At 44.6% G+C, this 243,089-nt stretch overlaps 8 protein-coding genes, 2 non-coding genes and 1 pseudogene across 29 annotated transcripts in view; 9 read left to right on the top strand and 2 right to left on the bottom strand.

The window, feature by feature from the left end:
- Positions 1–25,658, bottom strand: part of NGEF (neuronal guanine nucleotide exchange factor) — a 48,130-nt gene extending 22,472 nt beyond the window's left edge. The window contains exons 1-7 of one of the 3 annotated variants that reach the window (XM_063408058.1): positions 25,432–25,658; positions 17,740–17,797; positions 14,585–14,956; positions 11,183–11,297; positions 2,649–2,819; positions 1,473–1,658; positions 1,258–1,361 (exon numbers count right to left, since the gene is read on the bottom strand). In XM_063408058.1, the coding sequence (XP_063264128.1) occupies positions 1,258–1,361; positions 1,473–1,658; positions 2,649–2,819; positions 11,183–11,297; positions 14,585–14,852 (844 nt within the window). In that variant the 5' untranslated portion in view covers positions 14,853–14,956; positions 17,740–17,797; positions 25,432–25,658. Of the gene's footprint in view, positions 1–1,257; positions 1,362–1,472; positions 1,659–2,450; positions 2,496–2,648; positions 2,820–11,182; positions 11,298–14,584; positions 14,957–17,739; positions 17,798–25,431 lie in introns of those variants that run through there. The other 2 variants (XM_063408059.1, XM_063408060.1) reach the window with 2 other exon arrangements.
- Positions 12,772–39,115, top strand: NEU2 (neuraminidase 2). 4 transcript variants are annotated; one of them, XM_063408062.1, is made up of 4 exons: positions 30,281–30,540; positions 32,445–32,549; positions 36,081–36,285; positions 38,005–39,115. In XM_063408062.1, exons 3-4 carry the CDS (start codon positions 36,085–36,087, stop codon positions 38,941–38,943), a joined length of 1,140 nt encoding a protein of 379 aa, XP_063264132.1. In that variant the 5' UTR covers positions 30,281–30,540; positions 32,445–32,549; positions 36,081–36,084; the 3' UTR covers positions 38,944–39,115. The 4 variants fall into 4 exon arrangements, with proteins under 4 accessions (XP_063264133.1, XP_063264132.1, XP_063264131.1 ...); XM_063408063.1 differs by lacking the exons at positions 30,281–30,540; positions 32,445–32,549 and adding an exon at positions 12,772–13,036; XM_063408061.1 differs by lacking the exon at positions 32,445–32,549 and having other exon boundaries at positions 30,286–30,540.
- A 4,202-nt stretch (positions 39,116–43,317) lies between these two features.
- On the top strand, positions 43,318–98,963 carry INPP5D (inositol polyphosphate-5-phosphatase D). Its single transcript, XM_063408156.1, has 28 exons — positions 43,318–43,555; positions 48,395–48,458; positions 70,907–71,057; positions 73,129–73,300; positions 73,699–73,839; positions 79,905–79,992; positions 80,702–80,782; positions 80,959–81,030; positions 81,304–81,427; positions 82,493–82,599; positions 83,086–83,188; positions 83,979–84,175; positions 84,931–85,048; positions 85,526–85,622; positions 86,670–86,808; positions 87,462–87,570; positions 87,726–87,814; positions 88,048–88,129; positions 89,255–89,344; positions 89,507–89,620; positions 90,747–90,829; positions 91,844–91,931; positions 92,661–92,810; positions 93,537–93,630; positions 93,863–93,970; positions 94,465–94,734; positions 96,647–97,223; positions 97,924–98,963. Exons 1-28 carry the CDS (start codon positions 43,422–43,424, stop codon positions 97,924–97,926), a joined length of 3,645 nt encoding a protein of 1,214 aa, XP_063264226.1. The 5' UTR covers positions 43,318–43,421; the 3' UTR covers positions 97,927–98,963.
- A 4,480-nt stretch (positions 98,964–103,443) lies between these two features.
- ATG16L1 (autophagy related 16 like 1) lies at positions 103,444–124,455 on the top strand. 4 transcript variants are annotated; one of them, XM_063408120.1, is made up of 18 exons: positions 103,446–104,133; positions 105,160–105,253; positions 107,274–107,379; positions 108,834–108,907; positions 109,097–109,348; positions 110,207–110,272; positions 112,326–112,412; positions 113,152–113,208; positions 114,151–114,253; positions 116,233–116,338; positions 116,458–116,528; positions 118,000–118,071; positions 120,001–120,121; positions 120,921–121,026; positions 121,545–121,694; positions 122,118–122,165; positions 122,529–122,630; positions 123,007–124,455. In XM_063408120.1, exons 1-18 carry the CDS (start codon positions 104,019–104,021, stop codon positions 123,098–123,100), a joined length of 1,824 nt encoding a protein of 607 aa, XP_063264190.1. In that variant the 5' UTR covers positions 103,446–104,018; the 3' UTR covers positions 123,101–124,455. The 4 variants fall into 4 exon arrangements, with proteins under 4 accessions (XP_063264192.1, XP_063264190.1, XP_063264191.1 ...); XM_063408119.1 differs by having other exon boundaries at positions 103,447–104,133; positions 112,323–112,412; XM_063408122.1 differs by lacking the exon at positions 113,152–113,208 and having other exon boundaries at positions 103,444–104,133.
- Positions 114,461–114,731, top strand: LOC134556603 (small Cajal body-specific RNA 6). The gene has a single exon (XR_010081891.1). It is a non-coding gene; the product is annotated as a small Cajal body-specific RNA 6 (non-coding RNA).
- On the top strand, positions 116,882–117,144 carry LOC134556602 (small Cajal body-specific RNA 6). The gene has a single exon (XR_010081890.1). It is a non-coding gene; the product is annotated as a small Cajal body-specific RNA 6 (non-coding RNA).
- Positions 124,456–128,073: 3,618 nt separating the features above from the next.
- On the top strand, positions 128,074–143,116 carry SAG (S-antigen visual arrestin). 2 transcript variants are annotated; one of them, XM_063408068.1, is made up of 15 exons: positions 128,074–128,405; positions 128,974–129,034; positions 129,122–129,166; positions 129,452–129,645; positions 130,363–130,422; positions 131,524–131,591; positions 131,779–131,914; positions 132,222–132,306; positions 133,326–133,398; positions 134,421–134,558; positions 134,853–134,930; positions 135,804–135,827; positions 136,242–136,306; positions 141,358–141,367; positions 142,016–143,116. In XM_063408068.1, exons 1-15 carry the CDS (start codon positions 128,307–128,309, stop codon positions 142,107–142,109), a joined length of 1,230 nt encoding a protein of 409 aa, XP_063264138.1. In that variant the 5' UTR covers positions 128,074–128,306; the 3' UTR covers positions 142,110–143,116. The 2 variants fall into 2 exon arrangements, with proteins under 2 accessions (XP_063264138.1, XP_063264137.1); XM_063408067.1 differs by lacking the exons at positions 128,074–128,405; positions 128,974–129,034; positions 129,122–129,166; positions 141,358–141,367 and having other exon boundaries at positions 129,230–129,645.
- Positions 143,117–145,179: 2,063 nt separating this feature from the next.
- DGKD (diacylglycerol kinase delta) lies at positions 145,180–206,153 on the top strand. Of its 6 annotated transcripts, XM_063408595.1 has the most exons (30): positions 145,180–145,373; positions 160,934–161,044; positions 161,739–161,819; positions 176,142–176,246; positions 177,053–177,185; positions 177,746–177,852; positions 178,377–178,502; positions 179,551–179,653; positions 180,170–180,332; positions 182,374–182,482; positions 183,229–183,368; positions 184,142–184,226; positions 184,770–184,864; positions 184,953–185,052; positions 185,207–185,480; positions 187,129–187,290; positions 188,021–188,149; positions 189,123–189,219; positions 189,514–189,624; positions 190,369–190,465; positions 191,223–191,330; positions 191,924–192,037; positions 192,426–192,560; positions 194,968–195,119; positions 195,867–195,978; positions 196,144–196,236; positions 196,577–196,696; positions 197,034–197,151; positions 198,392–198,522; positions 199,626–206,153. In XM_063408595.1, the coding sequence occupies exons 1-30, from the start codon at positions 145,224–145,226 to the stop codon at positions 199,713–199,715; spliced, it is 3,651 nt and encodes a 1,216-aa protein (XP_063264665.1). In that variant the 5' UTR covers positions 145,180–145,223; the 3' UTR covers positions 199,716–206,153. The 6 variants fall into 6 exon arrangements, with proteins under 6 accessions (XP_063264665.1, XP_063264666.1, XP_063264668.1 ...); XM_063408596.1 differs by lacking the exon at positions 198,392–198,522; XM_063408598.1 differs by lacking the exons at positions 145,180–145,373; positions 160,934–161,044; positions 161,739–161,819 and adding exons at positions 165,817–166,206; positions 166,783–166,827.
- Positions 206,154–206,537: 384 nt separating this feature from the next.
- On the top strand, positions 206,538–213,421 carry PROC (protein C, inactivator of coagulation factors Va and VIIIa). 2 transcript variants are annotated; one of them, XM_063408607.1, is made up of 9 exons: positions 206,538–206,651; positions 207,001–207,078; positions 207,426–207,586; positions 208,504–208,528; positions 209,043–209,153; positions 209,848–209,988; positions 210,342–210,451; positions 211,353–211,470; positions 212,762–213,421. In XM_063408607.1, exons 2-9 carry the CDS (start codon positions 207,018–207,020, stop codon positions 213,322–213,324), a joined length of 1,290 nt encoding a protein of 429 aa, XP_063264677.1. In that variant the 5' UTR covers positions 206,538–206,651; positions 207,001–207,017; the 3' UTR covers positions 213,325–213,421. The 2 variants fall into 2 exon arrangements, with proteins under 2 accessions (XP_063264677.1, XP_063264678.1); XM_063408608.1 differs by lacking the exon at positions 206,538–206,651 and adding an exon at positions 206,741–206,895.
- A 3,121-nt stretch (positions 213,422–216,542) lies between these two features.
- Positions 216,543–218,926, top strand: LOC134556313 (uncharacterized; annotated as a pseudogene).
- A 1,858-nt stretch (positions 218,927–220,784) lies between these two features.
- On the bottom strand, positions 220,785–237,182 carry IWS1 (interacts with SUPT6H, CTD assembly factor 1). 5 transcript variants are annotated; one of them, XM_063408606.1, is made up of 15 exons: positions 236,598–236,713; positions 234,610–234,666; positions 234,467–234,521; positions 229,239–230,028; positions 228,527–228,716; positions 228,237–228,294; positions 227,832–227,932; positions 227,411–227,561; positions 225,886–225,968; positions 225,478–225,607; positions 224,673–224,790; positions 224,042–224,153; positions 223,797–223,853; positions 223,506–223,617; positions 220,785–221,210 (listed from the first exon to the last, which is right to left on the bottom strand). In XM_063408606.1, exons 4-15 carry the CDS (start codon positions 229,978–229,980, stop codon positions 221,079–221,081), a joined length of 1,986 nt encoding a protein of 661 aa, XP_063264676.1. In that variant the 5' UTR covers positions 229,981–230,028; positions 234,467–234,521; positions 234,610–234,666; positions 236,598–236,713; the 3' UTR covers positions 220,785–221,078. The 5 variants fall into 5 exon arrangements, with proteins under 5 accessions (XP_063264676.1, XP_063264671.1, XP_063264675.1 ...); XM_063408602.1 differs by lacking the exons at positions 234,467–234,521; positions 234,610–234,666 and adding exons at positions 222,780–222,937; positions 237,022–237,182 and having other exon boundaries at positions 221,073–221,210; XM_063408603.1 differs by lacking the exons at positions 234,467–234,521; positions 234,610–234,666 and adding exons at positions 222,788–222,937; positions 237,022–237,182 and having other exon boundaries at positions 221,076–221,210.
- Positions 237,183–243,089: the final 5,907 nt, after the last annotated feature.

A 243,089-nucleotide genomic window follows, 5' to 3' on the forward strand; every position in this document is an offset into this window, starting at 1 on the left:
ACCTCTGAGGAGCACAGTCCCAGTAATTTGACAGTGTTTTGACACAGCTCTCTTGGTAGGTTAGTATCTCCACAGCCAAAAGCAGGTAACACATCTGGCAACACTCATGCAAATTGTTCACCACTTTCCTCCAGGAGGCCCCAAACTCAACTGGTTTGTTGGACAGATGCTGGCAGGCTGCTGGTTTCACACCAGCCTCCTTCTCCAGCACGGTCCCAGTGGCATCAGGGGTACCAAGAACCAGCCCTGCATGCCACAGCCTGACACCAAACAGCAGAGACAGCCTGAGAAGCCTTTTCATTCCTGCCAGGGAGGTTTGCATTGCTGCTCGTAGAGAGTTATCTATTGGATTTTCCCATGCAAAGTGCTACATTCCTGCCCTCTAGATTCAAGTATGTTGATTTTGTTTCCTGAAACCGAGCAGGAAAGTTTAAAAACAAAGCTTCTATATTCCCACCATAAAACCTGCCTCAGGGTGGGATTTAACTTTGCTGTTGATAAAATCCCTCTGAGGAATGTCACAATTCTGATGTGGGAAACCAAGAAACAAGCTGTGGAGATCTTCTCGCCATCCCACAAAAGATAAAGGTAAAAAATAAAAGAAAATACCATAAGAACAAGAGCTTAACAGTCCTCTCCTCCACAGCCACCCAGATAACCTCAACTTTGCCTTTTTAGAGACCACAAAGGATAAAATAACTTACTCCTGTGTTGAAAGTGCTATGCCAGTGTCTGTTACACTGAATAGATGCAGACACTGGTGCATATAACTAATGTCCAACAGGATGGGTGATAAAATACTTTAGTCTTATGCCTTTTGGAGTATGCAGATTCATATTTTAGTAGAAAGTTTGGAGTAGCCTTAATGATTGTTTCGTAATGACAAGAATAATTGTTATTTATAAACAAGGGTCAAGCTGTCCTGCAATAGCATTAGTCCCCTGCCGAGCAACGTGCAAGCCTGATGTCCCTAAAGATCTCAAAAAGCCACGCTAATGATTTTTTACACCAACAGTGAGGGGAGGATAGGGAGTTGGGGTCTTGCAGCACAAGCCCTCATCCCGCCCTAACTCCCCCCATCTGTGCACCGCTTGTCTTTTGGCTCTGGGTTCGGGCGTTCGGGGGCCGGCAGGTGCACTCCGGCGGGGCTGAGGGGCACCTCTAGGGGCTGCTGTGCCGCCGCCGGCGCGGGGAGCGGCAGAAGCCGCGAAGTTGTGTGAGGGCGCCGGACATCCCGCGGCGGGCACGGCTCCTTACCGATGTGCTCGATGAGGTTCCTCCACGAGTCGGCCGTCATGGGGTGCGCGGGCGGTGCATCGGCCGTGCCGGTGGCGCGGCTCTCCTCAGGGGCGGGCGGGCTCCTGTGGGGAGGCGGAGGCACCCTCAGAGCAGCGGCGGGACAGCAGCGGAGCGCGGCCCCTCCGCCCGCCCGCGCCCCCCGCCCTCAGCCCTCAGCCCTCAGCGCCCCTCACCTGGTGAGCTGTCCCGGCGAGCCGTCCTGGTCGAAGGCGCAGGCGGCGCTGAGGGCCGCGGCCAGCAGCTCCATGGCCGGCGGCGGCAGGCGGCTGCCCAGCAGCTCCGGCGGCAGCGGTGGCGGCGGTGCGGGGCTGGGGGAGCCCGGGCGGTTGCCACGGTAACGGGGGTAGGAAGGCAGCAGCCTGCACGGGAGGGAAGAGGGGCCTCGCTACCGCCCCCGGGGCGCCCCCGCGGCCGCCCCCCCCCGGCCCTCTGAGCCCCCAAGGCTCCTCAGAGCCTGTCTGGTCTCCCCAGAGTGTCTCCTCAGACATCCCCTTCTCCCAAAGCGTTCCCATGGCTCTCCCCTAAAACCTCTAGAGAGCCTCCTCAAATCCTCTCAGAGCCCCCTCAGAGCCGCCCTTCAGACTCTCTTCAAAGCCTCCCCACAGATTTTCCCCAGAGAGACCCCCTCGAAATCACCTCGGAGCCTCCCCACGGGCTTCCACCAGCCCCCTAGCCCCTTGCAGCCCGTCTCCTGGTTCGCAGATTTCCTCCGAGGCTCCACGGAGTTGTGCCAAATCCCGGTGGAGCTCCCTCAGCCTTCCCCCAAATCCCTCCCCAAGACCTCTCGAAGCCCGGCAGTTCCCAGCCCTGCTCCCTCGGAGCCCTCAGAACTCCCGCCTGACCCCTGAGTTAGCCCAGAGCTTCTCAGAGCCCCCCTGCAGACGCTCACAACGCCACCAAAATCTTTTCCGAGCCCCCACGACCCCTCAGGTGTCGTGTCGTTCCCCTCCTCCCCAAGCTCCCCTCTCAGAGCCCCCCACCCCGATCTCGGTACCCCTGCCCGCAGAGACCTCCTCAGTGCCCCGGTTCCCCTCTAGCGCTCCAGCGCAGGTCCCTCCTCCGCCCGGAGGCTGACTCCCTCCTCCCCAGGGCCCCCCCAAAAGGCAGCAATCCCTGCCCCAGAGGCCCCCCACCTTCACAGGCCCCCCTACCTCCATCCCCCCTGGGCTCCTGCAGCGGGGTTTCTTCCCTCGATGCAGGGAAGTCCTTTTCTCCGTTCGCTCCCTCCCTCCCCAGCAAGGCACCCTCCCCCAGCGAGCACCCACACACCCGTCCCACCTCATGCCCCAGCCCCTCTCCTCCATGCACGGCCACCCCACAGTGGGAGGGGGTCCTGCCCCGCCACTGACCTCCCGTCCCTCAGCCCCGGGGCGCAGCGCTGCCTCCCATCCCCTGCACCTCTCTGCTTATGTGTGGATGGCGCCGGCTTTGAGGGAGGAAAGGGGGTGGCAGAGGGGGGTTCTCCTGAACTGCTTCCAGATCTGGTGCATATGGTGCATTTCTTCTCCAGGAGTGAAACCCTGAGATGGAGGAATGTAACTGGGAAACTCAGCCTAATCCCTCCTGCCGGGAAGCGCACTCCTGATTACCCCACAGGATTGGCTGCTATCCGCCTCTCCTTCTCCGGCAGGGCTTCGCACCCGCTCGGTCATTTCCCTCATCTCCCCTTCCTTAGCGTCGCTACTTCTGTAAGGATATATTCCCTCCTTTAGGAAGTAAGTATCTCAGTACTCAGTAATCCGTATCTGTCTGCGTTCAGGTAATTGTTTTTCTGCCTCCGGGATAAATCCTCTTGAGCTCCAGAGTACAGTTACATCCTTGCATCAGTTCAAGTGCTCGTAGACAGGTTGGGTGCAGCTCTTCACCACATGTTAATAACCCTCAGCCAAAAAAAAAATGTCATCTGCACCACGTTGCAACTGAGGAGTTAACAGAGGGAAAATGCTCTGCTATTCTTTGTGATTGCTCTCTCCCTCTTGCATAAATAACCGTGATCTTTTTTTTTTTGTACGTGGTAAAGTAATTTATGCAACATCATAAAATCCATGTGTTGGTCTGTATGTGTAAAATGGCTTCCTTTTTATAATTTTTATATTGGTTTTGCTAAATGATGTGTCAGAATAGCTTTTAATCAGCACATGATGATACGTCCAGAGAAACTCCTTCAGCTTATGTGAACTAGATCTAGATCTGGCACACTGGAGAGCTCAGTTATTAAGTCATTAAGAAGCAGAGCAGGAAAGAAAAACAGCTGGAAATGTCACTGAAGGCTCAGAGAGGGCTGCGAGTGTGGTCCTTGTCCAGTCCCAGACCAGGAGGTCAGAAGAACGGAAAGGAAATACCAGGGTGAGGGTGAGAGCTGGAGCCTGTGTTGTACTTACAGAGGAGGATGAGAGCCTGAGAGCTGTGGCTGAGATTGTCACTGGATAGATGCTCAGTATGGGTTATCAGCCAGTAAACACAGGAGAGTAAAGGGTTGAGGGAGCCAGGTGAGTGAGGGGGTGGCCAAAACCTTGTGGAAGTCATAAAGCAGAAGCAACTATCGGAAGCTCATGTTTTGGTGGCTTGCTGCCAGGGCAAGAATATTGTCAAGGGTTTTAGAAAGTGGGTAAGCTTCTAAAAAGCTTCTTTCTTAGAAAAAGAGAGCCTCTTCATTACCCTGAAATCTGGAAAATCAGATATGCTGTTTACTGTTTTCTCAAGGGAAGGACCAAGAGCAGTGAGGAGTTCTCTCTAGTACGCAAAGTGAAAACAGTGTATAAGCTCTTAACTACTAGAATGAACATATATCTAAATATAACTTTTGGATGTATTAAACTAAAAAAATTAAATCTTTCAGAAATATGCTTTAAGAGCTTAACAGATTTCTAACCCCTCACATTGCTTCACTGTCAAGGGTTAAATCTGTTGGAAATTGAAATTTCTTCTTAGAAAATTGTCTGGGTCATGCTATGAAAAACATTCAGAAATAGAAAGCATCTTCCCATGATCCCATAACTGGTAATTTGATCCTGCCTTGACTTCCCTTTTCTTTCACTTTTACCAATATAGTTTTATTTTTGGTCTGAGATGAAAACTTGAAAACATCACAGAAAGCAGTAATGATAATAAACCCTGAAGCTCTGAAGAGGTGAAACACCAGGTAGGAGTGAAATGCCCCCTGTGGCCATGGCAGGCCCACTTGTGTTTCTGTGTCTCAGAGGCCTGTTACACTCCCTAGCAATGACCAGTACTATACTTTTCCTTCCTTTAGGGCTGTTCCTTTTTTAACTGTAATTTGATCTTTCAAAGATGTTGTTCTTTTTTTCCTTCCCAGCCTTATTCTTGTACTTCACATTGACATACACAGAATATCCATAAACAAAACAAGTGCCTGAGAAATACTTTTTCTCCCATCTGAGGTGACAGAGTGTTCCCAGCACTCATGGGACTGGAACAAAAAAATTATATTTAGCAAGAAAGAGATATTTTTGTCCTGCAAAATTTGCTGGGATTTTCTAAGTCTTGCTTTTCTGTTTGGGGACAAAACAGAACACTTTTAGAGTTTGACACAGAAACTCAAGGCAGGCAAACCAGTGATTCTGTCACAGTGGTGACTGGGATCTTCATGCTGAGGGTGGGGATCCAGGTTGGAGTCAGAGATGTGTTATTCCCTTGCATCCCACATGTCACTGCCTGTTCCAGGGCAGGTCAATCTCTTCCTGAAACTGCTTTGCTTTCTCTAGTCACTCAGAAAGATTCTTGAACGTGCTGAATGCCTTATTCACCTTATTCAGATACTACTTTAAGTCAGTCAATACTGAACTATTCCTAAAAAGAATAGCTATAAGATGCCTCCCTACTTCCACAATTGCTAGGATTTTGTATGCAGCTGACCTAGCTGCTCAATTCCACTTTTCACTTGACTCCCTGAGGCAAATTTCTACCTCTGCTTTTATGCCAGCACTCACTCAAGCTTATCCCATTCACAGTAAGCAAGTCTGGGCAGCTAAAGCCTTGGAAAATGATTCTTTTTTCTTTTGTAGAACTAGATGTGTGTGTGTATTTTCTTACTACAAAGTGAGCTCAAAGTGAGTGCCAGCAGAGCTGAGGTGGCAGACGTGCAGATGGATGTCAAGACCATGGCTGTGCCACCTTGGATAATTTTTCAGTGCTGTGAAATGGCAGGCTCAGGCCTGGACAGATTCCTGCTCCACCTAATCTTAAACATGAGGTAGGAGTTTAGAGGAGGTGTACTTTTTTTCTCTCACTGTAACAACAAGCAATTTGATCCAGAGCCTGAAGAGTTTTTCCTGTTAACAAAATCAGCAGAAACTCATAATGACAAACCAGTTTTGTCACCAAAATCCCTCTAATTCAGCCTAAAATTCCTTGTCTAGTTGTAGAGGGAAAGAAAGAATCCAACTACTAGAACAACACACATTAAAGCCCCGTAATAATGCTCCCACAGCACTGTAGAAGCAGCGCTGTGGGCTCTCTGCTCTGGTTGATGACAGAAGCCATGCAGTGCCCCAACAGAGCAAATTCCAGTTTTGTCTGTGGAACTCTTAGGGTCTGCAAGCATAAAGGCACTGGAAATGATCCTTGGTGGTCATGGAGCATGACCACGGTTCAGCCCCCTGTGGGCAAAGGAAAGGGGGTTTAAGCTTGCACATGTTCTGCAAAGAAAGGTTTGTGTTGTTGCAGACTGTTTCCAGCTTCACTGTACTGCTGCTGGAAAAGATTTTAAATACTAGCTGACCTGGTCCATTTTGTGTTAAAAATGTGATGATTGATGAGAGTTTATAATTAGTTTATCACAGTTACCTCATTTAAGTTATGCTTGAGGGATGAATTCCTAATTTTGGTTTGTATTTTCAGGCACTAGTAATTTTGAAAAATGAGTAATCATTTGAATTAAGATTTATGATGTGTATTTCAACTCAAAAGCAATCCTTAGAATAAAGCCATGCAAAGATCTTGTTTTCAAATGAAATTGAAATGCATTTCTAAATGTTGTCTTATAGCAATTTTTAGAAATTAGATCTCCTCTTCTAGAAACTAAAAAGAGAAGAGGCAGCCCAGGAGATGTTATTCATGAAAAATTCCCCAAACCCTTCTAGTCAGTGGGAGTTTCACACCAAGAAAGGCCACAAGATGAGGTAAGAAGCACTTTTTTAAATTCGAGTTAACCAAATTATTGAGAAGTGTGAAGTTATTAATAGATTTGCATGTTATACCTAGTCAAGGACGTTTTCATACCTCAGTTTCATTCAGGTTCCCTCTGTTCACATGTATTTTTTAACAGTGATTTTGGCAAACGGTATATCTGGGCACTTTCTATTCCTGATTTTTGACTTTTTAATGGTAGACTGGTGGAAATTCTCATCCCTAGTATTTTTAGAGCCTAAAGGCTAGGAACATATCTGTTCTCCTGAAGCTCCTTAAGCTTGCATCAAAACACCTTAGTTATACCTGCTGGGACCGGCAGCTTTACCAATAACTAAAAATGTACAGAAATGCCATCTATGTGCTTCTAAGCTTTTGATGCTCTTAATCATCAGGGTTACACTTTTACTTACTGACCATCTGCCATAGACAAGTTATTTTTATGTATTCAAAAGCACCTCTATTTATTAGACTTAGGGAAATATTATTGGATCTCTGTTAAAGAAAACACAAATCCTGTTGTTCTCTCCCTCAAGAAACTTTACTTGCAGTTGATATGCAAAATGAAATTTTGGGATTTCAAGGTTTTTATCTCTGCCACACTCATGAAAATCCTATAGAATTATAGGCTCTTTCCCACTGTCCACAATGCTCACAAATTTTAGACCTAGATTTTAGCACCTAAAATTCCTGAGCTCCTGCCCATGGAGAGAATGTGTGTTGTGCTGAGGGCTGAGAGAATTTCTGTTGTTGTAGCTGTAAAAGTTGTCTGGTGTAGATCTAGGCACAGTGAATAAAGGCCATTTCTGTGATCAGCATGATGAGAAAACCCCTTGACTGAAAAACAGAAGGAGCAAGACTCAAGCATGGAGAGGAAGAGGTCACCTTCTGGACCAGGGGACTGCTATGAAGAGAGGAACTCACCCACAGCTGGATGCTTCAGGAAATGGTGAATGGAAAACACTGTAAAATTTGGCACTGGAGCTAGGAGGAGGGGTTGGATAGTAAGATTATATAAGGAGCCAAATGGTGAAGAGCCTGTGGACCAAAGGGACACTGAGATATGAGCCGTATGAGATGTGAGGGGGAGAAGTGAGAAGAATGTGTCTAGAAAACAGTAGGCTAAGGAAATTATATTGGGAATTACAAGTTGAAGCTGATAGAAAAGCAATGAAACAAAGAGATTGATGGAGAACTTGGGGGTCAGGGCCTATCCAGATGAAGAAGATCAGACTGGGAGACCTGGAGGGCAAAGCCTAGACCTTGCACAGTAATGAAAATATGAGTGGGCTGAAAAGCCTGACAGGCAGAGACTGGGTGGAATAGGTGGGCAGGCTGGGATTGGGATCTCCATGAGCTATATGCTGGAAGGATGCTTTATAAGAGTTGTGTGTGTTATTGCTTGCTATTCTGTGTGATCTTGTGAAATATGAGATTCTGACAGTAATGACATTTTAATACCTACAGTAATGACATTTTAATACCTACAGTGGCTGTTTTTAAAATACTTCTCTCTGCAAATATGTTTGCTCTTAGACTTTTTAGGATGCAGATTGCACAAAAAGAGGGGTAGAAAAAATTATCTATTTATCTATCTTAAAAAAAAAAAAAAGTGTTGCACAGCAACAAAATGTAAAGATTTGGTCAACAGCTGTTTGCACCAGCTATTCCTGACTTCACCACTTGCAAATTGAAGCACCCTTAGCAACATAAAGAGGAGGTAACTTTAAGAAATGTATTTCATAAGTAGAAGGAAACTGCTCAAGTATGGTATAAATCCTTTGCAATCCAGGTCCTGGACTCTCCAGAGGCTTTTCCTGCTCTTCTGGTTAAATCAGGCTATAAAAGCAGTGCCCTCTGCTGCCCAGGACCGAGAGTGCTGGGCTAAGGGATGGGCCCAAACTCACGTGAGACCCTTCAGAGTGCTGTGCTATTTCACATGTGTACTGCTTCTCTAATACATGTGTTTGCAGGAATTCAAACAAGTTTGAGTCCTTCTTACTGCTGGAGGTGACTATTTGTAGTCACTGTTGTAGTACTTCCATTCTTTGAGCTCAGATCAAATGTGATCAAAGGGTTTTTCGATGGTCCTTGTTTGTCCTAATTGTAGGTTTCCTAAGCAGCACAAAGAAATAGTTTGCCCTACACTGGTAGATCAATGGCCTCCATGATCTTTGCAAAGTGAAATTTCACACTGCATTTCTCTTCCCATGTATCTTCTGTGACAGCTTTCTATGATCTCTGCACAGCTGCTGCCACACCAGAGCTGGAAGGACTGATCCCAGTGCGAAAAAGCAGCTTTTTGTGAGTTCAGCTCCTTCCAGGGCTTTGGCTCTGGTTACTCTGGGAAGCAGAAGTTGTGCTAGAAGCTCAGCACTGAGACGCTGAGGGCAAATCAGCCAAGTTGTTGGGAAGTGGCTTGTCCTTGTAGGGGTTTGGACCTCTGTACAATGGGCAAGACTGAGAGGGAGCCATGGAATAGTGTGGAGAACTCTGGAGTGCTTAGGGGGAGCTGGAGATCATGTAAAGAAGGGTCATGGGGAAAATATATCATTTGAGCATAGTTAGACAGGAAAACTCTCCTAGGAAGTATCTTATGGGTGGCCCACGGCCATCCAGAGTTTGGAACACCAGCAATAATGTTGGAGGACATCTTTTGTTCAGACATCAGTGTTCTGAGAGCAGTGAATTACTCTACAATTCTCAGGGCTTTGAAAGGCAGGTAGATTCAAATCAAAATCCCATCTGAGTACAATGCAGATGACAATTCCTTTCCCTGAGCTCTTTACTATGTTCCCCAGCTGTATTTACCTCTTGCCCTGAATTATGTAGCATTGGCTATGTGTGAAGTGACATCCTTTCCTGTGAAGAAGCCATTTGTGTCAGACCTGCTGGTTATCTTCATGCAAGGAGAAGGGATTGTGACTGCCCAGCCCTCGTATTTATATGGTTGCTGCAGGATGCCTCTGAATGTGAAGAGATGCAGCACTGCTGCCCCTCTTGCCCTCAGGACTGTGGTGATCCACTCCTGAGAATGCCATGGACCTTCCCAGTCCTGGTCAGAGGTGTCTGTACTGTTCCTTCTGCAGAACTGCTAGCTTCTGCTTTCAGAAGAATGGGTAGCTGGCAGGTACTAGATTTATTCTTTTGGGGAGAAATTACATGCATGTCTTGAGACCAGCAATAATATTGCAAATATCTTGTCTGCATAATGGCCGTTTTTTCCAAATAGAAGTGAGGTACTATTGATTACTGCAAATAATGTCAATTTTTAGGCTCTTTCAGGCTTTCTCAATGCAGATTTCTAATGGTTCTCTTATAAATTACAACTGATATTTTGGAGAAGGAAAGAGGACATGGGTTGAATTTGAGCTGGAACTGGTCTCATTCCCTGTTAAATCTCTGCTCAGTTTCAGGAGATGTCACTCAGCAGGACTGCCTGCTTTTAGCAAACACATGACTTAAAACCTGTACTGACCTGCCAGGCTCTGTGCACAGCAGCATCTTTGATAAAACTAACTCCTAGTGCAGGCTCATTGTTTCCAGCTCCGGGGAGAATTAGAAATTGCACATTTCAGAGCTGCCTAAATGCCAGTGTCAGGATGTCAGATTGACAGTGACGATTATGCCCCAAGGAGAGAAAGACAGATGGGTTTAACATCGCAGCAGACTGTGGCTGTCTAGTTTCATATGCTCGGTTTATGGCCGAGGGGCAATCAATTTTAGCCAAGGCAATTAATTTATTTAAATACAACTTGACACTTGGCTCAGATTGTTCTGTTAGAGTCCTCTCCATAAGGAAAGGTGCCTGGGAAAGCACTCTGTATTACCCCAGTATAGCTGGTCTCAGTAATTAGGACCAGACGGTGCAGCAGGATGCATGCACCCTTAGGGGACAGGTGCTTACTGCTTCCAGCTTGATCTGCAGTAGAAGGAGGGGCTATCTCACAGTTGTACACCCAGGAGGTGAGTAATTGGAGAAGGAGTTTGGGAGAAAACCTCGATTATATTTGAAAATGCAGGGGTAGGTAGCTGCTCCTCTCTCTGCCTGGCTGCAGTGGCAAGAGAGCAGGAATGAGGGCAGGTTTATGGGATGCATGTAAAGTTCTGAGTTGCGGGACCAGGGTCTTCTGCTGGACCTTTGTTGTTGAGGGATTTAAGCCAAAAAGGACTACCTCACTGAAAGCCTCTGTTGCTTATCAGTTCTTTAAAGTGAACAGAAAAGAAGAAGTCTGAATACTTTAGAAAACATCTTTGTAGCTACTTCTTCAGCTCTGAAGTCCTGTTTTCCATGCCAGGTTGTGTAACAGGCTTCAGGAGAGCTCTCTATGAAGGCCAGGAATGAGATTATCCTGATGTTGTGATGTTCCATAACGAAATCCCCACAGGTCCTCCTTATTCTCAAGAAACTGCTTAAGGCAGTCTGCCCATTTTGCTAACACTGGTGGGTGATCCTGCACCACATTTCCCTTTTTTCCATCTTCCCCATCTGTCTTTTGTTCCCCCTTTTTCCTTCACTGTCTGCTCCAAACCCACACTGATAAGACCCTTTTACCACCAGGCTAATACTGTACTAAGTCATTAAGACTGAAAGCAGCACCACAAGTCAAGGTGAGAAGGCATGGATCAGAACTACACCTTAGTTCAGCTGTCCTTCCCTAAAGAAAGAAGCATTCTCACTCTGACTAATTTTCAGGGGAGGCATGGGGAATACCCTGCATGGGAACCTGCTTACCTTTGGATCAATAATTCATCTAATGCTGTTGGATCAGAGTTTGCTGGAGATGGTGATCCCTTATGAGATAAAACATTCAGAGGCTCTTTGATGGGCTCATAGTTTTTGAGTGAACCTGTAATATAAGAGAAAGCCAAGAAGGTATTAAAAGAGTCATTTTCTTAATTTACCTTTACTGTATGTAGAGGTTTGCTGACACCAAAGGCAACAGGAAGACCACAGACACAAAAGTGGTTACATTTTAGCTTTGAATTTCAAACAAGATCAAAGTGTCATCTGCTTCTAAAGTGCAAATGCAGCTGAGAAAAGGTGAAATTGGATTTAGGGTATCAATTCTTATGTACAGGAGTAGCACTCTCACCACTGCAGGCTGGGTCCCAACATGAGTGATTTTCAGTGCAATTATTTGAGCAGAAAATGTTCAGCTGTGTGTGCCTGTGCACACCAATATTTGGTTTCCCAAATCAAGGCTTCATTACTGTTCTGCTTTCAGACACACGGTAGATATTCAGTTTACTAGAGAAATCAAGGTTAGGTTTGGTGAGAGAGGAGCTTTACTTTTAATTGCTTCTCCAATTTTCCTCAGATGAACCACTGATCCTTTCACAGGGAGTCAAAGTTGCATTAAGTCCAAGGCTTACTACTGCAGTAGTTGGCAGGAGAGGATGCATCTCACTTTTCAAATTAAATCTCCCATTGTTTGAGGCTTGTTGATAAATGGCCTTGCTGCTTTTTATTAGAAATATTTTGGTCTAAGTCATAATTCTGTTTGTCTTTCACATTGGTGAAAGCACGGTCAGGTCAGTGCTCTGAGTGACGCATGCTTCTGATGCACATTTTTAATCAATTTTCAGAGGGAAGGGATGACATACAGAGTTTTAAAACTTCCTAAAATAGAGCCAAGGCCTTATGAAACAGTAGTTTTGAGTTATTCATTTTGAATAGTTTAAACACTTTATCCTTCTGTCAAAGAAGAGTGCTTAAGAAAAAAACTCATCAATTCTTTTTCCAGTTAAAGAAAAGCATCTATTATGTTTTACAGCTCCTAGGCTGTAAGCCAAAGCTGGGCTGGTGCAAAGGGTGCCTATAGAGAAGCCTTTTCCTCAGCTGGATTAAGATAACTCTAAATTGTTTTTCTGTGATCTCATTTCTTGAGTCTTTATTTTTCTCATTTTGTGTCCTACTCTGTCTTTTCTGTCTCTTTCTGCCTTCTTGCCTTCCCCTCCCCTGCCCTCCAGTTGTTCCCTGAGCAAAATAAGAACAGGTTAACATTTGAGCTTGAGTCACATTCTTGGATAGCTGCTGTTCAAACGGGTTGGAAGGCAGTATAAAACAGCTCACCCACCCCTTGCTTCCATCCATGTCAGCAAATGCTGTCAGAAGTTCCTGCTACAAATGAGGCTGGTTTAGAAGCCCCCATTGACCAATTTCAGGGAGAGGAAATGGATTCAGGGGAGTAGAGAGAGCAGAAATGCTGTTTGCACAATCCTAGCTGAATTTAAAGGCTGTAGCTCTGTGAAGGACTTGCTCCAGTTACCTTGGAGAAAGAACTATTGCTCCTAGCCCAGGTCTTGCTGTACAGACTGGACAAAAAACACGTTCCCAGTGTGTCTTGCTGAACAATTGCAGGCATGGAAGCAAAAGCCCTGTCTGGAACCAGTCCTGTTTCAGTAGTGGTAATACAGGGAGGGAAGTGGCAGAGAAGCACAGGTCAGCCTCGTGGATGCTCTAATGAATTGCCAAGAGAGAAGCCCTTCTCTTAGCTGGTCCTTCCTCAATGACACTGGCCAGACATACGGGGTGTCCTGCTCTGCAAATGCCCTGATGCCATGATGCTGCAGGTCTACGAAGAAGGTGAGTCCTTCTCTGCACTGGCAGCTGCAGGTCGCAGGGGTGAGGACCTCCTGGGCAGCTGTGGGGACGCTGTGACAGCCGGGAGCAGGAGGGAGGGCGGGTCTGTGCTGTGCTCTGCAGCAGTGCTCTGGGAGGCGGGGAGAGGGCGGCTGTGGTCTGGTCCTGCCTGCACCCGCAGGGTGGAGAGCAGCTCTGCTGTGGCATAGGCAACACTCAGTTTATCCACAAACCTCATTGCAATAAGTAGAATATTAAACAGGAGCTCTTTTCGGCTGTCTGCTTGGAAAATTGGAGAAAGGAGAGAGTTTCCCTTCTGTCCGTGCCACAGGGTTGAAAGGACCTTTATACAGCTGAAATAGCATGGCTCCCTTGGCGAGGCAAGCAGGACACACCTGTTTTCTTGGGGACATTCCCCACACCCCTTTTATTTAGGGGTGGAGGATGTCTGTTGTGTTTCTTTGGTTTTTTTTTTTCTTAAGGAGCTTGATCTACTTTCAGGAGCTGAAGAGATGGCTTTACTGCTACAAAACAAAGCAAAGCTTTCAGTGGTTTGCACAGCAGTGGAACATAAGCAGAGATGTATAATTTTGATTCATACAGCTATCCAAAGTTCATAGTCCAGTGCATTGATTCTGTTAGATTATAACCTGAAGATAGGATAGGTAACTTTGCTGTGAATGAGTTCTAAAATTCACATTCTCAAAGCACCTGGGAGATGGAAGCAAAGGGAATTTTCTATGTTCCCAGTTCCAGGTCTCTCTCATTTAGGACTTAGATTAAAACCACTTCAATTTCCTTCATGCAGTCCTGTTTCCAGTGCTTCTCAGTGTGTTGTAGTAGGTCATTTCCTGTCTCTCTCTTAATTTCTCTTATCTTTCTCTTGCTTCTTTCAGAGACATCTGCTCAGACAAGGTTCCAGCTCTGGAACCTGAAAGATGTCTTGTTCCAGCCTGGCCTTGCAGTCATGCTCTGTGCTGTTCATACTCAGGGAAAGCCAACCCATTCCTTTTCTGAATGTACGTATGTTCTGGATGGTGTTCCTGTTATTTCAGCCTCCTTGTTTAAAGGGAGCCTAAGAGTTTCTTACAGCTCTCTTTAGACCAAAGTAGCAGTAACTGCACTTTCACAGAAGCCTTGTTTCTCCCTTATAAGGAACCATTGCAATTTCCTCTGGTTTTGCGGACTGTTTTCTGTACTTTTGAATATGTCATTTCTGTATGCTAAAGAGTCCCTCCTTCATTGACAGCGTCATGTCTTTCTCTAAGTTATTTTTCTCTTACAGAGCAGAGGGGTGCCAGTGCAGAGTCCCACATACGTTTAGATTCTCTGTCATGAAGTATCTTTAAACATCCAACCATTTTACATTTCCAAGCTGAGAAAAGAAGGATGGCACTCCTCTGCCTGCTGTGCTGTAAGGCAGGGGTATTCTGTTAAGTGCTGACTCCTGAGCTGCTTTCTATCTTCCTGTCCTTCTTCTGTTGTATTGACTCCTTTAGGTCCTAATCTCACTGGAAAAAGAAGCATGATGCTGTTTGGGTCAGTACTCACCTGTAGCATGCTGCATGTGCATTGCCTCTCTCGAAGTCTTTCTTTTCCCTCTGTTGGGCAGCCTCATGGACCGGTAGTATCTGGAATTTCTTTGAATGGCAATGTAACGTGTGTGCGAGTCCCCCTCGGGCGTCACTGGGTTAGGGCCTGCTGACTCTTCCTCGCCTTCAGAGACCGAACCTGACTGTCTTGGTACCTGCTGAGAATGGCCCTGCCGGAGCCCGCCAGAGGAGAGCCTGTGGGTGGCTTCTCTCCCATCCTCATCCATGGCTTCCAGAGCCAGTCTCTATGGCAACCGAGACCGTGGATCAGCAGCAGAGCAGCAGAAGACAGGTAGCCTCCACAACTCCATCAGCTCTATCTGCATTAGAGCTGGAGACAGACAAAACAGAACGTAGCAGGAGACGAGAGAACAAAGTTCTAGTTAGTTCAGAGGCCATAGTCCATCATCTGCTTAGGATAACGGGAACTTTACAGGACTTTTTATTGGAGATCATTCTGAGGTCATCACCTTATGAGCTTTATTCTAATGTCCTGAACATGCTTTGATATGCTCACGGTTGTCATTGCATGATTATGACAGATGTTACTGGAAAAATGTTGTATTTTGGTTTGGTATTACTGGCTGATTTAGAGTGTATAACAGATAGTGGCCATATCCTTTTTAATGAGGGTGAAAATGTTATGGAATAGAAGGTAAAAGCTGAAGACAAAGCTCTATAAATCTGTCTGTTATCTGTAGTTCTCCATGTAATAGAAAAATTAATGCCTTTTATAGGGCTAGGTGCCTTCTAATACTTCAACAGCATTCACTCCTGCTGTGCAGGTAAGTGAAGAAAAATCCATAACTGTTGAGCATGGAGGTAGAATAGACAAGATTATACAGTGCAGGGGCTTGATTTGCTTTCTCAGGGTTCCCCTCAAGTGCCAGTGTACCTCCTCATTGACAGAGGGACTTCACAAAAATCCTCTGCTCTGTGTGTCAGTTTGTGGAGTATGCCAGGACTCCCAAGAACTTTTAGGAGGCACATCACAACAATGAAATGTCCCTTTATCCTTCAGCCTTTGTAGGATTGGGTAAAATGTGAACAGATTACTTAAGCATTCTCTGGTCCTTTGCTGAATTCTTTCAGCTGTCAAAGTCTTTCTGAGTATATAAAATAATTTTATGACTGATGGGGCTGTCATGAGTAGTAGAGAGAGATGCTATATAGGAGATGTGAATATAAAATTGACAGCAGGCTGAGAGAAGGGCATAAAACTGCTGTGGATTAGTTAGATGCTGTTTTAAGAAGTCACATGTATCACTGGTTTGTTATGTTACAGTATATCCAAGATACAAGATGGCTTAGAAAGTAGGTGTTTCAATTTTTAATGGGTCTTCTGCAATCTCTGTGAACTCATGTGTTCCACAGGTATTTCCCATGCTTGTCCCCAGGGTCACTCCAGCAGACCCTGGGACATCACCTGTGAATCCTCTGCTTTCCAATGTTTTTGAAGGCGCTATGATTTATCCTTCTAAAGAGAAGGTCACTCCCTGAAATCATGCACTGGGCATGGCCTTCTTGGCTCTACAGAGGAGAATGTGTGCTTTCTTCTTTCATAACCTGAACCACAGCATGTAGCTCTAAATTTGAATCCTGACTTCAGTTCTGCCTTTTGGACTGTTTGGAACTATGGTGGTTGCTCTGGGAGTATTTCCAGTGTTAATGGAAGTGTATGAAGGACGTATTTGTTGTTGGTGGTGTTAAGTTTGGCTTGTAAACTACTCCAAGGTACAGAGATTCACTAAGCCTGTGTGTTTTTTTGTGGGTGTGTGGAACAACAGAATAAAAAGAGCTGCTGTTGGAGACAGTTTGAAAAGAAAGAAGAGGCTATTTATTTTCCTGTCCTTTTCTTTCTGTTCCCAGACTAAATTCCCAAAGGCTTGATCCTTTCAACTGTGATGGAAGTATGTCTTCTAACTGGACTACAGTTAATATTACAGCTATAATCCTACTTAACCCTGAACTCTAACAATTGCTAATTTTTTATTTATTTCTCTTCTGTAGATTATTTTATGCCTTGGCACTCGAGGACATGAAACTGTAACAATCTCTTCTACGTCAAAGTTCCTCTGTGCTCCAAGTGGCCACCCCTTGTCCATGTGACTCAGACCAGGGCCTGTCTCTCTCATGACCTTTGCAAAGCTGATGTAGCTCATAATGCTTTGCAAATTGCTGCTGGGCCTTTATTGCAAAAATAGTTAAAGCTTTCACAGGAGCTGCTCACCAGACAGGAGTAGTTTCAAAACCATGTAAATGTCTAAAGGGATTATTAGGCAAAGAGATGCACACGTGTGCATGGCTGTTTTCCCCTTTCACCTACCTGGCAAATATGAGAGTGCATGGATGTTGTTGGGCTTTTACAAAGATACTTGGCAGAGAAGGAGCCCCCTGCATGGCCAGGTGACACTCAGCTGGGTCACCCAGAGACTTATCCATATGTTCAGTACCCCTGGCAAACCTGTGTGCTTATCTTTGCCAGATACTCCTTCTTTTGTTCATCAGAGGAGTGAAGGGTGCCAATCCTGAAAAATTAACTTGTTTTCAGGTTATCAACCAGTCCCTAACAAGCAAGATCCTTCACCAGAAGCAAAGATAGCAATGGGTGAGAGAGATACTTTCATGTTTTCCAGGAGAGGCAGAGGGGGTGCTCATTTAGTGTGGTGGTTATAAACATACTGCTTTTTACTTTCTTCAATGAAGAATTCAAGAACAGAATGCATTTCTGAAGTCAATACTTCTGATTTCAAAATTGATACTCCAAGAAAGTATTGAGAAACTGATATTTACTGACATTTACTGATATGTCAGTCAAATAGTCCTGACTTTTCCAGTTGTTTAGGTGTATTAAAAAACTAGGGATATGTTTAAAGGATGCATTCAAATTTAGTATTACATTTTTCTGGTAGCAGTCAAACTATTCAGTGACAGAGAATGGCTCAAGCACATGTGGACCTTACCTACCCTTGTCTGAGTGTAGAGAATTTTTGAAGCAGGTACTCGTCTCTGATAGTCAGAGGTAGGTGAATGCTAGGTCTTTTGTCAGGAGTATCCTTTCCCAAGTATATTCACATGCCACCTTGAAATCACATGGCTCGAGTCACCACCCACCTGAATGTGCTTTGCAGGCAAACACTTCCCTGGAACTCCTGGAGACCAAAGTAGCAGTCTGTAGGGAAAAGGGAAGGATGGCAACAGTGAAGCCAGCAAGCGATGCACAAACAGCAACACTAGAAATATGCATTTTGACTCACACATAATCCAGCCTCCAGGAATTTTGCTTATGTAAAATACTGGCATTTACCAGCAAATGCCATGAATTTGTACAAGAACAGCTGAACTGAGGGATGTTGGGTAAGATGCTAATATAAGCTGTAAAAGGTTCCTTGAACAGTGTGGACCTGGACAAATGGATGTGTGTAGGAAAGAGGGAGCACTGCTGCCTCTGGAAGGGGGGACCGGAGGTGTTTTCAAAGCTAGCTGTGGATGTGACTACTGTATAAAGAGAGTGGACTTAGAGGGATATGAAGGGTATCAGATGTATCAAAGGTGTATTAGGTGTAACTTCTGTTAACCAGCTAGGATTAATCAAAGTTAAGGATGCTTTTAGTAGCAGAAGCTGCAGACTGAGAGCTGAGATTGCAGCTGTGCAGACCTGCAGGTATTCCAAATGAGTTTATTATGGGCAGTTTGATGTGGGAGTCTGGAGCAGGAGATACATTCTGGCACCAGTTGAGCATCTCTCCCTCATCCCACGACACGCCAGGCAGGCACAGCTAAACGAATCGTGGCAGAGGCAGACTGTGTGGTCTGTCACTGGTGGCAGCCGTGGTGGGCACTGGTAGCAGAGGGAGCTGCTGGGGTCTGGCAGCCCTGGAAATCCAGGCTGGCTGCCTCAGCTGTTGCTGAGACAGGAGGGGTGCAAATGGTGTTTGAGCTGCTGGAAAGAGCCACCTCCTTCCCTGCCAAACCCACGGCTCCACATGCCCTGGCCCCTCTCTCGGTGGCAGTTTTCCAGAGCTCCAGCACAGCAGAGCAGGATCCAGCTGGATCATGGATTCTATGCCTCCCTAGTACTTTGCTGTCCTGGATAATGGGCTATTTTGGTGTGCCTGGTGCTGATCCTGATCTGACATCCTGTGCCTCTGGGAGGATTTGTTCTGCACTCTCTCTTCCACTGCCACAAGGCAATCATTTGTGTGGGACTTATTTGGCTTCGTGCTCTCAGCCTTCCCTGTGATGGAAGGGGTGCAGCAGGAGACTGGTGGCTCTCCTTGCTGGTGAATCCAGGCCTTCAATAAATTCCTAATTCCTCTTTAAAGTGGGGAGGTGTATTTGCTGACTGAAAAGTGTTAAGTACTGTAATAAGGAAGTTAACACAAGGATTTTGAAATGAAAACTGCTCAATTTGCTGATATTATACAATGCTGTTGCCCAGCCTGGGAGAGTAATGAAGACTGCTTAATTAAAACCAGAGACAGACTGAAATCTCCAGCTGTGTGACTCAGGGATGTTTCAAAGCAGAAAATAACAGGTATGACTACAACTTGACTGAATAGTTTGCCTATATAGGGACACGCAATCACAGAAGAATTGCCCTTGTCTGACTGTATAATGTGTCCCTACCACCACCAGGAATAAAGATAACAGTATTGATGTGTCTGACTGTCCACTCAAATATGCAGGTGGGTGCTCTCAGCACACAGGGCAATGAACCCCTACTCTGAGTTACCTAGTGCTGTGTTAGTTTTGCCATCAGCTCAAATCCATCCACGGCTGGATGCCTCTTTAAATGATGTCTAGCTCCACATAATTTTGTTTTGGGGCTCAGTGAAGAAATTGCTGTCTTGGCTGCAGCGTGTTTGTGGAAAGGCAGAAAATCTTATAAGCTTTTCTTCCTTTTTTATGTGTTGAATTTGTTTCAAGCCCTATGATATAGGTCTATATAAAAGCCCTATTAATGACTCATTTAGAAGGTTTTGCACATTGAATATAGGAATGCACCTTTCATGTATATTTGATGAACCAAACAGAGCTCTTTTAAGACAAAATTTTGATTTCAAGCCCTTATAAATAACATGGCTCCTTTAATATTTCTTCTTCAAATACTGTCTGAATGTACACGCAAATGCCAATTTAGCGGCATCTTAATGGTTTCATTTTAAAATGCTTTTCTTAAAGTCTTGTGCAAACCAAAACCAAACCTCTGTCTCCCACCAGCAACAGTCCCCCCATTACATCCCCGCTAATGTGTTAGGCAGTGACTTTTGTCCATCTTACTTGTTTTTTACTTGTTTTTAATTGGAGCGGAATGTCATCTCTAAACTCTTTCGCTCTGCATGATAACGAGGCAAACCCAGCTCTGCTGGTATGCAGCACAGTCCAAAATCCAGCAGCAGGCCTTACTCATCGGCAGCCGCTCTTGCTCACGCGGGTGCCAAACCCTTGAGGAGTGCCACATGCGAGAGGACCCTGACACAGGCTCTGGGCTCTGCACAAGCTCGGGCCTGCATTTGCATTGGGAGATATTTCTGTCTGAGTCAGGGGAATAGTAACACCCACAGATTCAGCCCTAGGCTCTGGCAGATTTAGCTCTCAGCAGATGCAGCTATGAATTCATTTAGCCTCCTCAGTGGTTGAGGCGAAGGCACAGATTTGGAGTCAGTGTGAGTGTGGTGCTCTCACGTGTCCTGCTGAACCACTCCTGCCCCAGGGGATTGACTTCCAGCAGAAGGATGTACGGGCATGGCAACATCTTACCCTAAAGCTCTCACAGCCCTCAGCTGCCTGACTACACAAATATTTATATTTTCATTGTTCCTGATAGGGATTGCCATCCTTGGAGGCGTTTATAATCCTGACACTCTCTATTAGGTGATGGCAAAAGACAGTGAAGCACATGTCCCTGTCCAGAGAAAGGTACATGACAAAGGAATTTCAACTATTTAGGTGCAAGGCCAAGGTATTATTTGATTAAGGCACAGAGGTGGAGACAAATAGGTGGAGCACGAATTAGATTGACCAGAGAGTAAGACATGGACCAAAGAGGTTCACAGCAGAAGCCAGAGAAAATTAGACAGTCAATTTGGGAATGTTGGCTGAAAGAATATCAAATAGTTTGACCCAATATATTTCCAGAAATTAAACATTTTGTACTAATTTTGTAAATAAGATTGAATTCTAGACTTACCAGAACCAAACTACAACAACTCCGATTTTGAGATAGTCTTTCAGCTGAGGAAGCTAACATAATGGTTCTATTGCCATGATTTAGTGCTGGTACCTTATTTATAGCAAGCAAAACCAAGACAGAATTATATAGTTCATTACACTTGCGTGACAAAAAAATCCTTTTTGTCTTGCACATATGTTACAGAGAACCTGTTTTAGAAACACTTCAGAGACTAAAAATAAATACATTGGACCCATATAATAAATCCTCTAAACCATGTGCTTTAGAAACTCTGCGACCAAGTGAATGGGCATGGAGAGAGAAACCAGTACATTTAAAGTGGCTAAAAATGACTCAAATGTTCTCACTAGATCTAAAAATGTTTCCGGAATTATGTCCGGCATTGTGGGTAGTTCTCTAGATAAAGGTAAACCATGTGTCCACAGGACCACCAAATAAGTGTGTTCTACAAATGTTACAACACATTTGTTGTAACAGAAGAGGATACATGCCTTCATACAATTCCCTCTGCATGAAACATGGGCTATTTCACTACTTTGTGTAAATTAACTAATATATAAATCAATATATACTTAATAACACTAAAAAGCTGCGTATTTTTCTTCTGCAGCATAGTTTATCTTTCTTACTGTTTATTGATTCTTTATGATTCAAGAACAATAATCTAAAAAATGTGCTTTCTTATATGCCAGTACTAATTGTCATCCCTGCTCAATCCATGCAACTCAGGGAGTGGTCCAGCCCAGCTGCACCAAATTCCATTCTTCATCCCCTGGGTCTCATGTGGTAGATGTAGCCATGGGCAATAGCTAGGGTGTTAAAGAATTTCACCTCTGGAGCTATGCTACATGTGTATATGTACATATACACACATATATAAACACACACGTTCTCTGCAGCTGTGTAGAAGGTAAACCATACAGCAGAGCACAAGTGGAAATCTACAAACTCTTCTGCTTTTTATTATAAAACTAATAAACCAAAAATCTGATATTATTCCTATTCCTTTCCTTAAATTATTACCCATACAATGGTGAAAATGCATCTTTGCTTGAAGATTTTGAGAGACTCCTGAGAAGTAAAATGTATAAAACTGATTCTTGTTCATCTGACATCACAGACATCACGGATACCTCCCTACTAACAAGAATTCCTGCCTCTGGAGGAAGACCCCTTTCCTTCTTCCTGCTGTTTATGAAATGTTCTTGCCATTGATGCCATCCCATTCCTTATTTCTGCTGAGAAGATACTAGTGAAATTGTTGCTAAGTAGCTGTGGTTGAAAACTCATGAGGTTTTCCAGGCTTATCTATGGGGAAGGTGAGTGAATAATTAAAACCCAAATCTCTTCATCTCCTAGTCTGGGTGAAGTACACAATTATCAGCTCAGGGTTCAGGGGCAAATTGCAGGATGTAGCCTCAAATCAGGAGATACCCATGTACTCTGCAAGTACGTACACAGGAAGGCTCTCAGCAGTTTGCCTGATGATCTCCTGTTTTGCAGGATTGCATGTGGGAGTTGCAAGTCCTTGTTCCTTGTTGTTTGTTCTGTTTGGGTTATGTGAAGCCTTCTAGCCATGGCATGTGTATGCAATGTAGAACTTACTTAAAAACTTGAAGGACTGAGGTATAGAAGCTTTAGTCTCTGATGAAATGATTTAGTCAAAAACATAGTATGAGAAATAAAATCCAAGGTGTAATGCCTTGCTGAAATCAGAGAGGTTTAGTAATGCTAGGACAAAGGAAAAGGAGGATTAACAGATGTCTTGGTTGAAGCTTTTCAAGACAGACTCATTAGTAAGCAGACAGACCAAATGTCCCTTGGGCAGATAAGACCTGTGCTGCTTTTGGGGAAAGATATAATGATGCCCACTTCTATTTCTAGATTTGCTGGCTATGTATTAGACACTTATTATGGAAGAAATGAGCATGGGTGGTTGTTTGAACTGCAGAGAGGTAAGAATTCATAGGGTTTTTCATTTGAATGCTTCCATACAGAAGCACGGACAGAGAAGGATAATTTTGTTGATCAAGAAATAGTAGAGTTCTTACTTTTTCCTCCCTTGGTGTTTGTTGGGTGGAGGGTCCAAGGAGTGCCTGTTTGGTGAACCTACTTACAAATGTGTAGCTGCAAGGGAGTCAGAAGTCAGCTAAGACATCAGAATCCTGTTAGGCTGGTTACTGCTAGTTTGAAAAGCCAGGCAGCTTTGGAGTGCTGCCATGCTATCCTTGTCAACTGCATCAAGATAATTGCAGCTAACTTCAAACATGACATAAGCTGATTCTATTCTTACAGCCTGTTGCTCTGAGTTTTTAGTAACTCAGGAAAAGCACTCGATACACAACTTTGGAAACTCATTAGCAAACAGCATTGACAGGTGCAAATGGCAGTTTTTAGACCCTGGCGGGAAGAGAAGCTTGCTGGACCACAGCTCCCAGTGCAGAGCAGCCTCTTCTCTCCCAGTGCTGGGGGACTAGCCTGGGGCTTAGGCAATCAACCCCAAGCCTCACCCACTTGCCCCTATTTTGCCAGCTGCAGCTCTAGCCAGCATGGCACTGTAGAAAAGGAGGGACATGTGCAGTGCTCTGGCTGCATGTGTACCCACAGGGAGTCTACATCTTCTTGTCAAATTAGTGCCCTGGTGTCCGCAACTGCAATTCTGTACCTCATTTTACCCAAGCGCTGGGAAAAGTTAGCAAAACTTTCCCTTCTGGATCTTTCCTTCTAACAGCAGTTTTTACCCTCTTCTTCATTCCCAGTTTTTAAGCACAGAAAGATGAAGGCTGGGATGAGGGTAGTGAATCTCACAGCTGTGGCATGGGATCAGGTCCTGGGAGAGTAGATGTAATTTCTTAGCTCTACTGCAATTCCCTGGGCAATCTTGAGCGTGTCAGTCTTAGTTCCCCATTTCTGAGTCTTAGCTCCCCATCTCTAGACTGGGAGTAGTATATTATAGTTTGTGAATATTCCCGCATTTTCCTATAGTTCTTTTTCTTCTGAGTTACTTGAGCAGGAGCTCAATGTAAGTGCAAGAACATGACATGAGATAACGTGATGTGTTCAGAAGAACTCTGGAACATACTGTAATCAAAGGAAAAAATGAACCAGTCTGAATATTCTCTTGGTTTTGGTTATTTTTCATTTGATGTTTACTACATTTCAAAGTCTCCAAGTGAGAATCAAGCATCTTGTCTAGGTTTCCAGTTCCTCAGTGGCCCTTTTGTTCTTTTTAAATTTTATTTGAGCTGACTGCAACTGCTCCTAAAAAGGGTTCTTGTTTAGGAATTGCTCCCTTTTGGAACAGCAAAGTCCAAGTTTTGCAGATTGAGTAACCCACTTGACCTGTTTTTTCATAGACATCTGTTTCCAAGACGATTTCACATAGGAAAGAGAAAGGCAAGAGGGAGATGAGACTTCTAGATTGTTTCAGGCTTTACTGAGTCTTGTCAGTTTTCCTTATTTTAGATATGACAGGGCAGTTTCCATGGGGTTCTGCTTGGAAACATGAATTATTTCCTCCAATAACTATTAGAGGGAAAAATGATAATTGCCTATAGAAATCATAGAACAAGCTACTTTCAAAAGGAACACCTGAGTGAAATCCCCAGACACTGGCCACATACTCAGAGACAGATGAGGGTAATTATATTGTTAAAGCATTTTACATTGTCTTGCAAATGTCTTTGCCAAAATATAGCAGTGCGAGACAATAGGTTCTATGGGTCCTTCTTGTCTGGCAGTTACTGTGGTGTTTCACACATACTCCTGTATTTACAGTTTTTCTTAAAGTAAATTCGAGTTAACAGTCCCAATTTGAATCTGTGGAAAATCAGCCCCGAATAAAATTCCTGTCTCTTAAAATGGATGCCAGCCAATTAGTACTTCTTTCATGTTTAGCAAATTATTCTAAATAGCTTTCATTATTTTAGTGCAATTTCCTACTTTCAGCTAGGTCTGGAAGTGACAGCTCCATTATAACGGTCAAACTGTTGATAGCTTAAGATCAGAAGAGCTAGCTTGTTCCTATGAAATCTGAGTCCTTGTTTACTTTGTACGTTTAAAAATATACATAATTGCTGGGACAGAGTTCACAGCTACACTGGATTCCTCCTGAGAGTGAAAGGAAAAATAGGCTCAGGGGAAGGATCAGCCTGAAGTTAAGAGGAAAACAGGCTGTTTTTCATATTTCCTGTCTTTATTTATATATTTTTTTAAAGCAACATCACACGTAAACGTTTGACAGGAAAAATCACAACTTGTGCTGCGCCTGGAAAAAGACACACAGCTTGGTTGATTTTGGAATGTTTGCTGTTCAGTTGGTCACATTAATGCCATTCTGTGCACGCGGGTTCTCCCCTCTGACTAGGCTTCCTCCCTGTGGGTGGTGGGTTTTATGCCTACCAGGTTGTGCCAGTGGTGTCTCTCCTCTCTGTCAGCCAATATTTCAACAGTGCCACAACTGTGTTCTCTCTGGCTTGCACAGGACTCCTTCAGTGTGCACTCCTTCAGTTCTTTCTTGGGCCCTGGATTTGTGCCTTTGTTTGCCACCTGAGGTTTCTTCCTCAGGCAGTTCTTCTTCCAGCAACCCCCCAGAACAGGATTTTACTCACCTGACACTCAGGGGCTGAGCCAGTCTCTCATTTGCCATCGGGATGAGGTATGTCCAAAAAGTCTGAATTAAACTCCTCCAAATTGTTAGGGATTTGCAATTCAGTTGTGAATCCACAGGCAGGTATGTCCTATAGAAGTTTTCTGTCCTCCAGTCCTTTCTGTCAGTTCTGCTTGAGAGTAAGCGTCCCTCAGATTTTGTTTGCTCAGTTTCCAGAGTCACAGCAAACACAGTTTAAAGGAACAGCTTTCTCTTTACCCAGATAAGTTAGTACAAATATGCCCTGAACGTCCTTTGCACTGCTTGTGCCAAGGCTTAATGACAGGGGATTGTTAAACCTCCTGTATAAATCTTTAACAACTGGGCGAAACTTCGGTCCAAATCTGCAAACTCAGGTGGAAACAGTAAATAGTATTTGCTTCCATTTTTAAGGCCCACTGGCTGAGAAACTGCTCTTGCTTTACATTATTTACAGCCATTTGAGATGAAAAGACCTACATGTTTATGACTATTTTTAGATAGCCATTCTTAATTCCATGTGTGTTCACATACCTGGGCACTGGAGTGGATATAGCAGAGCCAGCCTGGTTTTATTTTAAGGCTTTTTGGATCACTTTAAATGCCTGTGATAATTTTCCGTCTTGAAATAATTTCTTATTACCAGGCTACTTGCTTGCTATGATTTGAATGTCCCTCTTCTGGGGGCAATTTAGGCCCAGTGCTTCAAAAGAAGACAAATAATAGTGATTACTTAGATCAGTGCTACACCTAGGAGAGAAATTTCCCCTCATCCTCAGATAATTCACTTTGTATTTTTAAGACTGCATTTGGATTGACTTTTACAAAAAGCATCACAAAGCCTGCTGAATTTGATGCTAATCCTTCCTTTGGGAAATAAAAACCTTTGGGTTTTATTTTCTTTTTTAAGTTCACTGACCTTGCCAATTGTTTTGTTCACTTCAAAATATTTTAGCTGGTCACAACATTAGTCTTTTTAAAATGCATCTGTATGCCCAGCCTACTCTGTAGAAGATGTTCACTGAGTTAAGCCTTGGTTAATCTGAGCTCAAACACCACAGAATCATGGTCACCAGTGTCAATGTCCCTTTATACCAGCTGAAGGCCTGGCCTGGGCATAGAGGGCAGCCAACAATCCTGTAATGATTAATCAAGGTCGCCATCAGGCCTGTGCACTCCTGGTCTGAGAGTTGGCACGACTCAGGAATGCTGGATGCAGTGGAATTTGGGCTCCTCTCTGTTGCAAGAGTTGCTCAGGGTGAATCTAGCCAGCCTTGTGCTTCAGACTTGCTTATCTGGGTGTTCAAGCACTGCAGAATACATGAATCAAGGAACTTTGGGGGTTTTTTGCATTTTCCAGTCATTAAATAGCTGTAGTGATTCCTTCTCAGTGGTGTTATTTTTTGGTTTTTTTTTGTTGGTTTTTTTGTTGTTGTTGTTGTTTGTTTGTTTGTTTGTTTTGAGGGCTAAATAAATCCTGCTTCTACAATCCTCTTTTTGTATTCAAACCTTACCACCTCTCTTCCTTTGCTTCCCATTGACTCTGCCATTCATTTTGTTAACAAAAATAAACTGTATTTTCTTTTTTTTTCCAAGTAGGCAAAGTAAATGGAGAAATGGTGTAATGTGTATAATAGGCAGGCTGTTTATTGGGTGTTGTCTCTCACGGGGTGATGAAGCTTTCCTGTGACAAACCCATGACTCACCATGGAGTGTCAGAAGGCTTACAGGTCTGCTGTGGGGTAATACTGCTGCCCTTTGAGTTAAGGGAATATTTTTTTGATTTTGTCCAATTTTTTCCACAAGGTGAGGAAATAAATTGTATTTACTGTGAGAGAGGCATCTGCAGCAGGATTCTGTGCTTACTCCTCCTGATGGAAATCAAAAGTAATGTAAGTGGAGTCAGTGGAGTGTGAAAGAATACAAACCCAAAGAGTACCTGCTCCTCCTGCCTGCTGCACCTACAGTTGATAAGGATAGTGAGGTGCTGGTCTCAAATGTGCTCAGAGGCTCTTTTCCCTAACTAGAATTGGCATTAAAAGAAAACAGTGGATGTTTTCTCATCCAGTGGACCCTGTTTCCCAAAGAGCTCTGCCATTAGCATTTGCTTGTTACATTCATAATTATTATTACTTTGGTGTTTTCTTGCTTGCCTTTTTTTTTCCTTCCCAGACAGAATAGATTTTTAGTCAAAGCCCCAGTCTAGAGGATTTATCTTCTACACCAATGATGCCATGTTCCCCAATGCCTGGAAAGCAGTACATCATGTTTTAACTTAAAATTGCTGTACTGTGTAATTGCTGCTTCACATGTCTGACCCCACAGACCTCTTGATTTGAACTATGGCTGCCTGACAGCAGCAGCTAAACTGTACAGCATAGCAAAACCACTGAATTACCTGAGCCAGCCTTGCCTTTCTAATGATGCTGGGAATCAATGGAATCAGGTTTGAGCATTTTGCAAGGGAAATATACGTTGACAATTTTTAATGGACTGCATGTCACTCACGAGATGTGCCATCTCTTGTTTTCCTGCTAATTTCTTTTCACATATGCACATGAGCATTAGCTTCTGAGTCCTTTTCCTCCATTTGCAGCTATTGCCATAGCTTTCCTAAGAGGTGGCACCTAAAACTGAACACGGTCCTCCAAATTCAAATGCTCCATTGTTCAGGATTCTGTCATTATATTATCTTCTGCATTATTTTTATATCCTCTTATTAATGCACCCACACACCCTATTTGCATTTTTTAACCTTTTTAAAAACGTTTTCATTACAACAATCAGATGTAAGGGCAATGAAGTGAGCGTGGAACAATAGAAGTGAAGATTTTGATCCTTCTCAGACCTAAACCTGTTTTAAACTTCAGTGGTGACACTGATTTTGATTTACACAGAAAAGGGAAGGATCAGGCTGTACTTGTCTACACTGGGATATACATTTTTGATAGTTAATAAGGAACAGTTTTGTGAAATAGTTTCAGAACGCAGCATGTTGTTTGGGAAAAGCACTTTTTCTTTTATCAGAAAGGAGGGGGTTTGCAAATAGAGGTCTGTGCTGCAGGCTGGAGGCTGCAGAGCAGTACTGGGGCCTGGATGCTGGCGGTGGTGTTGGTGGCTGTGGGGAAGCAGTGCAGGGTGCCCACATATTGATTGTGGGACTGTCCTGCACAGGCAGTGGGCTTCACTTATTTTAACCTCATTGTAGGGCTAAGCAGCACATCCTTCATTTCAGGAGTAGATTCAGCCTTTCTAGACTGTTAGCTTCTGCACAGACTTGTCTGATACTGACTGGTCCTGGGGAGTGTGTCAAAGGCAGGGCACCCCAGCTGGCTGCAGGGGAATGTGTGGAATCTTACTTAGAGAGGAAGAGATGATAAGGGAAGGTGGGAGGTGGCCAGAGGCAGAGATACTCTGCCATATGCAGGCTGCCACCATAGCCCATGGAACAATTGCAACCATACCAAGCCACACTTGGGACTTCCACTGAGAAGAGATGGACAACCAGTTTCTAGCTGCAGCTGGGGAACCTGATTTCTGTGAAAGAAATGAGTATTTATGGGTTGTCTGGCTGCAGAAGCCAAGTGTGTGACTCAGAAAATCACCTGAATAATACTGCTGCTAGCCAGGGAGAGGAAAAAAGGTAAAGAAATCTATAAAGCAATCATTTGTGTCTTGCTTTCTGGCAGACTGCACCTTAGCAGCCTCTTCAATGTCCTTCTTCCTCCATCAATTGCTTCTACTTTACTTGACTCTATTTTCCCCAGGAGCCACTGTTAAATGTTAGTATCTAGTGGATATCAATGCCATTGTCTCTGGAGGGACTTTCCCTCACACTGTTATTTGATGCCAGGTAATGCAGTGAGATACAAATGTCTTTAGTCTTCTCTTGTGTGCCTCAATTAAGACATAACTTGCCCAGTTAGACAAGGTTCATGAACAAGGGGTGTGGTTTTATGATGCAGATGCAATGGTGAAGTGCTAGGCTGGGTGGTGAGTCTGCTCCTCCTGTCAGCAGCTTCATGCTCCTGCTCCAACTGCAGATTCTGCTGCTTGATGAACTCTTGCTGACGCAGTCCAAGACAATGATCCAGCAGAAACTGTTCACTTTTTTTTTCTGGATTAGTTTGCTGCCAGTCTGATATCCTCTGATGGCTTGCCAAGGTAAGGCGAGGATTCCTGCTGGCACAGGAAAGGCTACAGGGTTGCTCAAGAGAAACAGAGTAATATGGAATCATTACATTAATTTGGTTGGTCAGCTGATTGGTTGTAAATTCACACTTTGCAGCTTCCTATTTGTCTTGCACAGATCAACCACAACTGCTGTCAAATGAGGAGACTTTTTTACTCTTTTTCCATGACTAGCAAGATCTCTTCACAAGATTGTTATTCTTTCAGATCACTTCAAAACAAGAAGTATTAATGGCAGCAATGGAAACTCAGTAGAAAAGAGGGGAAACCAAGGGATGCAGCAAGAAATGGGACAGCAAATGGGATACTCCTGTCATCTCTGACAGCAATAGCACAATGTAGTTGTGAAATTATTTGCTTGGGTACTTGCAACAGATGCAGGTGCTGACTCTCAGCCAGCCAGGGCACAGCTAGGAGGAGGGGTGCTGCTGTTCCTTTCTTCCTCTGGTGTGACCTTAGGCTTCTACTCTCCTCTCTGTTTCCCTGCTTGGTTCCCCCCAGTAGCTCCTTGCCTGCAGCTGCTGGGATAGTTTGGCCTCAGAACAGTTCCACAGAGGCTCTGGGAGCTGCACCTGAATGGATCAGCATGTCATTCTGCATTCCTGCCTGGACACTCCTGTGTTACCCATTTCTTACCCAGAAAGAACATCTTGATGGATTGGAGGTGTGTGGAGCCAGAATGTTAGGTTATCACAGCACCACCACCTGTTGGTTATAACAGTTTTGTGGGTTGTTGAGCAAACTTTCCCAGAGTTCAGTACTCCGAGAGAAAGCACTGGGAGTGTGCAGCCGTAGGAACTTTGCTTTCCTCAGCACCAGGGGAGTTGAGCACCAAGAAGAAAGACAGCATGCTGAAGTGTATAAAGGCAAAAACTGTGCCACGGTGTGCCAACTCATGCAGGTAGAAATATGTTGCTTAATTACTATGATAATGTAAAAGTCTTTCCCTATTGTTTGTCTGGCTCACAAGGAACCACACCTTATATGCAAAACAGGTTTGCTATTTAAATGTAAGCTTGTGTTTATATGCTAGCTTTTTATGATAGCTTTTTCTGAGGATCCAAGACAGCTGGCATTGCTGCCAACAAATAATTTTGCAGGTTGGAGACTACTTGGTAAGAGCGTGGTGAGCCTCCCTTTTGTCTAATCCAATAGGAGTGCTTTTTGGTTCTGTTTGTTTTTTCCTTTTGACGTGACTTCCAGAAGACACAGAGTAAAAAAGGTATTTTTCCTTTTTTTTTTTTCCTTTTTCTTTTTTCTTTTTCCTTTTTTCTTTTTTTTTTTTTTTCTTTTCACAACTGTGGATATTGCTAAGAACTAAAAAGGTAAATACAACATTTTGTAGGTTCAAGTAGGAATGCATTTTGTGTATTCCTTCACCAAATATACTTTAAGAAAATACTGCTGCTTCATGTAATTCCTCTCTCCTGCTAAGAAAACCTCCCCATTAAGGCACAGGAGCTACTGCCGAGCTGAGCCACAACAGTTTGAAAGAAGACCCTGATTGACTGCTTAGGAAAGCGTGTACTGGGGAGATGGAAAATCCCCTTGTAAATGTGGTGTGAAGTTTTTACCACATAAACTTTCTGTTTCTACTGTGGTTAAAAAGTTTAGTTGAATTGGCTGCTGGATTAAAGTAATTCCAGTTTTGTGTCTTTTTCAATTTTCAGTTCTGAATGGTTTAGTTTGTTTAAGGTTTATTGTTTGACAGTTTTTGCTGATAACAACTTTCTGACTTTACATTGAGGGTGATTTAGTAGATAAATAAATGTGTGTTGCCTGGCTTGTTAAGGAATTCCATAGCCTAGATTTAGTGTAGTGTCTGGTCTAAGGGCATAGGCAGGATGGAGATGGAGTGCTCTGATGCTGGGCTTTGGCAGAAACAGGCACAGTTGTGCTGCTTAGGAGGGAGGAAAACTTCCATGCAGGAGTACACTGTGTAGCAATTATTCTAGAACCAAGCTGGGTCTTCTATTTCTTAGCCCTATACAACTGGAATGTGACTACTTCTGGGACCCCTCTACTCAATATCCCAATGGAAGTGTCTTATTTCCTTTTAAGTGAGACAAGGAGTGTCTTTTGGCATAATGCTTGGTTGACTTTATACATTTGGAAAACACTGTTAAGTCCAGGTCTGATGTTGAGTAGAGAATGACCGGTCCTGGTTCTTGTGCTTGCCTTGAAAAGTAGAATTTTAGTTTAGTTTTGCACATGACTCTCTCTGGGTTTTTCGACTGTGTTTTTTCCCCCAGACTCTCCCTGAATGGGTTGGAGAGTTCTTTTGTGACCTATCTGAAAACATTCAAGAACAAGCTACCCACTGCACAGAGTGTAGAGCTCTCTGACAGGGACCAAGGGATCGAGTTCAGCATATGACCTCATTTCTGTTGGTTTGTTTTAAAGACATGCTGCCATTTCACCTTGGTTCTGATCATGTTCAGAATAGGTTTTTACAGAAGCTGAGGCCAGTGGAAACGTTATGCTTTTTACTCACTTGCTTGGAGAGGATCAAAGCAAATAAACATGCAATGGCTCATCCTGTTCCAAGTCCATGTGAGCTGCCTTGAATGTCAGAAGTGGAAGGAACAAGTTCCCTCTCCTGGTGTCTACCAGCACCTTTTCCTTACTGCCACTTGGACTACTTCCAGGCATTAAATCCACCATAAATTCACTTGTTGACAACTGTTACTTCTTTTGACTCTTCTGGTGTGCTGGAAACAGTCTCTGCTTTGGAAATCATTACAGCTGTGTAACTTGTAAATGATGAGTAATGGCTTCCTCCAGTTTAACTCACCCTTCTCTTAGTGTTTCCAGTGTGCGCATCTTTCCCTGTCTGCCCAGTCCTGCCCAGAGGTGAGGTATTGCATCTCAGTGCAGCAGCTTCCCTCGTGCCTTGGAGAGGAATTGCAGGTAAACATCAGCCTCCCTGAACAAGACACTTTGCAAGGATAAGCCTGGAAAATAAATTAAAGACTCCAGTAAATACCAAAATGCAGTAGAGGATTGGCTTAATGGCTACATGTTAAATTTCCCTTCTCCTCACTAGCACTCTGTCATCCAGAAAAAGGTGACCAGCTATGTTCTTTTCTCTTAGGAAAAAAATTACTACATCCAGTTCCCCTTTCTTACTCCTATAGTTCACAAAAGTATAGCTAACTCTTCTCTCCAAGGTTGTTGAGTGGATACAGGTCTGAGAAACTTTTGTTTTCATGTGTACAGCTCTCCAGTCTCCTGCTTGTATTTCAGGCCTTTGTATTCCCTTAAGAATCTTATCTTAAGGGAAGATAAGAAGCTTATCCTTTTTTCCCAATGTAGCTCTTAGTATTTCAAAAGATATTGCTGTGATCTTTGTTTTGCCCATGTCCTTGGGGTATGCTGGCTGCAACACTCTTTTCTTCCTTGCAGGCCAGCCAGTGCTATTCCAGCAGGGTTTAGGAACCTAGCAGCATTGTGGACACATGCATCCCCTGGCAATGTAGCCTTGGAAGGACTAGCATGTGTGGTCTGAATTCCTGCAGTCCTGGAGTATGAGCATTGGAACACTTTTCATATGGCTGTGCAGTCAATGATTTGCCAATTTTACTTCTTTTTTGTGCACGAGGCTCTATTAGTGGGCATGCATTTGAATACAGGTTGTGGTCAAAAGAAAAATCAATTCCTTTCAGTTGGCTGGACAAGTAACTAAAGCAGCACTATTTTGCTTTCTTTTGAGATATATATATATATTATGAACTTTAAGCTTATTTAAAGATCCTGCATTTTTGATTCTGTGTGAAATTCAAACTGCTATGACTCAATCTCTGCCTGAGAATCCACATGGGAGAACATAGAAGAAGATGAATACTGACTTTGTGTGTTTAAAAAAGGATGGAAAAGTTTCTCTGCAGATGGATACATAGCATGTATATATGCATACAGCCATAATACCTGCACTGTGTGTAGAGAGTGTATGCACAAGTGTATATACACACACACACTCACAGGTATCTCTGTTTAGTCCCTGGATAGATGGAAATGTCACTTGATTCTAGTATTTTCCTTGATTATTGTTGCTGTGTCCAGGAACCTCAGGCTTGTTTCTATGGCAGCTATTCCCAGTTCAGCTATTGCCTCAATCCCCATTTGGCAGTAAGTGGAAGATGTTGTGACACTCACAGTGAGCATGTCACAGAGGAGCTGAGAGTGTGGGCAGAGCTGTGTGCAGGTGACACGCTCAGACAGGAGGGACATGGGCAGCAGGCTGCAGCACGGCCTCCCGTGGCACTGGTCCCTTGGCTTTCCATCAGGGGCTTCATGGGCCAGCCCAGATCTCTCCCTCTCTCCCTTTCTTCCTCTCCTTTACATTTTTTTTCCTTTCCTTTCCTTCCCTTCCCTGCTGCCCTGCTCTGAAGCAGGACTGCAAGATCAGGATGGCATCATGAGCAGGAACACTAGGGAACCTGTGCTGCACTAGACAGGCTGACTAATCTCCCTTTAAATAATCTCCCTTTAAATAGTCTGGAAGCACACTGGTGAGTTTCTGTTTCAGGAGCCATAAATAGCCAGATCCATGCTGGTAAGTAGCAAACAGCACAGTTATTTGTTCTGGGAAGGTCTTGCTATTTCCTTTATGTTATTGCATGGATAGCTGTGATCTGGTTCTGGTAACACTCTGTACAGAAGTGGTGCTGCTGCCTTTCCTCACACTGCTGTATCTTCTGCAACAGTGAGGAGGGAGCAGCTGCTCCTGGGAGATAATCTGCCCTCTCCAGTGCCTTTGGATCAGAGTGGCAGTGGAGCTGCAGCTTGCTGTGGACTGTAAGCTGGCTTTAGCTAGAGCAGTGCAGTTCACACCCCTCTGAGCAGTGCTGTGAATTCAAAAATCTCACTGATATTCGTAGCATCATAGCAAGGAATATTTGAACACCCACTGCCTAGCTATGGATCTGGATAGAGTGGAATGTATGGTCCTGTGAGCTAGCTAGCCTTGTGCATCAGACTTGTCTGGAGGATAAACTCAATTTGTCTCTGTTTTCCTAACTCAGAAACAAACACTGTAAAAAAAAATATTCTTGACCAAGTCTATGTTAGTTAGGCTAACTAACTTAGCCTAACTAATATAGGCAAATATAATCTTCTTCAAGATGGACGAGTGCAAACTATTCTCCAGGTATGTACAAGCACTCTGAAGCTGCCTCCATATCTGGTCCTGAATTATCCAGGCAGCCTTCAAGAACATCAGGAGCTCATCTGTGTCCAGTAGCTACTATAGCACTTGCCAAAATTTAGGTAAATAGGAGAATCCTCAACAAATAGGGCAGCAAGTCTTGCCTCAGTGAGGTAGGAGGCATTTGAATTTCTTACTCATAGTGTATTGTCATCTTCTTCCTGCCATCCTACCCACTCAATGCGTCAGAGATCTAAGGCTTGATTTTTTAATATTTTTTTTTCTTTTTTTTTTTCTTCCCCGCCTTCTCTGCTGAGCAGGGAATATCCAAGCCTTCAGTTTGTGGTGCATCATGTGAGATTTTTTTTTCCTTTTATATATATATACACATTTTTTTTTTTTTTTTAAATTTTTTTCCCCCCATCTGCTGAGACATAATTCCCTCAATCTACTGGCTTTTTTACTGGGGTGAGTTGGCTCAGAGGTGCAAGAGGACAGAGGGGCAAGGAGGTCTGAAGAGGGGAAGAGAAGACATTTGGGGGCATAGCACAGAACAATTACACAGAGGAAGCTTCCTTAAATTGTCCCTCGTGTTTGCTTTCCTTCATAACATTGCTTTTAAATCATAGTAAAGAGGACAAGGTTTCTGCCTGGTCAGAAGTTCCATCCCAAGTGATGTGACACCATTCAGACTGTTCTTTGATCTTATGGAAGGAGGGGTGTTCTTTTCCTTTCCTTATTCGTGGTCAGTGCTTGCCATCCTCAAACTGAGATACACCTGGGGCCAGGGATTGCTTCGGTGTGTAATTTATATGGGATTTTAATCTCATATTTGGCAAAGCAGAAGTTCTGTGTTGAGTTTGGGATACATCAACAGAGAAATTATTGGTCTTCAGAGGGAAAGTACTAGAATGCCTTATTATCAACAGTCTTCTGAATTAGAGTAAACAACAACAACAACAAAAAAACCCCAAAAGACCCCACCCTGAGCATTTAATTAAAAAGACAAAACAAAGCACAGCTTTTTCATTAACTTATTTGGTGTACTTACCTTGAGACACTCCAGTCGGATCAACCAGGCTGTTCCTGAGGTACGTTTGGCCTAAGTTCCAGCTACTATGCCATGCATAGGTTCTCTTTGGAAAAGCAGGAGGAAAAGACAAAGCTGAAATAACAGAAAGTATGTTTCTATGCAGGACAGGTCCCACTAAACAGAGAGAGCAAAAAGCAATGAAATCTCCACGATCACACTTTGCTGGGTCAAGATGCAATGTGCTTTGTCCTCTTCCCTCTAGCACAATGGCCGCGTTCCCTGTCCTGGAGCAAGAAACGCTATTCCGGAACGGCACCTGGAGCTATCGGATCCCAGCGCTGCTGTACCTGCCGCGGTTCAGCATGATCCTGGCCTTCGCCGAGGAGCGGGAGGACCCGGTGGATGAGCACGCCAAGCTGATAGTCATGCGCAGAGGCATGTACGACCCAGCCACGCAGCACGTCCAGGTACAGCGCTGGGAGGAAGCGGGGACACTGCCCCCCTTCTGCCCACCTGCCCCCAGGGAGATGAATGTACTTGCCCTCTTGCTGTAGGGACAGGGCAGCTTCTCCTCCCCAGGTACAGGAGACAAATCTGCCTATAAATAATGCACATCTTGTTATAAATGCTGGGGTTCAACCCTATGGGCAGCTGTGGGGGGACCAAAATGGAGTAGATATTCTAGGGGTGGCTTTGACCCATCATGGCAGAGCTGGGGATGCAGATACAGAGGTGGGACAAAGGTCCTGTTGTAGAAGGAAGAATGTGGTGGTGAGGCAGAAATACCTCAAGGAAGAGGAAGAAATGCCCCAGCGATGAGGAATAGTAAATTAGCAATCAGTGACTATTCTTTCTTATTTTAATTCATCATTTTAGGACTAATTTCTGGTTAAAAAACAATTGAGAATAGCCAGTCTCCCCATGAAAAAAAAAAGTGTCTGGTTTGTTGGTGCTAGTGAATTGGCTACCTTATTAATCTACCAGTTATTATAAACAGTTATGCTGCTGGGTCGCTGGGGGTGGTGGAAACTCTATTTATAGTAATTCTTTGCATATGCAAAGGCATTAATGTATTTGGGGGAAAAAAAGTAATTATATTTTTCTATTCCAAACCTTTGTTGGTCGCCTTAGATTATAGGCTCTTAAGAGCTGGAGTCTGCCTAGCAGAAGCAGCCTCTGAGCACACCTGCAGTGTCATACCATTCAGGTAACATCTTGTGTAACTCCCTGTAATTCAGTTAGTGGGGTTCAGTTGGTCATAAACTTAGTAATTTGTGTTCACATGCTAGAGTTTCTTAAAATGGAAATATTAAATTTTCAATAAAAGTTAATATTAGTTGGATAGAAAAAGATAAGATTTGAAAAAAAAGGCTAATCAGCAAATCAGGGCAGAAAAGCTAATTAATATAATCTTACTGGAAACTACTGCTTTGCTTACCAAGCCAATAACATTATGTAGTCATAGTTTTCTAATTGCAATGCTAGTGTTAGAAACACGATTGTGTTATGTGCTATTCATTTGAGGAAAACAGGGCTCGCTGTGTAGTTATACCAGCTCTGTGACCTATTTTCTGGGTCAGACAGCTCAGGGTCCAAATCTCCACACCAGAGCCACACAATCAGCCCTAGCAAGGTGCCTCAGTGTAGGCTGGGTTGCCCATTCACATACATTCACATCAAAGTGGAGGAAGAGGAGCTTGAATGAAAAGAGATTTGTCATCATCCAGGATGCTTGAAAAGGGCTTGGGTTTCTTTGTGACTTCCTAAAAAACATTGACACAGCACAGTGTCTGTACTAGCACGCTGTGACCACCAGGCATGTCTGTGTTCCATATATATATTTGTGAGGATTTCTGAAAATTCAGCTGCTGTATCTTTTTAAAGGGTGTCATCAGCCACCAGCTGCATTGAGACATGGAGCTATCAGTTCCTCAAGAAGTAGTAACTGAAAAGGACATACCCCACATGCTTGCTGAAGTGTACATGCTTTGTGTCATCTAAATCATTTTGTCTTGCCTTTAGTGATGCCAGGTTATTGTCTTCCTATTTCTTGCTCTACCCATTATCCTGTTTCTGTTCCTCCCATGCTCTTCTGTAGCTTTTATCCAGACATCCTTGCACTGTAATGTGGGTCTCTTTGTAACAGTGTGTTCCATTCTTGTCTCCCTTCCCACGGGCCCTGGCAGTGGAGAAGGATGGAGACCCTTGTCAGTGCACAGCTGGAAGGCCACCGATCTATGAACCCCTGCCCGGTATACGATGAGGTCTCAGGGAAACTCATCCTGTTCTTCATAGCCATCCCAGGAAAGACCTCTGAGCATCATCAGCTGAGGACAAAGATCAACATGGTACGTCTCTGCTACGTCACTAGCTTGGACCAAGGACGCACCTGGAGCGCTGCCCAGGATGTCACTGACAGGACCATTAGGAATGAGTACAGGGAGTGGGCCACATTTGCCGTGGGGCCGGGTCATGGATTACAATTGCTCAATGAGGCCCGGAGCCTTGTGATTCCTGCCTATGCCTATCGTATCTTGGATCCCAAGCAACACCCCACCCCTCACGCCTTCTGCTTCATCAGCTCTGACCATGGGACAACATGGGAGAAGGGGAACTTCGTGGGGGGGGAGAGCGCGGTGGAGTGCCAGGTAGCAGAGGTGTATACCTGTGGCAGAAAGGTCCTTTACTGCAATGCAAGGAGCAACTCGGGAGCCAGGGTCCAGGCTGTCAGCTACAACCATGGGCTGGACTTCGAGGGAGGCCAGCAGGTTGAAAAGCTAGTAGAACCTCCCTCTGGGTGCCATGGAAGTGTCACTGCCTTTCCACCTCCCCCGGATGTCAGATGTCAAGATAGTTGGTTACTCTACACTCATCCTACAGACCCAAGGGGTCGAAAAGATTTAGGAATTTACCTCAACAAAAGCCCTTTAAATCCTGCACACTGGACAAAGCCCAGCATACTCTTCAAGGGCCTGTGTGCTTATTCGGATCTGCAGTACATGGGTATTGGGCCCGATGGCTCACCTTTGTTCTCCTGCCTCTTTGAATATGGGACCCACAGACAATGTGAAGAGATGATTTTTGTCATGTTCACCTTGAAGCAAGCCTTTCCTTCAGAACACTGAGCCTCAAGCCTTTCCATCAGCATCCCTCCAAAAACCATCTCTGCTGATACTTTTTACTGTTATTTCTCATCCCTCAGTAAAAGGTCTTTTTTTACTCCTGCTGCACACATAGTTTTGTGTTGGCTTGTTGTGTCTGTAGATTGTGAAGTTCATTAAACACACCACAACTTAACATGTTTGGTTTTGTTTTCTATTGCCTGTTCTCCCTTTTTGCCTTTCTCTTTGGCTGCCTTTTTACACATCATGTGCCCAAAACAAGTGTGACCTTTGTATAGAGCTTCTTACCTTGAGGTCTCTGATAGACTTCATCAGGGACACATGTGCTGACAGTGCAGGGACTGCAAGGGAACAGATGGCAGCAGGGTTATGCTGAGTGGTATTTAATAACTTGTGGAGAAACTTCTAGAGAGGGCACTGGGCTTACTACCCAAATTTGCTGTCATCTTCAGGAAACTGCTTTGGCTCTGGTAAGGGAGCACTGCTTCTTGCAGCCAACGTAGGAATGTGGGCACCTGTAATTTCCTGGGCTTTCTATCTTCTTATTTCAGCAAGGCCACATCATGTCTTGCTCTTGGGATATTCCCTGCCAACGTCAGTGCATTTGGAGCTGCCTTGCTGAATTCCCAGGCACCCCAGGGGCTTCTGTCTAACTTAACCTTCTCCTTACTTCCCATGCTGTCTTTCCTTGCTTGCTTGCCCTTTTGCTTACACTGCATAAAAAGGTGCAGTTTCTCATGCGTGAGAAAACCACAGCCTTGTGTGCTCTGGCTGCTCCCTCTCCCCGGGCAGTGACAATAGGAATCATTGAGAGCACCAGGACCCTTCCCTGTTGGGGGGCAGAGTAAGTGGCAAAAATGGCATTTTCCCTATGTGGGAACTGCAGGATCAGGACAGGTCTGCAGAGGGAGCTCCCAATTTAGAGTCAGGAGGGGAAGTGCTTGCTGGTCTTTCTAACGCAAGTGCCAAGCTATGATCCACACAGCAACTATTCTTATTGTTGACAACTCCGGGTCTTATTATTAGAGTATTACTGGCATATGAGGCACTATGTCAAACAAATAACATTGCCCCACTTTCAGCAAAAATGCACTGGTGTCAGAGGAAGAAGAACTGACCAAGGCCAGAGAACACTCAAGCTGGAAGGCTTTCCAACGTAGACAATTTTTCAGCAGATTTCTGAAGGAAACAGCTCTAGTTTTGGTGAGAGAGACGTTATTCTACCACTATACAGTGTGTTTTGAAAGGAGGCATTATACAATGACTAGACAAGGGACTGACCAGAAAGAAATGGCTACCAGGCAAGACTCATCAGAGAAGATGGAGTTAGGAAAGTGTTACCCATGCCTCTGAACAAAATTCTGCATATGAACCAGTCTGTGCTTGTCTCCTGTGTGTTGTATCCTCTGTGTGTGCACACGTTCAATGACTGCAAGGAAAATGTGTTTGTTTGCCCTCTTGGTGAAGAAAAGTACCTGCTTTTCAGAGGTGTCTCAGAACACATCCCCTTTGGTGAATACTAGCAAGTCCCATAGGATCCTTTGCAGTGTTACTACTCAGGTCTGTGACTCTGCTTGCACAGCGCTCCTACCCTTGCCTTTTACTACTGACAGCTTTCATGGGTGGTGAGAAAAGAGGCTCTGACTTTCCTCACCATGGAGATTTGTTTCAGGATGCTGCATGCACCAAGGGAGTGAAGGGATCTCGTGACCTGTAACTTGTCAAGCCTTCCCCATGCAGCAGGTCAGTAACACACTGGGCTGGAATAGCAGAGACGCTCAGGTAGCCAGTACTTTTTGGGTATTACTCATCTGCTCTTTAGATGTAGGCCAGAGTCTAAATAACCCTTGTGGCCAACAGCCTGTCACTGATGCCTAATTGGGGAATGGTATATTTAGACTTCAGCAAAGCTAACTGCTGCCCTATAGACTTAACCTCCTCCTCAGGTACTATGGAATACTTTAGTTTCATGACATGCATGATGAATTTTTAACCCAGCAGGGTTATGTCTCTCCTACCCAGTACAGGTCTCCAACCCAGCAGTTCCCATGCTGAATGGGAATTCAGATGGCTGAATATAAGGGGGAGGGAGGGTTAGGTGAGGGTTAGGTTAGGTACTGTACATCTTGAATGATGCCACAGACAGTATTTATTTACTGTTTCTGGAGAGGCTGGTGCATGGACACCCATCTGGTACAGTACTACCTGGACATTTTTAGAAAAACCATTTTAGAAAGTGTCTACTGTAGTGTCTCAGAGATAAGATATTATTCCAAGCTAACAAGCCATTAGGGATCACAGAGCTGTTTATATTAGGGGATTGGGATTCACCTTTTGAGCAGCTGGAGCTGTACTGTGCTTTCTTTTAGGACCAAGAAATACTCACAGAAACCAGCTTGCATATTCAATTGCCATAATTATCATTTGTACTTGGAACCCTTCCCCTTGTTTTTGTCTCCACATCAAGGAGTAGTGTGTGCCTGGACATGGGATTTGAAGGAAATAGCAAAATAGCAGCAGCATGCTAAAAATCTATGGTGGTGGTTGGGTGGATAGCAGCTAAGTATGCAGCTAATTAGTCTCACATATCTAATGAGGGCTTGTGCCTGTTACCTGGTGTTAGCTTGCAGGAGATCAGGAGAAGCTCTCCAAACAGTTTCATTCTATCAAAACTCATATTGTGAGCAGCTCTGTCCAGTCTGCATCCAGACATGTCTGTTGCATGAAGAGCACTGTGAGGTCGAGCAGTGGTTGACATTCAGAGCTGTTCTGCTTCCTGCTGCAGATGTGTTCCAGAGAAGCTACTGGAGGTACCAGAAATCCCAAGGACTTGGTGCAGATGAGGTTAGCAGTGCAATCTGGCTAGGCAGGGCTGTCAGAGCAACTGCACGATGCCTTTGCCATATGCACATTCTCATTTTGGTTGGGAGAACAGAGTTTGTAACCACTCTGTAGCTTACAGCTACTGTCCACTGCCAGAGCCACTTCATGGCATTCAGTGTCTGACTCCATTTAGGAACCTGAATCTGTAGAGTTTGTCTGCTAAAGGCCTGTGTGGCTGTTGGTGGAGCTGAAGGCCAGGTTCAGCTGAGCTGATTTTGGTGTGCAGACAGTGCTTGCTCAGCATGGACAGGAAGCCCTGCACGATGCAGTTCTGCTCATCTAGCAGGGCCCTGTTCTGGCCGCACAGCTCTGGGCTGCTGCTGCCCACAGTTTCATCTCAGTGCAGAGGTTAAGCTGGACACTGCAGACCAAGCCTCATCCATCCCTGAAAGGCACAAGAAGGCTTACAGGGATGGATGCTAGGTCGTGCTGGTTCACCCTCCCTCTCCCCACCCACACATTCCAGCCTCCCCCGGTGCAGTGACAGTCTGTTCTCTCCTGCCTTGCTGTCCATGCAGTGTACAGCACAACACTTCATGCATGGTCCAGGTACTGCAGTTCCAGTGCTTCTCCTGGCTCTGGGAACCAAGGGGTGCATAGCTAGCAGGGTTTGCACCTTTGCCTCTGGACTTTGAGTCCCAGCTCAGCTGCTGCTTTCAGGTATAGCTCAAATGTGGATGTGCAGAGGGCAGAGTGGTTGGAGGTACAGGATAAACAACCAAAATTGCTATGCAGGCAGTGCCCCTTTAGGAATGTCCTGGCATTGCTGCAAATATGTCTTGGAGATGCAGCACCAAGCATGCCACACAGCATAGCTGAGGGACAGATGTACAGACAAAGAAAAGGGAAGTGAAAGCTCCAGTTCTCCCCTCTCTGACGCAGCTTGCAAGACACGGCTTTGCTCTATCCCACCTTTGGGGATTTAGAGTAGGAAAGATCTTTGAATCCACCTCACAGTAGCTGACAGGGAGCTTTGGTCAAAAATCCCCAGCACAAATCAGCATTTCAGTCTGCTTCTATGCATGGAGACATGCAGTAGTAATTTTAATTTTTTCAATTCTTTGAAGTCCCTTCCTCACTGTAGTTAGATATGAGGACTACTCAAGGCAGGAATGGGGCAGTCAGTGCTATGTATCCTTATGCACAGTGTGTTTCTGATCAGAGGTTTATTTATTCCCCATGGAGACCTGTACTGGGTAGGAGAGACAGATAGGAAAAAGATGAAAACTCAAAGGATCTGGCAGGAGATCGTAAATTGGACAGCAGGCCACTAAAGCTTGGGGGACTGACTCTATGAGGAATCAGAAGAGATCACCAGCTGGGACTTTTGGACACAAAGCAGGAGGGAAAGGCTGGGAACACGAGCTTGCTACTTCAGTGGTAGCATGAAAAGGGAGAATGGGGGCTGCAGGGATATGTCACACTCCCTCTCTGAGCTGTTTGAGTTGAGGAAGTTGTCCGTGGCTGAGTTTCCTTTCCCTCTCTGTGCTATTGAAACAGGAAGCTGCTGAGCTGAAGCTGGCTGATCGTTACACACAGACACACAGGCGGCTCTGGCAGCTCCTGTGTTGGCATTCAGGTTTCCTCCAGCTCCAGCAATGGATCAGTGCTGGTACCACGGCAACATCACTCGCTCTAGAGCTGAAGACCTGCTCTCCAAAGTGGGCAAGGACGGCAGCTTCCTCGTGCGGGCCAGTGAGTCAATTGCTTCGGCATATGCCCTCTGCGTGCTGTAAGTACAGCGTTCACCGCGCCCTCAGCCCACGCTGCTGCCCTGCTGGGCAGGGGTCACCCCTGCCTCGCCCCAGCACCGAGGCACACAGGTGCTGTGCTCACTGGGAACGTGCAGCCCTCATCAGAACACAGCCAGCTTCACCAGACTGGGCCATGGGGTGGGGAATAAACCCATAGTTGTGCACTGCTGTACTCTTCATGCTGCTCTTGCCCCTGATTCAAAAGGAGAGAATGGTCAAAGGCACTGCTGCTGTGCTCTGAGAGAAAATAACCTCTTGAACTTCTGGAGTGTCTTAACAACTTGGGGCGAGTATTTATACTTAGTGACCCAAGTCCCAAGCCTGGGACCTCCCAGGCAACTTTTTTGCTCTGGTTCAGTGTATGTTTGAGCTCCCTGCTTGTATTATGTTACATTCAGCAAAAAGCTTGCAATAGTTCCTGGAGCTGTGCATAGAATACCCAGCACAGCAGTGATTCCACCTGCATCATTAATGTGGCTCATGGGGTAAACATTTCATGTGGGAAATAGGGAGAGAAGTCCTGGCAGCCCTGATCCCCCCATTCTGGGTTAGGACAGGGACCAGAGAGCAAGGCCTCCTGCCCTGGGTTTGTGAGGTTTTTTATCTGGAGGTAGGACAGGAGGGGTGAGAGGAGTCAATAGGTAAAATCTGAGACATTTGACTTTGTCTTACAGAGAGATCAGACAGTTGCTCCTTGCTTAGGAGAGATCAAGAGAACACTTGTGGAACTCTATCAGATCCTCTTTGCTGCCATTTTGCAGCAGATCAATGAAACTCATTTCATCTTTACCACACATTACATTACAAGCAGGTTTCTCATTTTCTGTCTGAAAGTATATTTCTTGTAGTGGTGAAGGTGGTGCTGCTGTTTATAACTCTGGGCTAACTGCTTGTGTCTGAGGTCAGATTCTGGTGACAGCAGTGTCTGCTGCCGAGCAGCATGGGGCTGGGTAGCTGCCCCGTGGGCGCAGGTGTTGGACTGCCGGGGAGGGTGGCTGGGGAGGAGGTCTTCACAAGGTGCAGAGAGCCTCAATGCCTGCCTGTTAAGATGCTTGTAACAACACAGGGAAGAGTTTTGTATTTTTGGAGGGAGCAGAGAAAGAAGGGCAGCTGCAGAGGAATAGCCAGTAGTAGCAGGAGGGAGGAGAGACAATCCTTAACAGGGCTGAGGGCACAAGTGGTCAGGCAGGGAACAATTTACTAGAACAGACTGTTGCTTCCATGGAGCAATTTTGGTATTACCCCATTGCTTTGACTTGTAACCAGTATATATACAAAATATTTTCATCGACTGATGGTGGGAATTATAGAAAGGGAAGGTGATGCAAAAATGTCTATTAACATGTATTTGCATAAGTTTTTCCATTGTAAATGTTTATGCAGTCGGCTTTGAAAGCATTTTGTGACTTGAGAGACACGGGATCAGGAAATAGAAACAATATAATGACCATGATTTTCTGAAACGGGAGCCAAAGGTTATATTCTTAAATGTTGAGGTAGCTAATATGGACAGCTTGATTAAAGAACTGGGGAGCACCCAGCCTTGGCAGCCAAGAGCATCTGGATCAGAGGTGCGAAGGGCTGGCATTAATTACAGTCTGGAAAATGTCACACAGACTGCTGACAAACGATCTGACAAACTTTCAGCTTATGCTGGTTTGCAGTTAGTTTGTGGAGAGGTGGTGAATAAATCTTTCCCTATGAATGTTGACTCCAAAAAAAGGGCACCTTTGCTGCAGCTGAAAACTTTCTCAGAGATGTATCAGTTTCAGCTGTGCTATTGACTGGGAGGTGTTTGAAGTTTGAGCTCTTCAGTTACTTCTGTTTAAAAAATAGAGAGGCTGGAGACAGAAAAATGGGAGAGTGGGGAATTGAAAGGCTGACTGCAAATTATTTCCACAAAAGAGAATTATGTTGAAAAGGAGCAGGTGTCAACTGTGTATACATATGGAAAACAAAAAAAATATGAAATTTGCTCTGAAAAAGAAATGTCATATTCTACAAAGCTGTAATATTTATTGTGCAGATCAATAAAGATCCAGCAAAGCATTTATTATTATAATATCATAGATTGAAATAATAATTTCTTTGAAGAGCTGCTTTAGAAAAACAGGGTTTGTATAAATATAGACAAGTAGGGGAGGTGTATTTGGAGAGTCTTTTAAGAATGCCTTGCCTCCTTCTCTGAAATTTAGAGCAGCAGCATTTAGAGAGTGAAAGGCTGGGGAATGCTCCTCCCCCTGCACGGCTTTCCCCTCTTCTGGTCACACTGCCCCATAAAAGGCAAGAAGCAAAGCGCTTTTCCTCCTCCTTTCTCTGTGCCTAAATCATTTGATCTGACAGTTTATTGACAAGAAACGGGGTCTTTTACTCACCTGGAGGGGAATGCTTGAATTCTGAAATCCAAAAGAACCTGCTTAGTGTTCCCTGCACCTTAACTGGTACCATTTCTCCAGGAGATCTTCTGTTAGCAGTTCATTCACAAATGACTTCAGGACTAACAACGCTTTTAGAGGTGACACTCAAGGACAAGCTGCAGCTTTGGGACCCCTCTAAGGAGACCCTGCCTGTGAGATGCCCTTTCCAATGCTGTGTCTCTCTCATGGTGCACTAGGCTTAGCATTGGCACTAGGCTTAGCATTGGCACTAGGCTTAGCACTTGGCACTAGGCTTAGCACAGCAGCCCTGTTTAGAGCTCCAGACACTGCCAATATGCACATCATCAGCTGTGCCTAAAAACATAACTGCAGAGGAAGGAGAAAATGCCCGCCTTGTCACATTGCTACCTCCTCTGGTTGGTTGAGAGGACAGAGAGATGACAAATATTTGGAGACTTGTTTAAACTGAGGCTGGTGTTTTATTTACTCTCCACATGAACAGCGTGAACAATGGCTGAGCAATTCAGAACTCAACTCAACTTTTACGGAGGACCTAGAACGTGGTGGTAACTGGGACCACATAACTTGACAGTCAGGATGCCGAGGAGAGGAAGCCTAAGGGTGAAAATGGAGTAAGAGTCTGGTCTCCTCCACCCACGCACACTAAAGTAGGGGACTGGCAAGGAGGATTCCTGCTTTTGATCCTAGGAGTGCTCCTCCCTTCTCCTGACTCACCCAACCACCCTTCTTTCATTGTTACACTGATTTTACTTGTCCTCAGCTTAAACCTCTTCACAAGCCTTGTGCCAGCAGCCTTGCACAGTCTGTGTGATGGGGCACTTTTTGTATGAGGGTCCTCTTGTGAGTGAGAGCCATTGGGCTGCCTCACTTATCAGGTCCATAATCTCCACACACAAATTGTCTCTGCTGCGTGAGTAATTCTGCTTAGCCCTATTTTTATTATCAACAGGAGTCAATGGTGTAAGAGAGCTGCACTGACACATAAAAACAAACCCCATACCCTTCCTTGGGGCATAACCTGGCACTGATTGCCCTGGTATTGGTGCAATTAACAGTGCTGTAGGTGCTTTACCGTTGAGGATCATGTCTGTGACTTCCAGCTCTGTACCAGATGTGTGAATAAATAGATGCCTGAAAAACAAGCTCTTGAAACAGCTTGAATTCTTCTGCATCCTTTGCATTAATGCTAGTATAAGACACACATTCATGTGCATACATGACCCAATCCTTCAGACATCCTGAAAAAACTCAGCTATGATCTACAAGGAATTTATTTTAATTTCCAATGTCTCTTTGTGACTCCTTGTATAAGGCTGCCTGAAATCCTGGCAGTCTCCTCTCTCCTCTGTGGAATGATTCTGAATAGACTCGCATCACAACTCTAAGAGATATTTGGATGCTTATTGATTTGCCTGATCTCCCTAGCTAGGGGGCTGGCCTCAGCCCACATTTTGTGACAAATCCACAGGTACTGCAGTGTTTCTGTTATAACCAAGGAATATCTGAGTGTAGATTCTGTTCTTTCTTTTGAGAAGGAAGGGGTTGAACCAGCACCTTTTGCTGGCTCAAAGCAGTATTGTATCTATTAAGTGCTTTGCAGATGACTTAATAGATTTGATTAATCTGTAGTTGTGAGAAAGGTAAAAATATATTGTCTACTCAATACTTCTTGGGTGAGCTGCACAAAGCCCAGCAGCTGCTGAGGAAGGTCAAGCTTCCAGCACTGTTCAGGCTTCCCTTGGTCTCCCGTGCATTGGTGTGACCCTTCACTGAACACAAGACTCCTCCATCCCCCCTCAAATAAGAATCTAATTGAATTTAGCTGGGACAAAATATTCGTTGTGGGTGCTTTACAGATGCACATGTACATTGTATATCCACACAGGATGGTGAGATGGGTTTTTATTTAGGCTGTTGTTTAGGATTTGTGGATGAAAATGTGCCTAGCAATCAGCTGTTGTACTGTGATTTAGCTGAAATATGTTAAATCAATACAAGTCAGTGCAGTTCAGTTTACTCATTTATTGCTGATTTTGGCTCTTTGCCTTTTGGATTTCTGCTCTTTCATTTCTTCCTGAGACTCCTGCTCTACTGACAGCTAGAGCCACTTGGTGTTTTCTCTCTTTCGGGCCAGAAGAAGAGGGGGATAACTCCCTCTGAGCTAATGCTGATATCACTTTCTGCAGTGACATCTGCAAGCAGATGTTCCTGTTTCAGTGACCAGGAACACATCAGGTTTGTGTTAGGTCCCCAGACTCCAGAGAAAGAAAGTAAGAAAGAGAAATGGTTTAAAACCCTTGTGCATGAAGCAGTCTATGTGTCTCAGGATTTTCCAATGTCTTTTCTCATGGGGAAGGATGCCATAGTGAGATTCCCTACTGAACATGGTCTAACCATATCACCTATGGTCTGTTCCAGGTACCGAAATTGTGTTTATACCTACAGAATTCTGCCAGATAAAGAAAATAAGCTAATTGTCCAGGTAAGCCTTCTCTCTACTATTTGGTCCCACAAAAAATGTACTTGAAAACTGCTGGCTTTCAAAGTAATTCTAACACTAACAGAAAAAAAAAAATATAAGGAATTAAACTAATGTCAGTCCAGCACAGTGCAGGTCTCCACTGGTGTGGAGATTTCAGTCTCTGGTCCAGTCCATGGCTGTGGCCATCACCACACTCTTTAACATGCCTTCAATTCTGTGGCACAGCCAAGTGTTATGTAACTGAGAAGCTCAGCGTGTGGAATAACTATTCCTCTGAAGCCAACTTCTTATCAATACATCATAGATCACTTCAATTCAAAATTGCAGCACAGTTGCAGCACCCAGAGAATGTAAATTGAGTTCTGGTCTCAAGATCCAGAAAGTACCAAGATTGAGGGCCAAGAAAGTACCAAGAGTTTCAGATGTTCTGTTTATTCCCGTTTTAATTTAGAAGCCTAAATGAACCACTTCCGCTTGCGATGCCACCTCTCAGCCCCTTTATTTTTTAATATAAATAATGAAACTTGGGATGGGGAGGAAGGCGTGGTCTCCTACAGCCCTAAGAATTGGGCATGAGTTTAATGGGCACAGTGGGGGCTGCAGCCAACCCATGCTCTTGGCACAGTCAGTGCTGCATGGGCATTCCCTGCTAAATGGAATAGAAATGCCCATGCCACCCAGTCTGCCTTGCTAGTCAGAGTGATTCTACAATAATTCCTTCCCATTTCAGATGACAACTATCTTCCCATACTAGAAATCAGATTTCTACCAATTTCATGAGCAGCTTGTATGTCTCTCATGCACCTGCACCATGTTAGTTGTGTATTTCCTCACATGCTTTGGGGTTATCAGTGTTTCTTTGAGATCTCCACCAAGAGGCAGCATATCTGAAACTAGTATCATGAGTTAGTGAGAACAGCTGCATGCTGGCAGCTTGCTTTCAGCTGTGGGCTTTTAAAGAATGGTGGATTGTGTGTCCTGGATGCGCAGCTTGGCTCCTTCAAGACGCACCTTTGGGCAGCTCAGGCTGTTCTCAGGAGCCCCACTCAGATGCAGCTCTGCACAGACACAGCTGTATTGCCTCCAAGGCTAATTCCAGGCTCTTGGCACTGTGCTCCAGAGGACTGTGTGCCCGGGGCCAGGCACCATGGCCCTGTTGGCCTTGACAGCTGGATTCCCCAGAGCCATTGAGATTCCTCTGCCCCACTTGCACTTCTGTTTCTGAGGAGGAACTGGCAGCAGGAGTCTGTGCTGGACTTGACGTGGGTCTGTAGTGTTACTTATGGCATGTCACCAGAGTTCACCTCTCTTCATGGAGCACTGGGTGACACTGTGCAGAGGAACTTGTGCAGGCTCAGCCCGATACAATTCTGGGACCAGCACCCAGCTGGAACCAATAACTTGCCATTCCCACCTGGCTCCACACACTGTGCTGTAGGCTCTTTGTAGTGATACTTGATATCCCCCCATCTTCTGATATATCCCAGCCATTCTGTCCTAAAGAGTGTGTTTGGGTGCATTGTGCTGGTGTGATGTGGTGGTGGTAAGAGCTCAGAAGAGCTCAGGTGTTTATCTTTGACAGTACCCAGAGCAGCTCCAGAGATCAGGGCCTTGCTGTGCCAGAGAGCTCACAGATGGAGCCCCACAGGCAGGGAGAATGTTGAGGGACACCTGAGGCCCAGGCAATGGGCACAAATATCTATGTCCCACACCAGCTCTGTGGCAGGGCCTGCATGGGACCTTGGCACTGCTAATGGTGTTCTTTCTCTTTGCACTGACAGCAATATGATGAAGGGAACTTGTGGAACCCTAATTCTGAATAACTTTGGGGTATGAGTTTAACAGCTGCTTTGTCTTGTGGATAACAAGCACAGAAATGATCCTATGTTGGGTTTTCTCCTGTGGGAGAGGAAGAAAGGCAAGCCAGAGGGTATCTGCAAAGACAGACACACAGCCCCACACTTTGTCCCTCTGTTCCCTGTCCCCTTCTTGTCCCTCAGCTGCCCTGCTGGCAGACCATGTGAGAAACACTGGACATGCAACAGGACACAGATGCCATGAGTGACAGGAGAGTTTGAAACCTGAGCAGAGAGCAGTGCACCTGTGTGCAGCCACTCTCTGGAGTGAAGGTCTGTGCAGGGAGTTCTGTGTATTACAACCCAGGAAGATGCAAGTCACAATTCCCAGTTTGTACTGGATCCATGGTTGTTTCTACTGTGGCAAAGGACCGGTTTTCATGTGCAACTCTTGTCTGCAGAGTTGTACAGTGCTCAGAGCACTGCAGCCATAAGAAATCTGTGTTTCTCTCTGCTGTAGCAATGGGCAGCTCTCATGCTGGATTAAGGTTTATGAACAAGAAATTTGTACGGTTCTCTTGGGCCCCATGTTGTGACTGTGAGGGATTTTTCTTGTTCCTGTGTCACAGAATGCAGAGGGACTGGAGTGGAGAACCTTTGTAATCTGGGTTGCCAGGAGCTGTAGGTTGAATATCAGGAGTAGGCTAAATAAAGTGTGTTGTTAACTTCATGTTTTGAAGACACAACACTTCCTGCTTTGTGCTGTGTTACTCCAGTTCTTGGTACAGTGTTCCAGCTAGGTCAGGCTTTTTTTTGGTCATTTGTCTATTGATTTTTGGATAAAACAAAAACTACTTCATGTGTCTTAAAAGATCAGCTTTTTGAAAAGATTACTTTTTTGCAAGGATGTAAAAGCTGTTGAATAGGATGGAATGTGGCCATTTTTAAAAATCCAATTAAAAAACGAAAGGGAGTATTAATCCTACGGAACTAGATCAGGTGTTAAATTAATACAGCAATCAGTAGATGCTTCTCATTTCTGGGTTTATAAAAATTATATAAGAAAGATTTAATACTCAATCTTGAGATTAACCTGTATTTGTTCCAAATATGAATCCTGATTATCAAAGTGACTTTTTTTTTCACCCGCATAGTGCTTCTTCCTAAAAAAAGGGCTGTGTTCCTGCCCAGATCTGGGCTGTTGTCTTCAGGAATTTTTTTTGATCTGTCATATCACAGCTACATACACAGCACATGACAGCTCTCCCTCTGCCACTCTGTGGAGGTTTTTCACCCTTAAAGCTGCAAGTTGCAACCTTTTTTTTGTTAAGTCTTGTAGAGTACATTTCAATTTTCTTGAGTCTGGTCCCACCCTAGTGGAAAGATAGTGTCTTTCTTTTTTTTTTTTTTTTATGGTTAAACTAACTGTTCAAGGACAGGTGGCAGAAAGGGAAGTACATATTTTTGCATGCAAAGGTGCACTTCTGCATTCAGGCTGAAGAAAAAAATATTAGCATATGTCCTTCCAGCATTTTGTGGCGTGGTTTGTGATCTGCCATTGGTATTCTACATCTGCAGCACCTCTACAGCAGTTAGAATGGTCAGGAATCTCTCTTGCCATATCTGGAATTCATCTGGTGTCCTCCCAAAGCATACTGAGCTGTAGAGGTCACTGAATCAGGCTGTTTTCTTTAAACGCAAATAGATTTTTTGCCTTTCTTTTCTGATTAATTTTCTCCTTTCATTACTTGAGACTCCAGAATATATGAAAGCATGGCGTGGAGGAATCAAACTTGCATCTTTCTGATGAAAACATTTAAGGAAGGAGGGTAGGGGTAATGAAAACCCCTTGAAAAGCAGGATCTCTAACACCAAGTAGAGATCTTCAGGCTGAGTCATCAAGATAGTCATCAAGATACTCCTTTTAGTTTACAAACTCTTGCTGTAATAAGAGAGAACAGGAAGAGAGCAATAAATACAGTTGCCCAGAGATCCAGGAACTGGGGCAGGAGGCTGGAAATAACTGCCCCTGAGTGAGCTCAGCTGCTGCCTGCCTGTGGGCAAGGCACAGCTGGGGTACTTCACTTTCTTCTCTGTGAAAACAAGTGATTTTCCATTGCTCCAATGGGGAGACATAATTAATGTGTAGTTATTGAATGTTTGGAGATTAGCTAAATGTAATCATGTCTGTGCAAAGCGGGGTGAAGCAGAAAAGGAGTCCTTGGGCATCACAAGATCAAACTAAACACCAGAGACAAACTGAAGACACTAAAATTGCCTTTCTTAACTAGGCATCTATGGTCAGTTCTTGCCACCCAGATTCACAGAAGATATAACTTTCCTGTGCTGTCACTGAAAGCATCTCATTTATTTAACTGGCTGAGGTGTCAACATGACCCTCATGAGTGACCCCTCTGCATTCCTTATGACCTTAGCATCCCCTCAACAAATGGGGAACTTGGCCCAGTTGAGGATTGGGTTACTGAAAATAATTTTAAACATCCGTCCCTGGCTGCCCTTACCAGGGTCAGAGGATGTGTGTGATACATAAGTAATCATCCCCCTCATTTTGGATGTGCAGTCAAAGGTGTCACATAGTCAAAGCTGAGTTGTGGTCAGTGGGAAAGAAATCAGTTTCTCATCTGGGTGAGCTAAACTGTCCTTGGCAGGCTCTGTCTCTGTTGCCTAAAGATAACCCCCTTAAACTGCCAACCTTGGCAGGCTGCAAGGTGTCAGGCGAGGATATTCCCAGTACAACCAACTCTAGTTCCACATGAGAAGGGGCTGAGGTCAAGACCTGCTGTTGAAAACCTGTTGCCTACTGCTTTACCCTCTATTACCTTTATATACTTCACTTTCAAGGGGTCACTGCCAAGAATATAACCTGCCTCATGAGTGAGGATGCTTGAAAGAGGTTCTGAGAAGACACTGGTCTTGGCTGGTCAGTGAATATGGATTGGAACAGGGTAGGGTGGATTATGATGTCCTTGGATTTCTGGTGCATCTCAAACAGGAGTTCTCAGCTCATGTTATCTGCTAGTGCAGTGAAATCAATCATTTCTCAGGGGCAGCTGGATTGAATCTTATGTTCTGCTTGTAGTCTGCCAGATAACACTTCATAGGTAATTTGCAGGATCAAGCACTGGCCTCGTGCCACTGTTTGTGAAGGCTAGGGGAGATATCTTGATGGACAGATGGCACCACTGCACAAACAGGGCTGGCCAAAGAGGTCCTTTGTACAAGCTGCTAAGAGAGTAGTTGCAGGAGCAGCTTTGGCTTGTGGATAAAGGTAGAGTCTCCTTAAGACACTGGGACACCTGCAAACCAGCCTTTAGGTAGCACGTGCAACCTCACCTTGAGTCCTGTGGGCAGTTTCAGATACCACAATATAAAAAAACCATGAAACTATTCGAGAGTGCCCAGAGGAGGCCATGAAGATGGTGAAGGGTCTGGAGGGGCCATATGAGGTATGGCTGAGGGCACTTGGTCTGTGTGGCTTGAGCAGAGGAGACTGCGTGGAGACTCGTCGCAGTTACAACTTCCTTGTGAGGGGAAGAGCGGGGGCAGGTACTGATCTCTTCACTATGGTGACCAGGACCCAAGGGAACAGCTAGAGCTGTGCCAGGGGAAGATCAGGCTGGATATCAGGGAAATGTTCTTCCCCCAGAGGGTGGTGGGGCACTGAACAGGCTCCCTGGGGAATGGTGACAACCCCAAGGCTGCCGGAGCTCCAGAAGCATTTACACAATGCTCCCAGGATAGGGTGTTTGTGCAGGGCCAGGAGTTGGACCAGCTCAGCATATGCCATACTTCTCTGGGTCTATTATATATATATAATATAAATATACTTTTATTGTAATATATAATGTGCTGTATCCTGTGCTGTGTGGCAGTCTGGCCTCAGCCTGAGGAAGGTGCAGCCTCATACTTTCCTGTGGGCATGACCTGGTGCTTGACCAAGTTTGTTTTTTTTCAAGTCTGCTCCTTCCATTCATACATCTAGGTGAACTCTTTCTTTAAGCCAGGTCCTGTCTTGAAATGTTGAGGGGCTGCTAAGGACAGAGGCTCCAGCCTCCTACAGTGCCTTAAATGCTGCTTATATCTTTTGTATTCCCTGGAGGAGAGGGCAGAAATTGAGCTTGCCTGGAGCAGAAGTAGGAACCACTTTATATTTTTGAGCAAAATGGAATTTTGTTTTTAGAAAAAGTGCTTTCACATGAAATGTTTCATTTTGATTCTGAACTTTTCAGAAGTGATCATGGTGTTGCCAGGATCTTGAAGACAGTGTTGTTTCACATGGAAAAACTGGATCACCCTTTTGAAAATGTCCAGATAGGCAATTCTGAACTTGACACCTGCCTTCATTTGAAAGACAGATGTCTGCCAAGGAAGGTGGGAACCTCCCTTAGAATTGAAAATGTGATCCCCCTTCCCTCCAAAGTATTATAACTTTGAAATTATGGGTCTTTCAGGCAAAGATATGGGAAAAGGAATAACAGTTCTTTACTAGAATGTGTGTGTATATATATAATATATGTATAAAACAAGAGAAATTAAGAACAACAACAGCAGCAACAACAAACAAACCAGGGACCGGTCCCAGCCCTCTCTCAGTGCCAAGCGCGTTCCCCTTGGGTGCAGTTCCGGGCGCGGCCGCCAGGGGCGCCGCTGGCTCCCGGCCGGGCAGGGCTGGGAGAGGCTCCCTCTGGAGAGGGGGAGGGGGTCAGGGTCTCGGGTTTTCCCCTGAGGCACCCGAGTAGATGGTGAGAGTCCTTCCCAGTGAGATCGGGTGTTAATAAGGTCCCAGTCCTACAGCCGCTGTGACCAGCAGCGGTAATGCTTCCTCCTTACCAGCGGACCATGGTAAGGAGGAAGCAGTAAAGGACAGAACTCCATGGTGGCCACAAATTCTCCCCAGAGCAACAGCAGCATGGTGAGCAAGCAGATGCTGAGCTCAGCCCCTCACCTCCCAGCCAAATCTTGCGGCATTTCTGCACTTCCAAAGAGAAAGCCCCTAAGCTAACGGACTGCAGCCAGCTGCACACTTCCCCCTCTTCCATGGCTACATCTTTCGTCTTTCTTAAGTATCATCATTATCATCTCTTAGGCAATCAATGGGAGAAAATTCCTTGAAAGAGAGGAATAAAACCTGAAAAATCCTAACCTGACACATCACCTTTTTTTACCTTAGGGTGTTGAACCATGACTACGCCTTGCATAGCACATGCTCGAAGCCTCTTCATGTTTTTAATAACTTTTTTTTTTCCTTTGGGCAAAACTGTGACCAACTTCAGAGTTTTGTGGATTACCTTGTTGTGAGAAGGGATCATGAAAAGCAGCCTCTTCTCACGCTGTACAAGAGACTGTATTACAGTAAGAAAACCATTAGTGTTTTTAGTTACAGCCTGTCTCTTTCTTTCCTCTTCCCCTCCCTGGGCTGTCCTAGCTGCCCAGCTCTTTGACAGAAGGCAGCAGTGTGTGTGCATTTTCCTGCTCCATGGGGAAACATGGGAAATGTTCACTTTGCAATCATAGTGCCAGATCATCATTCCTGTGTACATGAGCACTTCTTGCATTTGTGCTGAAATTCACTACTTTAAAACATTACTTACATTTATACTTAGTACCTGTTGCAAAGGGAGAGGGCTGACCCTTTTTACTTGTGGGTTTTGCTAACTTCAGTGAAAATTATAGATGCCCTGGCAGCACTGTTTCACAGTGAGTGATCATATAGCTATATTTTTTTCCCCTTCTGGTAATTTTCTTCTGGTCTGACTCGGAGTTTTGTGCAACAGGAAACAAATAGTGCTATGTGAGCAGTTAGAAAGCAGGCCAGCAGCTGTGACTCACTGTGCCAGCTGACAATAAGAGCAGATCACCAGTGTGCTCTGCAGCTCTCAGAAGGCAAGAGAAGCCCTAAACACTGTATAGGGTTTTCTGCTGAAACCCTCGCTCCCCAGTGCACTTCTAGAAATACATTTTTTGGGAACCATCTTGATATATACATTGTGTATGGGTTGACTAAATATGCCAGAACAAATTAAATTGTACTCTCTCCTGGGATGGGCAAGACACACAATGAGAGGGGTGCCTGGCATGTCACTGTTGGCAGGATTGTGCCTGATCCTGAGCAGGATTAGTTCTGCCTTCTGTTTATGAGTCCTGCAGGGTGGAGCTGGGGCACAGGGCCCATCCGGTGTGCAAACACACTTTGGAGAGCAGGCTGCTGTCCTGATAGCAGCATCTGATAAGAGCTGTGAGTTAGATCAGTTCCTGCATTCCTGGGGTCACTGCTGCTGTCACCAACGTCAGAGACACTGCCTGTGCCTATGCAGTACCAAGTCCATTGTCAGCCCTTTGCAGAGAGATGCAAGGTTTTCATTGTTCTCCTTGTTGCTGCACTGTGTGTGCACTCAGTGTGCTGTGCTGCTCTGGCACATGTGGCCATGAAAAGGTTTTCTGTAACAGGACTTTGTGATTTGCTGTGGACTTTGCTAATCTGTCTGCAACTGATCAAAACCTTTCTACTGGAAAATTGCCCTGGAGCTGGTTTCATTAGGTGATAAAGCAAAGTAAAACACTTCAGGTGAGGCTCAGCCATCCACCACTTGCAGCTTCTGTCCCAGCTCTGCAAGGCATTTGTACCTGCCCAACTCTGATGGTGCAACCTCATGGGCTCCAGTGAAGACAGGGCAGGCACAAGTCTGCCCAAAGTGCCACTTGCAGATTGCACAGAGGCTGTCTTAAGAAAAAATAATTATTAGAATCTAACAGATTTCACTGAGTTGTTACCTCTGCACTCGTGGGACTGTTGATACTGCAGGGCTGAGATAATCAGATTGATAACTCTTCTTGCATAGAAAGAAGGGACAAGTGAACAACCAGACAATACTTTAAGCAATGTATTGAAGCATGAGGGGCACATTTCTAGCATGTCCAAAATCATAATTTAATTATATTAAGCTTCATTTTATTACCAAAAATAGTAGATATTAAAATTTATATATTTTTCAACATAATTTCATGTTGATATAAATCAATTTGCAAAGCACTTTACATGTAGGACTGAAAATATTTTACAGTCAGGGCTTAGCGAAATCCATATATTTCATGTTTTTGCAAACTATCCAAATATGTTTATATAAGGAAAATGTTTTTTCCATTCTTGCATCTGAGGTAGGAATGAACATAATGCACTACACAGATTTTGGAAAGCTAAAAGAAGCAGCATTTAATAAGAGAACTAGGTATTTCCTGAAACATGCACATTCCTGCTACTGAATCTCTCAGTATACAAAATTCTTCATACAAACAAACCATATCCAGCTTTTGTCTAGTTTGAACCCTTCCAGAATGTTTTCAGTTTCCTGAAATATTAACAAAAAAATCAGATAATGTGGTTTAAATAAAGTTAAAGTGATATTATTCTGTTTTTCAACATTCAAAAACTGTAATCAGGTATTTGGAAGCTAATACATGCCATGAAGTGAAATCCTTTTTCCTTTTATCTGGATGTGCTGTCAGACAAAATCTCCCTCTAATGAATTCAATGCAAATGAATGTCATCAATTTCTTTCGCTGTTTGCCCTCCAGTAATTGTGTTATGTTGTAAAGCCTTCATCATGCTCAAACAAATGAAAATTGCAAATCGACAATCCTCACTGAAGGTATAAAGCAGCTTCCAGGAGCTGCAAAATCCTTCCAGACTCAGAAGATAAGGATTAGGGCTGTTATACAGTAAGCAGTTTAACAATTACAGGTTAATTATTTCACCTGTATCCTTTGGAAAGGCTTTGACCACCCAAAATCACATACTGAGCAGCTCTTTCCTACCCTTTTCTGCTCTGTTACAAGAGCTCAGGTGTGCAAATGATTTTAATGGAGTTGCAAACCCAAGTATAACCCTGAGATGAGCACATGGGACACACTCATTTCAATGTCTCCTGGATGAGCAAAAGGAAAATTTTCCTGAAATTGTGCAACTCTTATGGCAGATGAGAAAAAACAACTGAAAACTTATGCAACCAACATTACCAACAAGAAAACACTCTCATTTTGCAATGATTTGATGGATATTAGCTTTAATGTTGTCAGTCACATACTGTTCAATCCATTTGATTGTCTTATCTTTTACATATTTGCTGTGGTTTGACACTGGCCAAACACCAGGCACCCATGAAAGCTCTTCACTCACCTTCTCCTTCTACAGTTGGGCAGAGGAGAGGGGAAAAAAAAAGGCTCATGAGTTGAAATAAGGACTGGGACAAAATACTCTAGGTGCAAAGCAGGTTCACATTTAAAGGTATAAGGTAAATTTATTATTAACAGAGTCAGAGGAGGATAATGAGAAGTACAATAAGCCTTTAAAACACCTTCCCCTCCTCCCCTCCCTCTTTCCCACCCACAGAGCAGGAAGACAGGGTGTGGGGTTTTGGTCAGTTTGTCACCTGAGATCTTTTTCTGTTCGCTCAGGGAGAGGAGTGTTTCCTCTGTTATGTGTAGGGTCCCTCCCATGGGAGACAGTTCTACGTGAACTTCTCCAGCACGGTTCCAATCTCAGGGGCAACAGTTCTGCCAAACTGTTGCAATGTGAGTTCCTCCCACAGGCAAAAAGTCTTTCCAAAACTGTTGTGGGGTGAGTCACCCATCCATGGGGTGCACTCCTCTAAGGACAGGCTGCTCTAGTTTGGAAGGAGGGGCCCTCTCTCTCCACTCAGGTCTCCCACTGGATCGCAGCTCTCTCTGGAATCCACCTGCTCTGGCATGAGCACTTTTCCTATGGGCTGTGAGTGGATCTCTGCATCTCCCGTGGACTTCATGGACTGCAGGGGGACAGCCTGCTTCATTATGGTCCTCAGCACGGCCTGCAGAGGAATCCTGGCTCTGACTCTTGGAGCACCTCCTCTCCCTCTTTTTCACACTGACCTTGGTGTTGCCATGTTGTTTTCCCTAATATTTCTTCACTTCCTCCTCTTCTCTGACTAGAAGAAAACCCTCTGCCCGTAGGTACCACTGCCAGCAAGTTCCACCAGTTCAAAGGTCCTTGCAGGCTCTCACAGCGTGGAGAGGTCGATCCTGTCCCAGGTCCGTGTGGGAGAGCTGCTCACGGTGTCTTTGCTGCTGGCCAGGTGCCCTCCGTGCAGGCAGGGGTGGCTGCCACGGCGCTGGTGCTGTTCAAGGCCTCTCTTCCTGCAGGGCTCTGGGAAGGAGAAGCCTCCGCTGCCACCCTGCCCTTCTGCCCTGGCACGGCTGGGCAGGGGCGGCCGGGCAGGCAGGGCTGGCCGTGGGCCATGCTGAGGTGGTGTGGCCATGGCCCATCGCTGCGGGCTGTGCTGGGATGGGCACCCCTGGGAAAAGCTCTGTGTGTGCTGTTTTGATTTTCTTCTTAAATATGTCATCTCAGAGGTGTTACCAACCTCTCTAATGGGCCTGCAGCACGTCCATCTTCAGAGCCATCAGGGATTGGCTCTGTCAGACACGGTGGAAGGTTCTAGCAGTTTCTCACAGAAGACACTTCTGTGGCCCTCCCTGGCTACCAAAAACCAGGCTGTGCCAAATCAACAGAATATTTTATATTTCCAAAGACTTCTGATGAAGCTTCATAACTCAATTTCAGGTATTTAGGAAGACAATACATTATTTCCCTCTTAGCTGTGTGGTAATGAAACGCTGTGTTCAATTGCTTCTGTGCTTTGAGGGATGATGGGCCAGTGAGAAAAGTGCTTATTTACAGGCAAGTCTTGAGTTGTTTTCTCAAATAAAGCAATTATTATATTGTTGGTGCTGTATGAAGCTTTTGTCCTGATCATTTAAGATAGCAATGAGTCTTGGAAAACACTGATATTAGATTTGTTTACAATGAGTCTTATGGCAAGTATTGCTGTCACTACAAAATTGTTTCCACACTCCATACTGACAAGGTGATGCCATTTCTTCTTCAGAGATCTATCTTGATTTGCTGATGAGATGGATCATTGCAGGCTGCATCCTTTTCCATGCAGACATGGAACTCATCCAGCACATCACCAGTCACATGTAGACTCCAGTTAGATCTCATCCAGTCAGTCTGCACTGCACCCGTGGGGAATGGGACGCATATAACCTACATATTGCTGACATTAATGTAAAATATATTTTTTATATTTTACAATCACCTTTGAATATGACCTGAAAGTATTGTCTTGGTTGCACTTGTTTTAGGTGAACAGAGTCTGCTTCACCAATACTCTTCAAATTTACCTTTTGGTGGTTGAAGTTATTACAGCTTTTAAACGGAATTTAGCATCCTTGAGTTTTCAGATTGCTGCATAAATGCATGCAAGGCTTGGTTTCAAATGACAAAATAGTTTAGGGAAATGAAACAGACTTTAGCAAAGATAGCTCAGACTCAGTTGTTTCAGTCCCTCTGAAAGAATGAAGTCACAATGCAGCTTTTGGTTGTTCCCAGACCTTTGCCCAGCTGTCTGACTTCTTATGTCTTCAGCTTGTACTTACTTCTGTCAGAGTTTTCAGTCTTGGTCCTCCTCTGAAGGTCTAAACTGGTTGAGGTCTGTTCCATCCCAGGATTCTGACGCTGTCCCTTTGCAGTATTTTAAAAGCCAACATGCAGCATAGCTAAGTTCAGCAAACCCCATGGGCAAAGGATGGTGGAGCTCCCTGTGGGCCAAGGTTAGCTCTCTGTTAGCAGACTGGTAAGCCTGAGTTAAAATTTCTAAGTAAGTGTGCATTAAGCCTTATTCTCCAAAACTTGACAGGGCTATAGTGACCTGTGCTGTGTAACAGCTTTAGGATCAAGTGTTCCTTGTGATCTGACACAGGCAGGCACTGGTTGCTCACAGAGGCACTGGGTAGCCTGCTATCATTGTACATTCCTGTGTATGTAAACTCAGAAATTGTGAGTCCAATTTTAGGGGCCAAAGTGTAACAAAAAATGTGTAACATCCGTTATTTTTATTCCAGAAGTGCAGTTCAGGGGAGAACATAACAGGAGAGGGTTTGAAGGGTGCTTTCTTTCTGGTTTAGCTTTGTGGTTAGTTTTGCTAAATGATGGTGCCCCTTCAGGCTGGGTTCTGTATCTGTTCAGTCAGCAGCTATGCCTCAGGGCTGATTGAGTACGGGTTTGTAGTAACTGAATGAAATAAAGGACAGCCCCTTGAAAGAACGCACAAGTGGTCATCCTTAGTGTCACAAACATAGTGATCAATTGCTGTAGCTAAACCCCGAGAAATTCTGCAGACTGAAGACGGGAAATTGTAACTAAGGCGCCTACCCTTACTGTGCATTTCTTAGGGGCTTGCATTATGCAATCCCAGAAAATTATGCAGTTCTATATGGTGCATACAGCTGCTTCCCATGCACCTTCTGCCTGCATTGCTTTGCTTCAGTAGCATATTTTCAATAAGTATTACCTCTTAATCTTATATTTTTCCTTTCCCAGTGGATAGTTCATGTAATTAATGCATATTTAGTGCTTGGTGACAGTTGAGACTGGGATTCATTCAGCCAGGAGGACAATAGGGAAAGCAGAGAGCTGATTATGGATCCTCCACTGTCTGCTCACAGGTTGGAGAAGATCCCCAGGAACTCAGTGTAAGACTGATGTGGGCTGAGGGATCCTGCCCAGCTGCACAGACAGAGCCATTGTGGGCATGTCTTCACCTGTTTCAGGGAGAAGTTCTTTCTCCTAGGACATTGAACACCACACATGGTTGCTCGGGTACCTATTTATTGCCTTCTACAGAGGGAAAAGCTGAAGGGAGCTTGGGAACTTCCACAGGAAGCAAGTAACCTGCAATAGTTGTCCCAGCCCAGCTCTGTCAGCTGAGAGCACTGACAGAATCACAACAATGACCTCTACGAAGTGCCTTCAGAAACAATGTGTGGTACATTTGCTGCCTTGGGTGCCTTGATAGCTCTTGGGGACCCATGTTTTTAAGCTTATCTTGGTAAGCACTAGAGCTAGATACTTTACAAAGAAATTAAAATGGAAATTTTCATTTGACTTCAAGTGTTGAAGCTCTTCAGTGGAAAACCAAAAAGCACAAGGCTTGTGATAAAATCACAGAAGTTCTTAGAAGTAGCATGCTCCAAAACTTTAACTTAAATTCCACCTACACACTACAGAAGTGCTGAAAAAAATGCATCAGATCCTCATGGATCTGCAGTCCTTGCTCATTCATCATCAACTCATCTGACTTGCACCCTGTAGCTAAATTTAATACCAGTCCTTCATGTTCCATCATGGAACTGTACTGTTGTTTGATTTTTGTTGATGTAGATCTTGTTTATAATAACACAAAGAAATGCTGATAGTGTTGTTTGGTCATCAGATTTCTCTTGGTGCTACAAGCTGAATGTGCTGTATTGGCAGACTCTTTTTTGAAGGCTGGAGTTTGGACGGTTTATTTAGTGTGAAGAATGTGAAGAATTATCCCAAGTACATGGTCTTGGTGCTTTCTAGAATTGTTTGGTATTCTTCCTGGCTTCCATCTAACTATATTAGTTGGATATTTGGCAATTAACATACTTTTTATGTGAACCATAAAAAGAACTGGAGTGGTGGAGCAGAGTGGAATGCGGTCTTTACATAGGATCTGAGTACATTGTTTTCATGATCTAGGTCTTTATTATGTGTAGAGAATGCCAGTTCAAAAGACTTCCACTTCTTTACCTTCCAGAGCTTCTAATACATTTTTCTTTAGGATGTAGAATTTTAGCAAGGAACTTGAGATAAAAATCTGGCAGCCAATTATACTCTACTGAGAGTTTCTTTCAATATTCCTTTTCTCCATCAGACTCTCCTAATCTGCAAATGTCCCAATTCTGCCATGGGAGCACTGCCTACCTGTGAACATGACTAGTCTTTGGGCTGCCAGAACAAGCCTGGGTGGGATCACAGAGAGGGAAACTCTTGCATGATCAGAGGAGATCATATCTACCACTGATCATATCAGTGGTAGATATGAGAGTCAGGATCTCTTTTAGGATTAACTGCAATTGGGTTCACATTCCACACACACTGAACATGTTAAGCATTTGAAATGAAGAATGCATTGTGCTTCTAAAGTCCTCTCTGTGACACCACACAAAGGAAAAGGGAGATGCTCTTTCTCAAAATTGCAAACCTTCAGTATTTCCATTTTTTATAATGTTTCATAAGAATGGAATTGTGATGCTGTGTGAGTAATTAATATACAGAGTCTCTTAAGTCCGTATCATGCTTAAAGAAATCGAGGTTGTGGTAGTATGTACTGGCATCCTTCTGTTGCACTAGAGGGAATTTTATAGGATTGACAATACAGTAATTTTCTTGGTTTTACTTTTTTAATGCAGATTTTTTTGGATATCTGATTTTCAGCCAGGATCACAAGCTAGAAGTAATATGTACTTAGTTGTTATTAAATTGTAATTCCTTGTTTCCTTCCATGAATCACCTCTTTCAGAAATTCTGAATCCTTCTTTCCCAGAACTCTTTGAATTCCATGATTTTCACCCAAAGTCTTATAAGGTTACTGTAACAGAAGTGACATATATTAACAGACTTGAATATCAGGACCAAACCAAATGTGGAATGAGACAAAAAACCCTCATCATCTCTCACCTTGGAGGAGACAGGGATTGTTCACCTTCCATGCCCTCCAACATTATTCAAGGTGTGTGACTTATAACTGCACTTACACTGTGCTTTTCTCCCCAAAACTTGTATCATCTTTTTCCAAGTGAGGAAGTGCTGCTCTGGCCACCCACCAGCATCCTCTACCCATGTTCTCTAGATTCCTCCCCATACCTCTTCTCTCATCCCTGGCAGAGATCCTCTTGCTGAGCTTTATCCAGCAGCAGAACTCCCTTGCCAGCCCCAAGTTCCCACCTCTTATTAAAGTTCATTTCTTTATTGAGCCTCCAGGTCACAGCAACCTCCTTTCCTCAGCCACACACTTGCTCCTCTCCCTCTGTGCTCCTAGGTAGCTCCATTTCTTCCAAGCCCCAGGTGTTACATTCAAATTAGAATACATTTCTGGGTGGCTTATGTTTTGGAGAGTAGCTGTTTCTCCCAGCTGTGATTCCTGTCTATGATCCCATTTTTGTGAAAGGCTTCTGAAACTTTTTAGCACAAGATTTGATCTAAAAATAAGGCAGGTTTGCTAACAAAATGAAACTGAACCACAGCCAGGTTACTATAAAATGCTTTAAAAACAATTTACTAGGAATTTCTTAGCTCTTAGGTTCACTTATTTAGTGAAATACAAAAAGCTTGTCTACATGAGAGCCAAAAGTCAATTTAAAAACACCACCTAGACTTCCCAGCTAACAGACAGTCTTGAAGACAACTTTTTTTCCAAACTTCAAAATATATATTTTTTTCAAATTTAAAAGAGGAGAAGAGTTCCTGCCAGCTTTCTCACCACTGCAGAATTGACCTGATTTACCGCTTCCATTTAAGCTGGTGGGTATTTGCAAGAATTTCGTAACTTTGAAAACTTATTGCCTGTTACTGAAATGCCTACATATGTGTTTAAATACCTGTTTAAAGGTACTCTAGTTAGAAAAGAATTGGACTCAAGCAATATAACCAGATGATCAGTTTCCTAGTTCCTCCTTGTGCCTTGGCTCAGGAAAGGAAAACACTTCCTCTTCCTCCTGAGGGCCCCAGACTTCCTGTGCCATCTATTTATACAATTGTTGTAATGAACCCCAAGTTAACCGGTTCCTCTCCTAGTTTAGCATAGGCTTTACATCTTTTTACTTCATGTCTTTATGCTCCACTTGCAACTTCTCTTAAAGTCATGTTCAGAGCTGCTCCTCACTAAACCTGTGTTTGGAGTGTCTTAGGCAAGGAGTTCTCTTGGTCAGATGGCTTTACTTAAATACACTAGATACAAAGGAGGACCAGATTATCACAGCCATACAAAAACCTGTTGAAAAGTTCAGGTGGTTGAATTTGGAAAGGGGGTCACAAGATTTAACTAAAGTCTGGTGATTAAAGGCATTAGTTGTACCTGCCCTCATGAAATGGACAGCCTGCAAGCCATTTCAGCAAGAAAACAAGAGCAAGTTGTAGCTAGTGGTGCTCAGCCATTGTACTGTGAGCACCCAGAGGGCTGCAAGAAATTGAAAACTGGAAGGACATGCAAAATTGGGGGTAGGCTCTGGGGGACAGGAGACACCAAGACATCCTGTGGGAAAGAAGGTTCAAGGCCAAAAGGGCTGGAGTGAGAAGTGGAAGGTCTGAAAGCTGTGGTTTGGGATGCAGTTGAAATGGCAGGGCTGGTGGTGAAAAGCAGGGTTTATATTCAGCTTTATCCATGCTCTTCTGTAAGACTGCTGCTATGAAATCTCCAGGCTGTCCCTTTGCCAGATCATACAAGTCCCTTTCTTCTGAGCTTTCTGTGTGAAACCCATTTTCCAGCTCTTCAGTCTTCTTTGGAAATTTTCCTTGGGACTTTCTATGGTACTTACTTTGTATGTTCCATAAGAATTGATGCCCCAAGCTGGCCACAGCACTCCAGCTAAAGCATTATGGAACTAAGTACAGCAGAAGAATTCTTCTTGCATCTTGTACGACACTCTCATTAATAGATCTTGGAGAGACTTCTGCTTTGGATGTAGCTTCCCGCTATAAAATTGCTGCTCAGTCTCTGATTCACTGCTCTCCAGATTCCTGTGTGCAACTCTGCTGTTTCGTGGGCTGTTCCCTAAATTGCTTATGTTCACTAGGTGTTTCCTTTCCATATGTTGTGGCTGCTATCAGCACAAAACCAAGGTGCCAGCGGGGATGATGGAAGAATCCCCACGGAAGGAGAGCCTGCCCTCCACACCTCTCTGGAGTCCCATGAGCCCTGTGAGCACGTTTCTGGGGATGTGGTGTGTTGCCATGGAGATGACACTTGCCATCCACGTTTATAATGACTTGAAACAATTCACTGTGCAATTAGAACAAGATCTATCCTGTGATAATCCTGAGGAAACAGTTACTGACTAAATGCAGGCAGGGGGGCGGGAAGTGGATTTCATTGTTGTCTTTGCTGGGGTGGCTCCAGCTTGCTCTGTGCTGCCCCGTCCTGCTCTGGTTTGTTCACTGTGCCCTGTTCTGCCTCTGCTTCCTGTCTCAAAATCCAGAACAAGCTTGTGTAAAGTTTAGGCTGCATTTTGCCTCGCTCCTGTTATCCAGTGCAGTTTTCTGGAGGATGTTCATTAATAGTTTACCATCAATCCAGTTTTTGGCAATGTGCTCCACATTCGTCTACAGCCTGACTCAATACCAGTACTTCATTATGCACCACTTTTCCTTCCCCACAAGTTCAAGTGGAAAGAAAGCAGAGGTCCTAGCATGTGTCCCACATTTGGGCTGCTTTCCTCACTTGCTGACAGAGAACAACCCTCAGGGACATTATCTGGCAACCTTTGCACTCACAGGTTCACATTACTGAACCAGACTTTCCGTGTCCAACTGATGCTGCTCAGGCATCATCCCTGCAGTCCCAGGCCGTGCTGGCTGTAAACACACCACAGCCTTGACCATTGTCCTATTGCTCTGTGGCTGGGAGCAAAATGATGGGCTGTTGGATTTGGAGGGGTTCACACAGCACAGGCAGTCTCTGAGTACCTTGCACTTGTGTCCCAAACAACTGTTGTCTGTCATGCAGGCTTTATTCTCATCCCCGCCCCAAGGAGAGAAGAAACTGTAACAAAATCTTGCTTTTACTGTTCTCTCTCCCATTTCAAACAATGTACAGTGTTTGCCGTGCCTCTGTGCAGAGGAGGCAGCGCAAAGCAGGGCGCCCTGCACCCCTGTGGAGAGTGGGAATGTTTGGGGGGTGTTTGAACTGGGAGGAGCTCATTTCATAATGCAGGCAAAAGGCAGAGAGGGCTGCTGGCCACGGCAGTGTTGGAGGGGTGCAGCCCTTCCCACATGCTTCCTCTGTTGAGGTCCTTGCAAATAATAACAATTATAATACAAAAGAAAATTGATGAGAATAATCCAGTGATTTTGATTTCAGACTTTCATGATATCTGAGCCGATGTGTAGCAAGGTGGTGCCACTGCCTTTGGTGGTGTGGGGAAGGAGTCTCAAGCTGAGCCACCATGAGTGTGTGCAGGGCAGGTTTGAGGCTGCCCATCCTTCCCTCTTGGCTATGGCTTGTCAGAGCTTCCGACCCTGCCGGTTCCCCATTTTCTTATTTCAGCTCTCACTATCTCTATGCAGCTGCTCAGGCCACGTGTTCAGTTCTTTGCTGAATTCTGTCTTATACTATGAAATGCTTTATTATATAAATGTCCTTTATTTTAGTGTGTGGCATGGGGAGTTGGTCCTTTTTCTCCTGACTGGACTTGGGGAAGGTGGGCTGTCAGAGGAGCTGGCACTGCTGGGATGGAGGCTGCTTCTCTTTGGGAATGAGCATCTGGATTCAGATGCATGCAAAGCCCAGCTCCTTGACATGGCCACAAATTCCAGTTATCCTTGATGGAGGAGAAGGGGGGCTTCATCAAGAAAGGTGGCTGGACGCAGTGGGCCAAGTTAACAGAGTAGAAGGGATGCATGACAGCAGAGCCTCTCTGCTCACATGTGCACCCAGCCAGGCTGCACGAGAGCTAGGGCAGATGGCCATGCTGGGGAATTTGAGCTAGAACACAAGCTTCAGACTGTGCAGTGAGTTAGAGGAAGAAGGCCTGTTGCAAAATGCTGCTTCTGCTTACCACAGAGACCAGGACAGTTTCAGACACTGACCTACCCTTGGCAGCAAAAAGTGCTAATTCAGCCTTTCCTACCACTTCTGTCAAGACTCGGTTTGGCCTTAAAAGACCTATTCATGGCAGTCTGTCTTCCTGCAGGCACCTTGGGAAAGCAGGAGCTGAAGGGCAGAAGAAGGCTAAGACAGTGTTTGGGCACTGAGGGTGGCAGGGATGCTGTGCAGGGATAAGATAGAGGCCTTCAGGCACAGTCAGGGGAGATCTGGGGAAGCAGGCAGGTGGTGAAGCAGCAAAGGAAAGTGAAGGAGGAGTTTGGAAAGAGGAGGAGTGGAGTAGGCTGCAGTAATTCAAGAGGTGAGAGAGCACTGACAGCAAAGCTTTCCTCCTACAGGAATGCACTTGGCAAACCCTGACCTTGTTTGTCTTTGGTGTTTTTTAGGGTCTCTGTGTGTGCTCTGATGGGGCTGATGCCTTTCTCCTGGTGTCCTTTAGGGTAGCTTAGGGCAAAGCAAGCCACCCCGGGCCTTGTGCCTCATGAGCTCCAGCCCATCTATGGGGGCTGCAGGTGGGCAGAAGGCAGCCCAGGCAGGGTAATCCAGTGTGTAACACTGGAAGGGTGGGTAACACTGCCATGGGCAGGGCACAGAGGCTGAGCGTGCTGCCATCCCTTCACCAGAGCTGCTAACAGTGCCCTCTGAGCTACTGGGGGGTGCTGGATAATCCCAAAACTGGGGATTTCAGAGCAGAAGAAGGTACTGCATGGAAGATGAACAGAGGAGCATGGAAGACTGGCTGAACTATTCCAGTTCTGTTCCACTGCAGCACTGTGACTTCAGGCTCCTTTGATACAATGGATTAGAGCTGGTTTTCCCTTGATGGGTTTCCCTGATTCCCAACCTTCACACCTGGCACCAAGAAGCAGAAGAGTCTAGGAGGACCCAGACACTATTTGCATTAGTTGGTGTAAATGAGAAGTCATGCTGAATGTGCAGTCTGTGCTGCTCTAGCAGAGCAGGATTTGGCCTACATTGGGTAGAATCATGAGTGGTTTTAACCAATGATTTGTTTCAACATCTCTGGCCTCACAAAACTATAATCCAGTGTTTGCCCGAGCATTGCCTTCATGCTGAATATGATGTTTTCCAGTGTATGCAAATAATAAATCCTGTTAAATGCAGGAGCAGTTATATGGAAGACAGAAAAGGAGGCTGTCCAGGTGGAGCTCTAGAAACATCACCCATGTTTGTTGTGAAAATGTGCCTCGCTGAGCCTTTAAAAACAAGCAGGTGTAGCTAAAAATGAAAGGTATTTTTAATAGCAAGCCTGAGGGCGCTGATGACTTCAAATGCAGTTCACTATTGAAAGCATTGTCCTAATTTCTGGCCTGAGATTTTATTCTTTAGGAGAAGTTAAAAAGAAATCTTGTTGCTGCTAGGACTCACTGAAAACATTTTCCTGTGTTCTGCTATGGTTTTTGCTCACATCTTGCCTGTTTAAAGTCTCGGATTTTTTACATTTGCCTTTCAAACAAAAAAAGTTCACAGAGAATAAAAAGCTGAGCAAAGATGAATGGCAAGTAAATAAGCTTGTTCAAACATGTATTGAAACTTTGAGTGTGTTACTTTTTACAGGCAGTCATTGCAATCCCAAAATAAATTTAAATACCCAGCCTGTTAGTCAAAGGCAGAATGTCTGTGTAACAAATTATGTCAAATCGGAGGCACAGCTTTAATTCCTTACTAATTAACCATGTTTCCTATGCAAAATCTAGTTTTATGCATGCAAAACAGTGACAGTCAAGCCTCCTATTGGGGTGATCAGGTCTTCCTTCAGATTGCCCAGTTGCAAACAGTTCCCAGTGTTGCTCTTTTAAATCAAGAACAACAGCCTCGTTGGGATGGAAAACAACTGCTGTCCACCATTCTGCTCTCATTTCTTGATCTTTTATGGCAGATGTAGACAAGGCCTACTTGGGTTGGTTTCTGTGGGAAAACATTTTGTCCAGAAGGAGCACCCTTTCAGCAAGAGGGTGCCCCAAGGAGAGGGCTCAGAGCTTTGGCTGAGTGTTGCTGTAGCCTTGGGATTGGATGGCACTTCAGTGCAGTTTGGGAGATGATGCAGGGTCCTTTCCCTTGGTCAGAAGGTCTGTGCTAGGCCATGAGAGACTGTGTCTGTCTTTGGTAGGGTCTGTGGTTGAAGCAGTGGGGCAGAGCTGCTGGGATAGCAGCTGTTCCTGCTGGCAGAATTGCTGTTTGTGCCAATGTGTAGATATAATTACACTGAAGCTTTGGCTCTGAATACCTCCAAAACCTTTTCCCTGTGTCTGGCCTCTGTGGGTAACCATTTGCTGAGATTAATGGCCAGGGTGTGCTCGAGACAGGTTTGGTCACAGAGTTTGGCTGGTGCTCACAGTGTCATGCCAGGCACGTTTGCAGCTCTTGCTGCTCTCCAAACCTCCATCCCAGCATTTCTCTGTGGGGCGGTACCTTGTTTCATTTGAACCCTGGAAGGGATGCTAACGTCTGCATTTAGCCATTTTTACCTTGCAATTTCACATAAAAATTCTTCCTGGATACCACAAAATATAACACAGTCATGGGGCTTTGGGCTCAGTAAAAGAGAGAATACAAAAATTAATCTGGGAGAATTATTTGTTTTTAAAATCTTCCTTTTGTGTGAAGCCAATCACCCTGAACCCAGTGAGAGAGCTCTTCCATTTGGCTTCAGTAAGACTTTGAGGTGGGCATCTGTGCTGACTCTGGCTAGAACATGTGAGCTTATCTGTTTCTGTTTGTTCTGCACAGAGCCTGTGGTCAGATGGGGCAGCAAGAGCAGGGCAGGTTCTCTTCTGGGCAGCAGCAGTGGCTTTCTCCTCTCTCTATGACTTTGTTTTTCCTTCTGCTAGGGGCAGTGTTTGTGTGGTAGGAAATCCCATGCCATGACTGCCTCTGTGTTTTGTTTCAGGCATCAGAGGGTGTCCCTGTGAAGTATTTTCAGAACCTGGAGGAACTGATAGAATATTACAAAAAGGAAAACATGGGTCTGGTATGGCACCTCAAATACCCAGTGCCTCGGGAAGAGGAGGAGGCTGCTGATGAACTGGAGGAGGACACTGGTAAGAAACCCATGATGTGACTTGGTGATGCAGACCCCTGACTCATACCTCTTGACTGGGGATAAGCAGTGCAGGCAGGAGATTAGAACATGTTGTGCCATAAAATAGAGCAGAGCATAGAGAGGCCTGAGCTGGCAAGGCCCTGTGGCAGTGAACCTTCATGTCTCCTGTGGTGTGGCACCTGGAGCATCAGTTTAGCTCACCTGAGGGAATACACTGAGACCTTCTGTGGAAGCATACTGCATGTGATGTGGGGCTGGTTAATCTGGTGTCCTTATCTGCACTGTTTATGTCCAGCCGTCTCCCAAACCTCTGCACCCTGTTCTTGTCCTACATCTGTAGGGCCTCTCTCAAAACAGAGATGCTCCCTTGGGGCTTAGAGCACATCTCTCTGCTGTGCCATGCACCTGCAGCTGCTGGGGAGCATCTGAAACCCCTCAGCTGCTCTGCTCTAGGGGACATTTTTGACAATGCTAAGCAGAGAGCACAGCTCCGGCAGTGCCAAGACAGTCTAACTCCATGTACAGGGGCAGGTGTATGATGAAGAGGTCTGATTGGCATCATCCTAACTATTTTTTATCAAATGCCACTGTGGGCTCTTGGCACTCACTGGTCTCAGATCATACCTCAGATTTTTCCTGGATCACCCCTTGTATCTTTCATAGTTCTTCCCAGAGGAAGGTCATATCCACAGAGCCATCCTTCCTGTCCTGTCTGATGTCTGTCTGGAAATGATGAACACTGCAATCAAATTTGTCTGAAGGACACAGTCCCTGGGACAGACAGACAGGCCCTGTGAACTAGGGCAGATGTGCCTGTGCAACCCACTGTCTGTGTAACCCTTTGATGGAACCCACTGTATATCTAACAGGAGTTGGAAGATTTTGGTATGCAGTTTTCTGGAAGAAATAGAACAAAATTTTGCAAAGCTGCTCAGGAAAGATGTTCCTGGATTTTGGCCAGTTGTACTGAGTCTCCAGCTCCCAGGGCCAAGGAAGGAACTACAGCAAAAATAATACAGAGAGAGGCAAGCAGCAGGGAAGGAAGTTTTAGCCAAGATTTAGAGTCTTCAGATAAAGAGAGATTAGCACTGGGTTTGGGCTGCTCATGTTTAGAATTTAGTTTTGTTAAGGCAGTTTTTGCCATCATGGTGGAGCCGTGTAGGGCCCACAGATTTCTGGTCATCTTAGATGTGAAACTGCAGAGGTGGAAGATGCACACCCTGCAGATTAACCAGCCTGTGGTGGCTCTGCATCACAGCACTGGCCCAGAAGCAGTGTGTCAGTCCTCGGGGTCTTCTTGTAATGCAAATTCCACCCTTAGGAAATAACCAAACAAAACCTCACAACTCAACCAGATGCAGTGCAACATGTGTAACAAAGTGTTGGAGTGATTGGTATGAAAAGAAAGGTAACCACCAAAGGTTGGGATCAGTGGAGATGAACCCACTCTTCTCCCAGGAGAGGGGGGTATGCTGAGCAGCAGGATGACACAGCAGGAAAATCTTTTTTCCTCCCAACTCAATGCCCACAAGACAAGGCAGGATATTCAGCCCCCATGCATTGGGTCAGGGGGTCTATTTTCTCCATCTCTTTTGCTTACTTTAGCTGTTTACACCAGCTTCTGGTGCTCCTTCCATCATGTCCCTCCATCCATTCTGCCTCAGTAGCAGATCCCTGTGATAATGGGAATGACATGGGTGAGGTACAGCTGTGTTAACTAAACACTATATTCAGCTTAACTAATTAACCTTCACAGTTGCTCTGCAGATGGGAGAGTCAAAACTGGCTAGGGTGGAGTTCACTGCAGGCAGAGGCAGAGGCAGAGACAGAGGTAGTGGCATGTGCTGCCTGCACATGAGGTCCAAGCCTGACACTTCATCCTGCTGCTCTCACACCACTGCCATCCCTAGAAACAGCTGGGCCAGTGCTGAGCCTCGAGCTTCCCTCCACAGACCTGCCAGAAGACACAGCTCCTGCAAACACTGCCCCTTCTGCCCTGCCTGGAGTGAGGGACAAGACATCCAGTTTCCGAGCTGGAATGACTGTGCCTTTCCTTTCCTTCTTGCTAGACCTGGTACCCACACCTCCTGTCCTGCCCCCACGCAACATCCTCATGGCAGTGCCAAGCAGTGAGACAAAGGAGGTCTCTTCTCTCCCTGAAAACTCCCGGGTGGCAGATGTGAATAAACTGTCCCTTTCCGAGACACTGCTCCAGCGACTGCAGTATCAGGACACAAGCAGGTAAGGAAGGGTAAGCAACAGGGCTGCTGAACCAGCCTTCAGCCCAGTTCTGTGCTCGCTGAGCCTGTGTTTGGGTCAGCTGAGAACATGTTTGATTCAACAAGATTACTCCTCATTTATATTACCAAATAAAGAACAGAATCAGATCAACAGTGCCTTGACTGCTCTTTACAATCCAGCTGTTGTCTAAAAAAAAACATTTCTGAATTATTAATATCACCCATATACTTCCTCCACTGAGGTATAGTTTTCTAATATGAAGGATGAGTAATATTTGAGAGAACTTGGTTTATTAGCCATGTGCCTAAATAGTGGGAATTTGACAAAAGTAAGAAGGCTGTTTGATATTTGGGAGTAGAGAGAAGAGCTGGCTTTTGACGTGTCTGTTTCCATCACAGTGTCTCTGATGAGCATCTTAAACTCATCCAGGATTACCTACGAGTTCACATCATCAGTGACTTTGAGATCGTGCAGACTGGTTCAAGCAATCTTCCTCAACTGAAGAAATTACTTACAGCCCTTTGCAAAGGACTCTTCAGGTAACTAGAAGCTGTTTTTCAGAGTATAATGCCATAACACTAGTCTAATGAAGTCCCACATGCATGCATTCAAACCCCTCATTTCTGGCATAGGAGATTGGTTTGCCCTCAAAAACAGTATATTTAGATCTCGTGACCTGTGATTCTGGTCCAAAGATATGAAATCTATATAGAAGAGACAGCTCTGACAATCAAGTTTCCTTGTAGGTGGTTTCAGACAGCAGAGTATTATATTTTATGCTTTGTTTAGGAAGAAACAAAACAAAAAATGCACTAACCGATTAACTGCATAACTTGGTAATGCATAAATGACACCCACAGGATTGTCAAGCACAAGCCGTTTATGGAAACAAGCACAAATTAGTGTATAACTAGATTTTAAACACTGATTTTCCTTCCCACTGATGCATTGTGAATTTGGAGTGATTCCACTGATGTTGGTAAAGCCCAGCTCAAAAAAAAAAAAAAAAAAAAAAAAAAAAAAAAAAAAAAAAAAAAGGAACAAGCCTACACTCCTGACTCTAGAAATTTTACCTTTCCTGTTTGTAGACCTTCCATGTCATGAATAGAAAAATTCTGACAGGGTGCTAGAACATTGCAGGGCTCCCTCCTTCTCCAGTGGAAGGATGTTATTTCCCCCTTGCTGATTATAAGCAAAGGGACCAGCCCACACTTGTGCAGAGCTCTTGGAGCACCCTGTAGCAGAGGGCACATATTTCCACACTTCTCCCCATGGCTTGCCATGCCCTTTGCTCTCATATATGCAGAGATGAGGCTGGTTGTGCTGCTGGCTTGATCCTGATCTCCTGGAAGCCAGCTGCCCACAGACAAGCCCCTGTGAGGACTGAGGACAGATTGTTCCAAGAGCTGCCCTTCTGCACCCTGCCTGAGCGTTTTGCTTCTCTACACCCACAGGAGGGGAGACCCAGGTGGCCAGCTAAGAATAAACCTGAACAATGGAATCTCAAATCAAGTGAAATCACAAGTGAAAGTCTCATGCTACTAAAATACCTCTGGTGCTGCTGTTGTAATGATGCTTGGCTTCTCCCATTTCCAACTTCTTATTGTACTTCAGCTTGTATGGGTTTCATAACCCTATTCCTCATAAATGCACATGGAGAGATGAAAGAAAGGAGATCCAACAAGGCTATAATTCCCTCAACTACAAGGACATCTTTAACATTTCTGGATTTTCTGTAGGATTTCTGGTGACTGGACATTGCAAAGTGACATCCTAGAGCAGAGCTGGGTGCGTTCTGCTGCTGGTGGAAGCCTGCTGAGTGTAGGGACATATCTTGACTTGAAAGACAGGGGTCTACCAAAGAAGGCAGGAGCCTCCCTTAGAATGGAAAATATGATCTATGATCCACTTCCCTCTAAATTATTTACTTTGAAAATAAGGGGGTCTCAGGCAAAGATATGGGAAAAGGACTAACAGTTCTTTACTAGAATATATATATATATAGTATATGTATAAAACAAGACAAGTGAAGAACAACAGCAGTAACAACAACAAACAAACCAGGGACCGGTCCCAGCCTTCTCTCGGTGCCGAGCGTGTTCCCCTTGGGTGCAGTTCCGGGCGCGGCCGCCAGGGGCGCCGCTGGCTCCCGGCCAGGCAGGGCTGCCGTGAGTCCCCCGTGCCTGCAGGGGGCGCTGTGGCGCAGCTCGGCCACTCTGCAGGGGGATGGTGGGAGAGAGGGAAAAGGGGTTTCCTGTGCAAAGCCGCAGGGGCCGCTGGTCCCGGTGCCCTCCGCACAGTGAAGTGGCTGCAGCAGGAACCTTGGAGCCATGGCTGGAATGGCAGAGGCGAGCACACCCCGGGTGGAATACAAAGAGTAGCAAAAACTCTGTGGCTGTGCCAGAAGCAGTCTGGCCTGGGTGTTGGGTTACAGTGTAGCAAGAAGCCCAGCAGATGCTGCTGAGAGCGGCTGGGCAGGGAACCGCTCCCATGGACAGCTTAGCAGCAATGGCTGGTCCTGGAGCTGGGCTGCGCAGAGCAAGCGGCCCTTTGAGGGGGGTCAGGAGGGCTCCTGGTGCACCATGCACTGGCTTTGGGGTCTCAAGCAAGCAAAGGGGCAGAGAAGCAAGCCAGTAACAATGCCAAAGGAAAAGAACAAAAATGCATAAAATCCACCAGGCAACAGTATTTCTAGTCAGAGACACCCAGCTGTGCTGCATGGCCCTGGAGATGATCCCTCCACCAGAAAGAACTGTCCTTGCCCCAAGGGGATCTTTGGGCTGCCTCTCACACATCATGGTACTCCCAGAGCTGGGGGAAAGGGGGAGGAGGCCAGCGACCACCCTGGACACAATACAAAAAAAAACCCCAACCAAAACCAAAGTACAGATATGGGATAAAAAACATCCCCAAGACATGACACTGCACCACCACAAACCCAGCAAAGGACAAGGGCCTGCCCTCTTTCCTTCTGGTGACTGCACGTACCTATGGCTATGCATGTCCTCAGGCAGTTCTTCCCCAGCATTTTCTCCCCATACCTGCATTATTTTGGTTTGTTGGAGCTGCCTTCTCAATTTTTTCATGATGGTCCAGAGCTGCAGACTGGCTGCTTTCAGTCCCTGTCAGGTCTCAATGAGGAACTTCTCCCTCTGTTCACACTGTCTCATGGATCTCTACTATCCAGCAAACTACTTGCTTACCTTCAGCTGTCTAATAATCAGATGCCTGTGTATCCTACTGTTTTAATCTCTGAGGTTGTGTAGGGTGTAAGATTACGTCAGTCAGGAAAATTAATCCACAAACACGAGAGGTTTATGTCCAAACAGGAGACAAAGGAGTCCTGTTACTTTATTCGAATGAAGGGAGAGGGCATGGGGCATTCCCCTGGGGTCTCTCAAATTGTTAGAGGACGCAGCCTCCTTTTTATCCTAATTTCCTGGCCGCATTTCCCTCTTCCCCCATTGGCTGAGGTACTTGAGAGGTACAGAATTCCCAAATCCCTTAATACAGACCCCCTTCTTATATATACCTTCCCCTTTTATTTTTCTTGTGTCAATCAGTGGAATTCCTATGGAATTTATGGTTCCTCCTATTGCTTCTTTTATCTCTCAGTATCTACCTTTATTTATCAGCAGACCTACTGTTTGTTTGTAAAGACAAATCCCTCTCATTCCTTTCATCAATCATGGCATTCTTCCCATTGTTTCTTTTGTCTCAGTATCTAGTTTTATTTACCAGCAGACCCACAGTTTGTTTGTAATGACAAATCCCTCTCATTCCTTTCACTTCCCTTGTGTAACTTCTGAACTCAGATTTTGTCAGTGGCATTCCCTAAATTTAGTTTTTATTTCCCTGAGCTTCCTTCAGCTGTGCAGAGAATTCCAGCTGAAAGCAAAGGTTATTCCTAGGCTGCTTCTTGGTGTCTTCTTTTAATGTCCAATTCCATTATTTTCACACTATTTGAGAACAGGTTAAAAAACCAGATAAAACCTCCAGAGTTGTTAATCAGCACAGTGAAGCTCTGGCAGTGGAGCTGAAGCTCCTCTGAATGTCCTGGCAGTGCTGAGGATTATGAGTGTGCAGCACAGACTCGCTGTAGCTGGGCTGGCCGGGCTGCTGGGGAGCCGCACAGACTCGCTGTGAATGTGAGGGTTTATGATCTGTGTTGTGGCTTGTCCCCGCCTGGCAGGGCTCAGCTGTGCCATCCCTCAGGGTCACTCAGACACGCTGGGTCACTGTGAGAAAGGAGCACGCGGTGCCCTTTGCTGCCTCAGGCCTGTGCTGTGGCCCGGGCTGTGGGTGGGTGGTGACTGCCCAGGTCAGCAAGGCAGAGGGGACACTACTGGAGCTGCTCAGCGGTCAGGTGAAGGAGAGAACTTAGAGTGAGCAGTGGGGCTGGGAGAGGACCTGGACCAACTGTTTGTGAACAGTCTGTGCCTTTGGCAGTCCAGTATTGCCCGTGGACAGAGGCAGGATGCACAACAGGACAAGAAGCTCAAGCACAGCTGGGCCACAGTAGACCAGAGTGCAAAGTTTGTGAGCTCTTCCCTCACCCTTTGTCCCTGTTAAATTTAGCAAGGCCTGGACCCCAGTGTTCATCAGAGACTGGGAAAGCTGGTTTTAACTCTGCTGCTACTGCTGCTACTACCTTCTATGGCTAGCAGTGACCAAGGGGGTCAGATAGCCGTGGCACATCTCCTTATTAGAGCCTGGGGTACCAGGAGCAGCTACCCTGGGGAGAGGCTGCTCCCTCTGGCAGATCTTATACTGGAAATATACAAACAAAACCAACACCTGTAAGGCTGATGGGTACTTTTATGAGGCATTCTGTGCTAAAGAAGTTGCCATACAAGCGTTTCCTTGGCCAGGAGACTCCTTCAGCAGCTGGAAAGCTGACTCAGAGAGAGCAGGCACTACCCATGCAAGGGGATTTGTTCAGCTTCTAGTGAAAAACACCAGTAGTGGTCTATTCAATCTGCTACAGTCTGAAGCCATCATTTGGTCCTCAATTGCTGTTCTGAATATTGTTGTTTGTTCTCCCTCAATAGATAATTTGCACACAGAGTTTTTAAGGCAGTTTTTCAAGCACTTGTGATACCAACTGCATGTGGACACACAGGCTTCTGGCACTTCAATGAAGATCATGAAAGGTTTTTATACTGTCAAGAGAAGAAAACAGAAGAAGTTACAAATGTAATTAAAACCACCCTGTGGTTTTAGTGGACTTGAATGCCCACAGGAGCTCTCCTCCTCACATGTTGCACTGTGAACAGAGGGCAGTTTTCCCATGGGAAATGACACCTAAGGTTGCTTCCAAGAGCTGCTGCTGTGTTTTCAAGAGATAGCCTGCACATCACAGTAAATATCCTTTCACTCTTCTCAAACTGACCTTCACCCAGTGTTCCTGCAACTGCTTGCAGCCTCCGGGGCTCTGACTCCATGCAGTGGGACTCTTGGGTTTAGGGCCAGAACTGTTTGCAGTGACACTGGCCCTACGTGATCCAGAGCTGAATATTAGCATTGGAGGAATAAAATTAGCAGAAGCAGATTCCTACATGTGCCTTGTACTCCTGTGTGTCCCACGGCAAGTCTTTCAGACTGAAATGTCAAATATGAATGTTTAATTTAGGCAATTAGTCATCCTTGGTTCAGCACCTAGGCAAGTATCTTCAGGCAGGCATGCTTTTGCTTTGGAGCACTTTGCCTAACAAAGATGGAATAAAATACAGTCCATTCACACTTAGGAAACTGAGGGATATCATTAATATCCACTAGTGAGTAGACTGAGTGCAAGCATCCCAGTGCTGCTCACCACCATCACTTTCCTTTTGACCTGTGCTCCCTGGCTGCTCTTTCCAGGATAAGTCTTGTCATTATCAGCATGCAGCTTCTGTGCCAAATTCACACAGCAGTGTTTCAACAAATGAGCATCCTGTGGAATCTCATTGGGAAGCACTGGAGGAATGTCATTGTTACCTGTAAATGGTTCTGCTCAGGAGATCAAGGGCTGCCTCTTCCACCCCCTTGCTGCACCCAGCCCCTCTTTGTCATGTGAGATGAAGTATCTGTGAATTGGTTTCCTCTTTCCAGCATTGTCCCCAGCACTGTCCTCAGCAACCTCGACAGCTGCACAGGCCCTGTACAGAACCGAGCTGCTCCCACGGCTGCAGCGTTCAGAGGCACCAGACTGTGCTGGGCTCTGAGGCCTTGAAGTGCACTGACTTGGTATAGTTGGGTTGATGCTGCTTGCACACTGTATCTTCAAGTTTTGCCCAGACTGGGGTACCTTTCTGGAGAGATTTAGGAAGTTAGAACTTCCAAAGCAAAACCCAAGGAGCAGCCAGTATGGCCGTGTTCCAGCTTTGCAAGACAAAGTCAGCTGCCTGACTCACGCTGCACTGTTGGCCACGTCACCAAGCAGCTGGGATTTGCTCCCATCAGGCATCCCACAGCTCAGGAGGCACATGGCGAGGGCAGCCCCAGTGTGGACGTGTGCCCAGTGTGAAGGTGTGCCTGTCACCTCATCTGTGTGGCAGACGAGTGTGAGCAGACACAGGGAGCTGGCCACAGCCTCAGACCTGTGCCGTGTCTGTGTTCCCAGTGAGGCCTCGAGGACTCTCCCATCTCTGGAGTCCATCCAGAAGGTGTTTGAGCAGCAGCTGCATCCTGGCACCCACCAGCGCTCCCAGGTAAAGGGGCTGGGAGGTGGACGAGCAGGACAGGTGTGTGGGTGGCTGCCAACAGGGCAGGGATGGCTGTGTTGTGCAGCCATGGCCAGTGGGGTACAGGTGGGCACAGATCACTTCTGTTCTCTTTAGCCTCTTTCTGCTGCAGTGCAGAGGGCACACAGCTGGTTCTATCCCGCAGTTTCACTTATCCCATAGCCTCCTCCACCTGCTCCCCCTTCCCGTCCTAGAGGAAAGGGCCACCAACTGCCTGAGGACTCCCACCTCCCCATCCTCCCTCAGAATGTGGGCTGGCATTGCACACTTCTTTTTCCATAAATCTCACTCCAGGATGTTTCACTGCTACATCCTTCCTTTTCCCAAGCCCACTTAAGTCCCCATGACTTTCCTCTCCCTGCCAGAAAACCAAAAGCCCAGGACTTCTGCATGCTGAGCCCCAGGCCTGGCCATGCAAACTCACCCCCAGCAGCAAGCTGACTCCCATGCATGGCCAGTGCCTTGACCCTAAGGAACAGGCTTGCAGATTTGTCCTTCCAGCCTCCCACACGTCTGCAGGTTCTGTGCTGCCTGTTACAGATCAGAGTGGCAAAGGTGCAAGTGCTGCTCCTTAGTCTGTGTGAGGTGTTCCTGGGACTGCACTCCAGGCTGTGCTCCGTGGGCTTGGTAATCACCCGTCTCCCTCTCACTTTTTGTTCCTGTGCTGCGGTTTCAGATGCTTGGTGAAGCAAGTCCAGTCAATATTGTATTGAAACTCAACCAGCTGATTTCATTGCTGTCTTCTATTGAAGAAAAGGTAGAGTTTTCAAGCTATTTTATATCATCTTCTTGTCCTCCTTTGCCTCTAGTTTGTTTCTTGTTCATAATCACTGCAGTGCTCTGCCACAGTAAGATTGCTTTGTTCTGATTTCAATACTCTTAGTGTAGTGCAGTATCACCAAATGAAATAAATTACATATAATTATTTTACAGGTGAAAACACTGTTAATTGAAGGTCCTGATTCAACACACCGACGCTCCCTTATCCCCCCTGTCACTTTTGAGGTAAATTTACTCCTTTAACGATGCTGATCATAATGTGAAAGGACAGTAAAGCAGATTTATGTCAGTATCTCAGCTCCTGGGAAGTTTGCTGTGCTGCCACAGAGATAACAGCTATTCCTGGATGCTGCTTGGCACCATGAAAATGCCTAAGAAATGTCTGGTGAGGCTGGCATAATGATATGTGTCAAGGAATTGAGGGAAGTGCTGCATTTGTAATACATGTGACTAAAGTGTAGAAGGTCCCTCATGGAAAACCTCTCTGAATTCCTCTAGGTGAAAACTGACTCCCTAGGAATTTTCTCAAAAATACAACTCAAAGTGGATGTGGAAATGGGAAAACTGATTATCAAGAGATCTAAGGATGGTCCAGAAGACAAGTTTTATACCCACAAGAAAAGTAAGATGTCAGCTTAATGTCACAAATGCTGGACTAGGCTCTGGGTCCCTGGATGATGGGGAGGGGTTCCCTTCACTCAGGGCAAGTTTTGGCCCAGAGGATAGGGAGTTCTGCCAGGTCCTAGGTGCTGCATGAGCACCAGTCAGCAAGACACAGATATCTCAGTACTGGGATAACTAGCATTCACAGATTGTTTTAGACCCAGTCTCCAGGTCTACATGAAGACACTGGAATCAGCACTGCAAGGGAGTAGGGTTTGGTAGAAGATTCCCCACAGAGCTGGTTGCAATAGAACCATTTTTCTTCTGAAAAGCAATGTCACTTGAGAAAAAAACCCAACATCCTGCTGACTTCTGTGATGAATTTTGATGGCAAAAAGCCAGACACTCGGTTTCAGTACCATTTTTCAGTGAATTTCCCTTGATTTTTTCTGTACATAGATTGGTATCTCTCATCACAAGCAATGCCAGTTTGGTCTGTGATTGCCTGATTCAAACAACTTTCCTTTTTCTGTTGTCTTTCTGAACAGGCAGCTCACTGAAGTTGAGACAAAGAGATTTGTGAGAGAGTAGATGATGCCCTTGGGCTCTCTCCTGCTAGGAAATCAACCTGTTGCTAGCAGTAATCAAAAAGATGAGCTTTCATGCATGGCTTTCTCCACCTGGTGTTCATAATAATTAGCTGCTATTTTAGATGGGAGGAATCACCTTTACCACCAAATGAGCTCCTACATCCTCTTTCACGGATGGGGAAGGAACACATGTAGGCTGGCCCAGGATACAGGGGGATTGTCTGCACAAAATTAAGGCTTCATTTCACATTACAAGGCCTGGGAACAAAAACAGCTCCCAGCAGAAGAGTTTTGGGGGTCCTCTTCACTTGGAGTCCAAATCTGCTGCTATTGGGAACAGGATTAAGCAACTTTAACATGCAGGTCTGCTAGACAAACTGCACAGACAGAAAAGACCATGTAAATTCCAAGCCTTTGAGCAGGGTTGTTCTGTTCATTTTGGTGGGACCCTTATTTCACTGACTGCAGCTTGTGACACCCAGCCTTCTGTTCAGTCTTGCAGCTCATCAAGTCCCAGAAGCTTCCAAACAAGCTGGTGATTGTTCTGGAAACAGAAAAAGAAAAAACCCAGCGAAAGGAATATGTTTTTTCTGATTCCAAGGTATGTAGATGGTGTTTCTTTCCTACCAGCCTGGAGCAGGTGCCCAGGTGGAAGTAGAACATGGGGCATTCCTTGGTAGAAAGCGGAACAGTTGAAGGACAGTAGTTGTCTTTGTAGATATAAATTTCTCCTTCATTCTGGAAACATCCAAAAAATGAGCAAGTATACTGTGTAATGGGAGATACTGGACACCTAAGTGCTATCACTGAGGCAGGAGGACAGAGGAAGCACTGAGGAGAAACAAGGAGTAAAAAGGTTCATATAGAAAAACAGGGAAGAAAAGATTTTTTTCTGACCAGATCAGCATTTGTTAAAGCAAAGCACAAGCTAAATGCGTTGAAAAGCACCACAGGAAGGTTTCAGGATAGTGCAGAGATAATCTGCCTTTCAAGTGTGCTGGGAATTTCCTGGTTCAGCCAGTTTTTCAAGAGGTCATGTCTGAGGAGTTAAGTATCTCATTAACTTTCTCTGCTCCTCCCTGTCTAGAAGAGAGAAGGTTTCTGCCAGCTTCTGCAGCAGATGAAGAATAAACACTCGGAGCAACCAGAGCCTGATATGATCACCATCTTCATTGGCACCTGGAATATGGGTATGGGCTCCCTTCTGCCATGGGCACTCCTTCAGACACTGCCTGAGGGTGTGCTCAGCTGGCATGAGGAGTGCCAGACTCTCTGTGTTCCATGGCAGGTCTGTACACCAGGGACAGGGGAAGAGCTGATATCTAGACTTACTCTTGCACGTGGTTTGACACTTCTCGTGGTTCCACTCAAAGGACCATGAAGTTGTCCCTGTTGGGTATTGAAGGACTGCTCCAGTGGCAGGGAATTGTGCCTGGCACAAAGCTGGTGCAGCAGTGCACGTCATCCTCCACCTTGCAGAAAGGACAGGGGCAATTCCACAAACTGCACATCAGCTGCTCTCATTTGACTAGAGACAGTTCATGTCCAGCCTGGGAAGACAGCTGAGCGTCTATGGAACACAGAGAAAGGGACAGCTGAGGACAGTGGAATATAGGTTATTTGTCTCCCTTTTGGGACAGAAGCCTGGTTCAGCTGCTGTGACCTGCGCTGTCTGTGCTTGGCCATCCTTAGGGAATAAGGTCAAGGCAGTGGCAGGCCAGGAGGAGTACAGCTCCCTGCCTTTACTCCTGGCTAGCCTTGGCCTTGGACAGCTGACCAACAAGAGGAAGGTGGTCAAAGCAGAATCACTCCTTTCTCAGTGGCTCAGGTGGGATCAGAATCTTAGAATAGTGTGCCCTGGCTGATACGAAAGTGATACAAGATGCAAAGCCCATCATTTCTGTCCCCATGTGCTATTGTCATCCTGGTTTTGACAGGACATGCTCTGACTTCCTTTGGTGTTTGATGTATCAATAAAAGGTGCAGCCCCACCCCCAAAGAAGATCACCTCCTGGTTCCTCTCCAAGGGACAGGGGAGGACCCGTGATGACACTGCTGACTACATACCTCATGACATCTATGTGATTGGCACCCAGGAGGATCCCCAGGGGGAGAAGGAATGGCTGGAGATCCTAAGGCAATCTCTGCAGGAAATCACCAGTATCAGCTTCAAAGTGGTGAGGGGTTATTCCAGCTATTACATGGAACTCAGGAGATGAGGGTGTCCATATTGTATAAATAAAAGAGATGGGAGTAAGTGGGATTTTGCTTGTACCTCCTCCCTTTCCCTTCCTTTATTGTCATTGCATTTGGGTGAGGGAGAGTGAACTGAATACGTCTGTGGGCTCCACAAGATGCCTCCTGGAGCTGGCTAGATGGACCTGTTGCTATGGACAGTGACCTCCCACTGCCAAAGCAGGGACCCTGCCAGCCCAGGAGCAAGGGGAGATGTTGAACACTCAAGTCAAGTATTGCTGTTATTTTGACTTTCAAAAAGGAGGAGACTGTTAAACTTCCTGAGTCAGTTGTAGCCTAGATCTCGCCCTAGGCTATTGCACTTTCAGAGTAGGATGTAACAGTACACAGGCAGAGTCAGAAGAGAAACTGAACCTTATTAAGACCAGCCTTGGACATTCCTGGGTTTCAGTGATGTCAAGAAACAGATCTAAGCATATCTGGAAAGCTGACTCTCACGCTGATTGGGAAACTATTTTGTGCAAGCAAGATAATCCAAATATTAACTAGAAAAAACAAAAGGACTAGAAAATAGCAAGGTCCTTGCGTCCAGCATTGATTAAAATGACTGAAAACATATCCTGAGCACAGGAAGAAAATTTCTGTAGAAGTGCTATCAAAGGAGTCAGGAAGGCTGCACAGAGCACCTTGGCAGGTATTTACAGAAATCTAACCTCTACCCTTCCCATTCCTGCAGATAGCCATCCACACCCTCTGGAACATCAGGATTGTTGTCCTGGCCAAGCCGGAACATGAGAACCGCATCAGCCACATCTGCACGGCCAATGTGAAGACAGGCATCGCCAACACGCTGGGTGAGGCACGGCAGCTCCTGCCCAGACTGCTGCCATCTGCCCAGCCCCAGGGAACAGCTCTTCTTCTGCAGCACTCCTTGGGCAACATTTATGTGACACTCCTAAAGTTACAGCCTGCTAGCACTGATTGTTCTTACCCTGTAAGAGAGGAAATCTATTTGTGTGTATACTTAGCACACATACAGTTATATACATATTTATATTTATATACCCAGCATACACTTTTAACTGGCCATTGGATTGCTCTTTCTTGGGTTTCACAAGGAAGTTGCACTTCTCTCCCTTCAACTAATTTTTTTGACACCCTTTAAAATTTGTTCCCACAATCTGCTGTATGCACTAATTTTTTCTGTGCTGATTAAGTCAATTTCTCTTCTCCATCCTCCAATTCACGTGTGCTAGGTGCTTTATTATCTTTGCTAGACTCAGCCTGAAGGTGGATTAATTTTTTGTCATTTTTGCCTTCCCTTTTGCCAGGTAATAAAGGAGCAGTGGGGGTGTCATTCATGTTTAATGGGACCTCCTTTGGGTTTGTTAACAGCCATTTGACTTCAGGAAGTGAAAAGAAGCACAGGTAAGATACATTCTCCCCTCTCAAAAATGGCTCTTGAGCCAGGGTGAAATTCTCTGGGCCATGTTTGGAAGGAGGGCCCACCAGAAAGGCACAAACATGTCTTCCTGATGATAAAATTTTTCTTAATGTCTCCTGGGAGGGCATTTAAACAAAGGACTTCTGCTATGTGGGTATACCACAGGGGTGCAGGGGAAATGGATGGCAAAATTATTTCAGAGCCAAGTGTAAAAGTCTCACATAACACTTGCATGACCTGTCATGAAAACCCAGTGCATGAGGAAAACAGTTCCATGATCTACAGGGTTTTGGAGAAATGTGGGAAGGCTTTTCCCATCCCAAAATAATGTGCTGAAGGGGACTGTCTTCCTCCTGACTGCAGGCAGTGCTGTGAGCCCTAGGACCCAGCTGAGAAAGATCCCTCAGGAATACCAGGAGGGAGGGGTAGAACAGGAGTATCCCTGCAGTGACTAATGCTCTATACCCAGCTGTGAAATAAGTGTTCATGGATTAGGCAGCTTCAGCACAGGACTGAAAGGCAAAGATCCTGACACCACTGGAGATCAGTGCCCACACTGGGAGGAGCTGGAGCAGTTGGAAGAAGTGGTTTTGAAAGTGAAGAGGACTTGAAATGAAGAGTTTGGCCTTGTCATCTTTCCCGGTCCAGGAAACAGATGGTGTGGGATTTCTGCACAGGGTCTTTGCCACTGATGAAGTTAACTTCTATGGAAGGGTTCCTCAGGGCCTGGAAGAGCTGCCAAAATCCAGTTATGTGTTTGCTGCGGAAATCTGAAGGAAACAATCTAATGCTGGGTTTCTAGGACATGTAGCTCAGAAAAGCACAGCCCCAGAAGGCAGCAGAAGTGGCCTCAGGAGCACATTTCTGGGCCTGTCTGCTGGGGTGGCAAGTTCTCAGTTTCTGATCTGCTCCTCTGTAGCTGCTGAGTCGGACCAGCTCCCGCTGGGTAAAGCTGCAGCCTCTGCCATCCCAGGCATTTGGAAATTACATGGCAATTTAGGATGTCAGGCAGATGTTTCTTGTCTTGGCAGACGCAACCAGAACTACATGAACATCCTGCGCTTCCTGACACTGGGAGATAAGAAACTGAGTCCATTTAACATCACTCATCGCTTCACTCATCTCTTCTGGCTGGGAGACCTGAACTACCGCGTGGAACAGCCTCCGATGGTGCGGACGCTGCGGGAGCCCTGCAGGGACAGCACGCTCTGTTGCTATAGGAGTGCTTTCTTCTTCCAGTCTAGGGCAACATGGCAAAAAGAGGGGAGACAGAAGGGATCCCCAGGCTGTGAGTGTGGCCCCAGTTGAGGGAGAGTAAGGAAATTCCCTTTGCCTTCTCCAAGGATTAATGGACCCAGGAATGCCATATGGCACATTTTGCTGCTTCAGGCAGCCTCGGTTCCCCAAACCTCCCAACTTTCCTTCCCACTGTGAACAAGTATCTGTCAATCCAGAGATTGCCCTTCTGCTCTGGTTAGTGAGCTTGAAATGGCTCAAACAGGCCTTCAGGAACAGGCAAGCCATCATAAATACTGCATAAGTTTCAGTATGTGGGAGAAAACACCAACCTCGGTGTTGATGTGCATGTGGTTGTCAGTGTGTGTGTGCTTGTGTAGGGGATGTGTGGGCATTTCAATACCTGTTTTGATAGACAAATTTTCTGCCACAAAGGCTGGGGCTTTTCAGTGAAGGGAAGGGTGGGGAAGTGGCAGGGGCTACAGCTCTGTCAAACAGTTCAGGAGCACTCACCAGTTTACCCATGAAGGGAGTATTTATAAGAAGGTTTTGCATCATCTGCAGCTCTGCTGTTTCCCTGTTGGCAGGAAGCAGAGAATATTATCCAGAAGATCAGGCAGCAGCAGTATCCGGAGCTGCTGGCTTTCGACCAGCTCCTCCTCGAGAGAAGAGACCAAAAGGTGTTCCTGCAGTTCGGTGAGATCCTGCACTGGCTGGCAGGTCCCTCTGCTACATCCACCAGATTTCTCTGCCAGCCCCAGCGTGGGGCAGGGTGTACAGGGCAGTGGCTCTCTTGCCCAGGTGAGGGTTCCTAATGGCCAAGCTGTAACAGAGCTCTTTCCCTGTTTCAGAGGAAGAGGAGATTACTTTTGCTCCAACCTATCGCTTTGAGAGAGGCACCCGGGAGAAGTATGCATATACCAAGCAAAAAGCTACAGGGGTAGGTGAAAACTGATTTCCCTTCAGAGGTACATGGCAGAGCTGTGACAACAACTCCTGCAGAAGAAAGTGACCTATACCAATCTCTGTGTTCTCTGCCTTTGCAGTGTTTTGAAAGGAGTCAATAGAAACAAAAAGACACAAAAAAATGGTGCTTTGCTGAATGAATTTCCTGTTCTTTTGTGGACTGGCCCTTTCCATTCTTCTTGACATTACTTCTCCTTTGGTTTGCAGATGAAGTACAATTTGCCATCCTGGTGTGATCGAGTGCTCTGGAAATCCTACCCCATGGTGCACGTTGTGTGTCAGTCTTATGGTGGGTGGAGAACAGATTGTCGATAACAAGGCAACCAGTCTGAAACGGAAATGACTCAGAACAGAGTCTGTAGGATCTCCCTGCACTGCCAGGCACTCAGCATAGAGGGACCTGATGTTAAACCAGGCAGAGGGGAGCCAAAATCTCTCTGCCTGTAACCTTACAGGGTTGGGAATTGGTTCTGTTATTCTTTCATATGCAGAACACCACCTGGACAGTTGCAGCTGTCCAAGTTCAGGCCATGCTGTAGGATCACTTTACACCAGTTATTTCTTGGCAGCCACCACCACTTTTCCTGTGCAGTCACTACCAGGAACTCCTGACAGTGAATGCCAGCAGGACAGATCCTGTGTGTACAGTCCAGTCTGCAGAGACTGGAGCTGCAAACACATCTCTCATATCAAATCATATTGCAGAAGAACTGTGTGGTACCAAGAGCCTGTTCCCTTTCCTGCTGAGAAGCATCACTAAAGTGCAGTGCAGAGAAGAGAAAAAGCCCACAAAACCTATTTTAAAAAAGACTCAAATACCAGTTTCTGAAATGTCATTGACTATATGTAGGACTTGGCATCCGAGTATGCTGTTCATGGTTTCCTGTGCATGGATTGGGAGCAGGGCTGTGAAAGTTTCTCAGGAATAAGGCAGGCTGGTCTGATCACAGAGCCCATGATGCTGAGCTGTGGGGCTGAATAGGCACCTCTGGAATGTCTGGTTTGCTTAGACTCAGTGTTTGCTTAGATCCAATCAGGCCTTGCTCACCCACTGTTGGGCCAGGAGTTGCTTTGTAGCACTGAAGTAGCACCAGTGTATTCTTGTGCAATTTTCCTGCCACAGTAGAGCTATAATTAGCTGTGCATGTTGCAGAGGTAACCAGAAACCCTGTAAAGGGCTTTTTGTACAGGAGGCATCTAGCACTGACAGTCAGCTACAAAACAGTAGAATAAAATGGTGTCCCTTGAACAAATCTTTCTGCGTACTGACATGAGTTCATGCAGAGAAACACCTTTGACTAGAGGCAGTTACCAGAGAGACTGTTATGTTTTGTGGAAAATTACCGAATAATATTTCTTTGGCAGTGACCTCCCCGGAGCAGGGCAGTAACCATCCTCCCTTTCTCACTGGCAGGCTGCACCACTGACATCATGACAAGTGACCACAGCCCTGTGTTTGCCACCTTTGAAGTGGGAGTCACCTCACAGTTTGTTTCCAAGAACGGTCAGTCAGGTTGGGTGCACGTGTGGCATATTCACCTGGGATACAGAATGCAGTGCTTTGTATATGCTGAGAGAAAAAGCTGGTTCTTTAAGAGTCCATTCAAAAATACCCTCTCTTTATGTCCCGATGAAAGTGACATTATTTTCCCTTCCTCTTTCCTAGACTCCAAATACACAGATTCCCAAGGGGAGATAGAGTTCCTGCACTGCTACGCTACTCTGAAGACCAAGTCCCAGACCAAGTTCTACATTGAGTTTCACTCGAGCTGCTTAGAAAGTATGGCTTTGCCTGTCTTTATTGTTTCTGTCAAAGTTTTCTGCATCTTTGGATTAATTCTCCTTCTTCTTGCTCTGATCTAAAGAAATAGCTACGCGGATCATGTGTTGCAAGGCAAAAAAAGGGATGTCCTAAAGATTTGCTGTAGTTTGCAAGACATTCTATATGGTCAGCAATACAATCCAAACCCCACAGCCAAGTAGCTGTAATCCACACTTGGACATGTAGCCTTCCAACAATTTTTCCACCTTGTTTGTCAATCTGATAATTTCTCTCTTGATGGAAAACATCTTGTTTGTGCTTATCACACAGAGAATGCCTACGTAGCAAAGACATGATTGATTAAATTTCTAATTGTGCCTGCTACAAATGATCAGGTGATTTCAAAACAAAGCCTCTGCATTATGGTAACAAAAATAATTTTAAATAATTGAATTAACATGGTTTAACAAAGAATAAGTCAGAGGATCAACTAAAAGGGAAATGAATGCTAGTGATGTGACTTTGTAAGTATGACTGTGTACCCCACAGCACTGCAGATTTCACTGCCCGTGCCCATGCTGTGGGGCTGAGTCTCAGCTGTTTACGTAACACAAGCCTACATGCCCTTGCTGTGGGTTTTTTAAAGCATTTTCCCATCTCAGAAGTGCTCTTGTAAGTGGGACAGCAAGCCTTTGGTGGATGCTTCATCACATTATCGCATGTCAGAGAGCTGTGTCAAAGACAGTTCCATAAAAGATTATTTTTTGGCTGTATCAAAATTTGCATAAATTTCTATGGAAACAGTGTATTACGAATCTTAAATTAGAATTTCAAAAGTATGCTATCTTGAGTGGCGTAGGAAGAGCTGTCATGTTCTTATCCTCTGGTCCATGTATGCACTGAGCTCCTCAGTACCAAGTTTAACTGCAAAATAAAACCATTTAACAATGCTCTAGCAAAACCACTTGCAAATTTACTGTGTAAAAATTCATCCAAAGCTCAGACTTTAAGCTTCTTAATACTTTTAAAATTTGCGTCCAAGTAGGAAAATAATTGTAGACTTTTTGGAGACATAGTGAAGAGGATTTGTAGCCCAGTTCTTGCAGTCTCTCTCCTGGTAAACTCCTTTCTTGTCCCTTTGCAGGCTTTGTAAAGAGCCAGGAAGGAGAAAATGAGGATGGAAATGAAGGGGAGCTTGTGGTAAAGTTTGTTGAGGCACTTCCAAAGGTAAACTGGGACTATACCTCCATCTTTTCATATGGAAGAGAAACTTCCACTTTCATCCCATAAGCAATGTTAGGTCCTTTACTGTCATAAGTACTTTTTGCAGGAACATTGTTGTGGTTTTGTTTACACTCAAAGGGACTGTAAGAATGCAGGATGGGCTTAGGCTAAACAGACTATGTTATAAGCAGGAAAGGACTTTCATGTCAACGTACTTACATGCCTATCAAGAATTTTGCTGGCCATTATGATTTGGCCATTTGTGATTATGCCATTCAGGACCATGACTTTCTTCTCACCTTTTTAGTGAACATAATGCTGGTTTGAGCAGGCCCATTTTTTTTTAGTTTTATATGGAAAATAAAACATCTCAGAGTAACTCTGCCCTGAAGTTTCTTGGCCTGGTCAGACAAAACTTTCTCTTGATATATTTCAGAAAAGTTTATCAAATATTTTTTACCTGTGTTAAAAAGAACATCAGTGGCCAGAAGTAGTATTCTGTGTATCAGTGTCAAAAACAAGTTGTGTCCTTGAGATCAGACTTGTTCTTCATTTCTTGGTGGGAGTTGAAAGACCTCCTGGATTAGGAGCAAATGTGTCAATACATTTCTAAATGGCCCAAAAGAAGTGCTGACTTTGGAAAGAGTGCCTTACACTGGGGAAAGGCTCTACAGTAAGTGATTACAACAACAGCCAGATAGGTTTTTGGGAACAGGCTGTAATCAGAGTCCAGATGCCTTCCTCCTCAGGCAATTTTCAGTCCTGGCCTACAGGAGAAAACGGCAGCTCATCCCATGAGTGTCAGATTTGCAGCATTCCATTTGCTGTGCTGGGACTCAAAGAGGGCAGTCTTCTACCACAGACACCCAGCTGTTATCAGAGGCTGATCCTGGAGGTGACATGATACCCTCATGGGTTTATCCAGCAGAGTTTTCCTCATCTGGGACTGAGTCCCAGGGAGAAGTGTGCTCCTGTCACCCATGTGTTGTATCGACCCACCTTACCTTGTCTTTGCAGCTGACTCCAATTATTTCAGACCCTGAATACCTACTGGATCAACATATCCTGATCAGCATTAAGTCATCAGACAGTGATGAATCTTACGGTAAGTGCTTAGCTCTAAAGTTCTGGATGAATCAAAATCTACTTATATTCTTCCAAAGCTCTGAAAGAGTGGGAGAGAACAGAAGTAACTCCTATAGACTGAACATCTACGGTTTAGAACTCAACATACACAGAAATACACTGTGGGCAATATTTTGTGAAGTAATTATGATTAGAGGAATATGAACTCAAAGCAACAACCTGTGTGAGCTTTAGCAGCTCTGAAAGAGCAGTGGCTTAAAAAGAAAGTCCTTTACAGGAACTAAATCAGGAGTCAGCATGTTTAAATGCATTTATTCAGAACATACAAATCCTGTTTCACTTGCACTTGCTTGAGGCATTTCTCCTGGCTACAGAAAAGTATTCGGCTGTGCTTGTGGCTCCCAGATTCTCACCAGCCAGACACTGCAGTCCTTGTCCACACAAGGCTCTTTGCCTAAATCCCATTAACACCAATAGCAGCCATAGGCTCATGTGTTCCATACCAGGAGTAGAAGCTCAGAACACTGAAGTTACCCACATGTATCTTTGATGCCCAAATTCTTCACACATACATGAAGTGAAATAAATGCCCCTAATTTCTCAGGATATATTATGCTCCTTACCGTGATCCAAAGCAGATTCTCTCCAGTAATCACAGACCTGTCAGTGATTTGGTAGTAGATGACACAAAATATTTCAGTGCTTAGTTTCTCAGTCCCAGCCTCATTGTCTCCCTGTTGATTTTCAGGGGAAGGCTGCATTGCCTTGCGAATGGAAGCAACAGAATCCTTAGCTCCTATCCATACTGTGCTGACACACCACGGAGAGAAAACGGGGATCTTCCAAGGTGAAATCAAGTTACAAACGTCACAAGGAAAACAGAGAGAGAAACTATATGGTAAGGAACGTTATCATCTCTGCAATGCTCACCTAGAGAATGCTCACCTCAAAAGATTTCTGATAACTGTCAAGGTATTGAAAATTATCTCTGCAGTGCCTGTAGTCACAGAGAATGTTTTTGATGTTGAGTGCAAGGAGGTGTGAGTATGGTTAGCTCTCAGGAGCATACTTGTACTCTTTCAGGAAGACAGAACATTGGATTCCTTGGGGGTTTTCGTCATTTAAGTAAATTCAGCAGACTGAGAGAGCCCCCTGTCTGTCACCAGCACTGGTTTTACTGAATGGGGATACCTTACTTCCACTTGTGACATGTCACTCTCCCTGCTTGGAGCAAAGAGTATGTTAGGCTTTCAGTGAGCAGTCCTTAGCTAGAAGATCACAAACTTTGATTTTTCCACCTTGCTATCTGTTGTTCTCATCCAGAGTACAGAAGGAGCCATTTACAATTATTCCTGACATTTACAATTATTCTCAATGGTGAAATGACTGTATGTGGCTGTTTGCTGGGTCAAACCAGCAAACCTTTGTATTTCAAGACACACATTTCTTTCTCTGTCAAAAAGACATGACATGTATTAGTGGGCAGTTGAAAACATAACAGCAACAACAGTTTAAAACTGTCCATCAGAATGATGAACAAAGAGAGATGTCTTAATGAAGATGGCAACACAGAAAACTTGAGCAGACGGACTCTGGAGATATGTGTTCCTCTTCTTTCCTTCAGATTTTGTCAAGATTGAACGTGATGAAATCACTGGTCAGAAACCAAAGAACATCAGCAATTTAGAGCCTAACAAAGACTGGGATCAGACTAACAGGTAAAGGGCAAGTGGGTAAGCCAGTTCCAGGAAAATGATTGGTGCCATAAATGCAAAGTTGGGCTTGCTGTGGCAGCAGCATCAGCAGGTGTGCTGAGCACTAGGAATCTGCTTTGTGGCTCTCTGGTCAGGACTGGTCAATGCTCCTGTGCCCAAAGCTTCAAAAGCTGAGAATGCATTAGCCAGACCGGGTCCCTGCAGCCACTTTAAAAAAGCCCTTTTATTCCAACAGAAAGTCAAAATCTGCTCATCTGATGGCCAGAGAGGCAGCAGCCATCGCTCGCTGCAGGGGGAATGCTGTCCCTTCTCCAGACAGCCTGGGAAAGGAAGAGATCCTACGGTAACCTTGCCGCCTTACCTCTGACAGTTTGGGGTGGGAAGCTATGATCAAACTGCCTGGCTTTTCCTTTCCAAGAGTCATAGAACAAGTCTGGGTAAGGCTGTCCTCTCATCTGTTTTCACTGGGGTTTTTCCTTGCATGTACCTTCTGTCTGGGCCCAGAAATCCATGACAGCCTCTGTATGTGGCTGCAGAAGCTGAGTGCTCTCTGCAGCCTGTAAAGGAAAGCATCTGCCACAGCCACAGGAACTATTTTCGGGGGTGGTCTTGACCCAGCTGCGTCCTCTCCAGTGACCAAGGGAATGAGGCACTAATAGGACTCCCATTTATTCCCTGATTCTGAAGTAATAGTGACAAAAAAAAGTTTTAAAAAGTAGGTGGTATTGAATCTAAGCAGTCAGTGGGCACTAACTCCTTTTTAGCTGGCAGGGAGACAAAAAAACCCAAATGTATTTGTACATGTACCTCCCTAACAATATTTCTTCTCTTGAGCAGCTCCACTCCCATAGACATCAGCAACCCCAACTACCTGGGCATGGCTGGCTTCTCTCAGCAGCCCTCTGCAACTTGCCAGCTAAAGCAGACACCTTCATCAGAGCAGACACCTTCCCTCTGGAACTATGAGCAGCAGTCCAAGGAGAACACCTCCCTAATGGGGCAGAGTCAGTCATCCTCCACATCACCCTCCTTGTCACCTCTATCTCCAAAACCACCCCTCCAACCTACAGCAAACAGAAGCATTTATGGTTGGAATCAAGAGTACCAGTAAGTGGTTTAAGTTTTGCACTGAGGCTTGGACTCCTCTCTCCTGTCATTCTGCACAGTCACTGTTCGTTATCTGCTTAGAGGGTTCAAGGTGCAACATATTCTTTACATATTTTATCTCTAGAGTTAGAAAGATAAGTGAAGGTCACACGTGCAGATGTCACATACGCAAAGAAAATTAGTGTAGCAGTTCTTTAGACTTTTGTGAAAGGAAAGCCAAAGATAAAGAGTTAAACTTACAATTAAATAATGGAATCTTAGAATCGTAGAATGGAATGGACCTTAAAGTTCATCTCATGCCACCCCCTGTCATGGGCAGGGATACTTTCCACTATCCCAGCGTGCTCCAAGCCCCATCTAACCTGGCTTGGGACACTTCCAGGATTGGGGCAGCCACAGCTTCCCTGTGCCAGGGCCTCAGCACCCTTCTTCCTAACATCTAACCTAAATCTCTCTGTTTTAAAACTTACACCTTGTCTTGTCACTGTCTGCACTCTCCCTCCTTTCTCTAAGTCCCCTTTAGGCACTGGAAGGCTGCAGTGAAGACTCCTTGGAGTCTTCTCCAGACTGAACAATCTCAGTTGTCTCAGATGGATATATGTAGGTTTAATTCTCTACCAAGAAAAGGAGAAGTTTCAAAGAAGAAAAGGGGGGAATGGGGCACAGATCCTTCCCCTGGATGGGAAGGAGACATTCTTTGTGTGTTATATGTGAAGTACTTTCACTGAATTTCTACTGGCACTACACAAATGTCCAGCTTGCTGCAGAAGCTAGACTCCATGTACTGCCTCTGCCACAAGCCTTGATGCAGAATTTCCATCTGGCAACTGAAAATATCCCACAACTTCCAAGCTTAGTGAGGGGACGAGGCTACTTCACCCAAGTACATGTGTGCAGTTTCTTCTTGTTGCAGACCTCTTCACAGCCAGGAGACAGTTGCTCTCTGAGCTGGGCTGCAGCTCCCTGGTAAATGGGTGTGGCACTGTGGAAGGCAAAGCTCACAGCAATCAGAGCTGCCAGCACTGCTGGGGTCTGTTCTGTACCCAGCAGTGCTCCATCATCACTCACCTCTGCTCCTGCATGCACTGACTGCCAGGGAAGAGCTTGAGACAAGGAACACAACTCACTTGAAGACACCCAAAGAACATGTGCCACTCACCTCTATTCCACTCTGCTCACTGATATTGTGGCTGATTTTTAAAGTAATTTGAAGGTGAAACCTGGCCAAATCAGGTCGAGTGACCCAAACCCACAGGACCTGCTCTGTCCCATTGTACAGCTGTGCTGTCATTCCAGACTGAGCTGCAGCTCAAAGGGTTCTGTTGGGAATGCATATGGATTGTCTCACCCTACAGCAGAGCTATTGCTCTTACACTGTGCATTTGGGTGCATTAAGGAAATTTATCCCTTCCTTAGGAATACCATGCTCCATTGGTAGCAAGAGGAGATTGACCTAGTTGTAAAATGCCACAGTATGATGTGAGCTCTTATTTTAAGCCTCTAGACAACCATTTCCATCCTCTTTGCCAGATCTGAAGATTCTTATTAATATTCAAATTCAGATTTGTGTGTGTTGCAGAGTCATCAAAGGACCTGGCACAGTTTGGCTCGGTAGTTTATCTGTGTTTAAAAAGAAGCCAAACATCACTTTGACAGGACTGTAATCTAGCAGGGAGATTACACAACGCTATGCATATCTCTCTGCTGTCATGTTACTAATGATTAAACAAAGTAAAAACAATGCACATTTCTGTTCTCTCTCTCCAAGTCTACTTATTTTTCTGTTGCCCATTTAGGCAGTCAGTTTTATTTGCTCATACACATTTACTATTCATGTTCTCGCTAAATCAGTCAGTGACTCTCTTGCCTGCTGTTCACAAGTCTCCTTTTCACTCTGCTTCCATGCCTGTAGGCCGCCTGACGTGGGGAAATGCTCAGCAGAGCCTGTGCTGCAGGAGGAGGGGCAGCAAAGGCCAGAGATGTTTGAGAACCCGCTGTACGGCTCCATGGCCTCCAAGGGCAAGGTGGCCCCCAAGAAAGAGCAGGAATATCCCAAGGCCTTGCGGAAAGAGCAGCCACCACTGCCTGAGCAGAGCTGTCATCTCACAAAGCCACAGGAGCCCGAGTGCAGCAAAACCTCTGGCAAACAGCCATCGCCACCTTTCCTGGTGCCCACACCGCTGTTCCGGTCCTACACCTCCCCCTGCCAACTGGAAGAAAAGCACGCAGGGGAAAAGAGTCAAGGCAAACCAAAGATGACAACACCATTGGAAAGCTCGGCACCTCTCAAAAAACTCGTGAAGCCATCAAGGGCTGAAGTCAGCCTGAGCATCCAGGGACAGCAGAACAAGCCGCCCCTTCCCTCCAAGAGCCGGGCAGTGCTGGACATGCAGAACTCCAAGGGCCGCGACTACCGGGACAGCGCGGAGCTGCCGCACTGCGGGAAGCACCGCGCGGAGGAGGGCCCGCTGGGCAGGACAGCCACACCGGTGCGTCCCTGCGGGGAGGGAAGGGGCTGGCCTGGGGTGTCACTGCGACTGCAGCAGTATTGGCTGAGTCCCTAAGTCCTCGCTCCATGGCTCCTATCCAAGCTCAGTGCTGTCCCACAGACCTCAGGGCTTGCAGAGCAGGGGGTGCCGGGGAATATCCTAAAGCAGTATTGCTGCAGAGGATGGCATTTTGTGAAACTGCAGCCTTAGCTTTGCGGGAATTTTTACCTTCTGATGGACTACAAGAGGAATGCAAATAGTACCTTGGTGTGTCTAGTTTTGGGCATACTGTGCTGTTCCTGAAAGTGGCTGATCCTGGCCTGATAGCACAAATCTGTAGTATTGGGCAATGGATTTGCTTTGCTGTAAGTAGTAAAAAGATGAAAAAGTAGTTAGTAGTTAGTGGCAACATGTAGCAGAGTGTGTCCAAAACCATTACTGAACCCTCTACAGAAATGATCAGACACAGACTTTCCGGGGCTGGTGGGTTTATTTGTTGTGGTTTGTTTTGGTTTTGTGTTGTTTTTGTGGTTTTTTTCAACAGAACATATGAGCTGTATGAGAAGGAGCAGGGGAGGCCTTAGTAAGTGCATTTGGGAGAAAAAGCCCACTTGAGCAGGCTGTAGTGTTTCTTTTTCATCTCCATCAAAACTTGTAGAATTGACAATATACAAGCTGATGTCTTCTCTTGTCTCTACAGTGAACACGACACAGCAGCTGGTGGTACCCTATGAGGAATCCCAAAGGGAAGAACGATGGAGACTACTGCTTTCTTCACACTGATGTCCTCTAGTCTGGTTCTAAGAAAGACTGAGGAATTTTATTTTTGAGGGTGTAGCCCCTCCCTGTGATTATGAAAATGTTCTAGCTGAGAAGTTTATCCTATGTTGCTCAGACCAAGAGGGGCCAGGAGCACAATACCAAATGCAAGTTATTCTTTTGAGTGTCACTTTGGTACTTCCAATAAGAGGTGGGTGGCCAAGTACACGCATTAGTAAATGTTCTGGAAAAGAGGACGGTACGGTACAAGGACTAGGAGATGGAGGGGGTGCATTGAAAGAACCCCTTTCCTACAAAAGCAAGATTTCTATTTTGTGTTACAGGATTCCTATTAAAGAATGATATAAAAGAAAGCATCTTAAAAGTGGTACAGCTCCAAAAGTATGTCCTATCCATGGAGCAAGGAGGTCAGGAAGGGTGGAGAAAGAGTCCGAATAGCAGATACTGATGCAGGTCACACTCTCAGTGGAGCCAGCCTTGCCTGGAGCTCAGGGCTGCATCCCTGCACCACCCAGGGGACACAGCAAGTGAGGGCCAACCCGTGGCACTGTGGCTCCTTTTCCTTCAAGAAGGCCCTGCTTTGATATCCCAACAAACAGAGGGAAACACCAGAACCACAGGCAGAAACAGGGGAAGAGGAGGGGCCCACGGCAGCCCAGGAATACAGCTGCCTAGAGGGGCTGACAGCAGCACCCCAGCCTGCCTGGCAGCAAGCACTCTGCTTTGGAGGACACTGAACAGCTGGTTCTAGAGCATTCTGAATGTATTGATGCTGACCTTACTGTACACCTTTGTTCATTGTCTGAGAAAGAATAACGTTAACATACTTGTCATTTCTGTTATATTCGTGTTAAGTATTAATTCTGGGGTTACTAAGGCTAAGCCTGTTGTGACTTAATCACTGCTATTGTTTCCATGTTGATTACTTAAAAAATAATAAAATAGTCACCTTTCTGGTCACTCTTTATTGAGAATTCAGAACTGCCTGTCACTGCCCGATTCAGCTTTAGGTGGCTGTTACACCAGCTTGCTCAGTGACAGTAGTCCCTGCCCAGAGAAAACACCAAAGGCACCAAGGAGAGCAGGGAAGACATGACAAGGACGACTGAGGATCTGTCTGTCTGTCTGTCTACACAAACCTTTTGGGGATACAGCTGGCATGAAACTACAGGACCTGTTGGCAGGTACAGTGACTAATTGTGTGAGTGTAGAAAAGGTAGAGTAATTTTACTGGAGGAGAGGAGGTCAAGCACAGGCTTGTGAGAATGGGTGGAAGACAACAAACTGTAGGTAGAAACCTTTCAAGAGATGATTTTGTGCCATGCAGGTTGGAGTTTCAAGGCATTGTTACTCTCCAACCCACAAATCTGCAAGAGAGACCATGAGCTGACATTCCTCTTGCTTTATTCACCAGAACCCTCAACTGTGTAACTGCCATAATTCAGTAGCCGTGGTATTTCCCAGGCCCTGGGAAGCATTTCAGTTTTCCAGGTTGCAGAAGCACTTGGGTGGTCACTGAGTAAAACTTCCCTGGAGCAGGTGAGCTTTCTGTCCCACACAGAGAGTTAGATCAGCTCCCAGTGGTTATGGGCTGTGTTCTTCTACGTGTGGACACAGAAATTGGAAGAGCTTTCTATTAAAAAAATTTAACTTCTCAACAGTTAGACAAGCTCAGGTTTTTTGGTTTTATCCCTGATTCCCTAAACTGTAAAAAAAAAAAGTACATTCCCCAAAGTTTAGAAACTAAAAGCTGGATATAAAACAAATGCAGCTTTCTGTGTAAACATTCTCCTAATTGGGAATGCGGCTTAAATTGTGCACAGATTTGCAGACAGAGTTTGAGAACACTGGACTTGTTAAGGCATAAAAAATCTATCCAGGTACTTAATTTGGCCTGTCCTTTAGAAAGGCGTGTTGCTGGGAGAGAAAAGCAGCTCTCTTCCAAGTTTCCAGCAGAAAAAATATACATTCCTGTTCCTATGCTAAAAATGGATTGCCTACCCACTTGCGGTTCCAAAGACAGTCTGATGGAACGGTGGCAAATGCCACCAGGCTTTGTGCAAGTGGACAATGTTCAAAAGAAGGCTCTGTAAGGAGCTTTCTGAAGCCTCTCTGGATGTGAGTCTTCTCAGGTGGACAGCTTGGACACGGAGTGGAGAAGTGGGACAAGTGGTGAGACACTACACAGTGCTTGTCTCTGTGCCTTGGGATGGTAAAGTGGTAACAACACCTGTGGGAGTTTGGCAGATGTGAATATCAGAAAACTGAATTTAGTAAGCCTGGTGCTTCTGATTGTTTTATTTAATTTTTAATTTCTGTCACAAAGCCTCTAAGATGATATCTAGTGGTTTTACTGCTCGTGTCTTGAACCACATGAAAGCTGAACTGAAAACAAGCTGCTACTTTCTCTGACATCCCTGAGACTCTCTTGCCAAACTAGGCACATTTCTCTGACCCCTCTGCTGTTGTCCAGTTAATTGGTATAGGCAGTATGAGCAAAAGACATGAACTGAAGGATATGAATTGTCCAAAAAGGTACTGATTTTCCCCAGATGTATTATCTATCCACAACCTTCCGGCATCCTTTATTTTAAAGTTCTTAAAATAGCTGGAGTCTTTTTGTACTTATTTCCATGGAGACCCAGCTGTCAAAAATGCTTGAAGTTTCCAGCTACAGGATGTAATGTTGCAGAACACAGTAAGTTTTAAACCCCAATTTCCTGCCTGCACCTGTTGCACCTAACACCAGTTTCCTTGTCCTCTCAGTGTACCAACTACCACAGGGCACCTTTGAGCCTTTTCCTAAGATGTTGTGGGTGACACATTTTCATCCTGATAAAGATAGGGTCTTAGAGAAAATGGCTCAAGGAAGAGGAAAAACAGAAGGAAAACCAAATTAAGCAGAGTTACTCACTCCAAAATAGCAAGGGGATAATTTTGATGTTAGACATGATGTTGCTTAAGCCTGTAATCTACTTGGACCAAGCACCCTTTTCCTGTACAGCTTAAAACTAACCCTTTAGTCACTATCCTCCCACTTGTTTTTAAAAGGACATGTTTGCTAAAAATCTACGTTTTTCTGTTGTCCTTGTGATAATACAATAATAGTCCATGTGATTGGAGTTACTGTCCAATTAAGTGTTTCACCCCCAGACCAAACTCCTTATTTTTACAACATTGTGAAGACTCAGATATTTATGTGTGAATAAACTGTGGGTGTCAGGACTAACTGACCGAGGTGATGCAGGACAGTTCCCTGAGATCTCCTAACCAGTATCAGATGGACTGGAAATAGACAATACCCAGATATTTCACTTTTATTTCCCTACTCTCTTCCTGAGAGAAATCGCCACTTTCCCCTGTGGGACATTTGCCAACAAGACTGTGTCCCTGCTGTCGTTTGTGATGTTTCTTGCTGATATCACAGATCAGAGGTGCAGCCAGGCTGGGCTTGGGGAAGTGATGGGTGCTGCAAAGCCTCCTGACCATCAGCTACATCTGTGTGGTGCTCACGCTGTTGAGGCTGAAGTATTCAGTGACGGGGCCAATGGCTTTGCCTGTTCCTGGTGCCCAGCAGGCACTGTCTCACATGCTGGTCATTCCTGCCACCAAAGGACTGCTGCAGTCCCCAGGGCAGTCCTGCGAGGCCCATGGAAGGATTCGTTATGCAAGAGGTACAGAATAATCCAAATACTCCTTTCAACGTGCAGGAAAGGTGTTAGCTGCAGAGGTACAAAATGTTCTTTCTAAATATATATGTAAGCAAACATCAAGTTATTACTCACATGAATATGAAAAGGATCCTCCTAACTTCAGTGTGTGCATGGTGTTGTTTCAAATGAGGTTCCTAATAAAAAGTATTTTAAGATTGCATTTGTGTTAGACTACTGAAGTTTCTCAGAAATTATTTCAGAGTTGAATCCCAGGTTGACAGAAGAGAGATTTCTTTTTGCCTGCTGTAATTTGCTATATTTTTTCTGCATTATCTTATTATGCATCATCACAAAGCATTATCTCATTATGCATCACCAAATTTCCCTGTACTTCTGTTCTCAGCTCATTACCATTATTCAGTTCCATTAATTTTATTTGCAGATAATCTTTGCTCGAGCTCCCAAGTCAGCTAAAGGAAAGGATACTTCAGTGGACCCTTTTAGATTGAAACTAACTGGCATTCTTCTGTAGCTCTCAGAAAACTGTGATCAGAACTGTTTTACAAACCCCAGATTGCAGAAGCTGTCACAAAAACCAGACACGGGTCTGCTGAATGTGGGGCTTGGACTGGAGAATCTCCAGAGGCCCATCCAGATTCAGCTATTCCATACTTGTGTGGTTGGATTTAATTGAGACCATTCTGTGGCAGGGACGGTAATCTGCTACACATTACAGTTATTATTAACACTTTACTGCATTTTTCTCAAGGTCTGGTCTAGATTACATAAAAAACAAATTAGTCTCTCTTATAATGAAGTACTAGATTTTATCATAACTAATAAAGATGGCACAGAACACGGTAGTAAATGTTGGGCTCGAGAGAGAATGGAGATGGATGAAGGTGTCCAGCAACATGCAGAAAAGGTTACAGAAAAGCAACAAAGACTTTGTGGAAGGAGAGGGAACCCTGCAGAAGGGAGGTGGGTAAAAGCTCAATCTCACAGAAACAGGTCAGACAAGGGAAGAAAGTAAAGGCAGCAAAGAGACTGGAAAATAAGAAGAGACCTTTGCAAGAGAAAGGATGGAGAGGTAGCACAGAATTTATGTCTGCTCCATACTACACAGTAATTTGCATCTTGACATTATGGTTCAGCGTACAAAGAAAATGACCAGGTGTTGGACGTGTTCCCTCTTTTCTAAGGTAAAATGAAGATCTGAAACAAAGCTGAATTTAAAAAAGGTTTTTTGAGCGTAACTTTGAAGAACACTGGTGATCAGCATCTTCTCGGAAAATTAACATTGCTGGTTCCCAGTCGGGAAACAGTGAGGGAAGTAAGTGAATCTGAGCACGAAGCTTCAGGAAACATCCCATCAGAAACTGCTCCACTCACCTCGGAGCAGGGACCCCTTCTGTCACAACACAGCCAGCCCAGAGTCAGAGCTGGGCTGGAGGGGGCCCTGAAGGGACCTGCACTCCATTGACCACACCAGCAGAGTAAACTACAAAATCCTTCACCATGTTTCCAAGTGGCCTTATAAACCTCCAGCACGAGAGATTCCCATCTGCCTCCAGCAGCCTGTTTCGAGCTTCACCAGCTTTTATCAGCCCTTCCTCATCTCTAGCAGCCGTTTTTGGGCTCATTTTGGTTCACCTCACCAAAGTCCCCCAGTGTCACTAGCACGAACGGAGCTGCGGGCGGTGTGCCCGCCCTCTGTGACTCGGCGCTCCCTCCCGCCCGGCCCGCACAGCGCGGCCACCCCCACCCACAGCGGGCGGCCTGTGCGCATGCGCTGCTACGGGGCGGTGCCGGCCTCAACATGGTGGGTAGGCCACTCTCAAGATGGCGGCACTCCGGCACGTCCCAGATGGCGGTGAAGCCACACTCAAGATGGCGACGGGGGCCACGCTCAACGTGTCAGCAGCGCCACTCTTAGGATGGCGGCAGGGCCACTCTCAAGATGGCGCCTACATGGCGGACAGAAAATGGCGCGGCGCGGGACCTCCTGGCCTCAGCGCCTCTTCTCCCGCCTGATCCTGCCCCCGCATTTACAGCGCGATCTCGCGCCGCGCCTTCCAGCCGGGGGACAGCGGTGCTGGGGTCGGCAGCACCGGAGGCGGGCGGACGGCGTCAGGCAGCGGCGGGGCAGCCTCTGTCGCTGTCGCGGCGCGCCGCAGCGACGCGAGGACCCCTGACGTAGCGCGGCGCCATGGCGGGTGTGGGGGCGCGGCCGCGGGCCCGGGCCCGGCTCTGAGGGGGCTCCCGCCGCCTCCGCCGCCTCCCCACGCTCCCGCCGCCTCCCTTCCCCCCGCGTCGCCCGCTCTGCCCTGCCCGGCCCGCTCCGCCCCGGCCTGCCGCGGAGATGGCGTCGGGGCTGCGCGCCGCCGGGTTCCCTCCCTGGAAGCGGCACATCGCGGAGGAGCTGCGGCGGCGGGACCGGCTGCAGCGCCAGGCTTTCGAGGAGATCATCGCCCAGTGTAAGCGGGGCCCGGCGGGGCGCGGCCGAAGTAGCGCTTCTCTTCTCCCTCACCGATGCCCATCAGTATCTGCAGGGAGACTCTGCTCAGTGGGGAGGGTGTGGAGTCTTCCTCTCTGGAGGTATTTCAGAACTGGATCCTGTCCGGTGCCGTGTGCTGTGGGATGACCCTGCTTGGGCAGGCACGTGGGACCTGGTGACTCGCTCTGTTCCCTTCCAGCCCGAATCGTTCTGGGATTCCTCCTCTTCTTCAAAACTGGGAAAGCCGCGGTGGCACAGGGTCCCCGCGGCCTCACCCGAGCCGTTTTCACGGGACTGTTTGGGACGTGTCTGTAATAACAGGAAAGCTGAAATTTCTGCTTTATCGAGGAAAATATCGAGTTGTTTCAGTTCTCTCAGAGGCTGAAGCGCTTTGTGCTCTGGACAGTGATTGAATGTCTGAATTGTCTGCACAATTCCTGCCCGGTTGCTTGTGGAACTGAGAACAATGGTGCTATTGACCCTGTTCATGGTCTTTTGTAAAATTCGAAGCTATCCAGGGGCCAGCACTCTCTGTCCAGGGCTTTCCTGCCCGTCCCTGTCCTGCCTCAGCTGTGTCAGGATTGAGGGGGGTCCCACACACTGTGGGGGAAAGCAAACGGCAGAGCTGGGCTTGGCCTCTCTGGCAGGCCTGTTCTCCTCATTGCCATCCTTTGAGGAGCCCTAAAGGGTCTGAACTTTGGACTCTGTTTTAGCAGATAGCAATGCACCTGAGCAGTTGCTCTCTCTTTCTCTATGAAGCTTTCATGAGACCAGTCCCACACAGCCTCTGGATTAATGAGGAGTTCCCGGGGTTGTGGGTGGATGGTGCCTTAACCTCTTGAGATCAAAGAGGATGAGAACACACTGATGTGGTGCAGGCTCATGTAGCATTTGGCTGTGTCAGAGTAATTAAAGGGACTAGATCACAGCTAGTGATCTAGGCAGGAGAAGATGGGAATCTGGATTTGCTTTCTGGTTGTCTAAAGTGCACTTTTTGCTCCTGCAGATAACAAGCTGCTGGAGAAGTCAGACCTTCATGCAGTGCTGGCTGATAAGCTTCAAGCAGAAAAATATGACATGCAGAGCAGACATGAGATCAGGTATGTAACACTCCTTTTTTGTCAGCAGGTGTTTGTTGTGCACCTTGTAACCTAAACCACTGTTTAATGCCTCACACAAACAGCTCCGAGGTCCTTACAGTGACGTGGCACACAACGAACTGAAATTCTGTTGGACTAAATATAACTTACAGCTGTGTCTAAGCTGTGATAAAGTTACAGCATGTTTAGAGTGCAGCACAGAAAGGTCTGGCCAGGTTTGGGAAGGAGGCTGATTTATCACAAACTCATGGAGCAGAGGTGGACCACGGTGAGCTGGTGCTCCTGGTCTGTTTGCCTTGAAATGCTTACAGTGTTTACCTGCTCTTCCTAATAAGTATGGGATGGTTTAATGGCTTAGTTTCTTTCAATCCGTCATCACATGAAAGGGGAGAACAAAATAAACCATGATTGTGAAGTGTCAGTCATAAGTAAGCACCAGATGCCAAAAGGAAAACGTTTTGTGCCTGTTTTTTGGTAGAATTTCTTGGGAAGCTTCCTGCCTGACTGGGAGTAGCACTCTGGTGCTGAAGGCAGGGGTGTCCTGAAACCAGAGCCCCCCTACAGCAGGGAACTGTATGAGTGTGTCCAGTTGGGACACAAAGCAAATCAGTAAGGAAGAACTGCTGGGTTTACAGGAATTGCAGGCAAAACTCCAGCAGGCTGGAGTTAACACCCATGTGAAAGTTCCCAAAAGCTTTCTGATGGCTGCAGTTGTCTTGAACCATTTCGGTTTACGGGAATTGTGTTGTGGCTGAATGCCAGGTCTAAGAGATGAGGCTGGACTAAATGTGGATGAGAAGAAAGGCACAGAAGTAGCATCTGAAAGTAAATGCTCAGCTGAACTCTGATACTGTGCTCAATATATGACAGATTTTTGAAACAGAATTACTTTTCTAATCCTAAATAGCTGAGGAAAAGGGGTTTTACTTCCCTCAAGGCCAAGGAGTAGTATCTAGTTCTGGCTATAGTGTGGCTGGAGCTATAGGATATGTTGGATCTTACCACAGGACTTGGTTTCCTGTCTGCACACATTTTTTTGGAAATGCAGTTAGTGCAGCATTAACTCAGTCAGGGATGGGTTGATTGTTTTTTGAGAAGAGCATTAGGTTACTGATATTACTGTGAGGCATTTGGATGGATTATCTCTTTCCCCCGGACTGTAACAACAGAAAATGATTGCAGAAAGGGATGCAATTACCTTGTTCTGTTTGTTTGATGGTGGTGTTGTAGTTAAAATTATGTTTTTTTAAAGACTGTAATTCAAAATATAGCTGATATTATGCTCAGAGTCTGTGTGTGTATGTGCCTTTAAAAAAGCTTGGTTTTCTCTGTTCCCATGTCTGTGCTTTCAGAGGCATGAGGGATAAATGTTACACTCTCTAGTTGTTTTGGGTGGATAGAAATGTTCTGATATGTAAAAATTCAAGATTATCTCACAGTAATAGTATTGAAAGACACAGTTAGTAACCACTTCAAAACTTATGCACAAAAGGAGTGTAGTCAGGCCAGTGGAGAAATGACTTGTCACAGGTGGGATGGTAATCCCAAGGGCCTGGGAATAATCCCTTGGTTTCCTAGCTTTTGGTTCTGTCCCCTCTCCAGAACATCTTGCATCTTCAGGGTTCACCATCTCACCCCAGAACAAATCAGGGTAGTAAAATACTTGTAATTGTTCCAGAATTTAGACAGTGTACCTCTAAGACTCAGTCATCTTCATGCCAATTTAAACAAAGGCTAGTTATCTTCAGTTGGAGTTTGAATTCTGGTACATTCTAGAAATGTACAAGAAGTGAATGTAGTCTTCAGTAGAGATGTAGCTTTCCAGTACTGTGTGATGGCCTTTTAAAAGGCTGGTGAAGTGCGTGGTGTGGAAGCGAGCTGTGCCTTGGTTTGTTACAAATCACCTGTGTCCCTGGTGTACAGAGCATCCAGGGGAGGCAACGTCTGGACCCTGGCAATGACACAGGAACAGCTGGATTCTGGTTTGGGACATCTCTTCTTCTTCTCTGTCCCATTGCAGCCCAGGACATGATGGCACATGGAACGATGCTCAGCTGCAGGAGCTGGCCCAGCTGAAGATAAAGCACCAAGAGGAGCTGACTGAGCTGCACAAGAAACGTGGCGAGGTTGGAAAGTCGTCTTATGTTCTCTGTGGTCCACATGTGGCCTTTTGGGAGCTTGACCATGATTTTACCTGGCTCATCAATCATCATTTTTCCCTCCTTTCATCTAGAGCCTTTTTAAGCTTCCCCAATTTTTGTTGATTAAGATCAACCAGAGACGGGCTGGTCTGTAATACTGTCACCAGGAGAGGAGAGCTTACATTGTCAGCATAGCATGATTTTTAAGTGCTGAATTTTCTGTTTCATTAATAGGTTTTCAGTTATATTGGAGGAGGAGGGAACTGATCTGGGCCACAGAGCTGTATATGACCACTAGTAACTCAAAAAGACTTAGAATGAGTGGGGCATAGAGGGCTGTGAGTGGTTTCACTGGTCTCACTTTGCAGCATCACTCATGAGGTAGTGGACAAAATAAACAAGCACCAGCCAAAGTTGAAAGAGCCACTGTGCTAGGCTGGAAAGGGAGTGCTGGTTCAGAGCCCAGCAGTTCTGTAACAATGACGCTTGGGCCTGGAAGAGAGGAAAAGCCAGGGGGTCTTGGATTTGTGTTTTGGGATGTTTTTTGGCAAGGAGATACGGAATTTCAGCAGCAGAATTGGGTTTTTAAAAGCACAGCAGTGGACTGAATGAGTCTGGAAGCTGAATGGGACTGCACACTTTCACAGGGAGAAGGTGTGAAAGGTCTGGAAAATACTATCATGCTCCTTTGCTCACACCCCACTGGAGGTGTGGAGAAGCTCCAGTGCCAGAAATTCTGAGCTTTCCAAAGAGGAGACTGTTATCTATTGGAGTTGTGCACAGAGTGGTCAGGGCACTCACAGCACTTTCTTTGCTCCCGATCTGGTGTCCTAAAACCACTTACACAGGCAGGCACTCCTCCCAAAAATCAATCTTCCTTCTCCCTGGGCAGCCGAGGCTGTGCTGCCAGGTAAGCTATGAGCTGGCAGCTGCAGCTCAGCAGCATTGGCCTCTGCCTCTCTGTTCCCTGTGCTCTGCAGGCACTCCACCAGCAGCTTTCTCTGTGAGAACTCTTGGTGGCACAGTGGGAGCTGTGTGTCTCTTGGAATGGCTGTTGTGGCCGTAACAGGATGATTTCTTGGTTGTCAGTACTCACTTGTTGTGTACTTGACAATTTTTAGTTTCTGTATTGATTTTTCTACCACTCAAATTTCTTCCTAATACACGTTCCGTTTGATCTGACTAGTAATGAAACTTCTTGAGGGAACAGAGTGAGACATCAAAGGACAGCAGCTTTTTGACAATTCATTTTTGAAAGCGGATTCTCTGATTTAAGGACCTGTGTAGCAGATCTGCATAGAAAGCTGGGCTAAAAAAGATCTGAAATGTATGATCCATACTCTTAGTGCTAGACTAGTCTGTGCTTGCACTGAAGGCTGCTCAGTGTGTTATCCACTGACATCCCTGCAGTTTGTAATGCAATTTTCTCCTCTCTGCAGCTGGCCCAGTCTGTAATTGATCTGAACAACCAAATGCAGCAGAAGGACAAAGAGATGCAGATGAATGAAGCCAAGTGAGTAAGAAGTGTTTTGTCTGTGGCCAGATTTCTGATGGAGTTCTTTATTGGAGTTATGATATTCTCTAGGAGTCTTAGCCCAGGGCTAAAAATGCCTTTGTGAGGCATTGTGCAAACAGCACAAGGAAGATGGCACAGGTCCAAAAGGAGATCCTCATGGTTTTGTATGTTTTATTGCCATTCCAGGATTGCAGAGTGTTTACAAAAGATTTCTGAACTGGAAACAGAGTGCCAGGAATTGCGTAGCAAACTGCAAGATCTTGAGCGAGCTAATCAGACACTGAAAGATGAATATGATGCTCTGCAGATCACCTTCAATGCCTTGGAGGAGAAACTGAGGAAAACTACTGAAGACAACCAGGAGCTGGTCTCACGCTGGATGGCAGAGAAAGCACAAGAAGCCAATCGTTTGAATGCAGAAAATGAGAAGGATTCAAGGTGAGATTCATGACCTCTGTTTGATAAAACTGATGTATTTTTCAGCTATGAGTGCACAGGATAAAACCTGGTTTTGACCTCTGAGGTCTCTGTTGTTGCTCAACACGGTGAGAGTCCAGAACTTTCTGTTTCTTTTTCCAGCCAACACAGACTGACACTTTGTGAAAACATTCCTGTCTTTTAAACGAATAAAACGTGCTTTTGTTTCTTCAGCAACATTAACTGTGTGCTGAAGATCATAAATGAGATAGAAACTGTGGGGTTTTGCTGATGTTAGGTTTGGACTTCTCTTGTTCATATTGCATCTTATACTGCTCCTAGTTTTATCCTTTTTTGACTTGACTAACTTCGGTGTTTTTTGCATTCCTCTAGAATGAGCATCTTCCATGAGCTATGTAAAACTTTCTGCAAAAGCAGTTTTTTAGGCTTTTTTTCCATGCAAAATAAATTTTCTTCTGAATTGTTTCAGCTTACTTGCCAGCTAATGATACCTGGAGACTGACCTGTGTTACTAGTCTCACAGTAGCTGGCAGTTTTGTATTACCTTCACTAACATCATCATTATTTTGGCAAGTTCTAGCCCTCCAAGCTAATGAATATTCATATGGATCATAAAGGGCCATAGGTTCACTTTGCCTCATTGCCTCACTTGAGTGATCTTGTCCTTTGCTACTCTCAGAAAGAAAATGGCCTCTCCTGCTCAGAGTATCTTGAAAAGCAGGATAAAATTAGAGCAGAGGACTGATAGTTTTATTTTAAATCCTATGAAGCCCATCAAAACCGTGCAGGGTAGCCTTTGGAATGGGATTAAGGAAATGTTGTTTTTCTTTTTTATTAACCTTGGGTTCTCTTTCTTAGGAGACGCCAGGCCAGGCTGCAGAAGGAGCTGGCAGAAGCTGCCAAAGAGCCCTTGCCTGTTGAACCGTAAGCAGTCTTGATTTCTAAAGTCTCTTTCACCAGTTTATGCCTCAGGTTCATGCAGATGCATGATAAATGGTATCTTTGTTATTCCTAAATTGGCTGATGTAGAGGAGTTTTTGAACTTCTTGTGTGAAGTCAGAAATGTGCAGTAACTCTCCCTACCTGAACTTACAGAAGAAGGAGCTCTTTTAGGACTCAAAATAGATGCCAGGAACGGTTCATATGGTCAATGGATGTTGTCATAACCAATGTTTTTATGCTGAGATACATGCCCTTGGTGTTTAAGATACTTTTTCACGAAGCAGTGAAGTCATGAAACAATTCCCCTGGAGATGCCTGAATTTTAAAATGTTAGACTACAAACATGGTCAAGGATTTCCTGTAGGAACAGGTGAATTAACCTGGGTGAAAACATGGCTTCTATACTGGCAGGGATTTATTGTCTAAGGGAAAAACAGTGGAATACTGTGCCTGGTAAGATGATGAGGATCCCTCTGGTCCTTGTTCCTGCCCTGCTGTGTTTGGCTCAGGTGGTGTTGGATCAGGTGGCTGAAGTGGGCAGTGGGAGCTGTGGGTGCTCTGAGCTGGGCTGATCAGGGGGTTTGTGTTTGCCTGGTCCAGAACAGCTGCATCTGATGCTGTTCCTGGGCCCTGCTGAGTGGTGCTAGAGCTGCCTGCAGGCTCCTACTGGAGATCTTTTCTCTTTATGTTCACACCAGAGTCACACTGAGTGCTGTGCTGCAAGCCCTGGCGAAGGACAGGAGCAGTACATCCCTCCTGAAGGGGCACCGTGTGAAAGGCTGGGAGAGGGAAGAAGGGCATGGGGAAAGGGGTGTGAGACACCCTGTAGCATAATTGCTTCCCTGTACTACTCAAACTCTGCTTCAGAGATGGCTTTGATTTCTTCTTTAGGATTTTGTAATTTGAGAGGGTTTGTGTTGTGTAAATGTGCTGCTTACTGAAGGGAAAAACAGCACCATTTCAGGAGGTGTGCCCTAGTGTTGATATTTACCTAAAAACACACTGTTAACATGGGAAGTTCTTTTGCTACACGTAGTTTTAATAGCAGAAACTTTGGATTTTTAAAAATAAATATTGGCAGAACTTGATAGTATTTTATTGGAACACCAGCCCAATACATTCAATCAGAGAATATATTTTCCATAATCTTTTCATGTATACTCTCCTCCAAAATCTTAGAATTGAAATTACAGCTATATTCTCAATGAGGGACTACAAATGGTTTCATTCTTTTGCAGCTGAATGTTATTTGATGGCACATATTGGTTAAATACTGAATTTAAACTTCTCTTCAAATGGCATTAGGTTACTAAAGTGTGTTTAAAAATAGTTTGTCCTGCAAAATCAGCAGTGGAGAAAAAAATCATCACTGAAGGAAAAAACACCAAGCTGTCAGAGCTCATGGTGACTAATGGGGGAAAATCTTCAGCATTAGCTGAGTAATTTAGCTGGATTAATTTATTGTGCATGGCTTGGAACCACACACTTGTGTGATTGGAACCAGCACTTTATTGGAGTGAACAAAAAACAGCTCACACTTAATGGTGCCTGAAGTACAAGAGTGTAGAAAGTATCAGGGTGTCTTTGCTGTAAGTGAAGCAAGAAAATTCAGTCAATGTCTTGTGCTTTTTTTAACACTTGCTTGTTTTGAAACAGCAAAAATGGTGCTGATATCACCTATACTTGATGTTGCAGTAACTCAAGTTTTTGTTCTTCTGTAACTGTTCCACCAAATATCATTCACTCTGAAAACAGAAATGGGAGTGTGGAAATCCAGCCCTACTGTCAGTGAAGTCAGATTAGCAGCTGGAAAGAAAAAACCTGAAATTTAGCTGCTATCTGTATCTGTTTTCAGAGACTGGCAGTGGCAGTTGTGTCAGTGTGAGTTGTCTGGATCTCCCTGTGTGTTGCTTTAGCTCCATGAAGCTGGGTTGCTCTGGGCATGGACACAGACAGGCCCTGGAACAGTGCCATCCTGTCAGTTCATGCTGTCAGTGGCTGGTTGAAAAGGAGGTGTTTTCTCTCACTTCAGCAGGGATGATGATATCGAAGTGCTTGCAGATGAGACCTCTGACACAGCTGAGGAAACCTCTCCGGTGCGAGCTGTCAGCCGCACGTCCAGGTTTGTGACCAAGGGATTCTTGTAGCATGTCACTGAGGAAGGACAAGGGGCACAGTAGAGCTGGAACAATGTTGGGAATGTAACTTAGGTTTCTAGTTGCCTTTAGATGGACACAGTTTAGTGCTGATACCAGAGCTGTAGGAGACTCATGTGCTGTGTTCTCTGTTGCCATGCTTTAGATGTGCTGGTTTTCCTTTGCTGGTTTAACTAAAATACCCTAGTGCCTGAAAAAAATCTTTGTTTAATCTTTAAAACAAATGTTTAAAAACCATATGGTTAATAACATGGGTATTACAATGCCTGTTGTTCTATGCCTCCATTACTCTACAAGATACCACTGTGACTTTGCAAATAGCTGGGTTTATCTAAATGCTGAAAATAATCTTCACCTAGATTAAATGCATCTTGTTCTTTCTTTGAAATAGCAGTGAGTGGAAAGTAAGAGGTAGTTATGTGAGATCATGATTGAAACTTCAGACTTGGCAGACTGTTCTATCTAAACCCAGCAATTCACAGGGTGAGGTTGAGGGACACTGAGGAAACTTCACCCACAAAATGTGTTCTGAGTTGTAGTTACCAATGACTTTTGCACTGATGCCTGCCTTGGTGTTCTCTGTCTCTGGGCTGGGTCTGAGGGGAGGGAGTCTTTCCAGAGACATGTTGCTATGAAATGTGTTTGTATTGATCTTTATGTGGAGAAGCTATTCACGAGGTTTAAACCTGTCCTCCCCTCCTTCAGTAAGCGACTCTCCCAGCCAGCTGGAGGCCTTCTGGACTCTATCAGTAATATCTTTGGGTAGGTTAGAACACTTTCACCTCCTTGTTTTGTTTATTGGTTTCAATGTACACCAAAATCTTGGTGATGCAGGGAACGCAAACAAATATTTTCAGCCTTCCTTCTAGCTTCTGCCTTTCTTTTTTTTTCTTTTTTGTTCTCCTCAACTTCCTGTTTCTTCCATCTTGCCGTGTGCTGACCTCTGACCTTTCCCTCCAGTCTGTCTGAGTCTCCCCTTTTGGGACATCAGTCTTCTGATACTGCCAGGTGAAAACATTATCCACTCTTAGTCCAGCATGTGATTGTATTCCATTGAAGTAACATGGATCGCAGATGCCCTGTGCTGATTAGATTCTGCAGTTGATTACTCTGGTTAGAAACTGTCTATGGTGAGAGAGGCAATGAGCCCCTCTTTGTGGAGAGAATACATGGGGTTTGCTCTTACTTTCCACTGCACTTTGCTCCTTTAGTAGGGTTATTTAAAGTAAATCATTGGGTTCTGTGCTCCAGAGTGGAGCCAGTCCTTCTGAGATAAGCTCTGCTGTAGGTAGATGTCTTTGCTTAAATGGAGCAGCCCAAACTTTAAGACAGAGCATTTTGCTGCCTGGTATGTAGTGCTGAAATGGTGTTGAGTCTTCCTAGACATAACAATGGAGCTGCAGCCAGTCCCATGTTTCTCTTCGTATTGAAAACATTAAAACACTGCTCCAAAATGAGGTGAGCAATCTGTTCAGGTAACTTATGTGGTGAACTCTGAAATATCTAAAGCCACAAGTGAATATAGTGTTACGTGACAAATGTAATTTTTGAAAGATAGGATTAAAAAAAAGATGTTAGAAACACCGTCCCCCATTTTTTACTTTCTGCACAGAGTAGCTAATTGACAGGTATAGATCAGGATGAAGTCAAGAGAAACAGTGTTCATTTCTCATTTTAAAATGTTTCTGCTTTGTTTCATGTCAGGAGGCGTTCTCTGTCCTCGTTCCCTGCACCCCAAGATAATGCAGAACCACATCCAGGTGCCAGTAAAGAAGTGAGAGTGCCCACTACTGCCATATGTGTCTTTGTGAGTACCAAAGGAATTCTCTGCTCTGCTGTTCTTTGTTCTTGTTTTGGAGGAAGAGAATATTCTGTGTGGGAATGATATCCTGAGATTCTTACTATAAGCACTGTTGAGCAGGAAGGAATTCTTGGATGGGAGAAGCAGTCATTCCATTTAATTGTTAGACCAAATGTTTCTCAGAGCCAGTGTGCTCGATGTCTGTCTTACAGAGGTCGATGATGACAAAGAAGTTTTCTGAGTGCACAGGGAAATTCCACCCTATTACCCCCTTGGCTCCCAGCAGTCCCTATTCTATCACGCCATAGTAGAGCTGTGATTGAGGAAGAGACTGCTGACAGTTTGGGATTAATTTAGTTCCAGTTCTCCACAGTAAAGGGAGTTGTGGCACCAAATGTAATCCAACAAATCTGGTGAAGAGGAGCTCATGGTGATGGGGTGTCTTTAATTGCTGTGCATGATCAAAGGTTTTCAACCTGAGACCTCCTTTATGCGTTTTTTTGCCTTACAAAGCCAAACTTAAATTTTTGTGCAGGGCATTGTCTTGTGACTGAAAGGAAGTTGTCTTGCAGTGCAGCTGCTTGTTTGAACATGCCTCTGGAGCTTTCTTGGGCACTCCAGAGCTGGATGTGGAGTTTTCATGGATATTAAAAGACTTGTTTTCTTCATCCAGAGTATCAGTGTGGCTCACTGCAGCAGGGAAGCACATGTATTCTTGCCTGCCCTGTTCCCATATTCTGTAGTGAAAGTTGTGGATGGAGGGAGTGGCAATGTCACCTCATGTGAGAATAGGGTCATGGCTGAAGTGGCAGCTGGAGCTGGCTTGAATAGGGGCACTCAGGGGAGGAGGGCTTGGGCTTTAGCTCCAGTGTCTTGAGCCCAGGTGGAGGGTCAAGACATGTCTAGGTCTGGCAGAGCATTCCAGGAATTAATGCAAGGGCTCTGTGGCAGAGCTTTGGCAAATGCAAGGAGCAGACTGGGCTCACCTTTGGAGAGGCAAGTAGGAGATGGAAAAGGTGGCTGCTTCAGGAGTCATTCCCATAATAACTTCTAGGTGAGGCCTTTCACCAGTTCTGTTGTGAATGGCTCCTCTGCACTTGCAGAAAGATCAGATGTGATTAGCCTTAAATGTGAGCTGACAGACCACATTCAAGCAACAGGTTCTGTAAAAATACAAGTTTCCAGAAAAGCTGGTTTTGAAAGAGCAGTTACTGAAAATACTTTAAAAATAACTAAGATTGTGGTGGTAAGACTGTGTGGGTAAGTTGTCTAAAGCTGGGAAATGAATAGAAGAATGAAAAAGGAATGAATCTTAAAACTCTCATAGGTTTTAAAAGTTCAAGAGTTCAGAACATTAAGCTGTGAGAAGCAGGGGTGCTGGGGAGTCAGTGCATCTGCAGAGAGGAGGCACAGCTTAAGCCCAAGTCCTAGGCAAGCAGGTGCTGTCACACTTGTACTGCATAATCACCAGCACACCCAGGGAATGCAGTGCAGCTGCTGTGCTGTTTCCTAGCAGACCTGCCTAACTCAAGCCTGACTTGATTGTTCCATGGTTGCACAAATTGATTGGATCATGTTCCATGGCTGTCTCTAGATGGAGGAGTGAAAAGTTACTTTCCTTCTACAGCACATCACCTATTACTGTTTCTTGTCCTATCCTCATTTTTTTTTCTGGTGTGACTTAAGAGTCTAAGCTTAGGCAGCAGTGTAAGGCTTTTGCTAGTTTGTTATTGCTGCTGAGTCCTTGCTGCTGTTTTTATTGATGTGCCTTTATTTTTTCTTCAGATAAGGATCAGCCTTTTTGCTGTCTGCACACTGCCAGCCACAGCAGAGTTTGAGTCTGTGGCTTTATTTCCTATGTACTGCTGAAAGATGCACAGCTGTGATTCTGTATAACCTTTAAGTTCTGTATCTTTCTGTTCTGTGGGTTCTGGGTGTGTGCTGACTCCCTTTTGGGTGGCTGTTGTGTTCCTTCCCCCCCTCAGGATGCACATGATGGGGAGGTGAACGCGGTGCAGTTCAGCCCCGGCTCGCGGTTACTAGCTACAGGCGGCATGGACCGGAGGGTTAAGCTTTGGGAAGTCTTGGGAGGTAAACCTTTTTGCTTTAGGGTATAGTGGGATGCTAAATAAACTCCTATTGTGGGTCACTTTGTGTCAACTTCTGTTCTAATCCATTGCTCAAGTTTTTGTTCATCTTTCTCTGTGCAGATAGGTGTGAGCCCAAGGGTTCCCTCTCTGGCAGTAACGCTGGGATTACAAGCATAGAGTTTGATAGTGCTGTGAGTATCTGTGCAATATCTACTGTTCGTTACTGGGAATAAATTAATGGAATTAGGTTGTTCTCTACTATTGTTTCCATTCTAATTGAAAAGTTACCTAAGAAATAGGTTAAAACATGAAAGTAGCTGAAAGTAGTTAAAACTGTACAAAAGATCTTTATTTGATAAGATGCAGTCTGTAATTCTAATCCTTGCTTTACAATTCAGATGATGACATGCAGCTCAGACATTTGCTGTTACAGATTTTTGTTTAAAGTAAGAAATTAGCTTTCCACTGAAGCTGGCATAAGAGAAGAAGCAAATATACTGAGGCTTTATTTCTGTGAAGTTTTTTTCCGTAAGTGCTTTACTGAGGTCTGTGATGAATAGTAAAAGGTCTGATTATCCTAAGACTTGCAGTTCCATGCCCATTTCTCCCAGCAGCTTCTCCCCAGCCATGACACAGCAATGTTGTGGCTGGCAGAGTGTTTGCTGACAGTGTGAGATGTGCTCAGGTCATGTTCACCTGGAGCAGCGGAGACATGACTGGGATCAGCATCCAACAGTCCTGCTTGAAGGAGTTTGGGGTCTTGGATTGGTCTAACTGGACATGTGATTTGACTTTTCTGCTGAGACCTCTTCCATAGCACAAAGCTGATATAATTTCTGCCATTTGGTGATTCTATGTGTTAAATTATGATACACACCCAAGAGGATCCTTCTTTTGGACACTGACCAGCTTGTTAGACCTGTGCTGTTAATCTGCAGGAGAAACTAGTCCTGATGTTTGGCAAGTTGCTTGAACACATTTGCAGTGAGAATTGCCTGGGTGAGTTGCCAAAGGATTGGAAGGATTCAGGAAAGTCTTTTGTGATGGACAGGAGTGCAAGCATGAATTCTGTGTTGGCCATTCTCCATCATGGGTGACTTGTGGGAGTCCTAAGCCTAAAGCCATGAACAAGTTGATTTCTCTCTCCTCAGGCAGATTTCATTTTTGAAATCTTAGCTTAAAGTGCTTTTTTAATTTTAATGAAAATTAAAAAATTAAGAATCAGGCCAGCTCCACTGTGAGACCTTTCTAAGCAGTGGGGGTAGATGATGCAGGGCTTTTTCACTCTGAAAAAAAAAAAGGAAACAACTCCATGACAGGTGAGGGTAAACTAGAATGCATTTTCTCACTGCAGCCAAAGGGAAAGATGATTGTCCTTTTTCTGGTCTGGTTATTGTTATAATTGGTATACATTATTCTTATTATAGCCTAAAGCCATGATTCTACAAACCCTCCCATTTTGGTGAGAAGCAGGTGCCATAGCCTTTGGGAAAGGTTACATTAGCTTTCTGTACTGGCATTTGCTATTGGGGTTTTGGTTTTACTCCTTTTTTTCTTTGACAAAATAGGACTAATATGGTTTTACTGGTTTATTGGAAATATTTGCATTTGGTTTGTATATTGACTAGCAGAAGGAGTTTTAAAGGAATCTTGTGTTCACAGGGTTCTTACCTCTTAGCAGCTTCAAATGACTTTGCCAGCAGAATCTGGACAGTTGATGACAATCGATTACGGGTGAGTCTTGTGAAGCAAAGCAGTGCACAGATTGTTTCTGTCTTGTATTCCTAATTTTGTCAAATGGGTACATGGCAATTTTGGAAGTTGGGCATTTACAGACTCTTTTTATTGTTCTTTTTGTTAAGAGGTTCTTTATCTCTTGAGAGTCTTCACAGCAAGTCCTAAAATACAGTGTTGATCTCCACACAGCCTTGCAGGAAGCTTCAGTTGCTGTATATTTTTCCAGTACAACCTCCCCCCTAGAAAAGCTTTGCCACATGAAATATGTGTACGCTTTTGTGTATCCCTCTGGGGAACTTTAAATGCTTTTTATGATTTATGGAGGGCCACCTCAATGTTTCAGCCTCTCCCAAAGGACAGGCTGCTGAAAAAGGCTTTGTGGAAGACAAAGCAGGACCTCTATTTTAATTCTGGAGCAGCATTCTTGAAAAGGAGCCCTCTGCCTGGCTGTCCAAGGCAGCAAGCCTCAAGATGTTGGACATCGTCCTCAATGTCTTTTGAAAGGTTCCTCCTTTCCTCTCAAATACTTTGTACTCATATTCTTCTCTAGCACTTGTCTCTGATTTGAAAAGAATCCTTTGATAGAACAAAAGAAAAGTTTCACAGCTTTCCAAGAGCTTTTCTTAATTGTCATTTCCTGTGTACACTTTTCCTCAACTTTTTATTTTAGTAAGATGCTACTTTGATGTTCAAATCTTCTGACATTTCAATGTTGGTTATAACCAACAGATGCACTGTAATTCATGGGGTAGTTCTCAGTGTGGAGATGTCAAGTCTCAGGAAAGCGAAGAGTATCAGTTGTTTTGCACCTTCTCCCTGGCTGCAAAACCTATTATTGGATGTGAATTATAGTAAATACAAGTTTAGCAGACATAGATTACTCACTGCAAAAGGTTAGTTACATCTGCAGACATTCACATAATCTACTGTAATTCTTTGGAGTGCATTCATTGTTTGCAGAGATGAAATGCTGCTCTCTGTTTCAAGTGTGAGGACTGAACTTTTCATGGCTTGCACATTAGCAGGAGGTAGTAAAGCTGAAATCACTGCAAACTTTGCCAAAAGTCCCTGTCTAATGCAGATACCTGTATGTGATGTCTGTGCAGCAAGGGCACCAGAGTGGAAGATAGATCCTCCTTGCTGGAATTTGTGTTCCTTTCTTAAGGCAAGGTGGTCTTTTTGGGGTGATGCTTTGTGTATCAGATTTGGGTTTTTCCCCCAAATTTCCATTTCTTTCCATTCTTAAGGGCTTTTATTTTGTGTTTCTTCAAGCCCAGATTGCTTTGTGTGATTTGATACTCCATTTGAGTATTTAAAAAAATCTGTCTACAAAGATTTCTGTCTTGTTTTTCATAATTCTTACTTTAGTAATTCATTGTCTGTTTTGTGATTTAGTGTGTAAGTGTTGAGCAATTCTAAGTGAATGTGGTTCATGTTCTCAGCCCCAGAGAGCCTCCCTCTGCACTTAGGGAAGCTGCTGTAGGGAGTTTGTTCTGAAATCCCTGGTTGTCTCAGCTTTCAGGCTTTAAGATATAATAACAATTGAGGCTCGATACCCTGTTGTATCCTTCAGGGAAGCTCCATACTAAAGCAGAAAGGCACAATTTCCATTTTCAGCATGCTTTAACCCCTTGTCATTGGTTTGTCCTGCAAGGCTGTGTTGCAGTTGCCATCTGTCCATGAAATGTAGCTGTGCAGTGTTGAGGAGGGAGCTGAGGTTCCTGAGTAACTGGAGAAACTGCAGCAAAAGGTGACCTGTGTTTCCCAGCTCCAGGCTGGACTCTGATAATTAACACTCCTACTCAGTGGTGATCTCTGTGTAACTGTAATAGATGTTTTTTCTGCCAAGCAATGCAGGAGACATGCAAATCACGATTTGAGCAAGTGGAAATACTCAGTTTCACCATGTCCATCTCCTGTCCCCAGCACACCCTGACAGGTCACAGTGGCAAAGTTCTGTCAGCCAAGTTCTTGCTGGACAATGCGCGCATTGTTTCGGGAAGTCACGACCGGACCCTCAAGCTCTGGGACCTCCGCAGCAAAGTTTGTAAGGAAGCCCAACTTCTCCTTTCATCCGTGTTTTGTGCTTCTGCTGAATGCTTATGTGGTCTAATGTCAGATCAATTATTGAATCTTTTTGCCAGTATAAAAATGGAAAAAGCTAGCAGGCATCCCATTTGCTGTTATTCTTTAAATACTGAATTCTTTCTGCCTGTTACCTGGAATGAGAAATCCTGTGTGTGCAGGAAGCACTGTTAATGCTATTACACTGAGAGCAGCTGTTTTGGGGAGTGTTCTCTGTTTACCAGTCTGGGGATGGGTATTTTAGGCTTCCACTAAAAACTTAGAGCCAGGCCAGGTTTTTAACCCACAGGTGGGTGGATGGAAGTGTGTCTTGGAAATGTACTGAAAATTTCAACATCTCAAATGAAGGAATTGCTAGGATCCAGGCTTTTTTTCATGAGAAATACCTTATTTCCTTGGTTTTTCTCCCACTGGGGGCTCTTAAACCTGCTTGCACTGAGATTCAAAGTTACCTTGATACCTCAATTGCAAACGTAGGTCAAGGAGACAGATTCATGTTGTTAACAGTAGCAAATTATAGCTGGCTAAATATGAAGTGGAAGTGATGTGGCTGTCATTTAAAGTCCCAGGAAAGGAGATTGAGAAGGGCAGAAAGGTTGAAGACTTAATCGGGATTATTTTAAGACAGTTTACCCTGTGCCAGTACCCTGCTCTGTGTGGCCACTGTGGGAGGGAGGGTTTAGGGATTGTTTTCTGTCTCAGTTTTCATCAGTTTGGACAATGTGAATTTTAGTGTGTCACCGTTGGTTTCTCCTTTTTAGGTATAAAAACAGTGTTTGCAGGATCTAGCTGCAATGACATTGTGTGTACTGAGCAGTGTGTAATGAGTGGACATTTTGATAAGAAAATTCGTTTCTGGGACATCAGGTAAAATTATTGTAGGAGAGCTTATGGGTTTGCTGTCAGGTTAATCTGAAGTAGGGAACCCTTCTTGAGCTTGGCAGCTGGGGAGACTGTTACAAAAGTGGCAAAAGGCCATTAAAAAGACTTTTGTTGCCACTTTTATGCTGTTTGGCATTATAATTTTTTGTTGTGTTTTTTTAATTATTATTATTATTATTTTTGGGGATCTCATTTCTTTTCTGAAAAGACAGCCTGCTTGCTGGTAAACACTTTTCATTGGTCAGTACTTGCTGTTCTAGGGTGGGATTGTGAGGAAAGCAGTGTCTTAACTGTTTGCTGGAAATGCTATCTGCAAAGTGGGATCTAGCTTGGGAAAGAAATAAAATGTAAAAATAAACCAGTAATTCTTTTTCTTCTCTTCCACACTGGGACAAGCCAAAGTTTTGATGCACTGGTTTGGCTTCTGAACCCTAGTTCACTGCTTTCTTTTTTGCTTCCTCTTCTCTTTTTTTCTTTTTTTCTTTCCCTCTTTCTGTCTTTAGGACTGAAAGCATTGTAAAAGAACTGGAGTTGCTTGGAAGAATCACAGCTCTGGACCTGAACCCGGAGCGAACAGAGCTTCTGACCTGTTCCCGTGATGATCTGCTCAAGATCATCGACCTGCGGGTCAGTGCTGTCAAGCAGACGTTCAGGTGAGTGTATTCTTCACCAGAACACTGGGAATTGCAGGATCTTGTATTATGGGCTACCCTCAGTGCTGGAGTGGTTTTCAGGACTTCTGTGAAGAGAGCAGTCTCCTCACTTTTTTTTCCTACGTGGCAAAGTTCTCAAGAATGTCTAGAAACAGCAAAGATCTGCTCTAATGGATCTTCTCATGTTTCTCTTTAAAGAAGGCAGCTTGGCTTAGAAGTCTCTGTTCTAAAGAAAATAATTTCTTCAGGTACCGTTGAGAGAAGGGTGTATGAGAGACATGAATTGGGATAAAGGGATGGTGGAGTTTATTCTGAACCATGCAGAAATCCTTAACGTTGTCTTTAGTAAGTTGTTTTCTCATAATTGATTTTTCATTGTCTTCTCATAAATGAGTAAACAGTTATCTGATTCTAACTTTCCAGTGCCCAGGGATTCAAATGTGGCTCTGACTGGACAAGAGTTGTGTTCAGGTAAGGTCAGACACAAACAAGATACCTGATGAACGTTTCCCCAGCTGAACTGAGTGATTCCTGATGCTTGGCTGCACTAGTCCCCAGTTAGAGCTAGAAAAACTCTGGCAAAGTTTGTAATTTGTCCAAGGTTACCTTTTGATCAAGCCATAGTGTATCTGTAAATGTTGATCCAATGTCTTGGAAATGCCCTCATTTCAAAGTGCTTTCACCTCTGAGTATTAGCAGGTGATAACACATAACTCCTAAAAACTATTTAATGCCAAGTTGCTTGCTTAGGAAGTTGTGGGTGGAATGATGTGTGCTGAAAATTGCTGACTTGGAAATTGTTCTTTGTCCTCTGCACTTGGTGTGATCTCACAGCCCTGATGGTAACTATGTGGCTGCTGGCTCAGCTGATGGGGCCCTCTACATTTGGAATGTGCTCACTGGGAAATTGGAGAGGACGCTTGCAAAGCATCACAGGTGAGGGAAGTGGGACATGCAGCCTAGGGGGGCATCAGGGTTGTGGATCTCGCTGAGCTATCAGAAAGTTGGAGTTGTACAGCTTTGCCACTTCTACAAAGGCTTTGTGGATTCATTGTGCAGTATTCTCTAGATTGAATTAGATTAGATTTGTTGTTATCTTGCTAAACTGAGATATGATTCTAATAAAGTGCATTCAATACCTTTTCAAGAAATAGTACCTGCCTCAGACTTATTAAAAGCCCAAGTCTCTTGAGATGTGAGAAGGTGGTGGGGTTTTTTATTTGTAATAGGAATATTATAGTATTTCATTGCAGTGCTAGGTGCTGTTGTGGGATTCAGCTCTCCTGTAAACTCACTCTTCCTTCCCTTTCAGTTCTTCCATCAATGCAGTGACGTGGTCGCCGGCGGGCGCGCACGTGGTCAGTGTGGACAAAGGCAACAAGGCTGTGCTGTGGGCTGAGTTTTGACTGATGGGAGGCTGTGTGGTGGTGCTGCACTGCCTGGAGACCCGAGCCCAGATCCATCCAGAGTCAGCACACTGACAAGCACATGGGCTTTGCTTTCCAGAGGGAAGTTCTAAAGCAATGGAGAAAGGACCTGAGTCAGAGGCTTCTCACGGCCATAACTGCACTGTGGCACTCGGACTCAGAATGGGATTAGCTGTTGTAGATGGAGAATGCTACTTAGTCATGCCTTTACTTGCAGTATCTATGCACCACGTGGAGCTGAAGATACTGGCGGGATTCCTCACCAGACAGCTGTGCCAAATAATTTGTCACACAAATGTACCTACAGCACTTCTGAGGTGGAAACTTTGGAAAGAACTCATTGTGTATGCTGACTTAAAGCATGTCCTGTCTCCTGTGTTCTGTTCTGGTGGCCTAGTTCAGGCATGGGATGAGAATAAACATGTCCTAGGCAGTTTCAAGTGTTGGAACAGCTTTTAGAGAGAGTTCCCCATGGTTCTGACAGCTCTGCCTTTGAGTCATCAACTCAGTTTGGATCTGTTCTGATCCTGGCACAGGCTCTCCAGCACTGTCATGTGAACTTTATGTATCGGTTCTTGAGGCAACGGTCTGTTCTTCTGGGCTTCTGCACCCTTGTGTTGAAATGCCCTTCAACAACTTGGGCATCACCAAATAGATTTTTAATCTTTTTATACCACAGGCAGTTTGGTTACTGGGTGTGAGGAGAGAGCTAAGCTTGTTGAGGTTGTTGATGATGTGCTGCAGTGATGAGGAATGTAGTGATCCTGTGACTTCAGTCCTGGAATACGATGTTTGGTCCCTTTTTCTGTTCATCCGTCCTGTCCTGGCGGCTGTCAGCACACAGGGGAGCAGTGGCACCAATTCCCAAATGCATTGTTTTGGTGCTGGCAATTCCAGGCCATTTGCCCCACTCTTGAGCACACGTGCAATATTCCCATTAGCGCTGGAGCCCTCTGTGGTACCGAGCAGTGTCTGAGCTCTGTCCCTGTTCTGGCACCCCAAACATGATGTGACTGAGTGTGAGCCACCTGGCATATCTTTATCCAGCCAAACCTTTCCACATCATCTGGGTCTCAAGACAAGCCACCAGCGGTTTATTGCCTTTTTATTTGCACTTTATTTTCTTCTTTCCCAATAGTGTTTTATTGTGGAAGTGTGTTCTTTGGAGGGGCTGGGTTGGGGGAGCTGCTCTGACAGGTTCCCTCTAACCCAACCTTTCATTCAGACACTTTCTGCAGAGGGGAATTAGAGTATATGGGGCAAAAATTTTATTTATTCAGCTGCCCATAAGAACTTGATTGTAAATAAACCTGTGTTCTGCTTTTAAAACCCCACACTGCTCTGATTTATTTATTTGTGCATCTGTGTGTGAGATCTTGTTTGAAATATCATTTTCCTGGTGAATTGTGGGATTTGGTGTAGTTGGGGAAAAAGGATAATGCTCTTAGCTTGGGACTAGATGTCCCACAGGTGCAGCCTGGGCTTGTCCTGTCTCAGTAGTCCTGCCTTGAGACTGAAGGAATTCTTAATTCTTGCCTCGTTGAACAAGTGCCCCTCTCTCTCTCTCCTTGAAAGCTTGATCCATTATTGTTGGATGTTTTAGATAAACTACTGAACTGATGAAATCGGGATCTGCATTTCAAACACTGCTGAAAATAGGCATCTTTTTCTGCTGTGAGACTTTGACTGCTACCTTGTCAAGTTTTTAAGACAGGAATAGGAGTTGCACGTTTCTTTAAAAACACAAAAACCCTGTTGAAGATGTTGCTCAGGTTTCAGCTTCAGAGTAATGAAGCAAAGTCTTCAGCTCTTCAGTGTACAAATTCCATAACTAATAGCCATCACTGGCCACCCTCCTTTTTTCATAATAAAATAAGCTTTTATCCAGCTCATGGAAGTGAAAACTGTAGGAAAAATGAAAAGTTGCCATTCTGAACAGTTTAAAAAGACAAGATGTATTTTCTTCTGCCAGTTGCAGTGGCAGATGGTCCTTGAAAAGGCACCTGCCACAAGTCCAGGTGACCTTGGTTACTGCAGGAAAGCAGATCGTGAAGTGGCAAGTCAGCATGATGAAAGATTATTGGGAGATTACCATAATAAAAAACTGCAGGCTCTGCTGAGGAGGATCAGAATGGGTTTAGGATGTTTATAATTTAGACTGCTGCACTTGTGTTTTTCTACAGCATGGACACAGATCCTACCCAAAGGGCTTTGTTAGGCCCATTGGTGCTGTTATGAAGCCAGTTAATAGTGCTGAAGGATAACAGCCAGCTAGCTAAGTCCTTAAGCATTTTAGATTAAAGTTCCTTAGCACCAAGGTATGTAAGAAATTCTAGTGACCAATTCTAGCTTTTCTTTTTTCCCTATATTTTGATTACTTCTATTGCCTTCTTTTCTGCTGCAGCCTGCAGAGGGAGGAAGAGCAGATGAGGTGCAGTGCAGAGGTGGCTGTGGCAATTTTGCTGCCAGAGGTGGAGCTGCCCTTCAGGTGGATTTGGAGGTGGGTTGTGCATCTTTCTCTGGATTAAGGGTGCACTAGGAAGGTGTGTTACAGAGAAGCTGTAAGCTGATCCTTTCCAGGATGCCCTGAAGATGTTTGCAATGGTACATGTACCAACAGGAATGCTCGTCCTCTCCTGGAGAACTAACAAGCCTCAGTGGCTGCACCACAGACTTGTACAAAACCAACTTCCTCCCTTTTGTTTTTGCAAAGTGTGACTGAGTAGAACATCTCTGGGGTTTCTTCCTTACTTCATACAATAAGGACCTGACTTTCCTTCTGCAGCACAGGCATGTGTGAATTTCTGTGGTTCCAGCCTGGCTGGTTTGTGTTTGCCAGAGCTGATTAGACACAGTAGTGATTAAGCTCTCCAAATCATCCACCTCCAGTTAATAAAATGTTGCTGGAGCCCTGAAAGAGCTGAAGAGCATTGGTTCTGTGGATCTTTTTTTTTTTTCTTAGTAATTTGTGTAGCCTCAGCCACCATATTCAGGCAAATGTCAGTGATTGTGAAAAGCAAGCTTGATCTGTGACTGCGAGGTTGCTTGAGCTGGAGGGAGCTGTTGGGCTGGCAAGTGGACAGGATATCATGTGATCCTTGTAATCAAATGAACAGATGCAGCCAGAGGAAAGCTACAGCTGTTCCTGCAGCTCAGAAACCAAAAGTTAACACACAGTGTTGAGCAAAATACCAGGGCCAAAGTCACTGGTAGGGGGAAAGCTACTCTTGGAAGATTAAGGAACAGAAAAGCTGAAGTTAATTGAAATACCTGTGTTTCTTAAATCTGGGTGTTGTGCTTTTGTAAGTAAATTGAGGAGGGGATTGTAGAAGCCAGCAATGTATTATTTTGCATCAGTGTGTCAGTTGGATGCTGGTGAAGCAGTAATAGAAAAATTACTTAGTGATCATTAGAACAGTGCATTGTTCTCAGTGTTTGACAGTCCATCAAAATGGTGTTTTAGTAAGTTTTATAAAAATTCCCTTTTTCATAAATGGCTCTTGTGCAGTTTCTTACCAGGCTGGGTGTCTTGCAGCCCTAGGAAGGAGGAGATAGAGCTTTAGAATAAACTGCTTTCAGTAGCTGTCCTGTGCTACATAAGTCTGTAGTCTTTGCAAAACATGTGACCAGGACACTGTAGATCTCTTCACTGACTACCTGAGTGTCCTTGGTTAATGCCTTGTTGTTGCTGACTAAACCACTTCCCAGCTGAATCTTAGCCCAGGTACAATATTTGTTCTTGGAGAGGGATTAATTCTTGAAATCCTGGATGGACGAGACTAGAGAAGAGCTTTCAAATCCCCTACAAATTCTCTTCCTTGTTTGTGAAGAGGGCAGTAATTCCCTCTGGTAGATGTAAAGAAGCATAGGACACAGCTGCCTTGGAAAATTCATCTTCAATAACTTAGAAGTTCCCATCACTGTCCGTGGAAGCTCCTGTGCCATCTGGACCACAGTAAGGTATTTAATGTTATTTGCTGGTGTGTTTCTTTGAGACTACAGCATAAGTGTCATGTCTAGTCAGCTACAAATACTGGTCTGGGCTTGAAAAACCCACTTAATAAAAATAGAAATGCTTACATGTGTGTGGTCTGTTTCTAATGTCTGCCTTACATTTTTTTTCAGCTTTCTAAGAAGCCAAGTGTTTCCTTTTTCTGTGGTTTGTTGTCTGCAAGTACACCCTAGAAACTGTTTTACTCTTGAAGCAGTTTTAAAATGGGAAAGCAAGCAGAGAAATAGAGCAAGTTGCAAGGACAGTCATACTCCATCAGAGTTGGAGTCTCTAACACAGTGCTCTCATTCACACAGCTCTGATGGTGAGGAGTGTAAGGATAGGGTGGCAGCATCCTTTCCTGATGCTGATCCTCTGCTTCAGAATCTTACAGGGTTAAGGTTGCTCCTGGATCCTTGTCCAACAGCTGCCAAAAGCCTTTTTCCCTGTAAATGTGTCTAATTTTGGTGGTTCAATTCATACTGGTGACTTCCAGAGCCACCTTGAATCTTCTGTTAGCTGGGGAAGTGCTTCACCTTATTTTAAATTTGCTGTCTGATCATTAATGGGATGTTATTTTATGACTTAAAACAAAATGAAAAGCTAACCTCTCTGCTTTGTAGCACTTAGGTTTTCTGGACTTCTCTCTGGATATCTCTTGTGCCCCTGTGGTCTCCCCTTTCTCTTCTTCCTTTTTCTTCTTCTTTGCACTGCTTCTCTTCTTTCCCCCCCATTCTTTTTCCACCCTCCCCACTTTCCTCTCCCTCCTTATTTTTCTCCTGAAAAATTTTTATTCCATATGTTTTCTACCCCTCAGGTGCAAGCTGTTCCATACCTCCAAGTATAATTGTTGCATTTCTGGGCAGGTGGCTGGACTGTTCTGCCTTCTGGTGCATTCTAGTTTGACCTCAGTGCTCCTCTTCCCATAATGGATTGCACTGGGTTCTGGTTGAGGAAAATGCAGCAGGAGAGATGAGTTCTCATTTTGGGGTTGGTCTGACTCAGCAACACAAACCATCTTTGCAGCTTTTAGACAGAGCCACCATTTGGATGTGTGAAGGGTTCTGAAACAGCACAGGAGTACAGTGCTTTACCTACTGCTTTTGTCTCATCCACCCATTTTTCCCAGGCATCTGGGGCAGGACATTTTGGGACAGAAAAGCTTCACCCACAGTCACATCCCTGTCTTTGACCATGAGCTGCCCTGAGTCTCAGAAGTCCGGGGTTGGTGGGAAGAATGCTGATTCTCCTCAAAAACAAGTTGTCTTCAGAAAAAGCAGCCGTGACAAAGCTGTGAGTACGATAATAATGGGCTTATTTTGGTTTGGGTTTTACCTGTAGTCAGACTGGAGACTTATTAGAAAGCCCTTTCCTGTGCCCTTAATTTTTTTCTGAAGAAGGAGCATGAGCCATATTACCACTAAATTTGAGGGGATGACATAAACAGTTTTTAGGGCAAACTTTCCATGTGTTATAATACGAGAGGAAGGCAGCTCACCTCACTCTCCTCCTGGGTTGTACTTCTGCTGCTAAATGTTTAAAACAAAGCTGATTCATCGGCTTTCCAACCTGACAGCACCAAAAATCTTTAAATCTACAATTCTTTGTCCCATGCACAAGTATTTGTGTTGTACCTTTGGGAGCTGGTCTAGATCAGGTCTTCAGTTCTGATATCCAGAAGTATGTGAAAAATCATGTTGAGTCTGGTGGGGGTTGCATGTTTGCTGGAAAAAAAATAATATTCCATTTAAAATGGAATTGTTCTGATCTCTGCAAGATTTATAGCTCTCTGATGTGTGTGTCTCCCCTCAACAACCACAAACATTTTATAGTTCAACTGTGGTCATTCCTCTCCCCACAGCTGACCATCTACCTGGGAAAGCGGGACTTCATTGACAACATAGAGAATGTGGAACCTGTAGGTAAGTCCACAAGGTTTTGTGCTGCTCTTCCTGCTCTCAACCCTGTTTATCCTTTGTTAATCTTGATTTTTTTTCCCTTTCTTTCAGATGGTGTTGTATTGGTGGATCCTGCTATTATCAAGGGGAAAAAAGGTTTGAGGTTTTATGCAATGTATAGCTCAGAAATTGTTTGTCTTTCTGAGTGAGATGCTGAGGTAGAACCTTTTTATTCTTTGAAGGGTACAAATGTAACTCTCTTCCCCAGTGAATGGGTTTCTTACCAATGCGATGTCTGTTGTTACACATGGGATGGGTACTCAGTGGGTTTATGCAAGTGTTGAAATGAGTTTCCATGTCTCCCTGAGACAGATATCCTCATGCCAGCCTGGCTTCACTGCCATCCTGCTGCTGTTTCACCTGTCCTGTGCTTCTTCTCAGTGTTTGTGTCCCTCACCTGCGTGTTCCGCTACGGCCGGGAAGACATCGACGTGATTGGCCTCGCCTTCCGCCGGGACCTGTTCTTCTCCAGGGTCCAGGTGTACCCACCTGCTGACAAGCCAGAGTCCCTCACCCTCTTGCAGGAATCTCTGCTAAAGAAGCTGGGGAAAAATGCTTATCCCTTTTTCTTTACAGTAAGTGTCTCAGAAGAGCCTCTGATTCTCTTCTTGTCTGTACTTACCAGGCTGTTGAGGCCTCGTGATAGACTGAAGATGGGAATTGGTAGTGAATTCATGTTCTGCACATTCCAGTTTTGAGTAATAGGTGGTGTTACCAATGTTTTTTTTCCTTCTTGCAATCCTGAGAGGTAAAGTGCAAGAAGATGCTAACTGCAGTGATCACAGCACTGTGAGATGTCTTTTCTTTAAAAAGGCAAGGCACTTTGCAGTGGCTTTATGCTAGCAACAGCCCCATATATCCTTGCCTTTGTGTTCCTGAGGGGCTGGAATACATTTTACCATTGCCCTAGTGCCAAATCCTTTTCCTTTAAAAACTTTGTAGATAAATAAGGAGATGAAAAGGTCTTTACCAGATGTTGTCAGCAAATGTCAGCTGACTGCCAAATTCTAACAGGAAATCCTTCCAGTGTTGTCAGTCACACGTCTGTCTTAGTGTTCCTGAAGAAGATTCATGTTGTGCATGGACTTTTTTTTTTTCTTTCTTGACTTCTAAAGTAATTTTGGAAGAGAGGGATTTATTCATAGAAGGCAAGCATACTAGCCAGAATTTCAAAGGGTTACTGCATTACAGTGAGCGACCCCTTGTCTTCAGGACTGCTTTTGTGAGCAATATTTTACCTAAAACCTCTGTGTACTATTGCTTTGGGGCATTTCCTCTTCTTCCTCCCACAGTTTCCAGATTACCTGCCTTGCTCAGTCTGTCTGCAGCCTGCACCTCGTGATGTTGATAAGGTGAGGCCAGTGGAGATCCTTGTGCTTATCATGGCTAAGGAAAGTCAGATGGAAAAAAATCATGTGAATTTGTTTAGCTTGAGAGTAGGAGAAGGTGGTACTGATTTTACTGTGCTGTGCCACAGATGTCAAGAACTAAGGGCTGCATGTATGTGTCACAGAATTCAAGTTGAAATCCTCAAAATAAGAAAGGGAATCCAAACAAATAGTAGTGAGACTACAAAATTTGCAGTGCTGTAGCTTCTTTAAGACTGTCACATGATTTGTGGGTTGGCTGCACATAAAATGATTGTGGCTGTGAGGCTACATGAAAGAAAATGAGACTGAGTGCCTAAAATCTCACAGATTGCTATAAATAACATGTGTTTAAACCTGCCCTGAATTAAATGCATAGAAGAGCTGGCTTGTGTGTAAGTGTAAACAGAACAAAAACCCTGTAGTAAAAGTCACTAAATAATTATATGTTCTGGAAGTTTTCTGATACTGTTAAAAATATTCTTTTTGTACTTGACTGGATGCTTGTCTGGACAGCAGAACTGGGCAATCAGCCAGGCCAAGTGGGATGAGGGATTGTAGAATCCATTGCAAAAAGGATAATCTATGTTTTATGCCAGGGCATGATATTCTGGCAAAACTGTAGAGAATTAGTTGGGACTTGCACAGGTGCCCCACGATGCTATAAACCTATTAAAACAAAGCTTAGCTTGGCATAATCACTTCCATTCCTTAGATGCTGGTTTTGGCATTACAAAGCCAACTGAGAAATTCAGTTCAGAAACCCAGGGCGGGCCAGAGAGCATGGCACACTGGTCAATCTTATGATGTGACCTTTCCAGCACTGGCGTCACAGGAAGCCTTTCAGGAGCAGGGATGTCATCTTTCAGAGGCTGGGATTAAGCCTCCTTTATCAGAAGCACTGTAGAATGGGTGGATATGCCAACACCAGCTGTCAGAGATGTCTGTGCCAGTGGTGGGAGGCCAGAATAATTTGCAGCTGGCAGGAGTCTGCCAGTTTCTGGTGTTTATAAAGATACTGAAACATCTGGAGATGTTTCTGTCTTCTGATCCTGATTTCACAGCTGTCCTCTCTCTCTCTGGCAGACTTGTGGGGTGGACTTTGAGGTGAAAGCTTTCTCAACAGAAAATGTGGAAGAGAGAATTCATAGGAGGTAATAGGATAAGTCTCTCTTCAGCTTTGCCTTAAAGGGGATGGGTGGTCCAGTGATGCACCTTGGTTGGTTGTTCAGCTTTGCCACACCTTGTCAGTGACTTGTGGGCTGTGAGCACATGGGAATGCAGAACTCCTGCCTCTGCCAAGCACCAGGTGTCACTGTGTTGTCCTCTGCTGCTTCCCAGGAACTCTGCACGTCTGCTGATCCGTAAGGTGCAGTATGCTCCGGAGAAGCCGGGCCCCAAGCCTTGTGCAGAGACCACCTGGCAGTTCTTCATGTCCAACAAGCCCCTGCACCTGAAAGCTTGCCTCAGCAAAGAGGTGAGGGTTTGCTCTGGGGCTGGAGGCAGCAGGCCAATGGGCATTTTGCTGCTCTCTCAGCTGAGACTGACCTGTCCCGGCACTCAAGGGCTCTAATGTAATTTCTGTCAGTGGCTACTGCTGGGCATGGCTGAAACCCTGATACCAAACACATTTGAAGTCACTAAAGGAAGGGTCATGAATCACTGGGGGGAGGGATCATCTTCTCCTATCTGGCCTCTGTGAGGTGTAATCTGGGGGAACTGGAGGGGTTTAGGGCTTAAAAGAATTCTCCTAGCTGGATTTCTGAGCATCACATTCCTTCTAGATATACTACCATGGTGAGCCCATTCCAGTCACTGTCACCATCAACAACAGCACAGACAAAACAGTGAAGAAGATCAAAGTCCAGGGTATGTTTTTACTGTTGCTTGGGATTCTTTGAGTGCAATAGAAGTGTCTGGCTCCTGCAGTGGGCAATGCCAGGTGTGGGGAAAGTGGGGGAAATACACCCTTTTTGGGAGGTCCCTGGGAAGGGCTCCCTGTCAGTGTGATGCTCCTGTTAACTGTGAATGTGCCTAGGTCACATACAGCTTTGCCTGGCATTCCAGAGACCTGTGGCAGTGTGAGAAACAGCCACACTACCAGCAACAGTGTCATTTCTCCTGAGGAAGCTGAGGGCAGGGGCTGAGCTTCATTGCTGTGCCAGAGTTTTATATGTGACACTTCATGTTTTCATCCCACAAGCTGCAGGGCTGGGGAAGACAGTCAGAAAGACAAAGGATGGGAAAGAGAAAAGAAGGCAGGGAGGGAACAAAATGGCTGAGGCTCCTACAGGACTATAACAGTGAAAGCTGTTTCAGTGCCAGTCTGGCACTGTGATACTCAAATACTTTTAAGCTCTTTTTTATGCCTCTGTTAGGCTTAAAAAGACCTTGTTGGTCCCAGAGTCTCTCCCTTTCAGTGTTTCAGTCAAAATTACCCTGGGATTTTTGTGCAAGATTGGAGAATATAAGCTATTTGTTACCACAGGCTCTGTGCTGATGCTGTCTCCTGAATGCACATGCATGGGCTGTAGGCATACAAGAGATGTCAGGACCAGAGGTAAAAGCAGACCCAGACAGACAGGGAAGAGGGATATCTTTATAATGGAAAGGGACAATCCCAAGAGAAACTGTGGGTTATTGACTTTCTGCTGTCTCCAAATCAAGGCCAGGTTCCTTTCAGGGAAGACAGGCTTTGGACATTGGCGTGCTGTTGGTCTCTGTCCAGGTCAGGCTATCTGCCCTGGTGGTCCCTTCAGGCTCTAAATGGATGGGGTTTTCTGCTGTCTTCACCATGTTTCCCATTCCTGGGACTTGGGGTGGGGGCAACTGTGTTGTTTGTGGTGTGTGCACACATCTGAGTGTCCTCTTTCTTCTTCCTTCCTCAGTGGAGCAGGTGGCCAATGTGGTGCTGTACTCCAGTGACTTCTATACCAAAGTGGTGGCTGCTGAGGAAGCACAGTGAGTGAATGCTCCTGCTCCTTCACACCCTTTTAATTAGCCTCTACATCAGTAATGAGAGGTTCTCATAATTACAATCTGGAAGTCTCCTGCTGTTACAGTGCTCTCTCCTCTTACCTTGTGTGTGCCACACCACTCATACTCTTTAGATGCAGGAGGTCCCCTTTTTGCAGAGCAGTAGAGATCCTCAGGTTTTTAGGGATGTTGCAGAAGAGGTTTGAACAGTAATTACCTGCTAGACAAGCTTAGTGGTGGCGGCAGAAGATTCCCAGTTGCTGGAAATCTTTAAATAGAGATGCAACACTTTTCTGAAATGTGCTGCTGTTTGAGCAGAAGTCATGGACACTCTTGCTTGAGCAAGAGCATTTAATTTGGCTTCTTCTGGCCTGAGAAAGCCCACAGAAACCTTGGGTCTGTAGATGTTATGGAGAACCACTTGCTTTTTTTCACTGTACTGGCAGTGCAGCTCTGAACCTCACACTGTGAGGAGGGTGAGGCATACCCAGGTACTTTATATTTGTCTGGTGTTCTGTTCTGTAGCTTAAGGACACGTTTTCCATTCAGTATTGGTATTCTCAGCTAGGATTCATTTTGTCCACATTCAGAGCTGTGCAGGACAGAGGATGTGGCCTCAAGTTGCACTGGTGGAGATGTAGGTTGGATATTAGGAAAAATAGATGTGGCACCTGGGGACATGGTTCACTGTGGCCTTGGCAGTGTTGGGGTAATGGTTGGACTTGATAACATTAAAGGGCTTTTCCAACCTAAACTATTCTATTATTCTGTGGTTTTGACCTAGTGCCTTAATGTGAAATTAAGCATTTTCTATAAGTGCTTGTTTTTCTCTGCTGATTATAAAGGGAATTTTGCTGACTAGATTAGAGGTGGACACCTGTATTGTTGACAACTGAATTTGCACAGATAAATTCCTCTCCTTTTGGGCAGCTTTGTAATCTGTTTTGAAATTCTCCTTGTTGGTTGTGTAACAAACCACAGTGTATTACTTCCCTTCTTATTTTCAGGGAAAAGGTGCAGCCAAACAGCAGCCTGACCAGGACACTGACACTTCTGCCATTGCTTGCCAATAACCGGGAGACAAGGGAAATAGCTCTGGATGGAAAACTGAAGGATGAGGACACCAACTTGGCTTCTAGTACTATGTGAGTGGAGTTTTGAATGGTCCCAGCTAGTGGGAGAGTTGTAGAGAAGAGGGGAGGATGGAGGAGACACTTGCCTCAGGGCTTTGTAAAGTTGTGCCTGGCTGGATACATGTGACACCATTGGTAATGCCATGGTGTGCACTGCAGGTGAATGATGAGCACAGGTCTGGAGAGCTGTTGGCTGCCCCTGAGGCCTGCCTGCCACACCACTTTCAGGATGTTCCCCTAGTTCTTGCTCCAGGTGTGGTTGCTACAGTGCTGTGCCACCTCACACTGCTGTGTTTTCTCTGGCAGCATTAAGGATGGCATAGACAAGACAGTGATGGGGATTCTGGTTTCCTACAAGATCAAAGTGAAGCTCACTGTTCCAGGGTAAGTGTAAAACACTTTTTGTACATCTCCCTGGGGTTAAGGGAGGGGAGTGTGTTTATGCCCTTGACGGGTGAGGAGAGACCAGAACAGCCCACTCCAAGAGAAAGGGCACATGTTATAGGATATGAGGCTCCCTATAAAGCACAAATTGCCTGCAAAACAATCTTGGCCTGTCCACAGAACTTGTCCTGAGCCAAATGGTTTGTATTGCTCTCCTTTAGATACCATGTAACTTTATGGTTGAACCATGGGAACCTCTGGTTTGCATTTTTGTTTCAAAGCAGTAACTTATTTTGTGAGAGGTGAGGTGAAACTTTGTGTGAATCTTTATGTCGGCATTGCTGTTCTCCTAGAGCAGAAGGTGCAAGGACTCTCTCTGCCTGAGAGTCATAAATATTATAGCTCAGGTTCTGTACTCAGCCAGCTTTTGTGGGTACAGCTGATGTTATCAACATAAGCAGTGCAAAAAAGGACAAGGATAGTGACTCTCAGTTGATGCTAGTCACTGTTTACATTTGTATTTCATTCATCTGTCCTTTGTTCTAGTGTAAAAATGTATCAAAGATTTGCATAAAGCATGATAAAATGCCTGCTTTCTTCTGTGGTCGTCCACTTGCCTTTTGGCTCTTGGAAAAGGGGCCATGCCCAACACTTGGTCAGGAGTTCAAAAACTTAGACTCTTTCTCCATGGGAATGACATGGAAAAGTAAGACTACCTTTTTTAAAAACAAGTTCAGTTAAATTTGTGGCAAGTAGAGAACAGTACATGAGGAAAGTGATTTCAGTAATCCACCAATTAAACAGCATTTTCTGGAGCACCAGAATGGAAAGGCATTAAATATTCTTTGTTTTTCTCCTTGTTTTCTTTTGTAGCATTCTGGGAGACCTCACTTCCAGGTAAATGTCATCTTCCTTTTCAGACTATGCAGTCCTAGTTGTTAATTCCTCTTTTTAGTCTCTTTCTTACTGTCATCCCCACCTCCCTAAAAGTCACTGTCTCTTAAGCTGTTAGAAGCAAGTAGTTTGTTGTTCTGCTGTGAAAATGAAACTATTACAAAGATATATTTTGATTTTATATACATGCAAGTACATTCAGCACACAGTAAACCCAGTCTGTGAAAGTGGATATGCCTGGGATATTTGTGGAGAAATTGGAGCTTAACTTTTTTGAGAGGAAAATTATGATTAGAAAAATATGAAAGAACGGGTAAAGCTGGAGCTGAGGGTTCAGGCTGGCCTAAGGAGGAGGGAGGCTGAACCAGGCATGTGTGTGGAGCTGTGGATCTGATGCATTCTTTCTTCTCCCTAAAGTGAAGTGGGCACAGAGCTGCCATTTCGTCTCATGCACCCCAAACCTGAGGAGAAGAGCCCAGCAGGTGAGTTACACCTGGTTTGTGCCTTTGTTCATGAACAGGCTCTGGTGAGATCTCACCATTGTAAGGCTTAGAGGGATTTGTGCTCCAGGAAGCCTTCAGAGCCTAAAGGCTGCAGTGTGGAGTTGTTCTGTGTGTTTGTGTGTCTATTTATATATGTTTGTGTGTGTCTGTGTATCAACATCCAGGCGCTAAATAACAGAGAACAGGAATGCAAAGATGGAAGAAAATGGACAAGATGTTTCCTTTCACCTTTCATGTATAGAATCACAGCTCAGAGAACAGGGGGTTGAGGAAGCTCTGCACAGTTAAATCTCATGACTGCAGTGCAAAATATCCTACATGAAGCTGTCAGCAATTCCTAGCCAGATTGCATTATAAGTAAAAAAGAAAAATCTGACACAGAAAATACCTAACACACATGAGCATTGTACAAAGCCAAATACTTACAAGCAAAGTGAAGAGGTGATTAAACTATTCATGATTCTTGAGTCTCTGTTACCTTGATGTGGCCTTTGCCATGGTGTTTGTGATGTGGCCTTCTTGTTCAGTGGTTATCCAAGACAAACATCTCTTCAATGTTAGGTCTCTATGTGGAAGTGGAGGAACTCTATAGCAGTTAAAGAGCAAGCCTTACCCAGGCATCCTGAGGCTTGGGATCAGATACCAAAACCACAGGCTGTTAGGAGCATCCTCCCACTTGCTCAGGCCCTGGCTGGCTCTGTTCACCAGTGGTGAGCACCAGAGTTTGCAAGGTGCTCATCACTAAATCCTGTACAGCATCTGAAGCCTCTCTTGACCACCAGCCCTTTCCTGCTGGGGCTGTTACAGATGAGCCATCTTGTCCTCTCTTCTGTACTGGAACAAAGTTTAGTGGGCTTCAAAAAAAGCCATGGCTGCTTTTGTGCTCCTTATTCATTCTTTCTTTTTCTCTTTGTGCTCAAACTGACCTAAAGCTGCTGTTTCTAAGAATGTGAAACTGAAAAGAGACAGTGGAACCTTTGAGAAGAGTTATCCTGAGATAGATGCTTTGGTCTATACTGAAAGCATTAGAAAGGGATTACTCGAGTCCTTACTGTGTGAAATTGTTGGAGGAATCAAGTGTGAGCAATGAGAAGAGAGCTGGTGATCCACACCACATTCAGATGCTCTGGTTGGGAATCAGGCTTTGCTAATTATGGATGTGCTGGAGTGGGCAAAGGTAGCTTTTATCTCTCCTGTAACAGTTGCACTACAGGAAACTCATTTTCCCTTGGAAAGTCCCTGCTGTGAGCAGTGCCAGCACATTCTCTTGGCACAGAAGTGATGGGGCCTGGGGTGGCACTGGTGATCCCAGGAGTGTGGCTGCTGAGGGCCATCTAGTGCCTCTGGGTAGCTCAGGAGCTTTCATGCACACCAAGGAAAGCTTGAAAAAGTCTAACAAGGCTCATCCAGAGGTTTAGGCAACTGTAAAGAATTTTACATTTTTAGAGTGGTGTGATTTTTTTATGTGACTTTTTTTGGTGTTAAAAATGCCAACACCCCCTTTTTATTACTTCATACTTCTGCCAGGAGCATTTGTAATATGAGGAAAAATGGAAGTCAGGTAATTCTCCCTTCTAAGATCATTTCAAAGGAGGGGTGATGTACTGCTTTATATAGGACACTCAAAAGGATGTGGGCAGAAGACTTTACGAGGAAAATGGAGACCTGCAATATTTCTCAGATCGCTTCCCCCAGCACATCCTCTTACCAGAATCACAGCCCACATGTTGTTTGCTACATCAAAGTCTTCTAGGAGCTTGCTGTTGTAAGTGTCAGCTATGCTCCATGCATTTTGTACAGATGGAAATACCAGGTTTCTTATAAACTGAAAAAAATGCAGGTAATTTCAGGAGTTATCCCATAGGAAAGCCCTGTAAATGGTAAGCTCAGGAAATAAATGCTTTCTCTTGAAAAAAGATACTCTAACATAACAGAAAATTCCTCTGAAGTCTGAATAGCTGACTTGAAAACTGTGGTGGAATGTGATGTCTGAACTTATTACAGGGAATAAAACAGTTTCCCATATGAAGCTGGTAAACTTCAGCTTTATTGGTTGGTAGTTTTCCATGCACTGCTTCATCCCTTTTCCCAGTTGTGAGTTCAGGCTTTTTAATTTTTCTTCTACCACTTTAGCTCATGAGCTGTGAGAAACATAATGTGCTTCATTAGTGAAATACCATCTAATTTGTAATCAAGCAAATCCAGGCTTAAGTGCAGAGATGGAGCTTCAACTAACAGTTTTTAGACTCTCAAAGGTCCCAAAAGATGGAATTCTTCTTTGTTGGCTTGTTCAACAGCCTCTGCAGTGGGTGTAGGCAGAGGTGCATGCACAGGGAGTTTTGAGATCACTTCTTATCTTCTTTTTCTATTTCCTTTTGTTTTTACTGACGAGTCAGTAGTGACCAGTTTGCCTACTGCACCTTCCTGCTCACTTGACTGTCTTAAGGCACAGCTGGAAGAACAGAAAGAAGTCAGAGCAACCCCCTTATGGAGTTAAAGTTGGAGTGGGATGAAACAATGCCACATACTGTGATTTATTTTGCAGTGGGAGAGTATCATTTTATCTTGTCAAGGTGATTTATGGCAGAAGTGAAATGTGTAGCATCAATGCATTTCATCATGCAGGGCTCATTTGAGTACAGAGAACCTCAGAAACGTAAGCTTCCCAAGAACATGATGTAATTTTTCAGGGCCAAACTGGGGCAAGTGTGAGCAAGTGCTGTGTGCTGTGTTTCACAGCAGATGGCTTTGCCCTCTCTAGCTGTCTGTGAGCAAGCTCTGAAGCATTCATCTCTCAGTAAACAGCAGGTCTGTCACAGTGCATGGCTACTGCAGATTGCTTGATCTCTCTTCCCTGTGCCAGCAGGAGAGAGAAAAGAAGCAGCTTGCTACCCTTCCTTCTCTGTGTTTATTGCTTCCTTCTCTTGGTCTTCTGCTAGGCCAGGATTTGCATGTTTCATGTGTGCTGGTTTTGGGACTGTTTTTGGACCCATGTGGTTCACATGTGGTTATTTTTAGGCAAAGCAGCTCCTGTCACATTGGCAGCTGCCTGATCCGCCTGTTCACAAAAAATGTGTAGGGATCTGTTTCTTTTAAAGATACATTCAAACTGGGCTGTGTCTCTTCATGCTTCCAAGACCTTTCCTGGTCAGCAGTTAGCCCAGAAGTTCCTGCTGGGTTTTCCTCAAGGCTGTGGTCTCAGCATGAGTTCTTTGGTGTGGGGTTTTCCTGCCAATTTTCTGATGTTTTACGTTTTGTGGGCCGGCCTTTGTTTTGGCTTTCTTGGTCATTTATCTGCTCCTCAATTAAACTTGCACAAAAGACCTGTTTTCAAGAAACCCAGGAATGCTTTGTCCCTCTACCAGCAAAGCAATACTTTCCCTGTTTTGGTATTGTGACTTTCAGAAATTAGGAAATTTTAAAGCATTGAATGTCTTGGAAAATAACAAAACCTACTCTGTTTTTCTTTTCTTCCCCATCAAGTTAAGAGAGGTTGAAAGCAAGTTTATACTGAAAATTACCACATGCTATGACTTGAATTATATGGAATAATTTATGTGGCTGCTTAATAAAAGCTCCCAGAAAACCCTTGCCTGAGACAACGATGTTATTCTAGACCCTCATCAATCCCTCCTCCCATCCCAACCCTCAAAACAATTGCTGGAATGCTAATTAAAAGAAGCAAAAGTGTATCCATTTCCTGAGAATTTTTCAATATTATAATATTAAATAAGCCACAGGACAGCCAGAAAACTCTGGAGTGGACGTACGTCCTGCTAGGGTGCAATTGTAGCATGTTGGAGGATCTTGCTCAGCTTCACCCATATCATTGATATCACTGTTCCCATAGTAATGAAAGTACCTCCAAAAGGGGAAAGAGAGCAGACTAAAGAATAGAAATTGGAGAAAAAATGGAATGAGAATGATGCTTTATATGCTGGAAATTTTAGAAGTTCTAAATGTTTCATTTAAAATCCATTTCAATCAAGCATACATGCCCTGAGACTTTCCAGACTTCATCTTGGCTTCCGTCCTGGTCTGGAGAGATGCCACCAGGAGTGTCTCTACATGAGCCATCCTTTGAGGCATTTTGGCTGGAGCTGGCCCCCTTTGGCACACTTCTAATGCTGACTTTTGCAGCAGTGCTTGTTGCCCCTGATTGCAGTGTGTGTTGTGGATGGGAAATCTCCAGGTAGTGAGTTATCCAGTCACTGAAGTGCCCCAGATCCCTGCTGACTTCTGCAGAACAAGGGTGCTTTGCTCCCTGACCCAAAGCCATGAGAAGTAAGCCAGTGAAGTGACTATGCCATGCTAAAATAACTGTGAGAACAATAAAATCCCTGCAAATACAGTCTTTGCTTATTTTAGGCTGTGCTGAAACAGCTTTCAAGGAATCCTGCTAGTAAGCAGGATTTGTTATAATGTGGTTAGCAAAGAGCCAACTAAAGAAACACAAATGCCAAAGGTCTTGAAACCATTTTTAGGGCAAGATGAAATCAGGAGTGTTCCTCCAAAGGCCTTAACCCATCTGATGAGAGATCCCTGAGGTGTTTCTGTACTTTGACCTCTAATTTAAATACCTTCATGTTTATTGAATAAGAGCATCATCTTCTCATCAGCTGACTTCTTCAATCAGAATGGCAGAGCAATTAAAGCTGGCATCATGTCATGCAAGCACTGTCACCTTGGAGAGCAGGTGTGTGCATAGATGTCTCCCACAGCTGTGACCATGAGGAAGCAGAGATGGGAAAATTTGTCTTTGTTCCTCAGCCCTTCAGATAGCTTGGGCAGTGTTGCTGGAATGCTTTTCCATTCAGGAGATCAAGTTTTGCCTCATCAGGTGTAGATATGCACATTTTGAGATTTTCTGGAACTCTACTTGTACTGCTGCAAATCCTGCTTCCTGTCACTGCTCTGACTTGTCAGTTTATACATTTTTGCATTAAACATTTTGCAACTGTTTTAGCATCTGCTGTTCTGACTACCTGATGTGTCTCTTTTCCTCCTTTGCTGCATGCTCATGACTGCAGGGAAGGATGGGTAAGTTTCTTTTAGTATTTCACATTCTAGCTACACCTGTGCATTTACTCTTTTAAAAATTCCTTAAAACTGTCCAAAAATCCCCAGCTTAAAATCCGAAGTCAACAAGTTACTGTGGCCTGAGTAATGACTGCTCTGAGTTAAACAGCAGTGAGTGACACCATGTGAAGATAAATTAAGAGAGCATGTTTTGCCTAATAGCACAAATACACACAGAAGGGGACTGTGTTTGTGCCCTATAGCTGGAAGTGGTAGGTACTTAAGAGGTTTGATCATGTACCTCCATTTTAATATAGAAGGAACAAGAGTGAAATGTTTCACATTTTATTCCTGGACAAAGCCCCTTGCAGGCTCTAGGCTGTTCAGCTAGCTGATCAATATGTATCTGGAATGGACATGATTCAGTACAGATGAAAACATCCTCAGTTTGTGCCTTGACTTGTTCAATCAACTGCTTTTCATTTTAGCTAGAACAGCACCAGTGAAGATGGTGCCTTGTGGGAATGTGATCCAAATCCCTTTGGAGACAAAGGCAACACTACCAGTCTGCTGTGGGCTTCTCTTCTTCCTCCTATGTGTTACCTCTAGTCTACTGGTGCAAAAATAGGGTAACATCATTTTGAAAGACCTGTGTTTCTTTCATTACAGTGAAGCAGAGCTGGTATTTGAGGAGTTTGCTCGTCAGCAGCTAAAAAATACACCTGATGAAGAGGACAAGAATTCACCTTCAACTGATGAGTGATTAAAAGAACAGGCTGACAGAGGAGCTGTGTTGTTTGGCTTCAGTTACAAATGTAGGACCCGAGTTTCTAGTAATCTGCATGTTCTCAGTTTGTGCACGGTCTTCCAGGGATCAGCCCTGAGGTCAGTGGACATCAGGAATCTTTATTGCTTGTTACAAGATTCACCTCTGGAGGAATGTGGCAAACACAACACCTGGTTCCTGCTCAAGCTACCAGAGGAGGACAGGCCATCTGCCATGTCATGATTTCTGCTTTCAGGGCTGCCTAATAAAAAGGTTGGTTGCTTTCAGAATTGGTGAGAGCTTAAATAAGGGTTTATGCAGCCTGCCTGGACTTATTCAGTGTCAGAGTCTGTGACTTTGAAGTGCCAGTGAACCAAATCCTAGCCTGGAAGGCAGGCTTGCAGCCATGGGTGATTCATCAAAGCTTCTCAGCAGACTGTACAAACCTGATGTTATTTCCTTTTGGTTGCTTTTGTGTTGATGCTTTACCAAATTCAGCTAGTGGATTTTTTCAGTGCTTGCACTGTTCCCATGTGGCTTTTACATTCACTTTCTGTACCAGTAAATGTCTCACAAGTTGTCTCCCACAGCACAGACAATGCAAATACACAGTATTAGCTTTCTAGCAATGTGCTGAATAACCATGTTATTAAAGATGAGATAAATGTGCACTGTCCATGAATTGCTTAAAGCTCCTATATACAATGCCAAACAGAAATACAAGTCCAGACAGAGCCTGTATATAATCTAGTTTCCTGTAGGCAACTGCTTCAAAAGAGGGTGCAGGAAAATTAAGGAGGAAATTATTGCGCAGCCTTCCCTGAGAAGCCTTTCCCAACATCCATCTGCCAGCAGTTGCTGTATGCTCTAGGAAATGAGATTGCTTTCTGCAAACTTTGTTTTCTCTTGTTGATCTGGATATTCTCATTATTCATGTAAACGTTGGTTATTTTCCTGAATCACACTTATGTTTTTGCGGAAGTGAGTTGCATCAGCTAATTACATTTTGCATGTAAAACAACTGGTGTTTAATTTTTCTCATTTTTGCTTTAAATTAGCTTTTCAGTGTCCCTGGTTTAAATTCTCCTGGAAAATCTGAATGCAGGGTCCACACTTATTAATATAGGCTTACATTTCCCACCCTACATTCTGGAAAATAGAATTAAGGACTTCACACATATATCTGTTTGCTGCCGTAAACTGGTCTTGATTAAGATGCTGGAAGCAGTTAATTAAGACCACAGCTGACTCCAGGGTTCCACCAGTGCTCTCCCCTCATCCCCCTGTTCCTCAGTGCTGTCCATTAATCACAGGTGTCTCACCTTGAATTGCAAGAGGCACAAGGTTTGCTCTGCCCTGAGTGCTAAAGGAACCCAGCCAGTTCCAGGTGTTTGTGATCGGGATTATTTCTGTGTGGATTTAGCTTTGGGGGAGGGTCAGGCATTTGCACCTGGATATCTGGGAAGGCTTTTCCCTGGTATTTTTATTACTAATTTATTGGTGGCTTGAGAACACACAGAAGGTTGAAGGTAAGGTTGAACAAATTGCTGGTTGTGAATATGCTGGTTTTGGAGAGCGGGAGTTCAGATAATCCTTTAAAGATCTAAGGAAGGGGAACAGGGTTCCCCCTGTCTTACTTCAAAGTGTATCTTCCTCCACTAAGGTGTTTCCTTCAGTGTTTCTGGCTACTAGACCTGTAAGTGTGGGACCAGTAAACTCAGAGATTTTTTTTTTCCTTTTTAAAAAATTTCTCAACTTTGTGATGGGCCTCTGTCACTGCCTGACTTTCCTCTCAAATTCAGCTGAGGTGATGACTTCTGTAAGCTAAGTGTGACAAAATCACAGTGCACTCTCTCGCGCAGTGGGGAGGAAATGGTCGTTAAATGGTTATTAAATCTTTTCTTTTGTCTGGGTCTGGAAAAGCACTTTGAGACACCATTTGTTCAGCTCATGCTGGTCATTTGCTTAGAGAGCAGTGAGGACTTTCTGCTGGTTCCTGCAGGATAAGCTGGACTTTTCTCCTTCAGCCAGCAGATGCTGACTTCTGTCAGCAGGAAATAAGTCTCTAGCTAGAACTGTTTGCCTTCAATCTTCCCTTTCTTCTGGTTCTGGTGTGATGTTGATCTACCGAGTCACACCTGGGGCCTGCTCCTCCTGTTTACCACTGGGGGAGAGCAGATCCAATTTCCCGACTCCCCGTGGCTTTGATGTGGTGGGACTCTGTGGAGAGCTCGCCAGCTCCCGGAGAGGGATGCGCTCGGGGAGCGATGGCATCTCTGATCTGCTGTGTTTGAAGACAGCTTGGCGCAAATACATGGCAGGACAGGTTGTGACAGGCGCTTTCCGCTCGCACATCTCCGAGAGACCCCAGCGGGAGCACTGAGCTGCCGGTGCTGACAGTGTTGGAGAGGCCGCGGGGCCGGGCCGGGGCTGCTGCGGCCCCGGGCTCGGCGGGGGGAGCGGCCCGGCCCTCGCCCTCAGCGCCCCTGGGGTGCCTTCGGGGCGGGGGCTGCACGGCAGGTGCAGCCTGGGCGGTAGGGTGTGCTGGCAGCATTTATTAAATCCTGGGAACACGGGAGAGCTTCGGGAGGGACTGTCCAGGACTTGGTGGAGTCCTCGTCCGTGCAGGTATTCAAGGAACGACGGGACTTGGCACGCAGTGCTCTGGTCTGGTTCACAAGGTGCTGTTCGGTTATAGGTTGGACTCGATGATGTCAGAGTTCTTTTCCAACCCGAATAAATCTGTGATTCTGTGCTGCAGTAGCCACGAAGAATGGGAAGGAATGGGGACCGCGGTCCGGGCTGAAGGGCTCGCCTCAGCGGGGAGGGCTGCGCTGAACACCTTTGTCGAGGCTCCAAGGAGCCACAGCGGGGCCGTTGCGCTCGGCGCTCGGGCGGCTGGCAGGGAGCCGCGGCGGGGCAGGGTTGGCTCGGGCGGAGCCGCGGCGGGGCAGGGCAGGGCAGGGCGGCCGTGCCCGTCCCGTTACGGCGGCCGGGCCCGCCCCGGCCCCTCCGCCCCTCGGCCGCCGCCATGTGACGCGGCCGCCGCTGGGGGGCGCCGCGCGCGCGGGGCCGGTAGGGGGCGCCGGGCGCGCCGCCGGTCCGTGCAGCATGGCGGCGGCGGGCGCTGAGCAGCCACAGCCGGAGCCGGCCACCGGCGCCGCGCCCGAGGAGTCGTCGGACAGCGAGCCGGAGCAGGAGCCCGGCTCCCTGCAGAAGCTCATCCGCAAAGTCTCCACGTCTGGGCAGATCCGCCAGAAGGTGCGTGCGGCGGGAGGGGGCCGCGGGCAGGGCCTCGGGCTCCTGGCGGCGCTGCGGCCGGCGCTGCCTCCGCGTTACGCTCGGTGCCGCCGCCTCTCCCTCCCGCCCGGCACGGTCCGCGCCGCCGCCAGCCCGGGCCGCCGCTTCGGGAGTTGGCAGAGACCCCCGCGGCGTTCCCCTGGGGCCTGCCACCGAGCCCGTCCCTCTGGGAGCTGCCGGCGAGCCCCTCACGTCCCGCTCCTCTCCCTTCACAACGACCCCTCAGGGGTCTGCCTGTGATCACCTCACATCCGCCAAAGCGCCCCTCAGGGACTCGGCCATTTCCCCCTTTCCCCCTGCTGGGAAAATCTTTAATTGTAAAAAATAGTGTCTGTGTTAGAGAGGTTTATTTATCCCGTCGTTTTTGGTGACACCGGGTCCTGTTGGCGACCCCCAACCTACACCGTAGAGACCTCCTGAGAATACTTCCAGCGGCTTTCCAGGCGCTTGTGAACCCCAGAATGCCCCTCAGGGATACCCATAATGAACTGTTTCTCAGGTGCCCGTTAACAGCTGCCCCCTAAATGCCCTTCAGCGTGTGCCAGCTCCCCACGAACCGCCCTCAGGTCTCCTGGAGTTGCCCCCGGTGCTTCTCTGAACCTCTCCAGTTCCCCTCCCCAGTAGCCCAGCTTAGGCCACCTTCTTCCCAGCGCCCGGGTTCAGACCTCCCAGGGAGCTTTACCCAGCTCTGTGATCACTGTACCCTGGCTCAGCAGGACCCCATCTTACCTCTTTCCTTCTTTACCCTTTTTCCCTGTAATATTTCCTTGGAGTCATGGAGGTCAGATTTGGACTCCTACTCCCTAGGGCTGCTCCATTTACCACGTATGTGAATCCTCAAGGGCATCCTCACTCCATGAAGCTGCATCTCCCCTTTTCTCCTCATGTCACAGCTGCCACGGGCTCCTTCCTCACCTCCCCACGCCTTCCCTGAGAACCTCTGCACATCCTAGCCATAGCTCGCTGTCACAGTGTTCCACTATTGATTTCCAACACCTCCCTCTTCCGTGGTGCTGTTGTACTGGGCATAAGTCACTGTGTCATCTTCAGGGCTCTGCTCTGGAAGGTGCAGCCCTCGTTATTCCCTGCAGTCGTTGTGTGTGCCTCCCTCAGCATCTTCCCATCCTTTAGGTGCATCTTAATTTTCCCCATCTCGCACTGTGCTGTTTTACTTTTCTGTAGCCATATAGCAATATTTGCTTCCTGTCTGGTCAAGGAGTGATCTTACAGCTAGTTAGTCTTCATTCCCAGCTTTGTCTGTCTTGCTTTGCCTTCCTGGTAAGGTAACAGTCCTATCCACCCAGATTCCCTTGGCCTAGTCGTATTTTGTCCCTCTGTGGTTTGTCCTGGACCAATAGAATCATTTTTAGGGGCTGTAACAACATTCTGCAACTACAGCCACAATTGTAGTTCTTGTGTATTGTTGCTGTAAAAGAAGGTGTGAAGGTTTCCTTCAACCTTAGACTGGGAACCAGGCATAGGGAGTTTCCCTTTTCTGTACTATTTTTATTATACCAGCATGATTTTTCTTTGTAGCCACTAGGCTCCTGTGTAACTCTTGGACTGTTGTATCATGTGTTTCTGCTTAGAAATACCAGGTCAGTTACTCTGTCGTCACCTGCCTTGTGCTCACCTTGTCTCTGCAGCATGGACAAGCACGGTGCAGCTGTGGGGATGCAAAAGCTTGCTCAGCACTGGTGCTGCAGCTCAGTGTTGCTTCTCTTGTACTCATAGCAAAGGAGAGCAAATGTCTCTGCATGGTGTGGTGTCTGAAGCATTATTCAAAGGGCTCTTTTTCGTGCTGGCTGGTTTGCCCTGCTTTCAAACACAGGACCTGCCGTCATTCTGCTGCTCATCATTGTTTGGCTGCCTTGGTCCCGGTTGTGAAACCCCTGTGGCAACGTGCAGTCGTATGTGAGGACTGTGTCGGGGCTGCTTCCTCCATCTGTGAGGTGCTGCTGGCACTGCCACTGGCTTCCTGGGCTGAGGCACTGCGGGCTGGGCTGGGAGATGGTTCTTTTGACCACACCAGAAAACCCTGGAGCCCTCTAAACCTCCTGATGTTCTATATCAAGCAGATCTCAGCTGTGCTGTGGCAACAGGGGACTTAAGCTAGTCTGTTATTCTGCCATGAAAAAAATAAGCCTTTTGAAATATTTTCCTGTATCCAGAGTGCTGAATATTAAGAATTTGCTGGAGATTAGATGAACCTTGGGATTTTTTAACACTGCTTGTGGTGGGGTCTGATGTGGAAAGGAGGGATGCTGTAGTCTGTCTCCATGGTAGTGTTTGTGATGAGAGCAGGGATACAAAGACTTTTCCAGTGCTAGAGTGGGAGCTCTTGCTTATAGCAGGATGGTAGAGATGCTAAAGTGAAAGGTGCATTGGGTTATATTTTTGTTTGACTATAGCAGAACGCGTCCTCCTGTCCCTGCTTAATAGTTTTCTCTGTTTTACATCACTTCTTGAGTCAGCATGGCTGGAAAAAGACAAAACCAACTACTTGTGTATGCAAGCATAAGCATATTAAGAACAAGGAATATAAACAGATATTGTCTACAGCTGTTAAACCTTCTGTGTGTTAATCTGCCAGAGACCTTTGACAGTGTCAATTTTTTGAAGTAAGCCCAGGTATTATGGTATTCAGGATTGATTTGTTCTATTGCTTGTTGATGTCATTTTGGTTTGTCATTGTCTTTTCTGCATGCTGCTGCATGTATACTGTTTTCTTGCCCTCAGGGCAAGGAACAAAGACAACTTTGTGGGTAATCATGGTTTTGATGAGACTTTGAGGAGCTTATTTTCTTTATAAAGGTAGACCTAATTCTGAATTTGTCTGTTGAATGACAGAGTGCTTCTACTGTAAGCTGTAGAAGCTGTCGGACAGGTCCGTCAATGACAGCAAGAGATGCAGGCAGACTTTTACTGTGGCCTGAGGATATAAATCTCTTCTGACCACATCTTTTGCTGCAGTTAGTTTAAGACCATGCCTGTAAGTACAGCTAAATCACCATGGAAGCTGACTGTTATCATAGCTTGAGTGTGAAATCTGTTGTGGCCATGGAATTCTTCAGGATTTACTTGTTTGTCACAGTTGCAAGCACTTTGAAGGTATGTTTTCCTTCCTCTGGTCCTGCCATCTGTCTTCCTAAGAAATGTTGTAAAGTAAAGCTTGCAAGCTTGTTTGCAATGCTATAAAACTTCAGTGAATTTGTCTCAAAGCCCAGAGATTGTCCAGCTGTGTTTGACTGAAGTAGCTTGGTGTGATAGTAGTGGGGGAAGTGGAATCATCTGGATGTTTAAGGACTGAGGTGTTGATGTGCAGGGTCTAAAGGCAAATCACAGGGAACATTTCTTCAGCCAGAAGATCTGTCACTTGTGAGGCAGAGGGCAGGGGAAGGAGAAATGGAAGGTTCGGTGTTTGGAAAGTGAACTACTGGTTTCTAATGTACTTGCTTTCAGCTAGAAAGAATTTTTGAGGCAGAGAAGAAGGTATAAGGGTAGCATGTTTAAGACATGCTTTAAGACTTTTAGTGATTATTATTATGGAGAAAGAATAAAGCCTCACATGATCAGGTATAGCAGGTAACGTGAGTGCTCTTGTCTCAGCTGGCAGAGAAGCAGAGGCTGAACTGTGTGCTTGATCAGCTATTTCGAGACCTGATGGACTTGTACCAGCATAAGGCTTCAGAGTGCACTGCTTTTAGCTCCTCTCTGGTCCCAGGCTGGTGTTGGTGCAGCTGTAGAAACTGTTGGTCAGCTAAGATGAAGTATTTTTGAATGGATAGGAATTAGGAAAGAGATGAAATTAACTGCATGAAGGAGGACCTTGGTCCCACCTCCTAAGCAGTGCTGAGACCTCAGCTGGAACCAGCTGAAGCGGTAATGTCATCTCATTGTCACTCAGCATGGACTGAGGCACAGGAATATCCAAAGTGTTCCTGGAGCGGAGGGTGTGAAACCAAGGAGCACAGCACCTTTTATAAGCTCTGACAGTGAAGTGTGCTTCTTCCTTTGAACTTGACCTTTCATTTGCAGAGTCACATTACAACCCTCAGAAGGCTGGAGGTGGATGAGCAGGCCACCCTCCCGTTTCATTCATCAGTTCTGTGTGATTTCCAGCCTGCCAGCTTTGGTATGTTGAGCTCTCAGTTTGTTTACCAGACAGGATTTCAGCAGCGTCCTTGGGTAGCATCAGCAGAACTTCTTGTTTAGACTAGTTCAGTCTAAGATCTGTTTACTTTCACAAGCAATTTCTCTGTAATATTTTCATTTTTATAAGCATTTATCATTGCCCTGAACTTCTTAAGGCAAGTTTGCAGTGTACATTTCAGCAGAATTGCAAACAGAACGAGCAGCTCTCCAGACTTTCTGGGAAGCTGTCTGGCTCTGGTAGCAGAGATATGTCAAGTTCATTTATATTCTGGAAAGCAGTACAGATGAACTGGTGTTGAGCTTTATGCTGCAGTGGACAGACTGTTCAGTATCTGAACTAGTACATTTCCCTTCTCTGTGCTGTGTACCAGGTATAGGTGATGCCTTTTGTGCTAGGGGAAATTGTGATTCTCTTTCTGACCGGTAGCCTTGAGGTCTTGGAGCCACCCTGCAGCATGAAGGCAGAAAAACAGGGGAAAGCAAAATGTTTCTCCTGGTTTTTGTGCAAGTTTCCAGGGCATATTATGCTGAGTCCTCAGACATATGGTGGGCAGCATGGGCAACTGAAGAAAGCTCATTTTATTTCTTCTTGTATTGCCTGTTAGATAAAGTGTCCATTTTATAGGTAAAGAAGTGCTATTTTTGTTTCTGAGAGCAAGCGTTTTAAGGTTTCCTGAGATTAGAGTGAGGAAAATGAGACATTTATTGGTTTGAAATGCAAGTAATGAAAGAAGCATTATGATAAAAAGCAAAGCATTTTCAGTAAAGCAACATCGTAAAAGAAATAAGCAAGAAATGAGGAAGGCATTTTTAGGAATTCATGACTTAATTCATGTTCTGTTTGTGGCATCTTCCACTAAAACATATTAAAATGTCTGTCTAGTTTTATTTTGCTGCCTTCTAACAGGCTGTCTGAAAGAGGACAATTTAGAATCTTCATGTGTCATAAATTGTGGTGGTTTATGCTTTAATCCAGGTAGAAACTGGAAATTCTTCACCTAAAAAGAGAGAGAACTCTTACAAAAGAGTAGTTTTTGTGATTGAACTGAAACATCTTGAGCACAGGTTTAAGGGCATGAATTTTCTTGGATTAACAGCATGAACATACTAGTTTATTCTCTGAGCACCAAGACACAGGTAGGATTTTAGACTGTGTAAATATTTCTGTCCCTTAATCTACATTCTGTTTCATGTGCACTTCAGACTCATCTGTTCTGACACAATTTGGGAAGCCTCCCAGAGCTGTTTCCACTGGTGTACTGTAAGTTTGCCTTGCTGCTGGAGAGTTTTGGATGATGTGTAAAAGCAACAGCTATTACTTCCTTGTTAAAAAAAAAACCAAACCAAAAAGCAACAAACCCGAACTAAAAAATCCCACCGCACAACAAAACAAAGCACAAAACCACACGCACTTGAAGCGTTTCTCATTCTTTCTAACTATAGATCAGATTCCAAGAACTAAAGAACTAACATTAAACTTTCCTATGTTTTGAGAGCGTGGATTTACTTAGACCACATCACTAGAAAGTTTTCGGGCTACTAATAATTCTCTCTAATAAAATTAGAGACCAGAAAGCATAAGTATTGAATGTTTTGGTTTGATTGCTTGGTTTTTAAAAATAAAACTTAAGTAAAATATTTAGAGTATTTTCCCATATCCAAAACCTCTCTTTACAGAAAAAACTATTGAGTTTTTACTTTGGAAGAGTACAGGATTATAAATGAAAACTATGAAATGTCTATCTCCAGATTACTGGAAATCCAGTGTGAGACCCTGCATAACTTTGCTTTCTTTAATTACAAATGGAGTCTGATTCTTTCTGAAATAGCAGCTATACCTGCATATGTGAGAGAAAGCACAAATGAGATAGAGTTTTTCCCTGTTCCTGGAAAGCTTAAGGTTTACCCTAGATATTGGCACAACCTCATTGGAAATTTCGCAGCACACTGCTGTCCCAAGTGAACACATGTTCCTCTTGGAACACATTTTTTCAAGATCTCAAATGCACCAACCATTATTTAAAGAATATTTTATTAGCTCTCCACTGAAACAGTTTGTTCCGTGCTTTTTCTTCACTAAGTGGTTATTGCTTCTTGTTTCACTGAGAATTTATGTGTCTCTGAAAGATAGAAGATGCTTCTGTTTGGTATTGCAGCCCTGCAGGATAGTCATCCAGGGGTAGCTGAGTTTCAGGGACAGTAGCTGAGGCAGCAGCACTCTCAACAGAGTTTTGAGACTGGTTTGTGGTCCCTCCTGACATATTTTGTATGGAACACTTCAGATAGTAATGAGCTTATCATGCATTCCCTGTTCAGTAGTGCTGCACCTCTGCAGCAGCAGTGCAGTTCTTCCACGGGGTATGGAGCTCACAGCCTGCAGGCCCTGGACCACACCTGGACATGAGAGCACTTGGATAGAGGAGGAGCTCTAAAGCTGGCTGCTCCTCTCCTCCAGAGGGGGAAAAGTTGGCTTCATGTCTACAACATTACCACTTCAATTAGGCAGTTGATTAGTACAGGATTGCTTCATTTGGTTTTAGAGGAGAACTTTTTCTTTCCTCACCATCTCATTGTTAAGTTGAAAAGTTTTATATCTGATCACTGTTCTGATGTTGTGGTTTGCCTTTTTTGAGAAAGGAAATGCCCTCTTGATCACATAATGCTTGTATCGAGCACGTTGCACTTGAGACTTAGAAGCTTTAGTAAATTTATCCATGTAATTTTCTAGTGGGGAGAGGTGATACCACCCACAATTTCCTGTAGGGAAAATGTAGATACTTCTTGTATCAAATGCAAGAAATCACCCAGGGCATCCCAGACCTGGGAACTGAGGCAGGCGGTGCAAGCTCCAGTAGTGTCTTACCCTGTGGGACAGGCACTTCAGTGGTATTTGAATGACTGATAAAATTTGAATGTATCTGATAAAACAGGGAGGGCGAGCTGCCTGCTCTTGGAACTGCTCTCAGCTGAGGCAGGACAGAGCACTCTCTGAATGTGTAGATGTATCATTGAGGTTTTATTAAAAATCAGTATTCTGGGAACTCATGCCAGGCCCTTTTGTTCTATTCAGCTGAAAGTTAACAAAACGGTGTTCCCAGGGCTGTGCTCACCTTTTTTGTTGTTGCTGGTGCTGATCAAGAAGTCTTGGCATGGTCAAAGGTATTTGCAGGACATTAAAACAGGGCAAGTGGAAAAACAAATTAAAACTTTGCAGTATCCTTTAAAAACTATGTTAAATAGATGAGGAAAAAAAAACTTAAAAGCATAGGTTGTTTAATACATAAATATGGAAAATCTGATTACGACAGTTGTTACAGATGAGATAAAAATAAATTCTAAGATACCTAAACTATTAATTAAATGGCCAAAGGCCAAAAGCCGCTTTCTGCTCTCAACCTATTTGAACACCAGCTGGAGTAAAAGGATGAGGATTTGGCTCTGCCAGTCCCTCCGAACAAGGCTCCTTGCAGAATTCAGTAGCAGAGGTGGTGGGAATCCAGACGCAGGGGGAGGAAGCTGTCTTTCTTTCAGCCTCCTCAACACAAGGGCAGAGGATTCAGTTTTCTTCAAGGTACAACTTTCACTTTCCCATATCCTGAAGTTCTGCTGGTACTTTCTGCTGACTTTTCCTTCCTCCTTGGCCAAGGCCTCCATGATGTTGGGCGGTGTGGGAAGGATGGGGTGGCTGTGAGTGTGAGGATGAGATCTGCAGCTGTGTTCTGCATGTGCTTTCCCATCCATTCGCTGGTCTGTGCTCGCACTGCTCGCGCTCCCCAGCCCGGTACTGGCGTGTCAGATGGCCCTGGCAGCCCACTATGGTGAGTGCCTGGCTCCTTCTGCCTCCAGGTGAAGTGGATAGGGTAGTAATGTGTGTTTTGGTAGTAACTTATCTCTCTGAACATGAATGAATGAGAGTGTGACTTGAGCTGTGGGGGTACAGGCTGCAGCATTAGAGGGTTCAGTGTACAAGCTATGATTCCAAATGAGGTTCTATTGCTGTGCCTCAGCAGCAGAGCCACGTGCTGCTGAGTTCAGACAGGGCATTCTGTGCTGCTGGTGCAGAGCTTGTGACAGGCATTTTAGAAGGTTTTACAGTAGGTAACAAGTTTTGACATTTTTTTGTGTATGGGGAAAATGCCCAAGGAAGGGATGTAGTCATGTATATATAATTTTAGATTGTTACCATGAGATTTCCTAGTTTGCTGAGTGTTCATATGAAGTAGAAGGTTTTTCACCTTCTCACGCTTGTTTCAGGGAAACAGCGGTTATGTTTTGTAAACATTATCGTTGTTTCACATTCTTATCCTTGGAGAGGAATGACTGTGTGACAGTCCCTTTGACCAATGTGGTTGAGAGGAGGGAATACCACTCTCCAATCCGTGGTCACCTTAATGAAAGTATATAATAGGAAGTAATAAACAAAGCAGGGATTCTCCCCTGCTGCTTTGCTACTCTCCCAAATTCTTGGTTCCTTGTGTCTTTTCGAGCGAGGCTCACAGCGACATTAGATGGTAGAAAAAATAACAGTCAAACTTTTCATGTTTGTCCTTAAATGTAAAAATTTCACATTTAATTAGTACCCTTTACAAGTTTATTCCATTCCAAAATTTTCAGGTAGCTATTAAACTGTTGCCTTGTTGGCTTTAGTTATCTCTGTGGATGGGTTTGAGCCTTATCTTCCAGCTTTGCTATAGTTTGACTGGCATTTTGTGCTCAGTTTCTCTCTTGTGATAAATGTGTTTGGGAAGGATGCCAGGAGCCTATGGAAAAGCATCCTGAGGCTTAAGCAGTTAGTGTGCCAGGAGGTGTCCAGCTCCTAACTCATCCTGAATCTGTGTACTGCTGTTTTTCGTTCTCCCTTCTATGTATTTTAACCAGAATATTCATCTGTTTTAGTACTTTTCTTGGAGCTGTCTGCCAGAGCTTGTTTTACCAAGGAGCTGTGCATTGATGTATGTTGTATTTCCTTCCCCATATACGTTTTTGCATGCTCTCAAGTTGTTTTTCGTTTGGTAATTTGTTCAGTTTAGGTCTGTGACTGCATCCCTTTTAGGAGAGTCATTCATAGAAGTAGCAGCTGAACCTGGTATTGAAAGAAGTGGTTCAAGGACCTGTTCTTTGTTTATTGGCTGCAACTTTAACTAATGAAGAGTGAAGTGTTTGACCATTTATCTGTGCCAAGGCAAATTAAAGCCTTTTCAGTGTTTATTTGATACCAACCCCTGTTTTTACTGCATATCTGGAGAATGAGCTTGCATTACCTGTTTCAGTGACATCTCAGCTACTCCGTGGCTGGGCTGCTGTGCTCTGCTCTGGATTCTGCTGTCGGGAGTTGCAGGGAGGCTGTAGGAGAGCTCTCAGCTGTGCTTGCCCCAGTCTCTCTCTGGATATGCTGAGTGCAGCTTGTTCAGCAGGGCTGGAGGTTACAGCAGAGGCGAATTGGGAGGATGATTGTGAGGAGAGTTTTCTCAGGCTTTCCCACCTGCTTGTACAAAGGTCTGTGCTGTAACCCCCTTCATCAGCTGTAGTGTTCAGCTTCTTTTAGTGGGCCTGAGTCACTGCCCCAGCTTCTATTTTGACATTTGATTCCAGCTCTGATTTTCTTCTGGAGTCTCCTTTTTTTTGCAGTGAGTTCTCATAATGTCTTGCTCTTTTGATACAAGTGAAAGCAATCATAACGCAATTTTCACTTTTTCAAGAGCAATGTGCTGTTTTTGTTGTAGAATTCTGAAACAGGACTGTGCAGCCTGTAATTACCTTGTGCTCCCCTATAGATCTGTATAGCTCTCCATGTGTCCCGTCATTAGAATTGCTTTACTGATCCAGATTTCCCCTCTCTGAGCTTCCTGGAGTTCATTTCCAGGGTGTGACCACTGTCTGGTGGAAGGATGTTGCTCTCAGATTAGCTTGTTAACCCCTACCCTTTTGACATTTCATGTCTTATTCTATGGGGTTGGTTAGATTTATTCCTGTAGTTTCTTTGTAGGATTTACTGTGTTTTATTTGATTCATAAATATTAATTAGTTTCATGTTTATGTCCACAGGGAGCTTTTATGACACCAGCTACTAAAACTGTTTTACCCACAAGTTAGAGCACCCTGATTTGTACCTCGCCTGAGGTATGGCAAGAGTGTCTGGCCATGTGTAAGCACCTGCAGAACTACTCCTATCCTTTTTGCCACAGCTTACTCAAAATCAGTGACTAGATGAGGTTGTTTGGTCCCTGGGGTTCAGCTGCCTGTAAAATCCCCTACTAAGCATCTATAAAGATAGCCCAGTTCCGCATATACTTTTGCATTTTGTTTTTTCCTCTCTGCATTTGGTGCTTTGTTTAGTCAATTATTTGTTGTTTGGCATCAATGTTTTGTGGGACATACAAATAAAAACTGTGTGTCCTAAAGTTTTTACATTCTGAAGACACATGATAAACAGAGAAATCCACATGGGGGACTTTGGGTTTGAGATTCTTTAGTTGCTATTTAGATAGCTTGTGTCATTTTGCTGTTACCTTGTACATAGTTCTTTTTCTGCATTGGAAAGACGTGTCAGTGGAGCATAATTCTTGTTTTAGATCTGCTGCACTGAGTAATTGCCCCTAAGAATATGTTATGATCTCAGCAGTGAAATAAGTTGCATTGTTCTTCCTCTGTCTCTATCAAACATGGTTTGGAGCCTCCCTGTGCTGAGGGACACTTGCCAGCCTGACAGCTGGACATGCTTGATAGTCACCCTCAGTCTGGCTAATAGGGCTTGTTTTCCAGATTAGGAAATCAGTTTTATCAAGAGCCCTACTTCCAAATGGGGCAATAGGTTTAAGCTCCAGGAGAAGATTGTCTGCTCCTGTGTTTCACTTGGTGAGCAGTATTATGTGCAGAACAAGGGATGTAATCTGAATGTAGCTGAAATCTGATGTGATCCTTCCTAACTTTTAATAGAATCACTCATGTTATCAGAGTAGAAAGCTCTTAATGTGTGTAGGGTGTCTCTGACCTCCTGGCCTGGTTTACTGGGTGCAGAGACCCCTCAGATGAGCAGTGCTGTCAAAAACACAGCTGTGTCTTGCTGGTTTTCTGAACAGCTCCTGTTAATCTTCTGGCTTCTTGTTCTTACAAGGCCGGAAGGGGAAACAGTGAAGCACAAGGATCCCTTTTAAGTTCTTTTTTTAAGTCCTCTCAGTTGTTTGAAACCATTCCTGTTGAGATCAGTGGCAAAACTTTACTTTTGTCAGTTCAAGATTAGGCCTGAACCCTACATCCATTTTGACAGGAGAAATCTGAGAGCATGCTATTGCTCTTCCTAAATGTCAAGTTTTGAAAGGGGATGAGCTGGGGGGAGGGTTGTGTATTGCTTTCCATAAATTGAATTTTTTTTCTGCAGGAAGTTGCTGTTCTTCAAGGCCAAAGATAAATACTAAAATGTTAGAAATTTCCTAGGCCTTGCCTTTCAGTTATCTAATCTCGTTCTTTTCAGACTTCTTAAGGCACTCTACTATGTGTGCAATGTTTTAAATTGTTGGTTTGTTCAGTAACCTTTTTTATGCTGACTTGCAATATGATAAAAGAGGTTGAAACCAGTAGCACATCATTTGCTTATTTGATCCAATAAGATAATTCATTTTTTCATAGTGTTCTCTGCCCATGGAATGCCGTGCCACAGGACACCACGATGAAAAGGGACTCAGCTGGATAGAAAACAATCTGCATAGTTCCATTGCAAACAATTTTAGTATTTATCCTGGATAGGATGTGCATAATTAATCCTCAAAATGTTTCAGGGCACTAGCTTTTCCCATAGGATCCAATATATGATACTAAAAATAGATTTAACACTCTCTTTTCATTATGGGAGAAACAATTTCACTTTTATCTTGATGAATTACATGCCCAGTAATCTGATCAGAGCAGCTCCTCAATTAAAATCTGTGGAGAGGCTGGGGAGCAGAAGTAACTGTTCATCCCCCCCTTTTATTTCATTTGTGTCACTTTGCAGTCAGGTCCTTTCCCCAGTTCATTTCTGCAGCTGCATTCCTCTGAAAGTAACAAGTCCTTTGGCTGTGAAGTCAAAATAGAGGAGGAGAAAGGCAGCGATGTCTACATCATTTTATAAAGTCATCTTGATCTTATCTGCAGCGCTTTCCGCCCAAACCCACCAAAGTGTGCTGAGCTGAGTGCTATAAATAGCCGGGCTGCTCTCGTGCAGAGATGGGCAGCACTGAACCGGAGGCACGTTTGCTGTGAGCAGAGCTCCTGCTCTGGCCTTTCATGTCTGAGCTGGGTAGCTGTGAGGTTTTCTATAGATAGAGCCTGCCAATGACAAAAACTGCTGCTTAAAGCAGGGCAAGGTGACCTCTGCAAGTGTTGCCTTTTGGTAAAAAAAAGAAAAAAAAAAGAGAGTTTAAAAGAGGAATGGAGGAATGCATGTCTTGTGCAGAGGTGAGTGAGCCCAGCTGAGGTGAGGGAGCAGACAGGAGTGGTGGGAGCTGAGGGAAAGCAGAAGCATTGTTTTGCTGAGAGTTACTGTGCTGGTGGGCTGGGCAAGAGTTTGGCTAAAGTGATGCTGCCTGAGCCTGGGGTGTATAAGGGCTCTGGCTGACCCCAGTTTAACCATAGCTGTAAATAAGCATAACAGCAGAGCTCCGAAATCTCCTTCTGCAAGTTGCTGATTTTTGATCAGCCTCCTGGCTGACTTGATATTTTTGGGCTTTTCATCCAAGGCGTCTTCCCTGGGATTTTTAGTTCCTCTCTGATTTTGGTTCAGGGCTTTTCAGAGTTCAGTAGCTGCTTTCTCTGTCTCATTTTTTATTTATGTGTGTTTTTTCCAGTGAATGCAAAAATCACTCCGTGTTTCTGTCTTAAGCTGGAAAATCTCCTGCAGTTTTCCCATTTTCTTCACCATAAAAAAATGAGCTGCAGAAATGTGTGATTTCTTTAGCGTGGTAATTTGGATGCTGGTACTTTACATTTCTCTTTGATACTCAGGTGCTGGAGGTTAAGATAACTTCTGAGATAAATATATATTTTAGTGGGCTTCCACAGAGTTGGTGAGTGCTGTTTGTTCCACTTGACAGATGGGGCATGGAGACACATGCAGTGAAAATTGCTTTATTGGGAGCTCCTAAAAGGTCCATGGCAGAGTAGGAGCATGAGTGCATCTTTCCTGGTTCCAGATGAGTACCTTCAGCTCTGGCCTTGCCTTCAGGGTTCTTTCAGCAAGGGATGCTGTTTGATCAGTCTTTGCACTCCCTTTTCTCTTATGCTGAAGCTTCAGCTAATATGATATATGAATTTTGGATTATTGACGTAACACCAGCTCTAAGATGATTTAACATTTTGTTTCTGGGTATTGCTATAGTGTCTTTAACTTCTGGACCCTAAAACCATTCCCAGATGCTCTGTGTCTTCTTAGAGTGTATTCCTACTGCTGTGTCCTGTGGAAACAAGGGCTAGGATACCTTTCATTAATGATTGCTTCAGAGCAGTGGGGAGCTGATGTAGGAAAGAGTCATTTTCTTATAGGAGCTTAAGCTTCAGTTGTTCATTTTTGTTTGCTCTTTTCATTCTGCTGCAAGTTCTGTGGAGTTTGGCAATTCCCAGTTGAAGCAGGCACACTAAGTTGGTGTTTGCCTGGGCACTGGCAGGTATTTCTTCCAGTGCACAGGTGGCTTTGGGAAACACCACTGGGAAGCATTGGGGCCTGGGGTTTGCTAACCATGGAGCTGGCAAGGGCCCAGCACCCCAGGCAGATGATGTTCCTGTAGGAGACAGGGGAGCTCTCCCCCTTTTCTGTTTCCCAACACAGTGGAGGAAGTTTGTAATGGCTTCTGTATCTGATAGCTCTCTTTAGGATCTGGTGCAGTGCGGAGCCTGCTCTTCCCAGCTGATTTGTGTGTGGAGGCTTCACCATGGTGGTCCAGACCATGTGATCTCAGGCAGTTTGAGGATAGCTCAGTCTGGCTAAAGAGGAGCATTTATTGTCAGACGGATGTTTCTCCTTAGAGTCAGCATTTTTTTCGAAGTGGTTTTTGAGGAAGCTTTGAGCTTGGCAAGGGCCAGTGTATGTGGAACGTATCAAAATTTGTTCCAAAAACTAAAAGCACACATTAGAAATATATATAGCATTTTAAAAGCAAGTTTAATGCCCTGGAAAGGAGTTCTAAAATGAACTAAACCCTGTGGGTCAGTAAGGATGTATTTTGTGTGCTGCAGTAGCCTCTCAGTGTCCATTGCTGCTGTTTGTGAATTGATACTTATCAGCGACCTGACTGTTACAAACCCGAATTCCACGGAGACCTCTGGTATGTTAAAGCTGTGTCATTTTCCTGGCAGCAAGATACAGAATAACCTGTCTTACAAGGTTGTCAGACCATTTGTGTCCTGTGTTTTAACCGAGTGTTTATCCCGTTGGGCTCTCAGCAAGAAGTAGGTTCCTGCGACTCTTTTGGGGAGAGAGGTAGGTTTCTTGTGGTACCAAGGCATGACATAGCACTGCTTGTAGCTCCTAGGCAGTATTTACAATCAGGAATTCGGGATTGGACATTTAGCCCTGACTTTTTTTGCCTTTTGTCTTTCTGAGCTGCAGTTTTTGAGATTATTTTCATGTAGCTGTTGGTATTCAAACCTGAATGAAGTGTGTGTGGATTAAATCCATACTCCCGCGTATGCATAGTATATGAACGAGCACATGAGCCTGTATATGCTGGTATGTCAGTCTAGTTATAAAGCAGTTAAAGAAAAAAAGGCAGTGTGCATAGACACTTTTGGCACTGCAGCCCTGGGAAATGGCAGCTGGCCAGAGAGTACCGAGGCAGGGCCAAGACTGTCTGAAGAATACCAAATGCTGATGTTGGATATAGCTCCCTCTTTGCACTGGTTTCACTCTGCACCCCCTGGGCTAGCAGCTTGCCACCTCTGTGCCAGGCAGATGCTGGTTCACAAGGCACAGCTGGAGGCAGAGACACATATCCTGGGTGTGTATGTGCTGGTAATCACATGCCAATTAAATGAAAGGTGCAATTACCTGCAACTGAAATCTGACCTCGGTGAGTTTAACTGTTACACTCCCCGAGTCACTGTTAAATTCCAAATGCGCATTCAGTTTTAAATTATTTATCTTCTTTGGTATCGTGATAATACTGGAGACAAGGGTGAAACCGCACCGCAGTGTGGCTTGTGTGTTCATGAGAGTTTTATCTTGTGAAGGCTGCTCAGTTTTGCTGAATGAATTTGTGAAACGCATCCAGCAGAGGGCACTGAGGTTATTGGTCTCCAACTCCAGTTGTTCCCCTAGGGGTATGTGCTGGGGAAGCAGAAAACGTGCCTGTCAGTAAAACCTGTGCTTCACCCCTCTTCCTCTGATGCTTTTGTAGACTGTCATAAAAGAGGGGATGCTGATGAAACAAACCAGCTCCTTCCAGCGCTGGAAGAGACGATACTTTAAACTGCGAGGACGGACGCTCTACTATGCAAAAACTGCCAAGGTAAGGTCCTGACACTACCTCGGAGGCCAAGGAAGGAAGCCAGTAGAGGGGCTTTAGAGGCAGACAGGTGTCAGCAGGGAGGCAGCCCTCAGCAGAGAAAAGAGGCTCTTTGGGCACTGGTCTTCTGGCTTTGTAGCTACTAGACTACTGTCTGTGTTATGCCTCATATTTTGGAAATCCTTGGTTTTGAAGTGAAGCATCATGTGGACCTGTGATTCTGATTTTTCCACATTTTTTCTACCTTTGGTGCATGTTAGTAGGGAATGGACTCTGAATCAATAGAAGGAAGAGAGTACAAATGGAAAGAGAAAGCACAGTAGACAAGCAAGGCTAGAATTTATCAAATCAGAGCTCCTAAGCGTCTGGTTTAGTACGCTGAGATTCAACTAGATATAAAACTGCCTCCTTTCACAAGAACAAAACCTACAGTTATTTGGTATTCTTTTTAAGTAATCCTTTAATAAAAATAAAGTTACTGTATTCACTGTCTGAAGACAGGCCAGAGTGATCCCCAGTGTATGGAACTAGACTTCCAGGTCCTTGATGTTGTTGGTGCTGTGTCTTTCCTTCAAATCATAAAAGGCTGTGATATGGAGCATGCTAGGCAGATTCCCTTTGATTCTGCTGCTTGTACATTTGATTTAAGCTCATTGGATTTAAGAATTTATTGAGATTTTGAATTTTTTCTTTCCAGTCCATTATTTTTGATGAGGTGGATCTGACAGATGCCAGCGTAGCAGAATCCAGCACAAAGAATGTCAACAACAGCTTCACGGTAGGACTTTTTGCATTATTTTCTGTTCTTCTTGCATCTTTTCCCCACATCCCATCTCTTTTGCAGAGTTGAAAAACATCTGAACAATCTTCACAGCATCTTTCACAAAAAATTAAAAAAAAAATAAACTTACTTTTCTTTACAATATGATAACTCATATTTATGCATTGTGCATGTTGGAAATGTATTGTGCTAAGACTTGGCATTCAGGGATTTTCTTCCCTATAAGCTAAGAGGGTTTGATAGAACCTGTTTGCACAGTGGGACAGAAAAATCTGTTCTGCTGAGGGAGTCAGAGGTGATGATCATATTTATGTTGGAGATCTTGCTAAAGGAATTTAGTTTTTCCCATAGGCATTAAAATATGTAAACTTCTTTCTTTGACTTTGTGTGTGTCTGTGTGTGTGTTTATATATGCGTGCTATATATAGTGGGAAAGCAAAAGGAGGAACAGAAAGAAATAGCACAGAAATAACTGTGGGATTGGTTCAGGATACTCATTAGATGTGGAATGTGTGCTAAGTAGTTGCAGTCTGGAAATGTGGTGGTGTCCCTGCTTCATTTTCTCCAGGAACTAGGAGGAGAAGTGATTGTATTTCTAGGGTGCAGGTGTTCTGCAAGCTCAATCTGGGGGAGCACCTGGTGCACAGGAAAAACGCCATTTATGTCAGCCCTGCAGAGTGAGCATCAAACACAGCTCCTGAGGGACTCAGAACAGAGGAGAAGGAGGGCATGGGGAGAGGAAGTGTTGCTTTAAGGCAAGGTGAACAGGGAAGCAATCCCTCCTGGTCCTGCAGGTGGGGACCAACACTGAGCAGTGTGCCTTGTGCAGGAGTGATCTGCTGTTTTAAACATCTGCCAAAGGGCATTTCTGTTGAGTAGCTGCAGGTATTGGCTTTGTCCAGATAAAACCTGCCTGTGTCCAGATAAACCCCAACACCTTCCCAAGGCTTGAAAACACTTGCTACATCCATAGTTGGGTGGGTAAGAGGCAGGCACATCTGGGTATGGTAAATAAATATTGGTGTCAGGTGTCAATATGAGAGAACAGAAAGAAGGTTTATGCAGTGATTTGAGTAGGGGATATATTTTCAAGAACATGATGTTATTTATATGTTAATAAAGCATTTTCTCCTGTATCTTCCTTCATTTTTCTCAAGTATAAATAAAGACTGATTTTTCAGGTAAGTGTACTGTTCCTGTGCTGCTTACTGTTGTTGTTGGGAGAGATCTAATATCCATAAGGAAGATTGCCTTAGGGACAGAAGGAAGCAATGTATTTGGTCTCTCAAATTGCCCCATCTGAGTCAAAGATTGAAGAGTTATTTCCAAGACTCTGGTATCAGGCTCTGCCGGTCCCTGCCTTACCTAGCTGATGAAAGGTAAAGGGTTACCTTGATATTCAAGCAGGTACAGTTTGCACTGTCTCCAGCTGAGCAGTGTATCATACGTGCTTAGGTAAATTCAAGAGAAACATGTTTCCTCTTTATTTCTATCTGCTCTTTTCTATGATGGCTTTTGGAGGTGTTTGACTTGTTTACCTTGAGCTCTAAAAACACTTAGGAAATCAGAAGGTGGCCTAGCCTTGCTGCTGTTTGCTCTGTTCCATCATTGCTGTCAGTGCTTTGGATTCCTTGCAGTTTTCTGTTGGTTTTCTTTGAGACCACTCTGCTTCCCCTTTGTGTCTTCCTTTCTAAAATTCAGAGTTCTTCGATGCATTTTTTCCCTGTTTCAAATTAGTGGGTCATATGATTTGAGTTTTTCTCCTAAACTGAAAATATGTAGCATTTGGAGTTGTAAGCAGAGTTTTTGATGTTCTAGTTTTCTTTTTTTTTTTTTCCTGTTTTCTTCAATGGAGACTGACTTGTGGATTTGTAAAAGAATGGTTTCTTTCTGAGAAAACTCAGCTTCTGTACTGCCTAATGGATAGATTCTGCAGGTCAGGTTGCCTGAATGACACTCCTAACTTCCTGACATAAAGACAAGCAACAAAAACATCAGACAAACCATTTGGAGAAACAGTGTGTATCCAAAACAGAGAGGTAATAAGGGCTAACCAGTCAGAAGAGCAACTGCTAAAAGTGCATTGAGGAGCATGGGGAGGCAGCATCATGAGAGGAGAAAACCAGAGTATAAAGCCAGGAAAGGTTGTGCTGTGTGGATAAAGGAGCAAGGTTAAAAAATAGCTGCCAGTAAACCTTTTACATAGGACGTGATTGACAGATAATTTGTTTGCTCTCAGCGGAAAGGAGAGCAAGAAAAATGAGTTTTAAGACAGAAACCTCTTCCTCTAAAAAAAGTGTGTAATAACGAATTCCACTGTGGTTTACTTGGTTGATCTCACATAGATTTCCTCAGTAAGTGTGTCCTGTTTGCAATGGGGACAGTTTTCAGGACTGCTACCCAGAGTTAGTGGATAGATGACTGTAGAATGGGCTGGGAGCATGTGACATGGGCATTTTTGAGCTTATGGTGTTGTACAGCTCCATTCCCTGATGTGTAACAAAAAGCTTTATGTTTAGCTCTGTTCCTTTAGGTCAGGCAGTGTGGCTGCAGAGGTATTTAACAGGAAGCCTCTGGGAACAAATCTTATAGCAGCCCCATGCCAGAGCTCTCTTCTCTCATTAGGCCTCTAGGTGTTGCATTTGCTGCTTCTGTCACATGTCTGCCATCTCTGTCCTTAAGAGTCAGCTGTCTACAAGGTAAATTGTTCTGGGATGTCTGGGCTGTGACAGTCTGGGCTTTCCATGTATGATCCCTTGGTACATGGTCATAGATCTCTCCCCAGCCTTTTCCTAGGATTGCTGTCTTGCACAGAGCCTTAGAGAAGATATGCTGTGGCACAAATGCAGGGGTAAGTGTGTTGTTCAGAACCCTTTATTTCAAAGAGCAGTTGACTTTTAGCCTCTTGCCATCAATGTGTGCTATTTTGTATTCCTAGCAAAAGATCAGCAGCATTGGGTGGGTGAGGTCAGAGCCTGGCCCTGATTTCTGAGCAGTGCTTTCTTAGCCATATCCTCAAAACCTCTTGTGATTTCTAAAAAGCAGATGGTTTGGGATCACACTGGGTGCATTGGGTCTTCCTAGGGAGACTTGAGCTCTTTTCATGAACAGTTTTTTCTTGGACAGTGCAGTTTTGCCATAACATGATTTGTTAAGGTGCCCGTGATGGACTAACCTGCAGTTCTGTGAGGAGCATTAAAACAAAATTTGCAATGAGAATGAGTTCCATACTTTAACCTGGAACAGTGTTTTCTCAAGATGCTGGGAAGCCTGGGTTTTACTGATCTCTATCTCAAAATGATCTGCTTTACCTGTGTCATGGACCTGAGCCATCCTGTTGCCTGTGAGCTGTCATGCCTGTTCTTCCCTGTGACACCTGCTAGGGCTGGGGGACACCAATCACTTTCTTGCCTGTTGCTTAGGTTGACACTTTGCCACCACAGCTGTCCCCTCAAAAGTCTTTGAAAACACTTTGGATTGTCTCCTTTGGCCCAGTTTTGTGTTTGTATGGTGAACAAATTCTTTCTCCTCAGACTAGTATGTGGGCTGAAGATCTGCTCTTTTCTAGAAGGTGCCTACTGAGTTAAGCCTTCTACCTCCAGTGTAGTTAGTACGGTTAAAGAAGTGGCTCCTTATCAGTTCATTGACCCTTTCCTGCTTTGTGGACGATTTGTATAAAGATAAGGTATGTATTCTTTAATACTAGTCAAAAATGCCTGTCATCATCAAGAGAGAGCCTGGAAAGGACATCATATCTTCCCGGGTACACAATATGGAACACATAATGGTGGTTTGGTAAATGTTTTCAAGTTATTGCTACCAAATGGTGGTGTGGACTTTCACCCCCATTCACATAACATGAATGACAACATTTACTTCTTATCCCATCTGATTCAGTGCTTTGAGATCCCATAGGAGAAATATCCTCTGTGTGGTGAGGGAATTTTGTGTAATTTGGTTTCTTCTTTCTGATGCTTTGGTGAAATGGAAGCTGGTTCAGAGCACAGTTTTGAGTGCCAGGAGCCATGCTAGTGACCCCTCCTCCACAGTTAAAGCTCTTCACTGGAAGAGGTGGAGCCTGAGCTCCTGTAAACCCTTTTTTGTTGGGAAGTACCTCTCAGCTCAGCCGCAGACAGGAAACAGCATATTATTACAGTCAGCGCCTGCCTCTCCACTGCATTGCCGTCAGAAGGAAACTTATCCCAGCTCCTCCTTAAGCAGGCAGCTAATCAGCTTGTGGCAAGTGGAACGTAGCTCAGAGAGACTGACCACAGACGAGACTAATCCTATTAATTGCATGTCAAGCAATCTGTTTAGATTTTTTTTTTTTTTGAGGGAATAGGCTGCTCTGGACACTAGTTTAGAGGAAGATTGATCGTGAAAGGTAAGAGCAGGAGTGTAAGTTTTCTGGATTGAGCACTGGGAAACATGGCACCTGTGCCAGCATAACAGATATCAGAAGCTCAGGTTCTTTGGAATACGTTTGCTACGAGCTCTTGCTCTTCAAATGTTATCTGGAGTGGATTTATGTATATATTCTCTAGAAGAGGAGTAAAGAGAAGTGTGCCTGCGGTGCTGTTGGAAATGCTGCACCCAGTTAAGAAGTACTGTTTATTAACTGATGATTCACCCTGACCAATGTCCCAGGAGAGAGGAAGTATTCAGGTTAGAATAATACCTCACTTACAGAGCACTTGCATGACTGGAGGCAACAGTGGTTGTGGTAGGCTGAGGAACAGGGAGTTGCTGGTGCCCCTGAATGAGAGAGTGCAATCTTCTCTGAGGAGTATGGATGTCATTCTCCAGCTGTATGGAAGCCTGAGGTGTGCTACAATTTATTTCATATTATAACCTTGTTAAATAGTACTGGCTCTATTCAGCAGCAACGTTGCTGGTCTCTGTCTTGTGAAGTTTTACATTACTGATCTCCAGAGTGTGTATTTTTGCTGTATTGTTCCAGGGCTTATTGGTGCTGTGGAGAAATAGCATGAATTGTCATTTCTGAGTAAGTAACCTTTCCTATAAACAGAGGGCAAAGTGCTTGAACTTGGGTAAAAAATCAAAGTGCTGACAGTCCTTCCCGATGGGGAATAGGTTGTTGATGTTCACAGTTCATTCACAATGAAGTGAAAGTGCCTTTGCCTCTTCATGGTTTTGGGTTCAGTTGAATTATTTGTGTAGGTGTTTTTAAATTAAAATATATCATTTTCAGCAGAGAGGGCAGTGAAGTCTCCTCTGAAGAGTTTGGTTTTGAAAGAAAATAGTGCTGCTGAAGCTGCAGAAAGTTTGCTGCCCTTTCCTAGCACAAGAGCTGTGTGCCTGTGAGACACTGTTGGAACAAAAGGACCCCAGACCCGAGATTGGTTGTGCTGGTTTGAAGTACAGGCTTTGAGAAAGAGCATATCACTTATTTTTATGAGGAGAAAGACTATAAGAACTTGTTGCAAGCTGTTTGCAGGAAGTCATAGTTGGACTTCAAGCTTCGGCTGATAGAGATCACGAAAATCTGCACAGTTTGACACTTGCACAGATTCGCAAAACTCCCCTGTGTGGCCTCAGCCCTCTGAAGAAAATGGAGTTGAACATGTGCTGCAGGGAGTCACTGGGCTTGCTGGCAAGGGAGAGGATTCTCATCCCCTGCTTCCTCAGCAGGGGTGTAAATGGACCCGGAGAGAAGGCATCAGCTGGGCAACGAGACTGATCAGTGTGGCAGCATAGTGACACAGGCCAGTCTCAGGTGTCCTGAATTCTCACACAGTCATGGATTGCCTTGTTAATGTTTGGAAAAGGGAAAGATTAGAAAAGAGGGACTTCTGAACAGGACTCTTCCTTGTTTTTAAACTCCCGTCTCTAAATTGGGCAAAATTGGAACACATGTTGGAAATTCAGTTTTTGCTGGGGGTTGTTGTCTTTTCCACACCCATGTGTGTACACATTCAGGAATTGTACACTCTTTGCTAGTGCTTGTACTCTGTTTATATTGGCAGCTGTCAGAATTTCCTGTATAAGCAAGTAAAAAGATGAGTAGAACTGTATATTGCCGTGTCTAGAATCACTCTGCTGGTTTTCCACCTTCCTTCATTAAGTGCAGTTCAGTCCCCATTTCCTGTCAGAACCGCTGCAGTTTCAAAATACTTTGCTATTTTAGTAGTTTGTAATCCAGACTTCAGTGCAGTTTTTTTCTCCTTGAGAAAAGGCCCTTTGGTAAACAGACCATTCTGAGTCACTGTTAGTCAGTGAAAATAGTCATTTAAAATCCTTTCATGTCAAGGATTTTTGAGACTCTTAATCCAGACTGCTATGGGAGCTGGTCATTAGTCTGCTGTCACAAAAGAAGGAAAAATCTGGTGAAAAATTACCAAAACAATAGACATGGAAGAAGAGTTAAAGAGTCTAGAAGAAGTTGCTGTGGGTGGAGAGATCTGGCGATTGCTACTGTATGTTGCAGAGTAACTCAAAAATATGCAGGAGGTTTTGAGAGAGATGAAACTACTGTAAGAAGTTAGACTGAGCTGTAGCTGTTTTACTGTGGGACAGTATAGACAAGGAGCTGAAAAGTGAAGGAGACTGTGAAGAGAGGGAAGTTTTCAACATGTTTTGCTTTCCTAGAGGCAGTTTACAACTTTGAAATCACGTATGCCCTTGTACCTGAGCACTGGAAGCTTTTGTTTGATAATCTCTTTGCTCTTTGTAGCTGTCATGCTGAACTGGGGTTTCACCTACCTTCCTGAGCAAGACTGCAGATTTCAGCATCTTCTCCCCTTCCAGGTGGGGGCACAAAGGCAGAAGAATGTGTGGTCATTTGAGAATATGATCAGCTTTACATGGAAGCTGCTCTAGAAGGAAAAGGCTCCTTTTTGTGCAGGGAGAGGCTTGCTAGCATTACTTGCAGAAATGCTGCCTTCCTATTTCTGGTGCTTGTGATGGTGCATGAGCAGGACTTGTCTTAACCTGGTGGCCCAGTGTGGAAGGTTCCTGGGTTCATCAAGCTGTTGAAAGCTATTAATTACCTTTTGTTTTAGCTACCAGCCTCTGTTCAACACTGTTTAAATTGGGGGCTGTGAGAAGCTGTTACAATAAACTCTCAGTAATAGCTCATTTACCTACCACTGATAGGATCTTTTACTGCCCAGTGCTGTGATTTACTGGATGCCAGCCTTGCCATGTGTGAGCCCACTGAGACATCAGCCCTCCCACTGGGTAACAGTCCTGCCCCTCTGTTCTTTGTGGGTTTGCTTCTGTTTGAGTGAGTGGGGAAGCTTGCTCTGAAATATCCTTTACCTTCCTAAATAGACTGCCCTTTCTGAACAGAGTGGTTCTGTTTAGGAACTCTTCCTGGCAGGACTGTGTCCTTTGGAAAACAGGTAAAGGGATGCATGTGCATCTGCTGCGTGAAGTAGAGGGTGTGTGGGTCATAGAGCTGTGCTGGGATTGGCACTTGGTACAGCCACCCTATCCACTCCCATTGGGTACTGCTCCATCCTTGGAGATCTCTAGGGATTAACAGGCCTGAACTGCCAGGAGAGTTGCATTTCTCACCTGCTAACAGTGGAAAAAACCTTGCATACTCTAGCTTTTGACAGCTGTTAAATTGTTGTTAAAGTCTTAAAATCCTCTTGTTGTCTGTGTTCCTCTTCCCAATTGCCAAGAACAGGAATGTGCCTTGTTTAGGAACAGTTTCCAGAAGCTTGTAGGAATGTGACCCTGGTATGAGAGATGATAATTTTCCCAGGGATAGCGCTCTGTCTGGTCTAGTTTCCCGCTGCAGCATGGGGGAGGATAGGGACTGGGAGAAATCCCAGATGGAGGGTCAGCACAAGTTGAACTTGACCTGCAGCATGGCATAGCGCAGTAAGTGCCAGTGCTGCCCTGGCTCAGGAGGGACAGATTTCAAGGTGCATGAACCTAATAATGTAGAAATGGTCCTAAAGAGACCACAACACGTGCAGGACCTTCTTTCCTATGGAAATGAGCTGTCCTGGATTTTATAGATTGAAAAATGAAGGTAAAGCTGTCACATGGAAGTCGGGGATAAAATAGCTGGTATATTGTGAACAGAGATTTGGGCACTTACAGCTTTGAGGAAAATCTTGTTGCTGCTATTAAAAAAAAAAGGGAAAGGAATTTGGCACAACTGTGAGAACATTAATAACTTGTTTTGTTTGGTGGAAATGAGAGTTTCCATGGGTGGAAGATGGTCATTTTAGTAGGAAATTAAGATCTTGCACTGTAAAAACTACATACAAAACTAGTGCATTTCTCCAATGTTATATAAAAAGTTACTTTTTCTTTCCCGTACCATCCAGGTTATGGGGGAAGAGAATTGGTGCAGTTCTAGAGAGCTCTAACTGACCTCTGCAGTGAGTTAATGGGACCAGATTTGCTGGTAGAACTGGGTGAAAGCTGAATTGCAAAATAGAATAAGGCTGTAGTCTGTGGAGGAAGGCAAGGCTTGGACCCTTATGAGTCTTTGATACTCATATTATTGCTCTCTTCCAAACTGTAGAGACCTACTAAAGTCATACTGACTCACTGCCTAAAGCTTTGCTGGCCTGATGCTGAACTCCAGCTTGTTTCAGAAACAGGCATCATTGAGACAGGCATTAAAGATTTTAAGTGTTAAGGACTGGTTTGAACTCAAATTTGTGTTTTCTTCTCCCTTGTTCACAGTTTTCTCTTTTGTTTATTTGCTGAGGGAGCAGCACTTGCTAATCCACCCTTAATCCATTTTGCCCTGTGTGAGTTCAGTAATTGTGTTTGAAACACAGTGGGTTTGCTGGTTTGTGAACTTTGGTGGTGAATACAGGTGAGGTGTTCTACTGTATTCCAGTGTTCATTTCACTACTGCTGTGGCTGAAACAGGAGCTGAAGTGGAAAAACGGCTGGGTCCTCATTACAATCTCACCCAGTTTTCCTTCCTGAGTCCTGGGCTCTCAGGATGCCAAGATCATTCTTCAGCATACGGAACAGACATAGCCCTTAGCTACAGGTGGGGGATGGTTTCCCTGCCTTTGCCATAGGAACAGGTTTTGCAGCTTTTTTTTTTTTTTTTTAATTTCTAGGTCCCTAGAGCTCCAGAAATTCTTGTTGTCTCTGTACACAAGTCATCAACTGTTTGGAATAATGCAGGATCTCTTAGGGGGATTTATGGCTAGCACCTTGGAATCTGAGTCTAAATTGGAACAGGATATGAGTAAAAGGAAGCAGTCAGAATGAGCAGGTGTTCTCATACCCCCACTTTTTGGCCATTCTGAGAATTGTACACATCAGGAAAATTATATTTAGCAAAGCTCAATGTCCCTCCACCCCATCTCCCCCTCAAGCATTTCTTCTGTCAGCTCTGTGATTGGGCCAGTGTGATCTTAACTTGCTTTGCCATCTTTTGTGGTCACTGAGCTCACCAGATGTACTCTGATAACAAACAGTCCCAGGGCATGCTTGGCTAGATTGTCATTTTATTGCTGAGAAGTTTCTGGGCAGCCAGAAAATGATAAAGTTGTCTTGGGTGGCAGCACGACAAGAGAATGAAGTTTGTGCTCCAGCTGTTGGGGAGAGGAAGGTTACTCAGTACAACAAAGGGTGAAGTATATCAGATTTCTGTTTAAAATCTGGTCTAATATAGGAGTCTTTTTTGGACTGCCTTTTCAATCTGATTATTCACAGCTGTTCATCAGGGAAGGACATCCAGGGACATTAGTCCATTTTTAGAACATGAAATGAGGAGTTTTCTTTGGTTGGTGCTGTTGTTTGTTAACTGGCTGGATTTGAAATGTCAGTAAACTGGTGTTAGTTTTGGACAGAGGAGTGTGGGTCAACATGAGAGGGGGGAGTTAACAGCTGGTAAGAGGGAATGAGCCATGTGAGAGAGAGGAAGGAGATAAAGCTGGATTTTCAGTGTTAAGAGTGTCTGTGTCTGCACAAGACAGCCATTGAAGGCATGACTATTTTCAGATTTAGTTTTTTTTAGATTTAGAGTGGACAAGTTTGAAAACTGAGAATTTCTGTAATAGAGTTGAGATGACTCATGGAGGGCACATAACTGCTTCCTGGGGACTTATCACCCCCATTTCTGCAAAACCTATTTCCGGGTTTCATATGCAGTGAGAAGTTAATAATTAACCTGTATCCTGATTTGAAATGTCTTTAACTGTTCCTGCCATTCCCATGTGTCCTTATGATTCTCCAGGAGTGATGAGAGGGATTGGCAGCCTTTTTTCCCCCGTGACTGTGGAGCTCTTTTTCTGGTCAGGATTAGGTGTCAATTGTATCACCATGTGGTGAGTGCTGGGCACCCAGTTTCTATTAATGAGTGAAATCTAAAGAATCACACCCGGAAGTTCAGTAGCATTTAAGATCAAAAAAGTTTTTAATATTCACTTTTTAGGCAGAACAAGCACTTTTGATTTGCATAAGTGCTCATATCTGTATAGATTTCTCAGCTGTTTTGGGGCAGGAAAGCTCAGAGTTCTGCCAATCCTCAAACAAGCCAAAAATCTATGAGATTAAAAATAAATCTGAAGACTTTTTATTGTTTTTGGATTTTTTTTTTTAACTCCAAGTAAGGCAGCCCTCATCCTAACTCAGAAGCAATCAGATCGTTGTTTTCATGCTCTCCATTTGTGAGAACAAGAGGTCACTGGATGACATTACTGCTTTGTAAATTTAGAGCAAATAAAAGGAAGTGCTACTTCACCTAGTGCGTCGTCATCCTGTGGAATATACTGTTCCAGGATGTTAGTCAAAAGCTGGAACATAAAAAAATAGCCGGACCATGCTCGTTTGTAGGCATGCTCACCAGCAGGGATAACCAAGCCTTGTGTTTCCAGCATGTTGGCTCACTGCAGCTGTAGCTGAGAGGGAGCTCCGTGGACTCCTGGCTGGGGAAGGACAGCTTTCCAGGGGGAAGATTAGTGTGGCTTCTTTTGAGATGACAAGAGTGATTTTATTTTTGTGCAAGGTGATAAAATGATCATCGCTCTTGCCTGGATGGCGCAGTGTATGAGCAGCCTTGGCCCTCTGTCAGTACCCTTGAGCAGGTGGATGTCTGGAGCTGAAGTAGCTGGTTCAAGGAGAGGGAGGGGGCAGTGCAGGAGGGTGTGAGTGTTCCTGTTGCTCAGCCCAGTGCTGTAGCAGACGTGCTGCCCTGGCCTGTGCAGGAGGGAGCCGGCAGCTGCTGCGCTACGGGACAGGCACGAGGGGCTGCTGCTCCCCAGGTACCCAGGCTGGGCTGGGGGGTCTGGGGTGTGTGAATGGCAGAGCTGCCAAACTGCTCTGCAAAGGAAGAGGCCCTATTGACTCGTTTCTGGATTCCTGATTATCTTGTTCACATGTTTAACTGTAATGCTGCTGCATATTAATGAGGAAAACAGGTTTGTATGGTTTCTTCATTTCCCCAAATAATTGCTGCACTAGTTATATTAAAATCTTGTCTGTCCTTCATAGTGGAGTCTGAATTTTCCCAGTTTTTTCTCCTCAGGAGCAAGCTTTTTAAAGAGATTTATTCTTTTATTTCCTGTCTGTGGTGATACCAATAAATCCCAGTGCAAATCTTGCATTTGAACTGACTAATGGGGAATGCCCTTCATATATTTATCCTGCACAGTTACATTTTTATTTGTAGTTTTATAGTTACACAGTAGACCCTTTATTTTAATTCTGTGACTCTTTGTCTGGATGATTCATGTATGAAAATCTTTTGATCTCTTTATTGATCCTCTTATCTTAGAAACTTCGACTTTGTTCTTTGAATAGAGGGTTATCTAACACTGAATGTGGGGATTTTTAAGATGATGCAGTAGGTGACTTAAGAAGGAATTAGTTGTTTTCTGTATTGGATGATCTATCTAATGATCCAGGAAGTCAGTAGTCTCAGCAATCTTGTCAAAGGAGTGTCTGTGTTTCTGTATTTTATGTCAGTATTTTAAATTTCTTGTCTTCCAGTGTGATTAAAAACAATGCTATAGTTTGCATTTTCCTTCTGTCCCCCCAAAAAGGCAGAAAAATAGGAAAAGGGACAGCACTGAGTGCTGAGGAGTGTTCTGAAGCTTTTCTTCCCCAGTGTTGCAGAGCATGCCAGTGACTCAAATGAAATGTGGTTCCTTACAGAATTTGTCTGGTTTTACAGCCGTGAAAGGTCCTTGGATGTTTCATCCTAGGATGTTTGGACTTTATCTGTGCTGCTCTTTGTGTATGCAACTGTAGATGTTCTTGGCCTTAATACCAGGAGGAAAGTGAGGCCCAGTGATGTCTGAACAAATTAGCTAACCTTGGTTTTACTTCCAGGGAGAAAACTGCTTCCTCTTAGCAGGACTCAGACATGCCCCTTGTTCTGCTCTGCCTTCATACTTTATGCACTCCATGATTTATGCACCAATGCTTCATGCCCTGGAAGAAGTTTCTCTAGGGTAGCCATTCTTACATAGCAGAGTTTTGATGGAAATACATTTAACTAAACACTTTCGTGCTTCCCCAAGGAAGAAGAAACATTCCTGTGATTACCTTCTTTTGAAATAATTTTTTTCAAAGCTGGAAATATTTAAAGGAAAGTGAGGGAAGAGAGGAGTTCTTCAAAATTTTATTTTTAGAATAGTGTAAATATTTACTTCTGTGTGCTTACAGTTGATACAGATCAGGTCATTTTGTCCAAGACAGAATGCTCCAAATGCTAAAACTGTGTTTTTAATATGGCCAGTCTCTTCTTTTAAAAGGGGTTTAGTTTCTTTCATTGCTTACTTAATGTGTCTGTAGCACCGATTTCTAGGTATTGGTCATGCCTCTGGGTAAGGTGGTGTTATTGCAGGTGAAGCTGTAGTCTGTCAATGAAAAGAAATACACTTTGAAAATTTTAGACCTTCAAATAAAGCAGAACTTTCCAGGTGTATCTTTTTTGTTGACATTACATCCACATTTCTTGGCAGATGCTCTGAGGTACTTCAACATCAACTAAAAGTTTGGTGTTCAACTTCAGAGGCTTTTATTTTTAATCTGTTTTATGAATGATGATGAGAGAAGTGAGAAACACTGGAAAACAGGGATATCATATGTGGGTGTTTTAGTGTTCACTAACAAAACTGGCTGAATGGCTGGGCCTCATGACATAGACAGAATCCTAATTTATTTTAATCCATTCCTTCAGATGTTAAGTACAATTTACTTGAAAAGCAGATGATGTAGACAAACTTTTTCATGTATGAAATATGAAGAGGGGTGCAGGAGAGTCTGGACTGCTGGAAATTTTTAGAGTTGACATAAAAGGGAGCCTTTAGATTTTTGTTAACAGTGCTCAACCTTAATGCAGCTTTTCTTAAATCCAGGTCTTGCAAACACTTCAGTATTCAGGTCTAATTTAAGTCAGCTTGATGGAAATCAATAAAGAGGTGTGCACAAAGAGACAGTGACATAACTACAGTGTGGGGAAGAAGGACTTTTGTCTTAGGAAGAATAAAGTTTGATATACAGTCAAGTCTGGACTCCGGCTGAGTGGGCAGCCCTGAGAACAGCAGACATGGTCCTCTGAAAAGCAGAGAGCTTTTACTTCTCTCTGCTGCCACCAGCTGGCTGAAGGAGACGGAGTTGGTGGCAGAGGACACAGGGGCCTGGTGCCTCCCTGGGCAGAGGGAAACTTTGGCCACCCTGTGTGTCTTCTGCTGGTTTGTTAAAATATTGTTTATTTAACACAGGGCAACTAACGCATGGGAATTAGCCCAGGGTACAAACACACCGATTGTTAGAGAGAGGCAAACTCACCACAGCATCAGCCTAAGGGGAACATTTAGAATATCTTTTAGGTATGTAGAACAAGGCCTCAGGAAACATGAGGGTGCAAATTGCTTATTTTGCGTTATTTCTCCCTTCCCCATGAGGGAGACTAAACAAATTGTCATGACTAAACAAATTTTTAGTATGTTCTTGTAGAGTATGTTATCTGATTCATTAATTGCTAGAAACTGGTATACTGTTGCTGTTAACAAAATGTCCTAATGTTCTTACCAGTTTTAAAAGTACAGTAAGTCCCTTAAAAAGACTTATGCAAGATCTGCACATAATTACTCCTGCTGCTCTGTGCTTGATTTGGTTGTGCTGTTTTTTAGGTATGAGAGATTTCTTTACTCAGTTCAGTATTGGGAATGACAGTTAAAATCTCAGTGGTTCTGAGTGGTTCTGTACATTTAGGAAGAAATTAAGATGTGCTATGGTGGAAGAGAAACACGGTTCAGAGGTGCAAATAACTTTCGTTGTGCAGCTCTGAAAATAGCTTCAACAGACTGCACTAGGCTTTCTCTCACTAACACATCCACTCCTCATTTTCTCTCTCTTCAGATTATCACTCCATGTCGGAAGCTCATCCTTTGTGCTGATAACAGAAAAGAGATGGAAGATTGGATTGCAGCACTGAAGACTGTACAAAACCGTGAACATTTTGAGGTAATAGGAAATCTTCCTTTGTATTCTGTGCTTCCTCTGTGAAATAACAGCTTGTTTTAAATGAAGTTAGTAGGAGTCATTTTATTGACTCTAATGGGTAATACTGTTAGGCCTTCTGTAAAATTGGTCCCAAATCTATTGAAGTGATTCTCCAAAGAGTGTTTGGCTTTGTATATGCTCCTTTGGGAGTTTGGAGACAATTTTCAGAGCATGGATACGTTATGAAGCAAAGTTCCCCTCCTACTGTCTTTTCATTTTTCAGTTATCCTCTTTGCCCTAATTCACATTTTGCCTGCTTGGTATTCTGCCAGCTCCAGTGCATCTGCCTGCTTCCTGGGGCCGAGTGAGACCAGCACAGCCACCACAAAAAGCTGTCTTGTGTTTTCTCCACTCTCATGCTTGTCTCCCTTGTGCTGCCACAAGCATTTCTCTGCTGCACAATGAGCCAGGCTGGGGAACTGATCTTACTGAAAATTTAATCCGACAAAAAATGGGGATAAATTCTCCAGCAGATAAATTCTCCAGCAGATAAATTCTCCAGCTCATTTCGCTAGACACACTTGTAGCAAGACAGGGATAAAAGGTGGTACAGGAGCTGAAATGAAGGTGTGGCTTCTTCAGGTAGTCTTTTTTGCCTTAGAGATCTTCTTGAGTTTCAGCTAATGTGTATAAACTGCATGTGGCCCGCTCTTTCCTAGTAAAAGTGTTTTGTTTCTGCTTTTTCTGACTGCTTCATGCAAGTCTTCAGAGGAAAAAAGTCTTGTTGCTCTACTTTACCCCTTGCTGTAATGCATTTCTATCCTCAGTCCACCCAGTACAGCATGGACCATTTCTCAGGGATGCATAACTGGTACGCCTGCTCCCACGCCCGGCCAACGTACTGCAACGTGTGTCGGGAGGCCTTGTCTGGGGTCACGTCACACGGGCTGTCCTGTGAGGGTAAGTGTGCCTTCCTCTTCTGCCTGGGCAGGAACAGCCTCCTTTTAGTTTTGTTTTTGCCCATATACCCAAATACTGCATCCCTTATTAAGGTCATGTGTCTGCAATGAGCAGATACACACTTCTGAGATATCTGAGAGAATATTCATAAGAAGACTCCTATTCATGAGAATAATTTGTATTTGTAAGAACATCCTTGTTAAATGTTTGAGTGCCAGGAGGTTATTCTTTCTCACCTTTAGCTTAGCAGAAATACCTGGCTGTGCACAGCTCATGCTTCTGACATTAACAGGGTGACACCTATGCTGTGTAAAACTATAGAGGAGTGTGTGACTATGTAAATCGTGTTAAATTTAACAAGGTGATCACTAAGATTTGTACAAGCAACGGGCAAAAATGACAAGGCAAGAATTAATAGCTAGATCAGAACACTTACAGCTGATCATTTTGGTGGTGCTAAGAAGGACAGAGTGTGGCCATTCTTTCTTCTGGAGGCAGATACACACTGCCCCATTAGACCTCCTGAGGCAGGATTAATACATTCCTCTCTTCCTCCCTAGTCTGCAAGTTTAAAGCCCACAAGCGCTGTGCTGTGCGGGCAACCAACAATTGCAAGTGGACAACTCTGGCCTCTATTGGGAAGGATATCATTGAGGATGAAGATGGGGTAGGTGTTAGTCTGAGCTTTTCCAGTCTTACCTTGATATGGAAACACTATCTTGTGTTCTGTAGCTTTTTTCTACTTCATAAATAGCAGATTCTGCCTTTACATGGAGAAGATTCCTACTGTCAGAGCATGAGATTCTGTGTGAATAGTCCATACAGGACAGCAAGGGACTCCTTAGTAGGAGTAAACTGCTATGGACTGGGGAGCTGAGATTAAATAATTGGAGGCATGGGGAACTTGATCTGAGTTTTGGCAAAAGAAAAATAAATGAATGTTTGGAACGGCACCTTAGTATATTGGGATGTGTGATGCAAGTCAGTGTTTCCTGGATAGCCTGGGGTGAGTCACCTGGACTCTTTGTGCTTCAGCATGATGTAAAATGCCAGAATTGGTCCTTGGGTGTTTTCTAGAAATTGCCTTTGCTGTCCTTAAACAGTGCATATGAAGAGTTACTTCTCCATGTATCTCAGAGTCATGATGCCTTCCTGTGCCTTTAAGCTTCTGTCCCTCTGTACCTTCTGCAGATCTCAATGCCACATCAGTGGCTGGAAGGAAACCTGCCTGTGAGTGCCAAATGCACTGTGTGTGATAAAACCTGTGGCAGTGTCCTGCGTTTGCAAGACTGGCGCTGCCTGTGGTGCAAAGCCATGGTAAGCTGAGTGTGTGATCATTTCAGTAAAAGGACAGTTTTTGTTCAGCTCTGTGGTATCTTCTTTTAATGACATTTGCTTAGGATAAAATCTCTAACCATACTATCAGTGTTTGCCATGAAGGACTTTATTGTTCTGCAAGACACAGAAATTTAATTTGTGCTTAAAAGTGTTGCTGTGATACATAAAAACAAGACTTGAAAAATGTATCCAGCTTCTGGCCAAGCTCATTTTATTTTGAGAGCGAGCTTTCTTAGAAGAATCTAATTACACTAGATATGACTCAAAGCTTCAGTCATGGACTACACTGGATTTTAAGGAGCCATTATTTGTTATTTCTATGGGTTGAAAAGGTGCAACAAACTATAAAGAATACTCAGCTATTTTAATAATAGCCATTTCCCTTCTATTGCAATAGATTGCTCTTGCCTAGTCACTGAAGTGATGCAGATCTTGCTATGTTTCCAGTTGTCTGTAATACTAGTAAGAGAAGTATCACAAAATCTGTTTTCAGAATGGGGGCCTCAAATGCCAAGCACTCAACTTGCAGTCTTTATGTACCACAAAACCCCTGCCTCTACTTTGTATTTTCTTTTTTGAGTGGCTTCAATAATCTCTCCTTCTCTTACCTCTCATGTCCCTCATGTCTTCCTGCTTTTTTTTTTTTTGGCTTTCTTGTTCTCTGGAGTTCCCAGCTTTTTTCTTTTGTTGCTACTTCAGATATCTCAGCTGAAGCTGGAATTTTGAAAGCAAAATGCCTGAAGGCTGCTGAAGCCACAGAATCTGGTATTTGGTTCTCTCAGCACTCAAAGTGCTGATCTCATAAATTCAAATGGCAGAAAAGTACATACTGATGGAGAGAATTTGTAGAAGGCTCTAATTAGATCATTCTTAAAATAACTTTTTCAATAAATTTATCAATTGACATTTTTTGGTGATTTCACCCCTTCTGCCGTTCTTCCTCTCACAACTTCTTTGGAGTGGGTTTAGGAATTATACCACAGTGTCCAAAAGAGTCTGAAATATTCTTTTTTGGTGGTGTTTCCAGGTACACACAGCATGTAAAGAGTTGTTGCCAAACAAGTGCCCCCTTGGGCTCTGCAAAGTGTCTGTCATTCCTCCTACTGCTCTTAACAGCATTGATTCAGATGGTAAGTACTCCTAGTGAGTAGCACTTCTGTCTCTTCCTCTCAGTTGCAGTTACTTCAGCTGGCACTATTAGTGCCAGGTTCTGTCAGCTGAAAATTCTGCTTTTGCTGTTTCTGAAACTCACCACTGGGAGCCATGGCTGAGTATGGCAGGGAACTGTTTGCTTTGCTTTTGCATTCAGTTTTATCTCCCTGTAATATCAGTGTTTGCTGAGCTGCAGCTGATTAAATTTATTGACAGTAACTATATTGCAGAAGCAATTTGAGAAGGTTGGGGAAGCTGAAAATTTTGGCATACTGCGAGGAGATAAGTGTGACATTTGGCAGCGTGAGGTGTGGCTCATGTTGGATTCAGGGCCATGCACATTTGGCATTCACCCAGTGAGTGCCACAAGGAAAATATTAGCTGCTTCAGAGCTGGGCTGGGGTGTGGGCTCTTGGTTTTTCTCTCCATCCACCTCCATGGGCAGCTTCACATCTCTTGGCTTTTTCTCCCTCTTTCTTCTGTTTGCCCAACAGGTTTCTGGAAAGCTACTTGTCCCCCTTCTTGCACAAGCCCTTTGTTGGTCTTTGTCAACTCAAAAAGCGGAGACAACCAAGGCGTAAAATTTCTACGAAGATTCAAACAACTGCTGAATCCAGCCCAGGTCTTTGACCTCATGAATGGAGGACCTCACCTTGGGTAGGCAGATATTCTATGGAAACAAAAATTCCTTGTAAATACCCAGAAAGTATGAGAGAATTATTTGATTAAGCTCATCTTCAAATGTAACAGGGAATCTATTCCTCAGAGAAAATTAAACACATAAGGTTTGGAGGGGTTTTCCTCTCTCTCTGTTAAGTGTTATTGATTACCTAAAACCAAAAATGTTGTCAAAAAGGTTATTATATCATTCATCAGTAGTAGCAGGATAGCTTGAGGCATTTTGGGGGAATTCCAGAAGAATTTCCCTGGAAGAAGACCAAACATGGAAGGCTTGAATCCATAAGAAAACTTGTCAGCAAACAATCTTTTAGAAGCATCCTGATGTACTGCTAAAAAGAGTTAATTTCAGTTAACTCAAGTGAACAGACAGATGTCATAGATAGCAAATTAATATTGTCAAGATGAGATTTATTGAAAAATAACTTACCCGAGAAGTCTGTGAAACCTCCATCCTTCAAAGACTTTGTGGTGATACTGTGGAGAGATCTCTTATGAGTGTGTTTGGTAAAGCTGGTTCTGCCCTAGGATCTAAGTTACATTTCAGACTTTTTTCTAAATTATGCTAGAATATCTGTGGATATTAAAAAAAGTGAGTGCTGTGAAATAAATTTCTTTTGTGTATTTCTGCAACTCTCACTTAAAAAAAGAAGTTTGGTCTTTGGTTTGCCACCTTCCAAATGTTTTTCTGTTGCATCAGTTTTAAGTAACTTTTGTCATTAATTTATGCTCCTTATTATAAGAGCCAACATGAGGTGAATTTCCCTCATCTTTTCCTCACAGTGACTCCAAGTCTTTGATGAAATCTGTAGTGCAGGGGGCTAAATCTGGGAGTGTCAGTTCCTGGATGAGTGATCATTGTGCTCTGCTCTCCTGAGAACTGTTGTGGTTCTTTGCCAACATATTGCAAAACACTGGCATTTAGAACTACAGTGGTCTATTGAGGAGATGTGTTTGGCTGAAAAATAATTTATAAAAGACTTGTAAAATCAAGTACTTTTCTTATTCTCCTCCCCAGCCAGACTGACTGTCCTAAGGTATTTTGCTTTTAGGTAGGAATGGAAAGGAAGTAATCAAATACCTTCTTGAGCTGTGGTGCACACTTCTAAAACAGCTGTTGTTATGTTTTTACTTAAAAAGGAAAGTGATGGTACAGGGTAAAGCCTGCTTCTCGATAATTTGAATATTTTCAGCTGATGCTAGTCAGACTTGCATCATAAGATGTTTTCGTTTCTGGTAGTCATCTGTGCGTCAGCAATGCTTGATAAAATAAGAATTTTCATGTGCTACAGCAAATCCTGTTTAGGTAATAGTAGTAAAAAACCATACATACCAAGCCAAAATAAAAGCAGGAGCAAATCTCAGAAATGTTCAGTAGGAAGCACAGTTTCAAACAGGAGCAGTTGTTCGTATTCTTCTGGAAAGGGTGAATGGAGAAATTCACACTGGTGAGCTGTTTGCCTGCCTGTGGGACAGACAAGGCACCAGAGCAGTGATTTATGGTTTTTTTCCAGAAGGACTAAAGCTTGTGATGTTTTACATCCTCTCGCAGTTGTCTCATGGCTGGTTGACTGCATGAAGATCCCCCTCTTGAAGCTTTGTTTTAATTAGTGTGGCCATGAGTGCAAAGGCAGTGACATCCAGAGCACGTAGAACCGAGATGAATAGTGTTAGACTGGATGCAGCAAGGCTGCAAGGAGTTAATTCAGTGGATAATCAGCTGTCACATGCTTGTCTCCTTTTCTACAGAGACAAAAGTGCCCTGCTTTAGTAGACAAGTATGTCTTGGGAGATATTTCTGTAGTGAATAGCTATTGTAAGTTGCTTAGCTGTATTTATAATCCCTTAATTATAACCATTTTAATTCATCTGTAATCTGGCAGTGACCTGTATTCATTGCAAAATCAGTGCCTACCTTAGGCAACACTGCTATGTTTATTACCTAGATTGGAATTATCATTTCTTTCTGTAACAGCTGATCATTTTTCCCTCTTGCTTTTTTTCTTTCTCTTTTCTGTAGTTTACGCTTATTCCAGAAATTTGACACTTTCCGGATTCTAGTTTGTGGTGGGGATGGAAGTGTTGGCTGGGTTCTCTCTGAAATTGATAGCCTCAACCTCCACAAGCAGGTACCTGCCCCAAGAGCTTGGTTGGGTGAAGGAATGAAGTAACAACAGCATGGGCTGAAGAGGACTTTTCTTGGTCATGAATATGTCATTTGCCCCAGGACTGAAGCTGCTGAAAGCTTTCCATAGCAGTGCTCTTGCACTAGTTTTCTGCAAGAAATGAATCCAGTAATAGATTAATTCTTTATGCCTGTCTCCAGTGTTCCTCCACAAAATCCAGCTTTTGGAGGAGCTCTGAGTACTCCTGCTCTATCACCAGCAGAGACATGATCTGAAAGGGCTGTGGTTAGAAAACTTGGGAGTTCCACATGGGTTGTGCCCTGTTCCCATTAATTCCCATGGTGTAGTATCTGAGTCTTAGGGATAGGCAGACACTTCACTGGGGTAGAGATATCATACAATGTTTTGCCTGGGAGCTGCCTGTGCTACTTTTACAGAAATGCAATGGCACCACCTGATAACTAAATATAAACCTCTACGAGGTTTACTATAGCAAGGTGCTCCTTGAGGTGGTAGCTGTAAAATGCTCCTCTCTTGATTCACAACCAAAAGTAGAGGAAATTTTTCCTTAATTGTATGCTTTTCTTAATTGTATGCTGTTTTCTGCATCCAGTTACTTTCTACCATCCTGGGATTAGCTTTTTTCCAGTGACTGGTGTGTGAAGGAATCAGTCATGTTACTCATGGCTGTTCCTGGCTTGTGTTTCCCCATTTCAATATCACTTTAATTTTCCTTTTCTCTAATGCAGTGCCAGCTGGGAGTGCTGCCCTTGGGAACAGGGAATGACCTTGCCCGTGTTTTAGGCTGGGGCTCTGCATGTGATGATGATACCCAGCTCCCGCAGATCCTGGAAAAGTTGGAGAGGGCCAGTACCAAAATGCTGGACAGGTGAGTAACCATCACTAACATCATCTGCTCTTCAAAAGTTGTGTGAAGATATCCTTCCAGGAGAACAGGGCAGTCCTGGCTCTGACAAGCTTCTGGACCTGTTACTAATGCCAGATAGCATTTTGTCATGGATAATCTACTGTCACCCTTTAGCAAGAGAAAGTGGTCTGGCTTTCAATGTCTCTGCTGCAGAACAGTAACAAGTGAAATTATCTGTGTCCCAGTGTCCTCTCTTCTGTCCCAGAGTCCTTATCAGTTGAATTTGTCAGCCTTTGTACTAGTTTGAGAACAAACTTACATTGTAACCTAAGACAGCCTTTACGTCATGACTTTTTTTTTAAAGCAGTTTCTTCTTGGTAAATCTAAACCAATTTATCTTGAGCTTGGCTTAGAAATCAAAGCCAAATCTAGAAGTGGATGTCTACCCTTGGTATTGATACCTCTGTGTATATCTTTGTACATTTAAAACTGTCTCAGTCTTTAGAGTTGCATCTTGGCATCTCTTATGTTGAATCAAGTAATGTCTATGGAATTTTTGTGAAGAGGGAAGAAGTACAGAGATGTTCCCTGTGCTGTAGAATACTTGTTCATAGTGTCATCCTTCCTTCTTCCCCTGTTCAGGCCTTCTGTATTTCCATTGTCACTCTGTGGCTTCTCTATATCAGTGATGGCTCCCCAAAGTGCAGTTTGTTCTGCTTTGAGGTTCTCACCTGTTACATTTGGATAACAGAGGAAACTGTCTGCATTGTAGTGACAAGTGTGATTTTCAACAGGTGGAGCATCATGGTGTATGAAACCAAACTCCCTCGCCAGGCCTCCACTTCCACAGTCACTGAAGACTGCAGTGAGAATTCAGAGGTACCTCAGGAGGGGCAGGGGATGGGAGCACCAGCCTTGGAGCACACAGGATAGGAGGCAGTGGCTGAGCTCCAGTGGAGCAGAGCTGAGCCAGACCTGCAAAGATCCAGGGCTTTAAGTCAGTGAAGTATTATGGAGAAAGATGGAGGTTGGGTTACCAGAGTCAACAGCTATAATGAGGGATGAGAAGAAGATACTTTGGAACAGAATGGAAAGGAAATTACTGCCTTGTATTTGCTTCATGGTGTCAAGTTGTTGAAATAGTGGCAAGCTGCATAGCAGTCACAAAAAAACCCAGTGCTTTTAGATTTGTAGTTGATCAGAGACTCTAAGAACTGCATTGCTGATGATTTGTAGGTTCAGAATTAGTTTCTTCATCAGATTCAGGTCTTCAGTGAGTAACAGAGCCCTGGACTGTGGAACTTTTTCAGGGCAAAAGAGATCTGTGGAGTGATAGGTACTCTCAGAGGAGCCAGCATTTCCCAGCATATGTTGTAATGCTGGGAAGCAGCACCCCAGTGGCTTCTTTCTGACTGTCAACAGGTGCAGAAGATTCTCTGCTATGAAGATTCTGTGGCTGCTCATTTGTCCAAAATTTTGACTTCTGACCAACACTCAGTGGTGATCTCCTCAGCCAAGTGAGTACTTAGAGGATGACTGCTCTAAATTGCACTGTGAAAATCCTGTGACAATCCTTGCATGACTTTGTTTTCCTCCTTTCTCTAGGGTGCTTTGTGAGACAGTGAAGGATTTTGTGGCTCGAGTAGGGAAAGCCTATGAGAAGGCAACAGAAAGTTCAGAGGAGTCAGAGGTCATGGCCAGGAAGGTAAAATTTGAAAAAATGTTTGGGTTTCTACTTCTGAAGTGTAAAACTGTTCTGTTTTCAGACAACTGGGATAGCAGCAGTTCAGTTAGCACCAAAAGAATGAGCTACCCAGGCAACTGTTAGTTCTACTCAAATGTCGTTCTTCTTCATGTAGTGCTCTGTCCTGAAGGAGAAGCTGGACTCATTGCTGAAGACACTGAATGATGAATCTCAAGCATCCTCCTCTCTGCCCAACCCTCCTCCCACCATTGCAGAGGAGACGGAGGACGGGGATGGGTCGGGCAGTGCTGGTGACTCTTCCAGTGAGCTCTCGGTGGGCTCGGCGTGCACTGCACGGCCCCAGATATTCCGTCCCCGAGAGCAGCTCATGCTGAGAGCCAACAGCTTGAAGAAAGCCATTCGTCAGATAATAGAGCATGCAGAGAAAGGTAACCCGTCAGGAGTCCTGCTCATCACTTCCTACAGCCTCTTAAGAAGTATCAATTTCTGTTATTCTGGGGGGCACCAGGCTTCCTTATTGAAAGCAGCTTTCCTGAGCTAGAGAAACTATTCAGTAAGTCTGGCCATTTAGTTTGTGTCATCTCTGCCAAGCCCACCTTTTGGAAACATTGCATGGTAAATGAGTCTGAAGTTCAAGGTGTGTTCTCTTCCAGCGGGCTGGTTTAGGAAGTTCCTACCCTCCCACACTGTTAATTTGCATTTCCTGTCTGTCCCCACCCATACCGCAATTGTGTCAGTGCAGCTTTGTGTGGTCTTGCTGTAAAACAGATCTAAAAATACTTGGGAAGAAGGGATTTTAAGTATTTTGACTTCAATTGTTTCAATCTCTTTATAGCAGAGCCCAGCAAAACATTGCTGTGGTACAACTGCAGGAGAGGGCAGGAACTTCTTAAATGAGCTTTGTCCCTGGGAAAAATTTATAATTACTGCACTTTGGTGCAAGTCAGTTCTGTTCTGACATTAACTTCTTAGGCAGGTGACCCTTTTCTCCACATCTTGACCATTGTCTCTCTCCAGGCACACACCCCCAATGCTCCAAATTTCTTTTCCTTAGAAAAGCATCACTCTCTAAATTTTAGTCATAAAGTTGGGGGTTAACTGAGACCAAAGTAGGAGGCCTTGACCTCACTGCTCCCTCACTTTGCTGCTGCTTACCTTAGGCCAGTTTGATGTTTGTGATGTTTGATGTTTTGTGTTTTGGAGCCCAAGAAATTTGCTTAATCCTGCCAGAAATGTTCCTGTTTCTGCTGTGCGAGTGGGTTAGATTGCTTCATGGGCAGTTCTGATTAACTACAGGGTCAGCACAAAGGAGAGGAAGGGACTGTGAAAGAAGGGGGTGAGGTGTGCAGGCAGTGAGCTGGTAGAGCAGCTGAGGGCATTCAGAGAGCTGTGCCCTGGCAGGGGCTGCTGGGGAGGAAAAGACCTGTTGATTGCATGCAAAGGGAGTTTTGATTCCTTTAGGCAGCATGCTAGCATTTAAATCTTACCAGCTCTTGAGCAAACTCCAGTTACATTTCAGATGTGTTTGTTCAACTTTTCCAAAGTATTTTTCTTCTTCCAAAGCGTGCAATCTGATTCTTTCCTCTGGTTGTATTGGTTTTTAGCAACTGCTGTTTTCTTCCTTTTTGATTATACATGGCTAAGTTTCCTTTTCAAGTGCCTTATGTTATTGTACCACTACAGATTAAACAAACAGGAAATTCATTAATCATTTCATGTCTGTCTGGTTAGAATTCGTGGCAACATGTAAGTGCAAATAAATGGAAGCCCATCACCTCTAGCACAGTTTACATCTCAGGATGCCTGAGTACCTGTGGCATTAAAAATAGACACTTCTATTTAGAGCCTCCCTGCCAAAGAGCTCAGCAAAGTAAACAAGGAGGCTAAACCAACCTGCTTCCAAAAGAGCAGAGATGAGCTGAGACAAATGATAAAGGAAGGCTTTGTGTTACTCCTGTTTTTTCATTTAAGGAATCAGGACATTCAGAGTCCCATCCTGTTGTTATCTACATGAGTGGGAGGTATTCCTTGCCAGAAGAGCTGAGCGACACTCACCTACTTTTTCTCTTCATACAGCTGTAGATGAGCAGAACGCCCAGACCCAGGAGCAGGAGGGCTTCCTCCTTAGTCTCTCAGCCTCTGAGGAGGGCAAGGAGCTGAGGAACGAGGATAAGATTTCTGTGCAATCATCACACAGCAGCAGCTATGGAGTGTCCAAGGGGAGGAGCCAGAGGAAAGGTACTGCTCTGGGGCTGCCACCATGCAGCTCTTGCCTGTGGATTACAATTCTGTTAGTTGTAAAAAGGGAAGGTGGTGTTATGTGTATTAGCTTCTGTGTTCTGTTCTTCTCAGATTTTTGCATAATTGCTCTTCAGGCCTTACACATTTCTATGTTCTAGCCTGTGCATTATACACCCCATTTTTTGCTGCATCTCTCATGGCTGGTCCATGTTCTTAGCATATGAAGCCTAGGATTCAGAAATTTTCTTGCACCTTAGCCAGTAATATGGGTTCTCTTGGCTTTCAGTGCTTGGACAAAGACAGTCTTGAGCACTTTTCACGTCATCCTTTGCAGATGACAGAGAACAGCAGCCAGCTTGCTTTAGTAACTGTGTTATGTGAATAATTTGTTAGCAATCCCTGATCACTGCAAATACGTTTGGAACTTCCGTAAGTATTGATTTGGAGCCAAATACCCTGTCTGTTGTGCTGCTTGCACCAACTTTTTCTCATCTCCATTTCTAGTATTTTTCTTTTGGCATTTTGGTACTTCCACTCTGTGGGGTTTTCCAGCAGCACATATGTGACATCTCTGAGTCTTAATGACTGGTTCTATCAATTCTTTGTTTTCTGGTGCCTCCGGTGTTTTTCTGTTGAGTGATTCCTAACCCAGCCTTGCTGCTTGGCATGTCTGAATCACAGCACTATATTTGTCAATAGCCAAATATAGTTGTGTTGTGTTTTACAGCCTCCAAGTCTCCTTGCGAAAGACTAATAAACAAAGGAAGTTTGTCACTGGGCAGCTCTGCATCCCTTCCTCCCCAGACAGGAAGCCGGGACAACCTGCCAATGCTGAACACAAAAATCCTCTATCCAAGTAAGTGTAACACCCACCACTTCCCTCCGAGGCAGCCAATTGGAGCATGGGTGAGTGCAGCACAGGCTGCAGTCCCCATGTGAGAACATGAGATTGTCCTACCAGATGCCCTTTTGTGCAGGGTCAGCTGTGAGAGAAATCCCTTTGTGGATAACTGCAAGCGGAGGCTTGGAATGAGCTGTGGTAGTTTCCAGTTTGTAGCTAAGACTTAGCACAGATTTTTATCAATGCTATTAAGTGGCAGAATTTAGCTGCCAATTGTAAGGGGATACTTATTTCAAAGTAACCATGAGAAGAGGGAGATGATGCTGTTGAGAAAGGTTTCTGAAGAATGGCAGCCATAGGTTGGGAGCAGCAGTTCCTTTATGTGGAGGCTAAAGTGACTGGAAATGCACAGACCCAGCAGAATTCCCACCTCCCACATGATGTGCAGCAACTTCTCCCCATCACTGTGGCAGTATTCTTCCCATCTCTTCACCCAAATTACGTGTTCAAATTGCTCCTTGTGGAAGCAGGTATTTTCCTTTCTCTCTGACAAACCTAGTATTTGTGGGTTACCAGTTAATAATTTAAGAAGCAGGAGACAGTAATTCTTGAACAACTTGGATCATAGCTGCAGTCCTGCTCCTTTTTCTCTATTCACTGTATCAGGAATACTGCATGTCTTACTCTGGGAAAAACAAAAAGCTGCTGCAGACACTCCTATTTCCCTTTTTCTATGTTTCTACATAACTGTGCTGCTAGCCTTAGGCAGTACACTGTCAGTCAGAAACCCTGCAGGCAGCCCCAGAAACCCTTCTCCTTGTCAAAAGAACTAACCTCTGGAGTGAAAGAAAGTACTAATGCTATTTGCTCTCTTCATGAATGACAGAGAAGAATGTATGAACTCTTGTTATCTTGTCTTTGATACTGAAGTTACCTGCTTTCTGTTTATTATTAGTCATGCTCCTCTCCATGGTCAATTTTCCTACAGATATGCGTGCTGGCATGTCAGGTTCTTTGCCTGGGAGCTCTGTCATCAGCCGATTGTTGATCCATGCTGATCCCTTCAACTCTGAGCCTGAAAATCTGTGAGTATGCTCAGGAGCTTGAAGGGAGGGAGTGGGCGTTTGCAAACAGACCTGAGCAGAGAGGGGAGTTAGTTTGTAGACCAAAGTAATGGACTGCAGCAGCCTGGAGTTACATAAATGGATCCATATGCTGGATTCTAGGGCTTAAGGATCAGTTTATGGAGTTACACATGCAGTGACACATCTGACACAGTTGGGCTTGGTGTTCTTTTCCAATCTAAATAATTCTGTGTGGGATAAGCAGCAAATGGTGCCAAGACTTAGGAGTGGAAGTTCTGTTCTTCTGTTTGGCAGTGAATGTTACACAGAGAAGTGTGTCATGAATAATTACTTTGGAATTGGACTGGATGCAAAGATTTCTTTGGACTTCAATAACAAACGTGATGAGCACCCAGAGAAATGCAGGTGAGTTTGGTTTTAAATGGCCTTTGGATTGATGCCAAAAGTGACTGAACCACTTCATGCTTCTGTGTGGTTTTGAAGCTGATTGTGTACAATGTACTGAATAGGTGTATTGTCTACATAATGCTCCTTCAAGGCTTGAAATCATGATGGAAGAGATAAGTTACTGATTAATTACTGATTCATTATGCTATAAGGTACTTAAGTTGCTACATTGGTGTAGATTTAGCACATTGGTTCTATTTATGTCATCTCAGAGATTTTTCTCCTGGGCTTGCTATTTAGCTATGAGAGAAGCACATCTCAGTTCTAAATGTGGCAGAGGCTGGTTTTGGCATTGATCCTGACTCAATACAAACCACAGGTTTGACCTTTTGAATACCTGAGCAACTACAGGATGCTTTGTGTAGCCTGAGATTGCTACAATGAGGCTACATTTGGTGTGTATGAGCTAAGGCAGCCAAGCACTGTTGATGTCCTGGTGTATGATAGACAAGTTCTGTGCCAGGGCAGTCTGTGTTTGTTTCTGGTAGTGTCTGTTACTCATGCTTGATTCCTACCTGACATTTATTTAAAGGGAAGTAGTTTCCTAGCACAGTGACCACTTGGAGCAATTGAGACTTTTGGAAGCAAAGCACATTTGTGGTTTAGGATGCAGCAGGTACCATTTCAATGTGAAGTTTTTATTTCTTCTTAGTGAAAGAGTGAATGTCTGTGCTGACTTTCTCCCTTTGTTTGGCCCCTTAGAAGTCGTACAAAGAACATGATGTGGTATGGAGTGTTGGGGACCAAGGAGCTGCTGCACAGAACATACAAAAACCTGGAGCAGAAGGTCTTGCTGGAGGTGAGGAATTAGCATGTTCTCCTGGTCCTAAGACTGGGATGCCTGATTCCATCTCCTTCAGGCACTGTGATTTTTGGCATAGTGATTTGACTTGGTGCCCTTTGCCTGCCTGAAACAATGTACTTGGCTGTATGTCACCCTGAGCTAACCAAAAGTGGCTTGTCCTGGTCCTGGAGCATAAGTTGTATTCTCAGCCCATAAGGGAAGAAATATCATCCTGCTGGAAAGTATTTGTTGTTCCCAATGCAGTGTTCAGCATGGTTAAGATTGTTATGTTCCATGTGGTGTCTCACACGAACACATCATTTTAGATGGTGGGTGCAGTGGAAAGCTCTGAATTTAACTGTGCTATAATGTGCATCCAGCTGGAAAAGAGGTATTTTTGTAAAGATCATGTACAGCATAAACAGGTAACTTGCAGGAGAAGACCCTCATCACACGGATGTTTCAGGAGTTTCATTTCGCTTTCTTGAGAGATAAATCAAGAGGCTTTGCCAAGCCTCTCAGGTGTGCCCTGTTCCTGTTAGAGGAAAAAAAGCAAGAATATATCTCTAAAATCTATGTCTGCCAGAAGATGTGTGGCTCATGAGGCTTGAGTGGATACCTTCTGCTCTTCTAGGCCAAGAATAAACAGGAAGAGACGTGAATTAATGTATTACTAAGATGGTGCTGGCTGTTTCTGTTCACAGAGCATGTGCTCTGGCAGGAGGGTCTCTCTCTTGCTGGGCTGAGTTGTGTTGCCTTCATTTCTGTGCAGTGCGACGGGAGGCCAATCCCTCTGCCCAGTCTCCAGGGGATTGCTGTACTCAACATTCCCAGCTATGCAGGAGGCACCAACTTCTGGGGGGGAACCAAGGAAGATGATGTGAGTATTCTCTAAGAACATACAGGTAATGCTTCCACTTACTGTTGCTTTTGAGGTTACAGCCTCTGAAAACACTGCTTGTAAGAAGAGGGCAGCAGGCCTGTCTGCATGCACTTTCTGTTGGAAGTGGCTGAGATACTGAAATCCAGCCTTGAGCAGCTTTCATCCCCAGGCAGTCTGTAATGATTCAGAAAAAAACATCACCAGAGCATTTGTACTTGCAAGAAGTTCTTTAGTTTGACATTGTCCCCACAGAGGAGTAAAGAGAAATAAAGCCCCTTGAGGGCAAAGGCAGCTAGATTCACTCAGAAACACTGTATTTTTTGGAAATGGAGTGCCTACTCTCAAAATAATAGTTACTGCCTTGTGGCCTACAGCCTTCATGTCTGCATTATAGTTTAGCCATTGGAAGCCTCCTGTTTCTCCCTCCTAGCTCATTCCAGATCTTTGCGTTCTAGCCTTGTTGTTAATTTTATAGAGATTAAAGAGCACAATTGAAAGCTAACCCCCAGGCCAGGACCAATGGGAGGTAATGGAAACGTCTCCAACAGAGCTGTGCCTCAGTCAAATTCTCTCTCCCTTGTATGTGGCAGACATTTACAGCCCCTTCCTTCGATGACAAGATTTTGGAGGTGGTGGCTGTGTTTGGTAGCATGCAGATGGCAGTGTCACGTGTGATAAACCTACAGCATCACCGGATTGCACAGGTACCAGCTGCTTTTGTGAGCTCTTCCTGCCTGCCCCCTCTCCAGCTGGTGACTTTGTAAAGCCCTTTCTGCTCTCTCTGGTCCATGGAATGAGCATCCACCTAGGCTGGAAATGGACATGCTCAGGGGCAAGTTGAGTATGGAATTGTTTGCTGGCATTCATTGTAGTAGGAGTTAGACCAACTCAAATACAGATAAGTCCAAAGACAAAGCAGGTGTTCCCTGCTGCTCAAGGGTGAGATGTGTCCTGCTGCCTGGACATCTGTGCCTCATGTAGCACCAAAGCTACAGCACCTGGGGGGGGGGACTTTGGAAAGACAGAAAAATGGCTTATGCTTTTGGAAAAATCAACATTTTGAAGCTTTTCTGACCCAGTCACTCCTTGCAGTGCCGGACAGTAAAGATAGCAATCCTTGGAGAAGAGGGAGTTCCCGTGCAAGTGGATGGAGAAGCCTGGATCCAGCCTCCAGGTTACATTTGGATTGTTCATAAGAACAGGGCACAGACCCTCACCCGAGACAGGGTAAGAGCATCCTGAATTCCCTGTGCAGTACACACGTGTTTTGGTGTCACATTTTTCTGGAGAGCATGGCAAGGGCCACACGTGGACATTACCTTTGTGAATGCAAGAAGCATATTTCATTACACACCATAAACCCTTTGGGAAAGAATGTGATTAAATTTGCATTCACCACTTGGGAAATGGCATAAATAAGGTTGTTTATGCAAGCTTATTTTACTTCCTTTTCTAGGTGCCTTGTGACAGTGTTTCTTAACACACTTGCATGCTGTTTTTTCCACAGGATGCCTGCGTCGTCAAGTGCTGTGGATTGTCTAGATTCAGACGGTCAATGTTTTAATTTCTCATTATTGTTCAGTATGTGGCTTATACTTCATTGGCCATGTAAAACAGTGTCTTATGCCTTGTTCAGAAGTGTGTGTCTGTCTCATGTCATAATTTTCAAATATATCTGATGAGTACCAGCAGATAAGGAAGCCTCCTTGCTCTTTTGCTGTATGATTGAACAGTGGTCAGACAAGGAAAGGATAACTGTGTCACCTGCTGTGACACAGACAGACTTTACAAGTCCTCCCAACCCTGTAACTGTCCCTGCCTAAGCAGTTCAGTTGATAGCAGCTCTTCATACTTTCCAGCATAACACCCCTTTACCAGCTTCCATAGCAAATCAAAGTCCTCTGCAAAGGACTCACCTGCTGAACCACGAGGACAAGGAGTACAACAAAGGGAAAAAGGGAAAGCAGCCTGATACAGGCCTGAGGCACATTGCCTGGCAGGGAGTTACAAAGATGATAGTGTGAAAAGAAAGATTGACATACACAGCCCATCATGGTAGCACACGGCACCAGAGACCACTTAACTAGGAGAGCAGTGGGTGTTGATCATAGAACCACTGAATGGTTTGGGTTGGAAGGGACTTCAAGGTCATCTAGTCCAAGTCCTGCCTTGGGGGAAGGACACCTTCCACTACACCAGGTTGCTTAAAGCCCCATCTAGCCTGTGATCTAAATGTTACCAGAGATAGGGCATCCACCTCTTCTCTGGGCAACCTGTGCCAGTGTTTCATCTCCCTCATGGTATTAAATCCTTCCTTGTATCTAGCTGAATCTGTCCTCTTTTGAGTTCAGAGAGTTGTCCTGTCAGCTCTGATGAGAATGTTGTGGAGAGGAGACAGGAATAGTGCACACAATCTTTTGTGTAGGGTAAGAGAGCTTCTGCAGCATCACACTGACACTTGGAGGGAGAGTGACTGAAGGAGATAGCACAGAGAGCAAGAGAGAACAGGATTGCTGCTGTAAAGGTAAAGGGAGGGAAAAAAAGAGAGGCAGCCTGTGTGTGGGTGTGGTGGGAAAGGTGGCATGAAGCACAAGAGAGAGAGAGGATGAAGTAGACCCTTGTGAGTGTGCTGTGTGCTGGGCCATCAGATGCCATAGCTGTGATTGTGCCAGCCCATTCCTAATTGCCTACCAACTTGGTTTTGCAGCCATGGAATTGCTGCTGAGGAAGAGGTTCCAGTTTTGCAGTTGCACACTCAACTTTGTCTCAACTTATACTTGTTTTTCCCGGTGTCCTTTTAAAGGTCATTGCATGCCCCTTCTTTCACAGAGCAAACCTGTCCTATTCAGTTGACGTGGGGTCCTCCCTTCATGCGTGTGACCCTGTACCTTTGGTAATGTTTTTCAAATGTGATTTGGGATATAGAATTTCCTATACTGAAGATGCAAAAACTCAAAATCCCTTATTTGGCCTCATCTGGACCAATGAAGTATCATCAGCAAGAGTGAGATCAGCAGGTAGCTTGCACTGAGCTGACAGAGCCTGGTTTTCCAGTATCAGGAAGGGAGTTTTTTACCACAGGGCTCCATAGTTTTCATTCTCACCATATTCAATATTGATCCTTCTACACTGGATCTGTTTTGCTTCTTCCCACACCATTAGCTGCTGCCCACAGGAATATCAGGTTGCAAATGGGACAGGTCTTAGCTCTGAGTTCAATTGCTTGGCCCAACAGTTGCTAGGGTAGCCCTGTTTACTTCCATATAAGGAGGAGCCTTAAACATTTTTAATTTCAAGCTCTGAAGTGTCACAGTAATACTGAAGTGTAAAGGTGATACAGCTGCTCAAAGAAAAGGCTGCCACCAGTAGGGAATTGTTGTATTTTGTTAGTCTGGCCCTCAGATCTGGCCCAGTAGTTTTGACTAAGACTATGCTTAAGCTGAAATTCAGCCAAGGCAAGCATTTGGCATGGAAAACTTCATCCCAGCCAGCTGGTTGGCAAAGTTACGAGCAACTTAACTACTGGGCCCTGCAGTGAAAAGTGCCTGTACCAGATCTACCTTTTACAGGCACAGTCACTGGGTTTTTGTAGGAGCTTTACAAGGTACCTTATAGATTGCTTGCTGTGTTTTAGGCATTTGAGAGCACCCTGAAGTCTTGGGAGGACAAACAGAAGTGTGAGTTGTCACGACCCTCCTCGTTCTCTCTGCAACCAGAGATCATGTCTGAAGAAGAATCCACCCAGATCATCCAGTTTGGTCAAGCTGCAGGTGCTCTGATCCACAGGTGTGACTCAACTTGCTTTTAGTGAATAGAGCTTCCTTTAGAGCCTGAAGTTCTTGTCCTGCTTCCTGTTTCTGGAGATGTTCCTGTTCAGTCTTATCTGCTACATTGCTGGTCCATGTCACTGGGAGTAGCATCATTCATTGTTCAGTGTCCCAGATAAACAAGGACTGAAGCTGAACAAGCTTTCTTAGGCCATTTTGAACAAAAGAAGTTACTTTCGTGAACAAACGTGGGTCCTTTAATCCTAAAAGAACCTGTTACCTTTAAATATAAAATATTTTTTTCAGAAAAGAAACAAAAGCCTCTGAAGGACCTCAGATGACAGCCTGGATTCTTGTAACCCTGATGCCCAGCAGAAATTTTTGTACAACACCCAGAATGTATGCTGTTCTGCTCATCCTTTAGTCAGGCATTCCTTTGAGCCTCTGAGAGAAAATCCCAGAGTCATTAGAGCAGGCTGCTGTAAGTGTGGCTGCCTGTCACATCACTCTGGTCATATTAAGATGCCTGGGTTGTATTTCAAACTGGTTGCAGTTTGTGTGCAGAATTGAACGTGTTGTGCCTGTAGGAGCTGTGTTTCCTTGCCTGTGCATGCTCAGTGTGGCAGGAGAACTGCCCTGCTTTGCCAGGGGCTGTGCCCCTGCCGTGATCCCAGTTTGTCATTTGAGTGGGTGTTAAAATGGGAAACCCAGTCAGGAAAGATCTGCTTTGAGTATATGCTGATACAATCTGTAATTGTCTCTTCAGCATTCGGGAAATAGCTCAATCCTATCAGGACATGGAACAGGAGCTTGCCCATGCTGTCAATGCCAGCTCCAAGTCTATGGACAAAGTCTGCGCTAAATCCAAGTCTACAGAGGTACTGCACTCAGTTGGCATCTCCCATTTTGTCCTTGCTGCAGAGCTCTTGGTTTTCCGTTCTGACTGACCAAAAGTAGACCTTGCTAGTCTAAGACCTCTTCCTTTTGACTCCTCAGACTTCTGCACTTCAATCTTAACTTGTGCATGAATTGCTTCCCTGCAGGGTCTGAACTGCAGCCTTGTTGTAGAGATGGTGAATAATGTCAAAGCCCTGCACAATGAGACAGAGCTGCTGCTGGCAGGCAAGATGGCACTGGTAAGGAGCACAAAGCAGGAGGAAAAAGCAGCCTCTCACTTACTCCCCTCTCCTCCTATTGCCTTGGCCTAGCATTTTGGAGGTCTTGGACTCTGTACAGTCAATTTAGATGTTATCATCCAGGAATCATTTGCTACTAAAATTTTGCTATATGGGTGTGCTGTGGAGCTTGGAGCTCAGAAAATATAAGAATTGTTAACTTGGCCTGGGCAGAGTACCTGCTCTGCACTTCATTGCAAAAGGAGGAACTGCTTTGTTAGCTAGGAATTTCAAGGCAAGGGCCTGGCTGTGTGTTCTACCATGAGGCTTTTAACTCTGCCTACCTTCTATTCCTGATCAGCAATTAGATCCGCCACAGAAGGAGCAGCTCCAGGCAGCCCTGGCAGACATGGATCTCCAGCTGAGGAAACTGGCTGACATCCCTTGGCTGTGGCAGCTTATGGAGCCCTGTGATGAGGAGGTGAGGAGGACCAAGGCTGTTTTTCCCTAGATGTTCTCTTCTTCCCTAGTTGGCTCTGTTTGACTTCCTGTTACTATATGACTGATGTGAAAAAAAATTATTAAGAAAGAAACTTGACTCCTTAGGGCTAAAGAAAGTAATTTCCTGCTAAGATCCCTTGCCGAACATGGGATCAGCTTTCTCTGTTTCCTTTTCTGTCTTGATCAGAATGAGTTCAGGATCGTTTTTTTCCTTTTTTACAAGGTTAAGGAGCTGAGCTTGACAATGCTTTGTTGCTCCTAGTCCATTCCAATCAGTTTATGACTGTGTGCTTGATTGTCCTGTTCTGTTTTTGCAGAACCAGATGCTGGATTATTCTAAACGCAGCCGCAGTGGCAAATTCCGCCTGGTGACCAAGTTTAAAAAGGAGAAGAACAACAAAAATAAGGAGACTCATAGTAGCATGGGATTGCCCGGTACCAAGTCTGCTCATTCATTGTGTCTTTTTGTCACATCAGTGTGGTCACACCACTACTTCTTCTCAGTCAGTTTCCTCACACATCCTCTCCTTCTGTTTCACCTGTCTCTGCCTCTTCTTGCAGGTCTAGTCAGTCTTTTTCATGTGGCAGAATAGCTTATTGCTCCCTTCTGAGTCTAGGTTCCCCTGTACCATGCAAACATTCCTGAGGAGGAACAGGAGGTACCCTCTGAAGAATTCTCCCCTGCACTGTACAGATTTTCAGGGATATTTCAGAGGATGCTTAGGGAAGTGAATTTGAGGATTTTGGCATTTCAAGTGTAAAAATGACTGTGGGGCCCAAGTCCGCATAACTCCAGTCTTTTCACTGCTTGTTCTCTGTGATACAATAAATTATATTTTTCTCATGGATTACCTTCAGGCTTTAATCAAGTTTCATTTCCACCTGGCTGGGGATCAGCATCACCACAGGTGGTCCCTGACCTTTAATCCTATTGTTCAGTAGATAAAAACTGGCCATGAATCAACAAATTACCATTCAAGACACTTTCTCTCTAAATTGTTCTAGTTGATTTTTGGTTAATGCTCTCCTTTTGAAGGCTTTCTTCCAAAATTCAGAAGTATGACCTGTTCTGTTTGGCTTTTGGGTCCTGTCCTCTGCCATGGAGTTGTGGGTACAGTCCTCCTGTCTGACAGGTGTTCATTCACTGCCTCCCAAAAGTGGAAAATTTTATTATTCTCTTATTTAGAGACTGTGCAAGAAGGTGGAAGTTTAAATTCTTCCTCTCTCCCTCAGACAAGGGTGAGAGAGGTTGCCATTTTGTTTACTGAGCACAAGTGGCTGTACATAATGTGCAAACTAATCCGTGCTGTGATACTCCATCATATATTTTATGAATCTGTTGTTTTGTACACAGAATTTGCACAATGAATTTACTCTTCTTACACATGGGGGTAAACTTGAAAAAAGTTGTCCCCATTGAAAGATATCCCATCCCATCAAAACAAATATGCACTTCCTCCTGGCTGTACTGCAGCAGGCCTCTTCTTAAGAGAACATCTCTTACCTTGTTTTGCCTTGTCTCCTTCATTTGAGATTGAAGGTTGTGCTGCCCTCCCTTTAGAGGCTGTGCTCCTGCTTGCCCTCCTCTGGCACTGAGTGCTGTGGTGTCCCCATCTCTCCCTGTCCCCTGGGATTCTGGGTACTCAATGCACTCTTGCTTTTCCATCTCTGACAGTTCACCTCTGGGGGACGGAGGAGGTTGCGGCGTGGCTTGAGCACCTCAGTCTTTGTGAGTATAAGGATATCTTCATCCGGCATGACGTCCGGGGCTCTGAGCTCCTGCACCTTGAACGGAGGGACCTCAAGGTACTTTCACGGAAATAGCCAGCTGCATCTGCATGACCTGTGCTGAATGTGCTTGGAAGTGGTCTGCCCGCTGTTCATTCCAGGTGCCTTGGCAAGATGAACAGGTTCACTGCAGCCTCGTTTTATTTTCTCACCGTTTTGGGTCACCTGGTTTTTAATAGCAGGGAGGTAAAAGATGTGGTTGAGGGACCAGCTGTCCGGTTCTGCCACAGCTTCCTGGAGATGTGATACAATCCAGCACACGAATTGCCAACAGTGTTCTTGAGCGTCTCTGATTTTAATGATGGAAGCTTTTCTCAGCTACTGTACCGTCTTTACAGAAGGTGCTGTAATTGGGAAGATTGGATTCTTACCGTACAGTGACTGGTCAAATAGATCATCACACTTCTTTGTTACGAGAAAAAGTGGTTGTGCACTTTAGTCAGGCTTATGGATGGAGAGAATCTTTTTAAGAGGGCTTAGCAACCACATTGCATAACTTTTCGTCTCCTCACCAGGAGACATTGTTTGTACTGAGAAAAATTGAAAGTGGTGGTTCTTCGCATGTGCAAGAGACTTGTGTCATTATTCTGGTGACTAGCATAGAGCAGGACAACTCTGGTTTTTTTGAAGTAGTGTGTGGCATTTGTTTGATGCCCTTTGAATCTTTATTTATCATTTTGACCATCTTCCCATGGTGGGGTTTGCTGTAACCTATGTAGCTGACCCCTCTGCATGTCATCCACCTAGAGCCTGTGTTTGTTGCTTGGTACCCAGCCATCAGATGTGACTGGTTAGTTCTTCCTGCATGTTTTGACTACTAGCTTAGGTCCTTGATGTCTGTGTGCTCTTCCTGTTCTCGCAGCCTTTGACAGCCAAAGCAATTTGTGTTTCTGGCTAACAATCCGCAGTTGTTTCTCTGCATTGCTCTGTGCCTGCTCTGCATTCTTTGGTAGCTTTTTGACATCTGGTTAGAGGCTCTGTATATAACCCTCAGGTTTGGAATTTTCCTGGTTGGTTTCCTCCTCTCTTTGTAACCGGCTGACTAGTTTGTAACTGTTGCTTGGCCACCTGGAGTTTCCCTGTGTGTTTCTCTTAATGTAAGGTTTTATTTTTTCTTCCAGGACCTGGGTGTGACCAAAGTGGGTCACATGAAGAGGATATTGCACGGGATCAAGGAGCTGAGCCGGAGTACTCCTGCCAGCGAGGCTTAGCCTCTGTTTTCACAGCCTGTGTCTACCATTCTCCCTAACTGCACAGCAGTCACCACAAAAAGCAGATGTGCTCACAACTATCTCTGCTGAACAGCCAAATTGTAGCTGTTCAGAGCTCATATCAACCAAGCATGGTGCTACTTTTTTCCTGTGGGTATGACTGCATCCAGTGAAGAGGCGCTTCCTCTGCAGTTGGCAGAGCCTCCTGGAGAGAACTCAGTCACTGTGTGAAGAGCCATGTCCTGTGTCGTGGGAAATTCTGGTTCCAGGGACAGTGCAGGACTCCTGAGAATTGCAACACAGATACCTTTATTGGACATCTTCTTCACAGTAGAATCATTCAGGGCAAAAAATATATTGGCCAGTCTTAGTTCAGGAGCATCTGACAGTCTTTTCAGACCCAAAACTTTCCTGCTCATCTGTATGTCACACCTGTATTCAGCATATTTAAGTGGGACAAAGCCTCTCCTTGCATCTTACTAATCCCTTTTTAATTCATCTGTAGTTGGTGCAGTTTGCATCTGAAATTCGAAGCCAGTTCAGACCTCTTCCAATGAATATCCACTGTTTCTCATTCACTCATGCTTTTGCAACAAACAGTGCATGTGCTTCAGACAGGGTTTGCACCAGCTGGTGGGGCCTTCTGCTGAGCCTGCTCTCCTCTTCCAGCCAGGGGCAATGGTACAACCTTTAGGTTTTCACAAAGAATGTGGTGCTGAGTCATCGTGGACAATTGTTCAGAAATTCCTGGCAGTAAGAAAAGAAAATTCTGGAGAGCCAAATGGTTACAGGAGATCAACTCTGACAATGCATCTTCTGAATTCATCTTTGGGAACCAGAGAAAAGGAAGAGGAAAGCTAATGAGCTGTTTGGACTGCACAAGAAGGGAGATATAGGACAACTTGTTTCATCCTGGGGAGGGAGCAGAGGGAGCATGACTGGCAATGGCCGGGTGTAGCTTCCTGCCTGGTTAGTGCCACTTCTGTGGCCACAAACGTGAGAGCTGTTTCTTTACTTCAGCTGGCAGTGTAGAAAAATATTTCTGTCACAAGATATGTGATTTAAGTCTTGCATCTTTTCACCTGTCTTGGTTTTAGTAGCTTTTCCACCTTGCTTCTCTTTCTTGCTGGCTTGCTCCTTCACTCCAGGGACACACAAAAGATTAGAGTAACTCAGTTCTCCTGGGCTGTACCCCTAAGAGAGAGAATCCTTATGCTGTCAAACATCGGGGCTCCTGTAAGAGCACTGAGAGAAGGAGGATTGTCACCAAGCAAACAAGCATCATAATGAAAACTGGAATATGTTGATAAATTGCCTTTGGTACCAGCAACAGTGGAGCATGGAAAAAATAGTGCCTCTGAATTAGAGTTTTGAGATGGCTGACCCCAGCTGTATGGCTGTTAAAGCCCAAGACCAGCATGCATAGTTATATCACCACCTTTATCACTGCAAAGAGAATTTGGCAACAGTCAATGCTGTAAAACTTGAGAGAGCAGAAATTTTTAATTACTCTGTTTTTTTAAAAAATTATTACAGAGTGGCACTTGTCTGACTATGGCTGACTATGACAGAAAAGCCCACATACACTGTGGCAAAAAAGATAATTTGCTGAGGACATAATTCTTTTTTTACTTGTAAGGATTTGTTATCAAATTGATATCACTCCTCTAGTGTAATGACAATCAGTCAAGTTAGTTTATGCAAAGATTTGTCAGCTTATAAAGGCTCTGGGCTGATTTCATCCCTGCTGGGCAAGCTCCATTGAATTCCCTAGTATTTCACCAAGGGTTATTCTGACTCTGCCTGTCTGTTCTAACCAGACACGTTCACCCACGTGTCTCCTCTCAGCCTGCTGAGTGATAGGGTTTGCTCATGAGAAGGTAAAAGAACACTCAATGTGCTTGATCCAGCTAGAAACACTTACTGTATAAATACTGTGGGGCCTGAGCAGGAAATATGTCCAGCTGTGCCCTGAATGTATTTCTCCCATGTACATGCTGGCAATTGCTTCCATAGCTGTATTTTTTATTTATCAGTACAGACTCTCTCCAACTATATTGAATTCCTGAGGTACCAAGTAAGTAAGAATTGCAAACAGTGTTGTCCCACTTGCTTGTTGAGGCACAGAGCAGTATGTGGATGAAAATGTGGAAGAACCTCCTTAGGAGAGCCCCAGGATGCAGCCATCCTCAGTGGTGGCGTGCAGTGCCCTCTCAGTGTGTGCATCCCACTGTCTGTCTCAGAGTTCTGCATGCCTGGGACATCCATGTGCCTTCCCAGGAGAGTGCAGTGAGGGGTGAGGCAGCTGACAACTCCAGAGAAGAGGTGAGATCTGTGTTTGTTCCTATGTGTAGTGAAGGAGCTGTTCTGTGAATTTTCCCCAGGCAGCATCATGGTTAAAATGCATAAACTGTAGTGCTTGCCTTGCATAATCCTTGAGGGATTAAATTCTTGCTTCCATAAAAACAGCCCCTCTTCCTGCCCAGAGCAACAAAGGAGTCCAAAGAGTTTTTACATTCATGTGTGTTCTTTGATTCATGCCATTTCTATCAAGACCTGATGGCCATTAGCCATCTGCATGAGTGATGAGGCCTGCACAGACCCATCTGCATTTCTTTGGCTTTTATGATCTGTGTGTCAATGCCTTCAGATCTTTTTTGTGCACATGCACATTTATCAAAGGCTTGACAGGCACTGTATTCCTGTCTGTTACTTATCAGAGACAGGGAGGGAGTTCTGCCTTCTTTTAAGAGCTAGAAAATGGGATCTGCATTTAACCTGAGTGCCTTTGAATATTTAACTAAGGTATAGATCTAAAAAAACCCAAAGGGTTGTAGTTCTGTATTGTGTGCACTGGGAATAGTGCAGATTTATGTTGGCAAGATTTTTGTGAATAGTTGAAGACAATTTGTCTTGAACATCAGTGAGTGCTATCTGCAGAGTAGGGAGCTAGGTAGAACTCTTGGCTACATTATTCTGTGTTTCTCTCCTGACATCTGATAATTTTTTGTGGGAGAGACACTCAGGAAAGACAATTAGTAAAAAATATGCTGCTTTGCAAAAAGAGGCTGTCTAGCAGTCTCAGGAACACCAGCCTGAGAGAAGTTAGAACTGTCACATATCACACAGGTTTTAGTCCCTGAAGAAATGCATCTCCTGTGAAAGCCATGAGGCACCTTCTGTTTGCACCCCTCACCCCTGGCAATGGCTGCAGTGAGCTGGGCATGGGGTTCCTTCTGCTTGGAAGAGGCTTCAGTGTTCTCTCACATTCTGGCACCATCCTGGATATTTAATGGCAGATTCTGAGGAATGATGGTTGGGGCTAAGTGAGATTGCACGCAGTGGAGACTGGAGGGAGCTTTGGCTGCTGGCAGTGCCCTGCCCCGGGCTGCCCTCGGGAGGGCTGGTACAGCCTCTCTGTTGTGGCTTGTGGATGTCAGCAGGGGCTGGCCTGGTGGCCAAGGGCAGCTGTGCCACTGGTGCCTGGAGGTGCTGGCCCGGCACCTGGGAGCTCCAGCTCTGCCCAGGCCTTCAGTGCCAGTGCTGCGACTGCTTCTGCACCCCAATCGTGTGGAAAGCCTCATTCGTTGTTTTAGTGTTATTTAAAAATGTGCATAGTAGCGATGTGATTTATAAAACAGACTGTTTACAAGACATATTTTGTATCTTAAGATGTGTGTACTGTAAAAAAAAAAAAGGAAAGGATGAAAAATGATGTTTTTCTACAACTGTCAGCAGTGACTCTATGTCTGTATCATTGTCCACCGACCGTTGTTCCTCAGGGGTCTCCCCACCATTCCTGTGATCCTGTCAAAAGCATCGGGAAGCAAGTAAATCCCTGTACAGTCTTGGGAAAAAAGGTTTTGTGCCTTAAGAATGGGACCTGCTTCCCTCCTATTTATTGTTAATTTATACAGTGATTACCATGGAAATGTCTCTTGGGATTTTTTTGTACATAGTTTACTTGTTGTAAATATGTTTTTCTTGTATATAAAGTAAACATGTTTCCGAGCTTCCAGTAAGGATTCTCTGTTACTGATTTCTTGTGAGAGGGCTCTGCCCATTGGGTGGGAACCAGCTAATAAAAATCTGTGCTGTGATTAAATGGTTTTATCCTGGCTTGCATCAGAAGTTCAGAGCTATTCCTTGGAGAGGAGTGAAATGATACATGTAAGTGTTGCAGACTAATTTTGTAGCATTTTTTTGTGTTGGTTTAATTGGCATGGAAAAGACATCAGGTAGTTTAATTTTTTCAGCTATGTCTTGCAGTGACCAAAAGATGTTCTAAATGTGGTGCTTCTCCTGGTGCTCATGCTGATCGAAGCTGTGCTGGCAGCAAACCCAGATCTCGATGGACACTGTGTCAGACTCAGCAGGGCTGTGTTGGTTACCCCTCCTCAGGTGGCAGTTCCTGGCCGCGGTGCCAGGATGAAACAGGAGCAGTTCTCTCCTCCACCTGGGCCTCTGCGGATTCCATTTATTGCAGGCAATATGTACAGACTGGAGTAAGTGAAAATGCTTTTACAAAGATGTGGGAGAAGTGAATTTGCTCATGAAATGTAAAAACTGAGTGCTATAAATGACACCCATAAACTTGAAAGAAAAAAATTTGGAGGTGTTTGGGCGATGAGTCCATAGATTGGATTGTGACAAGCTTTCTCTTCCATCTGTACAAATTGGTGTGTTCATGAGATGCTGACAGGAAACTTCCAGCTGATCTATTTAAATTGAGAGGATGGTTATAGAGTTCAACAGTACTTTTGCAAAGTAGGTGGAAAGTAAGTTACAATGGTCATGAATATTTTCTATGTGAAAAATATCTTTGTATATGGTAATTAAACAGAAGTATGGAGAGAATAGTGTATGGAACAGGAACTTCATTCTAATGTTACATACATGATAAAAATGGTGAAACTGAGCATTACAGTGTTGGTTACCTGGAACCAGAATAAGGAGAAAAGAAAAACACTGCTGTGTTTACTCACATGTGCATCAGACCCTGTGTGTCCAGCTCTGCTTTAAGTGGCACTACAGAAAACATGCAAAGAAATCAACAGCAGAGACAGAAGATATTCGTACTCCTCTGATACAGGTTAATTAATTTGTATCTTTTTTTTTAAATAGTGTGGCAGAAGTAAATAGCAAAAAACTTACTGTCCCACTCATTATGTCATTACTGAATGTCAAACCTTTTCAGGGCTGTCATCCTCTTGGTTTGATTTAACAACCTAATGGATCTCAGGAGGGTGGAATGGGTTGGGAGGAAGATGATCACCTGACAGCCTCAGTGCTGGCTTTTAAAATACTTATTTCTTCACTGCATTGGCAGGAGAAAATGGGAAAACAAAACTTGCAAAACAAAAGAGGTGATGAAGAAGTAAGTTAATTCTTACTGAGTATCAGTACAGGGGTTAAAAAAGATGTTTTTAGGAGGCTGACACATTGGTTTGCATGTCTGAGGTTGGCAGTTACTATGTGTGTCCTGAATTTCCAATCTTATTTCTAAGACTATACCAAGTCCTAGAAACAAACATGTATTCAAAACCAGATAACCTGCATGGTAGCAAATAGCCAGGTCAGCTACAAATGTGAGTAATACATGTAATACAGGGTACTACCTGTGTTTCTATTTAGGTTTCCTATTTTTTGTTTCCTGTCTTCAGGTGTGTTTCATAAACTTAATTTGTAGCAAAAATCTGTTGTCAATAATCTCAGCTGAAGTTTTCTTGTTGAATGGCTGAAGTGAGGATAAAGAACATACCAGTAGAGCTTTGCAGTGCATGTATCTTCCCCAGCTGGGATATGGATGCAGCAGTCTTTTTAGCTGCAGTCCCAAATGGATGAACTTTGTTTAAAGAGAACTTGTTTTCAAGAAAGTCTATGGCCAAATTTGTGAGGGATAAAAGAAATAAAAGTTGTATAAGCAGTCAGAGCTCTCCTAATCATGGGATGATGAGCTGAGATTCTGGGGGGGCCCATCTTTCCCTAACCTGTGGTGGCACTTTCCCTGATGAAGGACCCCAGAGGATTCCTGGGTGCATAGGTAATTTGTATGAAGATGCCATATCTTCAATATCAGGAAGAATTTCTTCATGCAAAGAGTGGTCAGGCATTGGAAGGGGCTGCCCAGGGAGGTTTGGAGTTCCCACCCCTGGAGGTGTTCAAGGAAGGACTGGATGTGGCACTCGGTGCTCTGGGCTGGGTGACAAGGTGGGGATCAGTCATGGGTTACACTCAGTGGTCTTGCAGGTCTTTTCCAGCCCAAGTGATTCTGGAACTCTGCTGCACAGCTCACAGAGCTGCCACTGCAGACACTGTTCTCAGAGAACTGGGACATGCTGGTTCCTGCCACTTCCAATGCAAGAAAACTGAAAAGGATTGGGGAATTTCTCTAAATGCTTTGTGTTCAGAATTCAGTAGAATACTTTGTTCTGATGAGAGCTAACCCAGCACACCAGGAGATGCAACCCGCTGCTACAAGCATCTGCTACCTGCCCATGGCTGTCAGGGGGGTTGGTTCCCTTGGCTATTTTGTGGTGGAAGCCTTGATGAGAAAGTGAAGTGGGAGGAGTATTAAAATTGGCAATATTTGTCTCTTTTGAGTGATTGTGTGCTGTGAGAAGAGGGCAGGATCTCTCAAGAGATCTCAGCACTAGGTATGTAGATGTGCAAACTATATATAACCATTACTGCTTACCAGAGAATCAAAAGGAAAAAAGGGTTTGAGAAAGGCAGAGTGGGTGCCTCAGCTGTTTCACTTTTCCCCTGTATGCCGGTAAATGGTCAAGCTCTCCCTGAGCACTGTTTGTTTAACAACTAAAAGGAAAGCACTTCATGTCACTCCAAAGAGTAAATATCTGAAGTTATGTATTAACTAAGTTCCAGCAGAGCTCATGGAGGAAGAACAGATCACGCTGATTCCCACTGAATAAAGCAGTAAGTGCTTCAAAAGTATTGTATCCTTTGAGATTTCCAAGTACAGCTTGCTTTAATGGAGCATGAAGCTTGTAAAAAATGTCCAGTGAAAGGGGGAGGGTCTCAGGATAGGCCAGAAGTGTTCTGGGAGAGCTGCTGATGTATTAAAAGAAATGAGCAAACCAGTCTGGAGGGACTCTAGTGAATGGCCACTTCAGAGACAAGGCACAGCAGAGCACTCAGCAGGGAAGCTGCTCTCTGAAAGGCAAGTGAGCAAGCTGGCTGGGCTGGATGGGTGGGAGCTGTCTGCAGCAGGGTGTTGTGTCACTCTGCAATGTGCTCTTCTTGACACCTGCCTTCTCCTCCTCAGGTGACTCTTGCTGCAGGATGTGGAAGCTCCTCACCGTGCTGCTGGCTGCCTGCTCTTCGTGGGGCTGCTGCACCTCAAGTAAGTGTTCTTTGGAGAGATGGCCTTCAGCCATGCCTGCTCCTCTGTTAGCCAGAGGGAGTGGCTGGAATCGTTCCCGTTAGGGGGGTTGAGTTCCTTTAGCAGGGGTTGACAGACGGTGCTGGGGCCATGGCAGAGCCCTGCTGAGCCCCATGAGCTGTCACAGTAGCACAGGGCAGCGGCTGGAGCTTGCTTCTGCAGCACAGCACAGACTGCACATGGTGTCTAGGGCAGCCTCTGGCTGGACTGGAGAGGCTGCTGCTCTCATAAGTGTCCTTTGGGAAGCATCACTGCCAGTTTTCAGCCAGCTCTTCTCTCTATTTGTGCTTTTGTCTTTTTGCTTGCAGTATTTTACAGTGGTAAAGAGGCAAACCAAGTGCTGAGAATCCAGAAGCGGGCAAACACTTTCCTGGAGGAGCTCAAGCCAGGCTCTGTGGAGCGTGAGTGTGTTGAAGAGGTCTGTGACTTTGAGGAGGCCAGTGAGATATTTGAAACCAAGGAAGCAACAGTAAGTTGTCTTTTTTAAGGATGAGTGGGGAACTTAGCCAATCAATTATTTCCTTAAAGCATTTCAGTCCAGGGTACAGGAGATCATGCTGTCAGTACTGAACACAGATCTCTCCTACACTGGTGGAGTGTAGGCGTGGTTTTGAGTGTCACTGTGTTACAGTGATTGTCAAGTTACTCCTCTATGGGCCACAAAGCTTGGCCTCAAGCATGTCCCACCTGACCCACCTGGTGAGGTTTAGGTCCCAGACAGTTAATTCCAATCCTTGCTTGATGCCATTGGCTATTCTTGCTGCTATGAAGTTTTTCCCAGTCCTTCCAGTCTTTCCCCTTTGTTGTCCATTCACCAGTCCTGGCTGTTTTTCAGTGAATCTCCCAAGTCTCCCAGTTATGCCTGACAAACATTTCTCTTTATCACCGTGTTCTCTCTCTACATCTCCAAACTCCAGTTTTGAATTGGACACTATGTTTACTGTCTGCTGATTCCTGCCCCTCTCCACACTCAATTGTTGTGTTGGGTTGGACTCTCTGTTGCTATTTTGAGCAGAGTAGGCTCAAAGCATAGGATGACCTAGTCCTTGCTGTCCCTCAGACCCCAGAGGAGAGAGGGGCTGTCCTTGGAATGCCCATGTTTTGTCTAACTGGGCTCAGGTGAATTCAGGTGACTTACCTGGCAGTAAGTGCCAAAAATGCCCTGCATGCAGAGCAGGGGAGCCTGTGCTTTGCACAGACAGTACAGGAGGATCACTGGCTGGTTTTCTTGGTTTGTAGTGCCAGTCACTGCACTGCCAAGATGAATGAGACTGATGTTACTGACCTCAGTGCTGTGTCCTGTTGGCCAAGACCACGAAGCACTTTAAATCCCTCACTTGTTAAAAATGGTTTTCTCGCTGTAATACAAGTTTTGTTTCTCCACAGCTAGATTTTTGGAGCAAGTATGTAGGTAAGTAAAAACTTTCCTTATTACTCTGTGCTTCTTCAGGTGTTACTGATACTCAGCCTTCCTCCTGCCATGTATCATATACTGATTTAAATTCTCATTCTCTTGTAAGGGGTGTGCAGAGAATGTTTTCCTGTTCTATCATACAAGCAACCTTCCTAAAACACTTGAGGTGCACCCATACCAATCATCAGTCATCTCACCAGAGTTAAGGGATTGGTGAAAAATGCTTTGATGCTCTCACCATGCCTGATGAGCTCCAGCAGTAACCTGCTGTTGCCCTGCCTGACTCAGGCTTTACTCTTTCCTCCCCTTCTGCTTACTCCACCCTCTCTGCAGATGTAATTGAGAACCCAAACTGATGGCCCTGTCTCTGGCCAAGTGCCACTGAGGTGTCACCATTAAGAGCCAGAAACGTGGCTGATACTTGGGAGTCTGGGGAGGGACTGTTCATGTTGATGTTTGATCTGTGAGCTCTGTATGGTTCAGCAACTGAGTTTTCCTGCCTCTGTTTCAGATGGAGATCAATGTGCACAACATCCTTGTTCCAATGGGAACTGCAAGGACAATATTGGAAAATTTTCCTGCGTCTGTAACAAAGGCTGGGAGGGGGCTTTGTGCAATTACGGTAACACTGCATTTAATCCACTATAAAATAACATCCTTTGTGACAGGGATCTGTGTGATAGGGATGGACACATCAGTCTTGCACAGCAAACTCTTGCTTTAATACTTTCTTTACTAATGTGATTTCTCTCTTGCTTCTTGATGTGGTAAGAGATTTATTTGGGCTTATTAACTTTGTGTTAACTTTGTGTTGCCATAGGAGAATTTTAGATATATCTAAATTTTGGACTATACTGGAAATAACTCTGTGAAGCAGGGGTTTACTTTAGAATTGTGAACACAGGGATTATGGTGGGGTTTTTAAATATAGGGGAAAAGCCAGTCTACTGTAAATATTTTATTACTGTGGTGGTTCCTTCCTTGGACAAAAGCTGGATAGCATATTTAGGGATGAGCATTTTATGTCATATATCGTCAACAGTTTTCACTGTGTGACTTGGCACATAGTGATAGGGAATTTTCTGTTCTGTAGTCTACCTGACAGCAATCTGTTTGCTCCATCTCCCCACTGCCTGATTCTGGACCTAGGTCTGTTTGCTGTCTAGTGGCCTGAATGTCATTGAAGCCCACAGCTGCCATTCCAAATCCACTGACAGCTGTTACCCACTTGAAGCACGATGTCTCTTTGCCACCTTACCTTTCTGTGGCTCTGACTTCCCAATCCACGTCTCTCCTGCTGTTGGTTTTTCCCACAGAGGTGAAATACAGCAACTGTTCCGTGGACAACGGGGGCTGTGAGCATTTCTGCAGGGAGGACCCTGCCCAGGAGCACCGCTCGTGCAGCTGCGCCTCGGGGTATCAGCTGAAGGATGACCACACCTCGTGTGAGCCTGTAGGTAAGAGCAGCATGTTTGTTGTTCAGCTTTGACAGGGGATTATTCACACTGATGTAAAAGAGTTTCAGGGGAGATTTGTCTGCAGTGCACTTTGTACTCATTTTCAAAACATCTATTCCGTGAAGAGTAACTCTGCCTGCGTTTCCCAGCTCCATACCCACTTTGTGGCCCTTAATCCAGGTTTGCCTCATGGAGACATAGAGGGGAATCAGGAGACTGCCTCCTCTGCCAAGCATTGAGGGACTTCCATGAAGCCTCTGAACAATGTTGCCTAGGTTAGACAGAGGAAATCCTCTAGAAAGAGGATTGGGTGATGTGGGCGTTGGTAGTGATCTTCTCTGCACCTTCTGCAGTGGAGTTCCCCTGTGGAAGAGTGAAGTTGGACTACCTTGAAAACAACGTAGACTTCAAGATTCGGCTCATTGATGGAACAGTTGGAAGAAGGGGAGCGAGCCCTTGGCAGGTGAGGAGAAAAAGATTCTTTGCCACAAATAGCTCAGGCTCTTGCTGAACTGCTCTGCCTGCCTCTCTGCTCAAGAAAGGCTCTTGCATTGTTACTGGTGGTGTTGTATGAAGCTAAGATTCCCCTAGCTTTTTCAAAAGCATCCCAAAGTTTGGAGTAGCAGGAAAAAATAATTTAGTATCTGTAGGATTCTTGACCTTGTTGCTGTTGCCAAGTTTTTGACCTTACTGTGCCAACACTGCCAAGAGAGAGGATGCTGATGGCACTCACCTGCTCTGTTGCTCCATCCTGGGGAACTCATGGTGTGTGATGTGTGCTTCAGCTCCTGCAACAGCCTTCAGTGGGAGGTGATCTTCCTGCCTTTTCTTATAAACCTTGACTGTCGTAAATTCAAGTCAGCAGATTTAATCGGCAAAATATGCCATGGCAGGCTGGGTTATCTCAGAGAAAAGGGGGACCTCACAGAGCTTACCATGGAATTAATGTGTGCAAATAATTAGGGCCAGGTTCCCTTTGATATTAAAGGGCCTTTTACACCACAGTGTGAGAGCTGCAGCCTGACATGGTGTGCTGTCTCTGGTGTGGGACACACCCCTCATTTCTGCTCTGTATTTCAAAGCTTTGAGTACAAAGTGCTTCTTTGCAGCGACCAGCATCACCCCATGCTGATTTGTATGAAGCCATCCCTCATTCAGGAAGAACATTCAAAACTTTTTTGTAGGTATTTCACAGAGACTCTATTCATAGAGCTTTTGTCCCCCTGTAGAGCTTTGGCTTCAGTGAACATGGCATGCTTTGGTGCTTGATAAGTCTGGGTATTTGGCAGCATCCAAGAAGAATGAGTAAAGTATTCTGTGAGCTGTGCTCCATGCAGTGTCACACCTCCCTTGTCTTGTTTCAGATTATGCTGCAAAATACCAAAGGGAAGTTTCTGTGTGGGGGTGTTCTCATCCATCCAGCTTGGGTCCTAACAGCAGCACACTGCCTTGAGGAACACAAGGGGTTCAGAGTTAAACTTGGTATGGAAAATCACCTGTCCCTGTGTTTTTTTAAAATATAACTGTTTAATTCCTAACATTTATTGTCTTAGGGAAAAGACCAGCAGCTTCTGAGTTCAAAAGTCCTTGGCTGTAGGAGTTGTCTGTCTAGGCAGTATTTAATATGCACCTTAGCTTAAAACAAAGTTCAGTAAAAATCTGATTTCATTTGAGCCATTATCAGCCTTACTCTGGATGTGAGCTGATGTTTCTGAGCACTGCTGCTGGTCTGTAAAATAGAAAGACTTGGTCTCTTCTGCCTGTGTTTTTCTGGTGATGAAAATATTTAAGGCCATCCCAATACTGAAAAAAAGTCTTGATCCCGAAAGGAGAAGGTCACAGGGTCTCTTCCTGCCTTTTCATGTATTTAAACACTGTTACTTAAGAGTGTTACAAGACATCAGAGTAATTTCAGCTGTCTGCTCCAGCGGTGTGTGAACTGTCCATTGTCTGTCTGCAGAAGAGTAAGAAGAGAAACTCAGAAATAAATGGTCTGGAAGACCAAGATCCAAAGCTGGACTTAAGGGATCTTTTGAGAATATACTTCTGTAAATACTGTGGCTTGTAAATCCCTATGCTTGGAGATACTCCTTACAGAGACAAACTTGCAAGACCTCACTGATAGCCTGCCAGGAAACCTAGCTCTGCCTTTCCTATTGCAATGTATCACAAATGACTTCCTGCATTTCTGGCCCTTTTCAGCATAGTTTCTTGCTTGCTGTTTCATAACTGCTTGGCCCACAAAATAGCCATGATCATGTAGCACAGATAGCAACTGAGGAGTCTTAAGCAGTGAAAAATTCCTTAAAATGCAGATTTCAGAAAGGAGTAATCTTACCCATCAGTCAGCTTTATCTTATAAATCCTGACATTCAGCCAGCTGCCCTGGCTGTGTGGCGTAAGGCTCACGTCCTGTTGTAAATGTCCTGTTTTGTGGTGTGCTTGCTCTCCCAGCTTTTAATGCTGGCTCTAAGAAGGTTGTTTTCCTCCTGAAGGTGACTCACATTGCACACTGAAATATGAACACTACAGGGCAATTTTGTTTCTCAGCTGATGACCAGAGCTCCAGAGCTCTTTAGGTATTCATGATTTCCATAAATATGAAAAGTTTAGAGATTTGTCCATCTGTTAGGAACACTGTTAACTTATGACATAAACAGTTGTATTACAAGAGAAGTAAAAACATGGAGTGCAGTCCTAACAGCAGGTGTAATCCAGGTCTTTAAAGCAAAGGAAGCTCTGGCAGCATCTGTCGTCTTGTTTGCTCTTCCAGGTAAATTCCGTTTCCGTCCAGAGGCAGACGAGCAAACCATTTGGATTGACAAATGGGTGACCCATGAGAATTACTCCAAGCAGACCTCAGATAATGACATAGCCATGCTGCACTTGTCCGAGCACGTGATGTACTACAAGTACGCGCTGCCGATCTGCCTGCCCACGCGCGGCCTGGCGGAGCAGCAGCTGATGAGGAGCGGCAGGCAGGCGGTGGTGACGGGCTGGGGCAGCACCAGCGAGCGCAACAGCAGCTTCGCCGCCTCGCTGCGCTACATCGAGATCCCCCTCGTGCCCCGCAACGAGTGCGCCCAGGCCATGAGCTTCCCTGTGTCTGACAACATGCTGTGTGCCGGCAGCCTGGGGGACAGGAAGGATTCCTGCAGCGGGGACAGCGGGGGGCCCATGTTCACCAGATACAAGGATACGTGGTTTTTGGTAGGACTGGTGAGCTGGGGGGAAGGCTGCGGGAGAAGGGAGAAATTCGGAGTCTACACCAAAGTTAGTCAGTACCTTGAGTGGATCCAGCACCACATAGATACGTCAGCTCCTTTGAAGGGTTGATTCTGACCCAGGGTCTGGGATGTGGCTCTGTGCTAGTGGCAGTATGCAGTGTGATGTACTGTCAGATCTTCAGTATTAAATATTGAGTATGTGTTAACCTTGTGTGCTGCTTTCCTTGGTATCTATTTTTTTTTCTCCTTTTTTTTCTTGTTTACATTGGTTTGTTGCAGGTTATGTTGTTTATTTGTGGCGTGGTCCTACTTTGGCCTTGCAGCCAAGAAAATATCCTCTGTTAGCTGAGATCCTCGACTTATAGCATTGTAGTAAATAAGGTTGTCCGTGGTCAGACAACTCCATCTCTGAAATAAAAATGTCAGTTGTGTAAAATGTCTGAACTCGTGGGGGTGGAGGCAGGAGAGGACAGAGAAAAGTGTTTTGCAAATAACCCTAGAGATGTAGTTCTGTCATTTCAGCTGTGCTGCAAGGTATTACCCAAGTAAATGTTTTGGTTTGCTCAAATTTTTCTTTCAACCCAGTGAACTTTTTATTATATCATTACTACCTCCAGTTCTTCCCACCCTACTCCAATGTTCACACACAGTTGATTCAGCGGGTGACTGAAACTTATCTGAATTTTCCATTCTTTTCACACTTGATGCCTGATTTTACCCTCCCAAACTTCCTTAAAGGGAATGGGAACTCTCTTTTGTGTTTTTCACAAAAAACCTCAAAAAACAAACAAAAAAAAGCACAAAAACCCCCCAACCCAAAACCAACAAAAAACTAACCAAACAAAAAAAAACCCCAAAACCCAACCAACCAACTTTAATTCCAGGATTTTGCAGGCTCTATTTATCATGAAGTCTGTAATTCTCTTCTAATTAACAAGGAAGCAAACACTTCTGCTCATTCCTGTTCTGGTGGATGCAATGGGCTGCAGGCTGTGGTAGCAGTGCCAATGCTTTAACAAACATGTTTGCATCTCTGTCTATGTGTATATCAGTAAATAAAATAAACATGTACAGCACCAATAAGTCCATAGGAAGTAGCAGTAGTCCAAGTGAAATTTATTATCACAATTTATACTTGTTTCTAATCTTAGTATTTGAGACTTGTAGAACAAAATTAATCTCTTGGAAAGAAAAATCAAAACTATCTCTGATGTAGTGATGTGTTTCTAACATCTTGATGGGCTTGGATGCATGTTTGGATCAGTGAAGAACTTCAGTCTGCTCTCGTGATGAGACTGTTAAAAAAAACCCCAGGTACAATGAAATTTTACTAGAGTTTGTAAGAAATTTAATATGATATCAACAAGGAGGCTTAATACCTCTTAAATTTGTTCCCTCAGAAACTGCCTTTGTGCTTATTTCCCAAGTGAGGATTTTGAGTCATGCACTGAAGAAGTCAAGCCAAGGGTTTCTGTGTCACTTGCTGGCTCTGTCCCTCTCCCTCTCCCGTTTTTGCCTTGGGACAGGATTTAGGGATGGGCAAACGTTAAAGAATAAAGCTCTGAGCAGCAGCCTTCCCACCAGGCCTGCACTGGGAAGAGGGAACCTGTAACAATTGCAGGGAAAAGCACAATTGTGTTCAAAGCCAGTAAAGCACAGGTCTGAGTAATGGCAGAAATGGTAATGTTGGAGTGGCTGTGACTGTGACAGGGCAAGATTTGCCTGTCTGCAGGTGACTGCCGTGAATCTTCCTGCACACTCCCAGCTCTGAATATTTCAGCAGATGTTTACAGAACAGCTGATGTGTTTTTCAGATTTCTTGGTCTTACCTGCTGGAAAGTGATGGAGTGTCAGAAATCTGCTCTCAAAATTTCCATGTTTTCCTGAATCAATTTTGTTGCAAAAGGTGTCTTCTATTACTGAAGGATATTTTTAAAGATCTTTTGATTCTCTTTTTAATGCACCTGTGTATATGTGTGGAAACACACATGCAATTTTCTTCTGATTTTGTGTTTCTAATGTGTTTCATAGAATCCAGGTTGTCTCTCCTCTGTCAATATTTGTGATGGCTTAATGATCAACCTCTTGATCTCATGGCTGTTCCTGGCATACATCCAAATCTCTTTCCTGTCTTCCTCTAAAAAAATAAGGAGAAAAGTGAGTATAATGACATGGTTCTGTGTAAGATGAAACCACTCTGGGTCCTGTGTTTTTGAAAACATGCTGCAGGCAGCAGAGGAGTATGTGCTCTCAAATCCTGGGAAATCATTCAGCGTGGGAAGGCAATGCCAAGAAATCCAACCTTGTGTCTTGTCCCTGTGACTCCCAGGTACGTGGTGCTTGGTGCCTGGCTGGGCGTGGTGTGGATGATCTTGCCCAGACCAGCAGGAATTGCCCAGACCATTAGGAACTGGCACTGCTGGAGCTTGTGGCAGGTTGCCCAGCTGCCCTTGGCAGGAGAGGCAGCACAGCAGGGCCTGGGCTGGGGCTGGGAGCGGCCCCTGCTGCTCTGGAGCCTGGCCCTGCACTCCCCTGCTCCCCGTGCCTTTTCCAGAGGGGCTGTGGCTCAGAACCTGCACCTCAGCCTGGGCTGGCTCAGCCTCCGCCTGTGGGGATTCCTGCTGGGGTGGCTTGGAGAAACAAGGGACAGAAACAAGGTCAGAATGAACTGGGGAGATCCTGAGTTCTTTGTCCCTGCTCTTGTCCTCTTGCTTCTACTGCATCTTCGTTGCCAGCTAGTTTTGTGATGATATACTAATTTGATTCTTCTTTTCCCTCTGAAGGAAGCCAGAGTGTTCTGAAAGCTCACTGACACAGAGAGCAGCTCCTTACTTGGGATGTTTCTCCTGCTGATGTGATTCAGCAACAGCAGCTGCCCATTTTCATATTCAGGTAGGACTTCTGAGTTGCCTTTTAAACTTGTGTTACTGTGGCAATTTCGGCATTTAAACTGAAACTACATTCCTGTTCTACACACAAAGTCCTGTGGGTTGAAGAAACACTTCCTGAAATGCACAAGGAAAAAAATACTATTCATATATATATCCAAGAGAAATCAGCCTTTCTTAACTTTCTACTTAGCCCACTGTCCTGTTGAAAAATATTCTCCTCGTGATATTGAATCCAAAATCACAATGATTTTTGCATGGCAAAGACTTCCAATTTGGGAAGAAAAAACGAGGCACTCTCAATGTTTTAAATGTTAAGGTTCCTCTCTTTCAGGTGTCTGTAATCCAGTGTCCCTGTGGGCATATACTGGGTCAAGGAGCAGCAGGACAGTCAGTTCTGGATCTGTTCCCTCTGCATCCAAGCAGGTTGGAAGGAGTCATGATGCTGAAGTGCCGCTGGGAGGCAAGGGGGCAGGACAGGGGCTTTAAAACTGGTAAGGCAAGCAGGCAGGGAGTGAAGGGCTTGCATTCTGTCCTGAAGAGCCCTGGGCAGTCTGCTCCTGGCTGATGCCAGTGACTCAGAATGCACAGCCATGGGCCCCTTTCTGGGCAATGGGCTCTGCACACCTCAGCTGGGTGGTGTCTAACAGGCTGTTAAACATCACCATGGCAGAGTTGTTCCTGGGCTCCTACTGGAAGGTTGAGTCCAACATGACACCACATATCCTAAGCTCAAGTCTCTGTTTCTGTCATTCCTCCCTCCAGCACCGTTTCCCCGTGGCCTGATCAAAGCCAGGTGGGCTCTGGAGGAACAGGGGCTGGGGATGAAATGTCTGCAGGGGCCAATGGGAGCACAGGGATGTTGTGTTCAGGTGGAACGGGAGCACAGAGGGCACAGTTACAGCTGGAACATGGTCGTGTTGGGGAAATAGGAGACTTTAAAGGATGCTTTTGGACAGAGTGTGTGCACAAAGGGTGACACTGGACAAATGGGGATGGCAGGAGATGTTTTCAGCTAGAACAAGACACTGGTGGGCCCTGTGACCCAGAAGCCACCGTGGGACAGTGCTGTGGGGCACCATGAGGCAGCAGAGGAGACCGCCAGGCCTGGCAGGCCAGGGGAGCCCCGGCTGCCCAGGGTGAGCCAGCCCAGGCCCTGCAGGGCAGAATGAGACCACAGCACCTGCAGCCAGGCAGGAGGGAACAGAGAGAAACAATGGGAGGGCTCTGGCCAGAATGGAACAGAAGCTGTTCAATGAGGGAATGAGGGGCTGCATCAGGGCAGTGACTGGGGAGGTGTTTTGGACACATCTCAGCCCACCCAGACAAACATCAGCCCTCCTTTAGAGCAGTATGACTGCAGGGTAACAGGAGCAACTCTGTGTCATCATGGACATTGCCCCTGGCAGGCAACACTTTACTTCCAGTCTTACCGTAAACACCACACCTAAATGCTTTTTTACTTTATCATTGCTGAGTCCATCAGGAGGAGCAGAGTTCATCAAGCCATTATAAAGTTGTTTTTTCAGGTCGAGAGCAATGGAACCACAAGTACTTCTCAGTGTTCTGCAGGGCTTTTTGATAATAGGGACCTTAAATACCTTTATCATTCTTCCCCTATCTTGCTTTTGGATTGGAATGTTAATAACCCTCTATTTAGTCAGTCAGATTGTCTGTGCTGTCATTCAGGTTGTGTCTGCATGTCCTTGGGGAAAAGCCAGGCTTTGCCTCCTTTTGGAAGGCTGGTGATTTTCACAAGGCAAATTCCATGCCAGGAGAGGTTCCTCAGAATGCTGGGCATGGTAAGGGAGGTGAAACTGAGGACTCAAAGGTGAAGGCAAGTGCATGTGGCAAACAGGGACAATGGAAATGTTTGTTTCCTTTGTCTTGTTTTGGATTTTAAATCATGGTTTGGGGCATTTTTTGTGCATATCCTTATTTGTTACTAATTTTCACTCTAGAGTCTCTGATCGGTGTCCTAGTGCTCTGTGGGGGCTTGTGCACAGAAATTCTCATAAAACCCCCTCATGTTACCCTCAGTCTGTTTTACTGCTGTCATACAAGTGGATTTCCCAGTTCCACATGACAGGAGGTATTTACAGCTAGAAAAATCAGAGGCTGAGGCTGGGTGGACTGTGCATTCATTGTGCACTTTGACAAGTGTAAATGTCACTATTAGCAAATTTTAGGGGTTTCCACCAGCCTGATTCTGGGTTAGTAGATGGGAATGTTGTTTGAATGCTGCCCAACCTCTACATTTTCTTCTTGAAGTGTTATCATCAAGGGGTTGAACAAGTTTTAAGTTTTCATTACAGCAGGCAATTTTAAAATTTAATCTTGTACATATATATGCATATGTATATATATCTTCATTCTATTTTTAAGAGTTTTGTAAACCCTTTACAGTCTAGTTCTTAATTAATTGCCCTTAAGGTGGTTTCCTCCTGTGCTGCCTCTTCCACTAAGTCTGTAGCTGCCTCAGAGCACAAAGCTCCTCTCCCCAGGTCCAGCCCAGGGACTGGACCCTTTGTAGCAGGAATGCTGCAGCAAACGCAGTTCTGTGCTTGAACACTGGAGGAGAGGAATGTGTAGGAGGAGCAGAGAGCGTTTCAGGGCACAGGGCACCTGACAGGAACAATTCTCCAGCCCCGGACCCAGCTGCAGCTTACTGCAGCATACTGAGAGGAAAACATACGAATGCATGGAGGTTTAGACACATCTGTGCTTACTAAAAATGACAGTACTTATGGGAAATACATAACCTCTGTGTGCAGGCGCCTCTGTAAGATGCGGGACACGGTGTCCCAGGCGGAGCGGGGTGGCAGCTCCGCTCGGGTGAGTTTTATGCTCCAGAAAGCGCCGAGCCCCGGGCAGCGGTGGGCAGGGAGCGCTGCAGAGGGCAGGAAGCGGAGCGCATTTCCTGCTCCCGGCTCCTCCCCGCAGCTGACGCTCCAGTGCCGCTCCCTCCTTCCCAACAGCCCCGGGGCTCTGCCGCGCCGGGCCCCGCATCGGTGGCCGCTCTCCGCGGCGCTCCGGGGCGGGAGGTGGGAGCCACCAGCGCTTTGTGCCTTCTTAACCTTTTCCGTATTTGTGTGCGGTGTTTTTCCCCCTTTTGCTACATGCGGCCTTTAGAGGGTTCTTTGTGCTGCTTTCCCCCCGCGGGTGTTTGAGAGGGGGGATGCAGCAGCCCCGGGGGCTGTGCCAGGCCAGGCCGGGCGGGGCCCGCACGGCTCCTCCGCCACCCCTGCAGAGTTAAGGATCGTTTTGATTTTCCCTTTCCCACGCAGCAGCTGCAAGGGGGCAGCGGCCGGAGTTTTCTTTCTCTTTCCCTCCCTTTTTCCCTGCGGGCAGCATAAGTTATGTGAATAAATAATTGGCTTTTCCTGCATGAAGAAAATGGACTCTCCACTTTTACAATACCCCTGGATTAAGAAGGTGGTTGAAAGTGTAGCAGATTTGGAAAACTCTCACTGACTTTCTTAATACCACCGCTAAGAACAGATCAACTCTATCACTACAGTGTTTCAATCTGACACTATGCCTGCTCCCATCCTTAATGGTGTAAAATCAACTTACCCTCAAAGAAGCTTTAAAAAGTGTAAATTGCTCATTTAAGTATTGCTGAGTACTTGTGTATAATACACAACTATCTGCATGTAACAAAGGAAGAGATAACTCTTCTTCATGTGAATCACGAAGATTTTTTTGGTTTAGATAAAGAAAATGCTTTCCATGTCTCAAGCCTACCACTGTAGGACATCCAGGCCCACAGCCCCGGGTGAATTCAGTGCTCACAGATGGAAGTGAAGTTGTTGTACCAAAAAAATCCATTCTAACTCCTGAACCTTCCAGGCCAAACAGACTCTGGCTCTGAACAGCTCTACACAGCTCACTTATTTCTGTCTCATCTGCCATTATGGCAGTAAAGAATGTCCTGGCTTTCAAGAAAAAAATAAAACAAAAAAAATCCACAAAACCCTAAACCTTGAAGGGCTCAGCATACTAAAACCACACACCGCCTGAAGTGGTTACTGCATTACACCTGGAGAAGGCAGGAGCAGAGCTCCTTAGTGTCTCTCAGATTAACCTGTGACCCCTACACGCACTTGCAGTCTCTCCATGGCTGGTGCCAGCAGTAACCCAGCCAACACCAGGATCCCCAGAATCACAGAACACTCAACTCAGAGGCTCTGCTCCTCCAGCACAAAGGTGAGTTCTTCATGAAAAAATGCCAGCTGCCAATTACCTGTAAGAAGAGTCCTCTTCCTGGAGGCATGCCCAGCAGAGACAGCCACAGAGGCAGAGGCAAAGAAGCCCCAGAGTACCAGATGTTACTCTGTGGTCACTCTGTAGCAGCAGGAACAAGGAGAGCACAAGGAACAGTGGTAAGCTACAGTGACATTTTAACTGGAAGCTGCTGGCATTTTTAGTGGTCAATCTGCTAGCTTTCTCCTGAACTTCACAGTAGTCTTCATGAAAATAAAATCCTTGACATGGAAGATGATCAATACTCCTACATCAAAAGCAATACATGCAGATCTCCAAAGACACAACAACTGATTAATAAAGCAGTGAATAATAAGAAAATGAACAAAGCTGAACAAAAAATTAACTCCTCAGTTTTTCCACATCCCAGGTGGTCTGTACATACCTTCATCCGAGCAATGAACAAGCACTCCCCTCCCAAAAAAACCCCAGATGTTTTATTTTTTAAAGTGTTGCAATACAACAAATACATGATCTGTACAAAGGACACAACAGGGCCAGTTTAAATACAATCAGGAGAATGAAGTCCCCATATTCACAGTCCTCAGACAACATCTTCTACCAGAACCTGAACCAACAATTCAAGGATTCATTTAAAAAACAAACTAAAAAACCAAACCCACCCCAAACATGTTAAAAAATTTAAAGGTCTCCAAAGAGTCTGTGGGTATTGTCTTACAGCAGAGCTCATGGGGCATTCTGTGAAGGGTCACAATGGCATCTTATTGCCCTCAATGCTGATTTTCACTGCATGGGCCGATCTGCTTTTTTTCCTGATATCTGTGAATTTCCGCATCTGTTTGTCCAGTCGACTCACCCCTTTCTTAGAGGTCCCCTGGAACTTAAAAAATAAAACTAATAATTACCACTGAAAAAAAGCAGACGCCCCAGAGGTCCAAGGCAAGCGGCACATGCGAGGCTGCACGTGGGCAAGGAGCTGGGGGAGCCACTGGGCCCAGGCAGTCTGTTCTGTGCCCAGAAGGGGAAAGTGCTTCCCCCAGTATCTGCAGGGCCCGGGTGGAAGGCAGTGGCACACACACCCACCACAGTGCAGGGTCAATCACTGTGTGGCTGGATAGCCTTTGGAGGTTTGTATCTACTGCCTGCAGCTATGTCAGAGCCACAGTGCACCTGAGTCACCCCTCTGGACTTCCTGCAGGAGTTAGACACACATACACTGTGACTAAGGCTGACACACCAATTCCACGCTGGAATTTATTTTAAAGGTCAGGGATTAGTATTTAGAAAGCAAGGGATTACTGAACAAAGGCAGTGCAGGGGGTAGCAAAAAGAAATGCCTAAGCTGACCACACAAGCTACTGTCAGTTATTGCATTTCATCTGTGTATTTGAACTGTGAATGAAAAGCAGGTGGCGCAACAGTTACTCCACACAGAGTAATACAGTGAGGGTGTGCTGAAACACCACTGAAAGACAAACAGCAAGGACCTTCCAAGCCATAGCCAGCGCTTCCTACAAGGCAATTTTCCTAAACTAGACAACAGAAACAGTAAGTGATGGAAACGTGACACCTTTAAGTTTGGGAGAAACAGTGATAGCCAAACATGCTACTTATTATCTGAAAAATACATCCATTAGAAACTTGTTCCCATGGCTAAGGAAGGTGCTCCTGACATGCTGATTTGAAATAAGCTTTATTCATAAATCTGTTTACTATTCATTGAAATTACAGCTAAAATTTCACAGTGATGTTTAAGAAAATATCTTTTTTAAAAACAAATAAATATGAAGCTTAATAGGAACTCAACAATTATCTATGACTTGTGCTCACCTCTTCCTGTCATTGTTAGCTTGTGGCAGCCCTGCTCACAGCACTGAAATGCAGACCAGGAATTGTCTAAACAATTCCATATTGATGCACCCAACCCCCTCACAGCAGAGGATCCTTCTCCCCCGGTCTCATTCTGTAGCTGCCATCAGCCACCCCTATTGTCTCACATTGTTCTACTTCCTTGAACAAGCAGGTGTGAAAAACACCTCACTGTGCCCCACTTAGAGTCAGCCACAGAGCCAGCATGCAGTGACACCAGGTCCTGTACCCAGGGCTAACAAGTCCCACGTGTTGCTTCAGGTGAATCTGGAAAACCTAATTGTGTCACAACAGCATTCAAAACCACAGGTGGTGCAAAGCTGGTTTTGAGCACAGATCTTTTCACTGAACTCCTGTCATTCAGGGACCCTGAAGCTGTGCAGGCAGGAGCCATGGCAGGTGTTATGTGCTAGAGCCTGTTTTCTCCTGTACAAGTTCCCTTGTAGGTCACAGTACAGACACGAGAGAATTGAAGGAGAGTTTTCCAGGTTTAAGTTAGGGTGTACACACTCCTGTCCTGCATGTGCAAACTGCCAACAGCCGGAGCACATGCACTGTTCACACCTCCCTCAAGGGATACCTCTCCACCTTGGGAAGGCAGTGGTATGGCTACAGGGGCATCCTGTTGCCTTCAATGCTGAACTTGATGGCCCGATGCACTTTGCTGAGTCGTTTCTGTTCAGCAAACCGTCTCTTGTGCTTTTCCAAGCGACTAATACCTCTCTTAATAGTCCCGGGCTAGAAACAACATCTCAATTAATGGACAGAAGGAGAAAGAACAGCAGACAGCACAGCAAAAGTTACTTCTTCCACTTACACATATTCTACCACATATACCCCGTTTAAATGAAACTGTATGAGTAGATGGATGAAGACAAAGCAACACAAAGGCCTCCACCGAAGCTGTTCATGTTTATCAAAACCTCAAAGATTTCCCAAACTGGAATATAGTCAGAACATGATACAAATGCTGGGAGAGGTATAAAAACATCAGTGCAGTGACACAGGTACTCAACTGCAGCTTTAGCTCAAAATGCTTTAAAGCAAGAGGTCTGTAATCAGATTCTCACCTGAGAGAGAAATTCTAGAAAAGTTAACTCAAAAATCTCTTTTTGGTCAGAGATGTTTTCCTGTGAAAACATGTGATGAGCTTAGAGCAGCCTACTTACTATCGAATTTTATTTACTGTCCACACTCACTACAAGAGGCCTTTAAAAGATCTACCCTCCTGTAGAGCAACCACGGCGGGCCATGTGTGACAGAGCCCCAGGCTTAGGAACAGCCACCAGGACACTGCAGTGCTTACCCTGGAGGATTCCATCTCCACGTTCCACTTGGGCCTGACCACGTAGTCTTTGTTGGAGGGCATAGGCACCCTCGCACGGGCACAGAACCCAGGGTCCCCGGGCCTGAGAGCCCTGCGGAAAAACAGGATGGGACTGTTATGGACAAACCTCATCCAGAGAGAACTGAAGACACCCAGTGTGCTCTCCTTTGAAACACACTGCATACCACTGCCTCTAAAACCTCCAAACAAGTTCCACAGTGGTAGTGCCACCAAAATACTTCACTCAATTAAAAAAAAAATCCAACCTACTTTTCTTCTCCTGTTAACACTTTCTCCAGGTCCCTGCGGGGAGTCTGACCACCAGAGCTGCAAAAAAATAAATATTTATAGGCATCTATACACAGAGAAAGAAATTTAAAAGGACAATCAAGTATGTTAGAAGAAAAGAGAGACCCTAACTTACTACCCTTTTATTTCCTCTAGTACTTGCACACCACTTGGTTTCTCTTGATGGAGTCTTAGAAGGATTTCATGCTTCTGCCTACTGTTCCTACCTGCTCATTTTCCTTCGATGAGGCATCTGTTCCAAATCTCTCTGCTCCCTCTCTTCTCTGGTCATGCCTTTGTAGTTTGAGGTAAGGCCGAAGATGGGTCGAGACCATTCATCTATTAAAACAATTATTAGTTAACAAAGACCAGGCCTTTGTGTCAGGAGCTCCTGTACAACCCAGGAATGCTATTTTAGAAATATGCCGAAAAGTTCCTAAAGAACTAAATTTATAATCAGTCTGCAGCCATTCTGGATGGAATGCACTCCACATGGAGTACAGCTGGTAGAGCAGCCAACATTCAGTCGGCCAAGTTCTCTCTGGAGTCCATGGAATAAACAGTCCTCCTGCAGCACCTTCCTGCCTTTGCAGCATATACTCAAGATCTGCACAATGAGCCAAGGGAGAACCAGGGCAAAGCAAATGCCCATCCTCTGGTTTAAGACAATGAAACAGGTGCATGTGGCAGTTAACGCAGCAGTGTTTGCTAAGAGCTCTACAAAGTCGTGAAACAGAGCAGTGAGGTTCCTACACTGCAGAATCTGCTCTACAGACAACTGCAGCGCATCAGAAACGGAGGCAGAGGTTCCGCTCCTCATCAGTGGAACCTCAGGAAGGTGCAGGCAGGTTTACGTACTGATCAGCTTCCCAGCCATGTCCTTGTTGGGTCTCGACTCCTTGGGGTGTTTGTACAGGTACATCACAGCCCGCCCGATGCCGCTGTGCTTCAGCGTCTCTTGGCTCACACTGGGCAGCTGCAGACAAAAGGGAAAGTCAGAAAACAGAAATAAATTATGTTTGAACATTAATGGTATCACAGGACATTGCAAAAAGACCCAAATTCACCTTTCACTTAAATCAGCCTGGAAAAATCAATGTTTTCATTGTCTCACTAGGAATTGTTTAAGGTATCAAACACCTAAGAAATTTGCCATAACATTCTTGGGTTTATACACAAAATTAGGTAGCTTTCTAGAACTGTTTTGCTCCAAATGCTCTTTAGCTTCTATTACCCCAAAACTCTGCTACTGCCTTCCAACAACTCATTCTATAATGACACAATTTTACGTGGCAAAGACACTCAAGCAATCAGCTTAGCCACAGACACTGAAAGCCTACACTGAGTATGAGGGGCCTTCCCACGAACTGCACACTTTAACAGAAAAGAAAAGGGACCACAAGGGAAGAAAATTCAGGGATGCACATCAAGTAACTCTTCACTTAAATTTGGATATAAACCTGAAATGGGCAGGCAAGGCCAAATCATCTAAATTCTTTTACACAAGCCTACCTGTAGTACAGATTGCTTCTTTGTGTGTTTCACTGCACAGCCCATTGGCAGCAGCTGCAGTTCATTTATCACCTGACACTTCCTTAAAGCATACGACTGTAAAACTGTGGAGAAGCCCCAAAACAAATGGGGTTAAAAGTCAGTTCCAAACCTCTTGCAGGATCTTCAGAAGCTCCTCTCTGATCTTTAGTGCTGGCAGACTTCGGTCTGGAAGAGGAGAAAGCCACTCTTTGATGGCAGACATAACACCACTATCGATGAAAGTTTCTTTGAGATCCTGCCTAAAAGGTTTAAAGAGAAGCCCGAAAGTCACGTAAAACAGCAAAATCTTAAGATGTGTTCCTTCAGGAAAACAGCACATTTGAGTTTGTTTCATGTTAAATTAAGAGGGAAAATTATGTATCATTTTAGGTTCTTGAGGTCACTTAGCTTCAGCATTTACTTGGAATAAAAACAGTGTTTTACTGCATATTCAGTACATCTGTAGTGTAATTCCATGGAATCTTACAAATTCTAACTACTGCCAATGTTACAGTTAACTGAAAGAATGACAACTCACTTTTTAAGATGCATAACTACAGTTGGTAGCAATGTTAATTTCTTTAGTGCTGGTTTCTTTTGTGTATTCAGCTGACGATCCTCCTGTAGAGAGTTGAAAAATCAGCAAAAGTTAATCAAAGAAAGAAATCAGCAACTCCCACTCTTTGCAACACTTCCAAGAAAAAGACTAGTCTATTAATAAACTGGAAGTGCAACTTTGGAGGGATTACACTAACTTTGTCCCCTGCTCCACAGCTCACAAACAATTACGCAACAAGTTCTCTGAAAATTAATCAGTATTTCCCACAAAAGTATCACATTAGGAGAGTGCTCCTAAATACTTTTTTTTTCCACTTCATGACTTAGATTGACTACAATAACTAAAGGTCCTCTATACTGTGCACAGATAACACTTTTTTAGTAAAGCCTCGCCTGAAAAACAGAAGAATAGCTAAGCAGAACAATGGGAAGGGAGAACATGTACTTTCAGCTCTGTCATTTCAAAATTACTTTCATTCATGGCCTGGCTGTCACTATCTGTTCAGTACTTGTGTCCCATATCAAAACCATCCACTGCAATCAACAGATTTCTGTCCAGCTCTGGTAATTCCTTTCTACTCGTCCTAATCCTCTGAAAGTTTTTTCTGTGCTGTGTTTGTTTTATCGCGAGGAAGGAGATTCTTCTAATGCATCTCCTCCCTCTTCCTGCCCCTGTATTTCAAACTTTGCCTCCTCATTCGAAACATCTAGCTGTCATCTTGTCCAAGAAACGCTTTCCTGTTAAGTCCAACAAGTTTCAGTTGCCTGCCAGATTGCTTTCTCACTCTCCCCATCTTTCTGAACTCATTATCCCTCTGATCTCATTCTCAGGAAGATTTTTTTTGTTGTTGCTATTTGTAAAGCTCCTCTTTCTAAAGTCCTGTATATCCCTCAATTTGTTTTAATGTGTTTTGCTGTGCTGTTTATTCATTTGATTGCTACTCCAACAAAACAGATGACACCTGACAAAAGGCAGGACCCTATAAAACCTTCCACAGTAACATATTAAAAATTTCTCCTAGAAAAAGGCAGGCTGCCAAGACAGAAAGTCCCATGAATCTGTTACTCTGACATCATTACCACAGCACTGTCATTCAAACAGTTTGGAAAGGGGCTCTTCTCAGGAACAAATACCAAAGACACATGCCAGTAACACTATAACGAAATTAAAGCATAGTCCCTTTCTCAGTGTTTAACACAATTCTAGGTAGTTTATAGAGCACCTATATATCCCTTTTTATAGAAGTTGATCTCAACTGATCAAAGTTTAGCAATTCAACTAATTTCAATTTTTAGAATTAGTATTTTATCAAAATTTCAACAGAATGTTTTCATTTAGAACAGCAAAATAACATTTAAGTGGTTCTATAGACATTAGAAGCTTTCCATGGTGTACATATTACTCCTGCTGAATACAAGCCAGATTTTTGTATCTTACTAACCACACGATTTTCCCATGGAAGGGAACTGAATCTTAAGGTGTCTTTGGAGCCTGTAAAACTCACCTCAGCAGCCTCATTCATCTTCACAATCATGGCACTGACCACATCGTCGGCGTCGCTGATGAAGGTGCCCCCGTCGCGGTTCCGCCTGCGCTTGCCGCTCATGCTCTTCTTGCGCTGCAGCATCATGTCGAAATCGGACATGAAGTCCATGCTGGAACACAGCACAGGGTTAGCTGATGCTCCTTGGAGGAAATAACTGTATGTTTCTGCAGAGTACAAACACTGTGTCTCTAGGTCCTTGTGAGATAATTAATTACCCTCAGTATGCAAAATGCAGAGCTAGCAAAGGGCTCCAACGGCTCCCAGACAGCCCCAGAGCCTGCATTTGTGATACCCAACATGTGCACACCTGTAATTCCAGGGTCCATAACACCCTTTCACCAAAATCTGGCTTTAAGGAATATGTAACACCATGACTTACTGCTTCCCTCTTTTGATGTTATCATCAGAGTCCGATTCATCTGCTGTCTCCTTCGTGTCTCCATCACCCTTCTCCTCCTCCAAATCCTCCTGGTTAAAACCCTAAGGAGTACAGGTAGTGCAAATCAGTGTATGGATCAGGACTGAGCATCTACTCAGATACCTGACACTGACACAAAAAAGCTTCAGGTAAGTCTTCAGAGGATCTAGAAAGATGAACGAAGTCTTTTAAATTCCCCCTATGACTACTGCCACACCAACAACTCTCCCAAAAGAGGAGCTGTAAATGTTATTTAATCCAAGGACTACCCCAGTGAGTCCGGCAGATAAAAAACTGACCTGATGCAGCATATACATTCTCTTCAGATCTAGCAAGTCAACAGGAGACATCCACAGTAACACTTACCGTAAATTCCTCCTCTTCCTCATCGCCAGATTCTCCAAATATATCTGCAATCAGGTTCCTGTGAAAGTAACAGCAACATTTATCTATTTGGACTACAACAAGATGTGCCTTTTCTGCAAAATCTCTAATGATTGTGTGAAGATCTCCCTTTTTTTTCTGTCTCAGACCTTTCTCTTCATGCCACCAATGAAGATGAACAGTCATTCTCTGGTTGGGATTTTTCCCTTTCCCATTCACCATCACTCCCATTGTCTACAACCCCCAAAAAATTCATTTTCTTTAGCACTTACTCTTGTTCATTTCCAGATTCACTGTCACTGCCAAACAGATCTTTCCCTTTTTTCTTCTCAGCATTCTCTTTTCCTTCTTCCTCCTCCTCGCTATCGGATACAACGTTTTTCTTCCTTTTGTCGGATTTCTCTGAAGCAGCGTCACTGTCTGACTCTTCACCATCGGAAAGGATTCGTACCTTTTTTGCAGCTGCCAGCAGAAAGGAGCATTACTGCATGTCCCAGTAACTGCTACTCTCAAATTATTCCCTGACTAACAGTCTTCCTACACCAGACCACTGCCATTTCTTAAAAAGCATATCCATTCTGAAGTTTTTTATTAAATCAGCAACTGGAGCTTCCACACACTACATCTATACATAAAAAAAATTGTCATTTCAAATCTCTCACCCCCAGTATATGAAAAAAACCTCACAGGAAAAAATTACTAGAGAGACAGCAAAGGAGTAGATAAATAACAAACTACCATGTCAACAGACACTACTGTTAGAACCCTACAGTCTTCTGTTAGACCTACTTATTACTCACAAGTATTAGATACACATTCACACAGCAAAGCAGTCAGAACAACAGTCTCTACAAATGCAGTTCTGCTCCAAAACCAAATCTGATTTATGGTTTCTCACTTAAGATGCTTTATCCACATAAAAGCAATGATTTAACTTTCACACCACTGCCTGTCACAACACATTTTCACAGCACAGTTTCTTACGTGTTTTCTCACTGTCATCCTCACTATCAGAAAGGATGGCTGTTTTCCTCTTCACCATCTTTTCTTCCTCTTTCTCATCTTCATCACTGTCTGATATTTTACGTCTCTTAGGAGCTTCATCTTCACTGTCAGAGCCCTGAAATCCTTTCCTTACATGTTCATTATCTGAATGATGAGAGTCGTTCTGCACCTTTTCCTTCCTGTCCTCCCCATCGCTATCTTCAGACTCTATCTGCTTGTGTCTGGACACATCCTCACTCTCGGAGTCGCTGGCTGGCTGCTTCTGGAGCTCTTCACTCTCAGAATCACTGGCTGGCTGTTTCTGGAGCTCCTCACTTTCAGAATCACTGGCTGGCTGCTTCTGGAGCTCCTCACTCTCAGAATCACTGGCTGGCTGCTTCTGGAGCTCCTCACTCTCTGAGTCACTGGCTGGCTGCTTCTGGAGCTCTTCGCTCTCTGAGTCACTGGCTGGCTGCTTGTGTGATTCCTCATTTTCAAAATCACTGCTGTGATCCCTTGGAGGGTCTCCATTGTCAGAATCACTTGCTCGATGATTTAAGGCCTCTTCATTTTCAGAGTCACTTAAATGCTGGTTTGGACGGTCCTCAGTATCAGAATCACTGTCTTTCCCTCCATGAGTTGCTTCATTTTCTGAATCACTTACGTTGTGATTTGGGGCCTCCTCATTATCTGAGTCACTTTCTTTTTGTCTTGGGATATCTTCATTTTCAGAGTCTGTCATATGAGGCTCTCCAACTTGCCCATCATCTTCGCCATCACTGTGTTCATTCTGAAACAGAAAAATAATCTCAGGCGACTAAGCAAAACCACCTTAAAAAGTAAAGAAAAAATGTTCTGAATTTTTGCTTGTCCTTCCTCCAATTTGGTTACCCAAGGTGCTGCAAACTGAAATAATTTCTATGTAGAAATAATTAGACAATTTGCATCAAAAGCCTATTAAGAACTTCATATCAAATATTAAGAGATCAATGGAAGTATGTCCATCCTGCAGCTCCATGGTATTTTGAAAATGGTAACAGAGTTCACAGCACACTTAAATAAGCATGTCTAAAAAGGGTTCAATTGATCAAGAGTAAAGGCTTAGTACTTTTATTTTAATAGGCAGGCCTTCAAAGTGGTTTAGTTGAAATTCTCAGTAACAAAGCAAAAAAGAGTATCTTGCATTTGTCATTTTATTTTGCTGAAGATCTCAAACAGATGGTTTCTGTATGAAACACATCTTAGTGAAACAGAACATGCATTACACTCCAAATGAAGCTAGTGTCTGTTCCTTCTTTGGCCAGAAAACCTAATTAAGAACAACTAAAGAACAAAAGCCTAGCTAAAAACAAGAATAAAGTTTTAGTCAGACCTTTCAGAGTACTATTGTTAACAAGTTTTGTGTTTCTGTGTGCAAGAAAAGATTCAACAATTCTCTCCCCTATGCTGACAGCTCCCATGGCTTATCCAGACATCCAAGATAACCCATGCACTAACAAACCCATCTGACTTTAGAACTGAAACAATCCTTTAACTTTTCTACACAGCAAAAAACACTGAGCCACATGCTCCATTTTTAAGAGAACCTCTCACAAGCCACCGTGCTAAGTATAATTACTTACAGCGTAATTTATCTTTCCAACGTCTAATTTCTACTTGGAAAAAAAAAATCTCAATTTTACCTGAAAATATGAAACTAGATTCTTGAACACTCAGTCCATCAATCCAGCTCTCACAGCTACTGTGACCACAATCCCGTTTTCAGCTGGAAACAACAACAGTGTACAAGAACTTCTCTTTTGCACACTCAACTCAAAGCCTTGGTCAGGCTTTCCTCAGTCATTTTGTCTCTGCTATAAACTTTTTCTACTTGCAGTCTGAATATTTATTGTCCTAGGAGATGCTTTAAGACCTGTATCTCCTGAAGTTTCCAAATCTCTTTTTTCTGCAATTTAATTTCCTTGGAAACAGACTTTCTATTTTTTTTTCCTGCAGTCATTCTACTCCCACATTCAGAGCCATAAAAAACGTAGGTGTAGCTATCCTACACCTGGAGCAAAGAATACTATACATCTTTAAAAGGCAGGATGCAGGAAGAATTTTAAATAAAATTAATTTCAATTGCTCTTAGGAACTACTTCCTCCACAATTATTCTAAGTGGCAAAGAGCATTGCTTTTTAAGACTTTGGACTTTATATACTTATTCCTTTGACTAGCATTTGATAAAGATCTTCTAAATTACTGCAGAATGACTAACAACGTTACTGAACAATGCAAAAACCCCCAGGACCATGCAATTTTAGAACATGCACTTGGAATACTACTTCACTATTTCCATGTTACTTAATGCTAACTACAAACAGCTGTGGGGACAATCTGAGCTGTTTCTCTCTGCTGCTTGTTCCTGTCTCTAGAGCAATGCACCTTCTCAATCTTTTGTATACAGTAATTCTCATTTCTCCTCACGGAAAGGAAACACTGTTCTGTTAAAACCTGACTCTGGAATTTTAAAGAATTAAATCTTAATATTAGGAAGTGACAGAATTGACAATGTACACTCAACTGCTCTCAGCTTGTTACTATTTTTTCCCTTACCAAAAAATCACTTGGATTGCTCTTCTCCAGCCTAGTATGTCCCACCTAAACCAATCACAGCTGTATGAGACAGATCGCCCCTGACCATATTACTTTAGACTAAAGAAAACTGCAGCTGGAAACAGAACAGAAAGCAGATTCCACAGCAGTTACAGGTAAATTCATTGAGAAACACTGAACTCAAATTGGTATCTACAGTAACAAAAATTATTTAATCCTTGTTTCTCTACCATTTTATTTTTTTGTGGGTTTGTCTGTCTTCTCTCAATGTCAGATGGTGAATGCTGAATACTACTGATAATTATGTTAGCAGTAATAAAGGGTTTTCTAAACAAATCCAAGAAAATAAAAATACTCCTCTTTAAGATATTAGGACCATCACCTTCCCAGCCTCCAGTTTAGAAATTCTTTGGTGAACAAATAAAATTAAGAATCAACTAGAATCAGTAATGATTCTTAATATTTCTAGGGTCAGAAGTGTGGCTGCAGGTTATACATGCATCTATTCTGAATTAATCACTAAATTACAAAGAACTTCTTATGCAAAAGCTTGGTGAGAAGACACTATAACTCTAGAGCATTATTACTGAAGATGATGACAAGATCCTGAACCTTTAATCTGCCACTGCACACTGACAATCATGCTGAGAATGAAGGTGTTTGGCGAGGGGCAGCAGGCCCCAGCTGGCAGCCTCAGCCGGTGCCACAGCAGCTCAGTGGCTGCGGAGCAGCGCCCGCGGTGCCCCTGCGCACCCCGGGCATGCAGCGGCAGCAACTCCTGCAGCGCAGGGCGGGACACTGAGCCAGGCAGCACCGCCTGCCGGTGAGAGCAGCGCTGCCCCACAGCCCCAGTGAGAGCAGCGCTGCCCCACAGCCCCACAGCCTCAGCCTGTGTCAGTGAGAGCAGCGCTGCCCCACAGCCCCAGCCAGACTGTGTCAGTGAGAGCAGCGCTGCCCCACAGCCCCAGCCAGACTGTGTCAGTGAGAGCAGCGCTGCCCCACAGCCCCAGCCAGACTGTGTCAGTGAGAGCAGCGCTGCCCCACAGCACCAGCCAGACTGTGTCAGTGAGAGCAGCACTGCCCCACAGCCTCACTGTGCCAGTGAGAGCAGCGTTGCCCCACAGCCCCAGCCTGTGCCAGAGAGCAGCACTGCCCCACAGCCCCACAGCCTCAGCCTGTGTCAGTGAGAGCAGCGCTGCCCCACAGCCCCAGACTGTGCCAGTGAGAGCAGCACTGCCCCACAGCCCCAGACTGTGCCAGTGAGAGCAGCACTGCCCCACAGCCCCAGACTGTGCCAGTGAGAGCAGCACTGCCCCACAGCCCCAGACTGTGCCAGTGAGAGCAGCACTGCCCCACAGCCCCAGACTGTGCCAGTGAGAGCAGCACTGCCCCACAGCCCCTGCCAGCCTCAGCCTGTGTCCGTGAGAGCAGCGCTGCCCCACAGCCCCACAGCCTCAGCCTGTGTCAGTGAGAGCAGCGCTGCCCCACAGCCCCAGCCAGCCTGTGTCAGTGAGAGCAGCGCTGCCCCACAGCCCCAGACTGTGCCAGTGAGAGCAGCACTGCCCCACAGCCCCTGCCAGCCTCACACTGTGTCAGTGAGAGCAGCACTGCCCCACAGCCCCTGCCAGCCCCAGCCTGTGTCAGTGAGAGCAGCACTGCCCCACAGCCCAGCCAGTCTCAGGACGCGCCTTCTGCAGCAGAGCTGAGACCCTGCACAGGCACGGACCTGCCCACAGCCTGCTGCACGAGGCCTCTGCACACAATTAATGAATCTGCATCTTTTGGAATATAACTGATATAAAAAGTGACCAACTCCCCAGTAAAATGATGAAACGCTGCTGGATACGTTTGATAGTCTTCACCTTCCCTTTTTCTTAGTTCATCTCTAAAAAACCGTTTTCAAACAAAAGAAATATTTGATTTTTGAGTTTTCTAATTTTCCTTTTCCAAATGCTTGACTGAAAGATTAGACATCCTCAAAACCAAGTAGGTCTCAGGTAATTGCTACTGCATTTTTCTCTAATTCCTTTGCTTTCTTTTCTTCCTCCTCTTTATCTATAAACATTTTAATTGAGATGTCCTTAAATTTTTAAATGAAAGAGTTCTATAACATGAGGCTTTAGTACAGTATAAAATAAGGAATATCTCAAAATCAAATTTACAGTGTTACACTTCTACGTAAAAATTACAGCTACCAAGCAGCTTATTGGATCAACATGCAGCCACTTCTCTGATAATTTAGTAACTTCAACAAAACTGAACCCATCCACTATAATCTCATGAAAGATGAGTGTTAAACTAAGACCTACACAACCATCATGGGCAGATCAGCAAGTTCCTCCTTTTTTCAGAAGCATCACACATCTGCATTAGTTAACAGTCACAGTCTAATCACAACTTATGGAACAGCAGAACTTGGTGGAAGTGTAAGAACTGAGTTATTACAGATTTCTGTATGAGCCTGACTTGGACAAACACTGTAAACATGATTTCAGATTCATTACTGTACCAAAACTAACTCTAGTTGTCTAAAGCAGAATCAGTAAGGACATCAAAGAGAACATTTATAGATAAAGTGGGACTGGGGGAAGGAAAGCCAGAAAAGAATTGTGGAAAAGAAAAACCCACATACCTGAGACCTACATAAGTAATTCCTCAGGATTCCCCTTTTCTTTAAAGTTAAGAACCTGAAAGAAAAGTTTGAAATTTTAAAATTTCAGTTCTTTACAGCTGAGTTCTAAATTAGAGACAAAATAGTAATTAAACAGACTTAACTGATTAGGCTGTCTCAAAGGTTTTACTACCTTTGAGTGTCATTTCTCCCACATATTCCTAAAGACGGAAGAAAATAAGAGGATGAGAAAGTATGTAGAGTAAATAATATGACAAATGACCAAGAGCTACTCTTTTCAGAGATGGCTGCTCCACATTATTGCCTTTAGAGTGCAAAGTGAACTCAGTGGAGGCAATGAAAAATTGAGACTTCATAGCAAAACAAAATATTCAAATTTTGATTTGAGCTGAATCAAATAAAGCATTAAGGCTTGACAGTTCACGTTTAGTATTGGTCAGAAAGATGGCTCAGCTTGGCTCTTTTCTTTTAATTGACTTTCTGAAGTATTTTATCTATAGAGGAATATTCAATTGCCATGGCAGAACAAAGTCTTTAAAACAATGCAGCACATTCAGAGGACCAGTTAACAATGATAACTGGTACTTTCTGCTCGCCTAAATCTGAAGAAGACATGCTGCAGATGTGAACAACAGTCAACTTCCCTGCCACAGTAAGTAAAATGAAAATCTCACAGAAGTATAGGAAAATAAGAAGTGATGATCAAACATAACCAATGACATAGCAGAAAAAGTTTAATATTACTGTAGCAGCACCATGACTCTTCACACACTCATCACACTTTTCTTTCATTAAAACACAGGTACTAAATCCCTTGGACAGACAATTTTTTTTCCCAAGCTGAGAAATGTGTGTCCTGCCACACTGAAATTGTCACAATGAGAGATGCTGCCTCACAACAAATCTATTTCTTCCCTTGAAAAGATCAACACCTTTCAAAAAAAGTAAATTCCAAACGTGCTTTACAATTAAGTTTCAATACATGGGAAGAACTTTCATTTTGTAAAAATACAAAATCTTCATCCACTTTCTAACTCTGAGCAAAGTATGAATTCAATAAAGGCAGGGGAAAAAAAAAAGAAAAAGATTGCAAGTTATGCCACAGTGGAGTCAGGCCCTCTCTCATCAGCCTTTATCGCATTTTAAGCAATTTCTAGAATGTGTGACACTGAAAACCCACTGAAAACACTGAAAGTCAGAGTAAATCTGAGCTTTACACAAAATACAGCAGAATACACAGAACACTATGAAATGCCTTTGATTACAGTTTTTATAAGCATTAAAAAGTTCTCTGAAACTTTGCTGGCAGAAGATCTCAGTTTAGAAGCCACAATTATTCGTTCCAATGAAAATTTCATGTAACTTTATTGTGAGCCACAAATAATTCTTAAAAACTAAATCTTAACTCTCAATCTGTCCTAGCAGTCTAGAGAGAGCCTTCTCTTTCACCAGGATCTCTTCTCAGCCCTGTCAATCCACAAATGAAGTGACTCTGTCCCAGAAACAACCCTGGACCAAAGTCTTTCCATGCTGAATGCTTCTCCAAGTGGGAACCACTCCAGAAGAAAAACAGGTCCCATTTAGGAACCTTCACGTGCTCCCCATGCACACCTGCTCCTCTGTGAATGACAAGGTGAAAACCAGCACAGATCAGACTCAAGAGTCAGTGCCCCCGTTTGACATGGAGGCTGGGAGAGCCTTTATTCTCTGTAAAGGACATCTCCACCTCCAAAGCGTGTGGTTTTACACCACTCTGCAGAATTTCAGGTACAACTTCAAACTCCTTGGAATCCATCTCTTAGTTTCCAACCCCAAATTTTATCTTTGTGAAATTGAGGCTTATCGAGGACAACTCACTCAAGTTCAGAACAGCGTGTGCTATCGTAATAATTTAGAAAACAAACAAACAAAACCAAACCCCAAAAGAAACCCCAAACCAAAACCCTAGCCAACATATTTGTCGGGAGGCTAGTCAACGCTTTTTTATGGAAATAAAGTTTTGCCCGATTGAACCCTTAAGAGGAACTGAATAAACACGTATGTCTCGGGTAAGAGAGAATACCACTTTAAACAACAACAAAAAAGAACTCAGAGAAGAGTAAACTTTATCTAGATGAAGCTCCCTTAGTACCTCTGAATGGTGCCCTACACTTCCATTCTCCGATCCAGAATGTTGCTCGTTTCCTTCATCCTCCCCATCAGATCCTGAGTCTCGCTCGTCCTGCACTGGAGTAGCTCCTCCGTCATCTACTCCGACATTAAAAAAAGAAAGTAAAGCAGCGTTTTAAGGAACCGCACAGGAACCGAGGGGGCTCCCGCTCTAAGGGGGCAGGGAAACGGGGCTGTCCGAACAAACCACCCCAGACACCCCTGGGAACGCACAAAACCTCCTATACCATGCCGGCAGCGCCTGACGCACTGTCCGGACACCAGACCACTGAAGCAATTAACGCCGTGCTGCCCTCAGGCCAAGGCCCCGCCGCTGTCCCCCCGAACCCGCGGGCCCTGCCGTGCCCGACGCCCTCCCCGGAGACTCCTGCGCCCCGCGCCGCTACCTGACTGCTCCCCGCCGTAATAGTGGGTGTCCATGCCGCGCCCCGCGGTGGCGGCGGCGCTGCCCCGGGCGCTCCCTCAGCCCGGCCCGGCCCGGCGCCGCCGCTCCGCACAGGAACAAGATGGCGCCTCCCCGCCCAGCGGCACCCCCGCCCCGCGCGCACGGCGCGCCGGATCTCGCGAGACTCCCGGGCAGCGGCCGCCAGGGGGCGTTGCACGCTCGCAGCCCTGAGGGCTCGGGTTCAGCCACAGCGAAGCGACGAACGATTCGTCCGCGCCTTCTTGCTTCCCCCCCGCTTAAAATATAGTTTGATTTCGGCCCGATAGCTGAAGCGCTGGGGAAACTGGAGGAGCCTTGGAGGATAAAAGCTGTTTGTAGCCCCTGGCTGCCCACGGCAGTGCTCAGCTGCCGGGTGACGCGGCTGTGGTCCTGGAAAAGCTGTTTATTGCCTTGTCTGAGCCCCGCGGGAATTTCCAGGAGATCAGACCAACCCCTGACACTGCTCGGAACCGCAGCCCTGAGCTACAGGAGAGTTCCCAGCCTCTCCCTTCTGCCGGACAAAGGGCCATCTGATGCGATGCTTCCCACTGTCATTAAGGGTGGGAGATGTGGAGTGTGACCTACAGCAGAAAAGAGTTTGCCATTTAAATAATAGGTCATTTTATCTGCTCTTTACAAGCTAAGTCAGCAAGATCGATGTGCATCTCCACAAGAAGGTGGCGAAGCAGAGCCAGAGCTCAAGCGCAGGCACACAAGTGGGCTCTGATGCTGCAGTGGGGTTGGCGATGTTCACGTTTGCAGGGCTGGAAGGGGACCCGACACGGCCATGGAAAGGAAGGACAGGTTCTCTCAGCAAATTTAGGTCTAAGCGCCCTGGCTGAAGCTCCAGTTCAATCTAGTTCATGTGTGGGTGGTTCCTCCAGATTTAGCCTTTCAGGATTGACTGAAAGTTAACCCTGAGCTCCCGGGGGATGGTGACTTCCGGAGTAAACGTGGGCAGGGCAAAACAATGCTCTTTTCAGGGATTTTTCAGGGATTGTTGTGTTCTGTTTCAATAGCCCCTATCCTCTGAGTAGTAGAGTTACTCAAGTATTTGGCATGCCCATGATACGGTAGTTGGGAGTTATTAGGGGTGGCTGCTGTCATTCATGCAGCATTTCAAAGTGATGAGTCTCATAAATACGGTGCTGGTGTTCTGCCCCTCGGTCTGTCATAACAACACCTTCATTTTCTAGGGAAATACAGGTCAATATGAGATGGAAAACTGCTGCCAATGTCATTTGTATTTCTGAACAACAATGACTTTTATAATTATGCATGCTACACCCTTGTTCGGAGTCATCAGAATTTAGTAAGTTGAATATTCGGGGCAAAATGAGTCTCTTTCTCCTGTGCTAGAGGCACCTTGGAGGGATGGCCGAGAGGTTAAGCCATTATTAACCAACACTTTCTGTCCAGCAGCAAGTACAGTTTCGTGCAGGGAGTTCAGTGTGCCAGGCTAAACAGCTGAACTCTCAGGACTGAGTCATTACTCAACATTTTCTATAGCAAAACACTTAGAAGGAGAAATTGCCAGTGGAGTCTGACGTTTCTTGGATACAATCCTGAATTCTTAGCAAAAATGCAGAAAACGTTTTTTTTTTCCTAAAAGCAGCTTACATAAAACACAGATACTGTCTTTGTTTACAGCTCTACTAGTCTTTTCCAGATAACCACGAAGATCCTTATGTGAGTCTCAGGACCACGCTCTTAATAGTCATGTCCTTTTTTCCTACTCCTATATGATTTTTACTTCTCTTAGGTCTTTGCACTTTGTGGTTTACTGAGATCTTTTCAGAAAAGGAGCAGGCACATGTTGCAGTATGTGATGGGAGGCTCCTGTCATTGCACTTATTTGACTTCCATAAAGAAATGGAATTACTATACACAACTGACTAAATAGAGGGCAGGATGACAACTTTACAACACAACAAATACAGGAATAAGGAAATAACTTGGGAGTAGTGTAGCAGAAAATAATGGACAAGGGGAAACATAAATAGGAACTAACAAAAAACAAAACAAAACAAATCCCTGTTGAATAATGTGTACCAAGGTACCTGGAAATTGTACCAAGGTGCCTACAAAACACAGAAATCTATCCCATACTAAAGTTCCAAGAGTGTCAGAGTATGATGATAGTTCACCCCGGAAATTAGTCCTTTATAGATATGTGTCATGTTCACCAGTGATGGTGAGCCACTGTCCTAAATTCCAGATGTACTGAGGCAGCACTGATGCAAGAATAGAAAGAACAGAGATTTTGTGCATTTACTGAGAGTGGAAGGAGGCACAGAGGTTTCTTCCTAATAGTTATGAACTCCCATCTTTCTGAAATGAATCCTCTTAACCTACTTGTGACATGCCATGTGCACCACACAGGGGAGGGAGCGCTGTGTCTGAAACAGCCTCACCTGCTCAATGCTGAATAACTGGGCATCCCTTCCAGCCCTCGTTCTGCAGGCAGTGTGCGTGTGCACACTAACGTGCACATGCCTTTGTTCCTCATGAGCCAGAGCTTAGCAGATATCAGTCTGTAACAGACTCCTGTAATGCCATCCTGGCTGCTTCCCAAAAGGAAGGATGGAGTGACAGTCAGACCATAATGAGATTGCACAGTGGGGGAGAATGACCTGTCTTCTTCCAAGCAGCGTAAGCAGCGCCCACTTGGCATGTGTGAAGGTGTGTAATGACACACATCCTAGAGCCCCGCCAGTCTGCCTCACCGTGCAGCTCCAACAACAGGCTGGAATGAAATAAGACTTTCACAGAGGATCAGAATGCTCCAGAAAACCATGCGATGCACTTGGAAATCATTTAATGGTATGTACTTTTTATTTAGTTCACTTTGTTCCCTGCACTGCCCCTTTCAGAGTTAACAGACATCAGTGACTTAGAGCTACAAATCTGCTTAGAGGAAGGGAAGGAGGTTAGTGTAGGCAAGAGGACTGCTGAATGAACAGTTTAAATTGCAAATTGTTACAGCCAATCCACCTCGCTTCCAAAACCTGAGAGAAATAACTAGTTTAACATAAAATGATGTTTGGTATCCAGGACTTGGTGATGCAGAAATGACAAGGCCACTTTGATTTAGCTGGAGAGAAAATATGAAAGGTAGTGCCATGTGCAAATTAAACCCTTTGATCCTGACATCAATCTCTTAATTAGGAGGGTGTCAGGAAGAGGCAGTTTTGTTAACAAATGTCTGTCTGGACAGACCTATTGCTTTGAACAACAGCAGGATTAAATTCACCAGGGTTCATCCCATTTTATTTTGTTGCTTATCTCGGTGCAGCGTTCATTTTAGAATCACAGAGTGGTTTGGATTGGAAGGGACCTTAAATCTCATGCAGTTTCACCATAGCAGGGGCACCTTCCACTATCCCAGATTGCTCCAAGCCCTGTCCAACCTGGCCTTGGACATTTCCAGGGATGGGGCAGCCACAGCTTCTCTGGGCAGCCTGTGCCAGTGTCTTGCTACATAGTTAATAATTTTTTGAGCTTTATTACTTAAGATGTGATGCCACAGTCTTCACTATCAGCAATTTGCTTAAAGGAAAGGTTAATTAATCAGCATAGACCATGCTACAGATTACCCCTACATACCACTACCAATGTTCCTGTGCCCTGCACAGTCCCTCACCAAACTCTGTTCAGCAGAACATTGTGTTGCTCATTCCTGGCAAGTTCCTCTCCTGTCTTTCCCCATCTGCACTGCTCAGTGCCTGCCCAAACCTGAGCTGCCCCTGTGCACTCACAGGCCCTTCTCTGGGGCACCTTTAGCCTGCTCAACTCTCATTAGCTGCATGTGCTGCACAGAGCATCTTGGCTGCTTCCCCTTGGTATAACAAGTCCCTGCTCCCTCAGCTTCTGTTTTCTACCTCTTGACTGTGTCAGCTGTGGAAATCAATCTCCCCTCTAGCACATATTTCAGCTGTATGAGTTGCACTTTTCCTTCAGATGACCTCGATTTCCCTATGATTCCATCTAGTACAGTGTCTATAGGACATAAATCCTGTACTTCTCACGGAAGCAGCACAGGCACTGTCTTGGGCACAAGTGTTAACAATGTAATTAATTTTAGAATGAGATTTTCTAGCCCCAAACAGGCTCCATTTGGAATTTCAGCAGGTATGTTTTGTTTGCTGAAGGAATATGCATGGCATATTTTTGTCCAATTATACAAAAAGCTTTGGGTTTAGATACCTGCCTTGGTAGTATAAAGGTATGCACTTCCATTTCTTTGCCACTATTTGACCTTTACCTAATAAAATCAGTACTTGGAATTTTGTTACTCACATACAGCATATAGACTAAAAAGTGTATCAAAGATAAATCTGCTAAAGAAGTATTTTGAAGCAAAATCTTTGAGTAGGAATGATTTGCACAGTTAGAAACTTGAAGAAAGCTCTCTGTGGCTTTCTGCTTCTCTCCAAAAGTCTCTGAGCCCTGAAGGCCTACATTTTATTTCTGCACCTGTATCTGATGCTGTAAGACTTAAACAAAAACTGAGGTAAGGGGGCTGACATTAAAACACAAATGTGTGATGTTGATAAACACATGCTACTGCCAACTCTTTATTGCCGTGCTTGAATTCTTCCCTGTGATTTGGACATGGAGCTACAGCACAGGCCCCATTACACAGTGCAACCACACTGAACCTAGGAAACAAGAAAATAAGAATTAGGGTATTAGGTATCCTAGCACATGCTCACAATTATTGCACATTTACATTTGCATGTTTAACAGTGGGTACATGGACTAGGGCACAGTGTTGCACACAGGGCCCTGGAGGAGGGTGACACGGCTGGGTTAAGGTACATGGAAAAAATCTCATCTTCATTCATCGTAAGGGTTGGAATGTGCTTGACTCCTGAGTTCTTGCTTTGGCTGGAGAAACCCTGTATCTGCCTCTCTACAGATGTACTACACTTCTGTTTCTTTCCCATGCTGGAATTTAACCAGATTTGCAAGGAGGACACAGAGACTACTTATGGAGCCAACAGAAAGAGGAAAGATCTTGGCCATCGTGTCCTATTTTGGGAAGAGAGAAGAGGACAAGGATAACATGCACGTAGAGTTAACATGCACCTAGATTCTGGAACATAGGGACAGAGTGTTTGTTGAGAGATAAATTAATGGTAGTGAAACCAGGAGGTTTTGTCCCATTATATGGGTGTGTGTATGAATTTCAGTCAAATGTGATAAGTTAATTTTGGTCTGAGCTCTAGGTACTGTGAAACACAGACCAGACAGGACACAGACTGATGGGCACTTTCCTGCAGAAAAGAGCTATGGAAAACCAAGGGGAGGTTTTGATGAAGAGATGAGGGTCTGATTTTCTTCATACCTAACAGGGTGAGAGACAGTCCTAGGCAAGTCTGTCATGTTGGAGCAGGATAAGGCCAGATGCTAAAGGGTTTTCTTCTGGGGGTGCTTTCCAGAAATCTGAAAGGATACAGGCCCAGTGGAGAGACTGAAGTTTAAGGTTCACTCAGGCAAGAATTAGCCTTCATGCTCACTGGAACACCTGACCTGGAAGTGACATATACACTGAACTGGGAGCAAAGTCCTGTAATATATAACCGTGCATCAGTCATTTCCTTCTTTGTGCAGTGGAGAACTGGCACTTAATGGCACCAGGGCCAGTTTCACCTTCCTTTCCCTTCTTATTCCAATGCTTATGAAAAAGAGGGACCTGAGCTGCAAAAGCCACACAGTGAAGATTTCTTCTGGAGAGGTAAATTTCTGTCCTGTGGGGTGCGATGTGGTTTATGGTGCAGCATTACTTTGTCAAGAGAAGCAGCAGAGAGAGCCAGGCTTGGCAAGGAAGTGGCCATGCAACCAGGTGCAGGGGGAGGCTTTTTTGGGAATAAGAATTTAAAATGTTGGAACTGCATATCCTGGGATTATATGGGATCTCCTCCCCACACGCCTGCTCTTGGCTGCTGTCAGACCGGATCCAGAGCCAGCTGTCCCTCTGACGTGACACTGTATGGCTGTCTCTGTGCTTGCATCTGCCACTCCCTT

This window comes from Prinia subflava, chromosome 11 (assembly GCF_021018805.1).
Source record: "Prinia subflava isolate CZ2003 ecotype Zambia chromosome 11, Cam_Psub_1.2, whole genome shotgun sequence".
NCBI lineage: Eukaryota > Metazoa > Chordata > Aves > Passeriformes > Cisticolidae > Prinia > Prinia subflava.

What these genes read in the sequence shown, in the direction of transcription:
- NEU2 (XM_063408061.1), top strand. Translation starts at nt 30,488, where the DNA reads ATGCTGAAGTGTATAAAGGCAAAAACTGTGCCACGGTGTGCCAACTCA. An exon ending in CGGTGTGCCAACTCATGCAG is followed by an intron (nt 30,541 to 36,080) that starts GTAGAAATATGT and finishes TCTTCCCTCTAG; the next exon opens with CACAATGGCCGCGTTCCCTG. An exon ending in CAGCCACGCAGCACGTCCAG is followed by an intron (nt 36,286 to 38,004) that starts GTACAGCGCTGG and finishes GGGCCCTGGCAG; the next exon opens with TGGAGAAGGATGGAGACCCT.
- INPP5D (XM_063408156.1), top strand. Translation starts at nt 43,422, where the DNA reads ATGGATCAGTGCTGGTACCACGGCAACATCACTCGCTCTAGAGCTGAA. An exon ending in GCACCCACCAGCGCTCCCAG is followed by an intron (nt 79,993 to 80,701) that starts GTAAAGGGGCTG and finishes CTGCGGTTTCAG; the next exon opens with ATGCTTGGTGAAGCAAGTCC. An exon ending in GCGTGGAACAGCCTCCGATG is followed by an intron (nt 86,809 to 87,461) that starts GTGCGGACGCTG and finishes CCCTGTTGGCAG; the next exon opens with GAAGCAGAGAATATTATCCA.
- ATG16L1 (XM_063408119.1), top strand. Translation starts at nt 104,019, where the DNA reads ATGGCGTCGGGGCTGCGCGCCGCCGGGTTCCCTCCCTGGAAGCGGCAC. An exon ending in TTGATGACAATCGATTACGG is followed by an intron (nt 118,072 to 120,000) that starts GTGAGTCTTGTG and finishes TCCTGTCCCCAG; the next exon opens with CACACCCTGACAGGTCACAG. An exon ending in GGACCTCCGCAGCAAAGTTT is followed by an intron (nt 120,122 to 120,920) that starts GTAAGGAAGCCC and finishes TCTCCTTTTTAG; the next exon opens with GTATAAAAACAGTGTTTGCA.
- SAG (XM_063408068.1), top strand. Translation starts at nt 128,307, where the DNA reads ATGAGCTGCCCTGAGTCTCAGAAGTCCGGGGTTGGTGGGAAGAATGCT. An exon ending in GAAGAGAGAATTCATAGGAG is followed by an intron (nt 131,592 to 131,778) that starts GTAATAGGATAA and finishes GCTGCTTCCCAG; the next exon opens with GAACTCTGCACGTCTGCTGA. An exon ending in GTGGCTGCTGAGGAAGCACA is followed by an intron (nt 133,399 to 134,420) that starts GTGAGTGAATGC and finishes TCTTATTTTCAG; the next exon opens with GGAAAAGGTGCAGCCAAACA.
- DGKD (XM_063408595.1), top strand. Translation starts at nt 145,224, where the DNA reads ATGGCGGCGGCGGGCGCTGAGCAGCCACAGCCGGAGCCGGCCACCGGC. An exon ending in AAAACCGTGAACATTTTGAG is followed by an intron (nt 176,247 to 177,052) that starts GTAATAGGAAAT and finishes TTCTATCCTCAG; the next exon opens with TCCACCCAGTACAGCATGGA. An exon ending in AGCATCACCGGATTGCACAG is followed by an intron (nt 192,038 to 192,425) that starts GTACCAGCTGCT and finishes CACTCCTTGCAG; the next exon opens with TGCCGGACAGTAAAGATAGC.
- PROC (XM_063408607.1), top strand. Translation starts at nt 207,018, where the DNA reads ATGTGGAAGCTCCTCACCGTGCTGCTGGCTGCCTGCTCTTCGTGGGGC. An exon ending in GGGGGCTTTGTGCAATTACG is followed by an intron (nt 209,154 to 209,847) that starts GTAACACTGCAT and finishes TTTTTCCCACAG; the next exon opens with AGGTGAAATACAGCAACTGT. An exon ending in GGGGTTCAGAGTTAAACTTG is followed by an intron (nt 211,471 to 212,761) that starts GTATGGAAAATC and finishes TTGCTCTTCCAG; the next exon opens with GTAAATTCCGTTTCCGTCCA.
- IWS1 (XM_063408601.1), bottom strand. Translation starts at nt 237,055, where the DNA reads ATGGACACCCACTATTACGGCGGGGAGCAGTCAG. An exon ending in GAATCTGGAAATGAACAAGA is followed by an intron (nt 228,295 to 228,526) that starts GTAAGTGCTAAA and finishes TTACTTTCACAG; the next exon opens with GAACCTGATTGCAGATATAT. An exon ending in AGGAAGAGGAGGAATTTACG is followed by an intron (nt 227,933 to 228,236) that starts GTAAGTGTTACT and finishes TGTACTCCTTAG; the next exon opens with GGTTTTAACCAGGAGGATTT.